Consider the following 262,101-nt stretch of genomic DNA (forward strand, 5'->3'; position numbering starts at 1 on the left):
CTTGTCTGGAGTCTCCCAAGGACTTTCAAGTAACTCATTTAATTCAAAAGAAGGTGGAAAAGTAACCTCAGGCTTCTTTTCTTTAAATGTGGATTTTTGGATTAGGCAGAGCGGGGTCATCTATAATATGCAGCATATCCTTTATAGCAATAATCATATAATGAATACTCTTTGCCAATTTTGGCTGCAACCTCGCATCATCATAATCGATACTGGATTCAGAATCTGTGTCGATATCAGTGTCAACTACCGGAGAAAGTGGGCGTTTTTGAGACCCCAAAGGCCCCTGTGACATAGGGAAAGGCAGGGTATGACCCTCTGTACTGTCCCTGGACTCTGCTTTGTCCAAACGTTTGTGCAATAAATTCACATTTGCATTTAAAATATTCCACATTTCCATCCAGTCATGCGTCGGCGTTGCCGACGGAGACACCACACTCATGCGCTCCACCTCATCCCTAGGAGAGCCTTCCGCTTCAGACATGCCGACACGCACGTACTGACACACCACACACTGACACACCACACACTCAGGGAAGACTCTATCTGGAGACGGTTTCCCCACAAGGCCCTTTGGAGAGACAGAGGGAGAGTATGCCAGCACACACCCAACGCCAATAACCCTGGACAAAAAAATTACCCAGATACAGCGCTATTTGTATATTCACTGCGCCAAATTATGTGCCCCCCCTTCTTTAAAACCCTCTGTCACCGGTGATCAGCAGGGGAGAGTCCGGGGAGCCAGCTTCTCAGCGTGTGCTTGTGGAGAAAATGGCGCTGGTGAGTGCTGAGGGAGAAGCCCCGCCCCTCAGTGGCGGGCTTCGGTCCCGCTCTTTGAACAAACTGGCGGGGATACCAAAACACACAAATAAGTGTATATTTACTTACAGCCAGTCCTAGAGTAATACATTGCTGCCCAGGGTGCCCCCCCCGCGCCCTGCACCCAACAGTGTGCGCTGTGTGTGTTCTGTGTGGGAGCAATGGCGCGCAGCGTTACCATTGCGCGTTACCTCAGTGAAGATCTGAAGTCTTCTGCCGCCTCTGAAGTCTTCTGCCTTCCTATACTCACCCGGCTTCTATCTTCCGGCTCTGCGAGGAGGACGGCGGCGCGGCTCCGGGACGAACCGGTAGGGGGGACCTGCGTTCTGACTCCCTCTGGAGCTATTGGTCTCCAGTAGCCTAAGAAGCAGAGCTTAGCATTTAAGTAGGTCTGCTTCTCTCTCCTCAGTCCCACGATGCAGGGAGTCTGTTGCCAGCAGGTCTCCCTGAAAATAAAAAACCTAACAAAATACTTTCTTTTCAGGAAGCTCAGGAGAGCTCACTGTAGTGCACCCAGTCTCCTCTGGGCACAGTATTAAACTGAGGTCTGGAGGAGGGGCATAGAGGGAGGAGCCAGTGCACACCCATACCTAAAGTTCTTTTTAGTGCCATGTCTCCTGTGGAGCCCGTCTATTCCCCATGGTCCTTACGGAGTCCCCAGCATCCTCTAGGACGTAAGAGAAATATATATATATATATATATATATATATATATATATATATATACTTTATTGAATTTCATTTTAAAATGATGTTTCTCCAGGCACATTGGATTTTATATACTCAAATACACAGAGCCCCAGTGCTCTTGTTGGAGCAGAGCCACACACATATGCAATACTTTGGTGTAAGGTACCGTAGTACAGCTCCATAGTAGACTTCTGCCCTCCAGTGGTGACTGCTGCCACTAACTATTACTAACACTACTGCACTGACATGAAGACCAAAGCGGCAATCTTTATTCTACAGTTACCTTACTGCATAGGGCCAATTGTATATATATTTGCAGATATATTGCTCGCAAGAACAGGATTCAAGTCACCGCCGGTCATACAGTATGTTCCCATAGTTGTAAAAACATGTGAAAGGATGGGATGATGATCAGGATGCGATGATGATAAGGATGAGATGATGATCAGGATGGGATGATGATCAGGATGGGATGATGATCAGGATGCGATGATGATGATAAGGATGAGATGATGATCAGGATGGGATGATGATCAGGATGGGATGATGATCAGGCTGGGATGATGATCAGGATGCGATGATGATGATAAGGATGAGATGATGATCAGGATGGGATGATGATCAGGATGGGATCTTCTGATTTACTCAAAAATTACTGTTTATATCCCAACGTCCACCTTATTACGTTTAGTTAGTTGATTAAATATTTAATATCATTTCAGTGCACAGGTCCTATCGCCAGCCCGTTATAAAATGTATTGTGAGACAGCAATTGTCTTTAGTAATATCACGCTGAGCACAGTTACCACCATATTGTGGCAGGATGCAGTCATATAGCCATATGAGTCTTCCATTTAAGTTCCTTGAATGTTCAACACAGCAATAAGGTTTTCTTTGGCGACCCCGCATCCACATTTGTACTGATCTTGTTGATCTTTTCTATCTTTGCCATTTGGTGATCTTGATCATTTCTTACGTTTTCAGTGTGTCCATTGAGAGTGCAATGAGTCCTGGCATAGTACGGTGTAGAGAGCTGTTCTCCAGGCCCACCAGGCTGATGAAAGATGTGGATTTCCCAGCCACGCACACTCGGACGCGGGCTTTGTACAGTCCTTTGCCATTCTTTGACCCCAAGTCAACCAGGATCTGTGAGATTTAGGGTACACATAAATACAACTATACTATATTAATTACCTGTCATGCTCCAATGTACTAAGTGGTCAAAGGAGTATTTGTCCAAGGCCCACTTTGCATAGGACTTTGCATTGTACTCCCCTTGAAACAACAACTATGTCAGCCACAGTGACTCTGAGAAAGAGAAGTCACGTATTTGCTTTAATCCATGCTATAATTTTAGGTCAACAAAAATTTTAAAAATTATGACCTTAACATTAATTCAGGTCAAAACCTGAACTGCAAACTACAGGCCTGATTCTGAATTGGAAGTAAATGTAAAAAAAACAAGTAACTGTGCACCTGGGCAAAACCATGCTACACTGCAGGTGGGGCAGATGTAACATGTGCAGAGAGATTTAGGGTATATTTAATAAAAGTAAATGTAGGTCGTTTTTATCGATTTTTGGTCAATGTTTAGTCGATTTTGAATTTCAGGGTCTAAATCGCACATTTAATAACAGATGATTTTTTCAATTTTTATTAAACAATGTAAAACATTGTCTGTTAGTAAATGTGTGATTTAGACCCTGAAACACAAAATCAATAAAAAAATCGACCAAAAACCAATCAAAATCGACCAAAATCGCCTTTTAGTAAATATACCCCTTAGATTTGAATTGGGTGTGATCAAACTGAAATCTAATTGCAGTGTAAACATTTGTAAACTATATGCAAAAGCAGCCAGTATTTACCCTGCACAGACAAATTATAAATGTATGTGCTCCCCTTCCATGGCAACATGGGGGGTCATTCCGAGTTGTTCGCTCATTGCCAATTTTCACAACGGATCGATTAAGGCGAAAATGCGCATGCGCATGGTACGCAGTGCGCATGCGCTAAGTATTTTAGCACAAAACTTAGTAGATTTACTCACATCCGAACGAAGAATTTTCATCGTTGAAGTGATCGGAGTGTGATTGACAGGAAGTGGGTGTTTCTGGGCGGAAACTGACCGTTTTCTGGGAGTGTGCGGAAAAACGCAGGCGTGCCAGGATAAAACGCAGGAGTGGCTGGAGTAACGGGGGAGTGGCTGGCCGAACGCTGGGTGTGTTTGTGACGTCAAACCAGGAACGAAACGGGCTGAACTGATCGCAGTGGCAGAGTAAGTCTCGAGCTACTCAGAAACTGCTAAGAATTTTCTATTCGCAATTCTGCTAATCTTTCGTTCGCTATTCTGCTAAGCTAAAATACACTCCCAGAGGGCGGCGGCCTAGCGTGTGCAATGCTGCTAAAATCTGCTAGCGAGCGAATGACCCCCATGGTTTCTTCCAAATACAAATTTACTTTTTTTCTTTTCTTTTGCTTTTATCCAAGCCCTACACCTGCCCAGGCTTTGACTGGTATGACTAATATTAAATCTATGATCTAATTTTATGCCTAAAGGACATTCAATTCCCGATAGTAATGCAATTTGTCTCTCAGGGATGCAATGTCAGTACTAACACGTGCACGCGGCAATAAAAAAGTTCTGATCCTGTCTTCAACTGCTAAAGATATAAGAAATCCCTCACATAGCATTAGCAGAAAACAGACACTATGGGCCTGATAGGGATGCGGTCAATATACCACCTGTCGGGATCTGGCTTCATGATCCCGGCGACGGAATCCGACAGCCGTGTAAATTCCGATAGCTGAAATCCCAAAAGAAGCCCGGTATTCCCCCTCGGGTGGTGGTTCACGCCACCGCCCGAGGGGGAATAGAATAATGTTGCAAGCAAAGCTCGCCACCGTGCCCGGAGCGTGGCAGGCACAGCAAGCCTGTGAGGGGACTTGCTGCTGGTATTCCTGGCATTGGTCTCCCGACCGCTGGGACCCATACTGAATCCATCTGATCATACCTGCCTACATCACCCATTCCAGGAGTGATAAAATGTTTTGTTCCTGGACTTGCCTCTTAATTTGTGACTGCCATCACCTGCGTTGAACTAGTTCATTGATAAGAAAGGTGTTTTACCACAGGTGATGGCAATCATACATTAAGAGGGAAGTTCAGGAACAGAGCATTTTGTCCCTCTTGGAATGGGTCATGTTGGGCGGTATGCCTGATTCATGTTTGTAAGTAAAGCAGAAAATCATACAACTAGGCAAAAACATGGTGCACTGCAGGTGTGGCAGATGTAACACGTGAAGAGAGATTTAGAGGCATATTCATCATCCTTTGAATGTTACAATTTCTACACTCCCCAAGGGATTCCTGAGATGGCGAACAGCCCTAGAATCTCTTCACAAGCTGCCGTTCACAATCTCTTCAAAAGCTGCCGTTCACAAGGTCCCGGCGGGGGGTTGGCCGCAGACACAGTAAGGTGTCGGCGGGGAAGAGGCTGCCGGAAGACACAGTAAGGTAATGGCGGGGGGAGGGGACGGCCGTGGCTGGGAGACCAGTAGAGTGAAAGTGTAGGGTGGTGGGGTGGGTGGGTATGGGCAGGGCTGCCAAGAGAAATCCTGGGCCCGGTACAGTAACTTCCCGGGGCCCCCCTCCTGCAGTGGGTGTGGCCACAACCTGTTAGTTGCAAGGCTGCACCACTTTAGGGGCGTGTTTAGCACACGAGAAGCACCCACTCACAGGAGCATGACAAACCTCCCAGCAATTGGGACAGAAGTGTTCACTATTAGGATGGTGGGACCAGGCCCACCATCAGGGGGGTACTACGGCACAGTAGTCCGGGGTCCGGCCTCTCTAACAGAGAGAAGAGGGCCCGTGCCGCTTATGCCGCCGCCCGCCCGCCGCTCTGCTCCGCCCCCTTTTTGTGCCAAGATCTGTCACAGGATTTGAGGACGCTGCAAGCATCAATTGTAAGAGTCCCTCCCAAAATGTCCGTCGCCTCATAGGACACAGTTATTGAAGATACTAGAGGAGGATCCACTAGTATCTTTAATATATGTCTCCTCTGAGGCGGCGGCCATTTTGGGAGGGACGTTTTCAGTTGAAGCTTGCAGCATCCTCTCCCCCCTCTTGTGACAGTGTCAGAACTCGGGCATGGAAAGGGGTGGAGCTACCGGAATGGAGGGGCGGGGCTATATGGGACCAGGCTGGCTGCTACCACAAGAGAATCTGTAACAGCTCCCGCCAGCCTGTGATAGGTAAGTTAAGGGAGAGTAAGAGAGAGAAAGTGTGTGTCTGTACAGTATGTATGGGTATGTGTGTATCTGCGTGTGCCGTGTGTATGTATGTGTGTGAGTGTGTGTATCTGTGTGTGTGTGTGTGTGTGTGTGGTCATTATGTGTAAGCGGCGCTACTACTGGAGGCATGTATAAGCGGCATCGCTACAAGGGGCTGTTTGTGTTTAAGCGCCACCACTAGTGGGGGCAGTTTGTGTGTAAACGGCACCGCTATTGGGGGGCATTATGTGTATAAGCAGCACCGCTACTGGGGGCATTAATATGGTATACAGGGGGGGGGGGGGGAACATTTTTGCAGGTGCACTATCTCACACCATTTCAACCTGTAATAACAAAAAAGCATTTAGCATAATCCTGGCCAGGGCTATGAGCTTACCCACTGCGCCAAGGTAGCCTCTCATTGGGTAAGTCCTTAACACTAACTATAGGGGTTCAGGTCCAGGGGGCAGGACACCCCAGAGCATTAATATGGTGCAAGGGACATTAATATAGCATACCTCCCAACTTTCACTCGGATTGAAGAAGGACACACGCGCGGCAAAGCCGTGCGCGCTGTGCATGCGCACAGCGTCTATTCACCGCTGCTCTGCTAAGCAGGACAGCGGGAGACAGAGACTCCCAACTGCCCCCCCCACTGCGGGACACTGTGGCCTGCGGGTGGGACAGCGGGACAGTCCCCAAAAAACGGGACTGTCCCGCGAAAATCGGGAAGGTTGGGAGGTATGATATAGTGCTGCTCCGTATGTGCACAGGATTTATTTATTTTTAAATATATATTTATTTATTTTTGTACCTTTTATATATATATATATATATATAAAACGAGTTTTATGGTAAGAACTTACCCTTGTTAAAACTCTTTCTGCGAGGTACACTGGGCTCCACAAGTCTGGACAATGGGGTGTAGAGTAGGATCTTGATCCGAGGCACCAACAGGCTCAAAGCTTTGACTGTTCCCAGAATGCACAGCGCCGCCTCCTATATCACCCCGCCTCCCAGCACAGGAGCACAGTTTAGTTAACCAGCCCAATGCAGTAGCAGGAAAAGAGACGACAACAGTTAGTAGCCACATACACCACACTCTCACGACAAGAGAAGTGTCAGTGGCTAATGCCATATCAACCCAAAGAAGCTAAATGCATCAGGGTGGGCGCCTTGTGGAGCCCAGTGTACCTCGCAGAAAGAGTTTTAACAAGGGTAAGTTCTTACCATAAAACTCGTTTTCTGGGGGGCGTGGCCTAACAGCAGACCTGAGCAGATGTGCTGACTTGGAGCTCCTGCTTTGAGCTCATATTTTAAACATCTCTACGGCCCCCTGGAGATTCTGGGGACACATTTCTGCCTCCTGGAGCCCCCCTGCATTGGATTAGGAGGTGCGCGGAGCCGGCAGATGCGCCCTGCGTCTGTGCAGGTTGCGGCCTACCTATCCACTGAGAGGCGGGACCTTGATTTGTCTGCTGACCCGGGGGAGCGGACCACCTTTAGACCACTCTGTGCTGTGACCTCTGGCTCCCCTCACCGCCTCTGCATCTGCCCACGGCTGTGTGAAAGCCCACACTAAGCTGAACACCGTCTTTCATCCCACACAGTTTGCGGCCTGTAGCGCTTCGGGAAGCCGGGGCCTGAAGTCTGGGGCCTGCCCGAAGGTGAGCTCCGAGACCGCTGCTCGGCAGCAGCGGAGGCTTCCGGCGGCCTGGAGACACCCACCCCGCCGTCCTTAACCCTCCCTGCACCCTTTGTACCTCTCCGGGCCCCTCCTGGTGTCCCGCCGGCCGCTGCGCCGCTCTGGGAGATGTGTGCTCCGGCGGTCCGTGGCCTGCGCATCCTCCGGAGACCGGGACCTTGAGTTTGGCGCGTCCCCGCTGCGGACCTCCGGGGCGCGCGGGCCGTGATCGGCGGGTGTCTGTACGCCTCCTCAGTCTCCTGCTGCATTCCCCCTGATCCCCGCTGGCCTCCGTACCTCCCGCTGACCCTCCTGCGGCTCCCATCAAGCCCTTACCTGTGCTGGCATCACCAGGAGGTTCCTCTCTCCCTGGGACCTGCGTTCTGGTTGCCATCACTCCCCCTCCACTGCTGCACTGTTACCTGGCCTTGGGGGACTCCTGGTCACTGGCTGGACCGTGGCCGGGCCCCATCCCATAGGTGCACTCCTTATATTGGCACTAAAGTGGGGGCAGCAGATCTTGATCCTGGAGAGGAATCATCCTGCAGCTGCCTGATCTCTGTTCTCCCTGGCCTGCAGAAACACGAACTCCAGAGCCGCACTGTAGCTACCAGTTCTTAGAGCCACTCATAGGTTGCTGGCTATCTTGGAACCTGCAAGAAGTTGTGCTCCTGGACCGTACTGCAGCCACCTGCTTTTGGTGCCCCGCTTTGGCTGTCTGCCGCACTGTTGGGACAGCTGTGACTCCACCGGCTTTTGCTTCCCCCTCCAGTCACACCACTGTGTATTTATACGGGCATACACTCTCTGCGGCAGTTGTTATCAATAGCGTGCCCATAGTGCCCCCTCTGTGATTTGGGCTCAGCCTTAGGTCACTAGCCATCCTCTACATATTGCCCAGGATGTTGGCCTAGCACCGCAATTTATCCTACCTGGACCGCGATAGTTTTCTTTATACCTCTCTATTGTCTACTTAACATACATTTATCAAGCAACGTCTGTGTCTCCTTTTACGTTTGTGATGCCCCGCCTATTCTATTGGTCCCCCACAATGGCGCAAAGAAATAAGAAAAATACACAGGCCCCCACAATTTTTTTTGGGCCAAAATCTAAGGGCCCTCCCACTCCTGCATTGCTCACAGACTCTCCTTCCTCTCCCTGTTCATCGGAGACGGGTATAGACCCACAGATCCAAGCAGTCATGACGAGTTTACTTGAGGGGGTCCAGTCTGCCTTTAAGCAAGAACTTTCCACAGCCATAGCCGACTTCAAATCTGATCTCACAGCTCTAGGTAATCGCACAGACGTTCTTGAATCTAAGACAGATGATCTTTGCCGCTCCCAGCAACGTCTGGATTCGGTACTCTCTAGACTCCATGATGAGATGGAAGATCTCAAAGAACGACAAGAAGATCAGGAGAATCGCTCCCGTCGCAATAATTTGCGTATTCGCAATATAGCGGAATCAATTCTAAGCTCCGCCCTACCATCCTTTTTGAAAGATTTTTTCCAACATGTATTGCCTGATCTCTCTGATGGGGACTGTCTCTGTGATAGAGCTCACAGGACGCTCCGAGCGAAACCTGCTCCGTCACAACTACCCAGAGATGTCATAGTCCGTCTGCACTATTATCGCTCAAAAGAACGGATACTGATGTCGGCTCGAGATTCCCAAGTAATCGACTTCCGGGACATGCAACTGCAGGTTTTCCGGGATCTGGCCCCATCTACTATTCAGAAGCGCCGGGATCTCCAGCCCGTTACTAGGATACTACGCCAGCATCAAATACGTTACAGATGGGGATTTCCATTTATGCTACAGGTTACAGCAAACAACTCCACCCACTCCGTTAAAACTTTAGCTCATGGTCAGGACTTGTTGGCTAAAATGGATCTCCTCCCAATACAGTCTCCTGATGGTGAAACTGCTTCTTCCTCTGGATCACGACGCCCTCAGATTCCGTTGCCTGAATGGACAAGGGTGACCCGTCATCGCGATGTCACCAGTGACCCTCCCTGATCCGGGCGGACAGTCTTAGCTATGATGCAATAGTTCCCACTGTTCTAGGGATGTGTCTCCTTATCATATGTTCTTTGTTACCAGATGGGGACTATGACCTCCATCTTACCTCTTTTATACGAATGTTGTTGGTTTTGATATAGATTTCCGAGCCTTAATGTTTGTTATATGCTGTGCCTATTTTTATGTTATTATGTCGGGCTCACCTTGCTTACTCTGATTTCCCTTTGTCTCCTTTTTTTCCCCCATCCCTCCTTCCCCCCTTGCCCTTGTCTCCCTCCCTTTTCCCCTTCCTCCTCCCCCCCACCACCTTTTTATTTTTTATATATTTTTATTTTTTATTCTCTTCTCTTGTCATGACACAGTGCGTTTTGTTTGGTTTATTTTGTATGTTTTGAGTTATACAATTGATTCTTCGACTATTGCTGCCTCAACTATTGCGGTCCAGGAGGATCTGCTCCTCCTACATTGATTCTCTGCTCCCACTATCCCCGTGCTCCCTTTATTTATGGTTTAGTATATGATGTCTATTATTGGTATAGCGGTCCTTGATTGGGACCCTATGTTTCAGGGTGTTCTCCTGTATGGGTTTCTTATCACTTTCTCCTTTTCTTCTACATATCTGCTTCTTGTTTCTTGCAGTTTCTTTTCTTCTTTTTTTTCTCCTCCTTCCCGGGAAGGGTCTCCGTTGATCCTTTTCCATTCTTTGGTATCACATGGCACTTAAGTTTTTCTCTGTAAATGTTAACGGGCTTAATTCTCCCAAGAAACGTACAGTAATGTTATCTGCCTGTAGGAGAGAAAAGGCTGACATGGTTTTCCTTCAGGAGACTCCAAGGTAAGCAGTTTACCCAAACATTTTTTGCTTCTGCTGATTGTAAGAAAAGGGGGGTGGATATATTGATCCATCGTAACATCCAATTGTACATACCACAACCATAGCTGAACCTGAAGGCCGATACATTATAGTGATTGGTACGTTTCGCACAGAAATTCTGACACTTGTGTCTGTATACGCCCCGAATCAAGACCAATCACGGTTCTTCCGCACACTATTTCTGCGTCTTAATAGAGTAGCACAGGGCCACATCATTGTAGGTGGGGACTTTAATACTGTGATCGATCCCCTCCTAGATAAATCTAATTCTCCAAAAAATAAGAAGGAAGCATCCCCGACTGAGGCCTCTCTTACGTTAATATCCTCTCTCACCCAGCTAATCTGAGAGACACATGGCGTCTTAAACACTCCACCACTAGGGATTATACCCACTTCTCTGCCCTTCACCAACATTACTCTCGGATCGATATGATCCAAGTGTCTCAGTCACTGACGTCATTGATTTCTGATGCAGGCATCACTCCTTGTTCATGGACGGATCATGCGGGAGTTTATATCCTGATAGAACTCTACAAAACCCCTAATAATACACGTAAATGGCATTTGGATGACACCCTTCTTTCACACCCCTCCACTCTTTTAGATACTAAATCAACCCTGGAATTTTTTTTCGAAGAAAATGTTTCCCCAGAAGTCTCTCCTAGTATTGTTTGGGAAGCGCACAAAGCCACTATCCGTGGTCATCTTATGTCTAAGGCCTCGGCCACACGTAAGAAAGCAGCACTGGAAGTTTCCTCACTGGAATCTCAAATCTCTGCGCTTTTAGCAAAGCACAAAAATTCCCAGAGTGACTCCTTACTCTCACAGATCAACAACCTTAGAGGCCAGTTAAACACTCTTTTATCACAACGTGCGGCAGCCATTCTACTGAAGCTCTGTCAAAAATTCTGTGATAAAACGGACAAAATAGATCTTTTGGCCAATAAATTGAGAAGCAAGCGGGCAATGGGACTGATAGAGAGATTGTATTCCAATTGATTGAATACATTCACTTATGACCCTAAATTGATGGTAGAGGAATTTCAGGGTTTTTATAATTCCTTGTATAATCTTCCTGATCCTCCTCTCTCTTCTGATGGCCCAGAGGGCATATGTTCGTACCTATTGGACACCCCCTTGCCATGTCTGACGGAGCGACAGATCTCTCTTCTTAATGAGTCTATCTCGTTGGAAGAGACGGTTGCCGCTGTCAAATCTATGCGATCGTCAGCCGCACCTGGTCCAGATGGCTTCACCGCACAATATTACAAAACATTCCTCACAGAATTAGCCCCACACCTTACCTCACTTTTTAATAGTGTTTTGGAAGGAGCATCGTTTGCGCCGGCAACTGTGCAGGCCAACATTGTTGTGATTCCGAAACCAGAGAGAGATCCCACACTATGTTCCAATTACCGCCCGATCTCATTGCTAAATGTTGATCTTAAGATCTATGCTAAAATTTTGGCCAACCGCTTAGCTCCCCTACTCACGCAATTGATTCACCCAGACCAAGTGGGCTTCATCTATGGGCGTCAGGCCTCCGATAACACCAGGAGAGCCATAGATCTGATATATTCTATTCATAAACAAAAGCTACCCTCATTGTTACTAGCACTGGATGCCGAGAAGGCTTTTGACAGGATATCTTGGTCTTTCACTTTCTCGGTACTCCAAAAGATGGGCTTCTCTGGCAAATTTTTAGATGGTGTCGCAGCGCTTTATAGATCCCCTACTGCCACGGTTTCTGTTAATCGCCTCACCTCCTCTGCTTTCGGAATCAGTAATGGCACCAAACAGGGATGCCCGCTCTCCCCCCTGCTATTTGCTTTGGTTATGGAACCACTGGCAGCACGGATCCGAGCTAATACAGATATAGCCGGAGTGCGGGTAGGCCCTTCTGAGCACAAAATTGCTTTGTACGCCGACAATGTCCTATTATCCCTTGGATCCCCGACTCAATCGTTGCGGCCGCTCCTCTCTGAAATTGACCTCTACTCTCAGCATTCAGGATATAAAATCAATGCGAGTAAAACTGAAGTGCTGAATTTTTACATTCCTGGCCCGATTAAGCTGTCTTTGGAAAGTTCCTTTCCATTTCAATGGCACAAACAAAAGATTAAATATCTAGGTATTTTCCTAACACATAGTCACCACCAGCTATATCAAGCTAATTTCCCTAGACTTTTAGACCGAATTAAATCGGACTTGTCTTCTTGGTCTAGCCTCTTTATCTCCTGGATAGGCAGGGTGAATTCAGTGAAAATGAATGTGCTCCCACGTGTACTGTACCTATTCCAAACTCTTCCGATATCTGCCTTCAAATTTTTACAGTTTCACACTCACATTTTATATGGACAAACAGACGTCCCCGAGTCCGACTAAAACTATTACAACGCCCCACCTGTAGTGGTGGTCTGGGCATCCCAGACTTTAGAAGATATTATTTAGCTACGCAGCTTTCACAGTGTGTACAATGGTGCAACCCCGAATCTCGGAGGGTCTGGGTATCTATGGGAGCTGCCGAACTGGGTCTCTCTACTCTTTCCTCTCTTCTCTTGCTCCCGAAATCCTGCCGCCCTAGAAATGTGGCCTCTCACCCCGTAGTGTCCCGCTCACTGACGGTCTGGGACTTTGCCAATAGGAAATACAGCTTGGCCCCAGCCCCCTCCCCCATCATTCCAATATTACACAACCCAGCATTCTCCCCTGGCACACATAAGCTATTATTTGCCCCTTGGCAGGACAGAGGTATCTTATACCTGAATGATATCACCAGAGACACTAGTTTTCCTCAGTTTTCCCAGATTCAAGAAGATATTGATATCCCATCCAAATATTTTTATCAATTTTTACAACTTAGACACTTTCATTCTGCAATGAGCCACATTCTCTCTAGCAGACCTCTGACTATGCTCGAGGCAGTCTGTTTCAGACGTCACTCAACCAAAGGTTTAACCTCCCTCTTATATGCCACTCTTAATGGGGGATCACCCTCTCAAAGGGATCCTCACGAGAGAGCGTGGGAACTAGACCTAGGCTTGGCTTTAGAGGATGAGGAATGGTCTGAAGCCTGGGGTAACGCAGCGTCTAGCTCTATCTGCGTTAGAATTAAAGAGAACGTTTACAAATTGTTATATAGATGGTATTATGTACCTTCTCGCTTAAGCAGAATGTACCCGGATACATCGGACAGATGTTGGAGAGGATGTGGCGCAGAGGGCTCCTTCCTACATATATGGTGGTCATGCCCTAAAATAGCGAATATTTGGAAAGATGTGATCAACCTCATTACTGACTTATTACAGACTCCTATTCCTTATGATCCTAAGTACATTCTGCTCCCCCTAAACCTACCAACGTTGACAAAATTTCAAAACAAACTGTTGCGACATATAGTTTCTGCTATGACATGTCAACTGGCTGCAGATTGGAAAAACCCAACTCCGCCCTCCATACAGTCTATACTTGCCCGCATCTGGTATGTTTACCGTATGGACTACATGACTAGCATTATTACTTGCTCCTCAAAGTCATTTGATAAAACATGGAGTCCTTGGCTGACTAACCAACATGCCCCTTCACCTTTCAACTAACACCGCCCTATGCTATAACTGACGGAACCCTCCCGGGAACTCCACTCTACCTATCTGCCTCTTTCTTTCTTTCTTTCTTTCTTTCTTTCTTTCTTTCTTTCTCTCTCCTCTTTCTTTCTTTCTCCTCTTTCTCTCTTTCTTCTCTATCTTCTCCTGTAATACTTCTTAATATCAGTCGGTTGAACATTCGGCTGACTGCCATTCTTTCTGTTTTATACTACCCGTTTCTTGGGTCAAAAATGGATCACGTGATTTCTTTTTTCTTTTCTTGATTCTCTATTATACGTACCAACTGCCAGGCTATACTTGTAATGTATTATGCTATTATAATCATTTGTTGGTTCCTGTTTGTACTTTGTGATCCCATGAATAAAAATTATGTTAAAAAAAACAACAACTCGTTTTCTGCTGCGGGGTACACTGGGCTCCACAAGTCTGGACAATGGGGATGTCCTAAAGCAGTTCCTTATGGGAGGGGATGCACTGTAGCGGGCACAAGAACCCGGCGTCCAAAGGAAGCATCCTGGGAAGTGGCAGTATCGAAGGCATAGAACCTTATGAACGTGTTCCCGGAGGACCACGTAGCCGCCTTGCACAATTGATCAAGGGTCGCAACACGTTGGGCAGCCCAAGAAGGTCCAACAGACTGAGTAGAATGGGGCGTAATATGAACAGGAGCTGACAGACCAGCCTTCACATAAGCATGCGCAATCACCATTCTAATCCACCTGGCCAGGGTCTGCTTGTGAGCAGGCCAGCCACGTTTGTGAAATCCAAACAAAACAAAGAGAGAATCAGACTTTCGAATAGAAGCAGTTCTCTTCACATAGATATGGAGAGCCCGTACCACATCCAAAGACCGCTCTTTGGGAGACAAATCAGGAGAGACAAAAGCTGGAACCACAATCTCCTGATTAAGGTGGAACGAAGAAACCACCTTAGGTAAATATCCGGGACGAGTTCTAAGAACCGCCCGGTCACGGTGAAATATCAGATATGGGGAACTACAAGACAAGGCACCCAAATCCGACACTCTTCTAGCAGAGGCAATAGCCAGCAAGAACACCACCTTAAGGGAAAGCCACTTAAGGTCAGCTGAACCAAGAGGTTCAAATGGAGGCTCCAGCAACGCCTCCAAAACCACCGACAAGTCCCAAGGAGCCACAGGCGGGACATAGGGAGGTTGGATACGCAACACACCCTGAGTGAAAGTATGACCATCAGGTAAAGTCGCAATTTTTCTCTGAAATCACACCGACAAGGCAGATATTTGAACCTTGAGGGAGGCCAGACGCAGGCCTAAATCTAGGCCCTGCTGTAGAAAAGCCAAAAGTTTGGCTGTACTAAACTTGGAAGCGTCATAATGGTTAGATGCGCACCAAACAAAGTAGGAATGCCAGACCCGATGGTAAATCCGAGCAGAGGCCGGTTTCCGGGCCCGCAACATAGTTTTAATGACCTCTTGAAAACCTTTAGCTCTTAAGACGGAAGCTTCAAGAGCCACGCCATCAAAGACAGCCGGGCTAGGTCCTGGTAGACACAGGGGCCCTGAACGAGGAGGTCTGGGCGTTGTGGAAGTAGAAGTGCACGCTCTGATGATAGGCCTTGCAGGTCTGAGAACCAGTGCCGTCTGGGCCACGCCAGAGCTATGAGAAGCAGATCTCCTTTTTCTTGCTTGAACTTCCGAATTACCCTGGGCAGGAGTGACACCGGAGGGAACACGTACGGCAGCCGAAACCTCCACGGCACTGCCAGCGCATCCACGAATGCTGCTTGAGGATCCCTTGTCCTTGCTCCGAAGACCGGAACCTTGTGATTGTGTTGAGACGCCATCAGATCCACATCTGGAGACCCCACCTTTCCACGAGGAGTTGAAACATTTCTGGATGGAAGCCCCACTCGCCGGCATGCACGTCCTGACGACTGAGAAAGTCCGCTTCCCAATTCAGGACTCCCGGAATGAATATTGCCGATATTGCCGGTAGATGGCGTTCTGCCCAACGTAGAATCCATGAGGCTTTCTTCATTGCCAAACGGCTTAGAGTGCCGCCTTGATGATTTATGTAAGCCACTATGGTGGCGTTGTCCGACTGTACTTGAACAGGACGGTTCTGAATCAAATGTTGGGCTAGGTTCAACGCATTGAAGACCGCCCGCAATTCCAGAATGTTGATCAAGAGGAGAGATTCGTCCTTGGTCCACCGACCCCGCAAGGAGTGCTGCTCCAGCACCGGGCCCCAACCTCTTAGACTGGCATCTGTCGTCAACAGGACCCAGTTGTATATCCAGAAGGGACGGCCTCTGCACAATTGTCGGTCCTGGAGCCACCAGAGCAGCGACAGACGGACCTCCGGAGTCAAAGAGATCATTTGAGACCTGATCCGGTGAGGCAGGCCGTCCCACTTGGCTAGAATCAGCTTCTGGAGGGGGCAAGAATGGAATTGAGCATACTCCACCCTGTCGAATGCTGATACCATGAGGCCCAGCACCTGCACTGCCGAATGTATCGACACTTGCGGACGAGAAAGGAAGCAACGAATCCTGTCCTGAAGTTTCAGGACTTTCTCCTGAGACAAGAACAATGCTCTGAGCAGGGACCAGGGAGGATTTCTTCCAGTTGATGAGCCACCCGTGGGTTTGTAGAAACCGGACCGTCATATCCAGATGACGCAGGAGAATATCTGGGGAATTTGCCAGGATTAACAAATCGTCCAGATATGGCAGTATCCTGACCCCTTGACGGCGGAGTACCACCGTCATCACCGCCATAACTTTGGTGAAGACTCGCGGAGCCGTTGTTAAACCAAAAGGTAACGCCCGAAACCGGTAATGGAGGTTGCCAATTGTGAACCTCAGGTATTGCTGATGTGACACTGCTATAGGAATATGCAGGTAAGCATCCTGTATGTCCAGGGAGACCATGTAGTCCCCAGGTTCCAAGGCCAGAACTATAGAGCAAAGGGTTTCCATACGGAACTTGGAAACCTTCACAAACTTGTTCAGTGCCTTGAGGTTGAGAATGGGCCGGGAGGACCCATTCGGTTTCGGGACTAGAAACAGCGGAGAATAGTACCCCCGGCCCCCCTGAGCAAGAGGCACCTGTACTACGACTCCTGTATCCAGGAGGGTCTGTACCACCGAATGCAGAGTGTTTGCCTTAGTCTCGTCCGACGGGACGTCTGTCTGGCAAAATCGATGAGGGGGTCGGTTTTTGAAGGCTATGGTGTAACCTCGAGTGATGACTTCCCGTACCCAGGCATCTGAAGTGGTCTTCAACCATTCCTGGGTATACCCTAGAAGCCGGACCCCACCCTGGGATCCCCAAGGGGGAGGCCCGCCCCGTCATGCGGCAGGCTTATCGGTCTTGGCTGCTGGCTGACGGGCAGCCCAGGCTCTTTTGGGCTTCGGCTTACCAGGTTTGGAAGTGCGGGCCTGCTTATGGTACGCCTGACCTTTTGCTTTACCTGAAGGACGAAAGGATGTGCCTTTGGCCTTCGACACAGAAGGAGCTGTATTAGGCAGACAGGCAGTTTTGGCAGTAGCCAAGTCAGCCACTATCTTATTTAAGTCCTCCCCAAACAGAATATCCCCCTTGAAAGGGAGTACCTCCAGGGTTTTTCTAGAGTCCAGATCCACAGACCAGGATCTCAGCCACAATATCCTGCGAGCCAGGACTGACGTAATAGAGGCCTTGGCTGCTAGGATACCAGCATCAGAAGCCGCCTCTTTAATATAGCGAGAAGCTGTGACAATATATGACAAGCATTGTCTAGCATGGTCAGAGGAGATTTCAGCTTCTAACTCCAAGGCCCATGCTTCAATAGCCTCTGCCGCCCATGTAGCTGCAATTATAGTGGGCCTTTGTGCAGCACCCGTGAGGGTGTAAATCGCTTTCAGACAACCCTCAACACGTTTATCCGTAGGCTCTTTTAGAGACGTGACGGTAGTGACAGGTAGAGCTGAGGAAACCACCATCCTAGCCACATGTGAGTCTACTGGAGGAGGCGTTTCCCAATTCTTAGACAGCTCTGGCGCGAGGGGATAGCGAGCCAGCATCTTCTTTTGAGGCACAAACTTCGTACCCAGGCTTTGCCATGGTTCCTGACGTATATCCACTAGGTGGTCAGAGTGAGGTAAAACTTGTTTAATCACCTTCTGACGCTTGAACCTATCTGGTTTCTTAGGAGGAATGGATGGCTCGGGATCATCCGTAATCTGCAGAATTAACTTAATAGCCTCCAAAAGATCAGGAACATCCACATGTGAACTACCCTCCCCATCAGCCGTATCTGAGTCAGAACCTGTGGGGTCAGTGTATGTGCTGTCTTCATCAGACGAGGTGTCAGTGACAGCAGTGGGTTGTGAGGAGACGAGCGCTCGCTTAGAGGACCTCTTGGACTTAGGCGAGCGATGGTCAGACTTTTTAGTAGTCAGGGACTGGTTCAACTTCTTTAATTGAGCAGATAAATTGTCCGCCCACGGCGGGTTGGCTGCTGGGACCACATACGGTTTTACCGGCATTGGGGGTCCCATAGAGGGTGTTAGTTTATGAACTAGTGTATGCAGATGCGTGGAAAAAGCGGCCCACGGAGGGTCAGTATGTGCCTCCGTTGCCACAGTCCCACTGGGGGGCAAGGAGCCCCCAGAACCAGAGCCCACAGCTGCTATATTCTCCCCATATGTGCCTGTGGCTTCAGCAACACCAGCAGTGTGTTCCGCCCCAGAACCGTTACCCTCAGAAGCAGACATGATATAACTTGCAGTATGAGGTAACACAGTACAATTATTAGCAGCACTATATCCCTAAGCCCAAACCCCTGCGCAGTGTAGTCAGCACCAGCAGAGATAAAGGAGAGATATGGTGACTAAATCACAGAGAAAAATACGTAATACAGTATATCTTTGTGAAAATCCTATATTAAATAACACCTGACGCACCAAGCCCCCTCAGGTTATAGAATATAGAGATAGCAAGTTGAGTGAAAGACACAAGATGGACACCACTCAGCTATCAATGCACACACAAATAGTCAGTTTGTACAGACAATAATACTGCACTGGACTAGCTTACACAGCTATATAGTCCATAGATATAACACTACACAGCAAGAAACTGGATGTATATCACAGGGTAATTGTACTATAAACCCCTGACTAAATGCACTCTTTCTTACTAACACTGACTAAAAAGGCAGGTAGAATACTTAAGTGTCATGTAAAGGCACAGCGCTGACAACCAGGCGGCTTTACATAGGAGGATTTGCCCAAGCAGTCCCAGGAGCTGAGGAGTAATGGCGCCGCAGACACTGACAGGGAGTGAGGAAAAGACAGAGATGCAACTCCAGGGCGGGAACACGTGCTGGAAATGGCGCCCTGGGGCTGGGGGAGGGGCTTCAAGTCTAAGCTTTATCCCCCTTGCTGGCAAAACCACCGGGTACTGTGGGCGATATTAAAATCGGTTTTAAGAGAAAACCTGACCTAAGGCCCTGGTGATCTAGTGGGATCGCCTATAGCCACAGTGTCCACCGCCAGCGCACGCGGCCCGACTCCTACTGACCGCGCCAGATCGCGATAAAGACCGGGTCCCGCGAGCAGGACCCACTTACCACCTCCCGAAGCGCGGCCACGCGATCCTGGAGAGCCCCAGCCGTGTGTGTCTAACATGAAGAAAACCGGAGCCTCCGCTGTAGGTACCCGGCAACCAGGGCTCGGGAGTGTACAGCGCCGCTGGGGAGAGCTGGAGCTGCAGCAGTGAATGTCACAAGACATTTACCACCGCTGCTGCCCTTGAAGTCTTCACTTTTTACCTCATAAAAAGCTTTTCTCAGGGCTGCTTGGAGCAGCCCCTCTGCTAGGTGCCTGCTTACTGCAGCACCAACTGACAAACTGAGCTCCTGTGCTGGTAGGCGGGGTGATATAGGAGGCGGCGTTGTGCATTCTGGGAACAGTCAAAGCTTTGAGCCTGTTGGTGCCTCGGATCAAGATCCTACTCTACACCCCATTGTCCAGACTTGTGGAGCCCAGTGTACCCCGCAGCAGAAATATATATATTTATTATTATTTTGAGGGGGGGCAATTTTGTCAGTCCCAGGCCCCACAATTTCTAATGGCAACCCTGGGTGGGACAGTCACATAAAAGCTGCATTGGTTGCGGAGCGCATTCCCTGAAACACCATCAAGTTGAATAAACTGAAATGTTGGCTTGCACATTAGTGGTCATCACCAGAATATATTGTTACAATAGTAAGTTCCAAGAGTGCACAGTCTGGAACCTGATCCCTAGAGGAAGGAGTGGTTTCCCCTGTACCCCTGTGGGCCAGTTCGACCGTGGATATTACACACAGACAGTCTGTCTGGGCCCAGGTAATTTTCAGGGGCCATTGCCTATTCACATGAGGCGTGGTCATTCACCCTTTTAAAAAATACCGAAAACATTGTATTTTAATCGCAACCATGGCCCCACTCCAGCCCAGCAGTCAGCAGCGTGTGCTGGGCTTAGGAGAAGAGCTGTAGCTGCTGCTGCCAGTTAAGAAGGAGGAAGCCCGGGGTCCTCACTGGGCCCTCACTGGGCCACTCCATCCGACCTGGGCACGGGTTATTTGTACCCTCTCCCCCCCTCTCTCGGTACCACTGGGTATGGGGTACGTCCGGGATACACAGTAATGTGCCGGCGGTGAGGGAGAAGGGGGGAGACCATGGCTGGGAGACACAGAAAGGTGCCAGCTGGTGGGGAGGACTCGCCGGACACATACAATAAGGTGCTGGCGGGGGAGGGGTTGCAAGCACCTTATTGTATGTGTCTGGCGTTTCCCTTGTTCGGGAGCTGAACACAGAGGAGACAAATGTGCTGCAGAGGTGAAAATTATCACTTTCTGAAAAACTTTCTGAGAGAATACAATCAGAACTGAAAACTAAAAATTCTCATTGCACAATTCTTTCATGATGAATATGCCCCTTAGATTTGGGTGGGATATATTTTTTCTGTGCAGAGTAAATACTTTCTGCTTTTGCATGTAGCTCACAGATGTTAGACAACTGTATTTTTACACTGCAATTTAGATTTCTGTGTGAACACACCCCACCCAAATCTAACTCTCTTTGCACATTATGGGCCTAATTCAGACCTGATCGCTGTTGTGCGAAATCACACAGTGGGCGATTATCGAGTGACTGCGTATGTACCACAAGGTGATTAACAGGAAGTGGACGTTTGGTGGTGGTAACTGGCTGTTTTCTGGTGATGTAGTAGGGTATGCCGGCGACCAACATACCGGCGCCGGAATCCCGACCGCTGGCATACCGACAGCTGGGTGAGCGCAAATGAGCCCCTTACAGGCTCGCCGCGCGACACGCTAAATATTCTCCCTCCAGGGGGGGTCGTGGACCCCCAAGAGGGAGAAAAGATGTCGGTATGCCGGCGGTCGGGCAAAGTTTTCACACGGTGTACACATGCATTCGCACACTTGCACGAGGTGGGTTTTCACTCTCTCTGGGGGGCGACTATCTTATTGCAGACCTCTGCGAATTTGCAGAGGAGCAATCAGGTATAAATAAGGCCCAATATCTGCCCCACCTGCAGTGCAACATGGCTGTGCCCAGTAGAGATGAGCGGGTTCGGTTTCTCTGAATCCGAACCCGCCAGAACTTCATGTTTTTTTTCACGAGTCCGAGCGACTCGGATCTTCCCGCCTTGCTCGGTTAACCCGAGCGCGCCCGAACGTCATCATGACGCTGTCGGATTCTCGCGAGGCTCGGATTCTATCGCGAGACTCGGATTCTATATAAGGAGCCGCGCGTCGCCGCCATTTTCACACGTGCATTGAGATTGATAGGGAGAGGACGTGGCTGGCGTCCTCTCCGTTTAGACACTTGATTTACTAATTTTGGGGAGCATTAGGAGTACTCAGTAGTGTACAGTGCAGAGTTTTGCTGATAGTGACCAGTGACCACCACTTTTATTTATAATCCGTTCTCTGCCTGAAAAAAGCGATACACAGCACACAGTGACTCAGTCACATACATACCATATCTGTGTGCACTGCTCAGGCTCAGGCCAGTGTGCTGCATCATCTATATATATTATATATCTGTCTGACTGCTCAGCTCACACAGCTTATAATTGTGGGGGAGACTGGGGAGCACTACTGCAGTGCCAGTTATAGGTTATAGCAGGAGCCAGGAGTACATAATATTATATTAAAATTAAACAGTGCACACTTTTGCTGCAGGAGTGCCACTGCCAGTGTGACTAGTGACCAGTGACCTGACCACCAGTATATAATATTAGTAGTATACTATCTCTTTATCAACCAGTCTATATTAGCAGCAGACACAGTACAGTGCGGTAGTTCACGGCTGTGGCTACCTCTGTGTCGGCACTCGGCAGCCCGTCCATAATTGTATATACCAGTGACCTAACCGTGGTTTTTTTTTCTTTCTTTATACATACATACTAGTTACGAGTATACTATCTCTTTATCAACCAGTCTATATATTAGCAGCAGACACAGTACAGTGCGGTAGTTCACGGCTGTGGCTACCTCTGTGTCGGCACTCGGCAGCCCGTCCATAATTGTATATACCAGTGACCTAACCGTGGTTTTTTTTTCTTTCTTTATACATACATACTAGTTACGAGTATACTATCTCTTTATCAACCAGTCTATATATTAGCAGCAGACACAGTACAGTGCGGTAGTTCACGGCTGTGGCTACCTCTGTGTCGGCACTCGGCAGCCCGTCCATAATTGTATATACCAGTGACCTAACCGTGGTTTTTTTTTCTTTCTTTATACATACATACTAGTTACGAGTATACTATCTCTTTATCAACCAGTCTATATATTAGCAGCAGACACAGTACAGTGCGGTAGTTCACGGCTGTGGCTACCTCTGTGTCGGCACTCGGCAGCCCGTCCATAATTGTATATACCACCTAACCGTGTTTTTTTTTTCTTTCTTTATACATACATACTAGTTACGAGTATACTATCTCTTTATCAACCAGTCTATATATTAGCAGCAGACACAGTACAGTGCGGTAGTTCACGGCTGTGGCTACCTCTGTGTCGGCACTCGGCAGCCCGTCCATAATTGTATATACCAGTGACCTAACCGTGGTTTTTTTTTCTTTCTTTATACATACATACTAGTTACGAGTATACTATCTCTTTATCAACCAGTCTATATATTAGCAGCAGACACAGTACAGTGCGGTAGTTCACGGCTGTGGCTACCTCTGTGTCGGCACTCGGCAGCCCGTCCATAATTGTATATACCAGTGACCTAACCGTGGTTTTTTTTTCTTTCTTTATACATACATACTAGTTACGAGTATACTATCTCTTTATCAACCAGTCTATATATTAGCAGCAGACACAGTACAGTGCGGTAGTTCACGGCTGTGGCTACCTCTGTGTCGGCACTCGGCAGCCCGTCCATAATTGTATATACCAGTGACCTAACCGTGGTTTTTTTTTCTTTCTTTATACATACATACTAGTTACGAGTATACTATCTCTTTATCAACCAGTCTATATATTAGCAGCAGACACAGTACAGTGCGGTAGTTCACGGCTGTGGCTACCTCTGTGTCGGCACTCGGCAGCCCGTCCATAATTGTATATACCAGTGACCTAACCGTGGTTTTTTTTTCTTTCTTTATACATACATACTAGTTACGAGTATACTATCTCTTTATCAACCAGTCTATATATTAGCAGCAGACACAGTACAGTGCGGTAGTTCACGGCTGTGGCTACCTCTGTGTCGGCACTCGGCAGCCCGTCCATAATTGTATATACCACCTAACCGTGGTTTTTTTTTCTTTCTTTATACATACATACTAGTTACGAGTATACTATCTCTTTATCAACCAGTCTATATATTAGCAGCAGACACAGTACAGTGCGGTAGTTCACGGCTGTGGCTACCTCTGTGTCGGCACTCGGCAGCCCGTCCATAATTGTATACTAGTATCCAATCCATCCATCTCCATTGTTTACCTGAGGTGCCTTTTAGTTGTGCCTATTAAAATATGGAGAACAAAAATGTTGAGGTTCCAAAATTAGGGAAAGATCAAGATCCACTTCCACCTCGTGCTGAAGCTGCTGCCACTAGTCATGGCCGAGACGATGAAATGCCAGCAACGTCGTCTGCCAAGGCCGATGCCCAATGGCATAGTACAGAGCATGTCAAAACCAAAACACCAAATATCAGTAAAAAAAGGACTCCAAAACCTAAAATAAAATTGTCGGAGGAGAAGCGTAAACTTGCCAATATGCCATTTACCACACGGAGTGGCAAGGAACGGCTGAGGCCCTGGCCTATGTTCATGGCTAGTGGTTCAGCTTCACATGAGGATGGAAGCACTCAGCCTCTCGCTAGAAAACTGAAAAGACTCAAGCTGGCAAAAGCACCGCAAAGAACTGTGCGTTCTTTGAAATCCCAAATCCACAAGGAGAGTCCAATTGTGTCGGTTGCGATGCCTGACCTTCCCAACACTGGACGTGAAGAGCATGCGCCTTCCACCATTTGCACGCCCCCTGCAAGTGCTGGAAGGAGCACCCGCAGTCCAGTTCCTGATAGTCAGATTGAAGATGTCAGTGTTGAAGTACACCAGGATGAGGAGGATATGGGTGTTGCTGGCGCTGGGGAGGAAATTGACCAGGAGGATTCTGATGGTGAGGTGGTTTGTTTAAGTCAGGCACCCGGGGAGACACCTGTTGTCCGTGGGAGGAATATGGCCGTTGACATGCCAGGTGAAAATACCAAAAAAATCAGCTCTTCGGTGTGGAGGTATTTCACCAGAAATGCGGACAACAGGTGTCAAGCCGTGTGTTCCCTTTGTCAAGCTGTAATAAGTAGGGGTAAGGACGTTAACCACCTCGGAACATCCTCCCTTATACGTCACCTGCAGCGCATTCATAATAAGTCAGTGACAAGTTCAAAAACTTTGGGTGACAGCGGAAGCAGTCCACTGACCAGTAAATCCCTTCCTCTTGTAACCAAGCTCACGCAAACCACCCCACCAACTCCCTCAGTGTCAATTTCCTCCTTCCCCAGGAATGCCAATAGTCCTGCAGGCCATGTCACTGGCAAGTCTGACGAGTCCTCTCCTGCCTGGGATTCCTCCGATGCATCCTTGCGTGTAACGCCTACTGCTGCTGGCGCTGCTGTTGTTGCCGCTGGGAGTCGATGGTCATCCCAGAGGGGAAGTCGTAAGCCCACTTGTACTACTTCCAGTAAGCAATTGACTGTTCAACAGTCCTTTGCGAGGAAGATGAAATATCACAGCAGTCATCCTACTGCAAAGCGGATAACTGAGTCCTTGACAACTATGTTGGTGTTAGACAAGCGTCCGGTATCCGCCGTTAGTTCACAGGGAACTAGACAATTTATTGAGGCAGTGTGCCCCCGTTACCAAATACCATCTAGGTTCCACTTCTCTAGGCAGGCGATACCGAGAATGTACACGGACGTCAGAAAAAGACTCACCAGTCTCCTAAAAAATGCAGTTGTACCCAATGTCCACTTAACCACGGACATGTGGACAAGTGGAGCAGGGCAGGGTCAGGACTATATGACTGTGACAGCCCACTGGGTAGATGTATGGACTCCCGCCGCAAGAACAGCAGCGGCGGCACCAGTAGCAGCATCTCGCAAACGCCAACTCTTTCCTAGGCAGGCTACGCTTTGTATCACCGCTTTCCAGAATACGCACACAGCTGAAAACCTCTTACGGCAACTGAGGAAGATCATCGCGGAATGGCTTACCCCAATTGGACTCTCCTGTGGATTTGTGGCATCGGACAACGCCAGCAATATTGTGTGTGCATTAAATATGGGCAAATTCCAGCACGTCCCATGTTTTGCACATACCTTGAATTTGGTGGTGCAGAATTTTTTAAAAAACGACAGGGGCGTGCAAGAGATGCTGTCGGTGGCCAGAAAAATTGCGGGACACTTTCGGCGTACAGGCACCACGTACAGAAGACTGGAGCACCACCAAAAACTACTGAACCTGCCCTGCCATCATCTGAAGCAAGAAGTGGTAACGAGGTGGAATTCAACCCTCTATATGCTTCAGAGGTTGGAGGAGCAGCAAAAGGCCATTCAAGCCTATACAATTGAGCACGATATAGGAGATGGAATGCACCTGTCTCAAGTGCAGTGGAGAATGATTTCAACGTTGTGCAAGGTTCTGATGCCCTTTGAACTTGCCACACGTGAAGTCAGTTCAGACACTGCCAGCCTGAGTCAGGTCATTCCCCTCATCAGGCTTTTGCAGAAGAAGCTGGAGGCATTGAAGAAGGAGCTAAAAGGGAGCGATTCCGCTAGGCATGTGGGACTTGTGGATGCAGCCCTTAATTCGCTTAACAAGGATTCACGGGTGGTCAATCTGTTGAAATCAGAGCACTACATTTTGGCCACCGTGCTCGATCCTAGATTTAAAGCCTACCTTGGATCTCTCTTTCCGGCAGACACAGGTCTGCTGGGGTTGAAAGACCTGCTGGTGACAAAATTGTCAAGTCAAGCGGAACGCGACCTGTCAACATCTCCTCCTTCACATTCTCCCGCAACTGGGGGTGCGAGGAAAAGGCTCAGAATTCCGAGCCCACCCGCTGGCGGTGATGCAGGGCAGTCTGGAGCGACTGCTGATGCTGACATCTGGTCCGGACTGAAGGACCTGACAACGATTACGGACATGTCGTCTACTGTCACTGCATATGATTCTCTCAACATTGATAGAATGGTGGAGGATTATATGAGTGACCGCATCCAAGTAGGCACGTCACACAGTCCGTACTTATACTGGCAGGAAAAAGAGGCAATTTGGAGGCCCTTGCACAAACTGGCTTTATTCTACCTAAGTTGCCCTCCCACAAGTGTGTACTCCGAAAGAGTGTTTAGTGCCGCCGCTCACCTTGTCAGCAATCGGCGTACGAGGTTACATCCAGAAAATGTGGAGAAGATGATGTTCATTAAAATGAATTATAATCAATTCCTCCGCGGAGACATTGACCAGCAGCAATTGCCTCCACAAAGTACACAGGGAGCTGAGATGGTGGATTCCAGTGGGGACGAATTGATAATCTGTGAGGAGGGGGATGTACACGGTGATATATCGGAGGGTGAAGATGAGGTGGACATCTTGCCTCTGTAGAGCCAGTTTGTGCAAGGAGAGATTAATTGCTTCTTTTTTGGGGGGGGTCCAAACCAACCCGTCATATCAGTCACAGTCGTGTGGCAGACCCTGTCACTGAAATGATGGGTTGGTTAAAGTGTGCATGTCCTGTTTTGTTTATACAACATAAGGGTGGGTGGGAGGGCCCAAGGATAATTCCATCTTGCACCTCTTTTTTCTTTTCTTTTTCTTTGCATCATGTGCTGATTGGGGAGGGTTTTTTGGAAGGGACATCCTGCGTGACACTGCAGTGCCACTCCTAGATGGGCCCGGTGTTTGTGTCGGCCACTAGGGTCGCTAATCTTACTCACACAGCTACCTCATTGCGCCTCTTTTTTTCTTTGCGTCATGTGCTGTTTGGGGAGGGTTTTTTGGAAGGGACATCCTGCGTGACACTGCAGTGCCACTCCTAGATGTGCCCGGTGTTTGTGTCGGCCACTAGGGTCGCTAATCTTACTCACACAGCTACCTCATTGCGCCTCTTTTTTTCTTTGCATCATGTGCTGTTTGGGGAGGGTTTTTTGGAAGGGACATCCTGCGTGACACTGCAGTGCCACTCCTAGATGGGCCCGGTGTTTGTGTCGGCCACTAGGGTCGCTAATCTTACTCACACAGTCAGCTACCTCATTGCGCCTCTTTTTTTCTTTGCGTCATGTGCTGTTTGGGGAGGGTTTTTTGGAAGGGCCATCCTGCGTGACACTGCAGTGCCACTCCTAGATGGGCCCGGTGTTTGTGTCGGCCACTAGGGTCGCTAATCTTACTCACACAGCTACCTCATTGCGCCTCTTTTTTTCTTTGCGTCATGTGCTGTTTGGGGAGGGTTTTTTGGAAGGGCCATCCTGCGTGACACTGCAGTGCCACTCCTAGATGGGCCCGGTGTTTGTGTCGGCCACTAGGGTCGCTAATCTTACTCACACAGCTACCTCATTGCGCCTCTTTTTTTCTTTGCGTCATGTGCTGTTTGGGGAGGGTTTTTTGGAAGGGACATCCTGCGTGACACTGCAGTGCCACTCCTAGATGGGCCCGGTGTTTGTGTCGGCCACTAGGGTCGCTTATCTTACTCACACAGCGACCTCGGTGCAAATTTTAGGACTAAAAATAATATTGTGAGGTGTGAGGTATTCAGAATAGACTGAAAATGAGTGTAAATTATGGTTTTTGAGGTTAATAATACTTTGGGATCAAAATGACCCCCAAATTCTATGATTTAAGCTGTTTTTTAGTGTTTTTGGAAAAAAACACCCGAATCCAAAACACACCCGAATCCGACAAAAATAATTCGGTGAGGTTTTGCCAAAACGCGTTCGAACCCAAAACACGGCCGCGGAACCGAACCCAAAACCAAAACACAAAACCCGAAAAATTTCAGGCGCTCATCTCTAGACTGCCCAGTTGTGTGCTTTGAATCATGACCTTTATTTGTGCACAGCTGAAGCATTAGCTGAACTTATGCTCTCCAGTGGTGACTGCAAATAACACTAGAATGTGTATTTACTAAAGTGTGGGTTTTTAGAAATGGAGATGTTGCCCATAGCAACCATATTCTAGCTATTATCTTCTAGAAGGTGCTAGATAAATGATAAGGAAAATCTGAATGGTTGCAATGGATAACATCTCCACTTCTAAAAACCTGCACTTGAAATGTGGAGATGTTGTCCATAGTAACCAATCAGATTCTACTTATCACTTATCTAGAACCTTCTAGAACAGGCTTTTTCAACCAGTGTGCCGTGACCAGTTGCAAGGTGTGCCGCAGAGCTAGAGCAGCTTCCTGCACCGTCAGAATGAACTGTTGGCCTGGACTCTTCTTAGAGGATCAGTCGTGCTCCGGCCATGACCTATGCCTTGAAAACGATGTGATATCATAGGTCACGGCTGCCACATCTCACCACCCAGCTAGGCCACCCGCCTGCATACACATTTTCCAGTTCCTGCCTGCATACACAGCTTTCCTTGCCCACCCACATCCACACCTGCCCGACCGCCCGCTGCCCAGTATTCGCAGCACTTCACTATGAACAATCCCCGCCACTGAGGGACAGGGAGGAGGACAACTGATAATTTGTTATTTTATTTCTCCTGTGGGGAACAATAGGATTTCAATAGAATTTATGCGGGGAGAATAAGGATCTATGGGGGGAACAATGTGAATAATTCATGGGAAGCAATAGGATTTATGTGGGGAGCAACATGATTTATATCGGGAGCAATGTGATTGTTTTTTTCTGTGTAGGCCAATGTATGTGAAAGACCTATACGGTTGAAACGGCGTTTATTATTCCTTTGCTGCTACAGAAACAAGTATTACGGACATTAGATAAAATGCTATACATTGCAGGGACGCCTGCAAAGTTATAGGAGTCACCTATGAGCAGTTTTATAGTCAGTGAAACGACTATGTGTGCACTGAGTTCTTAATTTTCATTTTTAAGAGATTTATGTATGCTAATTATGTGTTATAGAGGCATTGAAGGTCCTTATTAGTATATTTATGGTTTGTGCAATATATAAAATCCGGCCGGTGATTGTATAAATATTTTTAATCATTGTGAGAGTGAATAAAACCTTTAATTGGATGCTAAGCGCAGTTCCAGTCTGTTTTTTTCTTGTTTTATTAAAGTGGTGGCAGAGGAACCAAGCCCCAGGAACGTGCGGCTAACATCTGATTTAAACACTAGCGCCCAATTCTGTGTTTTCACTCTGTTACCAGGTTCGGCATCTGCGTGTACTGTGCACTTACAGCTGTCACCCTATGCATGTGTCATTGGGAGAAGAAGGGGAAGGTTCCAGAGGATTCCTATCCAAAAGAATAGGCTACTATAAGCTAACACCATATCCAAATGGCATTAGCGTGCAGGGCCAAGCTCCAGAATACATCGCATTCCAGAGCTGGTAAATCCAACAGCATAGCAGACCCCATAGAAACCTATGGTGGCTGCTTTGTGGTCGGAAATGGAGGGAGAGATATCTGCTGCAATCCTTCCTTCTTAAATGCTGGGGATGCTTAATATTTGCGGGCACCACCCAGAATGGGTGTTTTCAGTGGGGATAGTCTGCATATATAATTTAATAAATATGCCCCTTAGTCTGAAAATGTTATCATCTTTGCACACAGCTGAACTGTATCTATTCAAAATAGTATCAGGATTATGGAAAAATGTGGATATACAGTATGTACATAGCAATCTAGAAAGGTATTAATATACTTCTGTAAGTTACAGTGCTATCTTTGGGGCACAAATGAAAGTGACCCCTTGGGTAATGTAATGTGTACAGTATAGCACCTGTACATCAGCTGCTAAAGCCTTATAAATGCCCTGCTGTCTGTAAAGTTCTTACAGTAATTATTCGCCATAGTTTAGTATATGGTATTATAGCAGTCTAGTGAGCATGCACTAAAAAAACTATTTCCCCCTAGTACATACATACATACATACATACATACATACATACAATGTTATATACTGTTGACAGTGCTATATAGATATTCTTCACCTACAGAAAGAAATAGCTTATTGGATGATGCTGCCATTTACTGTTCTCACCTCCTGGAACTTCATTGACAGCTGTCTCTCGGGTACCTGCAGGATCCATTTGTACTTCTCTTTAATGGACAGAACTTCATTAATTGCCTCTTTCAGACGAAGACACCCTGTGCACAATGTTAATAGATCAAATTCAGTTCAAGCACTTACTATTGTAAAGATGATTATAAGCAGTCTTCACTAACCCCATTGCCTTATTCAACCATCTAGTTGTATTAATAAAGGGCTGAAGAAGCACCATTGGCACTCCTCCCTCTACTTTCCTATATACTGTATTGGGGCTGATGCAGGGTTGGCCACATTTGCATCTCAAAAAGCAAGTGCAGACTGCATTCACTATAAATGCCACAATTGCTTGTACATGCAAAGCTGCAACTATTTATTACCAGTTATTTATATAGCGCACACATATTCTGCAGCGCTTTACAGAGAATATTTGCCCATTCTCATCTGTCCCTGCCCCAGTGGAGCTTACAATCTATATTCCCTACCACATGTACACACATTCATGCTAGGGTTAATTTTTGTTGGGAGCCAATTAACCTACCAGTATATTTTGGGATTGTGGGAGGAAACAGGAGTACCCAGAGGAAACCCACGCAAGTATGGTAAGAATATACAAACTCTGCACCATTAGGCCCATGGTGGGAATCAAACCCATGACCTCAATGCTGTGAGGCAGTAATGCAAACCATTACACCATCCGTACTGCCCACTATTGCAGGTTGCATGGTGGTCAACACTAGTTTATTCCAGGAATACAACACATTACACCCATGTTTTTAACCCTTAGCTTTGCTTCCAAAATTATATTTGCTATTATTCAACAAGAAAATTCAAATGCCTCTCTAACACAACATAAACTACTCTCTGTCTCATATATGTAATAAAAAATAAACATACAAAAATGTTATTAGATGCATGAGCAGCACAGAAATACCCTATGCCCAAACTCGGTCCTCAAGGTACCCCAACAGTTCAGGTTTTAGGGATATCCCTGCTTGAGCACAGATGGTATAATCAAACTGACTGAGGTACTGTTGGAGTCACCTGTGCCTAAGCATGGATATCCTTAAAACATGGATTGTTGGGTGCCTTGAGAACCAAGTTTGTTAACCACTGCCCTATGTCTAGGGTTGCCATAATATAGCCTAATCCGGGACACCTATGATTAATACAGGTTCTGCGGCTAATTACAACCAGGTAAAATGCAGGCTTGAATTTAGCCAGCCACAGAACCTGTGTTATTCATATGTGTCAAGGATTATAGGGATAATATGGCAACTCTGCCTACAGCAGAGGTCAGGCCTGCCATCAGGGGGGTTGTGTGGGTACAGCTTTCCTGGGCCCGGCGTCTCTAACAGAGAGGAGAGGGCCCAGGCCACTCATGACGCCGCCACGATGTCCGTCCCCGTTCGCCCGCAGACTCTATTGAAAATGTCCCTCTCAAGATGGGCACCTCAGAGGAGATAGTTATTAAAGATACTAGAGGAGGCTCTAGTATCTTTAATAACTATTTCCTCTGAGGTGCCGGACATTTTGGGAGGGACATTTTCAATAGTTTTTTACTTGAAGTGCCAGAACAGTCTGCTGATGCGGCGGCAGGGAGGTGGGGGAATCCCCTGGCAACAAGCAGAACCCCTGACAACAAGTAGGTACTGCATATCATGGTGACAAGGGCATTAACATCGGGGTATAATACCTTATATTGTCAGGGCATTACTGTGTGAGGCATAATATGGTGATGGGGCAAAACTGTTGGGGCATAGGAATTTTATTCCTAAATATATTTTCCGTTACTATATATATATATACACTGCTCAAAAAAATAAAGGAAACACTTAAACAACACATCCTAGATCTGAATGAATTAAATATTCTTATTAAATACTTTGTTCTTTACATAGTTGAATGTGCTGACAACAAAATCACACAAAAATTATCAATGGAAATCAAATTTATTAACCCATGGAGGTCTGGATTTGGAGTCACACTCAAAATTAAAGTGGAAAAACACACTACAGGCTGATCCAACTTTGATGTAATGTCCTTAAAACAAGTCAAAATGAGGCTCAGTAGTGTGTGTGGCCTTCACGTGCCTGTATGACCTCCCTACAACGCCTGGGCATGCTCCTGATAAGGTGGCGGATGGTCTCCTGAGGGATCTCCTCCCAGACCTGGACTAAAGCATCTGCCAACTCCTGGACAGTCTGTGGTGCAACGTGGCATTGGTGGATGGAGCGAGACATGATGTCCCAGATGTGCTCAATTGGATTCAGGTCTGGGGAACGGGCGGGCCAGTCCATAGCATCAACACCTTCGTCTTGCAGGAACTGCTGACACACTCCAGCCACATGAGGTCTAGCATTGTCTTGCATTAGGAGGAACCCAGGGCCAACCGCACCAGCATATGGTCTCACAAGGGGTCTGAGGATCTCATCTCGGTACCTAATGGCAGTCAGGCTACCTCTGGTGAGCACATGGAGGGCTGTGCGGCCCCCCCCAAAGAAATGCCACCCTACACCATTACTGACCCACTGCCAAACCGGTCATGCTGGAGGATGTTGCAGGCAGCAGAACGTTCTCCTTGGCGTCTCCAGACTCTGTCACGTCTGTCACATGTGCTCAGTGAGAACCTGCTTTCATCTATGAAGAGCGCAGGGTGCCAGTGGCGAATTTGTCAATCTTGGTGTTCTCTGGCAAATGCCAAACGTCCTGCACAGTGTTGGGCTGTAAGCACAACCCCCACCTGTGGACGTCGGGCCCTCATACCACCCTCATGGAGTCTGTTTCTGATCGTTTGAGTAGACACATGCACATTTGTGGCTTGCTGGAGGTCATTTTGCTGGGCTCTGGCAGTGCTCCTCCTGTTCCTCCTTGCACAAAGGCGGAGGTAGCGGTCCTGCTGCTGGGTTGTTGGCCTCCTCCATGTCTCCTGATGTACTGACCTGTCTCCTGATAGCGCCTCCATGCTCTGGACACTACGCTGACAGACACAGCAAACCTTCTTGCCACAGCTCGCATTGATGTGCCATCCTGGATGAGCTGCACTACCTGAGCCACTTGTGTGGGTTGTAGACTCCATCTCATGCTACCACTAGAGTGAAAGCACCGCCAGCTTTCAAAAGTGACCAAAACATCAGCCAGAAAGCATAGGAGCTGAGAAGTGGTCTGTGGTCACCACCTGCAGAACAACTCCTTTATTGGGGGTGTCTTGCTAATTGCCTAGAATTTCCACCTGTTGTCTATTCCATTTGCACAACAGCATGTGAAATTGATTGTCAATCAGTGTTGCTTCCTAAGTGGACAGTTTGATTTCACAGAAGTGTGATTGACTTGGAGTTACATTGTGTTGTTTAAGTGTTCCCTTTATTTTTTTGAGCAGTGTATATATATATATATATAATTATATATATATATATATATATATATATATATATATATATATACACACACACATATGTATGTATGTATCATTATATATATATAGCATACAGTTCCATTATGGAGGATAACCCGCACCAAGATTAATATTTTAATTATGTCAATGTTGGGGATACCTTGTCACAGTATGAGGTTATGTACGAAGATTTTGGATGGTGCTACCAACTAGTTTAACATATGTACATACAAATTCTCAAGAGAGGGAAGAAAAAATAAACTAGTTGCTGCTTGGGTGCACACAATCCCCAACTAGAAATTTGATTAAAATGTATACTTTATTAGATTGTTAGAATCACTATTCCCAGTATGAATATAATATACTGGCTTCAATGCTCATATTGTATTAATTGAAGAAATGTTTGTATCTTATTATTCCTGGGATATACTTATCCTTTATTGTGTAGATAGTGGGGGTAATTCCAAGTTGATCGCAGCAGGATTTTTGATAGCAATTGGGCAAAACCATGTGCACTGCAGGGGAGGCAGATATAACATGTGCAGAAAGAGTTAGATTTGGGTGGGTTATTTTATTTCTGTGCAGGGTAAATACTGGCTGCTTTATTTTTACACTGCAATTTAGATTGCAGATTGAACTCACCACACCCAAATCTAACTCTCTCTGCACATGTTATATCTGCCTCCCCTGCAGTGCACATGGTTTTGCCCAATTGCTATCAAAAATCCTGCTGCGATCAACTTGGAATTACCCCCAGTGTTCACACGTGTAGCATTGTAACAGTGCTATGTTAATGTGTTTAAATAAATACAAAGCCTGCTCTTTTATACACACTGAGACACTTTCAGAATTGTCCTTAAATTAGATGATGTATTATATCTGCAAGGTTGTAGTTCAAGTCTATATAAATGTATCCAAGAATGATATTTATAAACTTATGCCATCCCCTCCATGTTCCATAAAAGGATACTTTTTATACAAGTGAATGGAATGTTACAGAACCATTAAATAACTTGTATAGAAGACACTCCTTTCATATACTTGATGATGGCAGATTTTAATGTATGAATATGATCAGTAATATGCTTTTTAGCACTTGCATTTCAAAGTAGCCCCCTTCGGCCGCCCACAGCAGAGAACTGCTTTCTCAGCACTGTACAGCGGGTGGCGGAGCCAGGATGACATGATTGTGATGCCATGCCCTGGACAGAACACCTTGCCACCGGTCACGCCCCCGGACAGCCCACCTTGCCGCCGGCCACGCTCCCATGCGCCTACGGGATACGGTCGTTAGGGCGACACAGCTTAGGTCGACAGTCATTAGGTCGATCACTGAAGGTCGACATGCATTATGTCTATGTGGTCATTAGGTCGACATGTACTAGGTCGACAGGTCAAAAGGTCGACATGAGTTTTTCACATTTTTGTTCATTTTTTGGACTTTTTCATACTTGACGATCCACGTGGACTACAACTGGGAACAGTAAACTTGCCTGAAGCATGGCGAGTGAAGCAAGCCATGCGAGGGGACGCGGTGCACTAATTGGGGTTCCCCGTCACTTTACGAAGAAAATGACACCAAAAAAAGTCCAAAAACCCATGTCGACCTTTTGACCTGTCGACCTAGTAATGTCAACCTAATGACCATGTCGACCTATTGTCCCTGTCGACCTAGTGCATGTCGACCTTCCATGGTCGACCTGATGACTGTCGACCTATGTTGAGTGGAGGCAGCAAGGTAGGCAACTATGCGCTGTGTTTTTATTTTCTTTTTCATTGTTTTTTAAATATTAGCGGGAGTTAATACTACATTAAATAGATCACAATAAATATCATGAAATATTCCATGGTTTTTAAAATTATGATAAAGTCTACAAATATGCAATAACAACCAAAACTTCCTCCATGACTCTGCAGGAGAGACGGAGGCTGACTTATCATATATATGCAAAATGTGTGTGACTGACTCCTCTGCAATTTATTATTATGTAGGATTATGTTTGCCATAATATCCCTTTAAAATGGAACACCTGTGATTTACACAGGTTCAGGGCCACACTAAGTTGTGGGGGTCACCACATATTGATGCCCAACTCCCCCCCCCCCCCCCAAGTGCTGTAGCCAATACTACTATGCCCCTGCATAATAGCACTAATAATAAAGATATAGACACATGATTGGTGCGAACTGTGATGTACACTGGGGAGCAGTGGGGCCAACAGGAAGGGTGGTCTCTGGATGGCCAAGTGTCATCTTGCAATGCCAGGTTTCCAGCTGTAGTCCCCTACCACAGCTGCTGTCATTGCAATGGGCAGGGGGATGGCAGAGCACACACAGGAGTGGGCCGGGAACTAAGCCCTGGTGCTGACCTGTCAGGACTCGGTGGTCGTGACTGGAGAGGATCACACTCTCAGCTGCACTCTTCCTTCTGCCAGAAGCTCTGTCTCCAACTGTTCACCAAGTAGCAGCCAGCAAGAATCCAGGCGAGCGAGACGAGCACATCCACCCCAGCAGAGGGAAAGATGGAGACATTGTACTGGGTGGTGAGTAGGGAGTAGGTCTTTGTGGCTGATAGAGTGTCGCTGTGATGTTGCCAGGAGGGAGCTGGTCACACCAGGGAGTGTGTACAGTGGGACAGGTGGGGCAATGTGTGTGGACACACCATCTATAATCCGGCCCTGCACAGGTTCTATGGCTGGCAATAGTCAAGCCTGCAATTCATCAGGTTTTAATTGGAATCAGCATGTAATACCGATGGCCGGGATGCCAGCAGCGGGGTGAGCGCTAATCAGCCTTTTCGCCCATAGAGGGAGAATAGCCTGTGGGGCCGGGAATCCAGCGCCGGCATTGTACCGCTGTGCGGGATCGTGGTGTTGGCATTGTGATCGCCGGGATCCTGTGCAGCGGTATCTTCACCACTTCCCGTTTTAATCAACCACAGAACCTTTGTAAATCAAAGTTGTGCCAGATTAAAGTGATATTAAGGCAAGCCTCTGTAGGATGCATGTCTCTTGCTGACACATTGCAGAGTGCTTTGCTGGAATTTGTGTCTTGTTTTTTTCTTGTCTAGATTAACCCCTCCCTTACACGCACCTGCAATGGGCCAATAAATTAATTATGAGCAACTTTTATTTTGAAAAACAACCATCCCCAATTTCAGTTGTTATATACACTGGAAAGGACTGGAGAGAAACAACCAATAATCAGGGGCCACAACTCATGATAATCTATACTGTGGACTCAGATATGATTATTTGTAAATATTAAAATTTTGTATGTAAATATTTAATTGACTCAGTCGTCAGAACAATAGCAATTCTCCAATTCCAATAATTTATGCAGGTATATATATATGTGACTCATTGTAAGGTGGTACAGTACCTTGAACATTTGCTTCTCCAGCAGCTCTTGTGGTGTCTCTCTTTTGCGGCTGGGAATGACCCGGAGTTGACTTCTTTTCTGTTAAATAGGATTACACAAGTTAATTAAATAGTAGTTTGGCCCCACTAGATGTGAGCTGTTGATTTACACTTCATTGCAGAAAGTACATAGGGCCTGATTCATGTTTGTAAGTAAAGCATAAAAGCAAGCAACTGGGTAAAACCATGTTGAACTGCAGGTGGGGCAGATGTAATATGTGCAGAGAGATTTAGATTTGGGTGGGTTGTATTCAAACTGTAATATAAATGCAGTGTAAAAACAAAGCTAACATTTGTGGGCTACATGCAACAGCAGACAGTATTTACTGTGCACAGAAAAAATATAAATGTATTTGCTCCCCTTGCATGGCAATGTGGTTTGTTCCAGACACAAAGGTACTTGCTTTTTTGCTTTATTTACAAACATGAATCAGGCCCACAGCTCAGAATAAAGTATCATGATACTCCTGTTTGAAGACTACAACCCAAATAAATACTGTATGGAGCTACACAGGTAATGTGGTGATACTGTATGATAAAGTAATCTTTATACCTAGATCTGACATTGCAGGGTCGTCTGTGAAGAGTCCCTCTCTTCTGAGCTGTGACTTCAGACTGTGAATGACCTGCCATCCTTCTTCTTTTAGTTCTTCTACTGCTCCATCATTCATCTGGACATCAAGAAAGCAACATTTTAGCTTCCATAAAAGACGACTTACTAAATGATTTGAGGGGACACTGCACACAAGGGAGGAATAAAACCTTTCTATGTGCTGAGGGTAGTCATATTATTACCATAGATGTACACCATAGGATTTACTTACTTATATTTTGTTGGAACAGGCAGCATGGCCCAAAGGAGTCAAAGAACAGCCTCCATTCATTGGGTTACCCTAGTTTCACCAGTACAGTACATACCACTACAAGAATACACCAACATGCCTGAAAGGAGATTTCCTATCATTTCTTTACTGTTTGATTGCCAGCAGCAATAGCGGCCCAGCAGAACAGTTCCCAGGATACATGACCAAGGGTCCAAAATATCATTCTGAATATTGCGTCCACCTCTGTATCAGGCCCATAGATACATAAATATTTATTTCTCTGACGTCCTAAGTGGATGCTGGGGACTCCGTAAGGACCATGGGGAATAGCGGCTCCGCAGGAGACAGGGCACAAAAGTAAAAGCTTTAGGATCAGGTGGTGTGCACTGGCTCCTCCCCCTATGACCCTCCTCCAAGCCTCAGTTAGGTTTTTGTGCCCGGCCGAGAAGGGTGCAATCTAGGTGGCTCTCCTAAAGAGCTGCTTAGAGTAAAAGTTTTGTTAGGTTTTTTATTTTCAGTGAGTCCTGCTGGCAACAGGCTCACTGCAACGCGGGACTTAGGGGAGAAGAAGTGAACTCACCTGCGTGCAGGATGGATTGGCTTCTTAGGCTACTGGACACTAGCTCCAGAGGGACGATCACAGGTACAGCCTGGATGGGTCACCGGAGCCGCGCCGCCGGCCCCCTTGCAGATGCTGAAGAAAGAAGAGGTCCAGAAATCGGCGGCTGAAGACATCCTTGTCTTCTTAAGGTAGCGCACAGCACTGCAGCTGTGCGCCATTGCTCTCAGCACACTTCACACCAGCGGTCACTGAGGGTGCAGGGCGCTGGGGGGGGGCGCCCTGGGCAGCAATGTTAATACCTAAACTGGCTAAAAATACATCACATATAGCCCCTGGGCTATATGGATGTATTTAACCCCTGCCAGGAATCCAGAAAAACCGGGAGAAGAGCCCGCCGAAAAGGGGGCGGGGCCTATCTCCTCAGCACACAGCGCCATTTTTCCCACACAGCTCTGCTGGTGGGAAGGCTCCCAGGATCTCCCCTGCACTGCACTACAGAAACAGGGTTAAAACAGAGAGGGGGGGGCATTTTGTGTGGCGATATTATAATATATTAAGATGCTATAAGGGAAAACACTTATTATAAGGTTGTCCCTGTATAATTATAGCGTTTTGGTGTGTGCTGGCAAACTCTCCCTCTGTCTCCCCAAAGGGCTAGTGGGGTCCTGTCCTCTATCAGAGCATTCCCTGTGTGTGTGCTGTGTGTCGGTACGTGTGTGTCGACATGTATGAGGACGATGTTGGTGTGGAGGCGGAGCAATTGCCTGTAATGGTGATGTCACCCCCTAGGGAGTCGACACCGGAATGGATGGCTTATTTATGGAATTACGTGATAATGTCAACACGCTGCAAGGTCGGTTGACGACATGAGACGGCCGGCAAACCAATTAGTACCTGTCCAGGCGTCTCAAACACCGTCAGGGGCTTTAAAACGCCCATTACCTCAGTCGGTCGACACAGACACAGACACGGACACTGACTCCAGTGTCGACGGTGAAGAAACAGACGTATTTTCCAGTGGGGCCACACGTTACATGATAAGGGCAATGAAGGAGGTGTTACATATTTCTGATACTACAAGTACCACAAAAAAGGGTATTATGTGGGGTGTGGAAAAACTACCTGTAGTTTTTCCTGAATCAGATGAATTAAAAATTGCTAATATCTAAGAAATTATTGGCGTTATACCCTTTCCCGCCAGAAGTTAGGGCGCGTTGGGAAACACCCCCTAAGGTGGATAAGGCATTCACACGCTTATCAAAACAAGTGGCGTTACCATCTCCAGATACGGCCGCCCTCAAGGAGCCAGCTGATAGGAGGCTGGAAAATATCCTAAAAAGTATATACACACATACTGGTGTTATACTGCGACCAGCGATCGCCTCAGCCTGGATGTGCAGCGCTGGGGTGGCTTGGTCGGATTCCCTGACTGAAAATATTGAGCATTTCTATATATGCGAGATGCACAGAGGGATATTTGCACCCTGGCATCAAGAGTAAGTGCGATGCCCATTTCTGTTAGAAAATGTTTATGGGCACGACAGTGGTCAGGTGATGTGGATTCCAAACGGCACATGGAAGTATTGCCGTATAAAGGGGAGGAGTTATTTGGGGTCGGTCTATCGGACCTGGTGACCTCGGCAACAGCTGGAAATCCACCTTTTTTACCCCAAGTCACCTCTCAGCAGAAAAAGACACCGTCTTTTCAGCCTCAGTCCCTTTGTCCCCATAAGGGCAAGCGGGTAGAAGGCCAGTCATATCTACCCCGGGGTAGAGGAAAGGGAAAAAGACTGCAGCAGGCAGCCCCTTCCCAGGAACAGAAGCCCTCCACAGCTTCTGCCAAATCCTCAGCGTGACGCTGGGGCCTTACAAGCGGACCCAGGTGCGGTGGGGGGTCGTCTCAAGATTTTCAGCGCGCAGTGGGCTCACTCGCAAGTGGACCCCTGGATCTTACAGGTAGTTTCCCAGGGTTACAGATTGGAATTCGAGACGTCTCCCCCTCGCAGGTTCCTGAAGTCTGCGTTACCAACGTCTCCCTCCGACAGGGAGGCAGTATTGGAAGAAATTCACAAGCTGGATTCCCAGCAGGTGATAATCAAAGTACCCCTCCTTCAACAAGGGAAGGGGTATTATTCCACACTATTTGTGGTACCAAAGCCAGACGGCTCGGTGAGACCTATTCTAAATCTAAAATCTTTGAACACTTACATACAAAGGTTCAAATTCAAGATGGAGTCACTCAGAGCAGTGATAGCGAACCTGGAAGAGGGACACTATATGGTGTCCCTGGACATCAAGGATGCTTACCTTCATGTCCCAAATTGCCCTTCTCACCAAGGGTACCTCAGGTTCGGGGTACAGAACTGTCACTATCAGTTTTAGACGCTGCCGTTTGGATTGTCCACGGCACCCCGAGTCTTTACCAATGTAATGGCCGAAATGATGATTCTTCTTCGAAGAAAAGGCATCTTAATTATCCCTTACTTGGACGATCTCCTGATAAGGGCAAAGTCCAAGGAACAGTTGGAGGTCGGAGTAGCACTATCTCGGATACTGCTACAACAACACGGGTGGATTCTAAATATTCCAAAAGATCCCGACGACACGTCTGCTGTTCCTAGGGATAATTCTGGACACAGTCCAGAAAAAGGTGATTCTCCTGGAGGAGAAAGCCATGGAGTTATCCGAGCTAGTCAGGAACCTCCAAAAACCAGGAAAAGTGTTAGTGCATCATTGCACAAGGGTCCTGGGAAAAATGGTGGCTTCCTACGAAGCGATTCCATTCGGCAGATTTCACGCATTTTTCAGTGGGATCTGCTGGACAAATGGTCCGGATCGCATCTTCAGATGCATCAGCGGATAACCCTGTCTCCAAGGACAAGGGTGTCTCTTCTGTGGTGGCTGCAGAGTGCCCATCTATTAGAGGGCCACAGATTCGGCATTCAGGACTGGGTCCTGGTGACCACGGGTGCCAGCCTGAGGGGCTGGGGAACAGTCACACAGGGAAGAAATTTCCAGGGAGTGGGGTCAAGTCTGGAGACTTCACTTCACATAAATATACTGGAGCTAAAGGCAATTTACAATGCTCTAAGCCTAGCAAGACCTCTGCTTCAGGGTCAACCGGTGCTAATCCAGTCGGACAACATCACGGCAGTCGCCCACGTAAACAGAGAGGGCGACATAAGAAGCAGGAGGGTAATGGCAGAAGCTGCAAGGATTCTTCGCTGCGCGGAAAATCATGTGATAGCACTGTCAGCAGTGTTTATTCCGGGAGTGGACAACTGGGAAGCAGACTTCCTCAGCAGGCGATCTCCACCCGGGAGAGTGGGGACTTCACACGGAAGTCTTCCACATGATTGTGAACCATTGGGAAAAACCAAAGGTGGACATGATGGCGTCCCGCCTCAACAAAAAACTGGACAGGTATTGCGCCAGGTCAAGGGACCCTCAGGCAATAGCTGTGGACGCTCTGGTAACACCGTGGGTGTACCAGTCAGGGTATGTGTTCCCTCCTCTTCCTCTCATACCCAAGGTAGTGAGAATTATAAGACGGAGAGGAGTAAGAACTATACTCGTGGCTCCGGATTGGCCAAGGAGGACTTGGTACCCGGAACTTCAAGAGATGCTCACAGAGGACCCAGGGCCTCTGCCGCTAAGAAGGGACTTGCTTCAGCAAGGACCATGTCTGTTCCAAGACTTACCGCGGCTGCCTTGATGGCATGGCGGTTGAACGCCGGATCCTAAGGGAAAAAGGCATTCCGGAAGAGGTCATCCCTACCCTGGTCAAAGCCAGGATGGAGGTGACCGCACAACATTATCGCCACATTTGGCGAAAATATGTTGCGTGGTGTGAGGCCGGGAAGGCCCCCACGGAGGAATTTCAACTCGGTCGATTCCTGCATTTCCTGCAAACAGGAGTGTCTATGGGCCTCAAATTGGGGTCCATTAAGGTTCAAATTTCGGCCCTGTCGATTTTCTTCCAGAAAGAATTGGCTTCAGTTCCTGAAGTCCAGACGTTTGTCAGGGGAGTACTGCATATACAGCCCCCTTTTGTGCCTCCAGTGGCACCGTGGGATCTCAATGTAGCTCTGGGATTCCTTAAATCACATTGGTTTGAACCGCTCAAATCTGTGGATTTAAAATATCTCACATGGAAAGTGACCATGCTGTTGGCCCTGGCCTCGGCCAGGCGAGTGTCAGAATTGGCGGCTTTGTCTCACAAAAGCCCATATCTGATTTTCCATTCTTACAGGGCAGAACTGCGGTTTCGTCCCCAGTTTCTCCCTAAGGTGGTGTCAGCGTTTCACCTGAACCAGCCTATTGTGGTACCTGCGGCTACTGGGGACTTGGAGGACTCCAAGTTGCTAGATGTTGTCAGGGCCCTGAAAATATATGTTTCCAGGACGGCTGGAGTCAGGAAGGCTGACTCGCGGTTTATCCTGTATGCACCCAACGAGCTGGGTGCTCCTGCTTCTAAGCAGACGGTTGCTAGTTGGATTTGTAGTACAATTCAGCTTGCACATTCTGTGACAGGCCTGCCACAGCCAAAATCTGTAAATGCCCATTCCACAAGGAAGGTGGGCTCATCTTGGGCGGCTGCCCGAGGGGTCTCGGCTTTACAACTTTGCCGAGCTGCTACTTGGTCAGGGGCAAACACGTTTGCAAAATTCTACAAATTTGATACCCTGGCTGAGGAGGACCTGGAGTTCTCTCATTCGGTGCTGCAGAGTCATCCGCACTCTCCCGCCCGTTTGGGAGCTTTGGTATAATCCCCATGGTCCTTACGGAGTCCCCAGCATCCACTTAGGACGTCAGAGAAAATAAGAATTTACTTACCGATAATTCTATTTCTCGTAGTCCGTAGTGGATGCTGGGCGCCCATCCCAAGTGCGGATTGTCTGCAATACTTGTACATAGTTATTGTTACAAAAATCGGGTTATTATTGTTGTGAGCCATCTTTTCAGAGGCTCCGCTGTTATCATGCTGTTAACTGGGTTCAGATCACAGGTTGTACAGTGTGATTGGTGTGGCTGGTATGAGTCTTACCCGGGATTCAAGATCCTTCCTTATTGTGTACGCTCGTCCGGGCACAGTATCCTAACTGAGGCTTGGAGGAGGGTCATAGGGGGAGGAGCCAGTGCACACCACCTGATCCTAAAGCTTTTACTTTTGTGCCCTGTCTCCTGCGGAGCCGCTATTCACCATGGTCCTTACGGAGTCCCCAGCATCCACTACGGACTACGAGAAATAGAATTATCGGTAAGTAAATTCTTATTTTCTGCTTGTCAACATCTCCTTCTGGTGTTTCTCATTGTCAGCTGCCTGGGTGCCATTCCTGACCCCTCCAATCCTTCATCCTACACATTCAATCTACTGTATATCTTATTCTTGCCATTTCCAACTATGAAACATCTCTAAGATTTGGCCTTTTCTTCACCAAAACCAATGCACTCATCATCTGATGCCTCAATTACTGTTACCTCCCCCTCTGTGGCCCACCCCTTACTCAGCTCTCCCCACTTCAATATAACGCTACTGCTCGTCTTATTTACTTTCTAACCTTTCTACATCAGCTTGCCCTCTCTGCAGCCTGCTTCAATGGCTCTCGATTCCCCTTGGAATCAATTGCAAACTTCTGACCTGTCACAGTATGTTAAAGCCCTGCTCCTTCTTAAAGGTCTAACAATGCTGTGCAGTAGTGGTCCTGTAAAAATGCTGTGCAGCAGTGGTCCTGTAACAATGCTGTGCAGCAGTGGTCCTGTAACAATGCTGTGCAGCAGTGGTCCTGTAACAATGCTGTGCAGCAGTGGTCCTGTAACAATGCTGTGCAGCAGTGATCCTGTAACAATGCTGTGCAGCAGTGCTCCTGTAACAATGCTGTGCAGCAGTGCTCCTGTAACAATGCTGTGCAGCAGTGGTCCTGTAACAATGCTGTGCAGCAGTGCTCCTGTAACAATGCTGTGCAGCAGTGGTCCTGTAACAATGCTGTGCAGCAGTGCTCCTGTAACAATGCTGTGCAGCAGTGGTCCTGTAAAAATGCTGTGCAGCAGTGCTCCTGTAACAATGCTGTGCAGCAGTGGTCCTGTAACAATGCTGCGCAGCAGTGGTCCTGTAACAATGCTGTGCAGCAGTGGTCCTGTTGCAGACAGGCAAGTGCCGGCTGTCACCTGCCACGGCGAAGTCCCCTTCTCTGCTGGCAGTCCTTCTCTGCAGCTGCTGTGGGGTCTGCCGGAATTACCTAACTATCTTGGCTGCTGATGTGGGTGGTTCTGCTCTCCTCGGCACCTCAAGTCATCTCTGGTTACAGAGAGCTGGTGCTCCCAAAGGGACAAGCACGCCACTCTGTTTGAAATTTAAAGTGCCAGATGTGATGTCATGGCACCAAAATCAAATCTCCTGCCTATTTAAGGAAGTCTCTGGGCACTATTCAGTGCCAGTGTATTATGCTTATATCCTGTACTCCAGCATCTGTTCTGCATGAACTCCCAATGTGATTACCTGTGTTCTGCTCCGGTCTGTCTGACCATTCTCCTCACCTGCTCTTTTGGTACTGCTTCTTGTGATTTCCTGCTTCCGACTTTGGCTTTCTCCTGACCTGATTCTGCCCGTCCCCTGGTACTGCAGTGCCCACCTGGCTCTGACGTGTTCCTGTATGCCTCACAGTGACCATTCTTACTGCCTACTTTGGTACCCTCCAGCCCATAAATAGGAACCCAGTCAGAGGGCAGCGCCTTGTGTATTGGATGCAGCAAAGTCCAAACTCCCTGTAGGGGACCTGGTGAAGACCACCAATACTGTATTTTACACTCCACAACTCTATTATAGGTCTACACCAATCCTAATAGTACGGAGAGCATCCATACCATACCAGTGAGAGCTGTGACATGATCCTCACACAGCTCTTAATCACTCTGCTCCCTTCATTATCTAAAAAATGCATTTCTGTGCACACTCTCCCGCTTCATCTGCTCTTCCTCCGTTTCCGCCTCCACACCACCTGCTTCCCTCCTCTCATGCCCGACTCACACATTTCTCCTGTTCTGCAGAGACGTGTGGTAAGCTAAATGATTCAGGAGGCACTGGCTAGCCCCACCTGCCTCACCCCACCGCTGTTCTGTCCATCTCCTCTAGAACTTACTCCCTAGCCAATCGACAGTTTTAAACATTCACTCAAATACAGCAGGACATGGTCTGTATTTAAATTAATAACACTGTAACTTGTTATATAATCCATAAATATTACAAGTGCAAAATAGTCATGTCCTTGTAGAAGCGATGCAGTCACTATGGTGGTCATTCCGAGTTGTTCGCTCGCTAGCTACTTTTAGCAGCATTGCAAACGCTAGGCCGCCGCCCTCTGGGAGTGTATCTTAGCTTAGCAGAATTGCGAACGAAAGATTAGCAGAACTGCTACTAAATAATTCCTTGCAGTTTCTAAGTAGCTCCAGACCTACTCCTAGATTGCGATCACCTCAGTCCGTTTAGTTCCTGGTTTGACGTCACAAACACGACCTGCATTCAGCCAGCCACTCCCCCGTTTCCACAGCCACTCCTGCGTTTTTACCTGGCACGCCTGCGTTTTTTAGCACACTCCCGGAAAACGCTCAGTAGCCGCCCAGAAACACCCACTTCCTGTCAATCACACTACGATCCCTCCAGCGATGAAAAAACGTCGGTCGGCCTTGTGTAAATCTACTAAGTTTTGTGTGAAAGTACTTAGCGCATGCGCGCATCGCTAGCGCATGCGCATTTTTTCTCTAATCGCTCCATTGCGAAAATCGTCAACAAACGAACAACTCGGAATAACCACCTATATACACTATATACAATGCCAATGAATATTTCCATACCTCCAGGAAAAGCTGCACTTCCACACCCATGGTCTCTTTTTCTGCTGGGTTCTCTTCCAGTGAAATCACAGACTCAGGATCTACTATACTGTGAAGAAGAGAGACCCAGTCATCGAGGTTCGGTCCCAGGTCTGGAAACAGTAATGCAAATTGTGTGCTGTGCAGATCTCTGTAAGGGAAGTGAAGGGGGTTATTAGTGTAGTGATAAAACTACTCATCGGCCTCTTGGCTAAGTCTAGTATCATTACACAGTACCAACTTCCCACGTATATTGATTAACCTGTATATAACATACATTAGCTATACAAAGAATGAATTTAAATGATAAATGCATACAATGGTACAATAAACCATATTAATACAGGGAAAAGCGTTTTAGCAAGCTGCTCCGAAAAACAGATGTACCATGAAGCCCTAACACTTTCACTTTGACTGCTAAAACTAGTGACAAAAGTTTACACTGCTGGCCAGTGTTACTGCGAACAGCCAGGGTTATAGAAGGCGGATCTAGATTTCTTACAGCGAGAGTTAGAAGAGGTAATATGCCACTTCCATTAAGTTAGTAGTACAAAGTGAAGTGGCCAAAAATGATCTTTCTGCAACAGGTTACCAGGGCCGTTTCTAGCCAATTTGGCTCCCAGTGCGAGATAAAAAAATGCGCCCACCCCACCATTCACATAAAAAAAAAATGCGCCCCCCCCCCATAAATATAAGAAGGAAAAGCTCCCGACAAGGTTGTGTGGCCTCATTAAAATGGGCGTGGCTTTGTTAAGGTGGGCGTGTCCTCATCTCATCATCACAGCCACCACAGGATAAAAAAAAAAAGTCCTCATTTTACACATTACAGCAGGCACGTGTCCCCATTTTACACATTGCGGCTGGCACGTACCCCCATTTTACACATTGCGGCAGGAAAGTGTCCCCATTTTACACATTGCGGCAGGCATGTGTCCCCATTTTACACATTGCGGCAGGCACGTGCCCCCATTTTACACAGTACAATAGGCAAGTGTCCCCATTTTACACATTGCGGCAGGCACATGTCCCCATTTTACACATTGTGGCAGGAAAGTGTCCCCATTTTACACATTGCGGCAGGCACGTGTCCCCATTTTACACAGTACGGCAGGCACGTGCCCCCATTTTACACATTGCGGCAGGCACGTGTCCCAATTTTACTCATTGCGGCAAGAAAGTGTCCCTATTTTACACAGTACGGCAGGAAAGTGTCCCTATTTTACACAGTACGGCAGGAAAGTGTCCCTATTTTACACAGTACGGCAGGAAAGTGTCCTTAATTTACACAGTACGGCAGGAAAGTGTCCCTATTCTATGCAGTACGGCAGGCAAGTGTCAAGTGGGGGGGGGGGGGGAGGAAGGGAGTGGGAGGGGGGAAGAGAGATGAACTTACATGTCAAGATCTTCCCGCTCCTCGCGCCGGCCGCCGGCGCCTCCTCTTAACAGCTTATCTCCCCCTCCTCCCTATTCCCGAGTACTCCTGCTCGGGGGGCGGAGTTTTGCAGATTGACGCTGTTGCGTCGTGACGTCACGACGCAACCGCGTCATACCGCGAAACTCCACCCCCCGAGCAGGAGTACTCGGGAGAAGAGAGGAGGGGGGAATCTGGGACCCGTAAAGTGCCGCAGCGGGCGCCCCATGCGGTTGCACGGCTCGCCCGCCGCAAGAAACGGCACTGCAGGTTACATTGGTTTCCACAGGGAAACATTGTGGGTAGAGTGGATCTTGATCCAGAGGCACCAACAGGCTAAAGCTTTAGGCTGTCCCAGGGTGCATTGGGGCCTCCTCTATATCCCCGCCTCCAGGCACTGTGAGCTCATTTTCAGTTGGTGTCTGCAGCAGCAGGTCACTTAACAGGTGGGCTGCACTGACTGGGCAGCCCTGAAAAAGCTTTTTCTGATAGAACATTTCTTCCAAACTGAGCTGTCAGCGCTGTGTGTCTGTGTGACATTCAGCATTGCAGCTCCATCACCTCCCAAGTGGCATTGCATACTCCCGTGGCCTGTTCCCGGGTACTTGTGGCGGAGATGCTCCGGCTTTAGGCACACGGTCGCAGTCACTCTCCTGGTTCGCGTGGCTGCTACGGGGAGGAGGTAAGAGGGTCCCCAGGCAGGACCCGCCATTAAATTGCGATCCGTCTGCGACCTAGGGAGATAGGTTGAGGCGCTGGCGTGGACACTATCACCAAGCAGGAACTCCACTAGACCACCAGGGCAATACAGCACAGGTCAGGTGTACTAATGCCCCATTTAATAAGGCTCGCTAGTACCTGGGATGGAAGTCCAGCATAGTGGAGCCGGCGCTTGACCTGTATCCTCTCCACGGCCCAGGGCGACATCTACTGCAGATTTTCCCACCCTGGAGCTGCCTCACACTCTCCCTCACTCCCTGACTGAGACGCTGGGAGCCATTTTCTAAGCATAGTTGCGGCTGGTCTCTGGGACTGCACTGCAAGGTCTCCCTTGTAAAGCCGCCTGTATTGAGCGCTGTGTCTTTACAAATACTTGAGTATTCTACATGTCTTTAAACAGACAGCGTTAGTTAAGAAAAAGTGTAGCTATTACAGGATATATTGTACGAGTATTCTGATATATACCTTCGGTCTAGGACTGTGCTGTGTTTATATATATATATATATATATATATATATATATATATATATATATATATATATATATATATATAATCTGTACATATACTAGTCCAGTGCAGTTTTATTGTCATAATAACTATCTGCATTGCCTGTGACTGTGTGTGCCTGTATCTGCTGTGTGGTTTCACTTTTCAGTGTTTCCCAGATGTACAGTACCTATCACTATATTCTGTACTCTAAGGGACTAGGTGCGTCAGGGTCATATATATAGTGTGCCACAGTATTTACCCATTACATGTATTCTGTACTCAGTCACATAATACCAGATTAAATCGCTGGTGTTGTGTACTAACGGTTTTACTCATAGGTATTGTACTCTGTCTGGCTTTATCCTACTAAATTGCCCTGTTGTTGCATTTATGTACAATGTCTAATAAGAAGGGCAATAAGTCTGTGGATGCTCCTGCATCATGCAGAGCATGTGCCAAAGATTTACCATGGGGGGGAGCTGTGTACTATGGGGGTCATTCTGACCTGATTGCACGCTATGATTTTTCGCTGCGCTGCAATCAGGTCAGAACTGCACATGCGTATGCACCGCAATGCGCAGGTGCGTCGTACTGGTACAAAGCGGATCATTGCTGAGCGATGGATTTTTTTTACGAAGAATCCATTCGCACAGCCGATTGCAAGGAGATTGACAGAAAGAAGGCGTTTGTTAGTGGCAACTGACCATTTTCTGGGAGTGATCGCAGCGACTGAGTAAGTTCTGAGCTACTCAGAAACTGCACAAAACTTTTTGGAGATAGGCGTTGTTGTATTATAACCAATAGTTTCATCAATGGCCCTGATAGTATCAACAGGACAACAGTAATAGCTAGTAGAGAAAGGTAAATCAATCTCAATCAGTCTTATTGCTTAAAAGTGCTCTACCAATTTTAATTAGTATGGCTAATAGGGCAATTAAGTATAAACTGGTTGGTTATGTTCATATCACACCACTCCTTCTTACTAATCTCGAGATTAGTAAGAAGGAGTGGTGTGATATGAACATGTTGTCCTGTTGATACTATCAGGGCCATTGATGAAACTATTGGTTATAATACAACAACGCCTATCTCCAATTGTGACACTGTGCCATACGAGTATTTAAAGTGTGGCTTTGTTCCTATTTCACCTTGTTTTTCTTCGTTTTTCCCTTTAGTGAGTGTTTATCTATGTGTATATGTTAATGTCTATGTCTAGTGTTGTGCCTAATATTTTAATCTTAAACTAATAAAAGTTATATTTTAAGTATAAATAATTTATCAATGAGTGCCCCCAGAAAAAGAGAGTTTCTTTTTTCTCTTTTACACTTGTAATTGCCTACTCTCAGGGGAGCACCCCCACACGTGTTATGGTTAAAATCTTTCTCTTAAGAACATAATAAAAAAATTGTGGTTTATGGAATTACTGGTTGTCATGACCATATAACCTATACCCTACCACCTGTGCTCTAGTTTCCTTCCCTTTCCCTTACCCTACCCCCTCCCGACATATTTACTCTGGTGGTATGCCTTACGCCCCCTATGGGACCACCTCTGCGATTACAGCCACAAATTGTCCCTATGGTTAATCCACCCTGGGCAGAAAATTTGACTAACCAGTTGCAGCAAATAACTCATTCCTTGGTCAGGCAAAAATCTACTCCTGGTCACTCTTGTGTCTCTGGGTCATCTAAGCGGGCTGCTTCCTCCTTACAATCCACGAATCTCTGAGATGTTTCATCTGAACAGGAGGGGGAGCATACTGGCCTGCCAGACACTGAATCAGGTGTTTCTGACGGGGAATCTCCATTGCAAATTGATGCCCCTGCCCTTGTGGTTGCTATTAAGCAAATCCTACAAATCACTGATGATGAGGATTCCACTACTGTGGCTAAGAAAACTGATGTGTTCAAACGGCAGAAGGTGCTTAAAAATCTATTACCCCATTCTGACCATTTGGTGGACATCAGGCAGAAGCCCTGGTCTAAGCCAGGGAAGAAATTCCCTCTTCTAAACGGGCCTTGACTCACTATCCTCTCCCTGCAGAGTTATGTAACAAGTGGGAAAATTCACCGCCAGTGGATTCTCATGTCACCCGCCTAGTGGTGTCATCCACTCTGCCTTTCACCACTGTCACTTCACTGAAGGAACCAACAGATAAGCGTGTGGAGGGATGCCTGAAGTCTATTTACTCCATGACAGGTGCTGTACATAGCCCACTATTGCGGCCTCTTGGGCTATAAAAGGAATTGAAGTATGGGTTCAGGCATTAGAGGAAGAGCTGCCTGAGGATATATCTGACACTGCCAGACAGTACCTGTCTCACATTACCACTGCTGCCTATTACATTCAGGAGTCGTCCTCTGAGGCTGGTGTGTTGGCAGCCAAGGCGTCGACTATGTCTGTCCTGGCTCGCCCTATTCTGTGGTTGAGGTCATGGAAGGTGGACCTAGACTCCAAAAAGAGCTTGGATGTACTCCCCTTTAAGGGGGACATTTTGTTTGGGGAAGATCTAAATAAAATTGTGTGTGAATTGGCGGCTGCTAAGACTGCCTTTCTCCCAAATACTAATTCTTCTGCACAGAAGGTTAAAGGTACCGATTTTCGTTCCTTTTGGCCTCAAGGGAAAGAAAAAGGTCAGGCATACCCGACACAATCTTGTGCTCTCAAAACCACTAAGCCAAAGGCAAAGCAGTCCTGGGCGGCCCATCAGCCTGCTTCTAAACAAGACAAGCCTGCCACATGACAGGGTTGGCGTCCCCCTGGGGGACCCCAGGGTGGGAGGCCAACTTCTGCAGTTCACCCAGGTCTGGTTAAAGACCATTTCAGATGCATGGGTGCGGGAAATTGTCTCTCATGGGTATGCAGTGTACTTCAAGAGACATCCCCCTCACCAGTTTTGCACCACAGTTATCCCTTCGGATCAGTTAAAGGTGCAAGCTCTGCAAAAGGTTGTGGGTTCCCTCCTGAATACAGGAGTGGTAGTGCCGGTTCCTCTGGCACAGAGAGGCAGAGGTTACTACTCAACCCTGTTTCTAGTTCCGAACCCAATGGGTCTTTCCGGCCTATACTTAACCACAAATCACTGAACAAGTTTGTGAGAGTGTCCACTGCGCTCAATTGTACTAGCTATGGAATCCGGAGACTATATGGTATACCTGGAAATACAGGATGCGTACCTGCATATACCTATCGCAGGACGGGGAAGTACGGATGGTGTAATGGTTAGCATTACTGCCTCACAGCACTGAGGTCATGAGTTTGATTCCCATAATGGCTCTGTGTGGAGTTTGTATATTCTCCCCGTACTTGTGTGGGTTTCTCCCGGGTACTCCCACAATCCAAAAATATACTGGTAGACTAATTGTATCCCAACAAAATTAGCCCTAGTGTGAATGTGTGTGCATGTACATGTGATAGGGAATATAGAGTGTAAGCTCCACTGGGGCAGGGACTGATGTGAATGGCCAAATATTCTCTCTGTAAAGCATTGCGGAATATGTGTGCGCTATATAAATAATTGGTAATAAATAATAATAATTGCCATGTCTCATCAGAAGTATCTGCGGTTTGCTATTGGCAATCTCCACTATCAGTTCCAGGCTCTGCCATTTTGACTGGCTATGGCTCCTCGGATCTTCACCAAAGTCATGGCCGTAATGACGGCCCATGTCCGTCGCCAGGGAGTCAAGATCCTGCTGTATCTGGACGACTTGCTGATTCTAGCAAACTCCCACGATGTCCTCCTCAGTCATCTGCAACTGACAGTAAGCTTCCTACAAGCCCACGGGTGGCTCATCAATTGGAAGAAATCCTCGCTGGTCCCAGCTCAGAGCATGGTGCATCTGGGGGCACTCCTGGACACATACAGTCAACAACTGTTTCTGTCTCCAGAAAAAGCCCTGAGACATTAAGACAGGATAAGATGCTTCCTTTGTCGCCCCAGAGTGTTGATACACTCGGCGATGCAAGTACTTGGCCTGATGGTGTCTGTATTCGACATGGTAGAGTACGCTCAATCTCATTCTCACCCTCTGCAGAGGTTAATCCTTTCAAAGTGGGATGGCCTACCTCATCGAATCAGATCTCACACTCCGGAGGTTCGTCTGTCGCTGACCTGGTGGCTACGGGACCAGCAATTGAGCAGGGGCCGTCCCTTCTGGATCCCCAACTGGGTCCTGCTGACAATGCATGCTAGTCTAAGGGGATGGGGTGCGGTTTTGGAGCAACACTCTTTTCAGGGTCACTGGACCAATGAGGAGTCACTCTTCACAATAAATATTCTGGAGTTGCGGGTGGTGTTCAATGCGCTATCTCTCGCCCTGCCTCTGGTACAGAGTAGGTCTGTTCAAGTACGGTCAGACAATGCCACCATGGTGGCATACATAATCCATCAAGGTGGCACTCAAAGCCGCATGGCATCGATGGAAGTGTCAAGCATCCTTCATTAGGCAGAACGCCATCTGCCAGCAATATCGTCAGTGTTCATTCAGGGTGTCCTGAACTGGGAAGCAGACTTCCTCAGTCGCCAGGACGTGCACGCCGGCGAGTGGAGTCTTCATCCAGAAGTCTTTCAACTCCTAGTGGACAAGTGGGGCCTACCAGACGTAGACCTGGTGGCGTCTCGACACAAGCACAAGGTTGTAGTCTTCTGATCAAGGTCCAGGGATCCTCAAGCAGCATTCGTAGACACACTGGCAATTCCATGGAACTTTTGGGTGCCTTATGTGTTCCCTCCAGTGTCACTCCTGCCCAGGGTCTTGCGATAGTTCAAACAAGAAGGAGGATTTGTACTTCTAGTCACTCCAGCGTGGCACAAACGGCATTGGTTCTCAGACCTGCAGGGTCTATCGACAGAGCGTCCTCTTCTACTTCCTCAGTGCCCAGACCTCCTCGTACAGGGCCCTTGTCTTTATCCGGAACTGGCCAGGCTTGACAGCGTGGCTTTTGAAGCATCACTCCTGAGAGCCATGAATTCTCCGAGGCGGTCATCCAAACTATGTTAAAAGTCTGTAAACCGGCTTCAGCTCGGATTTATTACAGGGTCTGGAATTCTTACTTCACCAGGTGTGCTGATAAGAATTATGATGCATACAGATTCAGAACTTCCAGAATTCTGGCTTTTCTGCAGAGAGGCCTGGACTTAGGCCTTCGTCTGGCCTCCCTCAAGGTTCACATATCTGCCTTGTCGGTATGGTTTCAGAGAAAAATTGCGCCTATACCTGTTGTTCATACATTCACTCAGGGTGACTTATGGATTCAGCCTCCCTATGTCCCTCCTGTGGCTCCATGGGATCTGTCGGTTGTCCTGAATGCCCTGCAAGAGTCTCCATTTGAACCTCTTAAGACGGTGGACCTTAAATGTCTCACAGCCAAGGTCTTGTTTTTACTGGCTATTGCCTCTGCTAGAAGGGTGTCGGACTTAGGCTCATTGTCCTGTCGTCCATCCTTTCTAATATTTCATTGTGACCGGGCAGTTCTTATAACTCGTCCAGGTTATTTACCAAAGGTGGTGTCATCTTTTCACCTTAACCAAGAGATTGTGGTTCCAGCCTTTATCTCTTCTGATTTGTCCTCCATAGAGCGACCTTTGGATGTGGTACGGGCTCTCCATATATATGTGGAGAGGACTACCTCAATCAGGAGGTCAGACTCCCTTTTTGTCTTGTTTGGTTTTCACAAACATGGCTGGCCTGCGAATAAGCAAACCTTGGTAGATGGATTAGAATGGTGATTGCACAAGCTTATGTGCAGGCTGGTCTCCTAGCTCCTGCTGCTATTAATGCTCATTCTACTCAGTCTGTTGGACCTTCTTGGGCGGCTCGCCGTGGCGCGTCCGCAGAACAATTGTGCAAGGTGGCTATATGGTCCTCTGTGAACACGTATATTAGGTTCTATGCCTTTGATACTTCCACCTCCCAGGATGCTTCCTTTGGACGCCAGGCTCTCATACCCGCTAAGGCGCGTCCCCTCCCTTGAGGAACTGCTTTAGGACATCCCCGATATTTTCCTGTGGAAACCAATGTAACCTGCTGCAGAAAAGGAGAGTTATGGTAGACTTATCATTGTTAACTCTCTTTCTGCGAGGTATAATGGGTTCCGCAGGGTGCCCGCTCTGACACACCTAGCTCCCATGGGTTTGTATGGCATTAGCTGCTGGTCCCTTCTCCTGTCGTGAGAATGTGGTTCTATGTGACTAACATCTACCTTCTCTCTTGCCTGCTCCTGCATTGGACTGGTTAACGAAACTGAGCTCACAGTGCCTGGAGACGGGGTTATAGAGGAGGCCCCAATGCATCCTGGGACAGCCTAAAGCTTTAGCCTGTTGGTGCCTCTGGATCAAGATCCACTCTTCCCCCAATGTTCCCCTGTGGAACCCAATGTAACTCGCAGAAAGAGAGTTAACAATGATAAGTCTACCATAACTCTCCTTGTTTATGGAGCTTGATGAATTTACGTCCCCATACTGCTGTATGGTGACAACAACGAGCCACCTTGTGACTGTGCTATGCACAGGAGATGTCAATAATCTCTCTTCCCTTGCAGCAATGGTGAATGGGTCATTCACTTAAAACATGCAGAAACTATCCATTTGGATTAAAAGATGGAAGAAAGAAGAGGATCACAGTGGACATAGCTGAATAACAAATGGGTGGCTGAGGGACTGAGAAAGTGTTTATTTAAATAAATAAAGCATTTTTTCACTATGTGTGTGCTTTTATTTTGAAAGTATTTTTTAGGTCGCAGTACCAGTCCCATCAGGCCCTGCATGCCAGAGTAGCCAGAGTAGCCGGAGTGATAATATGCAAATGCTAGTTCAGCCTTCCCCTTGTGTACCAGCGTGCACCTGACTGTACAAGCCATGAGACGCCCATTTTGTGTGCACCATCCACACTTAAGGTGTGTACACATGGTGCGATTTCTTTCAAATTCATAAGAAAATATAGTGCATATCGCACCGTGTGTATGGTCCTTGCAATGCCGATGCGCGGCCCCACGGAATCGGCATCACAAGGAAAAATAGACAGGCAGCCCAACATTGACTGTATCGGCGGGGCCGGGCTCTGGCCCCATCAAATAGACAATGTCGGGCTGTACGGCGCATCGCGCTGTGTGTACACACCTTTACACTGACCCTGTAACAGGTGCAGTTTCTCTTTCTGAACTTGGCCTCTGCTGAAATGGCAATGTGTCTCAGAATGCAGCTGCTTGCACTGACACTGCCATGACACACCCATGAGATTGACTCTTTTTGCATCCACTTTAGGCCACCTCCCAGTCACTGACCAGGAACAGACATCACTCTGCCTTTCTGCTACTGTCTGACCAGGGGTGAATTTTCCACAAGGCGACATAGGCAGCTGCTATGGGCCTTATAGGGCCCGGTTTCTGGGGATGGAGTAGGCTACAGGGCCTCAATGTCAGTGGCTTGTTATGTCGGTGTGTCTAGTGATCAGTGTGTATCAAATGTATATATATCAATGGATTGGAGGAGGTGGCCCTAAATCATTATAGTGCCTAGAACCCCTCACAGTATTAATCCAGCTCTGCGTCTGACCCCATTGAAATAGCACCTTTGTGTGTACACTCAGGGTAGCGCATGTGCCGAAGGGGTTTTCTGATTTTTCATGCATGCACAGTAGCAAATACTACCTCAATTATGTAAATGTTGGCACTGCGAACGATTTGAGTGCAACTCAGACTCAGGCCCTGTAACTCCAACACTGATCGCACCTAGGCTATTTGTTTAATAAGGCGCACTCTCAGGAAATTCCGCCCTGTGCCGGACAGACTGGGACTGTGTCACTTTCTGATAGGGGGATCCCACGCTGCAGGTTTCATTGTTATAGTGAGACTAGCCCAGGCTCACATTGGTGCTAGGAATACTTTTGTTTGTTGAGGTGGTTCTAAGCTCTGTGTGCCCTGCATCACTGCCATCAATGAAAGAGAACCATTGGAAATACACCTTCAATGGTTGTTAATCATGAACAGTTGCTTCCACCTCTAAATCACCCCATACTATTTATTATTATATATTGTCCATGTAGACAATGACATTTCAGATTACCTGTTTGTGTCATTTTCAATCTGTCTGTCAGTTCCATTAGGGTCTTCTAAGTTAATTTGTGTGTTTTCTTTATCCATAGCCTTCATCTCTGGATTCTGCTCTTTTGCAAAGATTATAAAACTAAATTAAAGGACCACTCATTAACTTGTAGCTTTTGCATGAAGAATACAAAATAATACATAACAATATCATGCACTTGTGTATAAACTCCTTGTTTTAGTAACATCAGTATTGGTTTGCTGTGTGTTATCCAATTCTCCAGAGTAAACTCTTAAGTAACCTATTGCATGAATGTATGAAACGTTACCAGTTAAACCTTACTATATGACAAATATATTAATAACCCAATAAAAAGGTACTTTGTGATATCATCATATAAGTATTTTACAAGCATCAATGCAGATGTGAAGATATCATTACCAGCATCTATCTTTACTAGATCAAAAAAAAAAAAAAAAACTTAAATAAAAAATCCAAACATGCCCTACCGAACACAATAAAAAAACAAATGACCAGACTGGAATTATTAGAGCTAATAATTCCTCCATCCCCTGACTCACCTCTCCTAAATGTATACTTTATTTTTAATTTTGTCATGTAGTTATCCAATTATAATCCAATGATGAATGAAAGCGTTCCTAAGGTCACAACGGTTAAATTTATGAACAGCCAATCAAATCAGTCTTCTCACATATTCTAGCAAATCAGTGACAAGTCATTTTGGTTGGCTAGTAATAGACATGCCCCTTTCCATTCTTTCATTTGGCTTGTTGTAGTTCTGCTAGGAGCAGGTTTCCAGCGCCAATCAGGGTTTTCTTCCTACTGGATTATGATAGCTACAAAACAGGAATGATTTATTTCTGACTATAGCTATGTACTGGGTTTAACTAGCCACAAGTTTATTTGTCTCAGGGCAGATTTTCCTTAGGGTCACCAAACACTTTTTACAGACCCAAAATCCCTAGGGAATTTTGCCCTGTGCTGACCATGCAAGGGCTGGCACACAATATGACAAGTTTCCTTGTGAGATCATACGACTTGCCCAACCTAAAATAATCTGGTTTTAGTTGTTGCTTTTCTTGGAAGACTCCATTCTCTATGTACCCCCACATTAGAGGTCTACTGTCCAGGTTATAAACCCTGGAGTGGAGGAGACACTATTATGGATGAGGGGCAGGTCCCTCCCGTATTATCATTTATTTAGACAATTTACTTAAACTAAAGCCATCGTTATAAATAAGATTATTATGATGATGATGATGATGATGATGACGATGATCACTGTCATATCTTTATTGCCTAAATGATATTGTTATACAGCTGTATATCTATGGCAGTACATTTATGTGCATTTTCAGAATGCAAAGTTGTGGTCAAATCTAAATTGCTGTAGGCCCTGGGTGTGTACATGCATAAAGAACACAGTGTTGCCTACAGTTATGTTAGTGTTACAAAGCACCTAAGGCTATAAGGGGTATAACTATAAGTATCAAGCTTCTACTTAAGTCAAGCAGAAATGATAGCTTCCATATGATTCTAAGTATCGGTGCTATGTAGCAATAGCCAAATGGAGGAGATTATACAGAAATCTCTTGCAAAAGGCTAATTAGCACTACAGATCGCAGTCCCAATTGTTCTCAGTGCTGACTGTGGCCTGACCCTTATGTGCCAAGCTACCAAAAGCATTACCTGTGGAGGAGACTTTTTTAAATCTGAATTGCTCAGGACAGTGGTTGCCACAACTGCTGTTCTTGCTGAAATTTTTAACACATAGTTGTAAAGACTACTGTATGTAAAACAAAAACCCAGGATAGGTAATGATCGCGGCTCTGCCGTGATATTGCTACATAGGCCCCATTAGCTCTTAAATTATATTTACAATGTGCAATGAGCCTGATTCCAATTTGTACGCACATGCCTAAACAGCTGCGATTTTTCAGCCTACGGACTTGGTAATAATCGCAAATGAAGCTGTCACTCAGCATAGAATAGAAATGCCCCCGAAGCCATCGCAAAGTTCTCAACAACTGCATACACATACAGCTTTGACGCAGAAACTAGGGACATCGACTCTCTAAATGAGTCTATGTGACGCAGATTGGCCGCAGGAGTAGTGACACTGGAGCCATGTTTCTCTACATACATGATCGCAGGTGACGGCGGATATACACCCTGAAAATGGACACGACATGCCTGTGTTTTTGTCACCACTCCCCTTTACCTCCCCCAAATAGTCCCTTCCTGTCAATTACTCTGCGTTTAAATCGTCACTGCGAGCAGCATCGCAACGATACCTTTGCGTGTGCACAGTGCATCCATGACACATTCGCAATCTACAAATAATCTCTCGGTTGCATGAACATTGCCATTGCGTACAAACCGGAATCAGGCCCAATGTGAGCATGCTAGTTGTTAGATTCCACCAGGAGTTGTATATCTACAGTACCTTCGTTTTAAAGTTACTTAAAGGCCACTGTAAAAGACAATCTTAGATTGTGTACCTGAGTGAGTTACCTGGAATGTCTCTGCGAATTCTAGAGGGAAGCATATCACTGTGCATATGTTCCATGTACTGTGGGATTTTGTGAGTGAAGAATGAGAGATCGCTGGTGTCACGTAAGAAGTCCTCTGCCCTGCGCAGCAAGCTCAGTAGGCTCTGCAGATGAGAGCGAAGCTCTGCAATAATAAACATAGTGACAACAGAAAAGTAAGAGACATGTAGTATATTTATAGCCTGCTTTACCACCGATGTTTCAGTTGCTGACTTGTAACTAGAAAGAACAATAGGGTGCGCTATCAATAGCGGCTGGTAAGGGGATGGTAAGTCCCCAAAAGATAATGACAAAAAAGAAAGAAGTTTTACCAGCGCTGGCTGATCATGTAAATAATGAAAACAGTCTAATGACCAAAAGGCTAAATAAAATATCACATTTATTATACAAATGTCAATAATTAAATAATTAAATAAATTTAAATCATAAAAAATAATAATAAATGATGAAATCCAAGATAAAATTGTGAATCAGTTTTCACTAAAAATGCCACGAAATGCCTGAATTATTTAAAAAGTCCACGTTAGGCTATTGAATGACACTCAGAGGGACTTTGTTTACTGGAGGTGTCCATCACTAGTCGGTTATTTTGCATGAACCGACAAATAGCAAATGTGAGGTAGTTACCAGTGATCCTTGGAGCAGAATGAGTCCACCTGTATTGACTGGATTAGTTGTCCTCTTAGGCATGGAGGAATATGTCCAGAATGGTGGATGCTGCTAGATGATTGTCCCAATGTGTATATTCCGAGTGTCAGGAGTGTCAGGAGCAAGAGGAAGCTGGATCATTTAAAACCAGCGAAACGCGTTGAGCGACTACTCCATCCTGATATTTATCAGCACCACTGGCTCTCCTGACACTCGGAATATACACATTGGGACAATCATCTAGCAGCATCCACCATTCTGGACATATTCCTCCATGCCTAAGAGGACAACTAATCCAGTCAATACAGGTGGACTCATTCTGCTCCAAGGATCACTGGTAACTACCTCACATTTGCTATTTGTCGGTTCATGCAAAATAACCGACTAGTGATGGACACCTCCAGTAAACAAAGTCCCTCTGAGTGTCATTCAATAGCCTAACGTGGACTTTTTAAATAATTCAGGCATTTCGTGGCATTTTTAGTGAAAACTGATTCACAATTTTATCTTGGATTTCATAATTTATTATTATTTTTTATGATTTAAATTTATTTAATTATTTAATTATTGACATTTGTATAATAAATGTGATATTTTATTTAGCCTTTTGGTCATTAGATTGTTTTCATTATTTACATGATCAGCCAGCGCTGGTAAAACTTCTTTCTTTGCTGACTTGTAACTAGACTATCTTACATTAATCATAATGGCTACTATTCTATGTTGCACTCACATCTTCCTTGGTACAGCAACTGGGGTGTTACCCACAATTCCCCAGGTCCAGGGTAATCCAAATATAGAGAAGAATAATTGGGGCACTCACCAGAATTTTCATGCACTTAAAAAGGATTTTAATCCAGAGTTCACATCATATCACATAAAGGTCTCAAACGGTTTCGATCCAACAGGATCTTCATCAGGAGGCACAACTACGCAGCAGCAGAATATTAAAGTGCATCCATACCAGTCTCCAGTAGCTGTGCAAATGCTGCCTGCCGGATCCCCATATACAGTATACAAGCACCAAAAAACGCCATGTTCACAGTTATCCAAACAACACAAATAACCCATTATTCAAAATTATTATTACACATCAGAAAGGCTAAAGGGAAATTCAAAGTACCCCTACTTACAGGTGTGTGCTGGCATGAACAGCCCTGCCACAATGGATAACCGCGCTAAGAACCAATCCCATTAGTGCTACTTTATTGAGTTTGCAGTGGTCAATGTACAAAAAATTTAAACATTTTTTTTAAAGAAATTAATTAACACAAAAAAATATTGAGAGCATTGTATTCGTTCATTGACACAGTGCCAATAGTAAAGATCCACTTGGCCTCAAGTTTTTTTTAGGATCAATGTCCGATCACCACCGCGTTTAAGAGGTGGGACCCAATCCATGATCCTACATTTTAATATAGCAACTGGATGTCCAAAGTTTAAAAAGTGCTGGGCAACAGGCTTGTGTGTGGTGCCACTGGTGAGTGCATCCAATGGTTTGCCAACCTTTCTCTGAATCTACAGGTTTTCATCCCAACTTATGTTAGCCCACATGGGCACAGTAGCAAATATATAACATGGTCCATTCTACAGTGGAGTTTATATTTTATGTGCATTGGGTTACCACTCTGTGGGTGAGGGAAGGACACACCAGTGAGCATTGAGTGGCAGGTTGTATATCCAATAAATTTTATACACCCAGGTTTTTGTGTATTCAACCATGTGGTGTCTCTTGTTTGAGAGTAACAGGATGGATGCATCAAGAGCTGTTTTAAATTTTTGCCATGCCTGAGTGGCATCATCTGAGGATCTGATAAAGTCTTGCCCGGAACAGGGTCCGAGTGAAAAATCTGCCAATGTTTTCTAATTTCCTTTGAGACCTGTCATCATATTGGGTCACATAAATCATCCGTCATGTTTTGGGCACCCGATGTGATTAGAGATGAGCGGGTTCGGTTTCTCTGAATCCGAACCCGCACGAACTTCATGTTTTTTTCACGGGTCCGAGCGACTCGGATCTTCCCGCCTTGCTCGGTTAACCCGAGCGCGCCCGAACGTCATCATGACGCTGTCGGATTCTCGCGAGACTCGGATTCTATATAAGGAGCCGCGCGTCGCCGCCATTTTCACACGTGCATTGAGATTGATAGGGAGAGGACGTGGCTGGCGTCCTCTCCATTTAGATTAGAAGAGAGAGAGAGAGAGATTGACCTGATTTACTGGAGCTTAGGAGTACTGTAGAACTGTAGAGAGTGCAGAGTTTACTAGTGACTGACCACAGTGACCACCAGACAGTGCAGTTTTATTTAATATATCCGTTCTCTGCCTGAAAAAAACGATACACAGTGACTCAGTCACATACCATATCTGTGTGCACTGCTCAGCCCAGTGTGCTGCATCATCTATGTATATATCTGACTGTGCTCAGCTCACACATCTTATAATTGTGGGGGAGACTGGGGAGCACTGCAGTTCCAGTTATAGGTTATAGCAGGAGCCAGGAGTACATATTATTATTAAAATTAAACAGTGCACACTTTTGCTGCAGGAGTGCCACTGCCAGTGTGACTGACCAGTGACCTGACCACACTGACCACCAGTATAGTTAGTAGTATAGTATACTATATTGTGATTGCCTGAAAAAGTTAAACACTCGTCGTGTGACTTCACTTGTGTGGTGTTTTTTTTTTTATTCTATAAAAAACTCATTCTGCTGACAGACAGTGTCCAGCAGGTCCGTCATTATATAATATATACCTGTCCGGCTGCAGTAGTGATATATATATATTTTTTATATCATTATTTATCATCCAGTCGCAGCAGACACAGTACGGTAGTTCACGGCTGTAGCTACCTCTGTGTCGGCACTCGGCAGTCCGTCCATAATTGTATACCACCTACCCGTGGTTTTTTTTTCTTTCTTCTTTATACATACATACTACTACTACATCTCTTTATCAACCAGTCTATATTAGCAGCAGACACAGTACAGTACGGTAGTCCACGGCTGTAGCTACCTCTGTGTCGGCACTCGGCAGTCCGTCCATAATTGTATACCACCTACCCGTGGTTTTTTTTTTCTGTCTTCTTTATACATACATACTACTACTACTACATCTCTTTATCAACCAGTCTATATTAGCAGCAGACACAGTACAGTACGGTAGTCCACGGCTGTAGCTACCTCTGTGTCGGCACTGGGCAGTCCGTCCATAATTGTATACCACCTACCCGTGGTTTTTTTTCTTTCTTCTTTATACATACATACTACTACTACATCTCTTTATCAACCAGTCTATATTAGCAGCAGACACAGTACAGTACGGTAGTCCACGGCTGTAGCTACCTCTGTGTCGGCACTGGGCAGTCCGTCCATAATTGTATACCACCTACCCGTGGTTTTTTTTTTCTTTCTTCTTTATACATACATACTACTACTACTACATCTCTTTATCAACCAGTCTATATTAGCAGCAGACACAGTACGGTAGTCCACGGCTGTAGCTACCTCTGTGTCGGCACTGGGCAGTCCGTCCATAATTGTATACCACCTACCCGTGTTTTTTTTTTCTTTCTTCTTTATACATACATACTACTACTACATCTCTTTATCAACCAGTCTATATTAGCAGCAGACACAGTACAGTACGGTAGTCCACGGCTGTAGCTACCTCTGTGTCGGCACTCGGCAGTCCATCCATAATTGTATACTAGTATCCATCCATCTCCATTGTTTACCTGAGGTGCCTTTTAGTTGTGCCTATTAAAATATGGAGAACAAAAATGTTGAGGTTCCAAAATTAGGGAAAGATCAAGATCCACTTCCACCTCGTGCTGAAGCTGCTGCCACTAGTCATGGCCGAGACGATGAAATGCCAGCAACGTCGTCTGCCAAGGCCGATGCCCAATGTCATAGTACAGAGCATGTCAAATCCAAAACACCAAATATCAGTAAAAAAAGGACTCCAAAACCTAAAATAAAATTGTCGGAGGAGAAGCGTAAACTTGCCAATATGCCATTTACCACACGGAGTGGCAAGGAACGGCTGAGGCCCTGGCCTATGTTCATGGCTAGTGGTTCAGCTTCACATGAGGATGGAGGCACTCAGCCTCTCGCTAGAAAAATGAAAAGACTCAAGCTGGCAAAAGCAGTAGCACCGCAAAGAACTGTGCGTTCTTCGAAATCCCAAATCCACAAGGAGAGTCCAATTGTGTCGGTTGCGATGCCTGACCTTCCCAACACTGGACGTGAAGAGCATGCGCCTTCCACCATTTGCACGCCCCCTGCAAGTGCTGGAAGGAGCACCCGCAGTCCAGTTCCTGATAGTCAGATTGAAGATGTCAGTGTTGAAGTACACCAGGATGAGGAGGATATGGGTGTTGCTGGCGCTGGGGAGGAAATTGACCAGGAGGATTCTGATGGTGAGGTGGTTTGTTTAAGTCAGGCACCCGGGGAGACACCTGTTGTCCGTGGGAGGAATAGGGCCGTTGACATGCCTGGTGAAAATACCAAAAAATCAGCTCTTCGGTGTGGAAGTATTTCACCAGAAATGCGGACAACAGGTGTCAAGCCGTGTGTTCCCTTTGTCAAGCTGTAATAAGTAGGGGTAAGGACGTTAACCACCTCGGAACATCCTCCCTTATACGTCACCTGCAGCGCATTCATAATAAGTCAGTGACAAGTTCAAAAACTTGGGCCGACAGCGGAAGCAGTCCACTGACCAGTAAATCCCTTCCTCTTGTAACCAAGCTCACGCAAACCACCCCACCAACTCCCTCAGTGTCAATTTCCTCCTTCCCCAGGAATGCCAATAGTCCTGCAGGCCATGTCACTGGCAATTCTGACGAGTCCTCTCCTGCCTGGGATTCCTCCGATGCATCCTTGCGTGTAACGCCTACTGCTGCTGGCGCTGCTGTTGTTGCTGCTGGGAGTCGATGGTCATCCCAGAGGGGAAGTCGTAAGCCCACTTGTACTACTTCCAGTAAGCAATTGACTGTCCAACAGTCCTTTGCGAGGAAGATGAAATATCACAGCAGTCATCCTGTTGCAAAGCGGATAACTGAGTCCTTGACAACTATGTTGGTGTTAGACGTGCGTCCGGTATCCGCCGTTAGTTCACAGGGAACTAGACAATTTATTGAGGCAGTGTGCCCCCGTTACCAAATACCATCTAGGTTCCACTTCTGTAGGCAGGCGATACCGAGAATGTACACGGACGTCAGAAAAAGACTCACCAGTGTCCTAAAAAATGCAGTTGTACCCAATGTCCACTTAACCACGGACATGTGGACAAGTGGAGCAGGGCAGGGTCAGGACTATATGACTGTGACAGCCCACTGGGTAGATGTATGGACTCCCGCCGCAAGAACAGCAGCGGCGGCACCAGTAGCAGCATCTCGCAAACGCCAACTCTTTCCTAGGCAGGCTACGCTTTGTATCACCGCTTTCCAGAATACGCACACAGCTAAAAACCTCTTACGGCAACTGAGGAAGATCATCGCAGAATGGCTTACCCCAATTGGACTCTCCTGTGGATTTGTGGCATCGGACAACGCCAGCAATATTGTGTGTGCATTAAATATGGGCAAATTCCAGCACGTCCCATGTTTTGCACATACCTTGAATTTGGTGGTGCAGAATTTTTTTAAAAACGACAGGGGCGTGCAAGAGATGCTGTCGGTGGCCAGAAGAATTGCGGGACACTTTCGGCGTACAGGCACCACGTACAGAAGACTGGAGCACCACCAAAAACTACTGAACCTGCCCTGCCATCATCTGAAGCAAGAAGTGGTAACGAGGTGGAATTCAACCCTCTATATGCTTCAGAGGTTGGAGGAGCAGCAAAAGGCCATTCAAGCCTATACAATTGAGCACGATATAGGAGGTGGAATGCACCTGTCTCAAGTGCAGTGGAGAATGATTTCAACGTTGTGCAAGGTTCTGATGCCCTTTGAACTTGCCACACGTGAAGTCAGTTCAGACACTGCCAGCCTGAGTCAGGTCATTCCCCTCATCAGGCTTTTGCAGAAGAAGCTGGAGGCATTGAAGAAGGAGCTAAAAGGGAGCGATTCCGCTAGGCATGTGGGACTTGTGGATGCAGCCCTTAATTCGCTTAACAAGGATTCACGGGTGGTCAATCTGTTGAAATCAGAGCACTACATTTTGGCCACCGTGCTCGATCCTAGATTTAAAACCTACCTTGGATCACTCTTTCCGGCAGACACAAGTCTGCTGGGGTGCAAAGACCTGCTGGTGACAAAATTGTCAAGTCAAGCGGAACGCGACCTGTCAACATCTCCTCCTTCACATTCTCCCGCAACTGGGGGTGCGAGGAAAAGGCTCAGAATTCCGAGCCCACCCACTGGCGGTGATGCAGGGCAGTCTGGAGCGACTGCTGATGCTGACATCTGGTCCGGACTGAAGGTCCTGACAAAGATTACGGACATGTCGTCTACTGTCACTGCATATGATTCTCTCAACATTGAAAGAATGGTGGAGGATTATATGAGTGACCGCATCCAAGTAGGCACGTCAGACAGTCCGTACTTATACTGGCAGGAAAAAGAGGCAATTTGGAGGCCCTTGCACAAACTGGCTTTATTCTACCTAAGTTGCCCTCCCACAAGTGTGTACTCCGAAAGAGTGTTTAGTGCCGCCGCTCACCTTGTCAGCAATCGGCGTACGAGGTTACATCCAGAAAATGTGGAGAAGATGATGTTCATTAAAATGAATTATAATCAATTCCTCCGCGGAGACATTGACCAGCAGCAATTGCCTCCACAAAGTACACAGGGAGCTGAGATGGTGGATTCCAGTGGGGACGAATTGATAATCTGTGAGGAGGGGGATGTACACGGTGATATATCGGAGGATGATGATGAGGTGGACATCTTGCCTCTGTAGAGCCAGTTTGTGCAAGGAGAGATTAATTGCTTCTTTTTTGGTGGGGGTCCAAACCAACCCGTCATATCAGTCACAGTCGTGTGGCAGACCCTGTCACTGAAATGATGGGTTGGTTAAAGTGTGCATGTCCTGTTTATACAACATAAGGGTGGGTGGGTGGGCCCAAGGACAATTCCATCTTGCACCTCTTTTTTCTTTTATTTTTCTTTGCGTCATGTGCTGTTTGGGGAGGGTTTTTTGGAAGGGACATCCTGCGTGACACTGCAGTGCCACTCCTAGATGGGCCCGGTGTTTGTGTCGGCCACTAGGGTCGCTAATCTTACTCACACAGCTACCTCATTGCGCCTCTTTTTTTCTTTGCGTCATGTGCTGTTTGGGGAGGGTTTTTTGGAAGGGACATCCTGCGTGACACTGCAGTGCCACTCCTAGATGGGCCAGGTGTTTGTGTCGGGCACTTGGGTCGCTGAGCTTAGTCACACAGCTACCTCATTGCACCTCTTTTTTTCTTTGCGTCATGTGCTGTTTGGGGAGTGTTTTTTGGAAGGGCCATCCTGCGTGACACTGCAGTGCCACTCCTAGATGGGCCAGGTGTTTGTGTCGGCCACTAGGGTCGCTTAGCTTAGTCATCCAGCGACCTCGGTGCAAATTTTAGGACTAAAAATAATATTGTGAGGTGTGAGGTATTCAGAATAGACTGAAAATGAGTGGAAATTATGGTTTTTGAGGTTAATAATAATATGGGATCAAAATGACCCCCAAATTCTATGATTTAAGCTGTTTTTTAGGGTTTTTTGAAAAAAACACCCGAATCCAAAACACACCCGAATCCGACAAAAAAAATTCGGTGAGGTTTTGCCAAAACGCGGTCGAACCCAAAACACGGCCGCGGAACCGAACCCAAAACCAAAACACAAAACCCGAAAAATTTCAGGCGCTCATCTCTAGATGTGATGTCATTTTCTTCCAGGCTTTGGACAAACACTGTTCCACCATAGATTTATTGTATCCTCTCTCAAGGAAACGTTCCTGCATCTCCAGAATCTGCACTTCTGCCTTTACTGGGTAACTATTGTTTCGTAGTATCTGCATAAATTGTGATATAGGTAAACTAGCTTTTTAGCCAGGGGGATGATTACTTGTAGCATGTAGATAGGAGTTAAGGTCAGTCTCCTTGCAATATAGTGTAGTCCCCAATCCTGGGCCTTCACGGTATACAGTCACATCCAAAAAATTTATTGATTGTGAATCAAACTGTCCTATAAAGTGTACCGTGGACTCAAGTGAATTCAACTCGATCACCATCGAATTAAAATCATCACCAGTGTCATTCCATAGTAAGAAATGTCATCTATAAATCTCTTAAAATAGATGATCTTATCACCATATTTGGGCAAACTATAAGTTGACTCATAATCATGCATAAGAATACCGACATATGCAGGGGCCACATTGGAGCCCGCTGTGGTCCCTGCTACTTGGTTGTAATAATCACCCTCATACATAAAATAATTATTTACCAGAACCATCTTCAAAAATTAATTCAGTTGGGTGGCCAGTAAAGACACTGTTGATCATGAGCTTCCTCACTGCATCAATGCCCAAATAATGGGGAATTATGGTGTACAACGATGATACATCTAAAGTAACAAGTAAATATCATCATAGATGTTATTCAATGATGCAATCTTGCTCAAAAAATCACCAGTGTCTTTTAAGAAACTCGGTAGTGATGGAAGCATATTCTGCAGTAAACCATCGATAAACATCGCTAATGGATGAAGAATACAACCACTGGCAGAGATAATGGGTCTGCCAGGGGGATTATCCAAGGACTTGTGCACTTTCGGCAGTGTACATATAACCGGACAAATCGGAAAGTCCACTTTCAAGAAATTAGACACTCATTCTGTTATCCAACCACTAATTCAATAGCAATAGCAATTTTAGTTTTAATCTTGGCCATAGGATTTGATTCACATTTCAAATATGTCTTACTGTCAGCCAATTGTCAGTATTTTGTACCACCACAGCCCCGCACTTTCATCAGTGCATGAAAATTCTGGTGAGTGTCCCATTTATACATATATATATATATATATATATATATATATAGAGTTCTCATCAGCGGCACACAGGACACAATCACAGAAGCCTTAAATGATGATCATCATTTAAGGCTTCTGTGATTGTGTCCTGTGTGCCGCTGAGGAGAACTCTATATGCACTGCTGCAATGCAGTTATGAGGGCACCGGACCAAGGTCTGTTTGGTAATAGGAGTGCCGAGTCTGTGCTGGACTATATATATATATATATATATATAGTAGGTTTGTAGCGAACAATATAACTGAATACATTGCATTTCACCTTTTAGAACCTATAAATTTAGACCCCCTTTTATGCTTCTGCTTCTTATGGATGGTAAATACAAATTTACTTTCCCCAGCAAACTTAACAGTTACACATCTTACTTGAAAAACTGGTGCAAATAACAAATACAAATAAAGATTAATAATCAGATACACTTTTTTTAATCTATCTAATGGTGTGTACACACGGAGCGATATGGCTCAGCGATTTTAACTATATAGTCAAAATCGCTGAGAAAGTTAGTGCATATTGCTCCGTGTGTACACAGCGAGTGATAGCGATGCGCGTCCCTGCCAGGTCACTATCGCTAGGAAAAATAGATTGTGGAGGCAAGACAATTTTCAATATGTCGCTGGAAAAGTAAAAGCATCCCCCTATTTAAGTGAGTTAGTCAAAATCGCCCATAGCCAAAATCGCTTGCACACTTAGTCAAAATCGCTGGTACAGGTAGTCAAAAGCGCCTACTGCCAGTTCAAGGTAAATCGCTCAGTCAAAATTGCTCATAGTCAAAATCGGTCTGTGTGTATGCACCTTAAGATCTGTAACCAGTCTAATGACTTTCAATCCTCAGTAATTTGAGGCAGTATATGACATAAAAAAATAGGTTGTCTGAATCTATATGTCACGATCCGGGTATCTGGACGCCATTTCTTACCCATCAGATGCCTCCTAAGGCTGGCTCAGCGCTCCAGCACCGGATCCCGTCTGTTATCCTAGTGTTCACATTCCTGCATCCTCTCCTGTCTCTCTGAGACGCTGTCACAGTAACGCCATAATACATCTGGCATGGTGTCTCCCGCGGCCTCCGCCGCCGTCCCTGAGCTTCTGCATGCAGAGTGTCAGAGTGGATTACGTCAGCCGCGGCCTCCGCTGTGTCCGCGTGGTTGGATGTGCACTTGTCTGCCTGGCGTCTCCTGTCTCCAGTGGCCGGCGCCGCCATTACTGTTTTCATTACCACATGGATTACAAACCAAACTTCCCTCCAAGTGTCTGCATGGGCGCAGCCATCTTGGATTCTGTCAGCTGATCATTTCCTCCAATCTGTTGTCAGTATTGTTAATCTGCATAATTGCCTAGCCAATCCCTTCCTTGCTGCAGGTATAAATACACTGTGCCTGAGCAAGGAAGGCGTCAGTGCTTTGGTTGTCAAACCTAGTTCCTGTTTGTCTCTCTCCTGTGATTGTCTTCCAGGTTCCAGCTCCTGTCTCAAGACTTCCACCATAGAGACCCGCACCAGCATTCCACCTGCGGTGTAGCCTGACTCTCCGATCCATTGTGGATTCATCTGTTTCCAGCCACAACTTTACCTGCTTCCAGCCCAGCTTCCAGCAGAGTACAGCTTCTCTTAAAGGGCCGGTGTCCTTTCTACAGTTTACCACTCTCCACCGGTATTATTATTTCTCCGCTCTCAAGTTCTACATTTCATTCATATTGCATCGCTCTCAAGCTTCATTTATTATTTAACTGGTTCCAGCCAGTATCCACTCCGTGCCAACATCTGTCTGGTTCCAACCAGAACTCACAGCAGCTATTTTATTTACAGCAGTCCAGCTTTCCCTGGAACATCAGCTGGTACGATCCTGGGCTTTCTTCATTGCTACAGTCGGGCCTGGTAAGGACTTTCCAACTCGCAGATAATAAGAACTGTCTCAATACTACCAGAGCTCTGTGGCTCCTGCCATCCTGTAGTTCCCAGGAACTGTATTATTTCTCTGCTGATTTTATGTTTCTTTTACTGCTACTGTGATGCATGGAGTTTGTCATAAATAAACATCATTGACTTTTATTCAAGTTGTTGTGGTCACGCCCTCGGGCGGTTATTCCTCATGTTACTTACATGTCCAGGGGTCTGATACAACCTCCCAGGTTCCGGTACATCTCAGCCCCTACAACTGAGGCTGCCTCCCGTCAGCTCAGGCCCTCAGTTGTGACAGTAAGCACTGACCAAATGAATCCAGCCGGAGACCAGGATCAAGCGGCCAGGCCGATGCAAGAACTGGCAGCCCGACTAGAACATCAGGAGGCTGCACAGGGCCACATCATCCGCTGTCTCCAGGATCTCTCTACTCGGCTGGATGGGATTCAGACAACTCTCCGTGGACCAGGCGCGTCTGGTGCGTCAACCACAGTGACTCCAGCTATAACCCCACCCACCTTACCCATTTCTGCTCCACGTCTTCATCTTCCAACGCCAGCAAAATTTGACGGATCTCCAAGATTCTGCAGGGGATTTCTCAACCAGTGTGAGATTCAGTTTGAGCTACAACCTGGCAATTTTCCCAGTGACCGTACAAAAATTGCCTACATTATTTCTCTTCTCAGTGGCTCAGCCCTTGATTGGGCATCACCGTTATGGGAGAGGTCCGACACCCTGCTATCTTCTTACACTGCATTCGTGTCAACATTCAGGCGCATCTTCGACGAGCCAGGCCGGGTAACCTCAGCTTCATCCGAGATTCTCCGTTTACGCCAGGGGTCACGTACTGTAGGACAATATCTGATACAGTTCCAGATCCTGGCATCCGAACTGGTCTGGAACGACGAGGCCCTGTATGCTGCATTCTGGCATGGCTTATCTGAGCGTATTAAAGATGAGTTAGCTACCAGAGACTTACCCTCTAAGTTAGATGAGCTAATCTCATTCTGCACGAAAGTTGATTTACGTTTCAGAGAGAGAGCAACTGAGCGTGGAAGATCATCTGCTCCAAAATCTTCTGCTCCTCCTCCTCGCCAACTGTCACCAACTAAAGATGAGCCCATGCAAATTGGCCGTTCTCGTTTAACTCCTGCTGAGCGCCGAAGACGTCTCTCCGAGTCTCTCTGTATTTACTGTGCAGCTCCGTCTCACACCATCAATGTCTGTCCCGAACGTCCGGGAAAACTCCAAACCATAGCTCGCCCAGGAGAGGGCCGGCTAGGAGTAATGATCTCCTCTCCATCTCCTCAAGATTGTAATCTCCCAGTCTCGCTTCAAGTTGCTCAACGTTATCGGAACGTCATTGCCCTCCTTGATTCCGGAGCAGCTGGGAACTTTATTACCGAAGCCTATGTTAAACGGTGGTCCCTACCCACCGAGAGACTTCCTTCGTCCATCTCCTTAACTGCCGTGGATGGCAGCAAGATTTTTGATACAGTAATTTCTCTAAGGACTCTACCAGTTCGTCTGAGAGTGGGAGTTCTTCATTCCGAACTTATTTCTTTTTTAGTGATTCCAAGAGCCACACATCCTGTGGTCCTGGGCCTTCCATGGCTTCGTTTTTACAATCCTACAATTGATTGGACGACTACGCAAATCCTGGCATGGGGTTCCTCCTGTGCTGAGACATGTTTGTTTAAAGTATTGCCTGTCTGTTCTTCCTCCCCCAGGTCGTCTGATGTTCCACCTCCTCCATATCAAGATTTCACGGATGTGTTCAGTAAAGCTTCTGCTGATATCCTTCCTCCTCATAGAGAATGGGACTGCCCGATTGATCTCGTTCCAGGGAAGGTTCCACCTCGAGGCCGAACTTATCCGTTGTCTCTGCCTGAGACGCATTCTATGGAGGAATACATTAAAGAGAACCTAGCAAAGGGGTTCATTCGACCTTCTTCTTCTCCAGCCGGTGCAGGCTTCTTTTTTGTAAAGAAGAAAGATGGTGGTCTGCGGCCGTGCATCGACTACAGAGGTTTGAACGACATTACCATCAAGAACCGTTATCCTTTACCCCTGATTACTGAGCTCTTTGACAGAGTTAGCGGAGCTACCATCTTTACTAAGCTGGACTTGAGAGGTGCATACAATCTCATCCGGATCCGTGAGGGTGACGAGTGGAAGACCGCCTTTAACACCCGTGACGGACATTATGAGTACCTCGTCATGCCCTTCGGATTGAGCAATGCTCCAGCTGTCTTCCAGCATTTTGTCAATGAGATCTTCAGAGACATTCTATACCGTCATGTCGTGGTCTATCTAGACGATATCCTCATTTTTGCCAACGATTTAGAGGAACATCGTTTTTGGGTTAAAGAGGTTCTGTCCCGTCTCCGTGTCAATCATCTCTATTGCAAATTAGAGAAATGCGTCTTTGAAGTCAAGTCCATTCCGTTTCTAGGGTACATTGTGTCCGGTTCCGGACTAGAGATGGATCCTGAGAAACTACAAGCAATCCAAAATTGGCCGGTACCCTTAACCCTCAAAGGGGTCCAGAGGTTCTTAGGGTTCGCCAACTATTACCGAAAGTTTATACGAGACTTTTCCACCATTGTGGCGCCTATTACTGCTTTCACTAAGAAGGGTGCTAACCCGTCCAAGTGGTCTGAAGAAGCCATGCAAGCATTTCATCTGTTAAAACAAAGGTTCATCTCTGCGCCTGTTCTGAAACAGCCTGACATCGACTCTCCTTTCATCTTAGAGGTGGATGCCTCCTCCGTTGGAGTAGGAGCGGTGTTATCTCAGAGGGCTAAAGATGGCCATTTACACCCTTGCAGTTTCTTCTCCCGGAAGTTCTCCCCAGCTGAGCGCAACTATGCCATTGGCGACCAGGAGTTGCTAGCCATCAAGCTCGCTCTGGAAGAGTGGAGGTATCTGTTGGAGGGAGCTTCTCATTCAATCACCATACTTACAGACCACAAGAACCTTTTATATCTGAAAGGCGCACAATGTCTCAACCCTCGTCAGGCCAGATGGGCACTTTTCTTTTCCAGGTTCGACTTTAAACTCCAGTTCTGTCCGGGCTCTCAGAATCGCAAGGCCGATGCCCTTTCCCGCTCATGGGAGCAAGAAAATGAGTCAGAGTCTTCAGACAAGCATCCTATTATAAATCCGTTGGCATTCTCCACGGTAGGGATGGACTCTACGCTCCCATCAGGGAAAAGTTTTGTGAAACCGATGCTAAGGAAAAAGCTCATGCATTGGGCCCATGCTTCCCGTTTTGCCGGACATACAGGTATCCAAAAAACCATGGAGTTTATCTCTAGGTCCTATTGGTGGCCAACTCTGAAAAAGGACGTCTTGGAGTTTATTGCGTCTTGCCCAAAGTGTGCTCAACATAAGGTATCCCGCCAGTCGCCTGCGGGGCAACTGGTTCCACTATCTGTTCCCCGTCGACCTTGGACCCATTTGTCGATGGATTTTATTACAGATTTACCCATGTGCAACAAGTTCAATACCATCTGGGTGGTAGTTGACCGGTTCACCAAGATGGCACACTTCATTCCTCTTACCGGTCTTCCGTCAGCTTCCAAGTTGGCTCAAGTATTCATACAAGAGATCTTCCGACTCCACGGTCTTCCTGAAGAAATTATCTCAGATCGAGGAGTTCAATTCACAGCCAAATTCTGGCGAAGTTTATGTCAAGTCCTCCAAGTCAAGCTAAAGTTTTCCACGGCTTACCATCCTCAGACCAATGGTCAAACCGAGAGGGTGAATCAGGACTTGGAGACCTTCCTCCGTATCTATGTGTCCTCCTCTCAAGATGACTGGGTTCAATTACTTCCCTGGGCCGAGTTCTGTCATAACAACCAGTATCATTCTTCATCTGCTTCAACACCATTCTTCACTAACTTTGGATTCCACCCTAAAGTCCCTGAGTTCCAACCGCTTCCAGCAACTTCTGTTCCCGCAGTGGATATCACCTTGCATCAGTTTGCCAATATCTGGAAGAGCGTACGATCAGCTCTGCTCAAGGCATCGTTCAGGTACAAGAAGTTTGCGGATAGGAAGCGTCGAGCAGTTCCTGCTCTCAAGGTGGGTGATCGGGTATGGTTATCCACGAAGAATTTGAGGTTAAGAGTTCCCAGTATGAAGTTTGCACCTCGCTATATCGGTCCTTTCAAGATTGAACAAGTCATCAATCCTGTTGCTTACAGACTCCAGTTGCCTCCCTTCTTAAAAATACCCAGGACATTCCATGTTTCCCTGTTGAAACCGCTGATCTTAAATCGGTTTCATTCCTCACTTCCTCCAACTCCGAAAGTCCAAACTCAACGAGGCGTTGAGTATGAAGTGGCTAAGATCCTGGACTCACGTCACCGTTACGGTCAACTACAATATCTTATTGACTGGAAGGGTTACGGCCCTGAGGAACGTTCATGGACCAATGCTTCTGATGTCCATGCTCCTGCCTTGGTCCGGAGATTCCATTCCAAGTTTCCTCAAAAGCCAAAGAAGTGTCCTGGGGCCACTCCTAAAGGGGGGGGTGCTGTCACGATCCGGGTATCTGGACGCCATTTCTTACCCATCAGATGCCTCCTAAGGCTGGCTCAGCGCTCCAGCACCGGATCCCGTCTGTTATCCTAGTGTTCACATTCCTGCATCCTCTCCTGTCTCTCTGAGACGCTGTCACAGTAACGCCATAATACATCTGGCATGGCGTCTCCCGCGGCCTCCGCCGCCGTCCCTGAGCTTCTGCATGCAGAGTGTCAGAGTGGATTACGTCAGCCGCGGCCTCCGCTGTGTCCGCGTGGTTGGATGTGCACTTGTCTGCCTGGCGTCTCCTGTCTCCAGTGGCCGGCGCCGCCATTACTGTTTTCATTACCACATGGATTACAAACCAAACTTCCCTCCAAGTGTCTGCATGGGCGCAGCCATCTTGGATTCTGTCAGCTGATCATTTCCTCCAATCTGTTGTCAGTATTGTTAATCTGCATAATTGCCTAGCCAATCCCTTCCTTGCTGCAGGTATAAATACACTGTGCCTGAGCAAGGAAGGCGTCAGTGCTTTGGTTGTCAAACCTAGTTCCTGTTTGTCTCTCTCCTGTGATTGTCTTCCAGGTTCCAGCTCCTGTCTCAAGACTTCCACCATAGAGACCCGCACCAGCATTCCACCTGCGGTGTAGCCTGACTCTCCGATCCATTGTGGATTCATCTGTTTCCAGCCACAACTTTACCTGCTTCCAGACCAGCTTCCAGCAGAGTACAGCTTCTCTTAAAGGGCCGGTGTCCTTTCTACAGTTTACCACTCTCCACCGGTATTATTATTTCTCCGCTCTCAAGTTCTACATTTCATTCATATTGCATCGCTCTCAAGCTTCATTTATTATTTAACTGGTTCCAGCCAGTATCCACTCCGTGCCAACATCTGTCTGGTTCTAACCAGAACTCACAGCAGCTATTTTATTTACAGCAGTCCAGCTTTCCCTGGAACATCAGCTGGTACGATCCTGGGCTTTCTTCATTGCTACAGTCGGGCCTGGTAAGGACTTTCCAACTCGCAGATAATAAGAACTGTCTCAATACTACCAGAGCTCTGTGGCTCCTGCCATCCTGTAGTTCCCAGGAACTGTATTATTTCTCTGCTGATTTTATGTTTCTTTTACTGCTACTGTGATGCATGGAGTTTGTCATAAATAAACATCATTGACTTTTATTCAAGTTGTCGTGGTCACGCCCTCGGGCGGTTATTCCTCATGTTACTTACATGTCCAGGGGTCTGATACAACCTCCCAGGTTCCTGTACATCTCAGCCCCTACAACTGAGGCTGCCTCCCGTCAGCTCAGGCCCTCAGTTGTGACACTATATAATAATCATCTGCACGTTCCTCTCCCCAATGGCTGCAACCACAGCAACTGAGACGGGACAAGCACACAGTGGAGAACACTTCAGTACCAGTACATACTTTATAAGTATGCTGTGGTGGACTCAATAATAATTATTTAAAAATTATAATTATTGAAGTTAATTATATCTGTTGTATGTCTATACACATTGGGGGTCATTCCGAGTTGTTCGCTCGCTAGCAGTTTTTAGCAGCCGTGCAAACGCTATGCCGCCTCCCACTGGGAGTGTATCTTAGCTTAGCAGAAGTGCGAATGAAAGGATCGCAGAGCGGCTACAAAAAAAAAATAGTGCAGTTTCAGAGTAGCTCCAGCGCTTGCGATCACTTCAGACTGTTCACTCCCTGAAAATGGTCAGTTGATACCCAGAAACACCCACTTCATGTCAATCACTCTGCGGCGGACATTGCGAATGAAAAGCTTCGCTAGACCATGTGTGAAACTACATCGGCTGTTGTGAAAGTACGATGCGCGTGTGCATTGCGCCGCATGCGCAGAAGTGCCGCTTTTTCACTTAATCGCTGCGCTGCGAACATTTTTAACTAGCGGTCAACTCGGAATGACCCCCCATAGTTAGCTGAAAAATGTGCATTCTGGGGCCCTTATCAGGGAGTGTTTTTAGAACAGTGATAGTTGTTTTTTTTCTATGAAAACACGTGTCACTACTCACCTAAAATAACACGTTGATAATATACAAGATTTAGTTTCCATAGTCTGAACAAGTCTACTGATGCTTATTTTATTCATTCTTGAAATTAGTTCACTTACTGTTTCTGGAACTAGTTATAAGAATAAAAAATTTACTCAAGCAAAAAGTTGCCAGTACTGCAAACCACTGAGTACCACCAAAAGCACTGTTGATATTACTTAGTTCTTTTAATATAAGTATTTCTCATACACCTATGGGGGAAGGGTGCTTCATAACAACCAAATCCAGCCATCAACCCTCCAATTTCCATGGTGGCTAGTTTGCTTAATGGCCCAGCCATCCATAAATTTGATGCATATAGAAAAAAAACTCTCACCGCATCTTCTCTGTTTCTGTCTGCACTTCTCCTCTACAAAACGTGTACAGGCTTCTTGGCTGAGGGGAGCTGGACAGGACTGCTTGTAGAAGGAACATAGGGTTCTAATTTCTGACTTTGTATTGCTTTGCTGTATATCAGTCATTGTGCGCAGCTCAAAACATGAAGGCTCTCGACTTAGGGTTGATTCTGTTTAAGAAACAAGATTTACTAATGTAAGTTAACAAATTCAGGGGGACATTTACTAAGCAGTGATAAGAGCGGAGAAGTAAGCCAGTGGAGAAGTTGCCCCATCAACCAATCAGCAGCTCTGTATCATTTTATAGTATGCAAATTATAGATGTTACTTCAGTGCAGATTGGTTGCCATGGGCAACTTCTCCACTGGCTCACTTCTCTGCTCTTATCACTGCTTGGTAAATGTCCCCCTAAGTATAGTTCACATGGTGTATATGTTCTGTGTAAGTGGAAAGAAGGAGCTTATTGACAATATATTTTGCTAATGTGAAAGATTTCTGCTTTGCTCCTTGCCCTCTGTCTCCAGTGTACGTACTTTGACAATAGCAAGAACCAGCTTTTGTGCATTGCTTGTTCGTCTGTCTTTATATATACTGATATATATATATATATATATATATATACTGCTCCACCTACTTGTTTTATGTGAATCATATTGTAAACATAAAATAAAAAATAATCTTCAAGGGGTCATGGGGTGGAGCTTCAAGGGTTCACTACGGCTGGCCGGCGGTCGGGCTCCCGGCGACCAGCATCCCGGCGCCGGGAGCCCGACCGCCGGCTTACCGACAGCTTGGCGAGCGCAAATGAGCCCCTTGCGGGCTCGCTGCGCTCGCCACGCTACGGGCACGGTGGCGCGCTACGCGCGCCACACTATTTTATTCTCCCTCTATGGGGGTCGTGGACCCCCACGAGGGAAAATAATTGTCGGTATTCCGGCTGTCGGGCTCCCGGCGCCGGTATACTGAGCGCCGGGAGCCCGACCGCCGGCAAACAGAAGACCACCCGAGCTTCAAAAGTGCAGTTGGGCAGTGCAAATACCATTTTTGTGTCATGTGCCTATTTTGTGGCATTTATACAGTGTCTAGATAGTAGGGGCTAAAAACAATCTTGCTCCTTACAAGTTGGTATGCAGAAGGTATCAACCTTAGTGCCCTTGTAATGTATACTGATGACAAAGTGTAGTGATTTTTGGCAATGGTGCCCTATAAACATTGTCATAATGTACAAAGAAGCTGCAATGTGCAGCATTTAAAAGAGCCCTGTTATATTTAATGTTACAATAAGTAGGAGGTGTATATATCGTAAAGAGTGTAATTACTGTTCATCTGGATTCTGATCCAGTCAATAAAGGCTGTTACTCTGGTGTACACTCCGGGCTTTCCTCTCTCTCCACAGCCATCACCCCAGGAAGTGATCCCATATACTACATATTGCTTAGAGGAGGGATCTCGGCAGGTCAGAGGTCCTCCAGAGTCTCCCTGTGAAATAAGAGAAAAACAGGAATTACGGTAAATTGAAATGTGCAAAGTTCTAAGCAAATAACATTCATAACAGTTTAAATATTCTCATTTTGCTGCCAGTGCAACTTTGTATGATTAAGTGGATAACATGTATGGATCAAGTCTGCAAATAAACTAATTTGCAGGCCTAAAATTTATACCCATAAGGCTCTTTTAAATGTTGTTCGGGCAGCCTGTATTTCAGAAATCAGTTGTAGGTTCAGAGAAGATGTAGGTTCAGGGGTGATGAGGGAAAGGGTGCGAGGGTACAAATAGCCAAGGCCTGCCCTGTCTACAGAGGCATAATTAGAACCTTGTGGGCCTCATAGCAACATATTAAAGGAGCCCACAACAGTTAATTTTATGCCCCGTAATAGTGCCCCAGTTCATTTTGTGAACCATATTAGTACCCTAGTTAATAGTACGCCCCATAGTAGTGCCCTTTTAATGTTATGCCCCACAGTAGTGCCCTTGTTTATTTTATGAACCATCATGGTTCCCTAGTTTACATGTAGGGCTGCCAGAACACACTATGCCACACAGTACCCCCAATTGACATTATGACATACAGTGTCCCCAGTTCATATTATGACACATTACAGTGCCCCTGTTCATGCTGTGCCACATTAGAGTGCCCTAGACTTCTAATGATGCCATGTTATAGTGCCCCAGTCATATTATGCTACACTATAGTGCCTCCATTTCATACTGTGTCACATTAAAGTACCCCAGTTCCTTTTAGGTAGCATTACAGTGCCCTCCACATTAAAATTACAGTGCCCTCCAGTTCACATTATGCCACATTACAGTGCCCCCTTACCATTAACACATACCTCTCATTGAAATGAAATGTCACGCAATTCAGGCTGAGCAATACATCAGACTCAATTAGAGAGCAGGCAAATCTGGAAAATTGCTATGAAACTTTATAACCTGGGTCCAGGCCCATAAGCTTCTGTGCCCCATAGCCATGGCACCTTTTACACCCACTATAGTTACGCCCATTCCTGTCTGAGGGTCTGGACATGAGGAGGCAGTGGTATACTCCCCTTCACCTGCATGCCAGCGCACATAATGTACAAAGGGCATCTGGTATTTGTAATGGGTCATGGTCATGCCTCCACACACACTTGGCCAAACCCTCTCCCTAGTATCCCTAGCCCTCCCATTGACTCCAGTCACAGTCTCTATGGGTGTAAATCTCCACATTGTGTCCTTCCATTATTGGCTTTGTCTTCTCTTTTTTTACCACCAAAAAGACCTTTGAACGCCATGTAGTCCCAGCATATTTCTGGTGAAAATAAATGAAAATGTATTTCTTTTTCTAGCCCTTTAACCTTGCAATAGCTGGAGTACATACCCATCTTTATTACCTGCATACCCAGTAGAACAAACTAATAATAATAATAATATTAATATTATTATTATTATTATTATCCTTTATTTATATGGCGCCACAAGGGTTCCGCAGAACCTCATTACAGAGTACATATGCACATAATCAAAACAGGAAAACAGTGACTAACAGTTGAAGAATATATAGGACAAGTACAGGGTAAATAAACATAGCTATATAAACAGATGACACTGGAATAAGTATCAGGTTGCAGAAGACTGCTGGATTTGGTGCAGTGGATTATTAAAGTATGAAAAGGATAAGCACATGAGGGAAGTGGGCCCTACTCGTGAGAGCTTACATTCTAAAGGGGAGGGGTAGACAGACAGGGGTGACACAGACGGGGTATTGAATTGCAGTGCAAGAAACATCTATATTTCTGCAATAGGTAGTGATACAAATTTTTAGTTTGTGCACCTTTTTAATAAATAGACCCATTTGAAGCAAATGTATTACAGAATAAATAGCCCTATTGCTGGAGAAGACATGTCAGTGGTGAAAGCGATTTTCTCCCTTCACTCTATAGAACAAAGGGTAACCACTAGTAATATCTACGGCACTAATACCCACTAGCAAATTATAGTGTACTCAGAGACAGGAGTCAGGGTTACAGTGGTGAGGAGAGACGAGAGAAAGACACATAGGAAAAATGAGTGAATCGGTAGCAGCGAGGGTACTAATAATAGAGAAAAGGTGTCATACAGAGCAAAATGGGAAACAATTTAAAAGGGGTGGGGAACATAAGCAGAGATGTGAAGACTAGAGAGAGCAGAAAAGGTGTGTGATGATGACGACATGAAAAGAGGTTGGAAGAAGTGAGAAGATGTAAACATAACAGATACTGTCAGTTTCTGAGGAGAGAGTGACAGGACATTGGGCTAGTGGAAGGCCACATTTCTATTCACTGCTGAAGTTCAGAGAGAAAGGAACAGGTAGCGTAAGATTGAGGAGGAGAACATCTGAGGAAGAACCGAGGTTAACATTGAGGTTAAAGCAGATGAGAGTTAGTAGAGAATAGTTTATGGAGGAATGAAGAGTAGGGAGCAAGAGACACCAACCACACAAACTACACAAGCCACTAAGGGGCCTATTTAAAAAAGAATACAGTACATTTTGCCACTTTTCACATAATTTTATTGTATTCATATAGATTGCAATGTCAGGACAGATCATGTGGTAAAGGTATGTCCCAGCGAAGACTTTCCAATGGTTTGGAGACATCTTTGACAAATGCTATAGACGTCTGTATCCATAAAGTGTATGCACCATATTCACTCATACAAGTTATAGGGACAGCACTTCCACTATGTGCAAAGTGAAAACAGTGGAGATCTTGGGGGTATTTTTTACTAAGGTGCGGGTTTATAGAAGTGATGTTGCCCATAGCAACCAATCAGATTCTAGCTATTATCTTCTAGAAGGTGCTAGATAAATGGTAGTGTTTCTCAGCCTTTTCTGCTTTTTATAGATAGTATAAACCTATTCCTGTTGTTAAACAGCAGGAGAAAAGGTCTTTGTTTTATATAAATAGACCATGGAGAGAGACTTCTTCAACTACTGGTCCGGATCTAGTAAGGAGTACTAGAGTTGTATGCTAATGCTTTGCAGCTGCAATCTCGTGCAAAAATATTCAAATGACACAGATGCCTGGATTTCTATTGAGATGCCGGCCAGCGGCTTTGCAAACCCAAGCAACTGTGTACAAGTAAGCAGTTGCTGATCCTTTGATAATCTATGGTCACAACACCCTACATTTTTGCCTCCACTCCCCATTGCCTAACCCAAACGGTTCCTGACTGTCAATTGCTTTGCAAATAAATCCTCACTGCGCTCAACATTGCTAAGGTACCTTCGTGTGTGAACAGTGAGACCGTGATATACAGTATACGCAGTTGGCCGATAATCATTCAGCTCCGTAAATATTGGCATTGCATACAACTGTAATCAGGCCCCATGTTCCAGACCCATTCCAGTGGGATCAGGAGAATACAACAAGGTATCACTATGGGGATTCTATAAACAGATCATTGTTACCACCAACTTCTATAAACAGATCATTGTTACCACCAACTGGCACAAGAACATTGGCAAGTCACATATACCACACATGCGGTTTGGCCAGATGAAACACAGTAAAACATAGACTGCACAATTGCTACCCATAGTATATAAGTTGTATTGCTTAAGGGGAGTATACACGGGAGAGATGTGTGCTGAGCGAACCGCTCAGCACACATCTCTCCCGCCGCTCAGCACAGCGCGATGTGTGCTGAGCGATGCGGGGGGAGGACGGGGGCCGTTTATTTCACCCAGCGGGTGAAATGAGCGACCTGCTAGATTGGCCTGCATGCAGGCCAATCTAGCACCAGCAATAGCGATGTGCGGGGCCGTGCATCGCTATCGCTGAGGGGGCTACACACGAGTGATCTGTGCTTAAAATCTAAGCAATCTAGTCAGATTGCTTAGATTTTAAGCATGGATCTCTCCGTGAGTACCCCCCTTAAGAGATGGGGGGTTTTCTGAGAAATATTTTTATTCATTTTTAAGAACATAACAGCAAATTTGGAATGCAGAAAATACATTTGACAGAGAAGAGCACGAGCAGTACTCCATCAGTTTATAACAATTACAATATTTAGATAACAAAGTAGAGAGAATTGTATACAAGGGAAGTCGAAATGGTAGGTGTATCTGAGCGTACATGACAGTGATAAGGTGCTAATAGATAGGAAAACCATAATAGGGCGCAGAAACACCATCCAAGGTAGTAAATATACGCATTAAAAGAGTCTGGAAGAAGTTCAAGAAAGTAGCAGGAGCGGGGGGGGGGGGGGGGGATAGAGAGGTGTAGGGGGAGCAAGGGGGGATAGTCGGCCGGTCCCGACTGCCGGAATTTCCGAGCAGGGCAATGTAGGTTGAGTATGAGTACGAATTGGTACAGTCATATATATAACCATAACTATATATCATATGCTATACAGTGGCCAATGGGGGTTCAGCGCCAAAATGTGCCGTCCAAGGAGTCCATGTTGCAATAAAATGGGCAGGGGTGTTGTGCAACACTGCTGTGATGCGTTCCAGTCTATAGGTGTGCCAAATTGCATTCACAGTGGCAGTGACAGTAGGGAATGATATAGACTTCCAGTTAGCCGCGATTTGGCATTTGGCCGTATTTAAGATATGTTTAAGTAATTTTTGTTGTTGTCGGGGGGTGTGGGGCAACGGACGGGAGAGCAGAGTATAAAATGGAGAGGCCGGGACTGACAGGCCAAGAATATCAAAGATTAATTTATGGATTTTAGTCCAGTATCCTCTGATCCACGGACAGCTCCACCAGATACGCAGCAGGGTTCCCCGTTGGCCACATTGCCTCCAGCATCTATCCGAGAAGGAGCCCTTAAGAGATGTTATCTAATCAGCCTAATAACTCGATGAGTCCCTAATCAGAGAAAAAAAGGCAGACATCACAACTGCCACATACTGGAACTGAACACTTATTCATTTAAAAGGCTTAGCCTATGTAATTGAAAGGAATGGGTTTAAATGATGTTTACTAAATTGATTACATATGATTATATATTTATTTCAAACTGAGGATGATTTATAGCAGTATAACAGAGTGGAGCATTCAGAAGTGACTTTTAAATGAGCTCATTCATTACATGCCACCAGAATTTATGTAAAATTAATTGACAAAGATATTAGCTATTTATTTATGAACTGTGGGCCTGATTCATAGTTGTATGCAAACACTAGTGGTAGCTGCTATCAACCTGTAGCAACTAGCCTTTTTTATTAAACTAGGCTAGATATGTGATTTGTACTAGAAAAATGTGGATGCTCTAATACCTTTTTACACCACTACCTATTCATCATCATTGCTTCTAATTGTGTCTGTATGTGTCACACTTGTAGAAATCTATTTTTCGTCTCAGTGCTCTATACAGATCAGATAAGTGTTGTGTAGTCTGAATACACGGGATGTAGTCAGGTGACCGACACTGGGATACCGACCGCCAGGATGCCGGCAGGGGGTCCAGGGCTATTCCCACTCGCGGGTGTCCACGACACTCATAGAGTGGGAATAGAACCTGTGGCGAGCGCAGCGGTATGAACACACACTACATTTGTAATGGTGTACTCTACATGCAATTGACTCTATACCCTTACACCCAATACACCCTGCTCTGATATTTTTTTCATTGATGAAAGACACAGCTGGTAGAGGCTAACTAGGCAAAAAACATAGGGGCCGATTCAGACCTGATCGCTAGGCTGCGTTCTCACACAGCTGGGCGATCATGTCTGAACTGCGCATGTATATGCACTGCAATGCACAGGCGAGACGGGGAGCGCCGGGCAGCGACGGGAAGGTGACTGACAGGAAGAGGCCGTTTGTGGGTGGCAACTTACCGTTTTACAGGAGTGTCCGGAAAAATGCAGGAGGAGCCAGGCGTTTAGTTCCGGCCCCGATCATCACACTGGAAGAGTAAGTCCTGGGCTGTGCAGAGACGGTATCCAGACTCCAGGTCGACAGCACAAAGGTCGACACACCTTAGGTCGACGCCAATTGGTCGACACGCCTTAGGTCGACATGGACAAAAGGTCGACATGGACAAAGGGTCGACAGGGACAAGGTCGACATGGAAAAAGTCGACATGAGTTTTTCACGATTTTTTTCTTTTTTTTGAACCTTTTCATACTTAACGATCCACGTGGACTACGATTGGAGCGGTAAAGTGTGCCGAGCGAAGCGGTAGCGGTGCACTAATTGGGGTTCCCGGTCACTCTACGAAGAAAACAACACCAAAAAAACATAAAAAACTCATGTCGACCTTTTTCCATGTCGACCTTGTTCCGGTCAACCTTTTGTCCATGTCGACCTTTTGTCCATGTCGACCTAAGGTGTGTCGACCAATTGGCGTCGACCTAAGGTGTGTCGACCTTTGTACTGTCGACCCTCAGTCCCAGACCCGCAGAGACTGCACAAACTCCAGTTTGTGCAGCTCTCCTGCACATGCAATCGCACCCCTGCACATCGATTTCCTCCTCCCCCTGTAGGTGGCGACTACCAGATCGCAGGGATGCAAAAAACGCACCCTAGTGATCAGGTCTGAATTAGCCCCATAGCCATACTGTATATTTTCTTTTGTTTTCACTGTACATGATGTCCTGATCCACATGTATGTGTACCACATGGTAATACTGTACTTCTAGAAATAAGTCTAGTTAGTGGACATTACCTGGCAAGAGTCTATGCCCCCAGTCAGATAGCCTGCACAAAACATAGTACTGGTCAGCATGTCCTTCCCCAGGGTGCTCGTGCATGATTCCTGACTCAGAACCGGAACAAGGGCTTCCATTACAACATCGGATGGAGGACCATCTGTTTTCAAAACAGAACAGAACAGGTAAAGGAAAGGAGTAAATGTTATTAGTAAGATAGAACCAGTAATTATCAGTGAACTGACTCATAGTTGTAGAAAGCAACAAAGGGTAGCAGAATTGTACTGATATATGGCTGCCCCATCTTTATCCAATTTTGTATGTGTCTTGTTCTTCTGGGGTTATTGGAGGAAGTGGCCATTTTTCTGTCATGTAAAATACATTAGGTTTTGATACTTTATTTCCTACTGATAGGATGTGGTGAAGGTTAAGGCCACAGAACTCTATGAACGATGGTGGGGAAAGGGATGGATCAACAAAAGCAGCCAAGTGGGGCAAACAAGTAAAATCTTTGTGGCCATTTATTTATACTCATTTCTCCACCATATTAAACATATGATTTCCTGTTTGCTTTTAACCACAATTGCAAGAATGATTTCTAACTGTAATTAGCATTTCTATTTCTATTGACTGAGATACAATAAAAACGCTATATTTTATTCTGATGAATATTAATATGACTACTTTATGATGGTTAGTTATGGGTATTAACGTGGTTGAAGAAGAAAATACTAGACTGACCTTCATAAAGGGAGCCCCATCCAGCAATGTAGCAGCTGGTGGCGGGACCCGTATCAGCAGACACTGAAGGTAGACAAACGGGTATTGCTCTCGGAGATGCTACCACCGAGCCGGTCAGCTCCACCATTGCAATGTCATTATTAAAAGTTTTCTGATTAAACTATAGGAAAAGATATAACGATGAATGATCTCTATAGGGAAAAATATATGAACTGTTGACCACAAAATCTCACAGAGGTAGTACATCTGACACACTTTATGGACAGTCCTATGGCTGCCGGATCGATATCTAGCTCACTCTCACTAACTCACACCAAGGGATACAGAAGTTGTTATGCAGTCAGCATTAGTACGCAGATGCTGTGATAATGGGAAGCAGATATTTTATCTACAGGTACAAAGTCTGTAATTAGTATGTGGACAGCGTAATGCCAACGGCAAAATGCCAGCCCATTTCTAATGCTAATAAAAGCATTTATCTTACGTCCTAGAGGATACTGGGGTTCCATTTAGTACCATGGGGTATAGACGGGTCCACTAGGAGCCATGGGCACTTTAAGAATTTCATAGTGTGGGCTGGCTCCTCCCTCTATGCCCCTCCTACCAGACTCAGTCTAAAAAATGTGCCCGGAGGAGCCGGTCACGCTTATGGAAGCTCCTGAAGAGTTTTCTGCATTTATTTTATATGTTTGTTATTTTCAGGCAGGGCTGGTTGGCACCAGCCTGCCTGCTTCGTGGGACTTAGGGGGGGAACAGTCCAACCTCTTGAAGGGTTAATGGTCCCGTTCCCCGCTGACAGGACACTGAACTTCTGAAGGAACTATTCGCAAGCCCCACTACCAGAGCCGTCTTAACAGCAGTGTAGGCCCCTGGGCACAGAAATGCACTGGGGCCCCTACCCACCCATCAGCGGTAGGGGTGGGGGTTGCTATCAGTGGCAGCTTTGATGTTCCGCGGGGGGTAGGGGGGTTCTATCTTTCGCTCAGCATGAAGGACCTGAAGAAATTATTTCTGCTAATTACTCCTTTACTGCACAAATGGGGCGGGAAGGAGAACACTAAACTGTAGAAGGGGACATTGTGCTGAATGAAGGGGCCCTGGTACATGACTTCCAGGGTGGTAGGGTGTGTTTAATACACAGGGGAGGGGTGAATAGTGGAGTGGGCTTAATATTCATAATTTTCTGGGGTCAGGGCAGCATGCTTTACTGCAGATATCTCCAGTTCCTGGAAATAGATTTCTTAGCTTTAATGGGATAAAAAAACTAGAGAGTCCCACCTTTCAGGAGTTACTGGGGACTTGGCGATCAGACTTGAGGAACCAGAGCAATCCACCAACAAAAATATAAAACTGCATATTAGGCGTGTGGAGCTGGAGCAGGGACCAGCTGCTTGAAGGCTGATATCTCTAGTTCTGGGCATAGTAAAGACAAGCTGCAGCGTCAACTGAAAGGGGAGAGTCACAGCTTTTGATGTATACCCTCAGAAAAACTCTAAGTCAGTCAGAACCCGAGATATCTGGCTGGTAAAAACAATTAACAGGCTTGGATTGGGACCACTGCTTTGAAGTCGGATATCTCCGGTTCCCCAGGTCCGATTTAAAAAAATCTGGTACCCCTGGAAAGAGGGGACCCTCGGCTATCAGACTAGGGCCCTTTTACTCCTGGGGCCCTTGGGCAAGAGCCCATTGAGCCCATACGAAAAGACGGCCTTGCCCACTACATTCCCACAGCACGCCGCCACCCCTAACAGAGCCAGAAGAAAAAAGAGTGGTGAGTACTAAGCCGGCATGAGGGTACGGAGACACACAGCTTCTAACCGGGGCGGAATGCGTCTCCAGACACAGTACACAGCTGCGTCTCAGTACAGTGTACACAGGGGGTAATTACAACTTGATCGCAGCAGGAAATTTTTTAGCAGTTGGGCAAAACCATGTGCACTGCAGGGGGGGCAGATATAACATTTGCAGAGAGAGTTAGATTTGGGTGGGTTATTTTGTTTCTGTGTAGGGTAAATACTGGCTGCTTTATTTTTACACTGCAATTTAGATTGCGGATTGAACTCACCACACCCAAATCTATCTCTCTCTGCACATGTTACATCTGCCTCCCTTGCAGTGCACATGGTTTTGCCCATCTGCTAATAAAGTTCCTGCTGCGATCAACTCAGAATTACCCCCACAGTACCCACACTGGCAAAAATAGCCTTAAAACGTTTTTCTCTCCATTTTAAGCACCAGATGACCTCAGCCAGTATAAAAAAAGGTTTGAAGACCGCGCGCCATTGAAGGGGCGGGGCCTTCACTATGAGAGGATCCAGCAGCTCACCAGCGGCATTTTCCCTTTGCAGTGGACACAGACGCTGACTGACAGGGACTCGCAGCTCCTCCGGGGAGACTCCAGATTACCTCAGTGGTACCGGTGGGTCAAAGCACGCCATGGAGCGATTCTTAGTGTACTAAGGGGGTCATTCCGAGTTGATCGCTAGCTGCCGTTGTTTGCTGCGTAGCAATCAGTGAAAAAAAGGCTAATCTGCGCATGCATATGCACCGCAATGCGCACGCGCGTCATACATGTACGAAGTCCTTTGTAGTTTTGCACTGGTTCTAGCGACAATTCCAATCGCACAGCCGAACGCAAGGAGATTGACAGGAAGTGGGAGTTTCTGGGTGGCAACTGACCGTTTTCTGGGAGTGGTTGGAAAAACACAGGCGTGGCCGGGCGTTTGCTGGGTGGGCATCTGACGTCATTACCGTGTCACTCGTCGCAGCAATCATTGCACAGGATAAGCAACTACAGGGCTGGTCTTGTGTTGCACAAAATGCGTTTGCAGGCGCTCTGCTGCACAGACGTTCGCACTCCTGCAAAGCGAAAATACACTCCCCCGTGGGCGGCGACTATGCGTTTGAACGGCTGCTAAAAACTGCTAGCGAGCGATCAACTCAGAATGACTGCCTAAGTCCCCTATCAGGGGACTTAGTCTGCTACCCAGCTAAGCTTGGCATTAGTGATAAGGGCGCGGTGGGGACTGGCTCCAATTAACTCTGTGTCTCCCTGAAGGGCTCTTTGTGGGTTAATTGTGCTTAACCTTTTCCGGTGTATGTGTGTGCTGTCACATTTACATTATGTCAGGCAAAGAGAGTGTTTCTTGTACAGCAGAGTGTTCCTCTTCACCAGGGGCTCACTACTGGGTACTCAGGGCAGTGCACCTTCCCAGAATAGCGGGGCTGAACCAGATTGGGTTACTTCCATTAAGGGAATGATCTCAAATATTTCTACAAAGCTTTTCCGCAATGAGAAAGAGACGCAATACTTAAGACAGACTCTGGATGAGTTTATGAATAGAGACTCAGTCCCCAAACCAGCGTCTCAATCCCCTCCCATTTGTCCGCAAAAATTATCTCTGGCCCATATCCTGCAGTCTGACTCTGACGCTGATGGGTCAGACTCGGAGGAGGGTGAGGTTGATTTGGGAAGGGGGATGCTATTCTGTCACAGGGAATAGAGGCTCTTATAGAGGCTATCAGAGATGTTCTGCAAATTCCTGATAAGGTGTCAGAGGAGAGTGAGGAATCTTATTTTAATGTAAAAAAGAAGTCCTAAGTCACTTTTCCTGCATCAAAGGAATTGAATACCCTGTTTGAAGAACCGTGGGTTAATCCTGATAAGAAATTTCAATCCCAAAAAGGTAGCTCTCATCTTTTCCATTTCCCCTAGAGGATAGAAAAAATGGGAAATTCCACTGATAGTGGACGCATCAGTCTCTAGGTTGTCATGTAAAATTGTATTGCCTGTCCCTGGTGCAGCCACCCTAAAAGATACGACTGATCGTAAAATTGAGACTACACTCAAATCATTGTACACAGCTGCTGGGGTGGCCCAAAGACCCACTATTGCATGTGCGTGGATCACAAAAGCCATTGCTAAATGGTCAGGTAACGTAATTGAGCGGTTAGGTTCCTTGTCCAGGGGGGCATGTTATTTTACTCCTGCAGCATATACAGGACTCTGCAAACTTTATGGTGGAGGTCATAAAAGAGATTGGTTTGCTTAATGCACTCACCACCGCTATGGCAGTGTCAGCACGCAGGGGCTTGTGGCTACGCCAGTGGACTGCTGATGCGGACTCCAGGAAAGGCGTGGAAGGCCTGCCATTCACAGGAGAGGCCTTGTTTGGAGACAAACTAGACAAATGGATCTCCAAAGCTACTGCGGATAAGTCTACGTATCTTCCTTCCGCAGCTCCCCCAGCCAGGAAAGCTTATTCAGCTTCAAATTTACAGTCCTTTCGGACAGCCAAGTTTAAGGGAAAATCCAGAGGTGCTTCTACGTCTTCCAGAGGTGCAAGAGGTAAACCACACAAATCAGCAACTGCCAGTACTCAGACCTCAGACTCTGCTTCCTCAAAGTCTTCAGCATGACGGTGGACCACCAAGCCTGGAGGGCTGTCAGGTGGGAGCCCGACTAAAATTCTTCAGTCACATCTGGTCAAGTTTGTGCCGGTATCTTATTTCCCAGGGCTACAGACTGGAGTTCCAAGAGCTCCCACCTCACATATTATTTGAATCAGGCTTACCAGTTTCACAAGAGGCACTTATAACTTTACAGCATGCCATCCACAAACTGGCTACGTTTGACGGCATGGAAGTTGAATGGCTGATTCTAGCCAGAAGAGGGATCCCTAACAAAGTTATCGTGACTATGATCCAAGCCAGGAAGGGGGTAACGTCTAAACATTACCACCGTATTTGGAAGAAATACGTCTCTTGGTGTGAGGGCAGAAAATATTCTGCTGTGGAATTTCACTGGGACGTCACCTGCTTTTTCTGCAGGCAGGTGTGGATGTGGGCCTACGTCTGGGCTCCATAAAAGTCAAGATTTTGGCCTTGTCCATTTTCTTTCAAAAACAATTGGCTTCTCTCCCTGAAGTCCAGACCTTTTTGAAAGGTCTTCTGCGCATCCAACCTCCCTTTGTGCCTCCCACGGCACCTTGGGATCTCAATTTGGTGCTGTAGTTCCTCCAATCGGACTGGTTTGAAACGTTACAGGAGGTTGATGTAAAGTACCTTACATGGAAGACCGTCACACTGTTGGCCTTGGCTTCAGCAAGACGTGTGTCAGAGCTAGGGGCGTTGTCTCACAAGAGTCCCTACTTAATTTTTCATGAGGACAGAGCTGAACTCGTTAGCAATTTCTTCCTAAGGTGGTGTCCGCGTTTCACATCAACCAACCTATTGTGGTCCCGGCTGTTATGAACACCTCTGCTACTTCAAAGTCTTTGGATGTTGTGAGGGCTTTGAAGGTGTATGTAAAGAGAACAGCTTGTCACAGGAAATCCAACTCGCTGTTCATTCTATATGATCCCAATAAAATTGGGTGTCCTGCTTCAAAGCAGACAATTGCACGCTGTATCAGGTTCATTATCCAGCATGCTTATTACACGGCAGGTTTGCCGGTTCCGAAATCTGTACAAGCTCACTCTACTAGGTCGGTGGGTTCTTCCTGGGTGGCTGCCCGGGATGTCTCGGCTTTACAAAGTGACTTGGTCAGGTTAGAACACGTTTGCTAAGTTCTACAAGTTCGATACTTTGGCCTCTGAGGACCTTCAGTTTGGTTAATCAGTTCTGCAGGAACCTCGGCACTCTCCCACCCGGTTTGGGAGCTTTGGTACTTCCCCATGGTACTAAATCGAACCCTAGTACCCTCTAGGACGTAAGAGAAAATAAGATTTTAATTACCTACCGGTAAATCCTTTTCTCGTAGTCCATAGAGGATACTGGGCGCCCGGTGCTTCGTTATTCCTGCACTGTTACTTGGTTAAGTATTGTTGGTTCAGCTGTTGCTGTTCCTGTTTAAAGTTGGGTTAGCATCGCTTTCCTCTTGTTGTGTGTGCTGGTTCAGAATCTCACCACTCTCCTTATCTATCCTTCTCTCGAAGTATGTCCGTTTCCTCGGGCACAGTTTCCTAGACTGAGTCTGGTAGGAGGGGCATAGAGGGAGGAGCCAGCCCACACTATCAAATTCTAAAAGTGCCCATGGCTCCTAGTGGACCCGTCTATACCCCATGGCACTAAATGGAACCCCAGTATCCTCTACGGACTACGAGAAAAGGATTTACCAGTAGGTAATTAAATTCCTATTTTTAACCATGTCAGCATTATCGCTGTATACATAATATACATGCCCCACCTACATGCCCATTAGTGAAAGATTTTGCTGCTGCAATCAGGTCTGAATTAGACCCTGAGACATGGCACAGGAGAGCCTGGAGAGTGGAGACTAATGTGCATGTGCATCTCCCTCTTCAGCGTGTCCGTGTTCTGATCCCAGCTGAGCTGCTTTCTCCATGGGACTTACATGTACATGCTACTGTGATGAGAAATCTATATTTTACCTGTGAGGGGAACCATCTTTCTATTTGCATTGTGGTTACTTGTGCTACGTAGAGACTGACTGCTATGCATGAGGGTCTCTGCACTCAGAACCTATGGACCTATAGTGGACTACCTGTTGCCATTTACTTTCAAATATTCACATTACCTTGCTACTATTAAACGCGCTAACCCTTAGGAGAGTGGAGTTTATATCATCTATCTTGTTCCAAATACTACTACAAATTAAAATATTGGATACCTTGTGACTTAATACAGCACTTTTTAACTATATTTGGTTACTAATATTATTGCAACAGTATTTTTATTGTATTTATATGTGACCACTGAGTGATGTGTTACTATTATATATCATTTTTATGTTCCCCACTCCTGGGAGTGTTGCGTGCTGAAATTTGCAAAAAGTGACCTGTTTGAGCTAGAGATGAGCGGGTTCGGTTCCTCGGAATCCGAACCCCCCCGAACTTCAGCCTTTTTACACGGGTCCAAGGCAGACTCGGATCTTCCCGCCTTGCTCGGCTAACCCGAGCGCGCCCGAACGTCATCATCCCGCTGTCGGATTCTCGCGAGGCTCGGATTCTATCGCGAGACTCGGATTCTATATAAGGAGCCGCGCGTCGCCGCCATTTTCACACGTGCATTGAGATTGATAGGGAGAGGACGTGGCTGGCGTCCTCTCCGTTTAGATAAAGAGTGAGACACTTGATTTACTAGTAATTTAATTTTAGTAATTTTGGGGAGCATTAGGAGTACTCAGAGTGCAGAGTTTTGCTGATAGTTATACTAGTGACCACCAGTTTTATTTATTATTTAAAATCCGTTCTCTGCCTGAAAAAAAACGATACACAGTCACATACCATATCTGTGCTCAGCCTCAGTGTGCTGCATGATAATATCATCTATGTATATCTGACTGTGCTGAGTGCTCACTGCTCACACAGCTTAATTGTGGGGGAGACTGGGGAGCAGTTATAGCAGGAGTACATAACAGTGCACACTTTTGCTGCCAGTGTGACTGACCAGTGACCACCAGTATATTGTCTGCCTGAAAAAGTTAAACACTCGTGTGGTGTTTTTTTTTTTAATTCTATAAACGCATTCTGCTGACAGACAGTGTCCAGCAGGTCCGTCATTCATTATATTATAATATATACCTGCAGTAGTGATATATATATATTTTTTATATCATTATCATCCAGTCTATACTAGCAGACGCAGTACGGTAGTCCACGGCTGTAGCTACCTCTGTGTCGGCAGTGCTCGTCCATAATTGTATACCTACCTGTGGTGGGGTTTTTTTTTCTATCTTCTTCATACTAGTAGTTTAGGAGTCTGCTGACAGTGTCCAGCAGGTCCGTCATTATATAATATATACCTGTCCTGCAGTAGTGATATATATATATTTTTTATATCATTATCATCCAGTCTATACTAGCAGACGCAGTACGGTAGTCCACGGCTGTAGCTACCTCTGTGTCGGCAGTGCTCGTCCATAATTGTATACCTACCTGTGGTGGGTTTTTTTTTTCTATCTTCTTCATACTAGTAGTTTAGGAGTCTGCTGACAGTGTCCAGCAGGTCCGTCATTATATAATATATACCTGTCCTGCAGTAGTGATATATATATATTTTTTATATCATTATCATCCAGTCTATACTAGCAGACGCAGTACGGTAGTCCACGGCTGTAGCTACCTCTGTGTCGGCAGTCGCTCGTCCATAATTGTATACCTACCTGTGGTGGGGTTTTTTTCTATCTTCTTCATACTAGTAGTTTAGGAGTCTGCTGACAGTGTCCAGCAGGTCCGTCATTATATAATATATACCTGTCCTGCAGTAGTGATATATATATATTTTTTATATCATTATCATCCAGTCTATACTAGCAGACGCAGTACGGTAGTCCACGGCTGTAGCTACCTCTGTGTCGGCAGTGCTCGTCCATAATTGTATACCTACCTGTGGTGGTTTTTTTTTTCTATCTTCTTCATACTAGTAGTTTAGGAGTCTACTGACAGTGTCCAGCAGGTCCGTCATTATATAATATATACCTGTCCTGCAGTAGTGATATATATATATTTTTTATATCATTATCATCCAGTCTATACTAGCAGACGCAGTACGGTAGTCCACGGCTGTAGCTACCTCTGTGTCGGCAGTCGCTCGTCCATAATTGTATACCTACCTGTGGTGGTTTTTTTTTTCTATCTTCTTCATACTAGTAGTTTAGGAGTCTGCTGACAGTGTCCAGCAGGTCCGTCATTATATAATATATACCTGTCCTGCAGTAGTGATATATATATATTTTTTATATCATTATCATCCAGTCTATACTAGCAGACGCAGTACGGTAGTCCACGGCTGTAGCTACCTCTGTGTCGGCAGTGCTCGTCTATAATTGTATACCTACCTGTGGTGGTTTTTTTTTTCTATCTTCTTCATACTAGTAGTTTAGGAGTCTACTGACAGTGTCCAGCAGGTCCGTCATTATATAATATATACCTGTCCTGCAGTAGTGATATATATATATTTTTTATATCATTATCATCCAGTCTATACTAGCAGACGCAGTACGGTAGTCCACGGCTGTAGCTACCTCTGTGTCGGCAGTGCTCGTCCATAATTGTATACCTACCTGTGGTGGGGTTTTTTTTTTCTATCTTCTTCATACTAGTAGTTTAGGAGTCTACTGACAGTGTCCAGCAGGTCCGTCATTATATAATATATACCTGTCCTGCAGTAGTGATATATATATATTTTTTATATCATTATCATCCAGTCTATACTAGCAGACGCAGTACGGTAGTCCACGGCTGTAGCTACCTCTGTGTCGGCAGTCGCTCGTCCATAATTGTAAACCTACCTGTGGTGGGTTGTTTTTTTCTATCTTCTTCATACTAGTAGTTTAGGAGTCTGCTGACAGTGTCCAGCAGGTCCGTCATTATATAATATATACCTGTCCTGCAGTAGTGATATATATATATATATTTTTTATATCATTATCATCCAGTCTATACTAGCAGACGCAGTACGGTAGTCCACGGCTGTAGCTACCTCTGTGTCGGCAGTCGCTCGTCCATAATTGTATACCTACCTGTGGTGGGTTTTTTTTTTCTATCTTCTTCATACTAGTAGTTTAGGAGTCTGCTGACAGTGTCCAGCAGGTCCGTCATTATATAATATATACCTGTCCTGCAGTAGTGATATATATATATTTTTTATATCATTATCATCCAGTCTATACTAGCAGACGCAGTACGGTAGTCCACGGCTGTAGCTACCTCTGTGTCGGCAGTCGCTCATCCATAATTGTATACCTACCTGTGGTGGGGTTTTTTTTTCTATCTTCTTCATACTAGTAGTTTAGGAGTCTGCTGACAGTGTCCAGCAGGTCCGTCATTATATAATATATACCTGTCCTGCAGTAGTGATATATATATTTTTTATATCATTATCATCCAGTCTATACTAGCAGACGCAGTACGGTAGTCCACGGCTGTAGCTACCTCTGTGTCGGCAGTCACTCGTCATCCATAAGTATACTAGTATCCATCCATCTCCATTGTTTACCTGAGGTGCCTTTTAGTTGTGCCTATTAAAATATGGAGAACAAAAATGTTGAGGTTCCAAAAATAGGGAAAGATCAAGATCGACTTCCACCTCGTGCTGAAGCTGCTGCCACTAGTCATGGCCGAGACGATGAAATGCCATCAACGTCGTCTGCCAAGGCCGATGCCCAATGTCATAGTACAGAGCATGTAAAATCCAAAACACCAAATATCAGTAAAAAAAGGACTCAAAAATCTAAAATAAAATCGTCGGAGGAGAAGCGTAAACTTGCCAATATGCCATTTACCACACGGAGTGGCAAGGAACGGCTGAGGCCCTGGCCTATGTTCATGGCTAGTGGTTCAGCTTCACATGAGGATGGAAGCACTCAGCCTCTCGCTAGAAAAATGAAAAGACTCAAGCTGGCAAAAGCACAGCAAAGAACTGTGCGTTCTTCGAAATCACAAATCCACAAGGAGAGTCCAATTGTGTCGGTTGCGATGCCTGACCTTCCCAACACTGGACGTGAAGAGCATGCGCCTTCCACCATTTGCACGCCCCATGCAAGTGCTGGAAGGAGCACCCGCAGTCCAGTTCCTGATAGTCAGATTGAAGATGTCAGTGTTGAAGTACACCAGGATGAGGAGGATATGGGTGTTGCTGGCGCTGGGGAGGAAATTGACCAGGAGGATTCTGATGGTGAGGTGGTTTGTTTAAGTCAGGCACCCGGGGAGACACCTGTTGTCCGTGGGAGGAATATGGCCATTGACATGCCTGGTGAAAATACCAAAAAAATCAGCTCTTCGGTGTGGAAGTATTTCAACAGAAATGCGGACAACATTTGTCAAGCCGTGTGTTGCCTTTGTCAAGCTGTAATAAGTAGGGGTAAGGACGTTAACCACCTCGGAACATCCTCCCTTATACGTCACCTGCAGCGCATTCATCATAAGTCAGTGACAAGTTCAAAAACTTTGGGCGACAGCGGAAGCAGTCCACTGACCAGTAAATCCCTTCCTCTTGTAACCAAGCTCACGCAAACCACCCCACCAACTCCCTCAGTGTCAATTTCCTCCTTCCCCAGGAATGCCAATAGTCCTGCAGGCCATGTCACTGGCAATTCTGACGAGTCCTCTCCTGCCTGGGATTCCTCCGATGCATCCTTGCGTGTAACGCCTACTGCTGCTGGCGCTGCTGTTGTTGCTGCTGGGAGTCGATGGTCATCCCAGAGGGGAAGTCGTAAGACCACTTTTACTACTTCCACCAAGCAATTGACTGTCCAACAGTCCTTTGCGAGGAAGATGAAATATCACAGCAGTCATCCTGCTGCAAAGCGGATAACTGAGGCCTTGGCATCCTGGGCGGTGAGAAACGTGGTTCCGGTATCCATCATTACTGCAGAGCCAACTATAGACTTGTTTGAGGTACTGTGTCCCCGGTACCAAATACCATCTAGGTTCCATTTCTCTAGGCAGGCGATACCGAAAATGTACACAGACCTCAGAAAAAGACTCACCAGTGTCCTAAAAAATGCAGTTGTACCCAATGTCCACTTAACCACGGACATGTGGACAAGTGGAGCAGGGCAGACTCAGGACTATATGACTGTGACAGCCCACTGGGTAGATGTATGGACTCCCGCCGCAAGAACAGCAGCGGCGGCACCAGTAGCAGCATCTCGCAAACGCCAACTCTTTCCTAGGCAGGCTACGCTTTGTATCACCGCTTTCCAGAATACGCACACAGCTGAAAACCTCTTACGGCAACTGAGGAAGATCATCGCAGAATGGCTTACCCCAATTGGACTCTCCTGTGGATTTGTGGCATCGGACAACGCCAGCAATATTGTGTGTGCATTAAATCTGGGCAAATTCCAGCACGTCCCATGTTTTGCACATACCTTGAATTTGGTGGTGCAGAATTTTTTAAAAAACGACAGGGGCGTGCAAGAGATGCTGTCGGTGGCCAGAAGAATTGCGGCACACTTTCGGCGTACAGGCACCACGTACAGAAGACTGGAGCAACACCAAAAACGCCTGAACCTGCCCTGCCATCATCTGAAGCAAGAAGTGGTAACGAGGTGGAATTCAACCCTCTATATGCTTCAGAGGTTGGAGGAGCAGCAAAAGGCCATTCAAGCCTATACAACTGAGCACGATATAGGAGGTGGAATGCACCTGTCTCAAGCGCAGTGGAGAATGATTTCAACGTTGTGCAAGGTTCTGCAACCTTTTGAACTTGCCACACGTGAAGTCAGTTCAGACACTGCCAGCCTGAGTCAGGTCATTCCCCTCATCAGGCTTTTGCAGAAGAAGCTGGAGACATTGAAGGAGGAGCTAACACAGAGCGATTCCGCTAGGCATGTGGGACTTGTGGATGGAGCCCTTAATTCGCTTAACAAGGATTCACGGGTGGTCAATCTGTTGAAATCAGAGCACTACATTTTGGCCACCGTGCTCGATCCTAGATTTAAAACCTACCTTGTATCTCTCTTTCCGGCAGACACAAGTCTGCAGGGGTTCAAAGAACTGCTGGTGAGAAAATTGTCAAGTCAAGCGGAACGCGACCTGTCAACATCTCCTCCTTCACATTCTCCCGCAACTGGGGGTGCGAGGAAAAGGCTCAGAATTCCGAGCCCACCCGCTGGCGGTGATGCAGGGCAGTCTGGAGCGACTGCTGATGCTGACATCTGGTCCGGACTGAAGGACCTGCCAACGATTACAGACATGTCGTCTACTGTCACTGCATATGATTCTCTCCCCATTGAAAGAATGGTGGAGGATTATATGAGTGACCGCATCCAAGTAGGCACGTCAGACAGTCCGTACGTATACTGGCAGGAAAAAGAGGCAATTTGGAGGCCCTTGCACAAACTGGCTTTATTCTACCTAAGTTGCCCTCCCACAAGTGTGTACTCCGAAAGAGTGTTTAGTGCCGCCGCTCACCTTGTCAGCAATCGGCGTACGAGGTTACATCCAGAAAATGTGGAGAAGATGATGTTCATTAAAATGAATTATAATCAATTCCTCCGTGGAGACATTCACCAGCAGCAATTGCCTCCACAAAGTACACAGGGAGCTGAGATGGTGGATTCCAGTGGGGACGAATTGATAATCTGTGAGGAGGGGGATGTACACGGTGATATATCGGAGGATGATGATGAGGTGGACATCTTGCCTCTGTAGAGCCAGTTTGTGCAAGGAGAGATTAATTGCTTCTTTTTTGGTGGGGGTCCAAACCAACCCGTCATTTCAGTCACAGTCGTGTGGCAGACCCTGTCACTGAAATGATGGGTTGGTTAAAGTGTGCATGTCCTGTTTATACAACATAAGGGTGGGTGGGAGGGCCCAAGGACAATTCCATCTTGCACCTCTTTTTTCTTTCATTTTTCTTTGCGTCATGTGCTGTTTGGGGAGTGTTTTTTGGAAGGGCCAGCCTGCGTGACACTGCAGTGCCACTGCTAGATGGGCCAGGTGTTTGTGTCGGCCACTAGGGTCGCTTAGCTTAGTCGTCACACAGCTACCTCATTGCGCCTCTTTTTTTTCTTCTTTGCATCATGTGCTGTTTGGGGAGTATTTTTTGGAAGGGCCATCCTGCCTGACACTGCAGTGCCACTCCTAGATGGGCCAGGTGTTTGTGTCGGCCACTTGGGTCGCTGAGCTTAGTCACACAGCTACCTCATTGCGCCTCTTTTTTTCTTTGCGTCATGTGCTGTTTGGGGAGTGTTTTTTGGAAGGGCCATCGTGCCTGACACTGCAGTGCCACTCCTAGATGGGCCAGGTGTTTGTGTCGGCCACTAGGGTCGCTTAGCTTACTCACACAGCTACCTCATTGCGCCTCTTTTTTTTCTTCTTTGCGTCATGTGCTGTTTGGGGAGTATTTTTTGGAAGGGCCATCCTGCCTGACACTGCAGTGCCACTCCTAGATGGGCCAGGTGTTTGTGGCGGCCACTAGGGTCGCTTAGCTTAGTCGTCACACAGCTACCTCATTGCGCCTCTTTTTTTCTTTGCGTCATGTGCTGTTTGGGGGGTGTTTTTTGGAAGGGCTATCCTGCGTGACACTGCAGTGCCACTCCTAGATGGGCCAGGTGTTTGTGTCGGCCACTTGGGTCGCTGAGCTTAGTCACACAGCTACCTCATTGCGCCTCTTTTTTTCTTTGCGTCATGTGCTGTTTGGGGAGTGTTTTTTGGAAGGGCCATCCTGCCTGACACTGCAGTGCCACTCCTAGATGGGCCAGGTGTTTGTGTCGGCCACTAGGGTCGCTTAGCTTAGTCGTCACACAGCTACCTCATTGCGCCTCTTTTTTTTCTTCTTTGCGTTATGTGCTGTTTGGGGAGTATTTTTTGGAAGGGCCATCCTGCCTGACACTGCAGTGCCACTCCTAGATGGGCCAGGTGTTTGTGTCGGCCACTAGGGTCGCTTAGCTTAGTCGTCACACAGCTACCTCATTGCGCCTCTTTTTTTCTTTGCGTCATGTGCTGTTTGGGGGGTGTTTTTTGGAAGGGCCATCCTGCGTGACACTGCAGTGCCACTCCTAGATGGGCCAGGTGTTTGTGTCGGCCACTTGGGTCGCTGAGCTTAGTCACACAGCTACCTCATTGCGCCTCTTTCTTTCTTTGCGTCATGTGCTGTTTGGGGAGTGTTTTTTGGAAGGGCCATCCTGCGTGACACTGCAGTGCCACTCCTAGATGGGCCAGGTGTTTGTGTCGGCCACTAGGGTCGCTTAGCTTACTCACACAGCTACCTCATTGCGCCTCTTTTTTTTCTTCTTTGCGTCATGTGCTGTTTGGGGAGTATTTTTTGGAAGGGCCATCCTGCCTGACACTGCAGTGCCACTCCTAGATGGGCCAGGTGTTTGTGTCGGCCACTAGGGTCGCTTAGCTTAGTCGTCACACAGCTACCTCATTGCGCCTCTTTTTTTCTTTGCGTCATGTGCTGTTTGGGGGGAGTTTTTTGGAAGGGCCATCCTGCGTGACACTGCAGTGCCACTCCTAGATGGGCCAGGTGTTTGTGTTGGCCACTTGGGTCGCTGAGCTTAGTCATCCAGCGACCTCGGTGCAAATTTTAGGACTAAAAATAATATTGTGAGGTGTGAGGTGTTCAGAATAGACTGAAAATGAGTGGAAATTATGGTTATTGAGGTTAATAATACTTTGGGATCAAAATGACCCCCAAATTCTATGATTTAAGCTGTTTTTTAGGGTTTTTTGAAAAAAACACCCGAATCCAAAACACACCCGAATCCGACAAAAAAATTTCGGTGAGGTTTTGCCAAAACGCGTTCGAACCCAAAACACGGCCGCGGAACCGAACCAAAACACAAAACCCGAAAAATTTCCGGTGCACATCACTAGTTTGAGCACTCAAATTGGACTTTTTTCATGTTGTGCCAATTTCTTTGGTCGGGTGTAGCTGCTTTCTGCAGCTAAACCCGACCTCTATGGGCACAATCAGCACAATAAAAGAGATCAATAGCATATCGCCCTACATGTTCTAATACTCTCCCTATTTTGTTTATTGAAATTATTATAATGTTTTATCATCAGTACAATTATTACCAGACACACCCCTCTCCTGCTTCTGTGCCCATTGTTTTGGATAATGTGATTTACCCAGAGGTGTCTGTCTACTTATTTTAATACCTTGGGATGGATTACAATCCTGTTCACTTGAAAGACCTGTTTTCCATCTTCCTCTTTGCTGAGATCATATTGTCCCACTACAACTGTCCATTGCAGCTCATTGACATTCCTAGTAAAGAAAAGGATTTGATGATTAGACAACACACTGCTGGGATGTTATGAAAGTGTCATGCTGAGCTAGTCAGTGACTCCTATTGTATAAGGCTCCAGAGGATGCAACCGGCCATTAGAGATGACCTCTCTGGGTTTTGTTGCTGCAAGTGACTGAAAGCTTGTATAAGGTCTCTTGCATGTAATGAAAATAAACACAAGCCATCCCACATGGAGCGCTTTACCATTGGAAGACAGTCGCTTCCAAGTACTTATTGTAGAAAGGCAGCATAAGCCAAAGTATGATTAAGCACACAAGCACTTTGACAGGTGACTTACAATAAATAAGAATTTACTTACCGATAATTCTATTTCTCGTAGTCCGTAGTGGATGCTGGAAACTCCGTAAGGACCATGGGGAATAGCGGCTCCGCAGGAGACTGGGCACAAAAGTAAAGCTTTAGGACTACCTGGTGTGCACTGGCTCCTCCCCCTATGACCCTCCTCCAAGCCTCAGTTAGGATACTGTGCCCGGACGAGCGTACACAATAAGGAAGGATTTATGAATCCCGGGTAAGACTCATACCAGCCACACCAATCACACCGTACAACCTGTGATCTGAACCCAGTTAACAGCATGATAACAGAGGAGCCTCTGGAAAGATGGCTCACAACAATAATAACCCGATTTTTGTAACAATAACTATGTACAAGTATTGCAGACAATCCGCACTTGGGATGGGCGCCCAGCATCCACTACGGACTACGAGAAATAGAATTATCGGTAAGTAAATTCTTATTTTCTCTGACGTCCTAGTGGATGCTGGGAACTCCGTAAGGACCATGGGGATTATACCAAAGCTCCCAAACGGGCGGGAGAGTGCGGATGACTCTGCAGCACCAAATGAGAGAACTCCAGGTCCTCCTCAGCCAGGGTATCAAATTTGTAGAATTTAGCAAACGTGTTTGCCCCTGACCAAGTAGCTGCTCGGCAAAGTTGTAAAGCCGAGACCCCTCGGGCAGCCGCCCAAGATGAGCCCACCTTCCTTGTGGAATGGGCTTTTACAGATTTTGGCTGTGGCAGGCCTGCCACAGAATGTGCAAGCTGAATTGTATTTCAAATCCAACGAGCAATAGTCTGCTTAAAAGCAGGAGCACCCAACTTGTTGGGTGCATACAGGATAAACAGCGAGTCAGATTTTCTGACTCCAGCCGTCCTGGAAACATATATTTTCAGGGCCCTGACTATGTCCAACAACTTGGAGTCCTCCAAGTCACTAGTAGCCGCAGGTACCACAATAGGTTGGTTCAGATGAAACGCTGAAACCACCTTAGGGAGAAAATGAGGACGAGTCCTCAATTCCGCCCTGCCTGAATGGAAGATCAGATAAGGGCTTTTACAGGATAAAGCCGCCAATTCTGACACACGCCTGGCCGAGGCCAGGGCCAACAGCATGACCACTTTCCATGTGAGATATTTTAACTCCACAGATTCAAGTGGTTCAAACCATTGTGACTTTAGGAACCCCAAAACTACATTGAGATCCCAAGGTGCCACTGGAGGCACAAAAAGGAGGCTGTATATGCAGTACCCCTTTTACAAACGTCTGAACTTCAGGAACTGAAGCTAGTTCTTTCTGGAAGAAAATTGACAGGGCCGAAATTTGAACCTTAATGGACCCCAATTTTAGGCCCATAGACACTCCTGTTTGCAGGAAATGCAGGAATTGACCCAGTTGAAATTCCTCCATCGGGGCCTTACTGGCCTCGCACCACGCAACATATTTTCGCCAAATGCGGTGATAATGCTTTGCGGTTACATCCTTCCTGGCTTTGATCAGGGTAGGGATGACTTCATCCGGAATGCCTTTTTCCTTCAGGATCCGGCGTTCAATCGCCCTGCCGTCAAACGCAGCCGCGGTAAGTCTTGGAATAGACAGGGTCCTTGATAGAGCAGGTCCCTTCTTAGAGGTAGAGGCCACGGGTCCTCCGTGAGCATCTCTTGAAGTTCCGGGTACCAAGTCCTTCTTGGCCAATCCGGAGCCACGAGTATAGTTCTTACTCCCCTCCGTCTTATAATTCTCAGTACTTTTGGTAAGAGAGGAAGAGGAGGGAACACATACACTGACTGGTACACCCACGGTGTTACCAGAGCTTCCACAGCTATTGCCTGAGGGTCCCTTGACCTGGCGCAATACCTGTCCAATTTTTTGTTTAGGCGGGACGCCATCATGTCCACCTTTGGTTTTTCCCAACGGTTTACAATCATGTGGAAAAACTTCTGCTGAGGAAGTCTGTTTCCCAGTTGTCCACTCCCGGAATGAACACTGCTGACAATGCTATCACATGATTTTTCGCCCAGCGAAAAATCCTTGCAGCTTCTGCCATTGCCCTCCTGCTTCTTGTGCCGCCCTGTCTGTCTACGTGGGCGACTGCCGTGATGTTGTCCGACTGGATCAGCACCGGCTGACCTTGAAGCAGAGGTCTTGCTTGGCTTAGGGCATTGTAAATGGCCCTTAGCTCCAAGATATTTATGTGAAGTGATGTCTCCAGGCTTGACCACAAGCCCTGGAAATTTTTTCCCTGTGTGACTGCTCCCCCGCCTCGCAGGCTGGCATCCGTGGTCACCAGGACCCAGTCCTGAATGCCGAATCTGCGCCCTCTAGAAGATGAGCACTCTGCAACCACCACAGGGTGACAGGGTTATCCGCTGATGCATCTGAAGATGCGATCCGGACCATTTTTCCAGCAGGTCCCACTGGAAAGTTCTTGCGTGGAATCTGCCGAATGGAATTGCTTCGTAGGAAGCCACCATTTTTCCCAGGACCCTTGTGCACTGATGCCCTGACACTTGGCATGGTTTTAGAAGGTTTCTGACTAGTTCGGATAACTCCCTGGCTTTCTCCTCCTGGAGAAAACACCTTTTTCTGGACTGTGTCCAGGATCATCCTTAGGAATAGAAGACGTGTCGTCAGGATCAGCTGCGATTTTGGAATATTAAGAATCCAACCGTGCTGCCGCAACACTACTTGAGATAGTGCTACCCCGACTACCAACTGTTCCCTGGATCTTGCCCTTATCCGGAGATCGTCCAAGTAAGGGATAATTAAAACTCCCTTCCTTCGAAGGAGTATCATCATTTTGGCCATTACTTTGGTAAAGACCCGGGGTGCCGTGGACAACCCAAACGGCAGCGTCTGAAACTGATAGTGACAGTTATGTACCACAAACCTGAGGTACCCTTGGTGAGAAGGGTAAATTGGGACATGGAGATAAGCATCCTTGATGTCCAGAGACACCATATAATCCCCTTCTTCCAGGTTTGCAATCACCGCTCTGAGTGACTCCATCTTGAATTTGAACCTTTTTATGTAAGTGTTCAAGGATTTCAGATTTAAATTAGGTCTCACCGAGCCGTCTGGCTTCGGTACCACAAACAGCGTGGAATAATACCCCTTTCCCTGTTGTAGGAGGGGTACCTTGATTATCACCTGCTGGGAATACAGCTTGTGAATGGCTTCCCATACCGCCTCCCTGTCGGAGGGAGACGTCGGTAAAGCAGACTTTAGGAAACGGCGAAGGGGAGACGTCTCGAATTCCAATTTGTACCCCTGAGATACCACCTGAAGGATCCAGGGGTCCACCTGTGAGTGAGCCCACTGCACGCTGAAATTTTTGAGACGGGCCCCCACCGTGCCTGAGTCCGCTTGCAAAGCCCCAGCGTCATGCTGAGGACTTGCAGAAAACGGGAGAGGGCTTCTGTTCCTGGGAACTGGCTGTTTGCTGCAGCCTTTTTCCTCTCCCTCTGCCATGGGGCAGAAATGAGGAGCCTTTTGCCCGCTTGCCCTTATGGGGCCCAAAGGACTTCTTATGTTGAGAGGCTACCTGGGGTAAAAATGTGGATTTCCCAGCCGTTGCCGTGGCCACCAGGTCTGTTAGACCTACCCCAAATAACTCCTCCCTTTTATAAGGCGATACCTCCATATGCCTTTTGGAATCAGCATCACCTGACCACTGTCTTGTCCATAACCCTCTTCTGGCAGAAATGGACAGCGCACTTACTCTTGATGCCAGTCGGCAAATATCCCTCTGTGCATCACGCATATATAGAAATGCATCTTTTAAATGCTCTATAGTCAGTAATATATTGTCCCTATCTAGGGTATCAATATTGTTAGTCAGGGAATCCGACCAAGCCACCCCAGCACTGCACATCCAGGCTGAGGCGATTGCTGGTCGCAGTATCACACCCGTGTGAATGTATATACATTTTACTGCTTTCTATCAGCAGGTTCCTTAAGGGCGGCCGTATCCGGGGACGGTAGTGCCACCTGTTTAGACAAGCGTGTGAGCGCTTTATTCACCCTAGGGGGTGTTTCCCAACGTGCCCTATCCTCTGGCGGGAAGGGGTATGATGCTAATAACTTTTTAGGAATTAACAGTTTTTATCGGGGGAAACCCACGCATCATCACACACTTCATTTAATTTCTCAGATGCAGGAAAAACTACAGGCAGTTTTTTCTCACCCAACATAATACCCTTTTTAGTGGTACTGGTATTATCAGAAATGTGTAAAAACATTTTCCATAGCCTCAATCATGTAACGTGTGGCCCTACTGGAAGTCACATTCGTCTCTTAATCGTCGACACTGGAGTTAGTATCCGTGTCGGCGTCTGTATCTGCCATCTGCGGTAACGGGCGTTTTAGAGCCCCTGATGGCTTTTGAGACACCTGGACAGGCACAGGCTGAGTCGCCGGCTGTCTCATGTCATCAATCTTTTGTAAAGAGCTGACACTGTCACATATTCCTTCCATAAGCTCATCCACTCAGGTGTCGACTCCCTAGGGGGTGACATCTCTGTTACAGGCAATTTCTCCGCCTCCACATCATTTTCCTCCTCATACATGTCGACACAACGTACCGACACACAGCACACACACAGGGAATGCTCTGATAGAGGACAGGACCCCACTAGCCCTTTGGGGAGACAGAGGGAGAGTATGCCAGCACACACCAGAGCGCTATATATATACAGGGATAACCTTATATAAGTGTTTTTCCCCTTATAGCTGCTGTATTGTTATACTGCGCCTAATTAGTGCCCCCCTCTCTTTTTTAACCCCTTTCTGTAGTGTAGTAACTGCAGGGGAGAGCCAGGGAGCTTCCCTCCAACTGAGCTGTGAGAGATGTATTTTCGCCAGCCAAGGTGTTTTTATTGCTGCTCAGGGCGCCCCCCCCTAGCGCCCTGCACCCTCAGTGACCGGAGTGTGAAGTGTGCTGAGGAGCAATGGCGCACAGCTGCAGTGCTGTGCGCTACCTTGGTGAAGACAGGATGTCTTCTGCCGCCGATTTTCCGGACCTCTTCTTGCTTCTGGCTCTGTAAGGGGGCCGGCGGCGCGGCTCTGGGACCGGACTCCGAGGCTGGGCCTGTGTTCGGTCCCTCTGGAGCTAATGGTGTCCAGTAGCCTAAGAAGCCCAATCCACTCTGCACGCAGGTGAGTTCGCTTCTTCTCCCCTTAGTCCCTCGATGCAGTGAGCCTGTTGCCAGCAGGTCTCACTGAAAATATAAAACCTAAAACTAAACTTTCACTAAGAAGCTCAGGAGAGCCCCTAGTGTGCACCCTTCTCGGTCGGGCACAAAAATCTAACTGAGGCTTGGAGGAGGGTCATAGGGGGAGGGGCCAGTGCACACCAGGTAGTCCTAAAGCTTTACTTTTGTGCCCAGTCTCCTGCGGAGCCGCTATTCCCCATGGTCCTTACGGAGTTCCCAGCATCCACTAGGACGTCAGAGAAATATACTTTTTTATCAGAGGTGGGAGAGAAAGAATCTGACTTGTTTTTGAAGCTCAAACATCAACTCGCTGCTGTCATAACATGATCATAGATCAGGCATTCCCAACATCAGTCCTCAAGGCACACTAACAGTCCTGGTTTTAGTGATATCCAGGTTTGAACACAGGTGACTTAATTAGTACCTCAGTTCAGTGGCGTAACTACCGAGTGTGCAGGGGATGCAGCTGCTATGGGGCCTGGGCAGCTCCCAGGGCCCGCTGCTTCCCCCCTGCACCCTGCCACTGGGTACCTCTGTTGTCCGTCACTCCCCCTTCACCACCCCACGGGATAAATGTCCGCCACTGATAACACCCCCTTGGAGTCACAGAGGATGTGGCATGGGGGTGGGGGCCCGTCCTCTCTGGCAGGCTCCGAGCAGCACCAGCAGCAGAACAGTGCAGTGCTGCGATTCGCAGGGATTTAGGGGGCGGGGCCTAATACCATAAAGCCCCGCCTCATCAGCTGTAGCAGGTAATGTATCTCCTGCTCAATCCCCCCTCTCTCTCTACCTTCGCTGTCTCCCTCACACTTTCTATCCTGCTACGCTCTCTCTCCCTGACACTTTCTGCCTCTCCCTCACTCCCTTCTTGACACTGTCTCCGACACTCTCTGTAACTGTCTCTCCCTCTCTCTCTGACAGTGTCTCTCTCCCTCTCTCTGACACTGTCTCTCCCTCTCTCTAATTCTCTGACATTATCTCTCTCATTGACACTGTCTCTCTCCCTGCTTCTCTTCCTCCCTGATACTATCTCTCTCTCACTCTCTCCCCCTGACACTCTCTCTCCCTTATACTGTGTCTGTCTCCCTCTTCCCCTGACACTTTCTGTCTACCCCTCTCTATCTATCTTTCCTGACGTTGTCTCTCTGTCCAGCCCTGACACTATCTCTCTCCCTGGCACTGTTTCTTTCTTCTTCCCTCTCTCTCGCTCTCTGATACTGTCTCTCTCCCTGGCACTGTCTTATCCTCCCTGATAGTGTGTCTCTCTCTCCCTGACTTTCTCTCTCTCATTCTCTCTCTCCCTGACACTCTCATTCTCTCCCTCTCTTTAACCCTCCCTCCCTGACACTCTCTCTCCCTATGACACTCTCTCTCTCTCTCTCCCTGATGCCCTCTCTCTCTCTTCCCCTCTCACCCCTTTTTCTCTTTCTCCCCGACACCCTCTCTCTTGCTCCTTTCTCTCTTTCTCTTATTCCCTGAATTTCCATGAAAAACTCTCTCTCTCTTTCCCCTCTCTCTCTCCCTCTCTTTCTTGCTCCCCTCTCTCTCTCTCTCTCTCTCTCTCTCTCTCCCTGACACACTCGTCTCTCTCCCACTCCCCTCACTCTCTCTCACCTGCTCTCCTAAGGGGCATTGTAGTGACAATGGCAGGAAGTGGTGTGGAGGGGAAGCTTCCAGATTTTGCTATGGGGCCTTCTAAGTTCTAGTTACGCCCCTGCCCCAGTTATTTTGATTTAACCATTTGTGCTGAAGCCTGGATATCACTAAAACCTGCACTGCTGGTGTGCCTTGAGGACCGTGGTTGGGAATGCCGGTCATAGATAGTACATATTCTTGGAACCTGCTTAACAAATGAGATCAGCTGCAATATAGTACAGCTCAATGAATATTAAATACCATTCCTGACTGCTGAGTAAGCAAGGTGCAGCAGAAGTAAAGCAGTAGCAGAGGCAACTACAAATGTAGCACAACATTTAAATATTTACAATGGAACAGCTGCAGCAGGCGCATGTAAAACAGCATTTTTGCAGAGGCGCAGACTTTTGCACAGGGCAAGTGGAGTGAAGATATTCCTATTAGACTGCTAACTAAGTATTAGCTAACACTTTCAATGGAATTAATTTTGGACCTAATGCCGGGTACACAATCGGGCCGATATAAGGGCCAATTTTCCTTGAGCCTGCTCGCCGGTACACACTACATGATTTAATAAACGGCGGAACAATATATCTTTCTGGCTTTTATTAGAATACACTAGGTCACATGCCAAATTGTGCGGTTGACCGTGCAGCATGGCCAACTGGATGACGTTGCATGCAAACGCAGTGTTGTGCAAATCACCCATACACACTAGGTGATCATCCCAAAATCATTCCCATATTGATCCTGTGTGTATCCGGCTTCACTCTTGAACTTCTGTGAGTAAGAATGTTTCTAGCTGCATTCTAAGAATTTATAAAGGAGCTTTAAAAATTTCCACATATAATAAAATCAGTTGATATATCCCCTTAGTACGTGCTGGCCAGATCATGGCAAGGGATGCGGTCAAGATGCCGCCGGCCGGAATCCCGGCGGTCGAAATCCCGACGCCGGAATCCCGACCGCCACAATCCCGACATATTCTTCCTCCGTGGGTGTCCACGACACCCATAGAGGGAGAATCTAATAGTGTGCCGAGCGTAGCGAGGCACCGTGCCCGCAGCGTGGCGAGCGAAGCGAGCCCGCAAGGGGCTGCGTTCCGCTCGCCACCCCTGTCGGGATTGTGTGGTCGGGATTCCGGCGTCTGTATTTCGACCGCCGGGATTCCGGCCGGCGGCATTTAGTACTGATCCCCATCACAGTGCACTAACAGAAACACTTAGGTGTTCTGCAGAGTACAGGGCACATGCCATGTATATGAATGGAGCGGGAAAGGGATGGCCGACTACAGGTAACACAGTAACGCTCACATAATTACCAAAAGCTTGTATATTTCAATTCGACTTGGACCCACACCCAGATATGGCTTTCAGTTAGTGTGTATATTACAACCTATCAGCAACACTCTCTAAATGGCTGCTATATGGCTCCTTGCAATTTACTCCCAGCTAATAGTACTTCTTTCATTAGCATCACGGCTCTATTAGCATCACGTCCATATTAGAGCAATTAAATTAATTAGCATGACTTAATTGTAATTTCCAATTAATTTTTGAAGAGATAAAAAACAATTAGATGATTTTTTTTTGTAATACAAATTAACACTTTTAATAATATTGTACATTATTCTCTCTTGTGTATCTCAGCACATTATTTTATCTGTACACAACATATAACTAACACACATGTCCAGGGGTTAAAGTGAGCTGGAACGGAGCGGAACTGCGTTCCGTCAGTTCCACTTGGAGACGGAACGCAGTTCCGCCTCCTCCAGCTCACCTCACCCGATGTGTGCCGGCGCCGCACAGGGAGATGCCGGGCGCCTGCTGAGATTGTGTTACCAGCGGAGCCCGGCTCTCCCTGCACAGTGGAAGCCGGCGGCAGGAGCTCACTACTGAGCTCCAGCTTCCGGCTCCCGACTTTGTCAGTGCGCGCTTTGAAAGAGACGTCATGACGTCTCTCTCGTAGTGCTGGGGAGCCGGACGCCAGGAGGATCACATCGGTCGGACGCGGGAGCTGAGCTTGGTAAGTATGGTGTTTTTTTTTTTTTTTAAACATGTGTGACTGTATTAGCAGCGCGGCTACTGGGGGCTAACCACTGGGGGCAATCTACAGGGGGCAAGCGACAGGAGGATAACCACAGGGGGCAAGCTACAGGGGGGATAACCACAGGGGACAAGTTACAGGGGGATAACCACAGGGGGCAAGCTACAGGGGGATAACCACAGGGGGCAAGCTACAGGGGGATAACCACAGGGGGCAAGCTACAGGGGGATAACCACAGGGGGCAAACTACAGGGGAGCTAACTACTCATGGCAATCTACTGGGAGCAAACTACTGGGAGCAAGCTACAGGGGGCTAACCACTGGGTGCAATCTACTGGGGGCTATACTACAAGGGGGCAAACTACAAGGGGGCATTACTACTTGGGGCAAACTACATGGGGCGCATTACTACTGGTGGCATAACTACAGGGGCGCATTACTACTGGGGCATAACCACAGGGGTGCATCACTACTGGGGGCATAACTACAGAGGGGCATTACTACTGGGGGCTAAACTATTGGGGGCATTACTATAGGGTGGCTAAACTACAGGGGGCTAAACTACAAGGGGGCAAACTACAGGGGGGCATAACTACAGGGGCATTACTGCTTGGGGCAAACTACATGGGTTAAACGACTGGGGGCATTACTACAGGCGACATTACTACTGGGGGCAATACTACACAGGGGCATTACTAATGGGGGCACTACTAATGAGGGCATTGTAAAGGGGGCACTTCATAAGGGGAATCACTCCAGGGGACATAAGGGGCACTACTACCTGGGCATTGCATAAGGGGCACCACTACTATGGGCTCTATATAAGGGGCACTACCAGTACAGTGGACATTGCATAAGGAGCACTACTACTGTGGGCATTGTAAAAGGGCCCTACTGCTGTGGGCATTGTGTATTACGAGGTGCTACTACTGTGGGCATTATTACTATTGTGTGACCACGCCCCTTTCTTTTTGAAACTACGCCCCTTTTTTGGGCATCTGACACAACATAAAGATGTAAGTATGCTTTTTATTGCCTGCAGTTATTGCTATGGCAAAGGTGCATATGCAGCCAACTCTGAGCGCTGCTCTTATTAACCTTTGTCAGTGCTAGAAGGTTCATCAAAAAAATCTCTCAGGGATAGTTTCCTTGCATACCATAATGGGACTTGTATTTGTGGGAGATAGGTACAAGACTTGGGGGTCATTCCGACCTGGTTGCACACAGGCTATTTTTTGCACTGCTGCGACCAGGTAATTGCCGCTTACAGTGGAGGGGGTTAGGGCTGTGCAGGGGAGCGATCGCTTGTGCAGAGAGCTGCCCAAACAAAAAGTTTGTGCAGTCTCTGCACAGCTCAGGACTTACTCACCCACTGCGATGATCTGGCTTGGAGCTGACGTCAGGAACCCTCCTCTTCAACGGCTGGGCACGCCTGCGTTTTTCCGGACACTCCTCGAAAACGGTGAGTTGCCGCCCAGGTCCACCTTCTGCCTGTCAATCTTCTTGTGTTCGCCGCTGCAAACGGCTTTTTCGTAAGGTCTGTCGATCCGTGGCGACAGCCGTCGCCTGCGACCGATGCACCTGCGCATTGCCGCCCACGCGCATGCGCAGTTCAGACACGTATTGCACGGCTGCGAGAAATTGTAGCGTGCGAACGGGTCGGAATGACCCCCTTTGATGGCAGGTTTGTACTAAAAACTTACAATATAAGCACAAATGTAATTCTGATCCCATGCACTGTTAGTAATATAATAATAATAATAATAATAACCACATTTTTTCTTAGATGGAATAATTCTGCCATCTACTGCTGCTTGCTGCACTGAGCCAGATGCTTATCTATAGTTCAAATTAAGAAACATTTCTTTAGATTACCCCTTCTGTCTGTGAAGGGCTAGATCAACAATGGGAGGTGGGATAACAGCTCCAGGCTTCCATATAAAATAGGCCCAGCCAGAGATGGACTGGAGATAATTTTCGGCCCTGGCACACCTGTGCACACAAGTCACGGGGGCGTGGACTTGCAGCATGCTCCCATCTTTCATTTGAAACAGGCACTGCGGGTGGGGGAGTGACCGGCCCAGCCCACCAGACCATCGGCCCTTCTGGCATATGCCAGAAGTGCCAGATGGGCAGTCTGGCCCTAGGCCTAGCATCATAATTGTGTGATGATGAACAGTTACCCAACTATCCACACAAATGGGCATCAATCATAAGTATTAAAATTGTATTTCGATTTTCCTCCCAAAATGATGTGCACACCCACATGGCACTGGCCACACCCACATGGCACTGGCCTCACTCACATGGCACTAGTCACACCCTCATGGCACTGGTCACCCCTCCTCCGCTTCTCACAATAGGCCATTGATGATTTACAGCTCCAGGCCATTGTGGCCCTTAATATAGCCCTGGTCTGTTGTATTTCCTTCTATCAATATGTTTTGGTTGAAGAAGCTATAACCTACCATAACATAAAACATTAATTGTAGTGAGATAGTTGGTCATAGATATACGCTATGTGGACAAAAGTGATTGGACACTGACAGCAAATAGATCAATGAGATTTTATTGACATCAGTACACCATGTGCTGGATTACTGCAGACACCTGGACAATAGCAGGCAGTATGTTTTGCCATTCGCCTTAAGTACAGTGACCAATGTGTCACTTAAGAATGCCAAGTCGGCTTAGGACGCACCTGTCACTTCAATTCGTCCCAGAAGTTCTCAATGGGGTTAATATGTGGACTATGAGCTGACCAGTCCATCCAGGTTACCGGATTTTCTGTTTACCAGTCAAGCGTCGCCCTGGAAACATGACAAGTGGCATTGTCGTCCTGATAAAAACATTTGTTGTTTCCATAAAAGTGCCACAATGTAGGGAGCACAAAGTTATCGAGAACATCTCTATACTTCTCAGAGTTAATGTGACCATGCAACAGCCCAAAGCATAATGCCACCACCTCCATGCTTTATTGTAGGTACTGTACACTCCGGCATCGGACGTTCTCCTGGCAATCACCAAACCTAAACGTCCATTTGGTCTGAAAAGTGTAAATCATAATTTGTCACTCCACCCGCTGCCATTGTTCCACTATCCAGTTTTGCACTCTCTACACCATCATAAGCGCTGTGCTGCATTCTTCTCTGTGATTACAGGTTTTTGAGCAGCTGCTCACCCATATTATCCAAGTAGATGGGCCTCCCTTTGAAGTCTTCTTATCAAAACCTGTACATTAGTGGCTATTTGGAACTTGTATGCAGTGGTATGTATGAGACAACCCCTGTTCTTTTGCAGCTCCATGGTTAGCACTGTCAGGTCCCTGGGTTGCAGTTTGGGTGGTCTTCCAGGGTGATGTGCATTCCTATAATGACCAATCTTCTTCCACGCATTAAGAACAAAAGGCACAGTGGATTTAGGAACCTTCCTAACATCTGCAGTGCTTCTCAAACTCATACCGAGCAGTCTACGATGATCTCCTTTTTAAACTCGGTTAGCTCCTTTTGTCATGCCATTTCATTAGCAAATGATCTAATCAGTGCTCCACTACCTGTTTTATACCTTTACAAACATGTGACTGCTGCAGTAGCACAGCATTTTGCTTATGCGGGGGTGTCCAATCACTTTGTCTACATAGTGTTCCTTTTTCATAGGAAAAAAGGGGAAATCATTTAACCATATGCCACATGTATCCCCCCAATATCTCCTGATGATTTCTATAATGTGTGATTATCTGTTGTAGTATGTAATCACAAAAGCTATTCTGTTTGCTTTGTCTCTTGAGCTTTATTGCTCATGCAAAAAATAGTCTTATCCAATTGTTCTACTTTTTTACTACAATGTTGTTGCCACTATAACCACATTAGCATACCCTCCAACACTGCTGTGCCGAAAACAGGTACAAATTTGGGTAAAGGGGGCATGGCCCAGCGACACTCCCATAGGAATGAATAGGATTGGGAGATGCCAAAACCCGGTACAAAGCCCTTTTTGGCCAGTAGAAACCATACAAAAACGGTACTGTTCTGGCCAAAAAGGTACAATTGGAGGGTATGCATTAGGGTCCCCCACTAGAGCAATGACACCAAAACAAATTTCATGAAAATATTTGAAAGAAAAAAGAGAGCAGGTTTCTGATCCATGATAGATGATTCTCGAGGAGATAAACAGTAGCATGGCAGCAGTTTTTCTATTGTTCAAGGACACAGGTGTAGAAAGCATAATCCTCTCATAAAAGACCCCCATTTATCAAGCCTTGGAGAGTGATAAATAGCACAGTGATAAAGTACCAACCAATCAGCTCCTAACTTCCACGTCACAGGCTGTGTTTGAAAAATGACAGTTGGGAGCTGATTGGTTGGTACTTTATCACTGTGCTATTTATCACTCTCCAAGGCTTGATAAATCTGGGCCTAACATTCCTTGTATGTTCCTCTTTTAGTATCATCTTGTGTTAAGTTTGTCTCCCTGTTTGTACAGAACTGAGGAATTTGGGGATGTACATAAAGGTAAATAACAGAAGTAATGCTGAAAGCTGCTTTGAAGTAATACTATGCAGAGCAAGTGTCTCATTTTGCCTATTGGTAAAGCAATCTACTGGAAAATGTTTTCAAGGCAATAAGTCAAACACACTGAGCTAACACAAGACAAGGTGTGCAATCTTACAGAATCAGTAAATATTTCTAGTGACCATGTAATAGACCCAAGATAAAGGTAATTTGTTCCATACCCATTGAAGCAATGAGCAGCTGTTAAGACCCACGTATCTCCTAGCAGGACTCCTCCACACATAAGTTCACCATTAAGACGAATGTTGACCAGCCATGGCCAAGAACCTGGTGATGTCATGCTTCCTCCAACAATGCGACCTTTGGGTTCTGTCGTATTGGCTATGGATGACATGGTCTGCCCACAGATCACTGATGATAGAAAAAGCTCAGTAATTAATCTATATTTCAATTATTCTTTTATTTCAACACATGTAACCCCAAAGTTCCCTAAAGAGGGCAATTAATCTCCTTGATACTTCACTGACATTACAGATTGCAAATGGCTGTTGAAGTATGCCCTCAGCGTGCAGAATTCTACCTAAACACTATGGAAGCAAAATGGCAAACTACACATTTCCGCGTGATGGACGAAAACACAGTCCTGACCTCTAAACACATTCTAAGGAAGGCCTGGAGATATTGCTAAAGTTACAACTAAACTAATCTTAAGATAAACTATTCATACGGGGTAAATCCTGATTCCCACATACAGTCAGATGAACATGTCTTATCCTAACAATGGCTATTTTTGGAATAAACAATTAAACTCTGGCTTTGCTTCTTTATTTTTAACAGATCATTGTGTCAGATACCAGATGGTTATTTTTTTAACATATAATGTTAAGGTGATGCCTAAAGGTACAATGTACTCACATGGACTTTCATCATCAGGTGAGGTGTTCAAGTAATCTGTGTCATTCTCCAACTCTGCCAAAAACAAAAACCAGATGACAGCAGGAAATACCCCCACAAAGATGGAGAGCTGCTAGATGAGTATCATGGGAGCATTGGGAGATGTATGCTTTGTGAAATGCAGACAAGATATTTTCTGACTAAAGGTGCACACACACGGTGAGATCCTTGCTATGCCTGATTTTGACTGTGTGATTTCCCTTGAATTCCTCCAGAGCCCAGAAGCACCGATTTTGACTATCTGTACTTTTGATTTTCACTATACTTTGACTAAATGCCAATTTGGATTATACTTTGTTCTAGATAGTACACTAGATAGTCAAGATTGACTTGCCTGCACAGTCTATCTAGGCTTGCGATACCGACCCGCGGAACTGCGCATCGGCAAGCGGCATAACACCTTCCAATTTGCTCCAACTTTCCTTTTGTTTTTGACTATATAGTCATTCTGTGTTTGCGTTGGTTAGATAAAGAGGGCATGTTGGATGCACAGTCCTATATAATAAAAAGCCAACGCTGCTCCTCACCTCCATGGGGGGGGGGATATTCAAGTGTTTTGTGTGCCGACAGCCACTAGGTGGTGCCTGGCAGAGAAATTCAAGTGTTGCTCCATTCGGGCGCGCACATTTGACGGGCTGGTAACTACTAACTACAGGTTGAGTATCCCTTATCCAAAATGCTTGGGACAAGAGGTATTTTGGATATCGGATTTTTCCGTATTTTGGAATAATTGCATACCATAATGAGATATCATGGTGATAGGACCTAAATCTAAGCACAGAATGCATTTTTGTTACATATACACCTTATACACATAGCCGGAAGGTAATTTTAGCCAATATTTTTTGTAACTTTGTGCATTGAACAAAGTGTGTCTACATTCACACAATTAATTTATGTTTCATATACACCTTATACACAGAGCCTGAAGGTCATTTAATACAATAGTTTTAATAACTTTGTGTATTAAACAAAGTTTGTGTACATTGAGCCATCAAAAAACAAAGGTTTCACTATCTCACTCTCACTCAAAAAAAGTCCGTATTTCGGAATATTCCGTATTTTGGAATATTTGGATATGGGATACTCAACCTGTAGTTACTTATATAGGGTGTTAATTCTACATATGGCCCTGTATATTGCATAAATATACTGTACCATGGAAAGTCAATAGAAGAAAAGGAACTTCTCACTGCACTCCCAGAGTTCAATTAGCCGTTGTATTTTAATGCATGCTAATTGGTTCCCCGGGACTATTCAATTAGTCCCCAAAGGCAGCCTGCAGGCTTCACCTAACAGAGATTTATTCTCGACAGACCAGAAAACAAATCCCTGATAAATACTGTAGCCTGTTTTCGGACACAATAGCAGTGTTAACACATAGGTCCAGGAATTTATCCTAGATTCTATGTCTTAACGTCCCAAAACAGATTATTTTAACAGGTGAGAAAAATGAGGTCTAATTGAATAGATTTGATTTAATTAACAAGGCTAATCGAATTCCCTGAGTCCTGTACGTGTAATTACCATATTTTATTTTGTGTTCATAAAGTGTAAAAATGAGTTTTCCCCAGAGACTGAAAGCACTCTCATATTTACTGAAGGCACAGAAACCTAGTCTATACAGTCACAGGCATTCTAGGCAATCCTATTCTAGAGGTTTACTCAGTATTTTTGCTGTTTTAAAGTTTCAGGCTTACTGCACTCCTGCAGCTTCAGATGGCACTGTCCTGCCGTGGCCTTGATGCAAATCTCTGATGTGCGGTCCACTTCAGTACAAAACCGCTGGTAAAAGCCACACACCCGGCTCAGGGCCCAACTTCTTTCCACAGGATCCGTTTCACTTGCAGCTTTCAGGATAACTTCACATGATGGCTCGGACTTCGCAGCCCTGTCTTTCTCTGCAAGAGGCGGAAACAAGTGTCACTCAAACACTAGAACACTTGACTGAAATGCTTGTAGTACGTCATATACACAGAATATCTGCAATTATATCACAGCTGGGGGTGTCCTAAACAAGCTGGTCCTGAGAAACTCTACATAGGAATCTTTCAAGAACAATATTTCAATTGTTAAGTGAATGCAGCGTGACAAAAATTCCTGGAATATAATTGCAAACAGAATGAGTTTTATTATTTAATATAATAAACGGTTTCCCAATATTAAAATGAGTAATTGAAGTAGTTGTTTTCTCATTATTTATTTCCATCAATTATCAGTAGTTATAGAATATACTGTAAAATAAATGCATAATATAAGGTGAAGAATAGCCTCCCACATATACTGTACATGCTAATGACCTCATTCCCAGTCAGCGTAAAAGGAACACAAAAGACATATTAAATCCAGATTATGACCTGAATGTGATTAGCATTATAAATTTTATAATGAAACAAGCAAATTCTTGTTATATCGCAACAAACAGTTCAACAAATATATATATATATATATATTCTGAAAAGTTGCAAGCAAGGAGAGCACACTTGAGAATTAATAATAACACCTCCTGATGAAGTCCCTTGATGACAAAACCCGTTGGGCTTGCCTAACTAATGTAGACGGCTGAACGTCAAACCGCTGAGTTACCAGGCTGGCAGCAAGCTCCGTTTTTGAAGACATCACTGTTTGGACAACGCTGTGCCTGAGTGATCGTTATTGTGGAGCTGGCTAATTGTACTTTTTTAAACTCACATGTATGTGGATATTTTACATTAGTAAAGTTAATTTATTATTCATTCACGAGTGCGCTCTCCTTACTTGCAACTTTTCAGAATTTCATGTCTCCTGGCTGGAGTGGATGAGCTTGCACTGCATGCTGTAACACAACACCTGGGACTGTTTGGTGTATGCGCGGACTCAAACTTGTGTGTGTGTGTGTGTGTGTGTGTGTATATATAATATATATATATATATATATATATATATATATATATAGCTCCATATAAGAAACGGCACTCAGAGTTGACATTGTCAGCAAAACACAAAACTGTATTGTGGTCGAGTACTTTCGGGGACAGCACCCCGTCCTCAGGACCTTACAGCAGAATAGACAGATCATCTGTCTTTTCTGCTGTAAGGTCCTAGGTCGGGGTGCTGTCCCCGAAAGTACTCGACCACAATACAGTTTTGTGTTTTGCTGACAATGTCAACTCTGAGTGCCGTTTCTTATATGGAGCTGTGAATCTGATTGTGCTGCACCAGGGCATGCTGCATTTGAGAAGTGAGTGCCGGCAATATATGGACTTATATATATATATATATATATATATATATATACAGATGGAGCCTCCATTATCTTTGCTGGCTGAGGCGTTAGTCGCGAACAGGCATACGCAGCGTGCCTGGGCGCAAAGAGGATTGCCTAGTCGTAGGGAGGTGCACAGAGTGTTACCTTTGAGTGTAATACCTGCGATTATCCACCAGATGTCACTTTTAAAAATCACCACTGCGCATGCGTATGGTCTCCATTAAAATACAATACTGAACTACAGCGTAAGAACTACTTTACTGGTGCGTCTCATTACTCTACAATATGCAACAGTATGTCATACAGTATATTACAGTGTACACAGTACAGACGCAAATAGTACAGTATATATACTATATACAGACTCAAACGAACGTGATAAAGCCACAGTATAGTCCATTGATGTTAGGAATATGTGAACGTCCAAGTCCCGTAGACAAATCAACAAATAAAAATAGTGGTGTATACATACGCAAACAAAAGTGTTGCAGGTATGGTCTATTGATGTTAGGGATATGTGAGTGTCCAAATCCCATAGTATTAAGTATAATGGAGAGAGATAAAAGCTCTTCCCTAAGTTCCTGGATGCCAAATCACCGTGCTTAGCATCTCTGTACAGTATTTTGTATTTGAGTACTAAACAGCATGAACAGCATGTAACGTACTCTGCTGTAATGGCTACAGTGGCAAAATGTTATCTTTCTAAGTATAATGGGGAGAGACAAAAGCTCCCCCTAAGTTTCTGGATGCCAAATCACCTTGCTTAGCATCTCTGTACAGTATTTTCTATTTGAGTACTAAACAGCATGAACAGCTTGTAACGTACTCTGCTGTAATGGCTATAGTGGCAAGTGTTACCTTTCTAAGTATAATGGGGAGAGATATAAGCTCCTCCCTAAGTTTTGATGCCAAATCACTGTGCTTAGCGTCTCTGTATAGTATTTTCTATTTGAGTACTAAATAGCACGAACAGCTTGTAACATACTCTGCTCTAAAGGCTACAGCAGCAAGTGTTATCTTTATAAGTATAATGGGGAGAAATAAAAGTTCCTCCCTAAGTTCCTGGATGCCAAAACATAGTGCTTAACATATCTGTACAGTATTTTTTATCTAGCCAGAAACCCTGCACCCAGTGCAAGCTGGGCGGACAACTAGAGGGGACCCAACACACGGTTGCTTGCTGTTTCCCTTTGCAGTGTCACATAAACTAGTGGTTGATCTGCTCCGAAAACCAGGAGTCTCCTCTTTGGTATGGTACTGGTCTTGAGTCTCTGGGACACCCAGAACCGGAGATATCAGGATGCAAAATGGATCCATTTTCCCATAGACTATAATGGACACGTTAATTCAGACCCACCATGGGTTCCGACGCTTGCCGTTAGCCTTCCATACCAACACAGTTCTGAGCCGATTGTACCCCCAGAACCAGAGATATTAAGTCTTAAGCCCATTTTAATTGAATTGAATTTAATAGCTCACATAAACCAAACGTCAATGGACCATTGCTTTAACGCGTTCGTTTGTTTCTGTATACACTATTTTTATTTATTGATTTATTAGTTTCTTTTTTTGGGTCCCAACAGAGAATTAATATTTTCGTCAGCGTCTCTGAACTCTGCTGGTTAATCCCCACTTCCCCCTCACCCTTCCACCTCCCCAGAGAGACTGATCTTTTCAGACAAAGAGGCTAGTTTACAGTCAAATTGCCAACACAGTACTGAATGTAAATGAAGGGCTACTATGTAATGAAGACACTACAGTCACTTTGGTTGGAGAAAAGGACTAGAGAGGGCCAGAGTGAATGTACATTAAACAGTACAGTACTGTGCTATGGATTTGCGTGTCTGACGCCCCAACAGTTAGTTATGGAAACAGGTTTTTTCCTGTGTGCATAATTCTATTGAATGTAAGGTTCTTAAATATATGAATGTTATAAAAAAAATTATTAATAAAAAGTGTCAAGACACTTGGGAATTGAACCCAGGACTCTGAGCATGGGGCGCAGGACACTTCACCGCTTGGCCACGACGCTTGGTGATAGACACAAGCTCATGTGTAAATGTAAGCAGTGATCCCTTCCTATGGGTTTTGCTGTATTGGCTATGAAACTTGGGACTCTCACATACAGTACTGTATGCCTAACGTCAATGGACCATTGGTTTAACACGTTCATTTGCGTCTATATAAACTTTTTTTATTTATTGATTAGTCTACAGGATGCTCACATAACCCTAACGTCAATGGACCCATGCTTTTACACGTTTGCTTGCATCTGTATACTTTTTATTGATTGATTTATTGGGTTCTTTTTTGTAAATTGACTTTCTCCGTCTGACCATTGGTCTGTGTGTACAGTAACATTACAGTCATCACTGACCATTTGACAGAACTTTTAGATCAATCCACCACTATTCGCTCTATAGTACTGGATTAGTGGAGCATTAGCCATCCAGTGGTGAAGATGTTTATTGCATGCTGCGTATGAAGTCATGCCTCAACACGCCTGTCCGTGCAACAACTGAACAACCTTTGCTATCCCTTAGGTGTGACTTATCCTCTGTTTAGGCAGAGAAACAGCAACGATCAGGGAGGCTCCATCTGTATATAAATCACACATATGAAATTTACTGGACAGACAATGACCTTATAGAATGTAATGGCAGTCAGTAATTGTTAAGTTTACTATTACACTTATTGGGAGGTATTCAAATGATATATCACGCCCAATCTCCTTTCCAAAGTGATCCCCATTATCGCGCATATTGCACCCATAGTAATCAGGTTTAGCTGCATAAAAGGTTGGGCTACCTGGGGGTAGCGAGCTGAAATGATTATACCACGCAGGTCAGCAGAATCAAAACAGGTGTGGAAGGGGGTTAGAAGAATTGAATACTGCCTATTGTATTACTGTAGATGTTTGTTTGTGAGACTCTTAATAGTTCTGTTGGAAGTAAACAGCACATACTACTAAAGGCCAGTTGAATTTCATCTTAGTAACATGTTTATAACAGTCATTAGAATAACAAATTGAATTGTCTTTGTAAATGTTTTCTCCCCTTTCAGTTTTCTAATAAGTGTACCCATAGTAAACTAGCTATCCTTTATTGCTGTAGGTCAGGTATGCTGAATGCCACCAAGTAACTTACTGTGCATGTCCGGCTCTAAAAACAGAGCGTGCATACTTCATTTAATTTTTTCGAAATGCGATAAAAATGACCGAAAAGTCGATTGTGATAATTATCACATTTTTGGTCTTTTATCGTAATTACATTTTCGCTAAAAAAATAAAATACATCGAAGAAAAAAAAACCTGAAAAAGTCATGAAAAAGACTCGATAAGTGACAACATTTTTTTCGAAGCTTATCACATTTTTGATACATCACCCCCTATGCCACTTACCAGATTCTCTATCTGCGGTAATGAATGCGTGCGCTCACACACACACACACCGCTGGCATCGTTATTGGAACAGGGGGTTCCGGGCACGAGAAACCGCCCTTCCGTATGCCTATAAGGTAGGGGGTTAGGGTAATATCTTACTACTTGAGAACTGATATTTATATAAAGCTAGAATACTGGAGTTAAATCTAGGAAGAGCTCCATTAAGGTTAGTTTAATATGTAATTTAGTGGAGGTAGCACCATATCAGCAATGATTATAGATTTGTCATCAAATTGTTGGAAATAAATAAACTACATGTAAGAATTTTCCATTCCATCTCTTAAAGCCCCAAAGAAGACATAGGGGGTCATTCCGAGTTGATCGTAGCTGTGCTAAATTTAGCACAGCTATGATCTTCTTTCCTGACATGCGGGGGGACGCCCAGCACAGGACTATCCCGCCCCGCATGTCAGTCCGCCCCCCCTTCCCCCGAAGAAGTGCAAAGTCATCGCACAGCGGCGATGCCTTTGCACTTCAAGAGTAGCTCCCGGCCAGCGCAGCTTTAGCGTACTGGCCGGGAGCTACTCATCGCTCCCCAGCTCGCAGTGGCTGTGTGTGACATCACGCAGCCGCTGCGGCCTGCCCTCGTTCGGTCCGGCCACGCCTGCGTTGGCCGGACCAAACCCACGAAACGGCGGCCAAACGCAGCAGTTCCGCCCCCTCCCACCCAGTGATCGCCTGTGCCTGTCAATCAGGCAGAGGCGATCGCATCCCTGCTACGGCCTTCGGCCGTCTGGTATGCGCCGGTGCACTATGGCGCCGGCACATGCACAGCAGGGACCCGTTCGCTCTGCTGCGTTAAAACGCAGCGAGCGAACGGGTCAGAATGACCCCCATAACTAGTCATGAGTTTTGTAAGACAAAGAGTAATATATGAGTTTAGACTGCTGTTGGTGTCAGCAGGAATATGAAGTATCAAGCAAATAATAATAATAATTATTATTATTATTATTATTATTATTATTATTTTATATAATGAGGTCATAAATGTAATTTATGATTATGGAAATCATCAAAGATGTCACATAAGTGTAGCACGCCATTGTATTGTGACATCAAGCATCCATTTCTGAACATCCGTGGCAAGTTTTATGGGAAGGGTCCTAGATTATCACATCAAGATGGCACATCTATATAACCTTGCTCATACTGATGTAAGGAGCTGCCTTTAATATGGTAGATCAGTGCACTCGAAGCCACAGTAATGCTAAACAAAGGTTTACTTCTTGTCACAAATCGTGGTCTTAGCCACCCTTACAAGGTTAAACATTAATTCATTGCCGTAGCCAAGCTTCCCTGAACTTACTCAGTGATTATCTTTCATCTGGCTGATCACCTGGTCAGCCAGACCAATGACCTGACACCGCTCCCTTTATTAACCAGCCTCAGGGATCAGCTTATTGCCTGACCAACTGTGTTCCTTTCCAAGGATCGTTCTAGTCTCCAGTGTATGATGTGATTATTCTCCAGTGACTACTCTGCTTCTTCGTGTCCTGCTGCTGTTACCTGGATTATCACCTGCTGCTTAACTTATTTCATCTATCAGCGCCATGGCTCCCACGCAGCCGGCATTGTTACTGAGTTACCATCCACCAGCGCTGCGGCTTCAACGTTGCATACAGACTTGCTCACAGTCATCTCACCATCAGCATGGCCTGTGTACCTGCGGTCCATTCCATCTGCTGCTGTACTCACTGCATACCATCTGCATGGATCCCATTCTACGTCCGGGCTGACTACTTCCCTGGACTGTGCTCTCAAGCATTGCTCTGCGGTTCACTCAGGTTAAACGGCATATCTCTTGTTGATACTTATTGGTTTCCCAGTACTGTGTGTATTGTCTTCGGCTGTCAAAATAGGGTGCTGGTTCCAGGCCTGGATTTCAGGGTTGAGCTGTGATCTGTGCACTCAGGTGCCCAGTACTGTTTTACCTGGTCTGCTGTTCCGAGTTTCTCATTTGGATTCTAGGGCCAGGTGTTGCATCAGATCCGTACCAGGGATATAGCTTCCTCAACCTCTTCCCTGGTTACATAAGATTCTGATTCCTAATTTGGATTCTGGTTCTGTTTTGCCAGTACTATGCTGCTTTGAGTTCTGGGGCCCTTGTTGCTGGAGCATGTCTCTGGCCTGGTTGGATTTTGTTGTTCACCAGGTGGGAGGCCACCCAGGCCAGTGGCCTATGGTTACTAGTCCCATTTCAGTATCTTTTTATATCACCAGTCTGTGGTTACTGTGTGTCATTAGTGTGCTTAATCTCCTGTAAAAAGCAAGTAGCATCAAGCCTCCCTGTTTCCTTTATGTCTCAGCTTATACCCATGGCCCCAAGCTGGATCTAAAAATTCCAGAACCTTGACTCTTCTGACATAAATATTAAAGGCAGACAATATAAGCAGTAAAAGTTTACACATATATACAGATGTAAGCCAATTTGTATTCAGGTGGTGCCTAAACGTAATTGTTACAGTAACTGTAGTGGCGTAAGTAATTATATTTATATGAAATGTCACATTGGTTTGCGTACTGTGAAAAGAACAAGGGAGGAGTGCCCTCTCCTGGGGTAGTTGGGCACTTTCAAACACACAGTCCAGGGTTTTTGTGCAATCTAGCTGAAGTTAGTTTTGTTGTGCAGTACAGAAAATATAAAACATAAAAATAAATTGTTGCAAATCTGGGCACTAACTAAACAATACAGATTCCCTCCCTTAGAGTGGTAGGACCTAATGTCCCTACCACAAACATAGGCACATGCACAATACTTACAGACAGTAAATCACAGTGTGTCATAACAAGCCTTCTGCCTGCCTCCCCAGGTAGTGAGACCCTGAGTAAAGCCCTGACACAACATATAGCAGTCTCTTACAGAAGCAGGTACTAATTAGCCTGCCCTCAGGCTGAAGAATCAAAATGGCCTAATGGATTGTGACCATCCTTTCTCTCCATCCATACCCCCAGGAACCGTTAACAAGCTTTGACCTGTAGGCCGAACAACTGCTGGCCACAAACAAAAAACACAAGACAAAGCTTCTGCATTGACTAGTTGGCTTCCTGGCGGGTACTCTACTGAAAATGTGAAGTTTTGCAATACCAAGAACCATCTTGTTATTTTTCCATTGCTCTCTTTATTCTCAGACATCCATTTTAACAGGGCATGATCAGTGATCAACATGAATTTCTTCCCAGCAGGTAGAACCTGGGAGTTTATAATGCCCACTTGATTGGCAATGCTTCTTTTTGACAGTGGCATCGTTTATCTCATGTACATTCAACTTCCTGCTTAAAAAAATAAGAGGATACTATTCCCCTCTTTGTTCTGGGACAGGATCACGCCTTTCCCTATATCTGAAGTTTGCACCACAAATTCCCTTTGAAAGTCAGGTGTTGTCAGAGCTGGTTGGGTACACAATGCTACCTTCAACTCATGAAAAGCCTTTTCTGTTTCAGGATTCCATTTGACCATAACCTTCGTTTTGCCCTTGGTAAGGTCTGTCAGTGGGACAGCAATGGTGGCAAAATTGGGTATAAACCTTCTATATTAAGTTACCCCATGATTTCTAAGATTGCTCTCACCTGCTTCTTATTCAGGGGTTGTGGCCAATTTTGTATTTCCTCAATTTTATTAAGTTGGGACTTTATCAAACTTCTGCCACTGGTGTTTCTAAGATACTTCTTCCATTCCTAAACAACATTTTTTGTTCTAGCTGTCAATCCTGCCTTGCGGTTAGAGTCCAACACTGCTTGTACCCTGGGCAAGTGAGACTGCTAATCAGGACTATAGATGACTACATATTCTAGATAAGTAGCAACATACTGTATATGGGGCCTTCTAATTCTATCTACCATCCTTTAAAAGGTGGCGGGTGTCCCATGTAACCCAAATGGCAACATCTTTTTTCTGCACCTTCTGGTGCAGAAAAAGCTGTCTTCTCTTTGGCATTCTCTGTTAACCCCTTCAGAGGCTGTTTTTTTTTTTTAAATACACACCTCCCATGGTGTGTTTTTAAAATTAGGTAGTGCAAGGATTAAAGTGCAGGGAGGGAGTGCAGGAGGGCGATTGCCTACACGGGTATACCCGCTGGCATCGCCAGAATCATAAACAATTATTCACTACCTTATAATACAGAATTTTATAAATTACACACCCCCAAGGGTGTGTTTTTTTTATTCAGCGAGTGCTGAAATCCAGCAGTGCAAGGGTTAAAAGTTCTTGGGGGGGGGGATGAGAGTGCAGGCGGGCGATCACCCACCGGGATCCCCCGCGTCAGCGCTGATTCCGGGAATCAGCATAAGCCATTACACTGTTAAGCACGCCCCACGACCAATAGGAGTCTAGGGGGCGGGCTTAACTCATAATAGCTGAAGCTGATTCCCGGGCGCCATCACGCTGCATGGCTGTCCCCAGGAATCAGTCAGTAACATACCTGAAAATCTTCCGGGGTAGCCAGCGCTGATAGCGTTGGCTACCTTGGAAGATTTCTGGGCATACCACTGAAGGGGTTAGTGGTGAAAGAGTCCTTGCCACTGAGCCAAAAGTTGAATTTCTACTGTGGGAACCAAAAAAAGCACTCTGTCCCCAGGAGCTAAGACCCAGAACTGGGCATTACGATTGTACAGCCTCTGCTGTGCCTGTTGGGCATGTTTCCCTGTGGAGGATTGAGGAACCGCTCTAATGGGCAGCAATAAATAAGAGAGCAAATAATCCCTATCTTTATCCACCACTTTCTTTAGCAACTCTCCACTAAATCATCAGTCTGGGGGTGATACACAAAGGTTCTTATCTAAGTAATGTTAAACAGGTGGCACAATTCTTTCATGATTTTCGACATACTGTAAATGGAGTACCCTGATCAGTCAGAATTCCCTTAGGTATTCCCAATTTGTTAAAGACATGTACTAGTTTTCTAGCAATGGTATTTGATGACGTATCATGCAATGGTATTGCTTCCGGGTATCTGGTAACATAATCGATTATCACCAAAATATATTGATGGCCCCGGGCTGATTTATAAGAGATCCAACCAAATCCATAGCTATAGTATACTCTCAAACGGAATCTCAATAATGGGTAAAGTGACAAGCTGACTTTTAAAATGTGGCCTTGGAGCATGGTGCTGACATTCAGGGCATGATGCACAATATTCAGATACCTCTTTATGGACTCCGGGGTCAGAAAACCCTCTGTAGAATTCTCTCAGTGGTTTTTCTGCCCCTAGATGACCTGCAGTTATGCGACCATGAGCCAGGTCTAACACCGTTCTTTTATATGCCTTGGGGATTACCAACTGTTCCACAATATCTTACCTTTCTTGGTCACTTGAAACAAATTACCAATTGCTGCACCAGCATTGCTTACCATTGCTGGTTTAACACACTTCTTTAAATCAGTTAACAGGGCAATTATTGAGGCAAAGTTTGGCACAATTCTACTATAGTCACCAACTATTCCTAAAAAAGTACTAAACTGTATTTGGGATGGTTTTCTACCTGGGGACAGGACTTGATTGCTTAAATCTGGTTAGTCTGAGCCTTAGTTGTAGCCATAGTGTACTGTTTTTCTATAGAGCACATTTTTTTCTGAGATTGCAATGAAATCTGCTGTACTTCTGCTGGGGATCAGTATGATATACTGAAGGTCTGGATGTCGGCCATCAGTATACCGATAACATCATTCCAACCACCACAATGCCGGGAGCGGGGTGAGCGTAAAGAGTCCAATTGCAGGCTCGCTGCACTCACCACACTGCGGGCTCGGTGGCTCGCTGCGTTTGCCACAGGTTCTATTCCCACTCTATGGGTGTCGTGGACACCCTCAAGTGGGAATAGCCCCTGATAGCCGGGATTCCAGCTGCCGGTATTGTCAGCAGTCGGGATTCCGGCGTCGGCATCCTGACCAACGGGATCCCGGCAGCTGGCAACTTAACTGCATCCCTTCTGCTGTACTTTACAGAGATGCTTTTCTCAATCTCCCTTAAAAATGACAATGATGGGACTTAACAATATGATCTATCAACTTGTATAAAGCCATATAGTTATATGATATGGACACAAAGCGTCTTGAGTACAGATAGCATGCGTTTGTTTCACCTCTTTGAAGTTAGAGGTAGTTGCCAGTGCAACTTTGTAAGAAGAAGATATATATTGTACTGTATCTTATATTCCGGGCTGTAGCTAGAACATTATGAACCCCTAAGCAACATTATGAAGTGCCAGAGCTTCTAGGAGACACTTTTGTCTGCTGCAGTTGTTCATTTTATGCCCCATAATACTGTACTAGTTAATGTTATGCCCTGTATTAATGCCTTAGTTAATGTTATGCACCACAGTAGTGCCCTAGTTAATGTTATGCACCACAGTAGTTCCCTACTTATTGTTATACCCCGTAGTTGTGCCCTAGTTATTGTTATGCCGCATAGTAGTTCCTTACGTAATGCTATGCCCCACAGTAGTATCTTAGTTAATGTTATGCCCAATAGTAGTGCCCTAGTTAATGTTATGCCTCACAGTACTGCCCTAGTTAATGTCATGCCCCATAGTAGTTCCCTAGCAAATGTTATGTCCCACAGTAGTACTCTAGTTAATGTTATGTCCCACAATCCCATAGTAGTACCCTAGTTAATTTTATGCCACATAGTAGTTCCCTAGTCAATGTTATATCCCACAGTAGTACCCTAGTTATTGTTGTGCCCCATAGTACCGCCCTAGTTATTGTTATGCCACATAGTAGGCCCTTACTTAATGCTATGCCCGATAGTAGTTTCCTAGTTAATGTTATGCCCAATAGTAATACCCTAGTTAATGTTATGCCCCGTAGTAGTACCCTAATCACTGTTATGTCCCGCTGTAGTTGCCCAGTTAATGGTATATCCCACAATAGTAGCCCAGTTAATGTTATGTCCCACAGTAGTTCGCTAGTTAATGTTATGCCCCATAATAGTTCCGTAGTTATTTTTTTGCCTTTCATTTTTCACCTTATTTGCAATGGAGAAGTTATAATTGTTCCACCCCTGTTGGCAGCATTTAAATCTTTAAACACCAGCCCCGTATCTGCAGGGCCTTCAGGGCTGGGAAAATTGCAGTTTACAGTTAGTATAACAGGGGAGGAGGGTGTGAGGGTGTCCAATCAGCTTCTACCTTCCTAATTTTACTTTGTGTGGAGATCGTCTTAATTTCAGCACCATGACTCTCTGAGCTCAATTCCCACCTCCCAGCTCACTTCACAAAGGCTGTAATTAAGGAGCAACGTATTCTCTCATAGTGCCAGACTCACTAAATAGCACAGCTGTGCCTGTGTGGGTGAAGCGGTAGCAAAGGAGATGGACAGAGATCTACATAACCACTGACAAGTCCCTGTTTTCAGACTGCGCAACAGTCCTGACTTACTAGCTAATTCTTGTAACCTGGTAGACAAGTATATGACCTGGGTCTGGGGCCTCTTAGGCCTCTGGCCCCCATAGCAACATCACCCACTATAGCTAGCTACGTCCATATTTATAGGTCAGAGCCTTTCATATAACTCACCTACCCTTGGCATGGGTTTGGCTTCAAACTTGGAAGCATTATTAATTTCCTAAAGTCATTACTTTAGTGCCAGGTACCATCTATTTTCTGCTTCAAGACTATATGACTCTAAAGTGACGGGAGATCACAGGGGCTATATTCAATTGTATCTCTTTATCGCACTGATCGTGCCCATAGAGGTTGGGTTTAGCCATGAAAAGAAGTTAAACTCGATCAAAGTGCTGGGCACGACTACGAAAATTGCCATTTGGGCACCCAAACGGGACACTTTTCAAGCATTTTGGCTCGCCACCCTTGGCGGGTGCAAGCTGAAATGCAGACGGCGGCAGCCCCTGTGCTTGAACAGAGCTATAATTAAATAGCTCCATTCGGCGTCATCTAGTGGTTACATTTGAATCTCGCCCTATGACTCATAATTAAAGCGTCTTTTTAATCTCAACACAGGTGACTTGGTTTTGTAGTTCTGCCTGGAAATAAAATGAAAACCGGCACTGGAGGGATGAAAATGACCAACCTTTCTAACTTTCTAGTCATTCCTGAGAGTTCCAGACCCAGAAAACATACTTTGATCATCTTCACTCGGAAAACAGATCTCCCCATAAACAATTATTCACAGTTTCTGACCCTGGGTGACATACAATATACACAGCCTCTGCAGTAAATGTTTGGTCACCAAACCCAGTATATAAACTCAAAGTGAGTTGTTTTACAATATGTCATATTAGCATTACCTTCCCCCTCCTTCTATCAGTCTAAATTACCACTTGGTAATTCATTATCACAAATTTGTCTCTGATGCAAAGCCCATGGGCGCAAAGCTGTCGGGACAGATCTGTATAGTGCACACTGCTTTTTTTTATACTTTATTCACTACTGCATGGACTAACACATCATGCACAAGCTAAGGTACTTAAAGTAGAAAAAAAACATTACATTTGTCAATATTTATAGGGATAGACTTAATACGATTAAAAACACGTAAACAAAGACTCACAACACAATGCAGAAGACACAGGTCTTTACAGTAGACTACAGTGTGTACACACTATGTGATACGCTTGTAGGGGGTCATTCCGACCCATTCGCATGCAGCGTTTTTTTGCTACGGTGCAAACGGGTGCGGAATGCGCATGCGCGGCGGCCGCAGTGCGCAACGTTGCCCGGCGACAGGGGTCGTTGGGTTACGTCGCGGCTACCTACGGAAGTGGTCACAGCGGGGACCGCTAAGAAGATTGACATGAAGGAGGCGTGGATGGGCGGATCCGGACCGTTGGAGACCGTTTTCGGGGAGTGGTGAGTAAAACGCAGGCGTGTCCAGGACAACGGCGAGCGGAGGAGTGACGTCAAAGCCGGGCCCATCATCGCTGGATCCACATACACAGGGTAAGTATGTCCAGGGCTGGTCTACTTCTGCTTGAAATTTTTTTAGCTTAGCAGGGCTGCACAAGTGATCACAGCCCTGCTAAGCTAAAATACACTCCCCCATAGGCGTGGACTATTGATCGCAGCAGCAGCTAAAAGTTGCTGGCTGCGATCAACTCGGAATGACCACCCATGAGCGATATCACATAGCGTTTCCCCCTCCCCTCTCAAGCAGCCGGCATAATGCATACACAGTCATGCCGCGGCCGGCCCAACATGCCGCTTCTGACGATATTGTCAGATTGAGCTGCATGTACAGCCAACAGAGAGGGTTGTTAATGACCCCCAGGAGCGCACATCGGGCATCGCTTGTAGCATACACAATGGGCGATATTGTCAGGGAGTAAAAATTTGCGATATTGGGGGTCATTCCGGCCCGCTCGCTCGCTGCAGTTTGTCGCAGCGCAGCGCTCGGGTCGGAACTGTGCATGCGCCGGCGCCGCAGTGCGCCGGCGCATGGCAGTCATCGTTGCCTAGCGATCGCCTCTAAGACAGAGGCGGTCGCTGGGCAGGAGGGAGATGGGTCCAGGCCAACGCAGGCGTGGCCAGACGGTTGGGGGGGTGGGCAGCGGCGGCTGCGTGACTTCTCACGCAGCCGCTGCCGCCAGCGGCAGCGACAAACAACTCCCGGCCAGCCGCAGGAGCTGCGCTGGCCAGGAGTTACTCCACAAATACTAAAGCATCGCCGCTGTGCGATGCTTTTGTATTTGTGCGGGAGGGGCCGGACTGACATGCGGGGTGGACTAGCCTGTGCTGGGCGTCCCCCCGCATGTCAGGGAAGATGATCGTAGCTGTGCTAAATTTAGCACAGCTACGATCAACTCGGAATGACCCCCCTTGTTTACAATATCGCCTAGTGTGTATGCACCTTAACACTTTCAATAACAATTTCCAATGGGGCAGAGGCCAGTTTACCTTTGATTGTGATACTTTATTTCTGAGATTTGTACTTGCAATATTGTGGCCAGGAAAATGGTACCCAGTTACCCTTAGCAAAATCCTTACTCTCTAGTATACAAAATACATATGAGTTTCCTGTACCCATTGCATTGATAGGGCAATGTGTCCATTATCTATTATGTTTTGTCATGATATCACAGGTGTTTGGGTGATAAGTAGTCCTAGGAAGGTCACTGGTGAAGAGTGTCAGATCCTGTATGCTGCCAGGAAAAAAGAAACTAATCAACAGAGTTCCTTGATTTAGTGAAAGAACTTGGTACTTCCCCTACCCTTTAACCACAATCGATAGGTGTCCTCATGTTCAATCTGAGGTGCTTGGAGATCATGTGAGGCGCCTGAGGCGGGTCGCACCCTGGCCGCTCCTGTGTCAAGCTTCCGGGTGCGATCCACCTCAGGCGGTCTGAAAGGGGTATAACTGATGTTTAAGTGTTCAGACACCCAGGGAAAGGACAGAGGCATATGTACTAAGCCAGTGGTTCTCAAACTCAGTCCTCAGGACCCCACACAGTGCATGTTTTGCAGGTAACCCAGCAGGTGCACAGGTGTATTAATTAATCACTGACACATTTTAAAAGGTCCACAGGTGGAGTTAATTATGTCACTTGTGACTCTATGAGGAGACCTGCAAAACATGCACCGTGTGGGGTCCTGAGGACCGAGTTTGAGAACCAGTGTACTAAGCATTTGAGAGTGATAAAGTGGAGAGAGATAAATTACCAATCAAACAGCTCATAACTATCATTTTTCAAACACAGGCTGTAACATAGCAGTTAGGAGCTGATTGGCTGGTACTTTATCTCTCTCCAATTTATCACTATCCAAGTCTTAGTACATCTGGCCCGTAACAACACGTAACAACAGATCCTTGGTTTCAATGTTTCAGTAACTTTACTTCATGCTTTCATTAGAGTCTATGCTGTTGTAGATATCTGTGCTGCCAGTGAGAAGCTGCCAGGTGGGTACTGCACAAAATACCTTCACAACAACGGACATCAGAGTTGAAATAAATGACCAAAGCATACTTAGAGGCTCGTTTATCAAGAAGTGATAAAACTCGTTGTGAATTATAAAACTTGATTGCTCCAGCCAATCAGCTCCCAACTGTCATGTTTCCAGCTCCTGTCATGTGTTTGAAAAATGACAGTTGGGAGCTGATTGGTGAGTTTTATCATTCACAACAAGTTTTATCACTCTTTGATAAATGGGCACTTAATTCTATCATACGGTGAGTAAATCAAGAAGGTATTTTATAAGGAAACCCGGCTTATCAAACTTTCCAAAGATGTATGATCACTGTGACACCAGTAAAAGAACATATATTTTCAAAACATATCATAACTAGGGTAGCCAATAGTGGACACATGGGGCACTGGAACAAGGAGCCCATGCTTGCTAGCATGTGTAGTGATACTGCACCCCTCAGTACCAGACCCTGGGCTAGCTACTGGCAACCCAGATCAAAATGTCTCATTGTTAACGACCAGTGGACAACAATAAAATATTGGCCCTCATTCCGAGTTGATCGGTCGCAAGGCGAATTTAGCAGAGTTACACACGCTAAGCCGCCGCCTACTGGGAGTGAATCTTAGCTTCTTAAAATTGCGACCGATGTATTCGCAATATTGCGATTACTAACTACTTAGCAGTTTCAGAGTAGCTCCAGACTTACTCTGCCTGTGCGATCAGTTCAGTGCTTGTCGTTCCTGGTTGACGTCACAAACACACCCAGCGTTCGCCCAGGCACTCCCACCGTTTCTCCGGCCACTCCTGCGTTTTTTCCGGAAACGGTAGCGTTTTCAGCCACACGCCCCTGAAACGCCGTGTTTCCGCCCACTAACACCCATTTCCTGTCAATCACATTACGATCGCCGGAGCGAAGAAAAAGCCGTGAGTAAAAATACTTTCTTCATAGTAAAGTTACTTGGCGCAGTCGCAGTGCGAACTTTGCGCATGCGTACTAAGCGGATTTTCACTGCGATGCGATGAAAAAGAACGAGCGAACAACTCGGAATGAGGGCCATTGTCCAAGGTGCTTAGATTTCTGAGTGCTACCATTGCATGACTATAGAAACTTGTCTCTACACAGTATACACTATGCACTTTTTTCTTCATTTCTTGCGCATGTGGGTTTTTAAAAGTGGAGATGTTGCCCATAGCAACCAATCAGATTCTAGCTGTTATCTTCTAAAAGGTGCTAGATAAATCATAAGTAGAATCAGATAGGGTGCTATAGGCAACATTTACACTTCTAAAAACCTGCAGCTTATTTAATATACCCCAAACAGTCCATGTTTTTGTGATATCCATGCTTGAGCACAGATAGATAAATAAAAATAACCGAGGGACTAATTTAGTCACCTGTGCTCAAGTATGGCATTAAAACCAGGACTATCAGTGTGCCTTGAGAACCGTGGTTGGGAATCACCCTGACTTATGTACTCCATTTGAGCAAGATGTTATAAGGGTATCCAGACTCTGGGTCGACACCACTTAGGTGGACACCCATTAGGTCGACACCCATTGGTCGACAGTTACTAGGTCGACACTAGAAATAGATCAACACAACCATTAGGTCGACATCCAAAAAGGTCGACATGAGTTTTTCACATTTTTTTTCATTGTTTTAACTTTTTAATTTATTACGATCCACGTGGACTACGCTTGGGAACGGTGACCTGTGCTGAGCGCAGTGAGGCACCTTGCCCGAAGCATGGCGAGCGGACACGGTGCACTAACTGGGGTTCCCAGTCACTTTACGAGGAAAACGACACCAAAAAAACATGCAAAACTCATGTCGACCTAATGGCCGTGTCGACCTATTTCTAGTGTTGATCTAGCCACTGTCGACCAACAGGTGTCGACCTAATGGGTGTCGACCTAGCCAATGTCGACCCTGAGTCCCATACCTGTTATAAGATAGAGCAGGTTTTCTCAACCACTATCCCCCAGTACTACTAATAGGTCATGTTTTGTGGATTTCTGTCTGTGGAAACAGGTGGGATAGTTACTGAAACAGCAAAATAGATTAACTTGCCTGTGCATGATTAAAGAAATCCTCAAAACATGATTTGGTGGTACATGAAGATAAGGATTGAGAACCCCTGGGATAGTGTATATGGTACAAATAATAACACTGACCTCTACACTGTGCACTTAGGCTGCTACATTCTGGGAATAGACAGGGGGTGCATCCTAAACACTCCTGTTGACGACGATTCTTTTCTTTAACAGCGCCATCCAAAGCCTCTAGTGCTGTTTTGAGGGCAGTTTCCAGAATTAAAGTCCCTCTGTTGGAAATAGCTGTCAAGAATAGAACATGAGACACTTAGCGAAGGATTAAGACATCACACTTTTATTCCATACACATGTTCAGTTATGCTGAATATAGTCAGTCTGAACGATATACCCATCATCATTATCTACAGAATTAAGCATGACATCCCATTCTGATACTTCATTTTGTATACCAAAACATTTGTGTGATGAGGTCAGAAAGATGTACAAGCAAGCAGTCTAGCAAACAGGTTCAAGTTGATCCTCAAATATTAATGCACAGTACAAAGCAGCATAATCAATTCCTACCCAGTCCTGGCATGGAATTCACCTTGGGTTTTTATAGTAATAGCGGCATAGACGGTAGAACTTTGGGAAGTCTAGAACTTTGCATTTTACCAAGTATTGGCCAGAACTCACCTTGTAGGACCCTGGCTGGTAATCTGTATTGCTCCTTACTCACGGGAGCACAGTAATGCTGATGTGCCAGGTATGACATTGCCAGCACAATCCAGGAAAGGAGCTGCATTGTGTACATCACAACTTTTTTTCCACCTGAAATGGAAGCTTAATATATCTCTGTCTTGTTTAAAATCTCTTGATGTCACAACAAATCTTCATTCAGATGATCCCCTTTGTATTTTCTCCGCTGCACCTGTGAGGGGTGTACTCCTGTCCCTCACTATCACTCCTTCTCTAAATCTATTATTCTCCGTTTCTTCTATAGCATCTGCTCACTCTGTTTTGCCTCACTCTCTCTTTTACCTCTCTATCTCTCTGCGGGCAATGTTCTGTTTGTGTGTATTCACGCTCCCCTCTGCTTTTGTCTCACTTCAGCCTCTTCTGAAGATGACAGTTAAACAATACCCAGCATGGACAGTGAAGCTGTATATGTCCAGGACCACAGGAGGGGTTTGTGGGGCAGAAAGGACAGTTCCCAAGCGTTTTGATAAACTGCTCAATTCATTAATGCTTTGACACAGATGCCAGGACAGGAGGAGGCGGTGGGAGGGGAGCTTGCAGGCTGGATGGGGTGAGAAAAGAAGGGTTTGTGTTCATTAGCACCGAGATTGTTCTTAAGCCTCACTACATCATCCTCCGTTATGAACAATTGTTTGGGCTGTACAGTAAATGCACTCACCCATGTAACACTTCACCTAATGTAAACCTGATTCACTACTGTGCTGCATGACACAACTCTCATATTATTCAGACGTTCTCACCATACTGGGAATTAGAGACAGACATTTCAAAATCTGTATCTTTGATTATTGGATCTAGAGATTCTCATTTGGGGAAGATTCATCAAAGCTTGGAGACAGATAAAGTGGGAAGAGATAAATTTACCAACCAATTAGCTCCTAACTGTCATTTTACAGGCTGTTTTATATTGTGTTCCACCAATTGACACCTGTTTGCTAATTGACATATCAACTGTTACTATCATCAGCCTTCTTGATTCTGAAGGACTGCAAAGTTCTGTATACTGCAATCATAATTCAAAGGGCAGGATTCAAATGTGCGCTCTCCCCTCCCAGCCGCGATCACGCCCGCCGGCAGTATTCTGTTACTGCTAGTGGGCGCAATCATTTCAGCTGAACTGCATGTAGAGAGACCCATTTGGGCGCCCAAGCAGTTCTTTTTACGATCGCTCCCATTAGTTTAGTCGGATTAAGGTGCTTTGTGCGCCTAAACCTGACTGTACTGGGCACAATAGGGGCAAAAATGGGGGACATTTGAATATCACCCCCCTATCTCCCGTCACTTTAGATGAGAGATAGGGGTCGCGTTAACATTTGAATCCGGCCCACAGTCATCAACTTGAATAAATGGATGGTAGGATAGAAGAAATAACTCGGGTACAAATTACCTTTGTTTTTGAATGAATATAGCATTTGCATTGGTATATGCTTCTGTTCCTCACATAAATAAATGTATAAGTTGGGAAGGGTGTAGTATTGTATGCCGGCGGCTGGGCTCCCGGCGACCAGCAGACCAGCGCCGGAATCCCGACCGCCGGCATACCGACAGCGTGGCGAGCGCAAATAAGCCCCTTGCGGGCTCGCTGCGCTTGCCACGCTGCGGGCACGCTGCGCTTGCCACGCTGCGGGCACGGTGCTATTAATTTTCCCTTTAGGGGAGTCATGGACTCCCAAGAGGGAGATAAAGTGTCTTTATGTTGGCTGTCGGGATTCCAGCACCGGTATACTGTGCGCCTGGATCCCGACAGCCGGCAAACTGAAGACTACCCGCTGGGAGATCATCCAACAGGTTTTGTCTTCTTGTACCCCTGTGGTACAAGAGTCTGTACAATTTCTCATCACCTAGCTCCAACCCACTGCCTGGGTCAAGATAAGCCCTTTCTGCTTGTTTATCTGTTGTCTTCTTTATACCCTATCTGTTCTCCCCCTGAAAGCATAGAATATATATTTATACAATTACACAAGAGTCAGGTAAGAGATAACGTAATCTTGTAGTACAGAAGGAAGTACTAAACAGTGGATAAACCAAAGTTAATTATGATACATTAGAAAACACAAATAGGATGCTCCTAGGAGGACCTGACTGTCACTAACTGATCTTGTGAAAGAAAAAAGGCAGAGACAGAATGAAAATCAGAAAGGAGGTTATGAGTGCCCGGCATCGCCTGAATGGGAGCATTGTAGTCGGGACCAGAGCAGGCGGCTCTATCAAAGCTGTGCCCTGATGATCAGAGGAGAGCCGCTGCTCTTGATCATTTTCACGCTTTCATCCTTTCCAGTGAAATGTTGTCAGTTCAGATCCCTTTGGTCCACAAGCCGGAGCTTGTGAAACAAACATAAAAACAGATAGCTGAAGATGTAACAACGGTAAAAATGAAGGACAGGAAAAGAATCAGGCTGTGCAAAGTCTGGGGGAGCTGCTCCCTGGCAGTTCATGAAAGGAGACATTAACACAATGCACTTAACACAAATATATCTCACAGTCGCTCACATCAATCAATCTGTTAATAGGCAGCTCAAAATGGGCTGAGCTCCATTAATGGATGCAATTACTGTACGTGTTCTGCTATCTCATACCCTCCGACATTTTACACATAAAAACCGGTACAAATTAGGAGCCACGCCCCCTTTCCTATACTTTCAATGGACATTTGGAAAGTCAAAAATCGGTACAAAGCCCTTTTTGGCAGGTACAGTTGGAGGGTATGCTGTCTTACAATATAGAGTATAAGCTATCACAACACAGCACCTAATAATTCTTCTTTTTGCACAGCTAATAATTTGCTGGTCATGCGCCTGATGCAAAGTTCAATGCACATTGTCCATAAATGCTCCCGCACCGAGTCCACAGAAATAAGTGTGCACTCACCTTACATCCATACAATTGGTATGCTACTTGCCATCATCATCAGTGCACACTTGTACCAGCCTATAACTGCTGTGAGAGATACACCTTTCTACATGCGTATTTAAGCTTACGCCTGACTGGCTCACAGTTCCGTCTACATGCCCTCACTAAACCTTGCCTGGCCAGTTACAGCTCTTCAGTTACATGCCGAGAGGCATATGACTCTGCATCACCCCTTAGTTGTGTACATATGGCTCTGGAGGGTATGCTGTATGAAAACATGCAGCATACAGGGCCGGATTAAGGGCTACATGGGCCTGGAGCTGAAAATTTTCAAGGGCCTTTACTGAGATGGAGAGGTGTTGTGACCAGTGCTGAATGGGTGTGGCCTGAGTCACGTGTGGGTGTACACCCTGTACAATATGTGCCCCAATGTCTCATAAATACATAAACATAGAAAAATTGGATAATTTTGTGAGAAAACTACAAAACCAATTTTAATAATTATGATTTATGATTGTTTGGGTAGGTGCCATCATCCTGCATGATAGGCCTATTTTTATGTGTAGGCCTGGAGCTGGTGCTCCATCTGCCACATTGTTAATCTGGCCCTGGCAGCATACGTTCCACAACTGACTTGTATTAAGCTTCTCTTTGTTAGCAAGAACAACGCTGAGGTTAAACATTTTCAAATCTGCTCCAAACTGTACAGGATATTATTATTATGATTATTATGATTATTATTATTAGTAACAACAACAACAACAACAGTTACTTATATATCTGCTGCACTTTACAGTTGGGAAAATTATAGTAATAAAACAAGACTGAGTAATAACAGGTAGACACAGAGGTAGGCCCTGTTTACAAACTTACAATCTATAGGAAAATAGGCATTTGTTACTCAAGGATAGGTGCGAATTATTGCATAATGGTCCAGCCAGACTGCAAAGATTCTTGGCCTCAGGTCAGCAGGGTGTGAAAGTGAAGAAAGAGAAAATCGATAAAGTTACTGCATGTGTAGATAGTATAGAGGGAATGTAACTGGGTAAGTAAGCTTGTGGCTGTTATGTGAGTGTTTCTGGAATTTGATAACCTTGCCTGAAGAGGTGAGTATCAGGGAACACTAAAAGTTTTGGAGACTAGAGGAAAGTCTTATGGTGCGTGGTAGGGCAATCGACAGAGTGGATGCAGACCAAAATAAATCCTGTAACCATGAGTAGGTCAGGTAATGCGTGTGGATGAGAGACACAGATCTTGTGCAGAGCAGAGAGGTCGAGCTAAGAGATATTTTGAGATAAGCGAAGAGATATATGTTGGTATAGTTTGGTTAATAGCTTTACAGATGAATCCCCGCTAGTCGTGCCTCCATCTGTGACTAGGCGCGCCTGCCTGGGCGCACCTGAACGCTGTGAGCATCTCCGTCTGGACAGGCGCATGCACCCGGATGGAGACACGCCCCATTCACTTGAAAAGAGAGTGTCTCCGTCCAGGCGGGTACGCACGCCCAGACAGAGACGCTTACAGTGGGAAGCGGCTCTGTGCACTCCCAGCGTGACTAGGCGGTCGGATCGCCTAGTCACACCGGGAGTGCACGCCTGTGATCGGGCAGGCAAAGATAAGGGAGGCTCCATCTGTATGTGTAACTATAAGTATCTTATATTGAATTTGGTAGAATACAGGTAACCAATAGAAGGACTGACAGAGTGGAGCAGCAGATGATGAACATTTAGCAAGGAAGATTAGTCTCGCAGCTTCATTCAGAATGGATTGTAGTGGTGAGAGTCTGTTGAGGAAGACCAGTAAGGAGACTATTGCAATATTCAATGTGGGAGATAATGAGTGCATGAATTTGACTTTTTTGCAGTGTCATGTATAAGATATGGGCTTATCCTGGATATGTATTTTATATGTATGTAACAGGATTTGGAAACAGATTGAATGTGGTGAACAAGACAGTTCAAGGGGTCAAGGCTGACACCAAGACAACAAGCTTGTGGGGTGGGGGTGATTCTTCAGTTATCAACAGTGATAGAGATATCATGTTGGTAACTATTATTGGCTGGTGGAAATATTAATTCTGTTTTGGAAGTATTAAGTTTGAGGTAGCAAGATGACATCCAAGATGAAATGGCAATTAGTAATGCGGACCAACACAGATGGTGGGAAATCTGGGGGGGATTGGTTGATTTGTCATCCAAATACAGATGTTACTGAAATCCAAAGCAGCTTATAAGATTGTCAGGAGATGTGGTATACAGTGGATGGAGAAAAGCAGAGGACCAGTAGGATGAGAACCAGGATAGGGCTGTGGGGGTCGCAGAGGGGGGGCACCGGCTTTCTATCTTGCTTGATCAGAAGTGAGTCCCTCCTCCTCAGCCGGCGGCACCATCTTCCCAGTGACATCTGTGAAGATGGCGCATGTGCACCATAGAGCAAAGACTTTGGAACAGTGCCAGAATCTTTGCTTTCAATGTGCAGCGTCCATCTTCCGAAGTTGTCACTGGGAAGATGGCGCCGCCCAGCACTGACAGTAGTAAGTATATTCGGGGAGTGAGGGAGGCACTCCCCCCCTCTCTGCGCCACTGGATGTGCAGTCAGGTGAGCCAAAGCGTCTCCTGTCATACTCCAGTACACAGCAGAGTTTTGACTATACTATAACAATGATAAGAAAAATACAAAGATGATATTTTAGATATATTGTTTGAATTATTCTAATAATTTCTATGGTTAAAAACTCTGGAGTATACTGGAGTATGACAGGAGAGGCATTGCCTACCCTGCCTACAGTACCTTGTCTGCACATCTCTGATCAAAACTCCAGCAGTATATACTGTACTGTTACACCTTTGTATAATGCCATGCACCCTCAGGTTCATGCACCCGGGAAGGACCCGTTTCCAATTCCCGGGTGCGACGCGGCATTGTGATGTGAAAGCGGCATGAATGAGTTTTGGAACCACTGATCTAAGTGATCAAAGTTGTATCGAAGTATAAAGTTCCAGAGCATATATGAAAAAATAAGATTTTACTCACCGGTAAATCTATTTCTCGTAGTCCGTAGTGGATGCTGGGACTCCGTAAGGACCATGGGATTAGCGGCTCCGCAGGAGACTGGGCACAACTAAAGAAAGCTTTAGGACTACCTGGTGTGTACTGGCTCCTCCCACTAAGACCCTCCTCCAGACCTCAGTTAGGACACTGTGCCCGGAAGAGCTGACACAATAAGGAAGGATTTTGAATCCCGGGTAAGACTCATACCAGCCACACCAATCACACCGTATAACTCGTGATACTATACCCAGTTAACAGTATGAAATATAACTGAGCCTCTCAACAGATGGCTCAACAATAACCCTTTAGTTAGGCAATAACTATAAACAAGTATTGCAGACAATCCGCACTTGGGATGGGCGCCCAGCATCCACTACGGACTACGAGAAATAGATTTACCGGTGAGTAAAATCTTATTTTCTCTGACGTCCTAAGTGGATGCTGGGACTCCGTAACGACCATGGGGATTATACCAAAGCTCCCAAACGGGCGGGAGAGTGCGGATGACTCTGCAGCACCGAATGAGCAAACTCTAGGTCCTCCTCAGCCAGGGTATCAAACTTGTAGACTCTTACAAAATTGTTTTAACCCGACCAAGTAACAGCTCGGCAAAGTTGTAAAGCCGAGACCCCTCGGGCAGCCGCCCAAGAAGAGCCCACTTTCCTCGTGGAATGGGCTTTTACAGATTTAGGGTGCGGCAGTCCAGCCGCAGAATGTGCAAGTTGAATCGTGCTACAGATCCAGCGAGCAATCGTCTGCTTAGAAGCAGGAGCACCCAGCTTGTTGGGTGCATACAGGAGAAATAGCGAGTCAGTTTTCCTGACTCCAGCTGTCCTGGAAACATATACTTTTCAGGGCCCTGACTACATCCAGTAACTTGGAATCCTCCAAGTCCCAAGTAGCCGCAGGCACCACAATAGGTTGGTTCACATGAAAAACTGATACCACCTTAGGAAGGAATTGGGAACGAGTCCACAATTTCGCCTTATCCATATAAAATACAGATAAGGGCTTTTGTATGACAAAGCCGCCAATTCTGATACACGCCTGGCCGACGCCAAGGCCCACAGAATTACCACTTTCCACGTGAGGTATTATAGCTCCACGGATTTAAGTGGCTCAACCCAATGCGACTTCAGGAAATCCAACACCACGTTGAGATCCCACGGTGCCACTGGAGGCACAAACGGGGGCTGACTATGCAGCACTCCCTTAACAAAAGTCTGAACTTCAGGCAGTGAAGCCAGTTCAATTTTGGAAGAAAATCGATAGAGCCGAAATCTGGACCTTAATGGAACCCAATTTTAGGCCCAGAGTCACCTCTGACTGTAGGAAGTGCAGAGATCGACCTAGCTGAAATTTCTCCTTTGGGCCTTCCTGGCCTCACAGTACGCAACATATTTCCGCCATATGCGGTGATAATGGTTTGCGTTCACTTCTTTCCTAGCTTTAAATAGCGTAGGGATAACTTCCTCCGGAATTCCCTTTTCCTTCAGGATCCGGCGTTCAACCGCCATGCCGTCAACGCAGCCGTGGTACGTCTTGGAACAGACAGGCCCCCTGCTGCAGCAGGTCCTGTCTGAGCGGCAGAGGCCATGGGTCCTCTGAGATCATTTCTTGGAGTTCTGGTTACCAAGCTCTTCTTGGCCAACCCGGAACAATGAGTATAGTTCTTACTCCTCTCCTTCTTATTATTCTCATTACCCTGGGTAAGAGAGTCAGAGAAGGGAACCCATACACCGACTGGTACACCCACGGTGTTACCAGAGCGTCCACAGCTATCGCCTAAGGGTCCTTGACCTGGCGCAATATCTTTGTAACTTTTAGTTGAGGCGGGACACCATCATGTCCACCTGTGGCCTTTCCCAACGGTGTACAATCATTTGGAAGACTTCTGGATGAAGTCCCCACTCTCCCGTGTGGAGGTCGTGTCTTCTGAGAAAGTCTGCTTCTCAGTTGTCCACTCCGGGAATGAACACTGCTGACAGTGCTAACACATGATTTTCCGCCCATCGGAGAATCCTTGTGGCTTCTGCCATCGCCATCCTGCTTCTTGTGCCGCCCTGTCGGTTTACATGAGCGACCGCCGTGATGTTGTCTGACTGGATCAGCACCGGCCGGTGTTGAAGCAGGGGTCTAGCCTGACTTAGGGCATTGTAAATGGCCCTCAGTTCCAGAATATTTATGTGTAGGGAAGTCTACTGACTTTTCCATAGCCTTGGAAGTTCCTTCCCTGTGTGACTGCCCCCCAGCCTCGAAGGCTGGCATCCGTGGTCACCAGGACCCAGTCCTGTATGCCGAATCTGCGGCCCCCTAGAAGATGAGCACTCTGCAGCCACCACAACAGCGACACCCTGACCCTTGGAGACAGGGTTATCCGCCGATGCATCTGAAGATGCAACCCGGACCACTTGTCCAACAGATCCCACTGGAAAATCCGTGCATGGGACCTGGCGAATGGAATTTCTTCATAAGAAGCTACCATCTTTCCCAGGGCTCGCGTGCATTGATGCACCGACACCTGTATACGTATTAGGAGGTCTCTGTCTAGAGACAACAACTCCTTGGACTTCTCCTCCGGGAGAAACCCTTTTTATCCTGTTCTGTGTCCAGAACCATACCCAGGAACAGTAGACGCGTCGTAGGAACCAGCTGCGACTTTGGAATATTCAGAATCCAGCCGTGCTGTTGTAGCACTTCCCGAGATAGTGCTACTCCGACGAACAACTGCTCCCTGGACCTCGCCTTTATAATGAGATCGTCCAAGTACGGGATAATTATTTCGGCCATTACCTTGGTAAATACCTCGATGCCGGGGACAGACCAACGGCAACGTCTGGAATTGGTAATGACAATCCTGTACCACAATATTGAGGTACTCCTGGTGAAGAGGGTAAATAGGGACATGCAGGTAATCATCCTTGATGTCCAGTGATACCATGAAATTCTCCAGGCTTGCAATAATCGCCCTGAGCGATTCCATTTTGAACTTGAACCTTCGTATATAAGTGTTCAAGGCTTTCAATTTTAGAATGGGTCTCACCGAACCGTCTGGTTTCGGTACCGCAACATTTTGGAATAGTAACCCCGGCCTTGTTGAAGGAGGGGTACCTTGCTTTCACCTGCTGGAAGTACAGCTTGTGAATTGCCGCCAGTACTACCTTTCTCCGAGGGCAGCCGGCAAGGCTGATGTGAGGTAATGGCGAGGGGGAGTCGCCTCGAACTCCAGCCTGTATCCCTGTGATACTATTTGCAGAACCTAGAGATCCACCTGTGGGCAAGCCCACTGGTCCCTGAAGTTCCCGAGACGCGCCCCTACCGCACCTGTCTCCACCTGTGGAGCCCCAGCGTCATGCGGTGGACTCAAAGGAAGCGGGGGAAGATTTTTGATCCTGGGAACTGGCTGCTGGTGCAGCTTTTTTCCTTCTTCCCTTGTCTCTGTGCAGAAAGGAAGCGCCTTTGACCCGCTTGCTTTTCTGAAGCCGAAAGGACTGTACCTGAAAATACGGTGCTTTCTTAGGCTGTGAGGAAACCTGAGGTAAAAAAATTTCTTCCCAGCTGTTGCTGTGGATACGAGGTCCCAGAGACCATCCCCAAACAATTCCTCACCCTTATAAGGCAGAATCTCCATGTGCCTTTTACAGGCAGCATCACCTGTCCACTGCCGGGTTTCTAATACCCTCCTGGCAGAATGGACATTGCATTAATTCTGGATGCCAGCCGGCAAATATCCCTCTGTGCATCCTTTATATATATAAGACAACGTCTTAAATATGCTCAATGTTAGCAAAATATTATCCCTGTCTTAGCGTATTAATATTATCTGACAGGGTATCAGACCACGCTGCAGCAGCACTATTTATGCTGAGCCAATTGCAGGTCTCAGTATATAACCTGAGTGTGTAAATACAGACTTCAGGATCGCCTCCTGCTTTTTATCAGCAGGTTCCTTCAAGGTGGCCGTATCCTAAGACGGCAGTGCCACCTTTTGACAAACGTGTGAGCGCCTTATCCACCCTAAGGGATATCTCCCAACGTGACCTATCCTCTGGCGGGAAAGGGTACGCCATCAGTAACTTTTTAGAAATTACCAGTTTCTTATCGGGGGGGAAACCACGCTTCTTTACACACTTCATTCATTCATCTGATGGGGGAACAAAACACTGGCTGCTTTTTCTCCCCAAAAATAAAACCCCTTTTATGTGGTACTTGGGTTAATGTCAGAAATGTGTAACACATTTTTCATTGCCGAGATCATGTAACGGATGCTCCTAGTGGATTGTGTATATGTCTCAACCTCGTCGCCACTGGAGTCAGACTCCGTGTCGACATCTGTGTCTGCCATCTGAGGTAACGGGCTTTTTTGAGCCCCTGATGGCCTTTGAGACGCCTGGGCAGGCGCGGGCTGAGAAGCCGGCTGTCCCACAGCTGTTACGTCATCCAGCCTTTTATGTAAGGAGTTGACACTGTCGGTTAATACCTTCCACCTATCCATCCACTCTGGTGTCGGCCCCACAGGGGGCGACATCCCATTTATCGGCCTCTGCTCCGCCTCCACGTAACCTTCCTCATCCAACATGTCGACACAGTCGTACCGACACACCGCACACACACAGGGAATGCTCTGACTGAGGACAGGACCCCACAAAGTCCTTTGGGGAGACAGAGAGAGAGTATGCCAGCACACACCAGAGCGCTATATAATGCAGGGATTAACACTATAACTGAGTGATTTTCCCCCAAATAGCTGCTTGTATACATATATTGCGCCTAAATTTAGTGCCCCCCCTCTCTTTTTAACCCTTTGAGCCTGAAAACTACAGGGGAGAGCCTGGGGAGCTGTCTTCCAGCTGCACTGTGAAGAGAAAATGGCGCCAGTGTGCTGAGGGAGAAGCCCCGCCCCTTTTTCGGCTGACTTTCTCCCGCTTTTTCTGGAATACTGGCAGGGGTAATTTTACATCTATATAGCCTCTAGGACTATATATGATGTAGATTTGCCAGCCAAGGTGTCATATATTGCCCTCAGGGCGCCCCCCCCCCCAGCGCCCTGCACCCATCAGTGACCGGAGTGTGAGGTGTACATGAGGCGCAATGGCGCACAGCTGCAGTGCTGTGCGCTACCTTGGTGAAGACCGAAGTCTTCTGCCGCCGATTTTCCGCACTCTTCATGCTTCTGGCTCTGTAAGGGGGACGGCGGCGCGGCTCCGGGAACGAACACCAAGGTCGGGTCCTGCGGTCGATCCCTCTGGAGCTAATGGTGTCCAGTAGCCTAAGAAGCCCAAACTACCACCTGTTAGGTAGGTTCGCTTCTTCTCCCCTTAGTCCCTCGCTGCAGTGAGTCTGTTGCCAGCAGATCTCACTGTAAAATAAAAAACCTAAATATACTTTCTTTCTAGGAGCTCAGGAGAGCCCCTAGTGTGCATCCAGCTCAGCCGGGCACAAGAATCTAACTGAGGTCTGGAGGAGGGTCTTAGTGGGAGGAGCCAGTGCACACCAGGTAGTCCTAAAGCTTTCTTTAGTTGTGCCCAGTCTCCTGCGGAGCCGCTAATTCCATGGTCCTTACGGAGTCCCAGCATCCACTTAGGACGTCAGAGAAAGGCTAATACATACTTTAGTTACAAAATGCTTACTTACAAAAGCTACTAGGGCTTCAATAACAATAGACAATACCTGTGTTGCAATTGAAGTATAAAGGATACCTTATAACTCTAATAGATGACGGCCACAGCAAGGAGACTGGACAGCTTGATCCCCCCAAAATGTCTTTGGTTTCTGTGACTTCATAAGTTGCACTGTAATCAGTATTGATTCAGGGGCCAATTCAGTAAGGATAGCAAATTCTGCTAATCAGCAGAATTTGCTATCCTATTGCACGCATGCGGGGGATCGCCCAGCGCTGGGCAAGGCCGTCCAGCATGCTGACCGGCGCCTCCCCCCCTGCTACAAGCAGAAATTGCTTTCGCCTCGCAATTTCTGCTTGTTAGCAGAAACTAAGGTTGACTCCTGCAGGTGCAGCTTAGCTGCGGCCGTAGGAGTTCCAGTGCCATCTTACCTGTCGCGGCGGCTGAGTGTGACGTCACAAATCTGCCATGCCCACGCGCCCGACACGCCCCCTTTCGCGTCGCACAGCCCACCATTCGGGTTGCCCCGCCCCTGCAACACTCCGTTTCCTCCCTGAAAACGAAGCGTTGCCACCCCCCTCCCGACCCGCAACCACCTCTGCCTGATTGACAGGCAGAGGCGACTGCATTTTCTGCGTCCCCCCGCAGAAAATGCGGACGCATGCGCAGTAGGGCCTGCTGCGCATGCGCCCATGGCACCCCCGCAGAATTTCCGGCCTGGTTCGCAATTTGCGATCGGACCTGAATTAGCCCCTCAGTCCATAAAATAGTCACCTCCACTGTGACTAGATGACATCTGTACAGTAATGCTGCAGTCACCCAATTATATAGTAACATGCCTGTTGGTTAGATAGTAATGGGAATTGTTTTTGCAATTGTCACTCACAATAAATACATTTCATGCAACTAACATTTCATAGTAATAAAGGTACTACTTATGTAGCTGTGAAAAAAGGCCTATTGCAAGACAACAGTATTACTACACTAGCCAGCATTGCAGGAGTAGGTGACAAACAAGATTTCTCTTTTCAGAAATGTATGCGATAAGTGATTCTATATATATAAAAAATAATACTTATGTCCACAATAGGGAAATATTCATAATTAGGCCACTAAGTACTTTGCTTCTTGCAGCGCAGTTATAAAGGAGCCTCATTCATCATCATCGTCATCATCATCACCATGAGCAATTGGATTGACCCCTTAGAATACAGCCTTCACAATAAAGCAGAAGTTTTTTATATACATAAACAAATACTATATTACCATCAGAAGGGCATGAATAAGCATAGTTAACAGATATAACAGCATGATTAAGCATATTAGAAAATACAGATGTATCATACACTTAGGGGTAAATTTACTAAGATGAGAGTTCTAGTTAAGATGGGATGTTGCCCATAGCAACCAATCAGATTCCAGGTATTTTCTTCTAGACAGTGCTAGATAAATGAGAAGTAGAATCTGGTTGCTATGGGCAACATCCCATCTTAAATAGAACTCCCATCTTAGTAAATTTACCCCTTAGCGTCTATACACCATATATCACGAGATCAACGCCCAATGTGCCTGCGTTGCTCCAAGACTTGTATGGTCACATACTCACATATCTCAGGCTCCGCAGATGGTTGAGTGGACTGGATTAAAGCCTATTGTTTACATAACATTTTGTGGTCACCCTTTTTCTTACACCTTATTTTTCCATATGTAAGCCAATAATTGTCTGGCAATTCCGCAGGTGCTCATTAATTTCTATACTTGCGTGAGGTTCTGTCACCTTAACTCAGTGAGCTAGCAGACGTAAACCCATGATAAAAAACATAGGGGTAAATTTACTAACATTCGTAATTTTCGGAAAAAGGTCAAAGTTCAATCACGAATGACATCGAAAGTGTAAAACTGCAACTTTTTGAATTGATTACGACTAATTTACTAAGCTGTCGTATTCGGGTTTTTCTTTTGTTCCGATGTCGATGTCATTCGTGTTTTTTTTTCTATTTTTACGGCAGTGATTAGCAAAACACTGCCGACTTTTTAAAAATGAATCTCGGCCGGATCTGTGTGATCCGTGCTGGGGTTCATTTTTTTTTTTTTTTTAATTAAACAGTGTAAAATTAAAAAAAAAATTGCGTGGGGTCCCCCCTCCTAAGCATAACCAGCCTCGGGCTCTTTGAGCCGATCCTGGTTGCAGAAATATGGGGAAAAAAATGACAGGGGTTCCCCCATATTTAAGCAACCAGCATCGGGCTCTGCACCTGGTCCTGGTTCCAAAAATACGGGGGACAAAAAGAGTAGGGGTCCCCCGTATTTTTAAAACCAGCACCGGGCTCCACTAGCTGGACAGATAATGCCACAGCCGGGGGTCACTTTTATATAGTGCCCTGCGGCCGTGGCATCAAAAATCCAACTAGTCACCCCTGGCCGGGGTACCCTGGGGGAGTGGGGACCCCTTCAATCAAGGGGTCCCCCCCCCCCAGCCACCCAAGGGCCAGGGGTGAAGCCCGAGGCTGTCCCCCCCCTCCCATCCAATGGGCTGCGGATGGGGGGGCTGATAGCCTTTGTTGTAAATGAAAAGATATTGTTTTTAGTAGCAGTACTACAAGTCCCAGCAAGCCTCCCCGCATGCTGGTATGGATTTGAAGAGGACCGATCTACACTAGATTTTGTGAGTATAATTTTTTCTACAGGTACCCCATGGATTCTACTGGACAAGAGGACCGACCTGCGTGTGAACATAAGGTAAGTATGTATGTATGTATGTTTGTGTGCATGTATGTAATAAATCTTTACTTTCAAGGTGTGTGTGTCTTGTGTTTATTTGGGTATTTTTTTAGTAATAGTACTACAGGTACCAGCGGGCCCGTTTTTCCGCCGCATGCTGGTACTTGTGGTTCTCCAAGTACCAGCATGTGGGGGAGGCTTGCTGGGACTTGTAGTACTGCTACTAGAAACAATATCTTTTCATTTACAACAAAGGCTATCAGCCCCCCCATCCGCAGCCCATTGGATGGGAGGGGGGGGACAGCCTCGGGCTTCACCCCTGGCCCTTGGGTGGCTGGGGGGGGGGACCCCTTGATTGAAGGGGTCCCCACTCCCCCAGGGTACCCCGGCCAGGGGTGACTAGTTGGATTTTTGATGCCACGGCCGCAGGGCACTATATAAAAGTGACCCCCGGCTGTGGCATTATCTGTCCAGCTAGTGGAGCCCGGTGCTGGTTTTAAAAATACGGGGGACCCCTACTCTTTTTGTCCCCCGTATTTTTGGAACCAGGACCAGGCGCAGAGCCCGATGCTGGTTGCTTAAATATGGGGGAACCCCTGTCAATTTTTTTCCCATATTTCTGCAACCAGGATCGGCTCAAAGAGCCCCAGGCTGGTTATGCTTAGGAGGGGGGACCCCACGCAATTTTTTTAAATAAAATAATCACTTTCCCAATTCCCACCCCTTCCCACTGATATACATGCATGGATCTCATGGATCCGTGCATGCCTATCCAATCACGAATAAAAAAAGCAGGTCTGTTTTTTTTAAGCACTTTTTTACGAGTTGTAATTTTTCACGGCAGTGTTTTGTTTTTTTTTGCTTTGCACTTCTTAGTAAATGACCGAGATTCATACTTAAACAGCCGCGTTTTGACCGATGGTGTATTCATTCGTGATTTTTTTCCTAGGACTTCCAAATATTACGAATGCCCTCATCACTGCCGTGATTTGAGTTTAGTAAATTACCGAGATGACACTTTGATGAAAAAACGGCATCTCGGTCAAAATCGGGACCTTAGTAAATTTACCCCATAGTGTGTGCTTAAAATCTGTGTGATACCTGGCGGCATATGATGCAGAGTCAGCGGAGGGACTGGCCAGAAGGGAAGACTTTGATGTTAGTTGGCCAGCATATAAATTATTGCAATATTTTCAAACCAACTGCTGTTTGCTTATATTACATTATAACAATGTTGTGCTATGCCCTTTACTCGATTGCACTATATGTTCATGGATAGAATGCATGAACCCTTGTATTGACATTCTCAAAATATTACGGATCTGAATGGAACCTGCAACCAGTGTCGGACTGGGGCATGAAAGGCCCACTTGGGGAATGCAGTGTAGGGGCCCATACTTTGCGGTGTAGTCAGTTACCACAGGAGGTGAGGCCAGACCCCACAGAAGCTTGGACAGCCAATAGAGACCATATAACTGACTCCCTAATAGGGGACGTAGTTACAGTATGTTACCGGCGGTCAGGATACCGCCGGTCAGTATACTGACGTCGGCATCCCAACCACCACACACTCCGACAGTCGGCATGCCGACTAACAGGGACTATTCCCACTCGTGGGTGTCCACGACACCCACAGAGTGGGAATAGAACCTGTGGTGACCGCAGCGAGCCACCAAGCCCGCCGGCAAACTGATGGGGGGTTTCCCGGCATCAGGATGCTAACCGCCGGGATCCCAACAGCCGGTATTGCAATCCCAACCCCCTAATAGAGTTACTATGTATAATTTGAGTGAACAGGGTGGAAACTGAACTTAGAGGAGGGGATGGGGCCCTTAGGGCTATTTCACACTAGCCGGTTTTCACCGGCCAGCAAAATGTAATTTCAGTTGTTTCTAAAAACACATTGCTCTTTTCAGATGGCATGTACACAGCCCGGTTGCCATGTTACAGCCGGGAATATCCACTGAATAGGATGGCTGCTGGGCCGTGGCCGTGCCATCCCTGAAGGCAATGAAGTATGTGTGTGAATGGGCTCTTTCACACACAACAGGTTTTTTTGCTACTGCTGCGCATGCTCGTAGCATTAAACATGGCTCAAAGGTGTTACGTGTGAAAGGGCAGCGACGGCCGGTAAAAAACTGTCCGGCTTTTGCTGGCTTTATACTGGCTGGTGAAAACCGGCTAGTGTGAAATAGCTCTCAGGTAGTGGGGCCTACCAGGTATTTCCACTGCACCCCTGTGGGCAGGGGTGGATTGGGAAACAAAAGTGGCCCTGGAAAAATTTCTAAAAGTGGCCTCATGTGGGTGGCACCAAACCAACTGTAGGCGGAACCAATACCAAAGTAGGCGGGATTAATACTTCAAATTAATATTACACCTCATAACCCAGTGATCACGCTGAGCCGAAAAAAAAGTGCGTCCCAGGGACCCCTCACTTTTAAAAATTGGGGTCCTACCTGTCCTATTCTGGGTCCCATCGGAATGAAGGTTCTTATTAATCTTATTAATGATTCAAATATAAAAACACAGAGTTAATGATTCAAATATAAAAACACAGAGTTGATTTGGACAGTACAAAAGTGTTGCAAAGGGGAGGGGGGGGGGGGGGGGGGGTGACAGTGCTGCTGGGCTGTGTAGCATACAGGACACCCTGCACCAGAGCTGTAACTAGACATTTTGGCGCCCTTTGGCAGAAACAGAATTGGTGCTCCACCTGCTATACCCAAAAGAAGGGACAGTGCGCGCGAAGGCGCGCAGCAAAAATTTAGGGGAGTGGCTTTGTGGGGAAGGGGCGTGACCACATAATAGTGCCAATTAACACTACACCACACAGTAGTGCCACTTATACACACTGCACCAGGTAGAACCTCCTATACACACTGCGCCAGGTAGAGCACGTTATACACTTTGTGCCGGGCAGAGCACATTATACACATTGCACCTTGTACAGCACATTATACACATTGCACCAGGTAGAGCACGTTATACACTTTGCGCCAGGTAAAGCACGTTATACACATTGCACCAGGTAGAGCACGTTATACACTTTCCGCCAGGTAAAGCACGTTATACACATTGCACCAGGTAGAGCACGTTACACACTTTGCACCAGGTAAAGCACGTTATACACATTGCACCAGGTAGAGCACGTTACACACTTTGCACCTGGTAAAGCACGTTATACACATTGCACCAGGTAGAGCACGTTACACACTTTGCACCAGGTAAAGCACGTTATACACATTGCACCAGGTAGAGCACGTTACACACTTTGCACCTGGTAAAGCACGTTATACACATTGCACCAGGTAGAGCACGTTACACACTTTGCACCAGGTAAAGCACGTTATACACATTGCACCAGGTAGAGCACGTTACACACATTGCACCAGGTAGAGCACATAGACATACATTAAACAACCCCCCCAAAAAATATGTAGTCAGCGTCATTACACACATAAAGACCTGTTATATGCAGTACTAAGCTCGTTGTGATTTGGTCTATAGCAGAACAAAGACAGACTAGAACCATCCACCTGGGCAGAAAGGGAATGGGTGCCAACCAGCCAGGTAAAGGGTGTCAACCACCCAGGGCCAGGGGGAGGGATGAGGGGGCACACTGTTGCCGGGGGGAGGGGTGAGGGGGCACACTGCTGCCGGGGGAAGGGATGAGGGGGCACACTGATGCTGGGGGGAGGGATGAGGGGGCACACTGCTGCCGGGGGGAGGGATGAGGGGGCACACTGATGCCGGGGGGAGAGATGAGGGGGCACACTGATGCCGGGGGGAAGGTTTAGGTTGGACACACTGTTGGCCAGGTGGAGGGATGAGGGGGCACACTGTTGGCCAGGGGGAGAGATGAGGGGGCACACTGCTGGCCAGGGGGAGGGATGAGGGGGCACACTGATGCCAGGGGGAGGGATGAGGGAGCACACTGATGGCCAGGGGGAGAAATGAGGGGGCACACTGATACCGGGGGGAGGGATGAGGGGGCACACTGCTGGCCAGTGGGAGGGGATGAGGTGGCACACTGCTAACCAGGGGGGGGGATGAGGGGGCACACTGTTGGCCAGGGGGGGGGGGATGAGGGGACACACTGTTAAACAGGGGGGGGGATGAGGGGGCACACTGCTGGCCAGGGGGAGGGATGAGGGGGCACACTGTTGGCCAGGGGGAGTGATGAGGGGGCACAATGCTGCTGACAGGAGGGGAGATGGGGACACTCCAATGCTGTCAGGGGGAGATAGGGGGGGGGGGGGGCGCAAGCTGGTACTGGCAGGGGGAGATAGGGGGTCACACTGGCACTGTCAGGGGGGATGGGGGCACACTGATGCTGGCAGGGAGGATATGGGGCACACTGGTGCTGGCAAGGGGGGCAGGAGGCCTCTCACAGTCACGCACCCACATGACGGGACTTACCGCCAGAGCAGCGCGGACGCAGCAGCCAGGAAGCCTCCCCCGGGTGATCCTCCCCACAGTACAGCTCCTGTGAACAGGAGTCTTGGAGGAGCGGCTGCGCCTGCAATACGGTGGACCCAGCTCTCTAGATAGCGGCCGCTGGCCGCAGCGGTCACCAGTAAGCAGGTGACAGGGAGGAGGGGGTATGGCCGGCTCTCCTGACAGCGGCCGCTGCCCGGCTCACTAATAAGCATGTGATGTGGAGGGCGAGCCGGCTGGCTCTCCTGACAGCGGCCGCGGCACTCACAAGTTGGCAGGTGACGTGGAGGGGGATGGTGCCACTCATGACAGGCGGCCCCCGGACCCCGATCGGCCCGCCGGGGTATTCCCCGGTAATGGCAATGGCCAATCCGGCCCTGCCTGTGGGCAAGTCCAACCCTGCATGCAACTCCAAAACTCGAAATACTATAAGCCACAGAAATCTTGGAAAAATAAATTAATACCTTATAAGCATTACAATTAATTATTTTTTAATCTCTTAAAAAGATATAAAGAAGCCTCATGTAGTTGAGTGCCAGTAGTAAAAAATTATAAATAACTGTAGGCTGAATATAAGACAGTTGCTTATTAGATGAATGTGTGAGTAAATAGTCAAAAAAACGTAAGATCTGCAAGGTACAGTAGATGGTGAGTTGGTAGACATGCGACATAGGGTAAAGAGGCCCCTTCTTATAGTCTAATCCAGCGCACCTCAAACTGTGTGTCACAAAAATGAATGTTGTCACGAGTTGGTCCCCGGTGTGTCATGCACAATTGTGCATGACACACCAGGGCAATCACCCGACTACTAGTGACTTAACACACAGTGACAATGGGGTGAAGAAAAAAGGCAGACTTCCAAGGAGAGCAGGCAGGCAGCCACAGCAGTGCAGACCATACTTACCTACTCTGCCGAAATGGCCAGGAGGCTCCCGAAAATCGGATGGCTGCAGGTAGCCAGGGGTTGGATGACTTCGTTTTGACAAGCCCATACAGAATCCAGTGGTGCAGGGGAGAACACGGGAAAATACATTCGCCTCCCCTGGCTCTGCTAATTGGCTGGAGCGCGTCCTGTGGAAGTCTGCCTTTTTTCGTCACCTGGGAGTATAAGCTTTGGGTATAATAAGGTTAATTTACATTTATTTTTATATTTAGAAAATTGTGTGTCATGTACAGTATGTGGATAGTTTGAGAACCACTGGTCTAATCTACAGTTTATAGGGAATTGACATGGCCCCTGTGCTTAAAGTGGTCCTAGAGAGGCGGTGGAACTCACCCCCCCCACCCCCCCGCCACCACGGCAGTGAAATAAAGGGGCATGTTCTCAAAAAGAAAGGGACGTAGTCCCCCAATAGTATCCCCAATTCAAATTATGCCGCACGGTAGCACAGTCCTATTAACATTACACCACACATTAGTGCCCCTTATACATAAAGCCCACAGTAGTAGCACCCCAAATACACAAAATGCCCACAGCAATAGTGCCCTTTATACAATGCCCTCAGTAGTAGTGCCCCTTATGTCCCCAGGAGTGATGCCCCTTATAAAGTGCCCCCTATGCAATGCCCGCATTAGTAGTGCCCCCAGTAGTAATGCCCCCAGTCAGTAGTTAGGCCCCCAGTAGATTTGCCCCCAGTAATTTCCCCCGTAGTTATGCCCCCAGTCAGTAGATATGTCCCTAGTAGTTATGCCCCCTGTAGTTATGCACCCAGTAGATATGCCGCCCGTCAGATGTTATGCCCCCAGTAGTTGTGCTCCCAGTAGATGTGACCCCAGTAGACGTGCCCCCAGTCAGAAGTTATGCCCTTAGTAGATGTGCCCCCAGTAGATGTGCCTCCAGGAGATGTGACCCCAGTAGTTGTGCCTCCAGCCATTGTGCCCCCAACCATTATGACCCAAGTAGATGTGCCCCCAGCCATTGTGTCCCCTAGTAGCGCCGCTTACACACATACAAAAAAAAAACAACCAAAAAACAAAACACTATACTCTCCAGCCCTGCTCCTGCTTCCAGACCGCTGCTGCCCTCCGCTTATCAGGAATCTGCATTCTCTATCGCATTACTTACTGTGGAACTACAGGTTCCAGCAGTTGAGTTCAGTTCCAGTTCCAGTTTTCAGTCTACTGCAGCCTGGAGTACACAGTGCTTCAGCTTACTCACAGCTGATTTGAACACCCAATCCAGCGGGGTGTGTTCTCACAGAGATGCAACATCCAATCATCACAGACCAAGGGGTATAAACTCCAGTTCCTGGCTCAGTCTCATCGCCTTGGACAACGCGTCACATCCTTTGAACAGGCGGCTCCTGGCTTCAGTCCTCTGTCTGCAGAGATTCCCCAGTGTATTGGACCTGTGGAACTACAGGTTCCAGCAGTTCCATTCCAGTTCCGTTTCCAGTTCCAGTTCCAGTCTGCAGTCCCTTGTTTCCAGCGATCTCCTATTTCTGGTATTTCCAAGTTGCTTCCCTGTTCCAGTGTTCCTGTGGAACTACAAACTCCAGCCATAGCCTGCCACAGTTCATCAGCAGTAAGAGACTCTCCTCAGGTGTTATTCATTGCCTAACTTGTGCACCTTATTACCAGCATTCCATTCTGTGCATTGCATCCAGCACTTAACAAGCATGCTGAGTTAGGACTGTCTCCTGCCTTGGCCTTGCTTGGCTAAAGAACTTTTATGTTACAAAGACTGTGTGCTTTTACAAGTATTACCGGAGTTCTGTTTTCCAAACCATTTGCATTCATCAAGTTATTTCACGTTTGTGTTACCAGTAGTGATGAGCGGGTTCGGTTTTCTCGGAAACGGAACCCCCCCGAACTTCACCCTTTTTACACGGGTCCGAGCCATACTCGGATTCTCCCGTATGGCTCGGTTAACCCGAGCGCGCGCACGAACGTCATCATCCCGCTGTCGGATTCTCGCGAGATTCGGATTCTATATAAGCAGCCGCGCGTCGCCGCCATTTTCACTCGTGCATTGGAAATGTTAGGGAGAGGACGTGGCTGGCGTCCTCTCCGTTATTGTTGATGCATTGCAATTATTTTGTGCTTGCTATTTACTTGTGGGGACTGGGGAGCAGCTGTATATAGGAGGAGTACAGTGCAGAGTTTTGCTGACAGTGACCACCAGTAATACGTTGTCTGCCTGAAAAACACTCCATATCTGTGCTCAGTGTGCTGCTTTATTGTGGGGACTGGGGGACCACCAGTATAATATTATATAGGAGGAGTACAGTGCAGAGTTTTGCTGACCAGTGACACCACCAGTATATAATATATAGCATTACGGTACAGTAGGCCACTGCTGTACACCTTCCTCTGTGTCGTCATTAAGTATACTATCCATCTAGATTCTATACCTGTGGGGCATTTCAGTTGTGCAGTTTGCTGACACAGTGACCACCAGTATATATAGCAGTACGGTACCGGAAGGCCACTGCTGTACCTGCCTCTGTGTCGTCATTAAGTATACTATCCATCTACATTCTATACCTGTGGTGCATTTTAGTTTTGCCAGTTTGCTGACACAGTGACCACCAGTATACTATATATAGCAGTACGGTACGGAAGGCCACTGCTGTACCTACCTCTGTGTCGTCATTAAGTATACTATCCATCTACATTCTATACCTGTGGTGCATTTTAGTTTTGCAGTTTGCTGACAGTGACCACCAGTATATATAGCAGTACGGTACGGAAGGCCACTGCTCTACCTACCTCTGTGTCGTCAAGTATACTATCCATCCATACCTGTGGTGCATTTCAGTTGTGCGCAGTATATATAGTAGTAGGCCATTGCTATTGATACTGGCATATAATTCCACACATTAAAAAATGGGAGAACAAAAATGTGGAGGTTCCAAAAATAGGGAAAGATCAAGATCCACTTCCACCTCGTGCTGAAGCTGCTGCCACTAGTCATGGCCGAGACGATGAAATGCCATCAACGTCGTCTGCCAAGGCCCATGCCCAATGTCATAGTAGAGAGCATGTAAAATACAAAAAACAAAAGTCCAGTAAAATGACCCAAAAATCAAATTGAAAAGCATCTGATAAGAAGCGTAAACTTGCCAATATGCCATTTACGACACGGAGTGGCAAGGAACGGCTGAGGCCCTGGCCTATGTTCATGGCTAGTGGTTCAGATTCACATGAGGATGGAAGCACTCATCCTCTCGCTAGAAAAATGAAAAGACTTAAGCTGGCAAAAGCACAGCAAAGAACTGTGCGTTCTTCTAAATCACAAATCCCCAAGGAGAGTCCAATTGTGTCGGTTGCGATGCCTGACCTTCCCAACACTGGACGGGAAGAGCTTGCGCCTTCCACCATTTGCACGCCCCCTGCAAGTGCTGGAAGGAGCACCCGCAGTCCAGTTCCTGATAGTCAAATTGAAGATGTCACTGCTGAAGTACACCAAGATGAGGATATGGGTGTTGCTGGCGCTGGGGAGGAAATTGACAAGGAGGATTCTGATGGTGAGGTGGTTTGTTTAAGTCAGGCACCCGGGGAGACACCTGTTGTCCGTGGGACGAATATGGCCATTGACATGCCTGGTCAAAATACAAAAAAATCAGCTCTTTGGTGTGGAATTATTTCAACACAAATGCAGACAACAGGTGTCAAGCCGTGTGTTGCCTTTGTCAAGCTGTAATAAGTAGGGGTAAAGACGTTAACCACCTCGGAACATCCTCCCCTAATACGTCACCTGCAGCGCATTCATCATACTTCCAGTGACAAGTTCAAAAACTTTGGGTGACAGCGGGAAGCAGTCCACTGACCAATAAATCCCTTCCTCTTGTAACCAAGCTCCTGCAAACCACCACCACCAACTCCCTCAGTGTCAATTTCCTCCTTACCCAGGAAAGCCAATAGTCCTGCAGGCCATGTCACTGGCAAGTCTGACGAGTCCTCTCCTGCCTGGGATTCCTCCGATGCATCCTTGAGTGTAACGCCTACTGCTGCTGGCGCTGCTGTTGTAGCTGCTGGGAGTCGATCGTCATCCCAGAGGGGAAGTCGGAAGACCACTTGTACTACTTCCAGTAAGCAATTGACTGTCCAACAGTCCTTTGCGAGGAAGATGAAATATCACAGCAGTCATCCTGCTGCAAAGCAGATAACTCAGGCCTTGGCAGCCTGGGCGGTGAGAAACGTGGTTCCGGTATCCACCGTTAATTCAGAGGCAACTAGAGACTTGATTGAGGTACTGTGTCCCCGGTACCAAATACCATCTAGGTTCCATTTCTCTAGGCAGGCGATACCGAAAATGTACACAGACCTCAGAAAAAGAGTCACCAGTGTCCTAAAAAATGCAGTTGTACCCAATGTCCACTTAACCACGGACATGTGGACAAGTGGAGCAGGGCAGACTCAGGACTATATGACTGTGACAGCCCACTGGGTAGATGTATTGTCTCCTGCAGCAAGAACAGCAGCGGCGGCACCAGTAGCAGCATCTCGCAAACGCCAACTCGTTCCTAGGCAGGCTACGCTTTGTATCACCACTTTCCAGAAGAGGCACACAGCTGACAACCTCTTACGGAAACTGAGGAAGATCATCGCAGAATGGCTTACCCCAATTGGACTCTCCTGGGGATTTGTGACATCGGACAACGCCAGCAATATTGTGCGTGCATTACATCTGGGCAAATTCCAGCACGTCCCATGTTTTGCACATACATTGAATTTGGTGGTGCAGAATTATTTAAAAAAAGACAGGGGCGTGCAAGAGATGCTGTCGGTGGCCCGAAGAATTGCGGGCCACTTTCGGCATTCAGCCACCGCGTACAGAAGACTGGAGCACCACCAAACAGTCCTGAACCTGCCCTGCCATCATCTGAAGCAAGAGGTGGTAACGAGGTGGAAATCAACCCTCTATATGCTTCAGAGGATGGAGGAGCAGCAAAAGGCCATTCAAGCCTATACATCTGCCCACGATATAGGCAAAGGAGGGGGAATGCACCCGACTCAAGCGCAGTGGAGAATGATTTCAACGTTGTGCAAGGTTCTGCAACCCTTTGAACTTGCCACACGTGAAGTCAGTTCAGACACTGCCAGCCTGAGTCAGGTCATTCCCCTCATCAGGCTTTTGCAGAAGAAGCTGGAGACATTGAAGGAGGAGCTAAAACAGAGCGATTCCGCTAGGCATGTGGGACTTGTGGATGGAGCCCTTAATTCGCTTAACCAGGATTCACGGGTGGCTAATCTGTTGAAATCAGAGCACTACATTTTGGCCACCGTGCTCGATCCTAGATTTAAAACCTACGTTGGATCTCTCTTTCCGGCAGACACAAGTCTGCAGAGGTTCAAAGACCTGCTGGTGAGAAATTTGTCAAGTCAAGCGGAACGTGACCCGTCAACATCTCCTCCTTCACATTCTCCCGCAACTGGGGGTGCGAGGAAAAGGATAAGAATTCCGAGCCCACCCGCTGGCGGTGATGCAGGGCAGTCTGGAGCGAGTGCTGACATCTGGTCCGGACTGAAGGACCTGCCAATGATTACTGACATGTAGTCTACGGTCACTGCATATGATTCTCTCACCATTGAAAGAATGGTGGAGGATTATATGAGTGACCGCATCCAAGTAGACACGTCAGACATCAGTGCCACTCCTAGATGGGCCAGGTGTTTGTGTCGGCCACTTGTGTCGCTTAGCTTAGCCATCCAGCGACCTCGGTGCAAATTTTAGGACTAAAAATAATATTGTGAGGTGTTCAGAATAGACTGGAAATGAGTGGAAATTATGGTTATTGAGGTTAATAATACTATGTGATCAAAATGACCCCCAAATTCTATGATTTAAGCTGTTTTTTAGGGTTTTTTGAAAAAAACACCCGAATCCAAAACACACCCGAATCCGACAAAAAATTTTCGGTGAGGTTTTGCCAAAACACGTCCGAATCCAAAACACGGCCGCGGAACCGAATCCAAAACACAAAACCCGATCCGGTGCACATCACTAGTTACCAGTGACTTTATTTGCTTTAAACCTTCTGCATTCTGCCATCAACTTGTCACTGATATATATTTGTGTTGCCAGAGACTTTTATGAACACCTTGGATTCAGCTACCGTTTATCATTTCAGTTCTGCTACTACCAATGCTACGTACCATTTATTATTATATCATTGTTCTGTGACCTTTTGTGTTTATTAAATATCAGCGCATATGCGCAGGACTTTATTCAGTCTCCACGCTTCATACGTCATTCCAACACTGACCCACTAGTGCCCCCTCCGGGAACAGATAAAATTAGAATCCTGACAGTTTGTCCAAGACCCATGGACCCGGACGGTGGTCAGAGTGTGGGGTCAGGGTCACTCCAAAGTTCAGTGTCTCGACTCAATGATCAAGAGTCAAGTATCAATGGACCTAACCCGGTTACAGCCGTCGGTCCAAAGAATCCACTGGTTCCAGCCAGCCTGAGTAGCTCTGTTTCCAATGATGAGCTACCTCCTTCGGTTCCAGCCGATTCCAGTAAGCCTCCTTCGGTTCCAGCCGATTCCAGCATCCTCGGATCAAATCCGGTCCTATCCGTCAGTCCGAGGACTCCTCCGGTTCCAGCCGGTTCAAGCTCTTCCGGACCTAATCTGGTCCCATCCGTTGGTCCGGATCAGACTCCTTCGGTTTCAGCCGATTCCAGTAAGCCTCCTTCGGTTCCAGCCGATTCCAGTAAGACTCCTCCGGTTCAAGCTCTTCCGGAGCCAATCCGGTCCCATCTGTCTGTCCGGATCAGCCTCCTTCGGTTCCAGCCATTTCCAGTAAGACTCCTCCGGTTCCAGCCGGTTCAAGCTCTTCCGGACCCAATCCGGTCCCATCAGTCTGTCCGGATCAGCCTCCTTCGGTTCCAGCCGATTCCAGTAAGACTCCTCCGGTTCCAGCCGGTTCAAACTCTTCCGGACCCAATCCGGTCCCATCCGTCTGTCCGGATCAGCCTCCTTCGGTTCCAGACGATTCCAGCATCTTCGGATCAAATCCGGTCCTATCCGTCAGTCCAAAGACTCCTCCGGTTCCAGCCGGTTCAAGCTTTTCTGGATCCAATCCGGTCCCATCCATCTGTCCGGATCAGCCTCCTTCGGTTCCAGCCGATTCCAGTAAGACTCCTCCGGTTCCAGCCGGTTCAAGCTTTTCTGGACCCAATCCGGTCACATCCGTCTGTCCGGATCAGCCTCCTTCTGTTCCAGACGATTCCAGCATCTTCGGATCAAATCCGGTCCTATCCGTCAGTCCAAAGACTCCTCCGGTTCCAGCCGGTTCAAGATTTTCTGGACCCAATCCGGTCCCATCCATCTGTCCAGATCAGCCTCCTTCTGTTCAAGTCAATTCAAGTAGTCCTGGACAAATCCCGGTTCCATCCGTCTGTCCAAAGTTGCCGTCGGTTCCTACCGATTCCAGTTCCTCCGAACCCGGTGTGGTTCTCTCCAGTGTGTCAAGTAATGAACTCCTGTCAGTCAGTTTTGGAGATGACGTCCTCTCTCCATCCTAGCATATTTCAAGTTGATTCTACTCCTGCTTATGAATGCTTATTCCAGTCCTCTACTTTCAAGTGTCCTACATTGTCTTCTGAGACTTCAATTGACATTCAGCCTTCCAAGTTCCAGTGTCGGTGTTCGGTGCCCACCCATAAAAGGGGGGGTACTGTAAGGAATCTGCATTCTCCATCGCATTACTTACTGTGGAACTACAGGTTCCAGCAGTTCAATTCAGTTCCAGTTTTCAGTCTACTGCAGCCTGGAGTACACAGTGCTTCAGCTAACTCACAGCTGATCTGGACACCCAATCCAGCGGGGGGTGTTCTCACAGAGATGCAACATCCAATCATCACAGACCAAGAGGTATAAACTCCAGTTCCTGGCTTAGTCTCATCGCCTTGGACAACGCGTCACATCCTTTGAACAGGCGTCTCCTGGCTTCAGTCCTCTGTCTGCAGAGATTCCCCAGTGTATTGGACCTGTGGAACTACAGGTTCCAGCAGTTCCATTCCAGTTCCGTTTCCAGTTCCAGTTCCAGTCTGCAGTCCCCTGTTTCCAGCGATCTCCTATTTCTGGCATTTCCAAGTTGCTTCCCTGATCCAGTGTTCCTGTGGAACTACAAACTCCAGCCATAGCCTGCCACAGTTCATCAGCAGTAAGAGACTCTCCTCAGGTGTTATTCATTGCCTAACTTGTGCACCTTATTACCAGCATTCCATTCTGTGCATTGCATCCAGCACTTAACAAGCATGCTGAGTTAGGACTGTCTCCTGCCTTGGCCTTGCTTGGCTAAAGAACTTTTATGTTACAGAGACTGTGTGCTTTTACAAGTATTACCGGAGTTCTGTTTTCCAAACCATTTGCATTCATCAAGTTATTTCACGTTTGTGTTACCAGTGACTTTATTTGCTTTAAACCTTCTGCATTCTGCCATCAACTTGTCACTGATATATATTTGTGTTGCCAGAGACTTTTATCAACACTTTGGATTCAGTTACCGTTTATCATTTCAGTTCTGCTACTACCAATGCTACGTACCATTTATTATTATATCATTGTTCTGTGACCTTTTGTGTTTATTAAATATCAGCGCGTATGCGCAGGACTTTATTCAGTCTCCACGCTTCATACGTCATTCCAACACTGACCCACTAGTGCTCCCTCCGGGAACAGATAAAATTAGAATCCTGACACCGCTCTTCTGATCTATGGGCGAGACATCATGACGTCTCTCCCATAGCACCGCACGCAGCCTGAGCCGGAGCTCAGCAGTGAGCTCCGGCATCCGGCGGCAACTGAGAGGAAGAAGCCGGAAGCCCGCTGGTAACAAAATCTCAGCGGGCGACTGACTTCTCCCTGGGTTAGGTGAGGCGAACTGCGTTCCAGCTCCAAATGGAACTGACGGAACGCAGTTCTGCCCCTTTCCGGCTCACTTTAACCTCTGCATGGCCCTATGGTTATTGTATAATTGGTCCAGGTTGTGTTATTAGTATGTTCTCTGTTTCTGCATGTGCTACCAAATAATATTATTTTAGTACTCATTCATTACTTTAAGAATTTGTGTAATCATTTCCCTTAATGAAATACTCTATGTAATAGTTGTATGTTTATACTATAGCGTGCTGGCATATAAATAAACCACCAGATTTTACCCCTTTAAGCAATGAAAATATAAAACACTTATTTGTAGTTTAATAATTCTGTTGTAATCTACAGAACGCTGAGGCTCATTCAGGTGTGGTTGTTCTTGCTGCTGCTGTTTTTTTGCCGTACACAAATGCGATTATATGCCAATTTGGGCAGAAGCTAACCTGAGCATAGGGATGCCCAATGCTGTTGGATCATTTCTGTCCACCAGCATATAATTGCTGATACATTGGTACCATTGTCACAAATCGGAACATGTGGCAGAGTCTGAGGGATTAATTCAGACCTGATCATAGTAGCAAACTTGTTAGCAGTTGGGCAAAGCCATGGGGGTCATTTAGACCTGGTCGCACGTAGGCGTTTTTTTTTGCACTGCTGCGACCAGGTAATCGCCGCCTACAGGGGAGGGGGTAATCGCCGTGCAGGGGTGTGATTGGCTGTGCAGTGAGCTGTACAAACAAAAGTTTGTGCAGTTTCTGCACAGCCCAGGCCAATGATGACGTCAGGAATCCACCTCCCGAACGCTGGTGCGATCGCTTCTTTGTAAGTTCTGTCGCTGCCAGGCGATTCCCGTTGCCGGTAGCCGACATGCCTGCGCATTGCATGTGCATGCTCTGTTCAGACCCGATCGCACGGCTGCGAAAAAAAGGCAGCGTGCGATCGGGTCTGAATGACCCCCCATGTGCACTGCAGGTGTGGCAGATATAACATTTGCAGAGAGAGTTATAGGCCCTACACACTGGCCGATTTTTGGAAAGATATGAACGATCTCGTTCATAAATGAACGAGAACTCGTTCATATCTTTCAGTGTGGAGGCTCCAGCGATGAACGATGCGCGTCCCCGCGCTCGTTCATCGCTGGTCTCCCGTCGGCTGTGCATGCAGGCCAATATGGACGATCTCGTCCATATTTGCCTGCACTTCAATGCAGCCGCGTGACGGGGGGAGTGAAGAAACTTCACTCCCCCCGTCACTGCCCCCCCGCCGCCGGGTCGCTCGTCGGCCGTATCCGCCGTCGGGCAGCTCGGCGGCGGATCGGCTAGTGTATAGGGCCCCTTAGATTTGGGTGAGTTATTTTGTTTCTGTGCAGAGTAAATACTGGCTGCTTTATTTTTACACTGCAATTTAGATTTCAGTTTGAACACACCCCACCCAAATCTAATGGGCCCTACACACTGGAAGATCCGCCGCCGAGCTGCCCGACGGCGGACATGGCCAACGGGCGACCCGGCGGCAGGGGGGGGGGGGCAGTGACAGGGGGAGTGAAGTTTCTTCACTCCCACCGTCACCCGGCTCCATAGCAGTGCAGGCAAATGTGGACGAGATCGTCCATATTGGCCTGCATGCACAAGCGATGGGGCACCAGCGATGAATGGGCGCGGGGCCGTGCATCGTTCATCGCTGGTGCCTCCACACTGAAAGATATGAACGGCATCTCGTTCATTAATGAACGAGATCGTTCATATCTTTTAGTAATATCTGCCAGTGTGTAGGGCCCATTACTCTCTCTGTACATGTTATATCTGCCCACCCTGCAGTGCACATGGTTTTGCCCAACTGCTAACAAATTTGCTGCTACAATCAGGTTTGAATTACCCCCTGAGTACCTATTTATTAATTACCAGTTATTTATATAGCGCACACACATTCCGCAGCGCTTTACAGTGAATATTTGGCCATTCACATCAGTCACTGCCCAGTGGAGCTTACAATCTATATTCCCTATCACATGTACACGCATACACACTCAAGCTAGGGTTAATTTTGTTGGGAGCCAATTAGCCTGCCAGTATATTTTTGGATTGTAGGAGGAAACCAGAGTACCCGGAGGAAACCCACGCAAGTACGGGGAGAATATACAAACTCTGCACAGTTGGGGCCATGGTGAGAATCAAACCCATGACCTCAGTGCTGTGAGGCAGTGATGCTAACCATTACATCAATCGTATTACCTATGAAGACACACAGGCTGAGCTGCTTTCCTGGGACGCAAAGAGCTCTCCAGTAGCAAGTGACAATGTAATTGTTAATTTATGCATGCCCAGAAAACACCATGACACACCTGCAATTACCCGACCTCTCCCCTTCCCACCCCCAAACGCGGTCTTCCTGTCACTGACTTTGCGACTAATTCCTCTGTGTGACCGCAATCGCAATTCACTGCTGTGTGCGCGCACTGTGGCTCAGACGCATGAGTAGTAAGAAAACATCGACCGATGTGCATGCAATAGCCGCTTTGCGATTGCGCCTGAATGAGCCTCTCTGCGCCTACATTTGTCTGGTGTATGTGATGAAGGAAACACAGAATGTTTAAAGCATTTAAACTGGTCTTTGTACCTCCTGCTATGTAATCCAATAAGAGAAGAAGCTACAGTAGTTATTTACTTAGAATTCCAGAGATAACAGGAGAACCTAAGAGACACACTAGCGCCCACACATAATAGACACTGGGAATATGTCGCTCTTATATATCTGTCCTCTGTAAGAGAGTGGGCATCGTATTTCATCAGAGGATGATGGCCTTGTAGATTGACAGAAGGCTACCAATAATGTCTGCAGAAGAACAGCAATGTCATAAACTCCTCCCAACACATGTCCCGTCCCACACTCATAGAAGTATTAATAGCCTTAAAAAATGATTCAACATCGCCATCATGAGTTTGAAATAGAGAATATAATGTTATTGAAAACACTGGGAAACATACATGAAGCATTATATTTGTTTATTTATATTTTGTCAGCCTAAATTATCCTTAACATGATAAAATCTTAAAAAATAAATCATGATTAAACACTTTAAAATAAAAATAAGACAAAAATAGCTTTTTAAATGTAATTTATTAGTTGATCATCACGATAATTCAGAGTAAAGCTTGCACTGAAACCAAGACCATAACTATGTACTGGAGTATCCTAAGGATGCGACATACAGTGCTGTACTACCTGGTACAGTATCATGAAATCATATTTTCATGGGCAGGGCCAACACCTGGCGCACTGGATGAAACATCTCAATAAAAGGACAGCAATGCATCTGTAGTGGATAGGAGACCACATCGTGCATCATTGGGGCTCTGCTATGGATGGTAAAACCAACCATCAGCAACAATCCATCTAACAGTTGCTAACAATTCATGGACGATGGCTAAGCCCACTAACAGTTGACAGGAGGAGGTAGGTTTTATTGTTCATACTGGATTTGAAAGTTGAATTAGGAGAATGTTACATGAGTATTGAAATATAGGGGTATATGCAATTGCGGTCGAATTCCGGCTGGATAAAAAAAAACACAAAAAAAATGTTTTAAATTTTTTTTATTAGATTCCGCCAGCAAAGCGAGGCGGAATGAAATTGACGAAATTACTGTCGAAAAGCACTGTTGTCGAATCGACATTCTTCAATTGAATATACTTTTGTCGAAAAGCCGCATTTTTACCATTGCAGACATGTCGAATTTAACAACAACAACAATTACAAAAAGCCGAATCTGAAACGTCCGTTTTTATGTCGAAAAGTACTGTATTGCATTGTCGATTTTTTTTTTGTGTCGAAAATGCCCCGTTTTTCGACATTTGCGGCAATTCGACCGCAATTGCATATACCCCATAATGTCCAGGGTTCCTATAACTTATTCCCCTTTTACACCAAAAACCTGTGTCCAGCACGGGTCACTGAACTTGATTTTCACGCAGTGGCAACTGCAGGTCTGACCACACATTGCAGGGGGAAGCTGAGGAGCTTATAGAAATACACATGTGATTTTGTATGTAATTTATCTGCTGGCTTGCCTTACCCAGGGATCAGCAGCCGCCGCTGTCTGTATCACTGACCTGCTGTATGGGAGACATCACTCTGTTGATCTATCAGCTTCTATAAGCCTGCCCCCAACTCCCATTTGCTCACAGGCCACCTTTGTGTTGACAGTAGAGATGAGCGCCTGAAATTTTTCGGGTTTTGTGTTTTGGTTTTGGGTTCGGTTCCGCGGCCGTGTTTTGGGTTCGAACGCGTTTTGGCAAAACCTCACCGAATTTTTTTTGTCGGATTCGGGTGTGTTTTGGATTCGGGTGTTTTTTTCAAAAAACACTAAAAAACAGCTTAAATCATAGAATTTGGGGGTCATTTTGATCCCAAAGTATTATTAACCTCAAAAACCATAATTTACACTCATTTTCAGTCTATTCTGAATACCTCACACCTCACAATATTATTTTTAGTCCTAAAATTTGCACCGAGGTCGCTGTGTGAGTAAGATAAGCGACCCTAGTGGCCGACACAAACACCGGGCCCATCTAGGAGTGGCACTGCAGTGTCACGCAGGATGTCCCTTCCAAAAAACCCTCCCCAAACAGCACATGACGCAAAGAAAAAAAGAGGCGCAATGAGGTAGCTGTGTGAGTAAGATTAGCGACCCTAGTGGCCGACACAAACACCGGGCCCATCTAGGAGTGGCACTGCAGTGTCACGCAGGATGGCCCTTCCAAAAAACCCTCCCCAAACAGCACATGACGCAAAGAAAAAAAGAGGCGCAATGAGGTAGCTGTGTGAGTAAGATTAGCGACCCTAGTGGCCGACACAAACACCGGGCCCATCTAGGAGTGGCACTGCAGTGTCACGCAGGATGTCCCTTCCAAAAAACCCTCCCCAAACAGCACATGACGCAAAGAAAAAAAGAGGCGCAATGAGGTAGCTGTGTGAGTAAGATTAGCGACCCTAGTGGCCGACACAAACACCGGGCCCATCTAGGAGTGGCACTGCAGTGTCACGCAGGATGTCCCTTCCAAAAAACCCTCCCCAAACAGCACATGACGCAAAGAAAAAAAGAGGCGCAATGAGGTAGCTGACTGTGTGAGTAAGATTAGCGACCCTAGTGGCCGACACAAACACCGGGCCCATTTAGGAGTGGCACTGCAGTGTCACGCAGGATGTCCCTTCCAAAAAACCCTCCCCAATCAGCACATGATGCAAAGAAAAAGAAAAGAAAAAAGAGGTGCAAGATGGAATTGTCCTTGGGCCCTCCCACCCACCCTTATGTTGTATAAACAAAACAGGACATGCACACTTTAACCAACCCATCATTTCAGTGACAGGGTCTGCCACACGACTGTGACTGATATGACGGGTTGGTTTGGACCCCCCCAAAAAAAGAAGCAATTAATCTCTCCTTGCACAAACTGGCTCTACAGAGGCAAGATGTCCACCTCATCATCACCCTCCGATATATCACCGTGTACATCCCCCTCCTCACAGATTATCAATTTGTCCCCACTGGAATCCACCATCTCAGCTCCCTGTGTACTTTGTGGAGGCAATTGCTGCTGGTCAATGTCTCCGCGGAGGAATTGATTATAATTCATTTTAATGAACATCATCTTCTCCACATTTTCTGGATGTAACCTCGTACGCCGATTGCTGACAAGGTGAGCGGCGGCACTAAACACTCTTTCGGAGTACACACTTGTGGGAGGGCAACTTAGGTAGAATAAAGCCAGTTTGTGCAAGGGCCTCCAAATTGCCTCTTTTTCCTGCCAGTATAAGTACGGACTGTGTGACGTGCCTACTTGGATGCGGTCACTCATATAATCCTCCACCATTCTATCAATGTTGAGAGAATCATATGCAGTGACAGTAGACGACATGTCCGTAATCGTTGTCAGGTCCTTCAGTCCGGACCAGATGTCAGCATCAGCAGTCGCTCCAGACTGCCCTGCATCACCGCCAGCGGGTGGGCTCGGAATTCTGAGCCTTTTCCTCGCACCCCCAGTTGCGGGAGAATGTGAAGGAGGAGATGTTGACAGGTCGCGTTCCGCTTGACTTGACAATTTTGTCACCAGCAGGTCTTTCAACCCCAGCAGACTTGTGTCTGCCGGAAAGAGAGATCCAAGGTAGGCTTTAAATCTAGGATCGAGCACGGTGGCCAAAATGTAGTGCTCTGATTTCAACAGATTGACCACCCGTGAATCCTTGTTAAGCGAATTAAGGGCTCCATCCACAAGTCCCACATGCCTAGCGGAATCGCTCCGTGTTAGCTCCTCCTTCAATGTCTCCAGCTTCTTCTGCAAAAGCCTGATGAGGGGAATGACCTGACTCAGGCTGGCAGTGTCTGAACTGACTTCACGTGTGGCAAGTTCAAAGGGCATCAGAACCTTGCACAACGTTGAAATCATTCTCCACTGCGCTTGAGACAGGTGCATTCCACCTACTATATCGTGCTCAATTGTATAGGCTTGAATGGCCTTTTGCTGCTCCTCCAACCTCTGAAGCATATAGAGGGTTGAATTCCACCTCGTTACCACTTCTTGCTTCAGATGATGGCAGGGCATGTTCAGTAGTTTTTGGTGGTGCTCCAGTCTTCTGTACGTGGTGCCTGTACGCCGAAAGTGTCCCGCAATTCTTCTGGCCACCACCGCATCTCTTGCACGCCCCTGTCGTTTTTAAAAAAATTCTGCACCACCAAATTCAAGGTATGTGCAAAACATGGGACGTGCTGGAATTTGCCCATATTTAATGCACACACAATATTGCTGGCGTTGTCCGATGCCACAAATCCACAGGAGAGTCCAATTGGGGTAAGCCATTCCGCGATGATCTTCCTCAGTTGCCGTAAGAGGTTTTCAGCTGTGTGCGTATTCTGGAAAGCGGTGATACAAAGCGTAGCCTGCCTAGGAAAGAGTTGGCGTTTGCGAGATGCTGCTACTGGTGCCGCCGCTGCTGTTCTTGCGGCGGGAGTCCATACATCTACCCAGTGGGCTGTCACAGTCATATAGTCCTGACCCTGCCCTGCTCCACTTGTCCACATGTCCGTGGTTAAGTGGACATTGGGTACAACTGCATTTTTTAGGACACTGGTGAGTCTTTTTCTGACGTCCGTGTACATTCTCGGTATCGCCTGCCTAGAGAAGTGGAACCTAGATGGTATTTGGTAACGGGGGCACACTGCCTCAATAAATTGTCTAGTTCCCTGTGAACTAACGGCGGATACCGGACGCACGTCTAACACCAACATAGTTGTCAAGGCCTCAGTTATCCGCTTTGCAGCAGGATGGCTGCTGTGATATTTCATCTTCCTCGCAAAGGACTGTTGAACAGTCAATTGCTTACTGGAAGTAGTACAAGTGGGCTTACGACTTCCCCTCTGGGATGACCATCGACTCCCAGCAGCAACAACAGCAGCGCCAGCAGCAGTAGGCGTTACACGCAAGGATGCATCGGAGGAATCCCAGGCAGGAGAGGAATCGTCAGAATTGCCAGTGACATGGCCTGCAGGACTATTGGCATTCCTGGGGAAGGAGGAAATTGACACTGAGGGAGTTGGTGGGGTGGTTTGCGTGAGCTTGGTTACAAGAGGAAGGGATTTACTGGTCAGTGGACTGCTTCCGCTGTCACCCAAAGTTTTTGAACTTGTCACTGACTTACTATGAATGCGCTGCAGGTGACGTATAAGGGAGGATGTTCCGAGGTGGTTAACGTCCTTACCCCTACTTATTACAGCTTGACAAAGGGAACACACGGCTTGACACCTGTTGTCCGCATTTCTGTTGAAATACCTCCACACCGAAGAGCTGATTTTTTTGGTATTTTCACCTGGCATGTCAACGGCCATATTCCTCCCACGGACAACAGGTGTCTCCCCGGGTGCCTGACTTAAACAAACCACCTCACCATCAGAATCCTCCTGGTCAATTTCCTCCCCAGCGCCAGCAACACCCATATCCTCCTCATCCTGGTGTACTTCAACACTGACATCTTCAATCTGACTATCAGGAACTGGACTGCAGGTGCTCCTTCCAGCACTTGCAGGGGGCGTGCAAATGGTGGAAGGCGCATGCTCTTCACGTCCAGTGTTGGGAAGGTCAGGCATCGCAACCGACACAATTGGACTCTCCTTGTGGATTTGGGATTTCGAAGAATGCACAGTTCTTTGCTGTGCTGCTTTTGCCAGCTTGAGTCTTTTCATTTTTCTAGCGAGAGGCTGAGTGCTTCCATCCTCATGTGAAGCTGAACCACTAGCCATGAACATAGGCCAGGGCCTCAGCCGTTCCTTGCCACTCCGTGTCGTAAATGGCATATTGGCAAGTTTACGCTTCTCCTCCGACAATTTTATTTTAGGTTTTGGAGTCCTTTTTTTTCTGATATTTGGTGTTTTGGATTTGACATGCTCTGTACTATGACATTGGGCATCGGCCTTGGCAGACGACGTTGCTGGCATTTCATCGTCTCGGCCATGACTAGTGGCAGCAGCTTCAGCACGAGGTGGAAGTGGATCTTGATCTTTCCCTAATTTTGGAACCTCAACATTTTTGTTCTCCATATTTTAATAGGCACAACTAAAAGGCACCTCAGGTAAACAATGGAGATGGATACTAGTATACAATTATGGACTGCCTGCCGAGTGCAGACACAGAGGTAGCCACAGCCGTGAACTACCGTACTGTACTGTGTCTGCTGCTAATATAGACTGGTTGATAAAGAGATGTCTATGTAACTATGTATGTATAAAGAAGAAAGAAAAAAAAACCACGGTTAGGTGGTATACAATTATGGACGGACTGCCTGCCGAGTGCAGACACAGAGGTAGCCACAGCCGTGAACTACCGTACTGTACTGTGTCTGCTGCTAATAATATAGACTGGTTGATAAAGAGATGTCGTAGTAGTATGTATGTATAAAGAAGAAAGAAAAAAAAACCACGGTTAGGTGGTATACAATTATGGACGGACTGCCTGCCGAGTGCAGACACAGAGGTAGCCACAGCCGTGAACTACCGTACTGTACTGTGTCTGCTGCTAATATAGACTGGTTGATAAAGAGATGTCTATGTAACTATGTATGTATAAAGAAGAAAGAAAAAAAAACCACGGTTAGGTGGTATACAATTATGGACGGACTGCCTGCCGAGTGCAGACACAGAGGTAGCCACAGCCGTGAACTACCGTACTGTACTGTGTCTGCTGCTAATATAGACTGGTTGATAAAGAGATGTCTATGTAACTATGTATGTATAAAGAAGAAAGAAAAAAAAACCACGGTTAGGTGGTATACAATTATGGACGGACTGCCTGCCGAGTGCAGACACAGAGGTAGCCACAGCCGTGAACTACCGTACTGTACTGTGTCTGCTGCTAATATAGACTGGTTGATAAAGAGATGTCTATGTAACTATGTATGTATAAAGAAGAAAGAAAAAAAACCCACGGTTAGGTGGTATACAATTATGGACGGACTGCCTGCCGAGTGCAGACACAGAGGTAGCCACAGCCGTGAACTACCGTACTGTACTGTGTCTGCTGCTAATATAGACTGGTTGATAAAGAGATGTCTATGTAACTATGTATGTATAAAGAAGAAAGAAAAAAAAACCACGGTTAGGTGGTATACAATTATGGACGGACTGCCTGCCGAGTGCAGACACAGAGGTAGCCACAGCCGTGAACTACCGTACTGTACTGTGTCTGCTGCTAATATAGACTGGTTGATAAAGAGATGTCGTAGTAGTATGTATGTATAAAGAAGAAAAAAAAAACCACGGTTAGGTGGTATACAATTATGGACGGACTGCCTGCCGAGTGCAGACACAGAGGTAGCCACAGCCGTGAACTACCGTACTGTGTCTGCTGCGACTGGATGATAAATGATATAAAAAATATATATATATCACTACTGCAGCCGGACAGGTATATATTATATATTATATAATGACGGACCTGCTGGACACTGTCTGTCAGCAGAATGAGTTTTATTTTTATAGAATAAAAAAACAACAACACACAAGTGAAGTCACACGACGAGTGTTTAACTTTTTCAGGCAATCACAATATAAGTATACTACTAACTATACTGGTGGTCAGTGTGGTCAGGTCACTGGTCAGTCACACTGGCAGTGGCACTCCTGCAGCAAAAGTGTGCACTGTTTAATTTTAATATAATATTATGTACTCCTGGCTCCTGCTATAACCTATAACTGGCACTGCAGTGCTCCCCAGTCTCCCCCACAATTATAAGCTGTGTGAGCTGAGCAGTCAGACAGATATATAATATATATAGATGATGCAGCACACTGGGCTGAGCCTGAGCAGTGCACACAGATATGGTATGTGACTGAGTCACTGTGTGTATCGCTTTTTTCAGGCAGAGAACGGATATATTAAATAAACTGCACTGTCTGGTGGTCACTCACTATATAATATTATGTACTCCTGGCTCCTGCTATAACCTATAACTGGCACTGCAGTGCTCCCCAGTCTCCCCCACAATTATAAGCTGTGTGAGCTGAGCAGTCAGACAGATATATAATATATATAGATGATGCAGCACACTGGGCTGAGCCTGAGCAGTGCACACAGATATGGTATGTGACTGAGTCACTGTGTGTATCGCTTTTTTCAGGCAGAGAACGGATATATTAAATAAACTGCACTGTCTGGTGGTCACTCACTAGTAAACTCTCTGCACTCTCTACACTTCTACAGTACTCCTCCTAGTCCTAAGCTCCAGTAAATCTCTCTCTCTTATAATCTAAATGGAGAGGACGCCAGCCACGTCCTCTCCCTATCAATCTCAATGCACGTGTGAAAATGGCGGCGACGCGCGGCTCCTTATATAGAATCCGAGTCTCGCGAGAATCCGACAGCGTCATGATGACGTTCGGGCGCGCTCGGGTTAACCGAGCAAGGCGGGAGGATCCGAGTCTGCTCGGACCCGTGAAAAAAACCATGAAGTTCGGGCGGGTTCGGATTCAGAGAAACCGAACCCGCTCATCTCTAGTTGACAGTAGCTCATCTCTCTGAGTTCATCCAACCCCCTCTAACCTTCTTCTTGTTTGAGTCACAGGAGGGTAGGGCCGGGTGGAGAAGGATCATGGAGCTGCCAGGACCTGAGGAGGAGGCAGCTACAGCCAGAGTCCCAACAGTTATATTAGCACCACTGATGCCTAAGGTGGGGTGGGCTATCTGTGGGACTTTACTGTGCAGACCAGTGACAGAGGCGGATCTAGTTCCATCCACCATTAAAGGTGACGGAATGCAGTTTCACCCCGTTCTGGCCCACTTTAATCCCTACTAGAAACTGCCCCATGCTAGGTGCATAATCTCCGGCAGAAATTAAGCATCTGAGTTATGCAACACACCCACAATCCCATAGCATGCCAATCAGGCAGTGCAACTGCATGCATCTGAATAGCCACCTCCCAGTCACTGCCCAAGAACACCCAGCGCATGCACTGCATGCGAATCAGGCTGAATGTGTTCTGTAGACTGGTCCTTGGATTGGGTAGGAAGGCAGAATTGTAGACATTCCTCTGCTGTATATGCTGTTATAGAGTTTGTGCAGAGCACACATTTACCACCTGGCCTGTCTGTGCACATTTACTGCTCCGAAGTGGTAGTAACGCAGAACATAGTTTCCAACATTCTGGCTGCCCCCCTCCGGAACAGCTGGGGGTGGTATGGAAGCATGGCTTGGCACAGAGGGGGGGTGGGGTAGGTGCGTAATACTGCAAAGTAGGCGCAGGTGGTGGCATGGCTGCACAACTGCATCATCATGGCCACACTCCCCACTATATATAGTGTGCGGTTGGTCTGCATGGCAGGGAGCTCTTTTCTCATCCTTTTTCATCGCCTCTACCGGCAGCCGCATAGACTGTTTCCCACCCAACCGGTGTGCTGCTGTGGTGGCTGTACCTAGGTCTGTGTATGAGACTGTACTGCTGGGGGATTAACTGTGGGCATGAGGGGGTGTGTGTGCTGGCATGAGGCTGTATATGGTGTAATGCTGGGCAGTGACTGTGTGCATGGGAGACAGTGTATTTGATGGCATGAGGCTATATAAGGCTTTAATGCCTGGCAGTGATTGTGGGCATGGGGGACAGTGTATTTGATGAGTGTATAAGGTGTAATGGTGGGCAGCGACTGTGGGCATGGGGGCAAGTGTATGTTCTGGCATGAGTCTGTATAATGTGTAATGCTGGGCAGTGAATATGGGAATGGGGGGGTGTATGTGTTGGGCATGAGCCTGTATAATATGTAATGCTGGGCAGTGATTGGGCATGGGGGCCGGCTGTCAGGATCTCAGCAGTCGAAATACCGACGCAGGAATCCTGACACCCTTTAGAATACTGACGACGGAACTCCAAAAGGGCCAGGAGACCGACGCTGGAATCCCGACAGCCCCCATCCTGATAACTTGCATCCCGACCGTAAATATACACAGCAGTTTGGCTTTAGGCCCAGGAGAGGGGCTTAGGTTTCGGCACCAAGTTAGGGGGTTAGGCTGCAGTGAAAGGGGGGGAGTAGGTTAGGGTTAGACTGCGGAGACCGATGATTAGGGTTAGGCACTCTCGGGGAGGGTTAGGTTTAGGCAGCGGGGACGGGAAGTTGGGATTAGGCAGCCTGTGGGGGGTGGGTAAGGTTAGGCTGCGGGAGGGCATGGTTAGAGATATGGGGTTGGGGAGAACACCCCTCACTCACCCCTGTCATTCTTTTCCACATTGGGATCCCAGCGTCGGTATTATGACCGCTGGGATCCCGTCAGCTGGCATATTGATTCCATGGGGGGTGTATGTGCTGGACATGAGTCTGTACAATGTGTAATGATGGGCTGTGACTGGGCATGGGGAGGGCAGGGTGCATGCAATAGGCAAAAGACACACACTCCCCACAATCTGTGCCAGTCTGACCATCTGCAAGTTCTCCCTTCCCTGAACGAACAGCACCACTGTGCTAAGTAGGGGGAGTTTCAGAAATTCGCAATGTGATGTCATGATGCAGCCGCATATTCTATGAAATGCCAGCACGTAGGGGGACATTAAGTGGCTGGAGATGAGGAGTCAAGACCCAGGATGAATGCCAGCCGCAGTGCTGCCGCAAAATCCCTGGACTGGACAGACACCAGCTTCAGACTCCCCGGACATGGACAGGTTGGTGTTGTCTGGGAATTACTGTGTGGAGCATAATGTGGTGCAATGTGCATCAAGGTGTGGGGCATAATGTGGAGCAATGGGCATTACTGTGTGGAGCATAATGTGGTGCAATGCGCATTAAGGTGTGGGGCATAATGTGGCACAATGGGTTTTACTGTGTAGAGCAGAGGTTCTCAAACTCGGTCCTCGGGAGCCCACACAGTGCATGTTTTGCAGGTAACCCAGCAGGTGCACAGGTGTATTAATTACTCACTGACACATTTTAAAAGGTCCACAGGTGGAGCTAATTATTTCACTTGCGATACTGTGAGGAGACCTGCAAAACATGCACTGTGTGGGCCCCCGAGGACCGAGTTTGAGAACCTCTATGTAGTGTAAGGGGCATTAATGTGTGGGGCATAATGTGGTGCAATGGGCATTACTGTGTGGGGTGTAATGTGTTGCAATGGGCATTACTATGTGGGTGTAATGTAGCATTAGGAGGATTACTGTGTGGGCACAATGTGGCACAATAGCTATTACTGTTTGTGGCATAACAGTGTAATGGGCACTACTACTACATGGCATAATGTGGTGTAAGGGTGCCCTCTACTACATGGCATAACATAAATTAACTCTATTGTGTGGCATAACTTGAATAAAGGGCACTACTGTGCAGTGTAATTTGAATTGGAGACACTAGTGTGTAGTCATGCCCCTTCCAAGCGAGTTATTAGTATAACTGACACCTCAGTGTCCACCCTGCATGGTACCGCCATCCACTGTCAGGTCCCGCCTCCTCTCTGCTTTTCTGTCCCCCAAACCACTACCTCACTCTACGTCGCTCTCACAGAGTGCATGGAGGCCCTTTCGAAATCTTGCTATGGGGCACACAAATGTTTAGTTATGCCCATGGGTGTAATTATATTATTTTAAAATACTGTGTTTTTTTTTTGTTTTTTTTTTTAAATAAAGTTCTGTTTAATAAGTGGACAACACATCCCATAGTTGCTATGAAAGAATGTGGAGTTAAGCATTATTGCCAATGTGATGTTTACTTTAAAGTATGCCAATATTTCTTCAGTGCTGTAAACAGTGTTTTAATCTTAATTAAGGTTGATAACATTAAAAACACAATGCAACCATAGTGAAAATTGGGTTCATACCAAGCCTCACATAACCAATGATTAACAAGGAAACTCTGCTATATAAATAACTAGCTGAATACCCGTGCATCGCTATGGAATTTCTAGTATTTCCGTGCGTATAACTTTCATTTTGAAGGACTTCCTGGTCAGGGCTGTTTCTAGCCAATTTGGCTCCCAGTGCGAGATTTAAAAATGCGCCCCTCCCCCCTTGCTCTCTCGGAAAAGGGGGCATGGCCTCGCTAAAATGGGTGTGGTCTCTGTGAAATGGGCATGGCCTCATCTGAAAAGACTACCGTACAACCCAGGTTTTGACCTTGCACAGACAGATCACGGTGAGCACAGGAAAAACAATAAAAAAATATATATTACACCATACACCGCAATGCCCTTGATACATTAAATCCCCATTTTACACTTTACGGCAGGCAAGAGTCCCCATTTTCCACATTACGGCAGGCAAGAGTCCCCATTTTCCACAATACGGCAGGCAAGTGTCTCCATTTTTCACATTACGGCACGCAAGAGCCCCCATTTTACACAATACAGCAGGCACGTGTCCCCATTTTACACAGTACGGCAGGCACGTGTCCCCATTTTACACAGTACGGCAGGCACGTGTCCCCATTTTACACAGTACGGCAGGCAAGAGTCCCCATTTTACACAATACGGCAGGCACGTGTCCCCATTTTACACAGTACAGCAGGTAGGTGTCCCCATTTTACACAATACGGCAGACACGTGTCCCCATTTTACACAGTACGGCAGACACGTGTCCCCATTTTACACAATACAGCAGGCACGTGTCCCATTTTACGCAATACGGCAGACACGTGTCCCATTTTACACAGTACGGCAGGCAGGTGTCCCCATTGTACACAGTGCGACAGGCAAGTGTTCCCATTTTACACAGTGCGGCAGGTAGATGTCCCCATTTTACACATCACGGCAGGTAGGTGCCCCCATTTTACACATTACGGCAGGCAAGTGTCCCCATTTTACACAGTGCGGCAGGTAGGTGTCCCCATTTTACACATTACGGCAGGTAGGTGTCCCCATTTAACACATTATGGCAGGCACGTGTCCCCATTTAACACATTATGGCAGGCACGTGTCCCCATTTAACACATTATGGCAGGCAGGTGGCAGGGGGGGTGGAGAGAGAGGGAGAGGCTGACTTACAGTTGAAGCGATTCTTCCCGCTCTTCGCCGCCTCTCCCTCCTCTTCGCGGCGCCGCCGGCTTGGCTCCTCCTCCTCCCGAGTACCCAGCTCAGGGGGCGGAGTTTCGCGGAATGACGCGATTGTATCGTGACGTCACGACGCACCGCGTCATTCCGCGAAACTCCGCCCCCCCGAGCTGGGTACTCGGGAGGAGGTTTTTTTTTAAAGTATTCAGGAAGTGCCACGGCGGGTGCCCCGTGCGGTTGCATGGCTCGCCCGCCGCAAGAAACGGCACTGTTCCTGGTAAACTAATTAGATTTACAACAGAAAATGCTCCGTCCTCCGCTGCAAATTTTTGTCAGGCCGCACCTCCGGACGGGCCTTCCTCGGATTGATGCTGTAAAAAGGCTGGTGCTGAGGAGAATAATCCGCCTCCTTCTCTGCCCTATCCCACCTCTGATGCTGCCCTGCTCAGTGCTGTAAATGCTGGGACGACAGGCCAAGCTCCGTCCGCTGTATGTTAAATATATAAGGTTTGCATGGATAGGCTGACTCTATTCCAAAGTGCCCTAGGTCTCCTTCCTTAGCTTCTCTCTCTCCTTAGGGCTCCTCCTTTGAGGAAACAAGGTAAAGATTTTGCACAACACTTAAGGTCACTGGGAGATCTGTCGGTACTCTTTACACAGCAGATAAGCAGTTGCTGACTATCAAGCTTTCCTTTAATGCATTTAAGAGTCAAAACATTTATGTCTCCTTACCTTCAAGTGACAGGTTAACCTCTGATAATTGAGACACTATCCTCTCCTGACTGGGAATAGGGTGGTTAAGTGCTTACATGTGAAATATATATATATATATATATATATATATATATATATATATATAAATAAAATCTATATATAGACATTTTATTTTTCACCACTTGGACTGAAACAGCATCGGGAATGTCACTACTCATCTCCGCGACCCCAAAAACTATGGATTTTTACATGTCACCCCCTTCCCACACCCACCCGTAGTGGTGTCTTAACCCCCACAGTGCAAGTCATATGTGTACCAAGTTTGGTGTAAATTGCTCCAGGCATTCCAGAGGTATGCTGGAACATACACACATACATCCATTTTTATATATATAGATAGATAATATTTTGATGTGAATGTAATAGTGTTAAAGAGGGAGTAGAACTGCCCCCACAATATCCTTATGGCAGTCATACAGAAGACAACAATTGCCTCAAACCAGAAATAACTAGTTTAGGCCTGTCTGGTGAGGTGTGTGAGGTCATGCTGTGATGTCATAATGGTAACTGCCTGAATCAGAACTTTACTGTTGCTGCCTCTCTCACACATATCCAGGACCCTGACAAGTACAGCTCACAGCCAGAGATACTCCCATAAGGTTAGTAACTCGAAATTGTAAAGGGACATGTTTATTAAACAAATTTTGTGGGAAATTCCCCAAAAAGGGATGTTTTCGGAGGATACCTGCAAAATGTAAGCATCCTCAGAATGCATGACGAGGTATCAGATATCTGCCGTGGTTCCCCCATTTCTTATTGTTATAGCAGCACATATAGGGCTCTATGGGGGCTGCTGTATTGTGAATTTTACTACAGTAAGCTCCAGAATATCTTGGCGCTAGTAGCTAATGCCGTTTGTAGCACAATTACCGGGATAGGGCAATGGCTGCTCGCACATGTGCCGTTTGATGAGCGGAAAGTAAAATGGTCTCATTAGCGATGCACTGTGCAGTTTGATGAGTGGAAAGTAAAGTGGTCTCTTATACACTATAGAGATGTCCTGGATGTGCTGTTTAATACATCCGAATGGTACATAATTATTGGAGCAAATAGTGGCAATAAGAAATTATAATTATTGGGCTAAATCCAAATAATAAATGCATATGCCCTAAGGACAGCTCAGACACACCTGCAGGCTTGCAGAATGACTACTGTAATATATCATTGGAGAAAAAAAAATACTGAAAATGGTGGATAGATGGAGGTACACTCAATTGAAATAGGGGTGTCCCCTCTTCCAAAAATTGTACCCATGTAAAAGTTAATGTCTGGTGATCACCCTGATCACCATACATTAACCCCTATACTACGGAAAAACGATTTAGTCCAGACATGGGTGTATATCTCCCTGAACCTGGCTATAAATAATTACGGGGAACCATTTCAGAAATAGAGGGAATCACTTTTTCAAATCTTACAGCCCCATATTACTTTTGTCTGGGGAACAATTGTAATCAATCACTAGACAATGCTACCTCAAGATATGTAAACCAATCATTTTCCATATATGGGGGAAGAGCACTATGTGCCACATACCTCCATAGTAACAGCTGCCACTGTGTGGGCATTCATGTTGGAAAGTAGGGAGTCCTCTATTTCAAATTATGTGGCACACTAGTACAATAGCTATTGTCTGGTGTGACCAGACAATATCTCCGAGCTACAGTGAAAACTGGGTTCATATGAAGCCACACATAGCCAATGATAAACAGGGAAACTTTCTTAAGGAAAGCGCACATCTCAAGGTGTTAAGGTGTGTACACAAGGCGCAATGCGCCGTATGCCCGACATTGACTATTCGTAGGGGCTGGAGCCCGGCCCTGCTGATATAGTCAATGTTGGGCTGCCTGCACATTCTATTATTTCTTGCGATGCCAATCCCACGGGACTGCGCATCAGCATCGCAAGCTGTGTACACACGGTGCAATATGCACTAACTTTCCTTACGATTTTGAGTATATAGTAAAAATCATAAGGAAAGTTAAGTGCATATCACACCGTGTGTACACACCTTAAGGCAGCTTGCGATACCGATTTGATCCCGATGCACACTCCCGTGGGGTCGGTATCGCAAGGCTAGATAGACTGTGCAGGCAAGTTAATCTTGATTATCTAGTGTACTATCTAGTACAAAGTATAGTCAAAATTGGCACTTAGTCAAAATCGTACATAGACAAAATTGAAAGTGCAGATAGTCATAATCTGTGCTGTCTGTGCTATCTGGGCTCTGGGGGAGTTCAAGGGAAATCGCATAGTCAAAACCGGGCATAGCAAGGATTTCACCATGTGTACACACCTTAAGGCTGTCTGGTGAGGTGTATGAGGTAATGCAGTGATGTCATAATGGTAAATGCCTGTATCAGAGCTTTGTGGTTGCATCTCTCACACACAGCACAGCTCACTGTCAGAGATGCTTTCAGAAGGTTAGTAACTCGAAAAGTAGAGGGGCATATTTATTAAATAAATTTAGTGGGAAATTTAGAGATGTGCGTCATACCATTTTTGCTGGATTTGGCTCCGATTTGTCGTCCGGCTTTGGATTTGCCAACCGCCACGACTGATTTTGGATTTGCATTTTGTTTTTAAATTGTAAAAAAAAACTAAAATCACATAGTTTGGGCCTTTTTTTGGTCCGAGAATATTATTAACCTCAATAACGTTAATTTCCAGTCAATTGTGACCACCTCACAGCTCACACTATTGTTTTCACCAATATTAGCCAAAGGACTAAGTGACAGAGCAGTGGCACGAGTACACGACAGTTTATAGCACATCTATGAAAAACTGCCACAGCATACTGGGGTACAGTCAGTGGTGCAAGTATGAGCAGCTTTTGTTTTTCACAGGCTGGGCTGCTGGGCATGTCTCTGGCTTTACTGTGTGGGGTAATTAATTTTTTAATATAATGTGAACACTAATATATATTTCTATTATTATGGGGCATTACGATATATTTCTATTGTAACGTGGAGACTACTATATATATGTCTGTTATTATGGGGGCATTACTATGTACTTCTATTGTAATGTGGACACTACTATACATTTCTATTATTTTGGCGCCATTACTATATATTTCTTTTCTAATGATGGACACTACTATATATGTCTATTATTATGGGGGCATTACTATGTACTTCTATTGTATTGTGGGACACTACTATATACAGTGAATCCGGAAAGTATTCATAGCTCTTCACTTTTTCCACATTTTATTATGTTGCAGCCTTATTCCAAAATGGAATAAATTAGTTTTTTTTCCCCTCAAAATTCTACACACAATACCCCATAATGACAACGTGAAAAAAGTTTTTTGGAGATTTTTGCAAATTTATTAAAAATAAAAAACTAAGAAATCACATGTACATAAGTGTTCACAGCCTTTGCTCAATACTTTGTTGATGCACCTTTGGCAGCAATTACAGCCTCAAGTCTTTTTGAATATGATGCCACAAGCTTTGCACACCTATCTTTCGGCAGTTTCGCCCATTCCTCTTTGCAGTGATAATGCTGATTATGATTATCTTATGACCTTAACTATATGGGTAAGAGACTCAGTACGCAATTGGCGTATGGGGTACCGTAAGGGTACGCGCTTAGCGTAGCATACGCTCGGCCGTGATCGAGACGCACACGCGGCACGCTCGCTCACAGCTTACGCTTGGTGTCGAGCACGCTATAGGCGAGCGACTACCGTAATGCTACGCTACCAGCGTAGCGGACGCTCGAGACCACGAGGAGATCACGAGCGGCGCAGACGCTCACAAGATGACAATCAGTAAACCTTGAATGTAACACACAGAAAGGATACTCTTATACTGTAAACCTTGTACTGAAACACTATAGCGATATAACGCTGCTTAACCTTGTTAATACTAAAGCTGTTTGAGCGATCGAGACGCTCCTATTACCCTCTGCAATGTAATGAACACACGATACCGTGCTAAGGATCCAACACCTTTACTAACAAGCTTTTAGTTATATCGAAAAGGGGTAAAACAGTTTACAAGTCATACACTACAAGCTAACATATAATTCTAACAGAATATCTAGACAGAAATATACAATAACGTTACAATCTTATACTAAACAGAGAGAGAGAGAGAATGTGGCCAATACAAACAAAGAGCGAGATGATTACAGAGAATTACTTACACACACTGGGAATGATCGCTGCGCAGCCTTCTGGTACCAGCTCCGAATTAGTCAATATGAAAACCGTTTGTGGAGAGTGGGGGAGCTGCCCAGGCTGGCTGATCTTATATACACTGAGTACAGTATACTACAAAGGGACCTATAATCTCATTGTTCATTGGACACAGGAATGTCTCCTCGCATCATAACAAAAGGTCATAGGTTAGTTTGAACAGGTGGGCTGTGACTATATCAAACTGCTCAGGTGGGTGGGAATCTGAAGATTCCCGCCGCATGGGTAATGAATCGCAAATATATGAAATGTCCAGAATCTACTAATGGTCATAACTATACGCAGGAGCGATTAATCTTTACCTAACCAACACCGGATTGTAGCTATTAAAATGTTCTTTAGTTAGGTACCAGACACAGCTGTTCAAACCCTGTCTGACCCTTCGTACCATACAAAGAGGAATTCCTCTGTCCAGCGACCATTTACATTAAACAAACTTACAGTCATTATTAAGGGGAACATTATCTATAAAACATACTATTTGGTGTTATTATTTAACGATTGAGTCGCCCGCTAGACGCACACAAACTCTACCGTAAATGCACATACCACGCGCTCGAGCGCATGGCCGAGGCGCCATCACGCGGCTGCGAGTATCCGCACGCACGGGAGAGAATGTGCACGTGCAGCAGGCACGCGCATGAGGTGAATATATGGCAACGTGTAGCATGATATTTTTCTGACTTTGACAGTCCACCCTTTGGCAGTCATCAATAACTGCCACTTCCTAAAACAGTTCAAAAAAAGAGAAAAATATATGTCATGTGTAAATACATTTCTATGGTTGGGTAAGGGAGAAGAGGATAAGGTGGGAAAAAGGTATGACCTAGTGAGATAGTAGTAGCATGTGTGTATGAGTCCATGTTTGCGGGGTCATGTATCATCGTGCCGTACGTGTTTTAAATCAAGCTTCGAGGTATTGCGGAGTATACATTTGAATTCCTTCTTATCCCGTAGTACGGGCCTGTGGATGGGCTGTCAAACTTTACCGAGCTCTTTTCGGCTTTTGGTTGCAACAAAATGGGGGAGCACATTTTAGTTGATGATACATGAATGGGGGGATATGTGAGTGCTGATATCTGTGCCTATATTCCCTATCGACTATGTGTGTCATTACCTGAAGGTTGTAGAGATGAAGATAAGAAGCAATTATGGTAAATGCAGTCATAAACTATGCGAGTTTAATATACATTTGTTGATTGAGGTCTTGTCTTGTGTCTTGTCTCGATGTACATGTTGACTGTAGTTTCCCGATGCTTTTGCTATAATTGCTTGAGCAAAAAGCTTTCTCAATGTCCATAGACTTACAATCTTTAAAGTGTTGGGCTATCGTAAAATTTTAAAGTCACTAGGGATATTGGGGGTCTATGGCATTGTCCATCAGTGGTCTGTATATAAGGTTGTCAAATTCTTCTTCCAAGCGGATGTCTTTGTACCTTGGAGGAAAACAAAGGAGAAACGGGTGAAAGAAACGGACCGTGGAATCACATTTTCATCACAACATTGTCTCTATCGTTGGGTCATAAATCAAATTAGTCGTTGTTAGTACAGTGTCTTCACTTCTTAAACTCATCACTCGGGCACTACGTTTACACTTCGTTAAAACCCGAACGCATCTAAATATCAGACCAACCAATATGGCGACTCCCAGAATACACAAAAGAAATTTCCCTACATCCATAATAATACCTTGGGCCCATTCTCCTAAACCAGAGAACCAATTTCGTGGGTTCAACCATGACACCCAACTGGTCAGCTCATTACCCACAGCAGCAAGGGTGAGATTGTGTTTCCTTCGGAACTCCCATTTTAATTGCAAGATGTCATCCATCTTTTGGTCTATGACCTCGACCGGGTCCTCAGTGCTGTTTGTAATATACGTGCAACACTTTATTCCATATTGAGTAGCCAAGGTGACACAATACCAGCCTGTCACTGCTGTGAGATAATTGAGAATCATCCTATGCTGAACCAGTTCTGTTTTGTAGGCTTGTAACTCTCTTCCAGTATACCTGAACGTGTCGTCATACATTTCAGTGATATTGTCTAATAAATTTGCAAGCGCAGATATATATCTATAATTTAACACTCCTCTAGCGGTACAAGTGACATCTAACGCGAGTAGGACTTGAATCCCGGTGGATTCATGGATCAAATCAGAGGCCGGATGCTCTGTTCTTTCTATCAGTTGCCTTTTAACGACGTGCTCGTAATGAGTGTGAGTGTAAGGAGCTTGGGCACCACGGTGAATATCTTTCATTTTAGTGTGGGATACAGTCATTACCTCAGGCAGTACTTTTCCAATATAACATAACCCTTCTGAGTTTGGGGCAAGCCACTTATACGCCTTCCTCCCGCATATGAAATATGCATCATCGGGGAGAACATATGGGACGGAGTATGACATTACCATGTTACAAATTTTCCATGTGTACTCTCCTAACCCTAATTCTCCCATCTGTTTAGTGCACGTATCAGTTTGTACGATCTGTGCACAGTATCCTGGTGATACTTCTCCAACTCGCATGATCCTACTTCCTAAGGTGTACCTATACCGAAAGAATTTCCTATGGTCGGCTATCTGGCGTATAAGTTCTGTATCTACGGGTAATCTGTCGGCTCTATGTGAAAATGTCATGGTTTGATTACTCCATGACACTTCCCAATTTCCCGGCTTTCGGGGATTGGAAATGTTAAAGCATACTAAGGATCTATCCACATGATACTGGTGGAGCTTCAAACTAGGAGGACTAGAGATATTAAACCTCCTGTCCACCGGCCTCCCACCGCTTATCTCAAGTACCTCTCCTACAGTTAAAGGGAATGGTACTAGTCCTGATTTGCTATGGCCTTGAGGTACTTGAGAGCATACCCAACAGTCTGTCTGATTTAACACTTTACCCACTAAGGAGTGATAGTCACTCAATGGATGCCGGTCCATATGGATATTAAAACTGGATTGGCATTTCTTGATACACCCATCCTCGACTATACTGTCACAGTGTCTCCAGATGCAGTTCTCTTCAGCTAACAATCCTTCACAATTCCTTCTATTGTCAATGCTACCAGATCGTTTTCTGATACTCGCCTTTACTCGGTGATTATGTTGTTCTTGGAAATCTACGCCTTCATCCTGGCCATCAGAACCCATTCCAGATCCTTTCTCGACTTCCATGGTACTCTCACCGAAACAGACTGCTCTGGTCAACATCATGGTTAACAGGAAAATCCGTATCACAGTCTCTTGGGGCAAGTCCATCTTGGAGGAGTAAAAGGAGAAAATAAGAAGGAGGAAGGGAAATAGGAGGGAGGTGGGAACTGGAGAAAATAACAAATGGGAAAAAGAAATCTGGCTCGACAAGCTTCTGGTCTTATTATTCTCAACGCTCAGGTGTCGTCTCGATCTTCCCTGAACAGACACTCTAGTGATACAACCTCTACCGTCTGTTCTTTGTCACGGGACCTCTCTGGATCCGCAACCTTTTTACAATGAGACGTATGGACCCAAGTCTCTCTCTCGGCAACCTTCAAAGCAGTTGTGCTGGTCAATAAGACTTGATATGGTCCTTCCCATCTGTCAATAAGGCAACCTGAGCGTAGAAAATTCCGTATCATTACATAATCCCCAGGTTCAATGTCATGACAATTACTGTCTGGCAAATCAGGAATCACCAACTTTAGATTATCGTTCTGATTCCTCAATTGCTTACTCATCTTAACCAAGTACTTTACGGTTACTTCATTATTACATTTCAAATCATCCTGGGGGTTAATCATAACATGGGGTTGTCGACCAAACAGAATTTCAAAAGGAGACAGATTAAGAGGGGACCTGGGAGTGGTTCTGATGCTGTATAATACAATTGGCAAAGCTTCAGGCCACAACAGTCCTGTTTCAGTCATTACCTTGCTCAATTTATTTTTAATAGTGCTGTTAACTCTTTCCACCTTCGCACTCGCCTGGGGGCGGTACGGAGTGTGCAGCTTACTATTAATTCCCATCAACTTACACATTGTTTGAAAGACTTCACCGGTGAAATGGGTACCCCTATCACTCTCAATTATTCTAGGGATACCGTACCTACACACAAATTCCTGCACAATTTTCTTTGCAGTAAATACAGCGGTATTTGTGGCCGCGGGAAATGCTTCAACCCAATTTGAGAACACATCAATACAGACCAAAACATATTTTAAATTTCTACAAGGTGGCAATTGTATGAAATCAATTTGTATTACCTGGAAAGGGCCATCTGTCGGAGGGATATGGGATGGTTCTGTTGGTATTGCCTTTCCGATATTCTTCCTCAAGCAGGTGAGACATGTCATTGCTCTTTTACCCGCATGGGAAGAAAATCCTGGGGCGCACCAATAAGCTCTTACTAGCTTGCACATCCCTTCTTTGCCTAGATGAGTCAGCCCTTGTGCTGCTTCCGCTAGACTTGGAAGGTATACTCTGGGTGCCACTGGTTTACCATGTCCATCTGTCCAGAGTCCTGAGGACTCCTGGCCATATCCTTTTGACCTCCAAACTGCCTTTTCCTGTGGGGAACACAAATTTTGCATTTCACGCAATTTCTGCGTGTTTACAGTATTAAATACCATCAGTTGTGTGATGTCTGTTTGTCTGGGGGTACCGGCTGCTGATTTAGCAGCTTTGTCTGCTCGGCTGTTACCAAGTGATACCGGGTCTTGGCTATACGTGTGAGCTTTACACTTGATAACAGCCACTCTGTCGGGTTCCTGTATCGCTGTTAGAAGTCTTTTGATGTGGGCTGCATGCGCTACGGGTGTGCCAGCTGCCGTCATGAAATTTCTGAGGCGCCATAGGGCTCCGAAATCATGGACTACTCTGAATGCGTACCTAGAATCTGTGTAAATATTGGCTGACTTGCCCTTAGCCAATTCACATGCTCTGGTTAGGGCAACCAGTTCAGCAACTTGTGCTGAGTGAGGTGGGCCTAGCAGTTCTGCTTCTATGGTACCTTGGTCATCTACGACTGCGTATCCAGTACACAAGTCTCCCGAGTCCGTCTGTCTGTGACAACTACCGTTAGTGTAGAAAGTAAAATCTACATCTTCCAGTGGGTTGTCACTGATGTCAGGCCTTGCCGTGAAATTTTGGGTCAAATATTCCATACAATCATGCGTGTCATCCCCTGTATTAAATCCTCCTTCACCATCACTCTCATCCTCCACCCTTTGTGCCTGTCCAGGCACACCTGGGAGATACGTTGCAGGATTTAATGCGCTGCATCTCCTTATGGTAATGTTTACGGGGGCCATCAATGCCAATTCCCATCTTGTAAACCGCGCTGATGAGACGTGTCTGGTTTGGGCAGAATTCAGTAAGGCTGACACTGCATGTGGTGTATGAATTGTGAGGTTGTGTCCTAGCACTACATCTTCGCTTTTCGTAACTAGCAATGCTATTGCTGCAACGCTTCGCAAGCATGTGGGGAGGGATCGTGCTACCGTATCTAGCTGAGCGCTGTAGTAGGCTACCAGCCTGCTGGCATCACCATGCTTCTGGGTTAAGACACCTGCTGCGCAACCAGCACTCTCTGTTCCGTACAGCTCAAAGGGTTTCCCCATAGTCAGGCATACCTAATGCCGGTGCCTGTGTTAGGCACTGTTTTAGTCTTTCAAATGCCATCTCAGATTCGTCTGTGTGCGAAATCCGATCAGATTTACTTGATGAGACCATCTCCTGCAAAGGTAGGGCTAGTATGGAAAAACCTGGGATCCAGTTACGGCAATACCCACACATTCCTAAAAACGTTCTAATCTGTTGCTGGGTTTGTGGCAGGGTCATGTCACGAATTGCTTGAATTCTATCAGCGGTAAGGTGTCTCAGTCCTTGTGTCAGACAGTGTCCCAAATACTTCACACGGGTCTGGCATAACTGTAACTTGTCTTTGGAAACCTTGTGTCCTGTGTCTGAAAGATGAAACAGGAGCTGTTTCGTATCTCTCAGGGACGCTTCCAGTAAATCTGAACACAGTAGTAAATCATCCACGTACTGGATCAATACTGATCCACTCACTGGTTGGAAAGACTGTAAACAATCATGCAGGGCCTGTGAGAAAATACTTGGACTGTCTATGAACCCTTGTGGTAAGCGAGTCCAGGTATACTGAACTCCCCTGTATGTGAATGCGAATAAGTATTGACTGTCAGGGTGCAGAGGTACCGAGAAGAAAGCGGAGCAGAGGTCAATCACAGTGAAAAATTTGGCAGTGGGAGGGATTTGCATTAGGATGACAGCTGGATTTGGCACTACGGGGAATTGACTCAACTATTTTGTTGACCCCTCTTAGATCCTGCACTAATCTGTAACCCCTCCCCCCACTCTTTTTAACAGGGAAGATGGGACTATTTGCAGTGCTGGATGTCCTTACCAGAATGCCCTGTTGTAGCAAGCGCTCTATTACAGGGTAAACTCCTAACTCCACCTCTGGCTTCAGAGGATATTGTGGGATTTTTGGAGCTATCCTACCATCTTTTACTTGCACAACTACTGGGGCTACATTTGCCATCAATCCAGTGTCTTGTCCATCTTTGGTCCAAAGTGACTCCGGTATCTGGGAAATCATTTCTTCTACCTTGGACGGACACCTATTTACAATAACAGTGTGTGACATTAATCTTGTTGGGGAGTCTAGCATATCTTGCGCTTCCTGAGCGTGGTTTTCGGGTATGTCCAAGAACACACCTTCAGGAGTACAGTATATGACGCATCCCATTTTGCACAGTAAATCTCTCCCTAAGAGATTAGTCGGAGCCGATGCAGCCAGCAGAAAAGAATGCTTGGTATGCAAAGGCCCTATCGTAATCTCTGCTGGCTTGCTTAAAGGATATTGTCGTACTACTCCTGTTACTCCCATGGCTGGAATTGTTTTACCAGTGGTTCTCGTGCCCACGGTCGAATTTATCACTGACTTGGCCGCCCCCGTATCTACAAGGAAATTTAGAGATCTACCAGCTACATCGATTGTGACCTCGGGTTCACTTCCAGGACTCGCAATCAATTTTACTGGCTGCAGATTACAGGTATGGCCACACCCCTATGGTGTATGGTGACCTCCCTGTATTGCAGTTGCAGCTATCACCTGTGAAGGGGGTGAATGGGTGTTTTTAGAAACTTGCCAGTCTCTTTTTGGGGGATACCTTCTTGTTTCCCCTGCGTGTGGCTCATAACTCCGTCTCTGCGGTCCTTGATCCCATTTTTGTGTGTCATGTCGTTGTCTAGGAGGTTGATATGATTTTTGTGCATTTTTCGATCTACAGTCTCGTGCAAAATGTCCCTCTTTATGACAGTAATAACAAGTTACCACATTTGACTTACCCACAGGGGTCGGAGATTTATACAGAGGTGGCCTTGTGGTCAGGGCCTGTATACTTACGGCCATTAACTTATCACTTTGTGACTCCCTGTGTCTGGTGATATTCCGATCATGATCAACAGCGGCCTCTCTCAAAGTAGCCACCGACAGACCTCGCCAACATGGTTGGGTGGTCTGTACCCTTGTCCTTAATACTTCCTTTAAACCTTCCATTAACACAGATACTGCTACTGCTCTATGATTTACATTTGTCTTAATGTCTTCTATGCCTGTATACTTAGCCATTTCCTGTAGTGCCCTATGAAAATAATCAGCAGCTGTTTCTCCCTCTTTTTGTTTGATGGAAAAAAATTTGTTCCATTTGGCAACAGCTGGAAAATACTCTTTTAACTGTAAATGTATTTTCTTTACATTATCTTGGTTGTACACATCCGTAAGGGGTACATCTTCATCTAATTTACAGTCAGCTAAAAATCTTGCTGAGTCGACATTGGAGGGTAAACATGCCCTCAGCAATATCTGCCAGTCTTTGTTATTGGGCTCCACAGTATTTCCTAGATCTCTAATGTATTTCTGGCTAGCAGCTAGATCTTTCCTAGGATCAGGGAATTCAGACACCATTGTTCTTAATTCCATTCGGGAAAAGGGGCAGTGCATGGCGATGTTTCTGACAGGAGTGACTCCTGAAGTGTCAGTTTTCCCATTTGGCACTGCTATTACCCTAACGGGATTAAGTCCAATAACATCATTCTGAGTAGATTCTACAATATGTGGTGAAATGGTTTCAGCATAGTGTATGGTGCTGTACTTACCAGTTGATACGACCTCACCTGTCCCTCCGCTAGGGGGCTTTGACGCTAATCTTACGGGTTGGGCCGTGCCCACTGTTGTTTCTGCTATGGTGGCTGCTAGAGAGAGTGCCGATATTGTTGTTGGCTCATCCTCTTGATCACACTCCTGGGGAAAGTTTAAAACAGGGTACAGCTTGCACGGATTAGTATTTGCATCAATAATCTTAGTCACATTATTCTTAACATTTATACAGTTACTAAGTGCATGTTTATCATTCACCAGTGTGCCATTCTCTGTAACCACCTGCTCTCCCGTTATGTATGGTGGCGGTGGCGCCGTGGCTATCAGTTTCTTGATAGGGTTAGATCCAGCCGCCTGAGCCAATCCTCTCTGTATTTCACCCTCCTGCTGCCATAACTGTAAATAGTCATAATGTTTGATCCGTCTCTTTGCAGATTTAATGAGACATATCCTTCTCCTTAGATTTTGTAACACATCTGGGCTAAAACTGCCTACCCGTGGGAACTTAACCCCATCATGCACAGTCATTCTTTCCCATTCATCGCACAAAACCTCTGTGTGTGATCCGTATTTCTCACACATTACATACCTTGCCGACCCGATTGGTCGGTTTACTAAGTCAACCCGAACCGAGGTTGATCGCCCCCTACCTGAACAACTGGCCCCCATCTTTGCAGGTGCTGCTTTCACTACCTCTGACCTTCAAATCAGGGTCTTCAGCGAACCCTTACAAAAACCAAGATGTCCTGGGTAGGCCGGCGGCGGCGTTTACCGAGTACTCCACTCACTCGCCCACGTCGACCAATACGCCCACACACTGCCTTAGCGCTGGCGTACTCAACCTAGGGCCCCTGCGACCTGAACCTCTATTTACTGGAACATGTGGGTGTGATCCGAAGAGCACTTAACCCTTTCCAGTAACTATTGGTTGTTGGATAGTTCCCGAGTGACCAGCGAACCTCCCTTAAAATAAAAAAAATTACACAAATCACGTTAGAATGTACAAATAGCGTTTGTGACCCCTCTAGCGTACGCAAATGGTACTGGGTCAAGTTACTAACTAATGCACACAATTACGTGCGGTACAATCGTTCTGCACATAAGCAACTAATCTTATGTGCGGAGCGACCAGTGGAATCGAAAATTGTGGCTGCGAATTCCTTCAGCCTGAGCTTAATGGCCTATATGGGTACCGCACCAACCCTTCCTGGTGTTGTGCTCCTTTACTCTTTAACTATAGCGGACTTCTTAGTCTGCTGTACCTGGACCTCCTGGTCTGTCTGGACCTCCTGGTCTGTGCTACAGTAGACCTCCTGGTCCTCTATACTCTAATGCTCTTTTTTTTTTTTTAAATGTTTAACAAGGGATGCCTCCCAAGCCACCATGCAGTCACTTACACGTATGTACCTCACGAGAACTCGATGATTTCCTGTGGTTCAACCCCAAAAATTTTAGAAACATATATATGTATACACACTCTTTCACCTCATATGCACTTTACTTTCGTTTCTGCGCAGAAATCCCTTTCATTCAGTAACACAGTCTAGTCCAGATGAGTTGCAAATTAGAGAAGGATCTATTAGCTTAAAATTTTGGACACTGAGATCGATTTGCGCTATTATCGCGTTGCCTCCTTTTCGCCTATTTAAAATAATACTATCGTGTGATTTGTATTATGTGGGCGTACCCAGACACTCCGTTGCGTAATATACGCTCCGTGCGTCGGCCCTTGCGACGCGTACACTCGTTCTGCCCCTTGTTAGAGACACGTGTACGTAAGCCAGGTATGTCCACAGTAACACAACTAACACGTTTATCAATGTAAATGACCTTTAACTGTAATCATCTACTGAACACCACACAGAACTTCCTTGTATTTTAGGCAAGCCGTGTGCGTGTTTTACAAATTACTTCCTTACGTATTATTTTTACTTTTTAACTATCAATAGCAACAAATCTTTCTTAGCACGTTATCAATTGTGAAATGGCAAACAGGAAGGTGATATGTGAAAATACACAAATGAAAAGAGATACAGTTGTGTGTGTGCGTGCGTGCGTGCGTGTGTACGCAAAACAGAAATAAACAGTTTTAAAAAAAGACAATAGCGTATTGTTCTTACCTCCGGTTCCGGATTCCACAAGCACTCCTATAACGTAGCGAAACAGACGCTTATCTAGCCAGCACTACTGCCTTCCCGCCCTTGCTGGCAGATCACGTCTGCTTTCGTCAGTGTGGATATGTGGAGGACGGAGGAACCGCCAATTGATAATGCTGATTATGATTATCTTATGACCTTAACTATATGGGTAAGAGACTCAGTACGCAATTGGCGTATGGGGTACCGTAAGGTTACGCGCTTAGCGTAGCATACGCTCGGCCGTGATCGAGACGCACACGCGGCACGCTCGCTCACAGCTTACGCTTGGTGCCGAGCACGCTATAGGCGAGCGACTACCGTAATGCTACGCTACCAGCGTAGCGGACGCTCGAGACCACGAGGAGATCACGAGCGGCGCAGACGCTCACAAGATGACAATCAGTAAACCTTGAATGTAACACACAGAAAGGATACTCTTATACTGTAAACCTTGTACTGAAACACTATAGCGATATAACGCTGCTTAACCTTGTTAATACTAAAGCTGTTTGAGCGATCGAGACGCTCCTATTACCCTCTGCAATGTAATGAACACACGATACCGTGCTAAGGATCCAACACCTTTACTAACAAGCTTTTAGTTATATCGAAAAGGGGTAAAACAGTTTACAAGTCATACACTACAAGCTAACATATAATTCTAACAGAATATCTAGACAGAAATATACAATAACGTTACAATCTTATACTAAACAGAGAGAGAGAGAGAGAGAGAATGTGGCCAATACAAACAAAGAGCGAGATGATTACAGAGAATTACTTACACACACTGGGAATGATCGCTGCGCAGCCTGGTACCAGCTCCGAGTTAGTCAATATGAAAACCGTTTGTGGAGAGTGGGGGAGCTGCCCAGGCTGGCTGATCTTATATACACTGAGTACAGTATACTACAAAGGGACCTATAATCTCATTGTTCATTGGACACAGGAATGTCTCCTCGCATCATAACAAAAGGTCATAGGTTAGTTTGAACAGGTGGGCTGTGACTATATCAAACTGCTCAGGTGGGTGGGAATCTGAAGGTTCCCGCCGCATGGGTAATGAATCGCAAATATATGAAATGTCCAGAATCTACTAATGGCCATAACTATACGCAGGAGCGATTAATCTTTACCTAACCAACACCGGATTGTAGCTATTAAAATGTTCTTTAGTTAGGTACCAGACACAGCTGTTCAAACCCTGTCTGACCCTTCGTACCATACAAAGAGGAATTCCTCTGTCCAGCGACCATTTACATTAAACAAACTTACAGTCATTATTAAGGGGAACATTATCTATAAAACATACTATTTTGTGTTATTATTTAACGATTGAGTCGCCCGCTAGACGCACACAAACTCTACCGTAAATGCACATACTACGCGCTCGAGCGCATGGCCGAGGCGCCATCACGCGGCTGCGAGTATCCGCACGCACGGGAGAGAATGTGCACGTGCAGCAGGCACGCGCATGAGGTGAATATATGGCAACGTGTAGCATGATATTTTTCTGACTTTGACAGCAGCACCTCTCAAGCTCCATCAGGTTGGATGGGAAGCGTCGGTGCACAGCCATTTTTCACATCTCTCCAGAGATGTTCAATCGGATTCAAGTCTGGGCTCTGGCTGGGCCACTCAAGGACATTCACAGAGTTGTCCTGAAGCCACTCCTTTGATATCTTGGTTGTATGCTTAGGTCGTTGTCCTGCTGAAAACTGAACCATCGCTCCAGTCTGAGGTCAAGAGTGCTCTGGAGCAGGTTTTCATCCAGGATGTCTCTGTACATTGCTGCATTCAGCTTTCCCTCTATCCTGACTCCCAGTGCCTGCTGCTGAAAAACATCCCCACAGCATGATGCTGCCACCACTATGCTTCACTGTAGGGATGGCATTGGCCTGGTGATGAGCGGTGCCTGCTTTCCTCCAAACATGACACCTGGCATTCACACCAAAGAGTTCAATCTTTATCTCATCAGAACTGACAATTTTGTTTCTCGTGGTCTGAGAGTCCTTCAGGTGTATTTCGGCAAACTCCAGGTGGGCTGCCATGTGCTTTTTACAGGCCTGATTGGTGGATTGCTGCAGAGATGGTTGTCCTTCTGGAAGGATTTCCTCTCTCCACATCGGAATGCTGCAGCTCTGAAAGAGTGATCATCGGGTTCTTGGTCACCTCCCTGACTAGGGCCCTTCTTCCCCAATCGCTCAGTTTAGACGGCCGACCAGATCTTGGAAGAGTCCTGGTGGTTCCGAACTTCTTCCATTTACGAATGATGGAGGCCACTGTACTCATTGGGACTTTCAAAGCAGCAGATATTTTTCTGTACCTCAGATTTGTGCCTCGAGAAATCCTGTCTCGGAGGTCTATGGATAATTCCTTTGACTTCATGCTTGGTTTGTGCTCAGACATGCAGTGTCAAGTGTGGGACCTTAGACAGGTGTGTGCCTTTCCAAATCATGTCCAATCAACTGAATTTACCACAGGTGGACTCCAATTAAGCTGTATGAACATCTCAAGGATGATCACTGGAAACAGGATGCACCTGAGCTCAATTTTGAGCTTCATGGCAAAGGCTGTGAATATTTATGTACATGTTTATGTTACTTTTTTATTTTGAATAAATTTGCAAAAATCCCTAAAAAACTTTCTCTTACGTCCTAGAGGATGCTGGGGACTCCGTAAGGACCATGGGGATAGACGAGCTCCGCAGGAGACATGGGCACTTTAAGAAAGACTTTAGGTATGGGTGTGCACTGGCTCCTCCCTCTATGCCCCTCCTCCAGACCTCAGTTTACTACTGTGCCGAGAGGAGACTTTGTGCATTACAGGGAGCTCTCCTGAGAAAGTATTTTGTTAGGTTTTTTATTTTCAGGGAGCCTGCTGACAACAGACTCCCTGCATCGAGGGACTGAGGGGAGAGAAGCAGACCTACTTCTGTGAGTTTCAAGGCTCTGCTTCAAAGGCTACTGAACACCATTAGCTCCAGAGGGATCGGTACGCAGGTCTCACCCTCGCCGTCCGTCCCAGAGCCGCGCCGCCGTCCTCCTCACAGAGCCGGAAGATAGAAAGTATGAGAAGAAAAGAAGACTTCAAAGACGGCAGAAGACTTCATGATCTTCACTGAGGTAACGCACAGCGGTGAAGCTGTGCGCCATTGCTCCCATACACGGCAGTCACTGTAAGAGTGCAGGGCGCAGGGGGGGCGCCCTGGGCAGCATTTAAACCTCTTTCTGGCAAAAATAAGTATATATACAGTTGGGCACTGTATATATAATGAGCCCCCGCCAGTTTTCAGTATATTTGAGCGGGACAGAAGCCCGCCGCCGAGGGGGCGGGGCTTCTCCCTCAGCACTCACCAGCGCCATTTTCTCCACAGCACAGCGCTGAGAGGAAGCTCCCCGGACTCTCCCCTGCTTAACCACGGTGAAAGAGGGTTTTGAAGAAGGAAGGGGGGGGGAGGCACATAATTTGGCGCATTTATATATGTACAAACAGCGCTACTGGGTAAACATATATTTATATAGTTTTTATTCCTGGGTCATATAGCGCTGGGTGTGTGCTGGCATACTCTCTCTCTGTCTCTCCAAAGGGCCTTGTGGGGGAACTGTCTTCAGATAAGAGGATTCCCTGAGTGTGTGGTGTGTCGGTACGCGTGTGTCGACATGTCTGAGGTAGAAGGCTTTCAGGGGGAGGAGAAAGAGAGAATGAGTGTGGTGTCTCCGTCGACAACGCCGACACCTGACTGGATGGATATGTAGAAGGTTTTAAGTGCTAATGTAAATTTATTGCACAAAAGATTAGACAAAGCTGAAGCTAGGGAACAGCCAGGGAGTCAACCCATGTCTGTCCCTATGTCGCAGGGACCTTCGGGGTCTCAAAAGCGCCCACTATCCCAAATTGTAGACACAGATACCGACACGGACTCTGATTCCAGTATCGACAATGATGATGCAAAATTACAGCCAAAAGTGGCTAAATGTATTCGATATATGATCATTGCAATAAAAGATGTTTTGCATATCACAGAGGAACCCCCTGTCCCTGTCACGAGGGTACACATGTATAAAAGAAAGAAACCTGGAGGTAACCTTTCCCCCCTCACATGAGTTGAACAAATTATGTGAAAAAGCTTGGGAATCTCCAGACAAAAAACTGCAGATTCCCAAAAGGATTCTTATGGCGTTTCCTTTCCCGCCAACGGACAGGATACGGTGGGAATCCTCCCCTAGGGTGGACAAGGCATTAACACGCTTATCCAAAAAGGTAGTGCTGCCATCCCAAGATACGGATACCCTCAGGGACCCTGCTGACTGCAAGCAGGAGGTTATCCTGAAGTCCATTTACACACATTCAGGTACCTTACTCAGACCGGCGATTGCGTCGGCCTGGGTTTGTAGCGCGGTAGCAGCATGGACAGATACCTTATCAGCGGATATTGAGACCCTAGATAAGGATACCATTTTATTGACCCTAGGGCATATAAAAGATGGGGTCCTGTATATGAGAGATGCTCAAAGAGACATTAGTCTACTGGGTTCTAGAATCAACGCGATGTCCATTTCTGCTAGACGAGTCCTATGGACCCGACAATGGACAGGTGATGCCGACTCAAAACGGCATATGGAGGTTTTACCTTACAAGGGTGAGGAATTGTTTGGGGAAGGTCTCTCTGACCTGGTCTCCACAGCTACAGCGGGTAAATCAAATTTTCTACCTTATATTCCCTCACAGCCTAAGAAAGCACCACATTATCAAATGCAGTCCTTTCGATCACAAAGAAACAGGAAAGTACGAGGTGCGTCCTTTCTTACCAGAGGTAAGGGCAGAGGAAAAAAACTGCACAACACAGCTAGTTCCCAGGAACAGAAGTCCTCCCCGGCCTCTACAAAATCCACCGCATGTCACTGGGGCTCCGCTACAGGAGTCCGCCCCAGTGGGGGCACGTCTTCGAATTTTCAGCCACATCTGGGTTCACTCACAGGTGGATCCCTGGGCAATAGAAATTGTTTCCCAGGGTTACAAGCTGGAATTCGAAGAGGTGCCTCCTCGCCGGTTTTTCAAATCGGCCTTGCCAGCTTCTCCCCCAGAAAGGGAGATAGGGTTAAATGCAATTCACAAATTGTACCTTCAACAGGTGGTGGTCAAGGTCCCCCTGTTTCAAGGGAAGGGATATTACTCAACCCTATTTGTGGTCCCGAAACCGGACGGTTCGGTCAGACCCATTTTAAATTTAAAATCCCTGAACCTATACTTGAAGAGGTTCAAGTTCAAGATGGAATCGCTCAGAGCGGTCATCGCCAGCCTGGAAGGGGGGGATTTTATGGTATCTCTGGACATAAAAGATGCATACCTTCATGTTCCCATTTATTCACTTCATCACGTGTACCTGAGATTTGCGGTACAGGATTGTCATTACCAATTTCAGACGTTGCCGTTTGGGCTTTCCACGGCCCCGAGGATTTTCACCAAGGTAATGGCAGAAATGATGGTGCTCCTGCGCAAGCAAGGTGTCACAATTATCCCGTACTTGGACGATCTCCTCATAAAAGCGAGATCAAGAGAGCAGTTACTGAACAGCGTGTCACTTTCACTGTAGGTGTTACAGCAACACGGCTGGATTCTCAACATCCCGAAGTCGCAGTTGGTTCCTACGACTCGTCTGACTTTCTTGGGCATGATTCTGGATACATACCAGAAAAAGGTTTATCTTCCGATAGAAAATGCTCAGGAACTCATGACTCTAGTCAGGAACTTATTGAAGCCAAAACAGGTGTCAGTGCATCACTGCACTCGAGTCCTGGGAAAGATGGTGGCATCATACGAAGCCATTCCCTTCGGCAGGTTCCATGCAAGGACTTTCCAATGGGAACTATTGGACAAATGGTCCGGGTCGCATCTACAAATGCATCGGTTGATCACCCTGTCCCCCAGAGCCAGGGTATCTCTCCTGTGGTGGCTGCAGAGTGCTCACCTTCTAGAAGGCCGCAGGTTCGGCATTCAGGACTGGATCCTGGTGACCACGGACGCGAGCCTCTGAGGTTGGGGAGCAGTCACGCAGGGAGGAAACTTCCAAGGTCTTTGGTCAAGTCAAGAGACTTGTCTTCACATCGACATCCTGGAACTGAGGGCCATATACAACGCCCTACGTCAAGCGGAGACCTTACTGCGCGACCGACCAGTTCTGATCCAGTCAGACAACATCACCGCAGTGGCTCATGTAAACCGCCAAGGCGACACAAGGAGCAGAGTGGCACTGGCGGAAGCCGCCAGGATTCTTCGCTGGGCGGAAAATCATGTAAGCGCTCTGTCAGCAGTGTTCATTCCGGGATTGGACAACTGGGAAGCAGACTTCCTCAGCAGACACGACCTGCATCCAGGAGAGTGGGGACTTCATCAGGAAGTCTTCGCACAGATTGCAAGTCAGTGGGGACTGCCCCAGATAGACATGATGGCGTCCCGCCTCAACAAAAAGCTACAGAGGTATTGCGCCAGATCAAAAGACCCTCAGGCGGTAGCTGTAGACGCCCTAGTGACACCGTGGGTGTTCCAGTCGGTCTATGTGTTTCCTCCTCTTCCTCTCATACCCAAGGTGTTGAGAATAATAAGAAAAAGAGGAGTGAGAACAATTCTCATTGTTCCAGATTGGCCACGAAGGACCTGGTATCCGGATCTGCTGGAAATGCTCACAGAAGATCCGTGGCCTCTTCCTCTACGACAGGACCTGTTGCAACAGGGGCCCTGTCTGTTCCAAAACTTACTGCGGCTGCGTTTGATGGCATGGCGGTTGAACGCAGGATCCTAGCGGAAAAAGGCATTCCGGATGAGGTCATTCCTACGCTGATAAAGGCTAGGAAAGACGTGACAGCTAAACATTATCACCGTATATGACGAAAATATGTTTCTTGGTGTGAGGCCAGGAATGCTCCTACGGAAGAATTCCATCTGGGCCGTTTCCTTCACTTCCTACAGACTGGAGTGAATTTGGGCCTAAAATTAGGCTCCATTAAGGTTCAGATTTCGGCATTATCCATTTTCTTTCAAAAAGAATTGGCTTCTCTCCCAGAAGTACAGACTTTTGTGAAGGGAGTGCTGCATATTCAGCCTCCTTTTATACCTCCGGTGGCGCCTTGGGACCTTAACGTGGTGTTGAGTTTCCTTAAGTCGCACTGGTTTGAACCACTTCAAACGGTGGAGTTAAAATATCTCACTTGGAAGGTGGTCATGTTATTAGCCTTGGCTTCGGCTAGGCGAGTGTCGGAATTGACGGCTTTGTCTCATAAAAGCCCCTATCCATATGGATAGAGCGGAATTGCGGACCCGTCCTCAATTCTTGCCTAAGGTGCTGTCATCTTTTCATATGAACCAACCTATTGTGGTGCCTGTGGCTACGCGAGACTTGGAGGATTCCGAGTCCCTTGATGTAGTCAGGGCTTTGAAAATTTACGTGGCCAGAATGGCTAGAGTCAGAAAAACAGAAGCACTGTTTGTCCTATATGCAGCCAACAAGGTTGGCGCCCCTGCTTCAAAGCAGACTATTGCTCGCTGGATCTGTAACACGATTCAGCAGGCGCATTCTACGGCTGGATTGCCGTTACCAAAATCGGTCAAGGCCCATTCCACTAGGAAGGTGGGCTCGTCTTGGGCGGCTGCCCGAGGGGTCTCGGCACTACAACTATGCCGAGCTGCTACTTGGTTGGGTTCAAACACCTTTGCAAAGTTCTATAAGTTCGATACCCTGGCTGAGGAGGACCTCCTGTTTGCTCAATCAGTGCTGCAGAGTCATCCGCACTCTCCCGGGGGTAATTCCAAGTTGATCGCAGCAGAATTTTTGATAGCAACTGGGCAAAACCATGTGCACTGCAGGGGAGGCAGATATAACATGTGCAGAAAGAGTTAGATTTGGGTGGGTTATTTTATTTCTGTGCAGGGTAAATACTGGCTGCTTTATTTTTACACTGCAAATTAGATTGCAGATTGAACACACCACACCCAAATCTAACTCTCTCTGCACATGTTATATCTGCCTCCCCTGCAGTGCATATGGTTTTGCCCAGTTGCTATCAAAAATCCTGCTGCGATCAACTTGGAATTACCCCCTCTCCCGACCGTTTGGGAGCTTTGGTATAATCCCCATGGTCCTTACGGAGTCCCCAGCATCCTCTAGGACGTAAGAGAAAATAAGATTTTAAACCTACCGGTAAATCTTTTTCTCGTAGTCCGTAGTCCCAGGTGCGGACGACTTCTGCAAGACTTGTATATAGTTTTGCTTACATAAGGGTTATGTTATAGTTTTCATCGGTCTTGGACTGATGCTATGTTGTTTTCATACTGTTAACTGGTTCGTTTATCACAAGTTATACGGTGTGATTGGTGTGGCTGGTATGAATCTTGCCCTTGGATTAACAAAAATACTTTCCTCGTACTGTCCGTCTCCTCTGGGCACAGTTTCTCTAACTGAGGTCTGGAGGAGGGGCATAGAGGGAGGAGCCAGTGCACACCCATACCTAAAGTCTTTCTTAAAGTGCCCATGTCTCCTGCGGAGCCCGTCTATCCCCATGGTCCTTACGGAGTCCCCAGCATCCTCTACGGACTACGAGAAAAAGATTTACCGGTAGGTTTAAAATCTTATTTTTTTCACGTTGTCATTATGGGTATTGTGTGTAGAATTTTGAGGGAAAAATTAATTTATTCTATTTTGGAATAAGGCTGTCATATAACAAAATGTGGAAAAAGTGTAGCGCTGTGAATGCTTTCCGGATGCAGTATATGTCTATTATTATGGGGCATCACCATATATTTATATTGTAATGCGGGACAATACTATATATTTATATTATAACGGGGGTACTACTACAGTATATATTCCTGTTATAATGGGGGCATTACTATGTATTTTTATTAAATTGGTGGCATTACAATATATTTCTATTATACTGGGGGCATTACAATATATTTCTATTATAGTGGGGTTATTACTATATATTTCTAATATACTGGAGGCAATACTGTATATTTCTAGCCTTGCCTCCAGAGTGCAAAAAAAAGGGACTATGCTGTGTGGCTACACCCTTAGTGTAATGTAGCCACTCCCCTAGTGTCATGTGGTCATGCCCCCTCATGACACTTGACCACGCCCATTTTTCAGCACACTCAGTACCACTAAGGAAATATTTCTACTTGCACCACTGGGTACAGTGTACAGAACAGTGGAAACAATGGGGGTCATTCCGACCGGATCGCACGCTGCAGTTTTTTGCAGCCGTGCGATCGGGTGTCAACTGGAGCTGCATATCTGTCTCTCCCTCTCTCCCTGTCAGTGTCTGGGCGCCATTATCCCTGGGACTGCTTGCGCAAATCCTCCTGTGTAAAGCCGCCTGGTTGTCAGTGCTGTGACTTTACATGACACTTAAGTATTCTACCTGCCTTTTTAGACAGTGCTAGTTAAGAAAGAGTGCATTTAGTCAGGGTTTTCTAGTACAATTTCCCTGTGATATAACACTACACTGTAAGAACTGGATGTATATCTATTGACTATATAGCTATATATATATATATATATATATATATATATATATATATATATAAGCTAGTCCAGTGCAGTATTATTGTTAGTAATAACCTCTGCATTGTACAAACTGTGACTATCTGTGTGTGCATTAGATAGCTGAGTGGTGTCCATTTCGTGTCTTTCACTCAACTTGCTATCCCTATATTCTATAACCTGAGGGGGCTTGGTGCGTTAAGTTTTATATTGATATAGGATTTTCACAAAGATATACTTTAATACGTATTTTTCTCTGTGATTTAGTCACCATATCTCTGCTAGTGCTGACTACACTGCGCAGGGGTTTGGGTAAGAGGTATTGTGCTGCTGCCAGTTGTACTGTGTTACCTGATACTGCAAGTTATATCATGTCTGCTTCTGAGGGTAACGGTTCTGGGGCTGAACACACTGGCGGTGTTGCTGAAGCCACAGATCCCTATGAGGGGAATATAGCAGCTGTGGGCTCTGGTTCTGGGGGCTCCTTGCCCCCCAGTGGGACTGTGGCAACGGAGGTACATAATGACCGACCGTGGGCCGCTTTTTCCACGCTTCTGCATATGCTAGTTCATAAACTAACACCCCCTATGGGACCCTCAATGCCGGAACAACCGTATGTGGTCCCTGCAGCTAACCCGCCGTGGGCGGACGATTTATCTGCTCAATTGAAGAAGTTCAACCAGTCCCTGACTACTAAAAAGTCTGATCATCGCTCGCCTTAGTCCAAGGGGTCCTCTAAGCGAGCGCTTGTCTCCTCACAATCTACTGCTGTCACTGACACCTCGTCTGATGAAGACGGCACATACACTGACCCCACAGGTTCTGGCTCAGATACTGCTGATGGGGAGGGTAGTTCACATGTGGATGTTCCTGATCTTTTGGAGGCTATTAAGTTAATTCTACAGATTACGGATGATCCTGAGCCATCCGTACCTCCTAAGAAACCAGATAGGTTCAAGCGTCAGAAGGTGGTTAAACAAGTTTTACCTCACTCTGATCACCTAGTGGATATACGTCAGGAACCCTGGGAAAACCCGGGTACGAAGTTTGTGCATTTAAAAGAAGATGCTGGCTCGCTATCCCCTCGCGCCAGAGCTGTCTAAGAATTGGGAAACGCCTCCTCCAGTAGACTCACATGTGGGTAGGATGGTGGTTTCCTCAGCTCTGCCTGTCACTACCGTCACGTCTCTAAAAGAGCCTACGGATAAACGTGTGGAGGGTTGTCTTAAAGCGATTTACACCCTCACGGGTGCTGCACAAAGGCCCACTATTGCAGCTACATGGGCTGCAGAGGCCATTGAAGCATGGGCCTTGGAGTTAGAAGCTGAAATCTCTTCTGACCATGCTAGACAATGCTTGTCATATATTGTCACAGCTTCTCGCTATATTAAAGAGGCGGCTTCTGATGCCGGTATCCTAGCAGCCAAGGCCTCTACTACGTCAGTCCTGGCTCGCCGGATATTGTGGCTGAGATCCTGGTCTGTGGATCTGGACTCTAGAAAAACCCTGGAGGTACTCCCTTTCAAGGGAGATATTCTGTTTGGGGAGGACTTAAAATAAGATAGTGGCTGACTTGGCTACTGCCAAAACTGCCTGTCTGCCAAGTACCGCTCCTTCTGTGTCGAAGGCTAAAGGTACTTCCTTTCGCCCCTTTCGTCCTTCAGGTAAAGCAAAAGGTCAGGAGTACAACAAGCAGGCCCGCACTTCCAAACCTGGTAAGCCAAAGCCAAAAAGAGCCTGGGCGGCCCGTCAGCCAGCTTCCAAGGCCGATAAGCCTGCCACATGACGGGGCGGGCCTCTCCATGGGGGATCCCAGGCTGGGGGACCGGCTTCTAGGGTATACCCAGGAATGGTTGAAAACCACTTCAGATGCCTGGGTACGGGAAGTTGTCACTCGAGGTTACGCCATAGCCTTCAAAAACCGACCCCCTCATCGATTTTGCCAGACAGCTGTCCCGTTGGACCAGATAAAGGCAAACACTCTGCATTCGGTGGTACAGACCATCCTGGATACAGGAGTCGTAGTACAGGTGCCTCTTGCACAGAGGGGCCTGGGGTACTATTCTCCGCTGTTTCTAGTCCCGAAACCGAATGGGTCCTCCCGGCCCATTCTCAACCTCAAGGCATTGAACAAGTTTGTGAAAGTTTCCAAGTTCCGCATGGAAACCCTTCGCTGTATAGTTCTGGCTTTGGAACCTGGGGACTACATGGTCTCCCTGGACATACAGGATGCTTACCTGCATATTCCTATAGCAGCGTCACATCAGCAATACCTGAGGTTTGCTATTGGCAACCTCCATTACCAGTTTCGGGCATTACCTTTTGGTTTAACAATGGCTCCGCGAGTCTTCACCAAAGTAATGACGGTGATGGCGGTGGTACTTCGCCGTCAAGGGGTCAGGATACTGCCGTATCTGGATGATTTGTTAATCCTGGCAAATTCCCCAGAACTTCTCCTACGTCATCTAGATATGACGGTCCGGTTTCTACAAGCCCACCGGTGGCTCATCAACTGGAAGAAATCCTCCCTGATCCCTGCTCAGAGCATGGTGCATCTGGGAGTGCTATTGGACACTCACAACCAGAGGTTGTTCTTGTGTCAGGAGAAAGTCCTGAAGCTTCAGGACAGGATTCGTTGCTTCCTTTCTCGTCCGCAAGTGTCGATACATTCGGCGATGCAGGTGCTGGGCCTCATGGTATCAGCATTCGACATGGTGGAGTATGCTCAATTCCATTCTCGCCCCCTCCAGAGGCTGATTCTAGCCAAGTGGGATGGCCTGCCTCACCGGATCAGGTCTCAAATGATCTCATTGACTCCGGAGGTCCGTCTGTCGCTGCTCTGGTGGCTCCAGGACCAACAATTGAGCAGGGGCCGTCCCTTCTGGATATCCAACTGGGTCCTGTTGACGACAGATGCCAGTCTAAGAGGTTGGGGCGCAGTGCTGGAGCAACACTCCCTTCAGGGTCAGTGGACCAAGGAGGAGTCCCTCCTCTCAATCAACATTCTGGAATTGCGGGCGGTCTTCACTGCATTGAACCTAGCCCAGCATTTCATTCACAACCGTCCTGTTCAAGTGCAGTCGGACAACGGCACCACAGTGGCTTACATAAATCATCAAGGCGGCACTCGAAGCCGTCTGGCAATGAAGGAAGTCTCACGGATTCTACATTGGGCGGAACGCTATCTACCGGCCATCTTCATTCCGGGAGTCCTGAATTGGGAAGCGGACTTTCTCAGTCGTCAGGACATGCATGCCGGCAAGTGGGGCCTCCATCCAGAAGTGTTTCAACTCCTAGTGGAAAAGTGGGGTCTTCCAGATGTAGATCTGATGGCGTCTCGACACAATCACAAGGTTCCGGTCTTCGGAGCAAGGACAAGGGATCCTCAAGCAGCATTCGTGGATGCGCTGGCGGTGCCGTGGAGGTTTCGGCTGCCGTACGTGTTCCCTCCGGTGTCACTCCTGCCCAGGGTAATTCGGAAGTTCAAGCAAGAAAAAGGAATTCTACTTTCTTATAGCTCCAGCGTGGCCCAGACGGCACTGGTTCTCAGACCTGCAGGGCCTATCGTCAGAGCGTCCGATTCTACTTCCACAACATCCAGACCTCCTCGTTCAGGGCCCCTGTGTCTACCAGGACCTAGCCCGGCTGTCTTTGACGGCGGGGCTCTTGAAGCTTCCGTCTTGAGGGCTAAGGGTTTTTCTGAGGAGGTCATTAAAACTATGTAGCGGGCCCGGAAACCGGCTTCTGCCCGGATTTATCATAGGGTCTGACATTCCTACTTTGTTTGGTGTGCATCTAACAATTATGACGCTTCCAATTTTAGTACAGCCAAACCTTTGGCTTTTCTGCAGCAGGGCCTGGATTTAGGCCTGCGTCTGGCCTCCCTCAAGGTTCATATTTCTGCCTTGTCGGTGTGGTTTCAGAGAAAAATTGCGACTTTACCTGATGTTCATACTTTCACTCAGGGTGTGTTGCGTATACAACCTCCCTATGTCCCGCCTGTGGCTCCTTGGGACTTGTCGGTGGTTTTGGAGGCATTGCAGGAGCCTCCGTTTGAACCCCTTGGTTCAGCTGATCTTAAGTGGCTTGCCCTTAAGGTGGTGTTCTTGCCTCTGCTAGAAGAGTGACGGATTTGGGTGCCCTTTCCTGTAGTTCCCCATATCTGATTTTTCACCGTGACTGGGCGGTACTTCGGACTCGTCCCGGTTATTTACCGAAGGTGGTTTCCTCGTTCCACCTTAATCAGGAGATTGTGGTTCCGGCCTTTGTCTCTCCTGACTTGTCTTCCAAAGAGCGGTCTTTGGATGTGGTACGGGCTCTCCGTATCTATGTGAAGAGAACTGCTTCTATTCGAAAATCTGATTCTCTCTTTGTTTTGTTTGGATTTCACAAACGTGGCTGGCCTGCTCACAAGCAGACCCTGGCCAGGTGGATTAGAATGGTGATTGCACATGCTTATGTGAAGGCTGGTCTGTCAGCTCCTGCTCACATTACGGCCCATTCTACTCGGTCTGCTGGACCTTCTTGGGTGGCCCAACGTGGTGCGACCCGTGACCAATTGTGTAAGGCGGCTACGTGGTCCTCCGTGAACACGTTCATAAGGTTTTATGCCTTCGACACTGCCGCTTCCCAGGATGCTTCCTTTGGACGCCGGGTTCTTGTGCCCGCTACAGTGCGTCCCCTCCCATAAGGAACTGCTTTAGGACATCCCCATTGTCCATCCTTGTGGAGCCCAGTGTACCCCGCAGCAGAAAACAAGTTTTATGGTAAGAACTTACCATTGTTAAAACTCTTTCTGCGAGGTACACTGGGCTCCACAAGGCGCCCACCCTGACGCACTTAGCTTCTTTGGGTTGGTATGGCATTAGCCGCTGACACTTCTCCTGTCGTGAGTGTGTGGTGTATGTGGCTACTAACCGTTGTCGTCTCTTTTCCTGCTACTGCATTGGGCTGGTTAACTAAAAACTGAGCTCCTGTGCAGGGAGGCGGGGTTATAGAGGAGGCGGCGCTGTGCATTCTGGGAACAGTCAAAGCTTTGAGCCTGTTGGTGCCTCGGATCAAGATCCTACTCTACACCCCCATTGTCCATCCTTGTGGAGCCCAGTGTACCTCGCAGAAAGAGTTTTAACAACGGTAAGTTCTTACCATAAAACTCGTTTTTTTTGTCACTGAAGTATTATATTGATTCTCCATCTGTGGGACACTTTTAACCCTACCGATAAATGCTCCATACGTCCTTTTAGATGACTGTATTGATACTAGACCCCTGAAGAAGTCCGAATGGACAAAATGCGTTGGGTTGTTATCTACAGATCTGAGGTTGTCAGGTGAAGATCTAGTTGACTTCTGAAAGCAATTGGATCAGAAATGTATTCCCCCGTATGTATAACGTATATAGGCAGTGATAAGTTTTTCTGACAAAAACACTAACAGCAGGATCACCACTCTGACTTATTTCCTTCCCAACCCAAGGGCATTTCTCTCTCTCCCTATATACGTTATACATACCAGTATATAGCAACTGATACGCACATTTTTGATATACCTGTACCTTTTTACATGCAACTGACCGATTAGAGTCTTATTAATACAAACGTGGTTTGTACTGATCCAAGGCAGACGGAAGTAAAATTGTTTCTATCTATCTTTCCATCTTGATTCACCTTACATGATGATGGATCAGAACATATCTTGTCCTGCAGTATTTTGGGTGTCTAGTTTATTTTACGGTAAGAATTAATAAAAGCTAAGTCTTAAAATTTATTTGAAATATTTTTTTCTGATTGTTAATAGAAAGAGTGCACCCAAACAAGAATCTTCTTTTCTTTCCCATACCTGTTTGCTTTCTGACTCAGGGTGCACCAGCAAATGGACTAAATCAGCAAATTGATCTAGCAATATAAATGGTCCATTTTTGGTCTTTTCGAATACTGTATCTGAATTTACCTAGACCGGTGCAGAATCACAACCTCTTTCCATAAAGTAGTATATCACTCAGCTCCCTTGGGAACCCCTTTTTTGTTTGAATCTTTCTTATTGTATCCTGCCTAACAGGGGGTACTACCTGAGGTGAAACTTGCTTACGTCAGCACAGAGTTAGGTCTTAAGGTGGGTACACACTAGTAGATATATCTGCAGATCAATTGATCTGCAGATATATCTATGGACGGATCGGGCAGTGTGTTCAGCATACACACTGCCCGATCCGTCGGGGACTGACGTCATGAACTGGGCGGGCGTGTACACACGCCCGCCCAGTTCAGCTGTCAATTACCGCCGGCCGCCGCAGCATGTGTACGGGCGGTCGGCACACACACAGCGACGCGCCAATATATCGGTAGATATATTGGCCGTCGGCTGTGCTGCGCGGCCGACGCGATACGTCTGTGAATTACGGAGTTCACAGACGTATCGGCCGTACACACTGGCCGACAGTCCCGCGATATATCGGCCGTTCAAGAGAACGGCCGATATATCGACCAGCGTGTACGGGCCTTAAGTCGTCCAATAACTGGTGCAGGGGGTGCAGCTGTTATGGGGCCCGGACTGATTTCAGTGCCTGCTGCTACACCCTCACCTCCAGTGTGCGACCCCCTGTACCTACCTACCCCTCCCACCTTAGGTTATGACCCCCTGTGCGCACCTACCCCCCCCCTCGTATGTGACCCACTGTACCCACCTACTGCCCTCTGGTGTGGAACCCCCTGTACCCTATACCACTCCCATCTCTGGTGTGTGACCCCTCTAACCTCCTGCTCCCTCTTCACCCCCAGTAGGTGACCCCCTGTACCCACCTACTGTGCTCCAGTATGTATCCCCTGTACCCCTCCCCCTTCTGGTGTGGGACCCCTGAACCCCCTATCCCATGTGTATGACACAGTGTACACTCTCTACCCCAGTATGACACCCTGTACCCAGTATCCCCCATGTATGACACAATGTACACCCCCTACCCATGTGTGTGTGACACCCTGTTCCCCCTTACCCCTCCATGTATGACACACTGTACCCCCCCCCGCATATGACACACTGTACTCCCCCAACCCTGTGTGCTTGTCACACCTTGTATCCCCACTTTACCCATGTGTGAGTCACCCTGTGCCCCACTCTACCAGTGTGTGTTACCCTGTACCTCCCTTCTGTAGAAGGGGGCCCTTTCAAATTTTGCTTTGGGGCCCACAAAGTTATTTCTCTTATGTCCTAGGGGATACTGGGAATCCATTTATTACCATGGGGTATAGACGGGTCCACTAGGAGCCATGGGCACTTTAGAAGTTTGATTAGGTGTGCTGGCCCCTCCCTCTATGCCCCTCCTACCAGACTCAGTTTAGGAAATGTGCCCGGAGGAGCCGATCACATCTCTGGAAGCTCCTGAAGAGTTTTCTGCATATATTTTCTGAGTTTGTTATTTTCAGGCAGGACTGGATGGCACCAGCCTGCCTGCTTCATGGGACTATGGGGTGGGAACGGCCCAACCTCTCTCAGGGTTAATGGTCCCGTTCCCCGCTGACAGTATGCTACTATAGCTCCTGAGGGAACTATTCGCAAGACCCACCATGGCGAGCGTACATTCCCGCAGAACGCCGCCACCCCTAACAGAGCAAGAAGAATGAAGAGTGGTGAGTACTAGGCCGGCGTCTCGGTTAGCGGGTCGCCGGCCATTATGGTGGCATGAGGGTACGGAGACGCACGGCTTCTAACCGGGGCGGACTGCATCTCCCGACTGTGTACAGACACAGACGCTTAACAGCGGACACAGTACCCAGACTGGCAACAAAGCCATAAAAGGAGTCCGTCTCCATTTTATGCACAGGTGCCATTTTCCCTACTGCAGCTGACAAAGATGCTAACTGACAGGGACACGCAGCTCCTCCGGAGAGACTCCAGATTACCTCAGTGATACCAGGGGGTCATAGCAGGGGGGGAGCGATTATTAGTGACTAAGTCCCTAATCTAGGTACTTAGTCAGCGACCCGACTAAGCTTGGCATTAGCGATAAGGGCGCCGTGTGCTGGTTCCATAATCTCTCTGTGTCTCCCTTGTTAAAGTCATATTACTTTCTAATAAAGATTTAAAATGCCAGCTCTAATATATACTGCGGACGCCAGGCGCATCTTATTACCATGTGCTATAAATGTGCGCTGTACATTGCAAAACACTACATCCCATAAGAGAAAACAAGACACTCACACATTGGGGTATATTTACTAACATTCGTAATTCTCCCGATTTGGTGGGAGAATAATCACGAATGACATCGAAAGTGTAAAACTGCAACTTTTTGAATTTATTACGCCTAATTTACTAAGCTGTCGTATTCGGATTTTTCATTTGTTCCGATGTCGATGTCATTCGTGTTTTTCCCCCGTTTTTTACGGCAGTGATTAGCAAAACACTGCCGACTTTATCACAATGAATCTCGGCCGGATCTGTGTGATCCGTGCTGGGGTTCATTTTTTTTTTTTTTTTTAAATAAACACTGTAAAACGGAGAAAAAAAATGCGTGGGGTCCCCCCTCCTAAGCATAACCAGCCTCGGGCTCTTTGAGCCGACCCTGGTTGCAGAAATATGGGGGAAAAAAAGACAGGGGTTCCCCCATATTTAAGCAACCAGCATCGGGCTCTGCGCCTGGTCCTGGTTCCAAAAATACGGGGGACAAAAAGAGTAGGGGTCCCCCGTATTTCTAAAACCAGCACCGGGCTCCACTAGCTGGACAGATAATGCCACAGCCGGAGGTCACTTTTATATAGTGCCCTGCGGCCGTGGCATCAAAAATCCAACTAGTCACCCCTGGCCGGGGTACCCTGGGGGAGTGGGGACCCCTTCAATCAAGGGGTCCCCCCCCCCAGCCACCCAAGGGCCAGGGGTGAAGCCCGAGGCTGTCCGCCCCATCCAATTGGCTGCGGATGGGGGGCTGATAGCCTTTTGTGAAAATGAAAATATATTGTTTTTAGTAGCAGTACTACAAGGCCCAGCAAGCCTCCCCCGCATGCTGGTACTTGGAGAACCACAAGTACCAGCATGCGGCGGAAAAACGGGCCCGCTGGTACCTGTAGTACTACTACTAAAAAAATACCCAAAAAAAGGCAAGACACACACACCTTGAAAGTAAAGTTTTATTACATGCATCCACACAAACATACATACATACTTACCTTATGTTCACACGAGGGTCGGTCCTCTTCTCCAGTAGAATCCATGGGGTACCTGTTGAATAAATTCTACTCACCAGATCCAGGGTCCCAGGCTCCTCGTAGCATCCATTTGTAATCCACGTACTTGATTAAAAAAAAAAAAACGGAGAGCCGAGCCACGCACTGAAAGGGGACCCATGTTTTCACATGGGCCCCCTTTCCCCGAATGCCAGAAACCCACTCTGACTGATGTCTAAGTGGGTTTCTTCAGCCAATCAGGGAGCGTCACGTTGTAGCACCCTCCTGATCGGCTGTGTGCTCCTGTACTGTCTGACAGGTGGCACACGGCAGTGTTACAATGTAGCGCCTATGCACTCCATTGTAACCAATGGTGGGAACTTTGTAGTCAGCGGTTGACCGAAAGTGACCTCACCGCTGACCACAAAGTTCCCACCATTGGTTACAATGGAGCGCATAGGCGCTACATTGTAACACTGCCGTGTGCCGCCTGTCAGACAGTACAGGAGCACACAGCCGATCAGGAGGGTGCTACAACGTGGCGCTCCCTGATTGGCTGAAGAAACCCACTTAGACATCAGTCAGAGTGGGTTTCTGGCATTCGGGGAAAGGGGGCCCATGTGAAAACATGGGTCTCCTTTCAGTGCGTGGCTCGGCTCTCCGTTTTTTTTTTTAATCAAGTACGTGGATTACAAATGGATGCTACGAGGAGCCTGGGACCCTGGATCTGGTGAGTAGAATTTATTCAACAGGTACCCCATGGATTCTACTGGAGAAGAGGACCGATCCTCGTGTGAACATAAGGTAAGTATGTATGTATGTTTGTGTGGATGCATGTAATAAATCATTACTTTCAAGGTGTGTGTGTCTTGTCTTTTTTTGGGTATTTTTTTAGTAGTAGTACTACAGGTACCAGCGGGCCCGTTTTTCCGCCGCATGCTGGTACTTGTGGTTCTCCAAGTACCAGCATGCGGGGGAGGCTTGCTGGGCCTTGTAGTACTGCTACTAAAAACAATATCTTTTCATTTTCACAAAAGGCTATCAGCCCCCCATCCGCAGCCAATTGGATGGGGGGGGGGACAGCCTCGGGCTTCACCCCTGGCTCTTGGGTGGCTGGGGGGGGGACCCCTTGATTGAAGGGGTCCCCACTCCCCCAGGGTACCCCGGCCAGGGGTGACTAGTTGGATTTTTGATGCCACGGCCGTAGGGCACTATATAAAAGTGACCCCCGGCTGTGGCATTATCTGTCCAGCTAGTGGAGCCCGGTGCTGGTTTTAAAAATACGGGGGACCCCTACTCTTTCTGTCCCCCGTATTTTTGGAACCAGGAGCAGAGCCCGATGCTGGTTGCTTAAATATGGGGGAACCCCTGTCAATTTTTTCCCCATATTTCTGCAACCAGGATCGGCTCAAAGAGCCCGAGGCTGGTTATGCTTAGGAGGGGGGACCCCACGCAATTTTTTTAAAGAAAATAACCACTTTCCCACCCCTTCCCACTGATATACATGCACGGATCTCATGGATCCCTGCATGCCTATACAATCACGGATTAAAAAAGCAGGTCTGTTTTTTTTTAGCACTTTTTTGCGAGTTGTAATTTTTCACGGCAGTGTTTGGTTTTTTTTTGCTTTGCACTTCTTAGTAAATTACCGAGATTCATACTTAAACAGCCGCGTTTTGACCGATGGTGTATTCATTCGTATTTTTTTTGTTGGACTTCCAAAAAATTACGAATGCCCTCATCACTGCCGTGATTATTGCTTAGTAAATTACCGAGATGACACTTTGATGAAAAAACGGCATCTCGGTCAAAATCGGGACCTTAGTAAATATACCCCCTAGTCTGAGCTCCAAAGCTCATTGATGTATATATTTGTTATTAAAAGGATATGTATACAATATATCACATGTACAGTATATATATATATATATATATATATATATATATATTTACATGGTTACAATTTACACAGTAAGCAGTTATTACAAATTAATTCATTACAGACACGGCCAACAATACATCACCATATTTTGCTCAATGCACCCTTCGCTCCAAATCCCTCTCTCTCTCAGTAAAAACAAAAAGCCACTGGACAGATAGCATCTCGACCATCACCCGGGACAAACAGGAAACTCTTCTGTGTGGGATCAGCTATACACCGAGTCTGTTGGGGGTGTACAGATCTCTTGTTATTGGTCTAGGGGAGGGAACTTTCTCATTCATGATGAGTCATTGGTCAGTGTGAGGGCTTTTGTTTAAGGTTGCTGGCCTCTGGTTTCCTGTCCACACATGCTCCTTTGAATATATTCTTTTGTTCCAGTAAAAGTGACTTCATATTCCTACATTTAATCATATCTACTCATGGCAATGTGCTACAACTTAATCACAGGCACCAAATTGACACACACATTCTCCCGGTCATCCTGACACCATGCATGACATGCCCATCTTGCTCCGCTCCAACAATACACATACATGACGTTATATTCCATTATATAATTTGAAATCTTATGATGTCTGGTGCTTGATATGTTTAAATTTATGTGCTGTATGAAATATGTGTTTAATATATCTGTGTGGCATGTCTGTGTAAATGCGTATGTTACTACCAGTTGGTAGACCCACGGAGTTGTCAGAGCGTCTACTGCCACTGCTTGTGGGTCTCTCGACCTGGAACAATACCGCTTGAGCTTCTTGTTGAGTAGAGAAGCCATCTGTGGATATCCCAACCGACGTGTCAACCACCGGAACACCTCCGGGTGGCAGCCCCACTCCCCCGGGTGCAGGTCGTGTTTGCTGAGGAAGTCTGCTTCCCAGTTGTCTACTCCCGGAATGAAGACCGCCAACAACGCGTGTTTTTCCGCCCAGAGGAGAATTCTTGACACCTCTCACATTGCTGCTCTGCTTTTTGTTCCGCCCTGTCGGTTTATGTACGTTACCGCCGTTACGTTGTCCGACTGGACTTGAATGGCCTGATTCCGAAGTAAAGATGAGGCCTGCAGAATGGTCTGTGGTTAGCAGAATCCAATTCTGAATCCCGAACCTCCGACCCTCGACGAGGTGAGAAGTCTGTAGCCACCACAGAAGAGAGATCCTGGCTCTTGGCGACAGACAGATCCTCTCATGCATATGAAGATGCGATCCGGACTATTTGTCCAACAGATCCAGCTGGAAGGGCCTCACATGAAACCTTCTGTACTGAAGTGCCTCGTAAGAGGCTACCATTTTCCCCAGAAGGCAAATGCACCAGGATCCAAGTTGGCTTTAGAACAGCCCAAATCATTGACTGGATTACCATAGCCTTCTCCAAGGGAAGGAACACTTTCTGAGACTTTGTGTCCAATATCATTCCCAGGAAAGGAAGCCTCTGCATCGGATCCAGGTTAGATTTTGGTAAGTTCAGAATCCACCCGTGATCCAAGAGTAGTCTGGTTGAGAGGCCAATGCTGTTCAACAACCGCTCCCTGGACGGTGCCTTTATCAGAAGATCGTCTAGGTATGGAATTATGTTCACTCCCTGTTTGCGGAGTAGAAACATCATCTCTGTCATCACTTTGGTGAACACCTTTGGTGCCTTGGAGAGACCAAATGGCAGGGCCTGGAACTGGCAGTGACAGTCCTGCAGTGCAAATCATAGATAAGCCTGATGAGGTGGCCAGATCAGAATATGAACGTACACATCCTTGATATCCAGAGAGACTAGGAATTTCCCCTTCTCCAGACCTGAGATCACCGCTCTCAGAGACTCCATCTTGAATTTGAACACTCGTACGGGTTCAACGACTTGAGGTTCAAAATCGGTCTTACCGAACCATCTGGTTTCGGTACTACAAACAAGTTGGAATAATACCTCTTGTTTTGCAGATGAGGTGGAACTGGAACAATGACCTGAGTCTGTACCAGTTGCCTCCTGCGAAACCGGTAAGCCTGATTTGAAGAATCTGTGAGGTAGGAGCTCCTGAAATTCCAGTCTGTAGCCCTGGGAAATAAGATCTATGAACCAGGGATCCTGGCACGAACCTGTCCAGATGTGACTGAAAATTTTTAGTCAGGCTCCCACCCGCCAGTCTTTCAGGCATCGTGGTCCACCGTCATGCTGGAGGCTTTGAGGAAGCAAAGATTGAGCTCTGTTCCTGAGAACCAGCAGTTGCTTGTTTGCGTGGTTTACCTCTAGCGCCTCTGGTGGCTGTAGAAGAATCTCTGGTTTTGCCCTTAAACTTGGCCGTCCGAAAGGACTGTAACTTTGAACCTAAGCCTTCCTGGCTGGGGGAGCTGCAGAAGGAAGATAGGTGGAATTACCCGCAGTAGCTTTGGAGATCCATTTGTCTAGTTCATCTCCAAATAAGGCCTCTCCTGTGCAGGGTAGGCCTTCCACACCTTTCCTGGAGTCTGCATCCGCAGTCCACTGGCATAGCCAAAAGCCTCTGCGTGCCGACACTGCCATAGCAGTAGTGCATGCATTAAGCATGCCTATTTCTCCACCATAAAGTTCGCAGAGTCCTGTATATGTTGCAGGAGTAAAATAATCTCCCCTTGAGGCAAGGTATCTAACCCCTCAATTAGGTTACCCGACCATTTGGCAATGGCCTTAGTAATTCAGCCACATGCTATAGTGGGTCTCTGGGCCACCCCCGCAGCTGTATACAAGGATTTGAGTGTAGTCTCAATTCTATCATCCGTCTCTGTTAGGGAGGCTGCACCTGGGACAGGCAATATAATTTTTCGTGACAGCCTGGATAATGATGCATCCACTATCGGTGGCTTTTCCCATTTAGTCCTTTCCTCAGGAGGAAAAGGAAAACATGATAGGAAATTTCAAATCCCAAAAAGGTTGCTATCAGGATTAACCCACGGTTCTTCAAAGGAACTACGGGGGTAATTCAGAGTTGATCGCAGCAGCAAATTTGTTAGCAGTTGGGCAAAACCATGTGCACTGCAGGGGGGGGGGGGGGGGGGGGCACATATAACATGTGCAGAGAGAGTTAGATTTGGGTGGGGTGTGTTCAAACTGAAATCTAAATTTCAGTGTAAAAATAAAACAGCCAGTATTTACCCTGCACAGAAACAAAATTACCCACCCAAATCTAACTCTCTATGCAAATGTTGTATCTGCCACACCTGCAGTGCACATGGTTTTGCCCAACTGCTAACAAATTTGCTGCTGCGATCAACTCTGAATTACCCCCGTAGTTCCTTTGACACAGGAAAAGTGGCTGAGGATTTCTTCTTTATATTAAAGTAAGATTCCCCACTCTCCTCTGTCACCTTATCAGGGATATGCAGAACTTCTCTGATAGCCTTTATGTGAGCCTCTATTGCCTGTGACAGAGTAGCCACCACCAACTCTGAGTCCACCTCACCCTCCTCCATGTCTGACCCTTCATCATCAGAGTCAGACTGCAGGATATGGACCAAAGTATATTTTTGCAGACAAATGGCAGGGAACTGAGATGCTGGGTTTGGTACTGAGGGGCAGATTTATTAAGCTTGGCGAACTGATAAAGTGGAAGGTGATAAAGGACCAGCCAATCAGCTCCTAACTGCCATGTCACAGGCTGGATTTGAAAAATGTCAGTTAGGAGCTGACTGGCTGGTCCTTTATCACCTTCCACTTTATCACTTCACCGAGCTTAATAAATCTTCCCCTGTGTCTCTTTTCATAAACTCAGTCATCAATTGTCTTAAGTATTGCGTCTCATTCTCATTGCGGGACAATTTAGTAGAAAAATTGGAAATCATTCTCTTAATGGAGTCCAGCCAAGCTGGCTCTGCCCCGCTAGCCTGGGAAGGTACACTACACTGAGTACACAGTAGTGAACCCCCTGGAGAAGAGGAACACGGTGCCTATATGAAACATACTCTTTGCCTGACATACTGTGACAGTGGCAGCACACAAACACAGGAAAAGGTTAAATGCACAACCTACAAAGAACCCTTCCAGGGAGACACAGAGATAGTATGGAGCCAGCACACGGCACCCTTACCGCTAATGCCAAGCTTAGCCGGGTCGCAGACTAAGTACCTAGATTAGGGACTCAGTACACTAATAATCGCTCCCCCACTGCTATGACCCCCTTGAATCGCTGAGGTAATCTGGAGTCTCTCCGAAGGAGCTGCGCATCCGTCAGTCACCGTCTGTGTCCACTGCAGAGGGAAAATGGCGCTGGTGAGCTGCTGGATCCGCTCATAGTGCAGCCCCACCCCTTCAATGGTGTGCTGTCTTCCAACTCTTTTTTTATACTGGCTGAGGTAATTTTGTGCCTAAAATGGAGTCAGTCCCCTTTTAAGTCTGTAATGCCAGTCTGGGTATTGTGTACACATATAGTGTACTGAGACTCAGTTCGCCCCCTCAGAAGCTATGCATCTGCACTGTGTACTGAGTCTGGAGACCCAGACGCCTCATGTAGAAGCCGTGCGTCTCCGTACCCTCATGCCCCCATAATGGCCGGCGACCCGCTAACCGGGACGCCGGCTTAGTACTCGCCACTCTTCTTTTTTCTGGCTCTGTTAGGGGTGGCGGCGTGCTGCGGAAATGTGCACTCGCCATGGTGGGGCTTGCGAATAGTTCCCTCAGGAGCTAGCGTCCTGTCAGAGGGGAACAGGACCATTAACCCTTCAAGAGGTTGGTACTACTGTGTGATGTAATGTGAATAAGGGACACTATCGTATGATAAATTGTGAATAAAGTTGCACTACTGTGAGGCATAGTTTGAATTGGGGGTACTAATGTGTGGCCGTGCCCCTTGCCAACAAAAACTCATACCTTTTTGGGCTGTGCGCCGAATGTGCACACTGTTCTTATTTAAATTACAGGGGGTAGGAAAACAAAAAAAGGACTGCTATGGGTGGGGGGTGATGGTGCTGGGAAAAGGGCGCAGGGTCAGAGGCGGAACTAGCGGTGGTGCTAGGGGCACTAGCCAAAATCTTGCCTAGGGCATCATATTGGTTAGGGCCGGCTCTGGTGGAGTCAGCACACCTAATCAAACTTCTATAGTGCCCATGGCTCCTAGTTGACCCGTATATAACCGATGGTGCTAAATGGATTCCCAGTATCCCCTACGGACTACGATAAAAGGATTTACTGGTAGGTTAATTAAAATCCTATTATTTATGCATGTATATGTATATGTATATATATATATATATATATATATATATATATATATATATACACACACACACACACACACACACACACACACACACACACACACACACACACACACACACACACACACACACACACACACTGGGGCAAAAAAGTATTTGGACAGCCACCGATTGTGCAAGTTGACCCACTTAAAATCATGAGAGAGGTCTGTAATTTCCATCATAGGTACACTTCAACTGTAAGAGACAGAATCTGAAAAAAAAAAAACCCAGGAAATCACATTGTATGATTTTTAAACAATGTATTTGTATATTCTTGCGGAAAATAAATATTTGGAAAATCAAAACGTTTAACTCAATACTTTGTAATATAACCTCGGTTGGCAATTACAGAGGTCAAACATTTCCTGTAGTTCTTGATCAGGTTTGCATACACTGTAGCAGGTATTTTGTCCCCCTCTTCCATGCAGATTTTCTCTAGTTCTGTCATGTTTTGGGGCTGTCACCGGGCAACACAGACTTTCAACTCCCTCCACAGATTTTCTATTGGGTTGAGGTCTGGAGACTGGCTAGGCCACTCCAGGACCTTAAAAATGCTTCTTACGGAGCCACTCCTTAGTTGCCCGGATGGTGTGTTTGGGGTCATTGTCATGCTGGAAGACCCAGCAACGTTCCATCTTCAATGCTCTTACTGAGGGGAGGAGGTTTTTGCCCAAAATCTCACGATACATGGCCCCATTCATCCTCTCCTTAATACAGATCAGTCGTCCTGTCCCCTTTGCAGAAAAGCAGCACCAAAGCATGATATTCCACCCCCATGCTTCACAGTGGTTATGGTGTTCTTGGGATGCCATTCATCATTCCTCTCCCTCCAAACACGGCGAGTGGAGTTTATACCAAAAAGTTTGATTTTGCTCTCATCTGACCACATTACATTCTCCCAATCCTCCTCTGGATCATCCAGATGCAGAGGCGTAACTAGGGTAGGGCGAGTGGGGCACGTGCCCTGGGCGCCTTGGCAAGCCCAGGAGAGGGGGGCGCCGCCGGCGGCCAGGGCATCATGCCCCACTCGCCCCCGTCACGCCGAAATGTGAGGGGAGGAGAGCGCAGCTGCCAGCACTAGCAGCGCTGCTGTGTCCGGTCTCCGGCGGCGTTAGCCAATCAGAGCTTGCGGACCGGCTCCTGATTGACTGCCGGTCCGCGAGCTCTGATTGGCTAGCGAACCGGCGCCACACAGCCGCCGGAGACCTGGAGCGGTGAGGGAAAGGAGAGGCGCTGCACTGCGCTCTCCTCCCCTCACATATCAGAGGCGAGCCGGAGCCACAAGCGGTGAGTGCCTGGGGGGGAGGGAGCACAGTGGGGCATGTAACTGGCACAGTGGGGCATGTATCAGGCACAATGGGGCATGTAACTTGCACAGTGGGGCATGTATCTGGCACAGTGGGGCATGTATCTGGCACAGTGGGGCATGTATCTGGCACAGTGCGGCATATATCTGGCACAGTGCGGCATATATCTGGCACAGTGCGGCATATATCTGGCACAGTGCGGCATATATCTGGCACTGTGGGGCATATATCTGGCACTGTGGGGCATGTATCCGGCAATGTGGGGCATTGTATCTGGCACTGTGGGGCATGGATCTGGCACTGTGGGGCAATGTAACTGGCACTGTGGGGCAATGTAACTGGAACTGTGGGGCAATGTAACTGGCACTGTGGGCCATTTTCAGTGGCCACACCCCTTCTGGAGTGTGACCACGCCCATTTTTTCGCTTGTTTTTTTGTTTGGGGGGGGGGGGGCACCATTTTCCATCTTGCCCTGGGCTCCGAAAACCCTAGTTACGCCTCTGTCCAGATGGTCACTGTCAAACTTTAAATGGGCCTGGACATGTGCTAGCTTAAGCAGGGGGACCTTTCGGGAGCTGCAGGATTTCAATCCATGACGACGTAGTGTGTTACTAATGGTAACCTTTGTGACTGTGGTCCCAGCTCTCTTGAGGTCATTGACCAGGTCCCCCCGTGTAGTTCTGGGCTGATTCCTCACCATTCTCAAGATCATTGATACCCCACGAGGTGAGATCTTGCATGGAGCCCCAGGTCGAGTGAGATTGTCAGTGATCTTGTATTTCTTCCATTTTTTAATAATTGCGCCAACAGTTGATCTCTTCTCACCAAGTTGCTTGCCTATTGTTGAGTAGCTCATCCCAGCCTTGTGCAGCTCTACAATTTTGTCCCTGGTGTCCTTAGACAGCTCTCCGGTCTTGGCCATGGTGGAGAGGTAGCAGTCTGACTGTTTGTGTCACAACTGAGGGCTGGTGCTGACCAGGGGAAGCCTCAGTTGTAGTGTAGTAGTGTAACTCAGTAAAGTCTTGGAAGACCTGGAAATGTAATAGTCCAGAGAACCAACAGCCATCCGCTGTATAGATGGTATGAGTAGGAACTGACCAGCAGATGACAAACTGGAAGCTGGAGATGCTGGTGGAATGCTGAATGAGGTGTGTACTTGTGAACTGCCAGGGATGCCGGGTGGAACTGGCCCAGGTGGTGAGGGTGCTATGGAACTCACGGATGAAGTGAGGTTTAGCTGATAGGAGCACCGATGGTGAACTGTGAGATGATGTTGGAACACCAATGTGGTAGGAGATCAACTGAGGAAACACTGGTGATGCTGGAGATCGATGGCGGAACACAGATGGTGACTGGAGATCGATGGTGGAACACCGATGGGGACTGGAGATCGATGACGGAACACCGATGGTGACTGGAGATCGATGACGGAACACAGATGACTGTCAGGGCAGAGCACCGCTGGAAGCCAGTGTCGGGCAACTGCCGGTCACAGGATGCAATGCTGGGACACTGCAGTCAGGCTGTACTGCAAGATGGTAGCTGGTGCGGGTCTCTAGTGGAGCTGAACACAGGAGCTGGAAAACCTGGAACAATAGCAGAACAACCACAGGCAGGAGAGACTTGTATCACTGGGTTTGACAACCGAAGCACTGACATCTAAGCCACCTTAATGCAGGATATTTATACCAGCTGGGAAGCAGGTATTGGCAGGGCAATTAAGCAGAGTCCAGAGTGCAGCTGCTGGATAATTAGGCAGAGACCAGAGTGCAGCTGATAGGCTGAAAAGTAACATGTGATGTAAACAAAGATGGCTGTGCTCATGTTTGAATTTGGAGGGAAATACTGTTTGTAACTTGCATGTGAGTTTTAACCATGATGCTGCCAGAATCACAATTAAGAGACTTGGGCAATGAGATGCAGCGTGCTGCACGCAGACAGCACAGATGGAATCCAGGCTTGGAAAGCTAGGACAGTCTCAGGAGGCATTTGGAAGGTAAATACAGATGAGAAATTACCCAGATCGTGACAGTTTGAGGGTGTGGACAGGTGTCTTTTATACAGATAACCAGTTCAAACAGGTGCAATTAATATAGGTAACGAGTGGAGGATAGAAGAGCTTCCTAAAGAAAAAGTAACAGGTCTGTGAGAGCCAGAAATCTTGCTGCTTGGTAGGTGTCCAAATATTTATTTTCCACAAGAATATACAAGTAAATTGTTTAAAAATCATACAATGTGATTTCCTGTTTATTTTTTTCAGATTCTGTCTCTCACAGTTGAAGTGTATCTATGATGGAAATTACAGACCTCACTCATCTTTTTAAGTGGATCAACTTGCACAATCGGTGGCTGTCCAAATACTTTTTTGCCCCACTGTATATATATGTATATATTAGCTATTCTACCCGTTCTATACAGGAGTTTATATATATATATTCTGTTTTTAACTTGCAGCTCGGTTCAAGTTGTGTGAATCACAGGGCTTATAGATGCACGTGAACAAAGCGCTCTAGGTTAAAGTGCACCAAACAGTACAATTTACAGTAGTGTATAGCACAGCATACAGCAGCATGCCCCCTATAGAGTCACTATACAGAGCACAGCCACTTGTGAGTCTGGACACAGCACAGCCAATACAGCAGAGTATAGCACAACATTCAGCAGCGTGCAGTGTGCACTTATATACAGTCACTGTACAGCACAGCCACTTGTGAGACTCTGGACACAGCACAGCCAGTATAGTGCAGCACACAGCAGCATGCCCCCTTTACACAGTCACTATCCAGCACAGCTACTTGTGAGACTCTGGACAAAGCACAGCCAGTATAGTGCTGCACACAGCAGCATGTCCCCTTTACACAGTTACTATACTGCACAGCTACTTGTGAGACTCTGGACAAAGCACAGCCAGTATAGTGCTGCACACAGCAGCATGTCCCCTTTACACAGTCACTATCCAGCACAGCTACTTGTGAGACTCTGAACAAAGCACAGCCAGTATAGTGCGGCACACAGCAGAATGCCCCCCTATACACAGTTACTATACAGCACAGCTACTTGTGAGACTCTGGACAAAGCACAGCCAGTATAGTGCTGCACACAGCAGCATGTCCCCTATACACAGTCACTGTACAGCACAGCTACTTGTGAGACTCTGGACACAGCACAGCCAGTATAGTGCAGTACACAGCAGCATGCCCCCTTTACACAGTCACTGTACAGCACAGGCACAGCTATTTGTGAGACTCTGGACACTGCACAGCTAGTTCAGTAGAGTATAGCGCAGCAAATGGCAGCATGCATTAGAATGAAATGGCACGGAGTCCCGGCCATGGTGCCTTATATAGAATCCAAGTCCCGTGAGAATCCGACGATGGGAAGATGACGGGAAGATGTATTTCCGTGATCGCGGGAGGAAATGTTTACTTATCAGGGATTTGGTTTCGCCTGCCTGAGGTAGGCAATACAAAAACTCAGATAAGTGCAGGCATCGAGACGAATATGCTAGGCGTAGCTAATTGGATACCGCCCATTGAAAGGGACTGAAACGTTGGGCAATATTCACACAATAAATTTATAGAGGCCGCTCAGGCTGATTTCTACTCCCATGTGGCATAGTTGTCTGAGCCTATTAGTCTACTGAATGTCATACTAGCCCCTGCACCTGTATGAATACAGGATTTTTTGCAGCCTTTTTCTTGGTGTCGCTGATCTTCATACACTGGTATCTAGGCACTAGACTTTTTGGTGCCCTGTGCGAGAAAGAGAATTAGTGATCCCCACCCCATATTTAAAATAGGACCATTGTTCGCCGAATGCGCACATCAAAATATAGGGGCGTGGCTTCATGGGGAAGGTCAGTGGTCACAAAATAATGCAAATTAAAATTACACAACACAGTAGTCTCCATTATTCAAATTATGCCCGCACAGTAGTGCCACCTATACAGAGAGAGAGACAGTGAGTGTGTGTGTGTGTGTGTGTGTGTGTGTGTGTGTGTGTGAGTGAGTGAGTGAGTGAGTGAGTGTGTGTGTGTGTGTGTGTGTGTTTATAGGGCAGGCAGTGGCAGACTGATGATCCCGGCTGTGGGTGCAGGTCACAGCAGATGCGGGCAGTGGCGGTGGTGGGTGATGTGCCGGTTCTCCGCTCACAATGCCTATGTGCTGTGGGCCGAGCACACTCGGCATATGCCTAGTTATGGCCCTGATAGCAGGTACTGGTTGTAAAGTGTTCCAAGCTGCAGCCAGGTTATGCACTCTCAATATGAGGGCTAAGATGCACAGTGGTGGTAGTATATATATTGCAGTGGTGATCTAGTGTAATATTGGGTCATTATGCAGGGCACCTGTTATGTGGGACACTCAGAGGTACACCCATAATGGAGGATGTAGGTGAGAAAAGACGCGGCAGGGAGCCATGTATACGCAGAAGGCACATGTCGGAAGTTGCACCTTGTAGAGGGCCAACACAAGTTCTAGGGTCCGCTAGCCTGCTCCGGTAACACAGAGGCATTGAAGAGCGCTCCTCATTAACAAAATGTTTTCTTCACTTTGGGCCTAATTCAAGGTTGATTGCACAACAACATTATCCTCTAATGGGCAAAACCATGTGCACTGGAGGTGTGGCAGATACAACATTTGCAGAGGGAGTAAGATTTGGGTGGGTTATATTGTTTCTGGGCAGGGTAAATACTGGCTGCTTTATTTTTACACTGCAAATTAGATTTTAGTTTAAACACCCTACCCAAATCTAAGACTCTCTGCACATGTTATATCTGCCCCACCTACAGTGCACATGGTTTTGCCCATTAGAAGAAAAATTTGTTGAATTAGGCCCTTTATACACTCCTTTCTTTACACCACTTATGTCATTAGCAATAATCCATTTACAGACAGTATAAAGTCTTTTTACATTCCAAAATCCAAAATGTTTTAAAGGCTAAGCAGAGATATTGCTTATAAATAACATTTCCCATATCAGGTTCTGTAAGATAGTTCTTTGTTGCTGTTGGCTGAAGTGGCTGGAAAGCAGTAAATGAATATGCATGAAGGGGGAGATAGTCTTACAACATTTGGAAAGAGGAAAAGAAAGAGGAACTTGTCTAAGCTGTATTCTGCATGTACAAACAACAGAAAATCCCAAATTGTGATCGCTACTCAGTTTTGATTATTTAACCCTTTAATCTCCCAAGTTCTTTTTTACAACAATGGGAAACTTAAAATGAGCACTGGTAGAAACTTACAAGACTTTTTAAAAGTATATTTTACTTGATTTACAAGTAGTAAAGTAGAAGAAAATACATACTGTACCTCCCAAAATGCTGTCACTGAATTGACATTGCATCTTCCATGGTTGGCATGGTCATATGTTGTCACAGAGGCTTGACCATCGCTTCTGATGCTCTGTGTAGACCATCTGATTCCCTTCTCTTAAGGGGGGTACTCACGGAGCGATATTCTAAGCAATCTGACTAGATTGCTTAGAATATCAGCATGATCGCTCCGTGTGTAGCCCCCTCAGCGATAGCGATGCGCGGCCCCGCACATCGCTATCGCTGCTGCTAGATTGGCCTGCATGCAGGCCAATCTAGCGGGTCGCTCACTTCACCCGCTGGGTGAAGTGAGCGGCCCCCCCCGTCTCCCCCCGCACGCTCAGCACACATCGCGCTGTGCTGAGCGGCAGGAGAGATGTGTGCTGAGCGGTTCGCTCAGCACACATCTCTCCTGCATCGGCCCGTGGGTACTGGGCTTTAGAATGTAGTGCACACATCGCATGGTAGGTGTTCACTTACCTCTGCAAGTGTCCAGCTGATAATGCAATCCTGATGGAGAGCTGATAATGCAGTCCAGATGGGGAAGGTGGAACTGAGTACACAAACTCACAAAGTCGAGATAGCTAAATGATTTCATTGTCAATTTATGGGAATCCACTTGCCGGGACTGTGGCTCCAATAACAGATTGTCCCGGAGAAGAGTAAAGTGATCACCATCAGTGTTAGGAACTGAGTTAAGGACCCTATTTAGCACGGATTGCAAAACTTGCTAAAAGGCAGTTGTTGCGATCAAATACTTGCAACCCAGAAATAAAGAAAAAACATCCATTGCAGAAACTGCGATCGCATCGCTATGCGCAATGTGATCGCATAACCATACGCAAACACCAGAACATTGAAGAGTTTTTTTAATCTGCGCCAGGCAAGGTCGTCCACAATTCTGCATATGCAAAAGGTTGAAAGTGGTCATCGCTGACGTCAGAGACCCACCTGAAAAACGCCTTGCCACTCCTCCGTTTTTACAAACACATCCAAAATACGCCATGTTTCCTCCCCTAAACGCTGGCTTCCTGTCAATCAAAATGCGATTGCATTGAAGCAAATAATTGCAAATCGTGGGTGCGAATGCGCAATGCAAACGCTGCACATGCGCAGTCATTTGATTATTGACCGAATTGCATTCTCTCAATTTTGCAATAAATTCTGTTTGTGTGCGGACATAGGGTCGCACAATTGCAAATATAGGCTGCTGGGGAAAGTTGAAAATGTCAGACTACAGAATAACAATGGCTTCTGAAATCTGCCTAATCCTGCTATAAAAGCTAAGCTTTTCAAAACTTGGTAAATAGGCCGTTTTCACAGTTCTCATAGAAAGCTATGCCGACTAAGCCAGTAGTTTCCAAACTTTTTTGAATCACGGCGCCCTAGAATATCAGAATTATTTTCACGGCACCCCTAGGCCAAAAATGTCTTATTGAGAAATTAAGAAAGAAATAATAAGAATTTACTTACCGATAATTCTATTTCTCGTAGTCCGTAGTGGATGCTGGGAACTCCGTAAGGACCATGGGGAATAGCGGCTCCGCAGGAGACTGGGCACAAAAGTAAAGCTTTAGGACTACCTGGTGTGCACTGGCTCCTCCCCCTATGACCCTCCTCCAAGCCTCAGTTAGGATACTGTGCCCGGACGAGCGTACACAATAAGGAAGGATTTATGAATCCCGGGTAAGACTCATACCAGCCACACCAATCACACCGTACAACCTGTGATCTGAACCCAGTTAACAGCATGATAACAGAGGAGCCTCTGGATAGATGGCTCACAACAACAATAACCCGATTTAGTTAACAATAACTATGTACAAGTATTGCAGACAATCCGCACTTGGGATGGGCGCCCAGCATCCACTACGGACTACGAGAAATAGAATTATCGGTAAGTAAATTCTTATTTTCTCTGACGTCCTAGTGGATGCTGGGAACTCCGTAAGGACCATGGGGAATATACCAAAGCTCCCAAACTGACAGGAGAGAGCGGATGACTCTGCAGCACCGAATGAGAGAACTCCAGGTCCTCCTCAGCCAGGGTATCAAATTTGTAGAATTTAGCAAAACGTGTTTGCCCCTGACCAAATAGCTGCTCGGCAAAGTTGTAAAGCCGAGACCCCTCGGGCAGCCGCCCAAGATGAGCCCACCTTCCTTGTGGAATGGGCTTTTACAGATTTTAGCTGTGGCAGGCCTGCCACAGAATGTGCAAGCTGAATTGTATTACAAATCCAACGAGCAGTAGTCTGCTTAGAAGCAGGAGCACCCAGCTTGTTGGGTGCATACAGGATAAACAGCGAGTCAGATTTTCTGACTCCAGCCATCCTGGAAACATATATTTTCAGGGCTCTGACTATGTCCAACAACTTGGAGTCCTCCAAGTCACTAGTAGCCGCAGGTACCACAATAGGTTGGTTCAGATGAAACGCTGAAACCACCTTAGGGAAAAAATGAGGACGAGTCCTCAATTCCGCCCTGTCTGAATGGAAGATCAGATAGGGGCTTTTACAGGATAAAGCCGCCAATTCTGACACGCGCCTGGTCGAGGCAAGGGCCAACAGCATGACCACTTTCCATGTGAGATATTTTAACTCCACAGATTCAAGTGGTTCAAACCATTGTGACTTTAGGAACCCCAAAACTACATTGAGATCCCAAGGTGCCACTGGAGGCACAAAAGGAGGCTGTATATGCAGTACCCCTTTTACAAACGTCTGAACTTCAGGAACTGAAGCTAGTTCTTTCTGGAAGAAAATTGACAGGGCCGAAATTTGAATCTTAATGGACCCCAATTTTAGGCCCATAGACACTCCTGTTTGCAGGAAATGCAGGAATCGACCTAGTTGAAATTCCTCCATCGGGGCCTTACTGGCCTCGCACCACGCAACATATTTTCGCCTAATGCGGTGATAATGCTTTGCGGTTACATCCTTCCTGGCTTTGATCAGGGTAGGGATGACTTCATCCGGAATGCCTTTTTCCTTCAGGATCCGGCGTTCAACCGCCCTGCCGTCAAACGCAGCCGCGGTAAGTCTTGGAATAGATAGGGTCCTTGATGGAGCAGGTCCCTTCTTAGAGGTAGAGGCCACGGGTCCTCCGTGAGCATCTCTTGAAGTTCCGGGTACCAAGTCCTTCTTGGCCAATCCGGAGTCACGAGCATAGTTCTTACTCCCCTCCGTCTTATAATTCTCAGTACTTTTGGTAAGAGAGGAAGAGGAGGGAACACATACACTGACTGGTACACCCACGGTGTTACCAGAGCGTCCACAGCTATTGCCCGAGGGTCCCTTGACCGGGCGCAATACCTGTCCAATTTTATTTTTTTTCCCAACGGTTTACAATCATGTGGAAGACTTCTTCCATTGCCCTCCTGCTTCTTGTGCCGCCCTGTCTATCTACGTGGGCGACTGCCGTGATGTTGTCCGACTGGATCAGCACCGGCTGACCTTGAAGCAGAGGTCTTGCTTGGCTTAGGGCATTGTAAATGGCCCTTAGCTCCAAGATATTTATGTGAAGTGATGTCTCCAGGCTTGACCACAAGCCCTGGAAATTTCTTCCCTGTGTGACTGCTCCCCCGCCTCGCAGGCTGGCATCCGTGGTCACCAGGACCCAGTCCTGAATGCCGAATCTGCGCCCTCTAGAAGATGAGCACTCTGCAACCACCACAGGAGAGACACCCTTGTCTTTGGTGACAGGGTTATCCGCTGATGCATCTGAAGATGCGATCCGGACCATTTTTCCAGCAGGTCCCACTGGAAAGTTCTTGCGTGGAATCTGCCGAATGGAATTGCTTCGTAGGAAGCCACCATTTTTCCCAGGACCCTTGTGCACTGATGCACTGACACTTGGCCTGGTTTTAGGAGGTTTCTGACTAGTTCGGATAACTCCCTGGCTTTCTCCTCTTGGAGACACACCTTTTTCTGGACTGTGTCCAGGATCATCCTTAGGAATAGAAGACGTGTCGTCGGGATCAGCTGCGATTTTGGAATATTCAGAATCCAACCGTGCTGCCGCAACACTACTTGAGATAGTGCTACCCCGACTACCAACTGTTCCCTGGATCTTGTCCTTATCCTGAGATCGTCCAAGTAAGGGATAATAAAACTCCCTTCCTTCGAAGGAGTATCATCATTTCGGCCATTACTTTGGTAAAGGGCCGGGGTGCCGTGGACAAACCAAACGGCAGCGTCTGAAACTGATAGTGACAGTTCTGTACCACAAACCTGAGGTACCCTTGGTGAGAAAGGTAAATTTGGACATGGAGATAAGCATCCTTGATGTCCAGAGACACCATATAATCCCCTTCTTCCAGGTTTGCAATCACCGCTCTGAGTGACTCCATCTTGAATTTGAACCTTTGTATGTAAGTGTTCAAGGATTTCAGATTTAAATTAGGTCTCACCGAGCCGTCCGGCTTCGGTACCACAAACAGCGTTTAATAATACCCCTTTCCCTGTTGTAGGAGGGGTACCTTGATTATCACCTGCTGGGAATACAGCTTGTGAATGGCTTCCCATACCGCCTCCCTGTCGGAGGGAGACGTCGGTAAAGCAGACTTTAGGAAACGGCGAAGGGGAGACGTCTCGAATTCCAATTTGTACCCCTGAGATACCACCTGAAGGATCCAGGGGTCCACCTGTGAGTGAGCCCACTGCACGCTGAAATTTTTGAGACGGGCCCCCACCGTGCCTGAGTCCGCTTGTAAAGCCCCAGCGTCATGCTGAGGACTTGGCAGAAAACGGGAGAGGGCTTCTGTTCCTGGGAACTGGCTGTTTGCTGTAGCCTTTTTCCTCTCCCTCTGTCACGGGGCAGAAATGAGGAGCCTTTTGCCCGCTTGCCCTTATGGGGCCCAAAGGACTGCGCCTGATAATACGGCGTCTTCTTATGTTGAGAGGCTACCTGGGGTAAAAATGTGGATTTCCCAGCCGTTGCCGTGGCCACCAGGTCTGTTAGACCTACCCCAAATAACTCCTCCCTTTTATAAGGCGATACTTCCATATGCCTTTTGGAATCAACATCACCTGACCACGGTCTTGTCCATAACCCTCTTCTTGCAGAAATGGACAGCGCACTTACTCTTGATGCCAGTCGGCAAATATCCCTCTGTGCATCACGCATATATAGAAATGCATCTTTTAAATGCTCTATAGTCAGTAATATACTGTCCCTATCTAGGGTATCAATATTGTCAGTCAGGGAATCCGACCAAGCCACCCCAGCACTGCACATCCAGGCTGAGGCGATTGCTGGTCGCAGTATCACACCCGTGTGAGTGTATATACATTTTAGGATATTTTACTGCTTTCTGTCAGCAGGTTCCTTAAGGGCGGCCGTATCCGGGGACGGTAGTGCCACCTGTTTAGACAAGCGTGTGAGCGCTTTATTCACCCTAGGGGGTGTTTCCCAACGTGTCCTATCCTCTGGCGGGAAGGGGTATGATGCTAATAACTTTTTAGGAATTAACAGTTTTTATCGGGGGAAACCCACGCATCATCACACACTTCATTTAATTCCTCAGATGCAGGAAAAACTACAGGCAGTTTTTTCTCACCCAACCTAATACCCTTTTTAGTGGTACTGGTATTATCAGAAATGTGTAAAAACATTTTCCATAGCCTCAATCATGTAACGTGTGGCCCTACTGGAAGTCACATTCGTCTCTTAATCGTCGACACTGGAGTCAGTATCCGTGTCGGCGTCTGTATCTGCCATCTGCGGTAACGGGCGTTTTAGAGCCCCTGATGGCTTTTGAGACACCTGGACAGGCACAGGCTGAGTCGCCGGCTGTCTCATGTCATCAATCTTTTGTAAAGAGCTGACACTGTCACATAATTCCTTCCATAAGCTCATCCACTCAGGTGTCGACTCCCTAGGGGGTGACATCTCTGTTACAGGCCATTGCTCCGCCTCCACATCATTTTCCTCCTCATACATGTCGACACAGCGTACCGACACACAGCACACACACAGGGAATGCTCTGATAGAGGACAGGACCCCACTAGCCCTTTGGGGAGACAGAGGGAGAGTATGCCAGCACACACCAGAGCGCTATATATATACAGGGATAACCTTATATAAGTGTTTTTCCCCTTATAGCTGCTGTATTGTTATACTGCGCCTAATTAGTGCCCCCCTCTCTTTTTTAACCCCTTTCTGTAGTGTAGTAATTGCAGGGGAGAGCCAGGGAGCTTCCCTCCAACGGAGCTGTGAGAGAAAATGGCGCCAGTGTGCTGAGGAGATAGGCTCCGCCCCCTTCTCGGCGGCCTTTTCTCCCGTTTTTCTGTGAAATCTGGCAGGGGTTAAAATTCATCCATATAGCCCTGGGGGCTATATGTGATGTATTTTCGCCAGCCAAGGTGTTTTTATTGCTGCTCAGGGCGCCCCCCCCTAGCGCCCTGCACCCTCAGTGACCGAAGTGTGAAGTGTGCTGAGGAGCAATGGCGCACAGCTGTAGTGCTGTGCGCTACCCTGGTGAAGACAGGATGTCTTCTGCCGCCGATTTTCCGGACCTCTTCTTGCTTCTGGCTCTGTAAGGGGGCCGGCGGCGCGGCTCTGGGACCGGACTCCGAGGCTGGGCCTGTGTTCGGTCCCTCTGGAGCTAATGGTGTCCAGTAGCCTAAGAAGCCCAATCCACTCTGCAAGGAGGTGAGTTCGCTTCTTCTCCCCTTAGTCCCTCGATGCAGTGAGCCTGTTGCCAGCAGGTCTCACTGAAAATAAAAAACCTAAAACTAAACTTTCACTAAGAAGCTCAGGAGAGCCCCTAGTGTGCACCCTTCTCGGCCGGGCACAAAAATCTAACTGAGGCTTGGAGGAGGGTCATAGGGGGAGGAGCCAGTGCACACCAGGTAGTCCTAAAGCTTTACTTTTGTGCCCAGTCTCCTGCGGAGCCGCTATTCCCCATGGTCCTTACGGAGTTCCCAGCATCCACTAGGACGTCAGAGAAATTACATTAAGTAGATCGTGTTTATAATATATGTCATCCTTAGGGTCAGTTGTGTGGTGAGGGACAAGATTTGCTTCTGTTTGGCCACATATTTTATGACTGGCAGCCACCAGCACTGGTTTTGCCTATTATATAGACCATGAATAATTAGAATTGGTCCTGGACCACCAACCCAGGGCACCCCTGCAAGTGTCCCGAGGCACCCCAGGGAGCCACGCCACACAGTTTGGGACCCTATGGACTAAGCAATAATTGCTATGTGCTACTCAATTAATAAATATCGCACCCCCCCACCCCACCAATGTGTGCTACTAAAGTTGACTGCACACTGAATAATATTTTAGAATGGTTTAGAGCTGACATTCTTTTCTCTATACACAATGTACAACTCACCTTAGGAAACACTGCATGCTAAAGCCATTGAAATGTCAATGAATAATATCTGTATGGAGGACATTTAGCAGAAATATGGAAAGATACTGACATCAATGAATGCTGCCTCGGGATGTCACATACTGAATGTAAGGAATAAATATGCAGTTTATTAAATAAGAAACTCAAATTCTATAAAGCTGACTTTAAATTCAATTTACAAAGTACTGTAATGAATGTGGTTGCTTGAGTGACTGACAGGCTGGAATAGCACTTCTATTAACAATAGTGTGCTGAAACTTGCAAACAAATAGAAGATGCCTGACAAGGTCCTTTTACTTTTAACACATACAAAATAGCGCAAAACCAAACAGGAAAACCAGGATAGCATTGGTGCAAATATACTGAACAAGTAATTTGCATATAATGTATTGCTATTTCTAAAGCACAAGAATTACAAGGAACAATGCATTTATACTGTACATGTGTAGTTGCAATAGATTTGTCAATATACTGTATACTGGGGGTAATTCCAAGTTGATCGCAGCAGGAAATTTTTTAGCAGTTGGGCAAAACCATGTGCACTGCAGGTGTGGCAGATAATAACATTTGCAGAGAGAGTTAGATTTGGGTGGGTTATTTTATTTCTGTGCAGGGTAATACTGGCTGCTTTATTTTTACACTGCAAATTAGATTGCAGATTGAACACACCACACCCAAATCTAACTCTCTCTGCACATGTTATATCTGCCTCCCCTGCAGTGCACATGGTTTTGCCCAGTTGCTAATAGAATTCCTGCTGCGATCAACTTGGAATTACCCCCACTGTGTATGCGCACAACAACAATGAGCTCATGTATGACCCTTCAGTACACTAATGTGCCCGTCTGTACACTAATGTGCTCGTCTGTACACCAATGTACCCGTCTGTACACCAAAGTGTATGACCACTGCAGTTGGGAATGCGAGACACAATAAAAATGTTTACATTGAGGGGGTGATTCTGAGTTGGCCAAAGGGAAAGCACTGGGCGATCCATGCAATTTCGCTAAGTGTCTCTGGCCTGCAACTGGGGGAGGGGGCTAACAGACAGGGGCGTGTCATGGGCAGGTGAGATGCCTAATGGTGCGTCTTTGTACGTACATCAGGGGATTTTGGGCCTAATTCAGAGCTGATCGTAGATGTGCGAAAAAACGCACTTCTACAATCAAAATCTATTACATGCGCGGGGACGTCTAGCACAGGGATAGTCCGCCCCACATGCCAGGCCTCCACCCCTCCGCAGAGGTGCAAAAGTATCGCACAGCAGCTACCCGCCATGTTTTTAGTCGCAGCGGCTGCGTGTGATGTCACACAGTGGCCGCAACAAGCCCCAGCAACGGTCCGGACACGCCTTCATTGTCTGGACCGCACACTCCCCCAACGCCGCTGACACGCAACCGCCTCTGCCTGTCAATCAGGCAGAGGCGATTGCACCAGTAAGATGCTTTCACATCTCACGTGTGCGCAAGCGCAGTGCAGCTTCTGCGCATGCGCACACCTCACCAGACTGCGAATACTGCCACTGCAGCGTTCCAGTCTGAATCATGCTCTTTGCTGGTTGACATTTCAATAGGATGCCTATCAGTCACGGCATTAACAGAAAGATTTCAGCCACTACTACAACTGTGTCCACCTCTGAATTATCCCGAGTATCCAACCATTACATTTAATATCATAATTAACTTACACTTTTCTATTTGTCTCCTAACATTCCACCTTCGTTTGAGTTTTGTATAATCCCTGAGATAAGAGAACATTGGAAAAGCTTTAGTGCAAATATAAGTAAGACAATAGAATGACAAACACTATAAGCCAAGAACAAAAGACTCTGGACCGAGGAACATAGAATGAAAAAGAGACAGACGTTTACCATGTCTAAGGCTGGGTACACACTGTAAGATGTCGGGCTGATGTTAACGATATATCGTAAGTGCATACACACTGTACGATGTATCGGCGGTGATCGCATCCACCCCCATCCCGGAGCATGCAGGGCTGTCACGGGTGGTCTTCAGTTTGCCGGCACCCGGGCTCCCGACAACCAGCATACCGGCGCCGGAATCCCGACCGTCGGTGCCGGTATGCGGGCCGCCGGGAGCCCGACCGCCGGCATACCATACTACACCCGAGTGTAACATATCTTCTGCAGAACAAAATATATGTGACGTCGTATACGACCCGTGGGAGCGCACATTGTATACAATATCACCCTACACACTGTCCGATGTATCGAGTGCACATCGGGCAGTGTGTACCCAGCCTTAGTTTCATCAAATACGTTATTGGAAGAGCTTTCATTTCAAATATACTTTCATTTTGTTAAATTCCTGTTTTACAGGGGGGTCTATTAATAAAGATCTGGCAATAGAAATTAATTTCTATTACTGCTTATCGCAATGCTAGAAAATCTATAGCCTCCCCCTGTTCCTATGTACTCTCCCTCTGTTGCCTTTATAGGGTTGGGGCTGGGATCCCAGTCGCCAGAATGCCGGCGAGCGCAACGGAGCCCCTTGCAGGCATGGTGGCTTGCCACAGATTCTGTTCCCACTCTATGGGTGTTGTGGACACACAAGAGTGGGAATAGCCCATTTGCTGGCATTGTAAGCGGTCGGGATTCCTACGTCGGTATCCTGACCGCCAGTATCCCGATCGCCAGTAAAGCAATTACATCCACCTTTATATGCCCATGTTACTATATACCCTACAGTATATATCCCTGTTACTATTTACCATCTTCCTGTACCTATATACCTCCTGAAACTGTGGACCCCCAGACCCTCTATTATATCATACTTGCCTACTTTTGAAAACTGGTTTCAGGGAGATTATAGGCAGTAGCAGAATATGCAGCACATTGAGGGGTGTGTCTGGCTCCGCCCAATGGGTGTGTCTAGCTCCACCTACAGGCATATCTTTTGACACTCAGGGGTGTGTCCTGCAGTTGCAATCTAAAGTACTAAGGGCCTAATTCACTAAGGATCGCTATTGAGGCTGAATTAGCAATTTTTCTTACATTTTGCTACAAATCGCATGTGAAGAGCCACCCAGAAAGGATAAAGACACCCACCGATGCATTCACAAATCTGCATATACACTAGCAGAATTACAATGCAGACGCAAAAACTGAGAAACAATCAACAGTTGTTGCTGACTTTACACTTAGGCTGCAGGTGCGGAGCGATTTTTTTTTTGCCTTCGTGCATGTGCAATGCGCTCGCAATGCATGCGCAGTGTACCGATAATCATTCTCACATTAGCAAATAATAGTGAATCAGGCCCTAGGTGAGATCTTGTGTGTGTTATAGTCCCCCCTGAATATGTAGCTGCACACATACTGTATATCATAATAGCAGGTATGCTGAGTATATACAGTAAGGCTGGGGCCACACATAGCATTTCGGCAGGAAGGAACGTCACATGGGCTCCCTATCCAGCCATCCATACATATGCGGTGGTGCCAAATCCAGCGAACCCTGACAGGACGGCCAGATTTCACGATGAACACATACATTTTTATGTATGTGTTCACACAGTGCGGCATTGCAGGGGATCATTGGAGGTCAGGGTAATAAGAGAGTGCACCAGAGGTACCTTTGAGAAGAGAAAGTATGCCTGCTCCTCTCAGTGCCACACTCAGCAGCAGCACCAGTATGTATATGCTCCTCCGCACTATACCAGCAGCAGCAATCCCACACAGAGCACTTGCTGTCTGGATGATGTCCTCTCATGCAGGCCCCGCCCCATCTCATCCAGACATGCCCATATGCAGTATGGATTCCTGACCGGGGAGTGGGGATCAGGGTGATTTTTAATTCACTTTCCAGTGGGAGCTGGAGACTCTACATTGACCTGAGGGTCTCCCACAAGAGGGTAGGCAAACATGGACCTGGGATATGGATATACAGGTAGGGACCTGAGTGTAGGGAGGAATATGGAGGTTTTATGGGAAGACATTACCTTGATCTTGTCCTGATGGTATCAGGTCCCCCCATCACCTCTGGTAGTATTAGCTTCTGCCCTCACTTCAGTCAGTGTAGTTTGAGCAGAGAAACAGGCCTGATAGGGGGCGTGTCCGGACTGATAGGGGGCGTGCCCAGACCGGGAGGGGGCGTGTCAGTACTGCTGTGTTATTACACATTGTAACAATGCATCTCTGTGCTTATTTCCAATCACATGCTGCGAGACAGACACCAGGAGGAATGAGAGCCCACTACCAACCTGTCATCCTCATGTGGCTGCACCCCGTACCTACAGACTCTTAAACTGTGCTGTGGGCGAATCCATCTGCATACCTCCCAACATGACCCTCTCCAGGAGGGACAGAATGCTCTGCTTCTGGACTTTTCTCTTAATGTATGATTGCTGGCACCTGTTTTGAACAGGTGAATGGATAAGAAAGGCGTTTCACCACAGGTCCAGGAGCAGAGCATTGTGTCCCTCCTGGAGAGGGTCATGTTGGGAGGTATGCATCTGTTTAGCAAACTATGCACACAACACATTGCAGCTAGCTGCCTCGGCTCCCATCACTTTTTCACACCAGTGACCAGCAGCAGGGAGACGCAGGCACCCCGTCCTCTCCGACTTCTGCACTCAGCTAAAGGGTAACTAGATGCTACCGAGCTCACTGGCAGGAGATACAGTCTGGCGTCTGATGTTTTCTTTGTACACCCTCCTTCCCTGCTAGCTTTTCTGCACCTGACCCCGCCCCCGTCGCATTCGATTGGCGCAGACACAGTAGGGATTCCGGACTGAGCTTTGAGGAATCCGGGGGACTCAAGTGCGTTTCCGTGGCAACGGGAGACTCCGTATTGAACCGGGAGTCTCCCGCAGAATGCGGGAGGGTAGGAAACTGATTATACTGGGCTGCACATCTATTGGGGAACAGCAACCAGATACTGTGAAACCACAGGTCCCATCAAATCCAGCCAGTCTTTATGCTGCAGTAGCACAGCAATATACTATAATACTGCCTGGTCCTGTGGTAATTTGCACTCTCACCTTGTGGGTCTCCTCCACATCAGGGGCTCCTGGACTAGTGACTGCCCCTCAGACACATTTCTCCTAGCTGAGCTCCTGGCACTTATGGTTACAGCTGTGGGCAGAGCTCTTTCCAGACGTGTGTACTGGAGGCTGTAACCCGGAGCCGTCTCTGGCGTGGTGTGCTGGCAGTTAAGTGGTATTGTTTGGCTCCCTCTTCCACTGCTTGCTGCTCATGTCCTGAGGTGTGAGCTGCCCCCCAGGCCTCCTCCTTCTAATAGGCTACCTGCTGGCTGTTGGAGGGAGCTGTTATAAGAGGGCGTATGTGCCGTCAGTGCAAGTGCAAAAAAGCACAGGTGAGTTGATCTTTTTTGCTGGATCAGTAATTATACCACCTGTTTCCACCGACAGGGGGGTATTCAGACCTGATCGGTCTTTTGCTAAAAACGAAGACAGGCGATTTTCACTCATCTGCGCATGCACCGTGCATGCACGAACTTTCATTATGCCATTGCATCCCGGAAGGATGCGATCACAAAATGATTGACAAGCGGTGGGGCATTCAGGGTTGGCGACACTTCGTTGGGGGGGGGGGGGGAGCGGAGCATGAAACGCAGGCGCGTCATGGCCGTTTTCGGAGCAGCACGATGACGTTGCCTATATTTCCTGCAACGGGAAACATGGAGGCGGGGCTCCTGTATATGCAGCCTGTCTGCATATACAGGGGTCATCCTCTATTTCTGAAATCTGCATTGCGATTGCAACGCAATACAGCACCATACATGCTGGGCGGCTTTGCCCTGTGCTGGGCAGCCCCCAGCATGTGATTTGATCCTTAGCAGTTTTTGCTAATTTAGCAAAAACTGCTAAGGACTCTAAATAACCCCCAGAAATCTTAAAAAAATAACCTGTTAGGAGTACTTGAAGACTACGATTGAGAACCACTGTGCTAAACAGACGCGATACCCCGTTACAGTGGTGTCAATAGGGGTGGGGTGAGAGGTGCAACCATAGCGAATGTCACCATCCAAGGTAGTGACACCAAAATGCCGGCTCCTCCTCATTATGGGCAGGATGTACTAAAGGAAAAATGCATCCAAAAACTAAAATTTCCGGACTTTGGGCGCATTTCCCATATGTTCTAAGCTCCGGAATTCGATGCATTCCGGGTCTTAGATGCGCTGCGATGCATTCCAGGGCTTAAATGTGGTGCAGTGCATTCCAGGGCTTCGATGCGGTGGGGGTTATCCTATAGAAGCCTATGGGCTTTTTTACGCATTTTCCTGAGAGGGATTCAATCGGTTGTTATGGGCAACTTCTCCACTAGTCCACTTCCTGAGACATATAGTATAAGGAATACACAGTATAAGAGGAGCCCATCAGCACATCCACCCCAGTGGCAGGCTGGTCAGGGCGACATCTGCCACCCGGGCCAGTACACGTTCTAGCATTTGGGACCGCACTAACTGCCTGTCAGCCTGTAGTTGGCTTCTGCTTTATACCATAGCCCTCAACATGACCCTTTCCAGGAGGGACAAAATGCTATGTTCTTGGACTTCCCTCTTAATTTAGGATTTCCCTCACCTGCTTTAAACAAGTTGAATGAGAACAAAGGTGTTTCAGCACAGGTGAGGGCAATTTTAAATTAAGAGAAAAGCCCAGAAGCAGAGCATTTTGTCCCTCCTGGAGAGGGTCATGTTGGGAGGTATGCTTATACTACTGGCTAGCTACGGCAGGCAGTAACAGCAGCCTGGTCCTCTCCTTCCACCCCAGACATTTAGGGGTCTATTTACTAAGTCTTCAATGGAGATAAAGTCACTGGTGATAAAGTACCAGCCAATCGGCTCCTAACTGTCATTTTTTCAAACACAGCCTGTGGCATAGCAGTTAGGAGCCGTTTGGCTGGTACTTTATTTCCAGCGACTTTATCTCCATTCAATGCTTAGTAAATAGACCCCTCAGTGTTGCTCCTCCACCCATCTCAGGCAGGGTGACCGGGCTCCGTGGCCACTATCATGTGTGTAAGAAGTGAGGTGGGGTCGCTCTCCCTAGCCCCGGCCATACTCAGCCAGTCGCCGATGGTGGCCAGAAGCCAGCTGGGGATGTATGTAACACGCTAGCGGCGCACAGTTTCTCTTGTCCGGGACTCCCTTTCATGTGACCCAGTCGGCTCCGCCTCCTGCTCGGGGGCCCTGGGCAGGGAGAGAGCTCAGCAGCGTACAGTAAATAGTGCTTTTGCTTGCAATGAATCTAACATCCCAGAGGAACAGCCTCCAGCCACGCAATGGGCAGGATTCAAATGTTCTGTCCCCCCTCCCACCCCCTATCGCGCCTGCCGACGGTATTCTAATATTACTGCCGACGGGTGTGGCAACTTAATTTCAGCTCGCTAAGCCGGAGGTAGCGAGCTGAAATGCGTTTAAAGAGATCCGTTTGGGCGCCCCCAAACGGGTCTCTTCACGATCGCGCCCATTACTTTAGTCGACTCGCCTAAACCAGACACACCTAAACCAGACTGTAATTAGCGCGATCAGCACAATAGCGGGGCACATTTGAATATCACCCCTCTATCTCCCGTCACTTTAGATGGGAGATAGCGGGTGCGATATGATTTGAATCCGACCAATGGCCCTCATTCTGAGTTGTTCGCTCGCTAGCCGCTTTTCGCAGCAGTACACACGCTAAGCCGCCGCCCTCTGGGAGTGTATCTTAGCTTAGCAGAATTGCAAACGAAGTATTCGCAATATTGCGAAAAGATTTTTCTGTGCAGTTTCGGAGTAGCTCGAGACTTACTCTTCCAGTGCGATCAGTTCAGTGCTTGTCGTTCCTGGTTTGACGTCACAAACACACCCAGCGTTCGCACAGACACTCCACCGTTTCTTCAGCCACTCCCGCGTTTTTCCCAGAAACGGCAGCGTTTTTTCACACACTCCCATAAAACGGCCAGTTTCCGCCCAGAAACACCCACTTCCTGTCAATCACACTACGATCACCAGAACGAAGAAAAAACCTTGTAATGCCGTGAGTAAAATACCAAACTTCTTAGCAAATTTACTTGGCGCAGTCGCAGTGCGAACATTGCGCATGCGCAATTAGCGGAAAATCACTGCGATGCGAAGAAAATTACCGAGCGAACAACTCGGAATGAGGGCCAATATGTTTAAAAATGTAAGTTAAAAGTGCATCGGTCATGATCTTCAGGTGTGTGTGTGTGTGTGTGTGTGTGGGGGGGGGGGGGGGTTATAGATATATAATACATAAGGGGTGTATGGTGGGTGAACTGATAGGTATATAGTATATAAGTGGTGTGTGTGGGTGATAGGTGTATAGTACATAAGGGGTGTGAGGGGGTGATAGGTACAGTATATAGTATATGAGGGGTGTAATAGGCATATTGGGGGTAATTCCAAGTTGATCGCAGCAGGATTTTTGTTAGCAATTGGGCAAAACCATGTGCACTGCAGGGGAGGCAGATATAACATGTGCAGAGATAGTTAGATTTGGGAGTGGAGTATTCAATCTGCAATCTAAATTGCAGTGTAAAAATAAAGCAGCCAGTATTTACGCTGCACAGAAATAAAATAACCCACCCAAATCTAACTCTTTCTGCACATGTTATATCTGCCTTCCCTGCAGTGCACATGGTTTTGCCCAATTGCTATCAAAAATCCTGCTGCGATCAACTTGGAATTACCCCCATTGTATATAAGGGGTGTGCGTGGAGGTGATAAGGAGATTTATGGTAGACTTACCATTGTTAAATCTCTTTCTGCGAGGTACACTGGATTCCACAGGGAATAACATCAGGGTGTAGAGTTGGATCTTGATCCAAGGCACCAACAGGCTAAAAACTTTGACTGTTCCCAGGATGCACTGCACCGCCTCCTCTATATAACCCCTCCTCCGTGCACAGGAGCTCAGTTTTGTTAACCCGCCCAATGCAGTAGCAGGTAAAGAGACGGTAGATGTTAGTCACATAGAACCACGTTCTCACGACAGGAGAAGGGACCAGTGGCTAATGCCATACAAACCCAAAGAAACGAAGTGCGTCAGGGTGGGCGCCCTGTGGAATTCAGTGTACCTCACAGAAAGAGATTTAACAATGGTACTGTAAGTCTTTTCTGCAGCGGGGTACACTGGTATTCCACAGGGAATAACATCGGGGATGTCCTAAAGCAGTTCCTCTTGGGAGGGGACGCACTGTAGCGGGCCCAAGAACCCGGTATCCAAAGGAGGCATCCTGGGAGGTGGAAGTATCAAAGGCATAGAACCTGATGAACGTGTTCACAGAGGACCACGTAGCCGCCTTGCACAATTGTTCTGCAGATGCGCCACGGCAAGCTGCCCAAGAAGGTCCAACAGACCGAGTAGAATGGGCCTTGATAGGAGCAGGAGATGGTAGACCAGCCTGCGCATAAGCTTGTGCAATCACCATTTTAATCCATCAAGCCAAAGTTTGCTTGTTTGCAGGCCAGCCACGTTTGTGAAAACCAAACAGTACGAAGAAGGAATCAGACCTCCGAATGGAGGCAGTCCTCTCCACATATATACGGAGAGCCCGTATCACATCCAAAGACCTTTCTTTGTAAGACAAACCAGAGAGATAAAGGCTGGAACCACAATCTCTTGGTTAAGGTGGAAAGATGAGACCACCTTAGGCAGGTAACCAGGGCAAGTACGGAGAACTGCCCGGTCACGATGAAATATCAGGAAGGGCGGACGACAGGACAAAGCACCTAAGTCCAACACTCTTCTAACAGAGGCAATAGCCAACAGGAACAGAACCTTAATGGTAAGCCATTTCAGGCTCAAAGGGAGACCCTTGCAGGGCATGAAGGACAACAGACAGATCCCATGGAGCCACAGGAGGGACATAGGGAGGTTGGATCCACAAGACACCCTGAGTGAAGGTATGAATGTCAGGAATAGACGCAAGCTTCCTCTGAAACCACACTGACAAGGCAGAAATATAAACCTTTAGGGAGGCCAGACGAAGGCATAAGTCCAGGTCTTGTTGCAGAAAAGCCAGAAGCCATGGGGTTATGAACTTGTAAACATTGTAGTTCTTAGCAGCACACCAGGTGAAGTAAGAGTTCCAGACCCTGTAGTAAATCCGAGACATAGCCAGTTTACGGGCCTTCAACATAGTTTGGATGACCGTCTCAGAGAAACATTTTGCCCTCAGGAGTGACGCTTCAAGAGCCATGCCGTCAAAGCCAGTCTGGCTAGGTCTGGGTAGACACAAGGGCCCTGAACGAGGAGGTCTGGGCATTGAGGAAGTAGTAGAGGACGTTCCATCGATAGACCCTGCAGGTCTGAGAACCAATGCCGTCTGGTCCATACTGGAGCAACTAGAAGTAGCATTTCTCCTTCTTGCTTGAACTTCCGCAGAACCCTGGACAGGAGTGACACCGGAGAGAACACGTATGGCAGTCAAAATTTCCATGGAATTGCCAGTGCGTCTACGAACGCTGCTTGAGGATCCATTGTCCGTGATCCGAAGACCAGAACTTTGTGATTGTGTCGAGATGCCATCAGGTCTACATCTGGTGGGCCCCACTTGTCCATTAGGAGTTAAAACACCTCCGGATGAAGGCTCCACTCTCTGGCATGTACGTCCTGACAACTGAGGAAATCCACTTCCCAGTTGAGGACACCCGGAATGAACACTTCCATCATTGCCGGCAGATCCGCTCAGTGAAGAATTCTGGACACTTCCATCATTGCTTTTCGGCTTCGAGTGCTGCCTTGATGATTTATGTATGCCACCACGGTGGTGTTGTCCGGCTGTACTTGAACAGGCCTGTTCCTTAACAGAGGCAGGGCTAGTGTCAAGGCATTGAACACTGCCCACAGTTCCAGAATGTTGATGGGGAAGAGAGACTCCTCCTTGGTCCAGCGACCCTGGAGAGTGTGTTGCTCGAACAGTGCGCTTCATCCCCGCAGACTGGCATCCGTCGTCAGGAGGACCCAGTGGGGAATCCAGAAGGGACGCCCCTGCTCAACTGTTGATCCTGGAGCCATCAGGACAGAGATAAGTGGACCTCAGGACCATAATTTTAGACCTAAGCCGCTGAGGCAGACCGTCCCACTTGGATATGATTAACTGTTGGAGAGGGCGAGAATGGAATTGAGCATACTCCACCATGTCGAAAGTCGACACCATCAGGCCTAGTACTTGCACTTTTGGGCAAGAGAGGAAGTATCTAATCCTGTCCTGAAGCCTCAGGACCTTCTCTGGAGACAGAAACAGCCTCTGGCTGTGTGTATCCAGTAGGACCCCCAGGTGCACCATGTGCAGCGCAGGGACCAGGGAGGACATTTTCCAATTGATCAGCCATCTTTGGGCTGGGAGGAATTGCACCGTCAGCTGGAGATGACTCAGGAGGACATCTTGGGAGCTTGCCAGGATCAGCAGGTCGTCCAGATACGGCAGGATACTGATTCCCTGTTAACAGAGATGAGCTGTCATCACGGCCATGACCTTGGTGAAAATCCGAGGGGCCATAGTCAGTCCAAATAGCAGAGCCCTGAATTGATAATGGAGGTTGCCAATAGCAAACCGCAGATATTGCTGATGCGAAATGGCAATAGGCATATGCAGGTAAGCATCCTGTATATCCAGGGATACCATGTAGCCCCCAGGTTCCATGGCCAGTACAATGGAGCGCAGTGTTTCCATATGGAACTTGGAAACTCTCACAAACTTGTTCAGTGACTTGAGGTTCCGAATAGGCCGGAAAGACCCATTGGGTTTCGGTACTAGAAACCGGGTCGAGTAGTAGCCCCTCCCTGTTTGGTAGATAGGCACTGGCACCACCACTCCTGTCTCCTGGAGGGATTGGACAACCAAGTGTAGAGCTTGCGCCTTCAACGGGTCCAGTGGGTTGACCGTTGCGCAGAACTGGCGAGGGGGATAGCTCTTGAAAGAGACCGCGTACCTGTGAGAGACAACTTCCTGCACCCACGCGTCTGAAGTGGTCCTTAACCAGACCTGGGTGAACTGCAGGAGTCGGCCTTCCACCCTGGGATCCCCCAGGGGGAGGCCCGCCCCATCATGATGCAGGCTTGTCCTGTTTGGAAGCAGGCTGATGGGCAGCCCAGGATTGTTTAGATGTGGGCTTACCGGTCTTGGAAGTACGAGGCTTGCTCAAATACACCTGACCCTTTGATTTACCTGAGGTCCAAAAGGAACGAAAAGTAGTACTTTTAGCTTTCGGAGCAGAAGAAGTAGTATTAGGAAGGCACACAGTCTTAGCAGAGGCTAAGTCAGTCAGAATCTTATTAAGATCTTCTCCAAAAAGGATGTCTCCATTAAAAGGGAGCACCTCCAGGGTCTTCTTGGAATCTAGGTCCACCTTCCAGGACCACAACCACAGAATCCGGCGAGCCAAAATAGATGTAGTGGACGCTTTGGACGCCAGAATACCTGCCTCCGAGGACGCCTCTTCAATAAAATGGCAGGCGGTGGTAATATGAGACAGACACTGTTTGGCAATGTCAGAAATATCCTGAGGTAGCTCTTCCTCCAGTACCTGGACCCACGCATCAATACCTTTTGCAGCCCAGGAGGCCGCAATAGTGGGCCTGTGAATTGCCCAAGTTAGGGAATAAATACACTTCAGGCATCCCTCCACACGCTTATCTGTCGGCTCCTTCAGGGAGGTGACAGTGGTAACAGGCAGAGAAGAGGAAACCACGATCCGTGCGAAGTGCGAGTCGACCGGCGGTGGAGTTTCCCACTTGTTAGTTAACTCCGCAGGGATAGGAAAACGAGCAAACATCTTCTTGGATAGGGCAAACTTTTTTCCTGGGGAGACCCAAGCCTCTTGATGTATGTCAATTAAAAGGTCAGAGTGAGGAAAAACGACCTTTGCCACCTTCTGACGCTTGAATTTATCAGGCTTTTTTGATGCAGTAGTGGGATCAGCTTCATCATCAATCTGGAGAACCATTTTGATAGCTTCCACTAATTCAGGGACATTAACCTGAGGTACATGCTCCCCATCAGAGTCCGCTGAGTCAGAATCAGCCGGATCAGTATACTATTATTGTATAGTATTCATCAGAAGTATCTGAAACATGAGTGGATTGAGAGGAGGAAATCACACGCATAGGGTTCCGGTATGGTCGACATTGACATGGTCGACATGGACACATGGTCAACACATGAAAGGTCGACACATGAAAAGGTCGACATGAGTTTTTTTACTTTTTTTGGTGTCGTTTTTTGCGTAAAGTGACTGGGAACCCCAATTAGTGCACCGCGTCCCCTCGCATAGCTCGCTTCGCTCGCCATGCTTCGGGCATGCTGCCTTCGCTCCGCTACCGCTTCGCTCGGCACAGATAACCGTTCCAATCGTAGTCCACGTGGATCGTAAAGTATGGAAAAGTTCCCCAAAAGAAAAAAAAGTTTGAAAAGTCATGTCGACCTTTTTATGTGTCGACCGTTCATGTGTCGACCATGTGTCCATGTCGACCAATAGTGGTCGACCTAATGACTGTCGACCATAACATGGTCGACCATGTGAACGGATACCCACGCATAGAGGGCCCCTTAGCCCCAGAGGGCTGAGGTGTAGACTTCTGTGTAACCAAGGATTTATTCAAAACCTGTATCTGGTTAGATAGTGTGTCCACCCAAGGCGGATTAGCTACAGGGACAATTTGTGGCTGCAATGGCACAGGCAGTCCCACAGGGGGCGTAAGATATGTTACCAAAGTATTTAACATACAAGAAAAGGCGGCCCGCGGTGGCTCTTGGTTGGCCACGGGGGCCACAGGTGGAGGGGGAGATGTAAGGGACCCAGTGCCCACATCCCCAGCAGCAGGTTCCCCTCCCAGTCAATCTGTGGGAGCAGCACCGCCTGCAGGAGCGTCCACGGAATTTCCACCCTGTGCGGCAGACATTATGAGGAATGCAGCCATGGGGCACACAGTACAATATAGCCAAACAATAGTAATACCATAATCCCCTGGTTTATGTGCTAATAAAATCAGGACACAAACAGAGAAATGAATCGGTACGGGGTGACTGAAATATACAGAAAAAATACACTGAGATGTATAGACTGTTTAGCACTATATATGTATATTTATAGACAAATAAATGTGGACCCTGATGCACTTATCCTCACAGGGTTCAGAATATAGTGATAGCAAGGGTGTGATACACTTGAAAAGGAGAGCACACACAGTAGCTACAGTATATGGCACACTAAGTCACAAACACAATGCAGGAATAATGTACACAACAATAATACTGCACTGGACAGGCAATTTACATACAATAGCAGATATGTATATGCAGAGAGATATAACAATGCACAGCAGTACTGGATGTATATCACAGAATAATTGTACAGATAACCGTTCCAATCGTAGTCCACGTGGATCGTAAAGTATGGAAAAGTTCCCCAAAAGAAAAAAAAGTTTGAAAAGTCATGTCGACCTTTTTATGTGTCGACCGTTCATGTGTCGACCATGTGTCCATGTCGACCAATAGTGGTCGACCTAATGACTGTCGACCATAACATGGTCGACCATGTGAACGGATACCCACGCATAGAGGGCCCCTTAGCCCCAGAGGGCTGAGGTGTAGACTTCTGTGTAACCAAGGATTTATTCAAAACCTGTATCTGGTTAGATAGTGTGTCCACCCAAGGCGGATTAGCTACAGGGACAATTTGTGGCTGCAATGGCACAGGCAGTCCCACAGGGGGCGTAAGATATGTTACCAAAGTATTTAACATACAAGAAAAGGCGGCCCGCGGTGGCTCTTGGTTGGCCACGGGGGCCACAGGTGGAGGGGGAGATGTAAGGGACCCAGTGCCCACATCCCCAGCAGCAGGTTCCCCTCCCAGTAAATCTGTGGGAGCAGCACCGCCTGCAGGAGCGTCCACGGAATTTCCACCCTGTGCGGCAGACATTATGAGGAATGCAGCCATGGGGCACACAGTACAATATAGCCAAACAATAGTAATACCATAATCCCCTGGTTTATGTGCTAATAAAATCAGGACACAAACAGAGAAATGAATCGGTACGGGGTGACTGAAATATACAGAAAAAATACACTGAGATGTATAGACTGTTTAGCACTATATATGTATATTTATAGACAAATAAATGTGGACCCTGATGCACTTATCCTCACAGGGTTCAGAATATAGTGATAGCAAGGGTGTGATACACTTGAAAAGGAGAGCACACACAGTAGCTACAGTATATGGCACACTAAGTCACAAACACAATGCAGGAATAATGTACACAACAATAATACTGCACTGGGCAGGCAATTTACATACAATAGCAGATATGTATATGCAGAGAGATATAACAATGCACAGCAGTACTGGATGTATATCACAGAATAATTGTACCACCTATTCTGTCAGTAACACACTTATTTCTTAACTAACACAGTCAAAAGACGGGTAGAATACTCAAGTGTCCTGTATAAGCACGGCGCTGGAACAGGCGGCTATACAGAGGAGACAGCACCCAGCAATTCCATAGAGAGCAGCCCTTCAGCTAAAATGGTGCCAGGTCTCAGCAGAGAGTGAGGGAAAAGTGAAAGCAGCTCCAGGGCGGGAACATCTGCAGTAGATGGCGCCAGGAGCTGGGAGGAGGGGCTACAGGCAGCGCACTATCCCCACAATGCTGGACTTCACCACCGGTAACTTAAGGAGCCTAAAAGAAATGCCTGTGCTCCGTTTACTGCCCTGGTGGATATAGTAGGGTCCCTGAGAATTACAGTGTCCACGCCAGCCGCGCGGTCCGTCTCCCATGGGCCACGCGCGAATCGCGATTTGTACCCGGCGGGTCCCCCTGGGGGACCTTCTTACCTCCTCCCCAAGTCCTGCAGCCACGCGATCCTAGAGATGAGCAGCGGAGGTGTGCCAAAATACCGGTGCTTCTACGCTGTAAGCACCCGGGAACCAGGCAGCGGGAATATACAGCGCCGCAAAGGGGAGGTGATGGAGCCACAGCACGGCATGTCTCCCAGACACAGAAGTGGTGCGGCTCAGTAGCATAGTAAGAGCTTTCCTAATTTCTTCAAAGTCTTCAGGGCCCTCTCTGTAAGGCACCAACTTTAAAACTGAGCTCCTGTGCACGGAGGTGGGGTTTTATATATGTATATCATACTTGCCTACTTTTGAAAAAGCATTTCAGGGAGATTGTGAAAGCAACACTTATCAGCGCAGACGTGTACTGCTACATCTGAGAGGTGTGTCATGAAAATGACTTACTTCCAAATGTAAATGAGCCCCAAAGTTAGTAAGATCTACTTGTTGAAGAAAAGACTCGTATATTTTGCAGGATTTGTTTGTGTATTGTGTTTTACAAAAGGTTCCATATACTGTAAGTGGCCACAAGAAACCTTTAAAATACATGAAGCCATAGGGATCATTGTGTCTTATAACCAATATAGGGAAATGGCACTGATGATACCATTTAAATGTATGTATTTATGATTTCTTTTTTTTCCCAGGGAGATTGAGGGACCATTCAGGGAGTCAGGGAGATTGCTACTATTTCAGGGAGTCTCCTGCAGAATGAGGGAGGGTAGGCAACTATGATGTGTATATATATTGTGACAAGAACACTGGGATAGTGTTTGAGGGCAGGTATATTTGTCCCAGGTTCTTGTCTTACATGTTTTAGAAAATGTTAACTTCTAGGAAAAATGCTTTTTGTTTTGTCTGAACCTTTTCAGTTTGCTGTAAAAGCTGGGTAAAGGCTCTGAGAGAGAGATAAGGCGAGTTCTAGACATTGGGCCCAGTTCGGGTCTTTGGCCTCACAGAGGGCTAATCAGGGTTTCAGCTGTGTAAGAGTGATATAGTGCTTCTAACCTGATTAGTATGGGCAGACTGCCTGGGAAGGCTGCAGGATCTGTGTGTGAGAGACACGCTTTCTGATGCAAGTAAGCTATACAGTATGTACTGAAGAACTCTGTGTTTTGTTTAGTGACAGTTAGGAACATCTTATGTTTAGTTAGTGCCGGACAGGCAAGGTATTTTTATTTTGGGGTTTGTTTTATTTTCTGTTTCAATAAAACTGGCCGGGGTCAGTTGTACCAGAAACTGGACTTGTGTTGTCCCTCAGCTGCTGCGTGCTGCCATATTCCCCAGGAAAAGGCACCTTGCACCCCTACAGTGTTACAACTTGGTGGAGAATGCGAGCAGGCCGTTCTGCGCATAAGTGAAAGCAGCAGCTTTGTGAGGCCTGCAGAAAACGGTGGTTTATGCAGATACAGCCCAGTGTGAAGTTACTGAGACTCACCCCTGAGGGTTTGATATATGTCCTGGGTGAAAGCAGCTGCAAAGCCGCCTGAAAAATCTGTTGACATGGAGGATCTGCTTAAAGCCTTGCTGCAAGCTACAGCGGCTCAGCAGGAGGCCAACCGACAGCAGCAGGTGGCAATGGAGGAAAATTGGAGACTACAGCGTCAGGATAGAGAGGCCTTAGCAGAAGTGGTGCAGAGACTTGCAGCTCGGGTTGGAGATGTGGCCGTCAGTGCTCCAACCAGCTCTAGTTCTATACGAGCCAGTCACTTCCTGCAGAAAATGACAGAGGCTGATGATGTGGAGGCCTATCTGACCACGTTTGAAAGGACTGCCGAGCGTGAGAACTGGCCGAAAGCACAGTGGGCCAGTCTGCTGGCACCTTTCCTGTCAGGTGAGCCCCAAAAAGCTTACTTTGATTTAAGCCCTGCTGAGGCTCGGGACTATGATAAACTAAAGACTGAGATCCTGACCCGCCTGGGAGTCACGCTGTCAGTACGAGCGCAACGGGTGCACCGTTGGCTGTACGCCATGGAGAAGCCTCCGCGCTCCCAGATGCACGACCTTATTCAGCTAACAAAAAAATGGCTGCAGCCAGAGACATTAACTGGTCCCCAGATGGTGGAAAGAGTCGTCATGGACCGCTACTTGAGATCTTTGCCCATGGTCCTGCGCAAGTGGGTGAGCCATGGAAACCCGGGTACTGCTGACCAATTAGTGGACATGGTAGAGAGGTATTTGGCAGCAGAGGAACTACTGATGACCACCTAGCAACCCATAGATCCTCGACAGCGCCCTTCAGTAAAGACTGGTAAGACTGTTCCGTGGGAAAACGTTGCTGGGCGGTTAAGAGAACGCAAGGCTGGAGAGACTGTAAACACTGGCCCTGGAAACAGGCCAATGGGGCTAGAACGGTCTATGCTGCCCAAATGGGTTGATAATCGTGTGGTTAAATGTTTTAGGTGTGGTATGCCAGGTCATGTTATTGCCAATTGCCCAGTCACGCAAGAACCCATGCAATGTGATGCTGCCTTTGAATGTCGCAGAATGTCTTTCTTTGCTAGGTTAGCCTGTACTGTGGTACCTTCACCTGAGCTGGAAAAACAAATGTGTGATGTGTTCTTAGAAGGTAACCGGGTAGAGGCCTTGCTAGATTCAGGAAGTTTAGTTACCCTCGTGAAAGCTGGGTTAGTGAACCCCTTGAAGGTCCAGCAAATACCTATTGGGGTAACTTGCATACATGGGGATACCCAATATTATGCCACTGCTGAGGTGAATATAGAAACTTGTTGTGGGTCAGCAATGGTTAAAGTGGGACTGGTCCCTACCCTGGTGCATGAGGCCATAATAGGGAGGGATTTTCCTCATTTTTGGAAACTGTGGGAATCACGGTTATCAACAGATGTGAGAAGTAAAAAGCCAGTTGATAATACCGGTGATTTTTTGGATGTACGTGGGTCTTCGGAACTTTCTGGCCCTTTGCCTTTTGCTAGTTTGGCTGGGGAAGTGACAGATGGGGAGTCCAGTGAGGACCCTCTTGCCGGGAACAGAGACATAGTAGTTAGAACTGAAAGCGTGCCTGACCTGGAGGTAAAGAAGGATCTGTTTGCGTCTGAACAGTTAAAGGATCCTACCTTAATAAAGGCTAGAGAGAATGTTAAGATTGTTAATGGGGAACCTGTGGTACCAGGTGATAGGGTTACGTATCCCCACATGGCCATCTGTAATGAGCTCTTGTACCACATTGTCAAAAGGGGTGAGGATGTGGTGGAACAGCTGGTAGTTCCCCAGCCTTATCGGAGAACGGTACTAGATTTAGCTCATAGTCACGTTACCGCAGGACATTTAGGGGCAGAAAAAACCACTGAAAGAGTTTTACAAAGGTTCTTTTGGCCAGGGGTTTATAAAGAAGTGTCTGAATATTGTTCTTTCTGTCCTGAATGCCAGTATCATGCCCCTAGACCCCATTTCAGGAGCCCACTAGTTCCCATGCCTATTATAGAGGTCCCGTTTGACAGAATAGCCATGGATCTCGTGGGGCCCTTGTTAAAGTCTGCTCGGGGCCATCAGTATATCCTGGTAATTATGGACTATGCCACTCGATATCCTGAGGCTGTCCCTTTACGCACTATCACAACCAAGGCGATAGCTAGGGAGCTGGTGCAGGTATTTAGTAGAGTGGGAATACCAAAAGAAATTTTGACTGACCAAGGTACTCCATTTATGTCAAGGATCATGAAAGAATTGTGCAAGTTATTTAAGGTCACTCACCTCAGGACGTCCATATACCATCCCCAAACTGACGGGTTGGTGGAAAGGTTTAATAAAACATTAAAAAGTATGTTAAAAAAGGTTGTTGAGAGAGATGGGAAAAACTGGGATTGTTTGTTGCCCTACTTGTTAATGGCCATCAGAGAAGTTCCTCAGTCCTCTACGGGGTTTTCTCCATTTGATTTGTTGTATGGTAGACACCCCAGAGGGCTGTTGGATGTTGCCAAAGAGACGTGGGAAGGACAGCCCACTCCTTATAGAAGCGTTATTGAGCATGTAACACAAATGCAGGATAGGATTGCAGCCGTGGTACCTGTTGTCAGAGAGCACATGGAACAGGCCCAAAGTGCTCAACAGAGGGTCTATAACCGGAGTGCCAAGATACGGGAATTTGCTCCTGGAGATAGAGTTCTTGTTTTGGTACCCACTGTGGAAAGCAAATTCCTAGCTAAATGGCAGGGTCCATTTGAGATTAGGGAAAAAGTGAATGAGGTTAATTACAAAGTATACCAGCCGGGAAAGAGAAAACCCGAACAGATCTACCATGTTAACTTAATCAAACCCTGGAAAGATAGGTTGTCTCTGTCAGCGGAGCCTTGCCCTTCGGTGTCTTCACCCCGGTTGCTTCCCGCAGTGAAGGTGTCAGAGACATTATCAGCTGATCAGAACAATCAGGTTAAAGAATTTCTCATCCAAAATAGGGAGGTATTTTCAGAGCTGCCTGGCCGAACGACCATAATAAAACATGACATTGTCACAGAACCAGGGGTCAGGGTTCATTTAAAGCCATATAGGATTCCTGAAGCTCAGCGAGAAGCTATTTCTAAGGAAGTTAAAACCATGTTAGAACTTGGAGTCATAGAGGAGTCTAACAGTGAGTGGTCCAGTCCCATAGTGCTCATCCCGAAGCCCGACGGTAGCATACGCTTCTGTAATGACTTTCGTAAGTTAAATGAGGTGTCCAAGTTTGACGCATACCCCATGCCCCGTGTGGATGAGCTTGTAGAAAGGCTGGGAACAGCCAGGTTTCTCACCACATTGGACCTGACCAAAGGTTACTGGCAAATACCTTTATCTGATAGCGCCAAAGAAAAAACAGCCTTTTCGGTTCCGGAGGGGCTGTACCAGTATAAGATGTTACCCTTTGGGTTGCATGGGGCTCCAGCAACCTTTCAACGGGCGATGGATAAAATTTTGAGGCCCCATAGAAAATATGCAGCTGCCTATTTGGATGATGTGGTAATTCACAGTACAGACTGGGGGTCACATTTGGTTAAAGTACAAGCAGTACTGGACTCAATCAGAGAGGCAGGGTTAACTGCTAACCCAAAGAAGTGCTGCCTCGCAATGGAGGAGGTCAAATACTTGGGCTTCACCATAGGCAGAGGTCTGATTAGGCCCCAATTGAATAAAGTTGATGCTATTCAAAACTGGCCTCGTCCAGTGAATAAAAAACAGGTAAGGGCTTTTTTGGGAATTACTGGGTACTATAGACGGTTTATTCCTAATTTTGCGACCACAGCGGTGCCGTTGTCAGACCTTACCAAAGGGAAGCAGTCAAATGTGGTGAAATGGAACCCTGATGCAGAAAAGGCGTTCCAAGCGTTAAAAGTGGCTTTGTGTTCACAACCGGTGTTGATAACACCAGATTTTTCAAAAGAATTTGTGGTACAGACAGATGCCTCAGAGGTAGGGATAGGTGCTGTGCTGTCCCAAACCAGAGATGGGGACGAACACCCTATCATTTATTTGAGTAGGAAACTCAATGAGCATGAAAAAAGGTATGCCATTGTGGAAAAGGAGGCTTTGGCCATTAAGTGGGCACTAGATACCTTGAGATATTACCTCTTGGGTAGACAATTCAGACTAGTGACAGACCATGCCCCTTTAAAATGGATGTATGTAAATAGAGGCAAGAATGCTCGTGTAACTAGATGGTTTCTAGCGTTGCAGGACTTTAAGTTTACTGTCGAACATAGACCGGGAACACAATTGGCCAACGCAGATGCATTGTCTCGCATCTTCTGTTTGGGGGCTACAAGTGTTCCGGCCCCTAGGTCGAAACAGGGGAGGGGGATATGTGACAAGAACACTGGGATAGTGTTTGAGGGCAGGTATATTTGTCCCAGGTTCTTGTCTTACATGTTTTAGAAAATGTTAACTTCTAGGAAAAATGCTTTTTGTTTTGTCTGAACCTTTTCAGTTTGCTGTAAAAGCTGGGTAAAGGCTCTGAGAGAGAGATAAGGCGAGTTCTAGACATTGGGCCCAGTTCGGGTCTTTGGCCTCACAGAGGGCTAATCAGGGTTTCAGCTGTGTAAGAGTGATATAGTGCTTCTAACCTGATTAGTATGGGCAGACTGCCTGGGAAGGCTGCAGGATCTGTGTGTGAGAGACACGCTTTCTGATGCAAGTAAGCTATACAGTATGTACTGAAGAACTCTGTGTTTTGTTTAGTGACAGTTAGGAACATCTTATGTTTAGTTAGTGCCGGACAGGCAAGGTATTTTTATTTTGGGGTTTGTTTTATTTTCTGTTTCAATAAAACTGGCCGGGGTCAGTTGTACCAGAAACTGGACTTGTGTTGTCCCTCAGCTGCTGCGTGCTGCCATATTCCCCAGGAAAAGGCACCTTGCACCCCTACAGTGTTACAATATATATATTATAGGATACACAAAATCATTAAAGATATACTGTATATGGGAAGGAGTAGGAGACAATGACTCTTATTACATATGAATGTTGCTTCTAGATAGTTTGGCTGGTGAGAGGGAGAGTTCATCCCTATGGGCACAATGATGCTTATACAGAATTGTGAATATTATCCCTTATCAATATGTTAGGTTTGTTACTAATCCTTATCATCAGTGCCCATGAGCTTACACTTGCTGCAGAAGGTGCACCTGGAAACAGGAGTATTTACACTTATGACCAACTCTGTTGCCGCAGTTCTGACAACACACTCTCACTGAGCTTTATCTACAGTACATTAGATTGCCCATTACAGCCCAGTTTTACCCCTTCATTCATACAGTAAGTGGAGTTGCGCTTCAAATGTGTACAACTCTCCAGGTCTTGTACTTGCGTATGCTTGATTGGCACCCATTTTCCGTTGCAGTGCACAAATATAAAAGCTAGGGCCACCTGCATGCATTTGCCCCCCAGGATAAAACTTGCCAGCCAGCCTCTGATCCACCCTGTCCTCTTTCAGGGAGAGGAATCACATTCATACCAGGGGTGCCAGAATAGTTTGAGGTTGGGGGGGCGTCATACAAATTACATATTGGTGCTCCCCCAATAGCCCCAACCCCCCCCCCGTTCCAACGCCACTGATTTATACCACACCAATCCCTGTGTGTTCCTTCATGCTGTCTGGCTGTGTAGGTGGACAATGCTAAATTAATGTCTAGAAATATTCGAACTGAGAGATGAGTCCTTTATTTTGATATGAAAGGTTTTAGAGGACATTTAATGTTGAGCACTTCTCACTCGAGTACTGATGTAAGTCAGAACTTTTTCACAAGAATCAGTTTTCATCTTTATTTCATTGCATTTATATATTTTCCCTGTAATATTTACACAGTGTCATTTGTCAACTGCTATCCCCCTATACTGGTTAAACTATTTATAGTCCAGTATTGAAAATCTATATATCAGAATTGCATCATTTTGACACAGAAGATATGACATGAAAATGTTCATGCAGTAACAGCCACTCATCTCTTAGGCATAACATGGTCACTTGGTGGAAATCAGATATGGGGGCCTATTTATCAAATATGGGTGTTGGAGGTTTGCTGGAGGAAGGCTCTCATTGTAACCCTTTCATGTAACCCTTCATGTAACCCTTTTCAGAGAGTCCCAAAATTACAAGAATCCAGACAAAAAGCAACTGAGAAGGTCGACAAGGTCCTAATGTTGACATACAGCATGTTGCCATGTTTAGCATGTCACCACTGTCCATGTCAACACTGATGAAATGTTGACATGCTCATAATGTTAACAAAACAGTGGGTCCAGGAAATGCGGTGATCACTTACCTCTGTTCAGCTCTGGAAGTGAGGCTGTATGTTCCAGGTCTGTATCAGGGAATGCAGAGTTCTGGTAAGTTAACCCCTGTCCCTAACCCTAACCATCGTCCCCACAGACTAACCCTAACCCTCCTCCCCTGCCTATTCCTAAACTGGCATTCTGCTCTGGTGATTATTCTTGACTTCTGACACTGTGCCAGAATGAAAGCAGAGACACTCAGGTGATGTAAATGGATTAATGATTCTTCTACTCATTCTAGTGGCTGGTCTGGTGACACCCCTTCAGTTGCACTTACCACTACCTTTATACTCCAACAGTACGCCCTTCATGCCCCAGTCAGACAAAGGGCTGATTGTAGGAAAGAGTCACGTGTAATACTAAAGACAGGGATGATAAAGGCATGTCTGTGTAAAGATAGGGAAGCTAAAGGCATGTCTGTTTTTGCATGGGGGCATTCCATAGGTTTGGGGTGGCTCATGAGAAATCCTGAAGATGAGAATGGGAGGAGGTGATCAGGAATAAGGAGAGGATAGGAGTCTTAAGATAGAAGGTGAAAAATAGTGACTAATGCTTTGTAGGTGAGTGACAGCAATTGAAATTTGTCTGTGAGAAACAGGGAGCTAATGGGTCAATGAAGCAACTGGCAGGTAGGGGCAGCTAAGTGGCAATAGAGGAAAATTTGGTGGGCAGCAGAGTTATATATAGACTAAAGAGGGGTGAGGTGGGAGTTCTAAATAAGGGCAGATTGCAGTATCTAGGAAAGAGATGATACATTCATAAATGAGGGTTTTAGTTGTTTTCAGGGAGAGGAGCAGCCATACTGCAGAGATATTACAGAGATGGAAGTGGCAGGACTGGAGAGTGACAAAATTAGGCTAGAGAAAATAGGATTTTAATACCTACCAGTAAATCCTTTTCTCCTAGTCCGTAGAGCAGCGATTTTCAACCTTTTCTTACTCGCGGCACGCCGAACAATGGGGGTAATTCCAAGTTGATCGCAGCAGAAATTTTGTTAGCAGTTGGGCAAAACCATGTGCACTGCAGGGGGGGCAGATATAACATGTGCAGAGAGAGTTAGATTTGGGTGGGTTATTTTGTTTCTGTGCAGGGTAAATACTGGCTGCTTTATTTTTACACTACAATTTAGATTGCAGATTGAACACACCACACCCAAATCTATCTCTCTGCACATGTTATATCTGCCTCCCCTGCAGTGCACATGGTTTTGCCCAACTGCTAAAAAATTTCCTGCTGCGATCAACTTGGAATTACCCCCATGGTTTTGCACAACTGCTAACAAAAATCCTGCTGCGATCAACTTGGAATTACCCCCAATAT

General features: G+C 46.7%; 1 protein-coding gene across 1 annotated transcript; it reads right to left on the bottom strand.

Moving 5' to 3' along the window:
• Window positions 1–1,776: 1,776 nt before the first annotated feature.
• Window positions 1,777–242,445, bottom strand: PRSS56 (serine protease 56). Its single transcript, XM_063919643.1, has 18 exons — window positions 242,198–242,445; window positions 238,887–238,939; window positions 137,462–137,623; window positions 119,438–119,638; window positions 117,699–117,752; window positions 117,005–117,194; window positions 102,945–103,053; window positions 87,367–87,526; window positions 86,643–86,785; window positions 79,823–79,982; window positions 78,485–78,673; window positions 59,968–60,129; window positions 57,454–57,553; window positions 46,749–46,917; window positions 38,065–38,182; window positions 37,474–37,551; window positions 30,693–30,799; window positions 1,777–2,655 (listed from the first exon to the last, which is right to left on the bottom strand). Exons 1-18 carry the CDS (start codon window positions 242,215–242,217, stop codon window positions 2,482–2,484), a joined length of 2,349 nt encoding a protein of 782 aa, XP_063775713.1. The 5' UTR covers window positions 242,218–242,445; the 3' UTR covers window positions 1,777–2,481.
• Between the last annotated feature and the right edge of the window lie 19,656 nt (window positions 242,446–262,101).

The sequence above is a fragment of the Pseudophryne corroboree genome, chromosome 4, assembly GCF_028390025.1.
Source record: "Pseudophryne corroboree isolate aPseCor3 chromosome 4, aPseCor3.hap2, whole genome shotgun sequence".
Classification (NCBI taxonomy): Eukaryota; Metazoa; Chordata; class Amphibia; order Anura; family Myobatrachidae; genus Pseudophryne; species Pseudophryne corroboree.

Coding starts and splice junctions, on each gene's coding strand:
- PRSS56 (XM_063919643.1), bottom strand. CDS start 242,217: ATGTGGAGGAGACCCACAAG. Junction 57,554..59,967: donor AATTCGCAGAGACATTCCAG/GTAACTCACTCA, acceptor TCTTTGCAAAAG/AGCAGAATCCAGAGATGAAG. Junction 30,800..37,473: donor TGGAGAAGCAAATGTTCAAG/GTACTGTACCAC, acceptor CATTGTGCACAG/GGTGTCTTCGTCTGAAAGAG.